Genomic DNA, 288358 nt, shown 5'->3' with positions numbered 1-288358 from the left:
TTTGCGTCGGAGCTGGCTGTTTCGCCATGCCTCACAACGCTGTGGATGGCGATTCTTCTCTTCAACTTCTCCCTTAAACACTTCTTCGGGCGCTGATGGTTCTGGCGTTTTCTTAACGAGGTCGGTGAATATCATTCTCTCCTTCTCACATATGATGTCTCGTTAATAGTGTCGCCATGCAATTGCTTTTCATTTATCCAAATAAGGAGCAGCCTTCCGGCACCGTCCAAAACAGGAACCCCTGTTTAGATATTCTTGTCACTCCCTTTGAAGCATCTATCCCCTCAATCTTCTTCTTGTACTTGAAGATAGTACAAGTATTTTATGTAGGCCGATTGTATGTGCGTGCTAAATCAGCAATGCTCACGTTTCTCTTCTAAGGTAATTTTCTTTGTCTTATGGTCGTCTTCTTGTGGCTGTACCTTCAGGGACATTTCTACGAAGGTTATTAAAATTTGTACAGAAAAAAACACTGTGTGAACACAAGTTTCGAAAAACGTGTGACCACAAGCTGTACTAAGATGGTAGCAGAAAGAACGTTAACCGCAGGCTGCAGAAATTGTTCATATGCCGCTGCAGACAGTGGAAGGTGTTCCTATTGTTGATCGTTTGCGCGAACGGCTGGTGACATCACACTAAATCGTCGTCACTCCTTATTCAAAACATCACTCGTTAAGCGAGTCATTTTTTTTACAATTTGTTTTGCTCGTTATGTGAATAGTGCGTTATGGGAGGTGCTCGTTAAGCAAGGGTCCACTGTATATTGTTACTAACCAAAACAAGATGAATTCGGTATATCTAACTGCATGTTGTGTTTTCAAAGGATTGACTAGGATCATTTACTCGGCAAGCAGATCCAGTTATGTAAAATTCAACCACGTATTCCGTTGAACACCATTAAAAGAATGCGAGTACCTTCATACACAGTGAGAGCAAGCAAACAATCAGTTACTGGTAAACATCATTCACGACGCTCTTGTCTAGCCGTCCGCAGCCCGTGGTCTCGCGGTCGCGTTCTTGCTTCCCAAGCACGGGGTCCCGGCTTCGACTCCTGGCGTGGTCAGGGATTTTCCCCTGCCATACTGTCCTCATCATTTCATCATCATTCATGAAAGTGGCGAGTTTGAAGTGAGCGAAGTTTGGGAACTTGTACGGGGACTGATAACCGCGCAGTTGAGTAAACCAAACATCATCATCATCATCATCATCTTGTGCAGCCAGCTTCTACTGTTCGCACGCGATACCGCCAGTAGCCGTCGCCCACTCGCTTCATAACAGCGTCTCGTATTTCAGCCCTCATTACGTCACCAGTCGGCTTGCACAGATTTAGCCAATAAGCGACTGGCTTTGGTGAAGCTTCTCTTCATCTCTCCGTTTGAGCGGCGTCTTCTTCGATTTGAAAACAGTTAGCTGCTAATAATTTTGCCTCTGGAGGCACAAGACAGTGCTAGACAAGCAGTTCTCTTTAGAAATGTGTATTACACGAACTGTATACCTCGTACAAAACTAGATGCATATGTCATTACAGAAAAATTGACGTCCATCAGAGGTGGTAATAGATACTGCTGTCAATGTGTGTAAAGGAGTTGCAGTTATTTTTTACGAATAATAAAACATGAGAAATTCGTGGAGAATGCCAGTCATACGCATAGAATTCCTGTATTAGTATTTTATAGCTGCTACTTTCTCTGGAAAAGATGTGGTGAAAATAGCGATTTTCATTACACATGGCACTACTAAAGCGTTGCAAATTCCTTTCCTATAGTAACCATAAAAAACGTAACACCCATGAGATCTCCTTCTTTCTCAGTGTTGGGAGTAAAAACGTTGTTACATCCTTTGACGTACAGTTCTTAATTTCAAGTCACTGTTCATGCATTTAGAAACAGAAAGGGCCAGGAGATAAAGAGTCGCTACGAACGGCATATCATACGCAATACGCTTAAGCTAGACGGATATTATGATATTGACAATTCATTGTCTTGTGCAACCGTTCTGTAGGAAGAATTATCCTGTATGCATTTTCACTTACCTACATTTCAGCAAAGCACTTAAACAGAGCAGTCACAGTCCCATAATCATTCTTTCATCAATGAATTATAACAAGAATTCTGTATGAATATCAGAACAGTGACATCACAAACTGTAGTAGATACATCTTTCGCAAAATATAGCTGCATGCATAAAATTTTTGTTCGTTTGAGATGATGTACTGTAACTTTAATAGTTTGCCAATGCTCAAAGAACAAGTTCTGTTGTCTTCCTATGTTCTAAAACATATTGTTCATAAGCAGTCCATTTGGTATCTTGCCAATAATCTGAAATTATTAACAATTTTTGGAAAAAGAATGAACGAAGATTAAACCAGAAATTTTTATTGTTAGTGTAGTAGACCCTATTGCAAGATAAAGCATAGTGTTTAACTTTTGGCGATTATTTATCACATACTTTTCATTTTCTTCTTGCTCCTGCTATTTTTCTGGATAGTTGCAGTCTATATGAAATATTATCATTCGCATACTGAAGAACGAAACTTTTTCTGCAGGCAGACCATACTGATGCAAAGGAACGCGAAAACGTGTGGAATATGAAGAATGAACGTCCACTTAACTTTTTTACTTGTTCACAATTCAGTTGTATTGAATACTGGTGCATTATCACGAGCATATTGCCGACCATTTAGATCTGAAACGTGTCCAGTCACACGTACCTATACGTCAGGTCAGAGAAGAGGCGGCGAGAAGGAAACTATGGAATTTCCCTTGCAACACGTGTTCGATCATTTTACCATTGGAGCACAGCTTCTGGAATGCGTTGAAGAAAGGACGGCATTTTAGGCTCTACAGTTTCCCTACTACTGTGGTCGTTTTAAGCAGTGTGGCTGGACTGGTTCTAGCAAAGACTGCATTGTTGACAGATTTCCCCCTTCCTGTATAATGTCGTTGATGATGCCATGCACAGTTGCCAGATTTCCTCCACCCACTCATATGACCTCATAGGCCAGCTGCCCTATTTTTGAAATGGTGTGTTATTCAAAATTTCATGGGAAATTCCAAATAGCGCTATTGTGCTAGATGTTTTTCCCCTCCCCTGTGGTGTCACAGCTCAGAGATCAGTTGTCCTAAGTGTAAATTAAAGATGGGACATTGTCCTGTTGGTAGAATTATGTAACTTGTGCTAGAATCTAAGATGAATAACATGGGAGTATGAGCACAGCCCCATGATGTCATTATTAAAGATGGCAGACATGGATATATGTTCTCAGCCCTATAACATCAAAATCCATGATGGACAACCTGGGAATACAGGCACAGCCCCATGACATCACTATTCAAGATGGCTGACAAGGGAGTATGAGCATAGCCTTATATTATTTCACTTCAAGACTGGAAAATGTCAACAGCGTACGTGTGTGCCAGGTCACTTGTGCTAAGCCTAGAATCTGGTGCCAAGTTTAAAATGGTGGGCAATTTAAAGATCATTGGTGACACTTTACTTGCCTGAAGTTTACGAATAGTACATAATAAACTTGCCCTAAGTTTAAAATGTTGGTAACCCAGCTGCCTTAAGTTTAAACAATACCTGTCATCCCTTTGACATTATAGTCTAAACAATTTAATCGATCCCAAGTACCCCTGGTTTGAAACTTAAACGCTCTCTTCTCCTAACATACAATGGTGGGAAAATTTAGCATATACCTCTAATAACTTTAAAATGGCGAGAAATTATAAAATCCACTAACCGCAAGTTTTCACGTGATAGGAAGCTTGCTGGTTGTCGGAACTAAAGCACTTGGCCTAACTTTAAAACTGTATAGCCCACTGGTGCAGCCTGGATGGTTGTCAAATGCTTATCACTGTTTGTGTAGTAGGATAGGATTGGGTGAGGTACGCCCCTGCATTTTTATTTAAATACAGCAGCTCCCTATGCCCCTCTGTGCTGTGCCACTGATAGCTATCAGCCATCTGTGAGCCATTGGCACATCATGCTGTGTCGTGCCAGAGAGAGCCAGTGCTCCCAACTGGTGGCCCCCTGTCCCTGCAAACCCCAGATGTGTCCACTCAGGCTGACTACCTGCATTCAACCTCCACTGCACATCGTATGATGTCAAGTGGTGTGTGAGTACCCTGCTATCAGGTCGGAGTCTGCAAGCACTGCTGTATCTACACCTGCAGTTTGGAATGTAGACAGACATCTGTTGTATGCTACGGGTAGTGAATCCCCACCACAGCTAGCTACATGATTTCTCAATCAGCCATGCTCTAATTTTAGGTCTCTGCATCATCCTACTGTGCGATATGACTGTTCCAGACTGCGAGCTGCACCTCCAGTTACCTCATGTCTTTAGTCTGTGCTCTGTGGTCCCATTGCTGTCCACTTTCTCTCACTACGCCGGCCGGTGTGGCCGAGCGGTTCTACGCGTTACAGTGTAGAACTGCGCGACCGCTACGGTCGCAGATTCCAATCCTGCCTCGGGCATGGGTGTGTGTGATGTCCTTAGGTTAGTTAGGTTTAAGTAGTTCTAAATTCTAGGGGACTGATGAACTCAGATGTTAAGTCCAATAGTGCTCAGAGCCATTTGAACCATTTTTCTCTCACTACAATAGCTTTGTGATGTCTGTCTCTGGCGTTTTAGAACAGGCAGTTGCACTGCGTAGGCACACTGTGGAGCAGCGGCAATGGGGGCAGAGGGCTGCCAATTGGGTGCAGTGGTTCTCTCAGGCGTGATGTGGCATGGTGTCTTGATGGCTTGCAGGTGTCTGACAGCTCTGTACAAAAATGACGAATGTTTGACAACCATACAGGCTGCTCTACTGAGGATATAGTTTTATAGATAGACCGAGTGCTCTAGCTCTGACAATCAGTGCCTTTGTCATCATTTTAAACTTAGGGTAAGTGGATTTTTGAATTCCTAGGCATTGTAAAGTTAGAACAAGTGAATTTTAAATTTTCCTGACGTTTTAAACGTAGGAGAAGTGAGCTATTGGGTTTTAAACATAAGATAACTGAAGTAGGTTAAATTATTTAAACCTTACCCTCAGAGGATGGACGGAATTGCTCAAACTTAGGACAGCTCAGCTAGCAACATTTTAAAATTAGGGCAAGTCGGCTCCTAACTTAGGGTGACAACTATTTAGACTGTAGCATCAGAGGGATGGGGCTTGGGACTTGTTTAAAGGCTCTGAGCACTATGGGACTTAACTTCTGAGGTCATCGGTGCCCTAGAACTTAGAACTACTTAAACCGAACTAGCCTAAGGACATTACAGACATCCATGCCCGAGGCAGGATTCGAACCTGCGACCGCAGCGGTCGCGCGGTTCCAGACTGTAGCGCCTAGAACCGCTCGGCCACTCTGGCCGGCGGACTTGTTTAAACCTGCAGGCTACACTGTTTTTAAACTTACAGCAAGTGAACTGTAATATCAGAGAAAAATGCTTGTAGCACAACTATCCCATTTTGAATTTCTCGTCATTTTGTACATAGGGAAATTGACCTGTGAGATTATATGAGTGGGAATATGAAATGTAGGAACGTGCAGTATGTCTTCTTTGGTATCTTGGGGGGGGGGGGGGGGGGGCTACTGGATAGGAAAGGAAACAAGGAAACTGGGAACGATGAACGCTATGCTCGAACTGAATTAGTCACACTATTGTTTTCGAGACTCGCCTCATTTGGAAAATATTTCTCGTAAGTGTGAAACTTCTTTATTTAAATGAGTGTGTCTGTACTTAAATTGCAGAATGACTTAGAAGATGAAACTTGTACGTTATTTGATTCTGAAACTGCTGAGTGAAACTGAACGTACTGAGCCTACTTTCTCTTTACTTTTTCTTATCATTTCAACACTGATCCACAATATTCTAGCGCAACCCAATCTGACTGCTCAAAAAAAATTACAACCTCACTTCAAATAATTAATTCAAAAGATTGGCCCTGACTAGAAAGAAATCTTAACAATAACCCATACATTACATTAAGCACTTACCTCATAAAAATCTTCATTAGGCGCACTACTACAATACAGCGAGCGTCAATACTGCCAGATAAATAAAAGATTCTAACTACTAAAGCCACTAACTACTAATAGGCATGTGGTTAGCAAAGGAAAGAAATGGCTCTGAGCACTATGGGACTTAACTGCTGAGGTCATCAGTCCCCTAGAACTTAGAACTACTTAAACCTAACTAACCTAAGGACATCACACACATCCATGCCCGAGGCAGGATTCTAAACTGCGACAGCAGCGGCCGCGCGGTTCCAGACTGTAGCGCCTAGAACCGCTCGGCCACTCTGGCCGGCAAAGGTAAGATTTTGTGGCAAATCAAATAATGTATTTTTTACCTTAATAATGTGACATCCAGTTCAAACACGAATATAAATCGTCATTGACATCTAGTACAAAGGTACATAATCATGAATAATATTCAATCTCCAAGTCGAACATGTACAGATCGTTAGCTTACGCTAACCCTTCAGACGTCTACTTTCCATCAATGCTAACTTCTCACATCTAACATCCATCCCTGCTGGATGTTTACCTCCAACTTCCAACACTGCTGGCGACTAACTTCAACCAACACTTCAACAACGAGTCCGGCCAGCCACATAGTCTCTTACAAAGAAAGCGCAGAGATCCAATGCAAAGCGCTACACAGAGCTGCCAACACAGAAGCAGCCCACTTACAAGTATATCTCCCTTTAATTGACAGATCTGTTCATGGAGCAAATACCAAGAACAGAAACAATGCTACTGATGATTTAAAGTCATTCATTTGCTCCAAAAAGAGGTCCATTATTCAGGAACATAAATTTTCAGTGGCTTGGTAGCAAGTTTGAAATAATTAGCTGCTAATAAAGTGTAGTTTAAGATAAGTTTAAAGATTTATTGGTGAACAGCTCCTTCTCTGCACTGATGAATTTCTTAGCGGAACCAATTATTTTAGTTCTCTGTAACAAAAAGAAAGTGGTTCAAATGGCTCTGAGCACTATGGGACTTAACTTCTGAGGTCATCAGTCTCCTAGAACTTAGAACTACTTAAACCTAACTAACCGAAGGACATCGCACACATCTATGCCCGAGACAAGATTCCAACCTGCGACCGCAGCGGTCGCGCGGTTCCAGACTGTAGCGCCTAGAACCGCTCGGCCACCACAGCCGGCTCTCTGTAACACTATACGGCTAAAGCAGTGAGCAGTTCCAGCTGAGCGCTGCATATCTAACGGCTTCCACGGACAACAGAAAAGTGATTTTCCATATTTCATATTATTTTTGACCAAAACAAGAAATTGCTATGTTGCCAGAATCTACCTATTAAGAGGCACAATCTTACGCTACAGATATTACACAGTTATTCATGTATTAAAGTTAGAATCCGTGTATAAGTCTTGCGGCAGTGAAACTTAAAGCCAGCGTAACTCATACAACACAAATTACCAGATCAGATTCATCAAGTATTTGAGACTGACAGCATTTAACAACTTCCAACAAACAGTACACATAATTTCAAAACCGCCAAAATAATGTAAGGAAAAAAGTTTATTTCTTACTATATTTTCACTGCTCGTGAAGTAAAACTTCAGCATCAGGCATGACGTTTTAATTTATTACTTCTTTACCACTAACTGTATTCTCAACTCATTTTCCAGACGATGCCCACATTTACAAAAGAATGTATGTGTCAAATTATGTCATTGTACGACACACAGTTCAGGAGATACGACGTCATAAACAATAAGATGCGTGAAAAACTAGCTTTTCTTAAAACAGAGCGCAGATTGCACACACTGTACTCATCCATGGCAATTCGATTGTTTATATAATTTATTCTGTCGCTTGCGCCTTTGTCCCGCATTTTACGCGGGGTTGGCGTTGTTAAATCGGATGTGGCATGTTAATTTGAAGGGGTGGCCGCATGCCCTTCCTGCTGCCACCCCGTACCCCCCGGAACGGAATCAGCGTACCCCATCTGTCTGTGTCGAATGTAAATCATGGAAAAGTGCGGATTTGTTTCAAATGTCTGGAGTCGTGTAACTGAGGCGGGATGTGGGGACCAGCCCGGTATTCACCTAGAGGGATGTGGAAAACCGCCTAAAAACCACATCCAGTCTGGGCGGCACACCGGCCCTCGTCGTTAATCCTGCGGGCGGATTCGATCCGTGGCCGGGGCGCCTACCCGAGCCCAGGAAGCAGCGCTCTCGGCTAACCTGGCGGGTCACGATTTTTTATATAATCTGGGGAGTGAAATACTGGTTATTTGCTGCGATGTAGGACTTGGTGCTCCTACAGTAAACTATGTGCCTGAAAACCTAAAAGGCAGGAGATCAGATCTCGATCGAACCACGAATGTTTTTCAGTTTATCTTTCACCCAGTCTTTAGCTCTCAACGATGTAAAAATTCGTCAGGAACGACGCGTGGTTCGGGTTCCCTGCTAGAATTACTCGGGTAGGTTAGGGACACTCGAGTCGACCCACCCCGGTAGTCGTGCATCTTATGCGACCGCTTCCGGGATAGAGAGGTACGTCGCCCTATGATCGAAGCCACCTAGTGGTTTGCTGGCCATCCTGGATGGGGGATTTGCCGGTGAATACCGGGCTGGTTTCCAGGTTCTACCTCAGATTCATGCCACGCAAATGTTTGCAACACTTTGTCACACATGCACATGGTGCTCACTCTATACGCAGACAGACAGGGTAGGGTCCACGCAGGATACAGTAGTCGATGCACGGTGACCAATTTTCGTCATAAACGCTGGGCGACCTCATTCGTTTCTTAAGAAGGAGAGGCCGACAGTTTCTGCCTCCTTTCGGCTAGCCGGCAATGACAGAATGGAAGCGCCTTTCTGAAACGAATTTACATAAACTATTCAGTAAAAAAAATAATTTTTGCTTTACTTATAGATTCGTATGTCAGGTTTATGATGATATGCCCGTTATTTCGTTAATGGTCGTAGCTAATGTGATGTTTACATGGAAGTGAGTCAGTGCGAGAAATTCGAAAAAGTTTGCAACGAAAAATAGGGGTAGCTCTGAATTGGTGTTTGGTGGATATTAAATGATATGTTGCTGCCTATAAAATTTAGCTAACGCACCGATTTTTTCTTTAGATTTACATGGAGATCTCCATCTGTCACCAGTCTCCAGAAAACTGATCTAATGTGGCACACTCATTTGCTATCGTGTCGCGTCAGCGATAGAGCCACAGTGACATATGCGCAACATTCCTCATATATCATAAACGATTTGAGATATCGAAATGAGATTTTAGCATATGATACACAAAGAGGAGTGTACTTTGTTATATGGTTACTACGCAAAACTTCATTATCTATTGTGTTAATCCGTTAATTACAGATTTTTTCGATGAAAGAATGTAATTTTTAGGGGCCATCAATAACTTGTGAAACGAGAAACGCTTTAGGTTTTGAAACATCATAAGTGAAGACGTTATAATTTATTTTGTACCCAGGATGTGCTTTTTCGTAAGATACTGACCTTGCTTTTCCTCATTTACTAAATTTCTGTTACGTATTTAGCTAACACACCATAACGTTCGTGTAACACCTCCATCTGATGATGAGTCTGCAGTGGCTCGAAAACATGTTTATGGTTGAATAAATCGTATAAAGCCACTGGTTGTATATTTATTACCAGATAAATCGCCAGTTCTTTCCTTTCATCACTTTGTTGGTGGTGTCAGCCAGAAAAAGTTCGAGTGCTCTCGTTCTCAAACACTGTAGGAACATAGTCTGCGTATTTGCCTGAATACATACACTGTAGACAGTTTAAAACTATAGTACTGGTCTTTCTGTGTTGCGGAACCTTTCACATAAGATTACACATATAATAAGTTCCTTATGTCAGCATTCTCAGTTTTTAAATTCGGTTACTGTTTATATAAAATACTGAAAATGAAATTTTTGGTAGCCGTTAGATAGGCAACTAGCAACGGGTTGTGGTTACATGCTCCGGGATAATCGATTACTAATATGGTAAAATGAAAAATGTATGATTATTTTTACTTTCTACACACTTTTCAGAGCCATCTCGTTTAGTGTCTGTGGAAGGAACATTAGCGTATCGGGTGTATATTATGTATTCCGGCTTTTTTCTGTCATGTTCCTCATCCTCGACGTTCTGCTCACTATGAGTCTACGGAAGGAACAATGTAATCTAATCAGCCAGGACAGCTTATGATGCCTAAGAGCGCCTCAGCCCACTTTCAGCTGTAGATGTTCGTTGGACACTTTTGAACCAGTCTCTGATTATTGTGTGCGAAGATTCTGGAAGAGGAGAAGCAATAACAAAATCACCTATACTTTACAGCGAGGCAGTTAACGCTTCGCTCTTGTTGTTCCTTTCGGGGCTTTTCAGTAACTGATTACATTGCTTGATACATTGTTAGATGATGTGCTAAGTGGCCCACGATCACATTCAAAACATAGGGCGTCCGCATAAATTTATCAACGGGGAGGGAGGGGGGACTTTAAAATTGCCGTTTATGCAACTGAGCTGGCCATTTTAGATATTTGCTTTACCACAAGAACCAAATTTTGTAAGAAGGAGGAAGGAAGGAAGACTGGGTTTATCGTCCCGTCGTCATCGAGTTCATTAGAGACGGAGCACAAGCTCGGATTGTGTCAAGGATGGGGAAGGAAATCAGCCGTGCTCTTTTTAAAAGAACCATCGCGGCATTTGACTGGAACGAGATAGAGAAATCACGGTAAAGCTAAGGCTCGATAGTCGGACGCGGGTTTGAACCGATTTCCTCCCGAATGCTAGTCCTGTTTGCTAACCACTGCACCACCTCACCCGGTAAATTTTATAAGACACAACGTGGACTTACTATGTCCCAGAGAACTAATGAGTATCCCCTAGGCTCGGAATGCCCCAAGGCACCTATACACCACGCATTTTCTAGATTAAGAAATGTGAATTTAACAAATAGAAGTTTCAATTTGTGATGAGAAGAATGCCATAGTCCCTGTTAGAAAATAGTGAAAAAGAGTGAAACACGGCACGGAATGCAGGTTTCGTTCCCCTCCAAAGTTTTTGAACTTAGTGACGTACGGCGCAATAAACGACCTCGCTTACGTCAATGCCACCGAAGGCAAACAATAGCGCTGCAGCGGTCACCCAATGCTTTCTGCACTACACTTTGCTTTGTGTTGAGCTTGCTCGGTATTTTCTTTTCTTATTCTGAAATGAGCGAACAGTCTAATACAGCTCCCCGCAAGCTAACGACTGCCACGTTATACGTATCGCACCCTACCGAATCAAATTCCCCGTGCTCTATATCGCTAAACCATAATGTGGAATATAGTGTAGGCCCTCCATTCTACATGCTTCTCTAAAGTGTGAGTTGTGTGTTGTGCACTTATCATATGAACACGCACAGGGTAAGGAGACTCTCGGTGATGTGTCTGATGGTTGTCGTGGATTTTCGGACCATTGGACTTTACGATTCGTGACGTCAACGTGATGTTACCGATCACAAATATTTTAACCGCGGCTTTTCCAACCGTCGAAGTAAGCCCCAGTAGTGGGGGAGTCTCGGGTCGGAAATACCACAGTGCAAAACTATTTGGTGCTTTTCCGACCATTTTATAATAAAATCATTCCTTCACATCTTATCCAGTCTATGTACATAGTACATAGACAAGTTTAAATGTTTTGTTTTGAGTTTGATTAAAAAACGAAAGATTTACCATGGCGCAAAACTGGTTGGTCGTAAGTGCGACGGTAGCAGCTGCATTTACAAAAGGGTAGGAAACGCCACGGTTGGGAAGTCCACGTAGCCGTCTGATGAGACTGCTTGACTCAAAATAAATCAAACGACTTCGACTAATATTATCTGTACGCTGTATTAATGGTATTCTGACCATTGCTGACGTGAACTAGCAGACAACACTGGTTACTGCTTCTACTTCCACGAGAACAGAAATCATATGCTGAGTTAATGATTGTTGAAATGTTATATGTAATTGATTTAGGAATCACCCCATTTATTGACATGTTGGATCCATTAAATACAGTGTTGTCTACTGTCTAAAGTTGGTAGCGATCGGAAGGGAGTCAGTGCCGGTTAAACGGTTCAAATGGCTCTGAGCACTATGGGACTTAACTTCTAAGGTCATCAGTCCCCTAGAACTTAGAACTACTTAAACCTAACTAACCTAAGGACATCACACACATCCATGCCCGAGGCACGATTCGAATCTGCGACCGTAGCGGTCGCGCCTAGAACCGCTCGGCCAACCCGGCCGGTGTGCCGGTTAATGACGCTTGATTTCTATCGATATACCCACTCGTATCACTCACCTAGCCGAGAGTTTTCTTAAGAGTGCACCTATACTATAGCTGCACGCACACTATAGTTACGTTCAAATGAAATACTATGTGATGAAACAGTGGCGATTTTATCGACACTATTGTTCCATGTCCACTTACAGGCGTTTAAAAAAGATCAACAAAGATACACTGATGAGCCAAAACATTACGACCATCTGCTTAATAGTTTGTTTGTCCGTCTCTGGAACGAAATACATCACTGATTCTGCGTACCAGGAATGTGACAGTTTATTGGTAGGGTTGTGGAGGTATGTGGCATTAGATGTCCACGCACAGGTCATGTAATTCGCGTAAATAACAGGCCGCTGATTTGCGTACGCGGTGGTGGTGTCCGATAGCGGCCCAGATAGTTTCCATAGGATTTACATCAGATGAAAATGGTCGCCGAGACATCAACGTGAGTTCACTACAATGCCCCTCAAACCACTGTAGCTCCGAGATAAGGACAGTCATACTGCAGTAAGATGACATCCCCGTCGGGGATGACATCAAGCATGAAGGGATGCAGGTGGTTCGCAGCTGCTAGCATGTCTTCTATTACTGCCACATGTCCCATGTAAGGGCAGGAGAATGTCTCACGTAGCGTAGTACTGCTCCCACCAGCCTGTGTCCATGGCGCGCTGCACGTTTCGAGCCGACGTTCACCTCGGTGACGGCGTTTGCGGAGACGACCATCGACCTAGTGTAGCAAAAAAGAGGCGGCACGTCTCCACTTATCGACGGTCGAATCCCGATGGTCCCATGCCCACTGCAGTCGTCATTGACGATGTGGTTCAGTCAGTAAGTGAACACGTAGGGATGGCCTGCTGCGGAGCTCCATTTTCAACAATGTACGATGAATGGGGTGCACTAACATTGGGCTCTTTCGGCATTCCGCACTGTCGCCTGATAAACAAAGTAAGAGCCCACGGAATATCAGACCAGCTGAGTGGCTGGATTGAAGAGTTTTGAGCAAACAGAACACAGCATGTTGTTCTCAATGGAGAGACGTTAAAGTAACCTCTGGCGTGCCACAGGGGAGTGTTTTGGGACCATTGCTTTTCACAATATATATAAATGACCTAGTAGACAGTGTCGGAAGTTCCATGTGACTTTTCGTGGATGACGCTGTAGTATACAGAGAAGTTGCAGCATTACAAAATTGCAGCGAAATGCAGGAAGATCTGCAGCGGATAGGCACTCGGTGCAGGGAGTGGCAACTGAACCTTAACATAGACAAATGTAATGTATTGCGAATACATAGAAAGAAGGATCCTTTATTGTATGATTATATGATAGAGGAACAAACACTGATAGCAGTTACTTCTTTAAAATGTCTGGGAGTATGCGTACGGAACGATTTGAAGTGGAATGATCATATAAAAATAATTGTTGGTAAGGTGGGTGCCAGGTTGAGATTCATTGTGAGCGTCCTTAGAAAATGTAGTCCATCAACAAAGGAGGTGGCTTACAAAACACTCGTTCGACCTATACTTGAGTATTGCTCATCAGTGTGGGATCCGTACCAGGTCGGGTTGGCAGAGGAGATTGAGAAGATCCAAAGAAGAGCGGCGCGTTTCGTCACAGGGTTATTTGGTAAGCGTGATAGCGTTACGGAGATGTTTAGCAAATTCAAGTGGCAGACTTTGCAAGAGAGGCGCTCTGCATCGCGGTGTTGCTTGCTGTCCACGTTTCGAGAGGGTGCGTTTCTGGATGAGGTATCTAATATATTGCTTCCCACTATTTATACCTCACGAGGAGACCACGAATGTAAAGAGATTCGAGCGCGCAGGGAGGCTTTCCGGCAGTCGTTCTTCCCGCGAACCTTACGCGACTGGAACAGGAAAGGGAGGTAATGACAGTGGCACGTAAAGTGCCCTCCGCCACACATCGTTGGGTGGCTTGCGGAGTGTAAATGTAGATGTAGATGTAGAGATGCCATAGATCTCCATCTATCCTACTTTACAGAACAGACAAGTCTCGGAACGCCACGTTTGTAAAGAGTCGTGCACGACCAGCCTCTTGGCGCCTACTGGTAGTTTCACTGTCCTTCTACCTCTTTCCGTAGATGGTCACGATAATAGCACGTGAACATTCGACGGCTTCGCGGTTTTCGAGATACTCGTTTACAGACTCTGCTGAATAATAATCTACCCTTTGTCAGTCGCATAATTTAAAGGATTTCCCCATTTGCAGCCTATATCTTCGATAGCGTGAGCCCCCATCCGTGCCTGCTCTGCTTACATGCTGTTGTTAGTGCGTCACGTGCTCGCAACGCCACCTGGCGGCATCCAACAAAATGGTTCAAATGGCTTTGAGCACTATGGGACTTCACTTCTGAGGTTATCAGTCCCCTAGAACTTAGAAGTACTTAAACCTAACTATAACTAACCTAAGGACATCACACACATCCATGCCCGAGGGGCATCCAACATCTCAGTGGGCAGTGGTCATAATATTTTCACTTATTAGTGTATGTAGTCAGGTCATGCGGCCCGATGAGATCTACCGCAGGGCCCGTCTTGTGTAAATCGGTACATGAAGCACCAAAAAAAAGTTCAAGTGTGAGTTAGCCTCGCGCTCTGAGGGTTCCTTACCAACTTAATTATGTATACAAATAGTTCATCCATGAGTTTTGTTGAGTGACTTTGTGAGTATCGAAATATGTGGCATAAACGGCCGTATCTTTTGATTTAATTGATTTACAAGCTTAAATTTTTTTTACATCGTAAAGGGACCGTAGACTTAGTATTCGACATAAATTTCAACTTGATACCCCTACCCGTTCCTCAGAAAAAGCAGGGCTTGACAGGTGGATGACAAAGTGATTTATAAAGATTCCGTTTTTATCAGATGAAGTACGGAACCATAAAAATGACGGATTATACTTTTGATAAGAGTGTCGACCATCTAGAAAACTGTAACAAACAATATACAGCATGAAACTTCCTGGCAGATTAAAACTGTGTGCCGGACCGAGACTCGAACTCGGGACCTTTGCCTTTCGCGGGCAAGTGCTCTACCAACAGAGCTACCCAAGATACTGGCGGAAGTAAAGCTGTGAGGATGGAGCGTGAGTCGTGCTTGGGTAGCTCAATTGGTAGAGGACTTGCCCGCGAAAGGCAAAGGTCCCTAGTTCGAGTCTCGGTCCGGCACACAGTTTTAATCTGCCAGGAAGTTTCATATCAGCGCACACTCCGCTTCAGAGTGAAAATCTCATTCTGGAAATATACAGCATGGTTTACTCGACGAATTATTATGGAAATCTAGGAAAATGAAATCTTTCGTATAAAATCCACAAGGTTGCTCAAATAAGGACCGTTAACCAGGTAAAAACGGTTCAGAAAACATGTAATGCCTTTCAGACGACAGACGATTTTCCAGAAAGCCTCTTGCTGCGACTGAAGCAAGCATAATTATTGTACAACACGAACGCGTTCTTTCAGGCCAACGACCTTCCGTGTAAAACTGAATAGTCCTCAGGCACCCTAACAATAGCTGTCGGGGCAATCAGAAGAAAAAAAAAATTTTGAGGGCTCGGTTTCAGCACTGTTCTGTAAAGGTTCGCTTTTGCTTTGATTTTAGGTAGACACTGGTGTGGGTTCCTGTAGTCATGTCCTAGTTCATGAACCACGGGCAACGTATGAGTGGCCAAGTAAGTGGTCCCGACAGTCGGGATACCAGTTACTTTGGAATAAGGCTGGGCATCTCGGACATATTCTGAGTCGTGGTCACCTTTGTGCTCATACGGCAAAGACTACCAAATCCACCGGTTAGTCCCTCAGCCGTTAGGGGTAAAACCCAATGGGACTCGGGGCAAGTAAGGCTAGCAACCTGCTTCCCTGGTACTTTAAATATGATGCTGGCAACAATCAGAGCAAAATGCCTCGGACCTTTGGAGGTGACGGAGTCCCACCTCTAACTGACAAACCAGGGACTCCTAAGATACGACTTGGCAAACAAATGGTAATGAGATGGGGAGCTATTAATATCAATGGGGGCTACTCTTGGAAGAAGGTAGAGCTGGCGGAGGCTGCAAGTAAGATGGGGCTGCACGTTTTAGCTGTTAGTGACATTCGGGTAAGGGGTGAGAAAGAAGAAGAAGTGGGAGAATACAAGGTCTACTTGTCAGGAGTCAAAGCAGGAATAGCACAATGGGGTGAAGGGCTTTACATCAGGAAAGAAATGGAACCCAGCGTAGTTGCAATAAGGTATGTAAACGAACGACTGATGTGGATAGATTTGACAGTGTCTAGCAAGAAAATTAGGATTGTGTCAGTATATTCGCATTGTGAAGGGACTGATCAAGATAAGATGGATAGTTTTTATGAGGCACTCAGTGATGTAGTTGTTAGAGTAAAGGACAAGGACAGTGTTCTGCTCATGGGTGATTTTAACGCCAGGATTGGAAATCGAACAGAAGGGTATGAAAAGGTTATGGGTAAATTTGGAGAGGATATGGAGGCCAACAGGAACGGGCAGCAACTCTTGGATTTCTGTGCCAGTATGGGCTTAGTAATCACAAACTCCTTTTTTAAACATAAGAACATTCACCGGTATACTTGGGAAAGCAGGGGAACCAGATCTGTCATTGACTATATAATAACAGATCAGGAATTCAGGAAGGCTGTGAGGGACACACGTGTATTCAGGGCATTCTTTGATGACACTGATCATTATTTAATCTGCAGTGAAATTGGGATTGCGAGGCCGAAAGTGCAGGAGGTCAGGTCCATATGTAGGAGGATAAGAGTGGAGAAACTTCAGGATAAGGAAATCAGGCACAAGTACATAACAGCGATCTCAGAAAGGTACCAGTTAGTTGAATGTAGTCAATTACAGTCATTGGAAAAGGAATGGACAAGGTACAGGGACACAGTACTAGAAGTGGCTAAAGAATGTCTTGGAACAGTAGTGTGTAAAAGTAGGAGGAAGCAAACAGCTTGGTGGAATGACACAGTCAAGGCAGCCTGTAAAAGGAAAAAGAAGGCGTATAAAAAATGGCTACATACTAGAAATCAGGTAGACAGAGAAAGTTATGTTGAAGAAAGAAACAAAGCCAAACAGATAATTGCAGCATCCAAGAAGAAATCTTGGGAAGACTTTGGAAACAGGTTGGAGACATTGGGTCAAGCTGCTGGAAAACCATTCTGGAGTGTAATTAGCAGTCTTCGAAAGGTAGGTAAGAAGGAAATGACAAGTATTTTGGACAGGTCAGGAAAACTGCTGGTGAATCCTGTGGATGCCTTGGGCAGATGGAGGGAATATTTTGAAGAGTTGCTCAATGTAGGTGAAAATGCGATCAGTAATGTTTCAGATTTCGAGGTAGAATGGGATAGGAATGATGATGGAAATAGGATCACGTTTGAGGAAGTGGAGAAAATGGTCAATAGATTGGAGTGCAATAAAGCAGCTGGGATGGATGAAATTAAGTCGGAACTCATCAAGTACAGTGGAATGTCAGGTCTTAAATGGCTACACAGGATAATTGAAATGGCCTGGGAGTCGGGACAGGTTCCATCAGACTGGACAAAAGCAGTAATCACACCAATCTTTAAACATGGAAACAGGAAAGATTGTAACAACTACAGAGGTATCTCTTTAGTCAGCGTTGTGGGTAAAATCTTCTCAGGTATTGTTGAAAGGAAAGTGCGAGTATTAGTTGAGGCAAATTGGATGAAAATCAGTGTGGGTTTAGGCCTCTTAGAGGTTGTCAGGACCAGATCTTTAGCTTACGACAAATAATGGAGAAGTGTTATGAGTGGAACAGGGAATTGTATCTATGCTTTATAGATCTAGAAAAGGCATATGACCGGGTTCCTAGGAGGAAGTTATTGTCTGTTCTACGAGATTATGGAATAGGAGGCAAACTTTTGCAAGCAATTAAAGGTCTTTACATGGATAATCAGGCAGCAGTTAGAGTTGACGGTAAACTGAGTTCATGGTTCAGAGTAGTTTCAGGGGTAAGACAAGGCTGCAACCTGTCTCCACTGTTGTTAATATTATTTATGGATCATATGTTGAAAACAATAGACTGGCTGGGTGAGATTAAGATATGTGAACACAAAATAAGCAGTCTTGCATATGCGGATGACTTAGTTGTGATGGCAGATTCGATTGAAAGTTTGCAAAGTAATATTTCAGAGCTAGATCAGAAATGTAAGGACTATGGTATGAAGATTAGCATCTCCAAAACGAAAGTAATGTCAGTGGGAAAGAAATATAAACGGATTGAGTGCCAAATAGGAGGAACAAAGTTAGAACAGGTGGACGGTTTCAAGTACTTAGGATGCATATTCTCACAGGATGGCAACATAGTGAAAGAACTGGAAGCGAGGTGTAGCAAGGCTAATGCAGTGGGTTACGGATATGAAAGTAGCTAGGATGATTGCAGGTACTAGTAGATGGGAACAATGGCAGGAGGGTGTCCACAATGAGGAAATCAAAGAAAAACTGGGAATGAACTCTATAGATGTAGCAGTCAGGGCGAACAGGCTTAGATGGTGGGGTCATGTTACACGCATGGGAGAAGCAAGGTTACCCAAGAGACTCATGGGTTCAGCAGTAGAGGGTAGGAGGAGTCGGGGCAGACCAAGGAGAAGGTACCTGGATTCGGTTAAGAATGATTTTGAAGTAATAGGTTTAACATCAGAAGAGGCAGCAATGTTAGCATTGAATAGGGGATCATGGAGGAATTTTATAAGGGGGGCTATGCTCCAGACTGAACGCTGAAAGGCATAATCAGTCTTAAATGATGATGATGATGATGATGATGACATAATTACAGCAGAGCCGAAATGGCATAATTTCTCGTGAATAATATGACAACGAAACAAACGCAAGTTATTCTGCGATTGATAAGGCCATAGTACAATCCACTGTGCCGTCCACGTTACACTAGAATGTCTTAAACCTGCTATTTATAGGAATCATAGGTAATCATTCCCAGAAGTGTGTGAGAATTCCGTAAAGAATAAAAAGTCTCTGGTCCATATTCAAGACATCTTCGTCGCGAATGAACAGCAGTCAACATGAGTGCATGAACCAGGCGCCTGCTGCAGAGGCCCATAGCACCAACTTTCACTATATTGTCTTTTAGGAGACACTGTAGCTGAGCCGTGAGCGGCTCGTGCTCATCCCGTTTATTGCTTGTCATCTTCTCTTACGGTACTGTCGCCTCGTCTTATTAAATTTACTGGCGTCACTAACTTCCTGCATTACCTGCCCGTGAGTGGGAGCAGCAGCGCTTATCAATAAGTGCACTGTCGTACCATCTCTGGAGTGACCGATAGTATTTCCGGGTCGTTGTGTGTCTGGAGCTGAATGGGGAGCTCAGTCGGGGCGCAGCAGCAGTGAATCGGCGACGGAGCGCCAGTGAGTTGCGGCCAGCCAGTGCTCGCCGACCGCTGGCCACACACATGAACTATCCGGCGGAAGGAGATTGGAGCGAGACGACCGTTGGTTGGTCGTTCGGTTTGTCGTCTCATCGGGTGACGTGTATTGGGTCTTTTGACCGTTTCTGGGCCTCGTCAGTTGGTCATCGTGCCGGACGTGGGTCGGTTCCTTCCTTGCGCAGAGATGTCATGACCAATGGGAAAGAGTTACCTCTGCATGGATGGGTCAGAGCCAGTGTGCCCGGGTCACCGTGTCTCCGAGTTCGGAACGGACACAGAGTTGAGTCGGGTTAGAGCTGCAGTCAGCTTCGGACAGCCAAGACACACGTTGGAGCTGCAGTCAGCTTCGGACAGCCAAGACACCGTTGCCGACACACGTAACTTGAGTGGAACGACCTGGGTTGATCGTTCGGTCCGTCGTCTCATCGGATGACGTGTATTTGGTCGCCGATCGCTTGTGGAAACTCTCTGTGTGTCGAATTCATTCATCCTTGTTGTTCCACAGTGATTGCTTTTACGATTGTTCGGGTTCTTGTGCAAGTGTGTTTACGTGGAACCGTGTGTAGCTTCTGTGATTTCCACTGAGCAGATGAATGCCATCTGCGTACTGGAGTAGTCAGTAGGTCCGTTGAAATAGAGCAGCGAGAGTGTCGGGTGGAAGGGAATTGATTATGCTGTTTGTTTGTTCCTCAGCCATCCCTGGGTCGTGTTGCCACCCGATTGTTCAGTGTTACGCTTGGCTGGCTGTCTCACCTAAACTGTGGTTGGAGTTTCCTTGGTACACTCATGAACACCACTGTTGTTCATAAAACATTCTCAGGTTTCAAGCCGTGCCAAGTGGTTTACTGCCAACGAGCTTTCGGCAGAGATCTCCTCTGCCATTGTCACGTGGATGACTGTCGTGTAGTTGTCATTGCCGTGCTTATATAGCCGTGAGGTCACTGGTGCTCGGTCCCGCGCCATATATGGTAATGTTTTGGCCGCGCAACTGCCGGGCCTGCTTCAACTCCCTCAACATCGGATCCCACTCTGCACTCAGCTGCAACCCACCGTCTCTATTGAAGGTGTTGTAAGAAATTCTAATCTCTAGGGCCTCGTTTATCACGCTATCCCAGAAGCCATTAGTCCGTTTAATAATAGACGTCTCATCGAACGCAATTCGGTGTCCGTTTTCCAGAGCATGTCCTGCTACAGCTGACTTTTCGGGACAGCGCAGACGCTAACACCTTTCATGCTCTATGCGGCGCTGTTCAACAGTGCGAACAGTCTGGCCGACATAGAACTGCTCACATCCACACGGTATCTTGCAAATTCCTGGCGTTCTGAGGCTTACATCGTCTTTCACAGATTTCATTAGTTGCCAGATCTTTGCCGGAGGCCTGAAGATTGTGTCTATTTTATGCCTCTGCAGGAGCCGACTAACTTTCCCTGTTGTCGAACCACAAAACGGTAAGAATGCAACCTGCTTGGTGTCTTCTTCTGAGGTTCTCTTCCTTTGAGGCTTGGATGACACTGCTTGTGAGATGTGTTTGTTGTTGTAACCGTTTTCGTTAACAACTTTGCGTAGGTGGCTCAATTCTCTCGCCACGTTTTCAGCGTCTGAGACGGTTTCAGCTCGATGTACTAAGGTCCTCAGTACTGACTGTTCCTGTGCTGGGTGATGGAAGCTGGTGGCGTGCAGATACCGATCCGTGTGGGTGGGCTTGCGGTAAACGCTATGACCTAAAGACGCATTGGGTTTACGGAGGACAAGCACGTCCAAGAACGGCAGGCTCCTAAAGAGGCATAAAACAGACACATATATGGTGCGGGGCCGAGCACCAGTGACGTCACGGCTATATAAGCACGGCAATGACAACCACATGACAGTCATCCACGTGACAATGGCAGAGGAGATCTCTGCCGAAAGCTTGTGGACAGTAAACCACTTGAGGCGGCTTGAAACCCGAGAATGTTTTATTAACGGATATGTTGTTTCTGATTGTCATTTTATTTGGTCCCAGGTACTGTGCCATTTCTTCCGCTGTGCATTAATATTGTCTGTTTATGTTTATTATATGGCCTTCAGCCAAACTTCATGACAACTATTTTAAGGTTAGGCCTTCAGCCGTGCTTCATTTCAAATTCTTGTTGCTCTGTATTTATGCCTTCAGCCGAGTTTGTTTCAGAATCTGTGGCCTTAATATGTAAATCTTTGTCTGTAAAGTTTTTCTTTAATTATCTCTAATTCTTCAAACGGCCTTCAGCTGTGTTCTGTAAATGTTTATTTTAAGGTTGTCCTTAATTATTCTTGAGTAATTGTTTGGGTCTTCAGCCGGCATGATACTTCAAGGTTTCTTAAGATGTTTTTCTGTTGTACTGTGTAAAAGCTTACCTTTAAAGCCTCTCTTTTATTACGTAAAAATTTTTTTTATTTGGATTTTCAACCGAAGAATTAATTTGAATTTCCTTAATATGGCCTTCAGTCCAAATTTGTAAATGCTTGACTTTTAAAAAATTTCCTTGGCTGATCTGAAATATTATTTCCGCCATTAGCCGAGAATATAATGCAATTTTACTTAAGTAAGGGCTTCATCCGCTACTCTAAATCCTGATATTTTAAATGAATAAATTAAACTTATTCTGGAGAAGTTACTTGGGCCCTCAGCCTTGAATTGAACTTTGTTGTTTTAAAGAGAAACTGTGCATTGGTTTGAGGAATAAAGTTGTGTGTGTTCTTGTACAACTAACAGTAATTGACCTTGGCCCCTTTCCACAACCTGATTCTCTCTGTCCTGCGAAACCAGACTTCAGTAGCTCCTCGATTCAGCTGGGTGGGTCAGTTACCCAAACGTTGCACGTCTATTCGTCGCTACACATCTCCGCAGCCGTCGTTCACATCTGTCATGATGTCAGAAGTACCGCAACACGACGTGGCACGGACTCGACTAATGTCGGAAGTAGTGCTGGAGCGAACTGACGCCATGAATCCTGAACGTCTGTCCATAAATCCCCAAGAGTACGAGGGGTGGAGATATCTTCTGAACAGCACGTTGCAAGGCATCCCAAATATACTCAAGCGGTAGTGTTAAACTTAGAAGAGTGTTTCTGGAACCACTCTGTAGCAATTCTGGGCATGTGCGGTGTCGCATTGTCCTGCTGGAATTGCCCAAGTCCGTCGGAATGCGCAATGGACATGTGACCAGACAGGATGCTTACGTACGTGTCACCTGTCAGAGTCGTATCTAGACGTACAAGGGTTCCATATTACTCCAACTGCACACGCCCCACACCATCACAGAGCGTACACCAGCTTGAACAGCCTCCTGCTAACAGACAGGGTCCATGGATTCATGCAGTTGTTTCTACACCCGTACACGTCCATCCGCTCGATACAATTTGAAACGAGACTCGTCCGAACAGCCAACATGTTTCCATTCATCGACAGTCCAATTTCGGTGTTCACGAGCCGAGGCGACGCGTAAAGCTTTGTGTCGTGCAGTCATCAAGGAGCCACGAGTGGGCCTTCGGCTCCGAATGCCCATATCGATGATGTTTCGTTGCAGGGTTCGCAGGCTGACACTTGTTGATGGCCCGGCATTGAAATCTGCATCAATCTGCGAAAGGATTGCACTTCTGTTACTTGAACGATTCTCTTCAGTCGTCGTTGGTCCCGTTCTTGCAGGACCTTTCTCCAGCCGCAGCGCTGTCGGAGATTTGATGTTTTACCGGATTCCTGATATTCACGGTACACTCGTGAAATGGTCGTACGGGAGAATCCCCACTTCATCGCTACCTCGGATATGCTGTGTCCCATCGCTCGTGCGCCGACTGTAACCCCACGTTCAAACTCACTTAAATCTTGATAACGTGCCATTGTGTCAGCAGTGACCGATCTAACAATTGCGCCAGACACTTGTTGTCTTATATAGGTGTTGCCGACAGCAGCGTGTTATTCTGCCTATTTACATATCTTTGTATTTGAAGACGCTTGCCTGTTCCAGTTTCTTTGGCGCTTCAGTATATATTTGATTTATAAAATGCTTTATAGCTTGTTTGATTAATATTTACACGGTAATTGAACAGATGCAAATAAACAACATAACACAGCCCCTACATGGCGAGTCGATTGTGCTCTTTGGGTGAGTGGTAGGGCCGGGCAATTAAAAATTAAATATCATAACACAATTTATGAGATATTTCAGTGTTGCATTAAATAGACACACAAAATAACAGTTTGATAGTACGATAACAAGGGCAGCTGCTTCAGCTTCACACCGTAGGCCCATTAATCAGCAACACATCGGGAGACACGGTTCAAACCCCAGCGTTGCTCACTTGTCTGCACGCAGCACAGCAGACACTAGTCGGATAGCGCAAGCACCGAACATGTTAGAAGATATATACAAGATATCTTAAAACACTTACAACAAATGCAAATAAGCGAGCCAACTGAGACAGTTAGTAAAACAAACAATTTAGAAATGTAAACGAGTTGCGCGGAGATGGAATAATACCATTTTTAAAAAAGCCAGTATTAAGCAGATGACACAGAATACAGTCAAACCCCTTACTTGAAATAACACAGTAGAATAGAATTCAAGTAATGGGTGAGTGTCAAGTTTTCGAAGTAATGTCCCACCCTGACAGTTCAAGGAATGAATAATAATAGTTCGGTGACATTGCAAGTGAACAGCATTTTCTTAATGCAAACACAATTTGCTCACCAACAAGCAGAACATGATTGTCAGAACAAATTATTAATGCCGCACAAAGTGGTCTCAGTCCCGAAGTAAAGTTACTTAAGAAAGTCCAGTTAACACGATAACAGCAGAATTTGAATAGCGCTCAGATACTATTATTAAACATCGACAACAAAAATAAAACTCATTAATAAATGTGCGTCATTAGAGGCTGAAATGTACCGCATTTCAAGACAGTGGATCTTTGAATCTTTTGAATTAATACTGATTTAGCCATGCAGCACTTGGGACCCCAGCTGAACGTCCCAAGGTTACACAATTGAATGTAAACAAGAGACAGTCTCAGCACATACCTGCCACAGCTAGATGCCAAAGTATAACTGTTACATTCAGTTCATAGAGAGCAACCTAGCAACCACGATTTAATCAGTTCAAAAACTTGTTCACCCACTGTAGTCATTTGGCAGAGGTCTGTCGGTGGTACAGACATGCATAGGTGTTGTGGCCATGCTCTGATGGTCGATGGTTCCCTCCTCCGTGAGCTGCTCCTCACACTACCTCCTGTCCACACCTTGGCTGACGGGGCACTGCTGATCTGATGTGCCATGGTTGTTGTGTTATAGGCTGCTCTGGAAGACCAACTCAGGATGCGTGGCTGTTCGCCAAATGGAGAACCTTCTGCTTTGGCTGCTACAGACAGATTGCTGATACAGTCGTTCTCAAAAAAATGGCTCTAAGCACTATGGGACTTAACAGCTGAGGTCATCAGTCCCCCAGACTTAGAACTACTTAAACCAAATTAACCTAAGGACATCACACACATCCATGCCCGAGGCAGTATTCGAACCTGCGACCGTAGCAGCAGCGCGGTTCCGGACTGAAGCGTCTAGAACCGCTCGACCACATGACAATCACGCACGCCCAATACGGGCAGCAAACCCCAGTCTCAGTCAGACAAAGTGGACTTGGACGAGGGCAGACTGTCCTCCTCAAGCAAGCATATCCTGCGCCCAGACTAAGGCCCTCCTTGGGCTCCTGTCATGCTGAAAGGGCGCCATGAGCACCTTCTGATGGCAGACGCTCTCGTGAATAAAATCTGTGGAACTCGGGAGTCCAGAGCAGGAATGCTCAGCATCCTCCTCGTAAACTCAACCACTGCGGTGAGGTTTACAAATTGACTTGCCGCATTTCTATAAAATGGGGCGACAATTCCCCAAACAATCAGTTGAACATGACCTCTGAAATACCTAATGAAGGCGACACGTCCCCAACCTTAAAATTCCTGGAACGCCAGCCTCGGTTATACCGTACCGTTTCTCTCTATTTGACTTGGCCCTTTTCCAGTTGTTCTGAATAACTTCTTGATCCAACCAGAGCTTGAACAGTTGTGAATTTAAGGAATAAGAAAACGTTTGAGCAGCTGGATTTGTCTTGTAAGCATCATGGTTAGCAGTGTGGAACATTAAGTTCAACCAGGGCAATGATCAATCCCATTTGGTCTGGGAATTGGCATGGAAGCTAATCAACAAGGCAGTTAACCCTCTCAGCGAAGGACAGCTGAGGATAGTATCATGTGGTGTTGGTATGAGTTATGCTGCATTGGAAACCAAATTTGCATAGCTCCCTTGATACAAACGGCAGAGTGTTGTCACTAACTAATACCTTGGGAGATCCAAACAGGGAAAAAATTCTCATCCAGTGGCGAATACTGACTCCTGCAGTTACCCCAACTATGGGTATTAACTAAACAGAACACGAAAAGACGTCGACAGCTAAAAAAATATACTTGTGATTCCCGTAGGTGCAAGGCAATGGTCCAACATAATAAATGAATAACTGGTCTGTGGGATGTTCAATGTGGGTGGACTGGAGAAGACCTCTGTGACCATTAGGATTAGGAGGATTAGGTTTGGCGATATTGCAATCCTGGCATTTGCCCACCAACCTCCGGACATCCGAATGCAAGGACGACCACAGCATAGCCGCTTTGGTAATATAGACGATTTTATAGACTCCCAGGCGTCCCCTTACTACAGACTCGTGGTTGTACTTGAAAATCGTGAGAATCAATTAGTTGCCAAGACAAATTTTTTTTACTTTCTCTACGACCATGTACGATATCGAAGTAATCCCTTCTGTAACTCATAGTGCGTTACTTCGTCTTCTGCTGTCATCTTCTGCTTCATTGCCCATCAGTCAGTCTTGGTCTTGTCATTCTCGCAAATCGCCGAACAGGGAGGATATTTCAGTTAACCCTGCGAAAATACCACACACTTCCCCTGAATATTCAGAGTTAACAGGTTCTTCCTTTTCCTTCTTAAACATCCAGCTAAACGCATCAGCGACTACATTTTCATGTTCTCCATTGTGCCTGACGGAAAAGAAGAATACCGGTATTCGCACCGACCAGCAGCTGACCCAGCCGGTCTTACACAGATGCACTAACACCGAACTAAGAGCATGATTGTCCGTTTCGAAGGTAAACCCCACTGCGTTCCAAGTAGAATTCAAATATCTCTAGTACAAAAAGCACAACAAAGCCTTCAACTCATGTACTGAATACACAGATGTGCTGGGGGCAGGGATATCAATTCGCACGCCACTGCGTGACGACCACCGTCCTGCTCTTGCAGCGGTACGCCCACACTACTCGAGTTCGATGTGTCAGTCTGAACAATAAATGGCTGCTCAGAGTCCAAAACCGCCAAGAGTGGAGCATTACTCAGTGCTTACTTCAAGGCATCGAAAGCAGCTTCCTGCTGTCAGTTCGTCTAAATGACTCACCCTTCTTGCGCAGCTGGTTTAAGAGAGCAGCAAGTTCAGCAAAGTTGGGGACAAATTTCCTAAAGAAGTTGCTCATGCGGACAAAACGGACTACGCCTTTCTTGGTCTTGGGTAATTGGAAACTATGAACGGCACGATTACGTGAGTGATCAATTTTAATGCCACTGGCAGAAACTAGGTGACCTAAGAAAGAAATTTTCTGGCGAACTCGACCTTTAGAAGGCTTGACGGGGAGTCCAGCCTCCTGCAACCTCGTCAGGACACGCCGCAGTTGTTCAAGATGTTCAGATATCGACGTACTATACGTGACCACGTCACCAAGATCATTATGAACGAACTTAAACTTGACATCACCGTAAATAGGGATCAGGAGCCTGGACAAAACAGCTGCGCCAGTAGACAACCCGAATGTTTTGTAAAACTCATAACTCATTTCATCAACATGTCTTTGAACTGTCTTGTTGCTCAAAGGAATTCTCTTGAGTATGTCCATAAGCAGACATGTGTGTAAAAGTCTTCCACAAATTTTCATCGTCCTTCGATAACTCGTTTGTGATACAGGTCCTCTCCAGTTACAAGCACTCTTAGATCACTTGGGGAATCAAAAGACCGTATGAATGCACTAAACTTTCTAAAACCACCCTCAAGGACTGAAACAAGATCGTCCTAATCTCGATAGTTCGAAACTTTGTGTACCGCGCTAAATAAGTTTACGCATTCGTAACTCTACGATTATATGTTACGACATGTTGATTCCCACTCCCCACTCTGCAGAAATCGAGAAGAAGCCAACCTCTGGAGCGGACATGTTTCCGACCTCGAAATTTCACGATTTTTTTTCTTTTCGAGATCAGAAATTAAAATTTTTCTATGTCTGACTATTGTTTTTGGATCCACATACGAAGCGTAGATGACCACGCCTACAGTATAACGTAGCATTTTCTCCAGTATCTACTGCAACCGGTCTGCCATGAAAAAAAGGGTATTGTTGGTCACGGATAAAAGGTTAACTATACTGCGTTCATCATAAGAATAAATCTGATGTAAACATTACACCACATATTCTTCCGCGTCTACTGAAATCTCGTGGGATTTCGTTTCATGTGGAACGGAAGCCAAACTGTCTGAGTACAGTCTAGTACGTTAGCAAGGATACATTACATGCTGAGCGTCACGCGCACCTGGACTCAGCGATAATACGGGATAACAGCTTTACCGGTGCATTTAATTTGGACAGCTGTGGCCAGCCAACTGGTGCAACTAACGTGCAGTGACTTGAAATGACGAAATTAAGACGTAAAAAGAGAAACAATGTAGCTTCCAGTTTCATTTAATTTTTAAACGTAATATAATGATACACGCCAGAACTCCAAAAATATGCTTCTTGCTGCATCCCGACAGCATGCGGCAAAGCTTCCAGCATTAGTTCCAGAACGCCTGGCAACAATGTCTTGTTCTTGCTCGCGATAAATCCATAAACTTGGCTCCAGATCATTTCTATTCTATTCATATTGCAGCATTTACACGGTGTTCTCGATGCAGCGAAAATTATTGTTTCCCGCGTTTCTAAGACGCTTATCATTTTGGTTCGCGTGAGAGCACAAAAAAAAAAGTTCAAATCTGTGTGAAATATTATGGGACCTAACTGCTAAGGTCATCAGTCCCTAAGCTCACACACTACTTAACATAAATTATCCTAAGGACAAACACACACACCAATGCCCGAGGGAGCACTCGAACCTCCGCCGGGATAAGCGTGAGAACACATCTCTGGTAAAAAACAATTGACATAGACCAAATAAAGACCACTTGATTTCTCATTTTTTACTCGAAAATTAAATTTGTAATGATTTCTTAATTTAAAGAATCCTTATTAACAATTTTTTATAAACTATGATAATTAAGAATTTAAATTTGTAATGAAAACAGGGACTTTGTGGTGGTATGTAATTAGATACAAAAGATGAGCTTTTTTCATAAAAATGATGATTATATGTTTGTTCATTACCGTATATTTCTTATAGGCATTTGAACTGAACAAAAAAAAATAATATAGGGAAGTTCGAACCAGCTATCCACAAATCAGCCAAAGACCTATTTTTCAACGCCGCCACCGGCAGAGTCGCCGAACGGTTCGAGGCGCTACAGTCTGGAACCGCGCGACAGCTACGGTCGCAGGTTCGAATCCTGCCTCGGGCATGGATGTGTGTGATGTCCTTCGGTTAGTTAAGTTTAAGTAGTTCTAAGTTCTAGGCGACTCGACTGATGACCACAGCAGTTAAGTCTCATAGTGCTCAGAGCCATTTGAACCATTTTTCAAAGCCGCCGATTACGCCGCGCGTTACGGGATTAAAAAACTTTAGTAAATACAGTTACTCAGAAAATTTCAAAGCCAATTTTCTCTGTTAATGTGTGAAAAACATTAAGAACAGCCTGTTTGTAGCCGTTTGAAAGGTGCTCCACGCGACTTTTTTACTATGGAGCAGAAAGCAACGTCAGCCCTCTTTTCCAGTACCTATTAATAGCGCGACAATGAAAGCGTTTACGTACTGTGACTGTACACTATTTTTGAAATAAAAACTTCATAGCTGAAGTATGATTAAGAATAAATTTAATGGCTGTTAATACATTAGAATATTATAAAATTTCATTGACACTAACACGGTAATAAGATAACTAATACAATAGTACAACCTACTTCGGAGAGCGTAACAACAGTGGGGTACGTGTGCTATAGCTGCTGACCAATCACCACATTTGTGTTTGTTTACATCGGGCTTCTTCTTACGACGAACGGAGAACAGTAAACTACTATCATGATTTAAATGTACATCAGTCGAATGGGGTACGGTTGAGAGACGGTGCAGGTATAGCAACAACCTTGTTTATGTGCCGCTGGTAAGAAAGGAGAAGGCTTTCTGAGTTCAAGACTGCACGCTGCATGTCGAGCCGTTACTTTTCCGCTGCTCCATAACGTTGGTACGAGCAAGCGACAAACGCAAATAACGTAACGATTTCTAAATTCACATTATTTCCCTTTGTGTCTAGTCTATGACACCAGCTTCCAGGAGAGAGCAAGCGCTCCCTCTTAGGCCCCTAGCCTCTTCCCCCCGCCCCCCCCCTTTGCAGACGCCTATGTTGAATCGTCTTTATGAGACTCTATGTTGTTCCCGCAACAACACGGTACGGTTGTGCCCGAAGATTTTAGGCTGTGGAACGAGGTTGAAGGGAGAGCTGGATCCCTCGCCGGTTTTTTGTTCATTGACGACAAACTGTTTACTTTCGCATGCGACAACGGACACGTTTACACTAGAAGACAGCGTGGAAGGCGAAGCGGCTCGTCATTATATGCGGAAAGCCCCAGTACTTGCGTGATGTACTTGTTACTGTGATAAGCCATTAAAATATCACAGCGTTATTGGTATCACAACTGTGTAGCAGATTTACATGCACAGCAATCGAAGGGGGTACCGTTGAGAGACTCAGTCCAGGTATAGCAAGTTCCTTTAATTTATAGCAGGGGCATCCGGTCTTCCTATATGACTGACATCGCCAAATGCAGATCAACATGATGATGCCGTGACGATACAGGAAAGGGCCAGGAAAAAGAAGATTCTAGGCTCTGTTCTGCGACAGCTGATCTGCTTGGATATACAGGGCTATTACAAATGATTGAAGCGATTTCATAAATTCACTGTAGTTCCATTCATTGACATATGGTCACGACACACTACAGATACGTAGAAAAACTTATAAAGTTTTGTTCGGCTGGAGCCGCACTTCAGGTTTCTGCCGCCAGAGCGCTCGAGAGCGCAGTGAGACAAAATGGCGACAGGAGCTGAGAAAGCGTATGTCGTGCTTGAAATGCACTCACATCAGTCAGTTATAACAGTGCAACGACACTTCAGGACGAAGTTCAACAAAGATCCACCAACTGATAACTCCATTCGGCGATGGTATGCGCAGTTTAAAGCTTCTGGATGCCTCTGTAAGGGGAAATCAACGGGTCGGCCTGCAGTGAGCGAAGAAACGGTTGAACGCGTGCGGGCAAGTTTCACGCATAGCCCGCGGAAGTCGACGAATAAAGCAAGCAGGGAGCTAAACGTACCACAGCCGACGGTTTGGAAAATCTTACGGAAAAGGCTAAAGCAGAAGCCTTACCGTTTACAATTGCTACAAGCCCTGACATCCGATGACAAAGTTAAACGCTTTGAATTTTCGGCGCGGTTGCAACAGCTCATGGAAGAGGATGCGTTCAGTGAGAAACTTGTTTTCAGTGATGAAGTAACATTTTTTCTTAATGGTGAAGTGAACAGACACAATGTGCGAATCTGGGCGGTAGAGAATCCTCACGCATTCATGCAGCAAATTCGCAATTCACCAAAAGTTAACGTGTTTTGTGCAATCTCACGGTTTAAAGTTTACGGCCCCTTTTTCTTCTGCGAAAAAAACGTTACAGGACACGTGTATCTGGACATGCTGGAAAATCGGCTCATGCCACAACTGGAGACCGACAGCGCCGACTTCATCTTTCAACAGGATGGTGCTCCACCGCACTTCCATCATGATGTTCGGCATTTCTTAAACAGGAGATTGGAAAACCGATGGATCGGTCGTGGTGAAGATCATGATCAGCAATTCATGTCATGGCCTCCACGCTCTCCCGATTTAACCCCATGTGATTTCTTTCTGTGGGGTTATGTGAAAGATTCAGTGTTTAAACCTCCTCTACCAAGAAACGTGCCAGAACTGCGAGCTCACATGAACGATGCTTTCGAACTCATTGATGGGGACATGCTGCGCCGAGTGTGGGAGGAACTTGATTATCGGCTTGATGTCTGCCGAATCACTAAAGGGGCACATATCGAACATTTGTGAATGCCTAAAAAAATTTTTTGAGTTTTTGTATGTGTGTGCAAAGCATTGTGAAAATATCTCAAATAATAAAGTTATTGTAGAGCTGTGAAATCGCTTCAATCATTTGTAATAACCCTGTATAGTTGAGTCTGGATTGTCTTAGTCGTAGCAGATGGTTGTAATAGCTCTCCGCTCTGGTTGTTGTAAAGATTCAGTGATATTTTTAAAAAAATAATGATGTACGAAAAGTCCCATAAACCAAATAATATTTTTGTACTTCAATTTTATGAGATGCTAAAGGGCGAAGGAAAATCTTTAAGTAATACACACAAAGGGTTCGGTGGAAAGCGCTGCCTGCGCAGAATACCATCACTATCTTCGAGACTGACCATTAGACAGATACGATGGCAGTGTAGCGGCTGAGACCAGATTAAAACGGAAATTCATACAGGACTTTCAGGCAGCAGGCAAAACTTCTCAGAATTTTCAGGACACTCTTTAACAAGCTAGAGCGTCAAGGAAAGTTAGTGCTACACTACAGTGTACTTGACCACGTGGGATTCCAGAGAAAAGGAGTAGCTGATAAAGTGGCGAAGGACGATTATGGAGAACTGAGCACAGCTCGGCGTGCCTCTTCCGCCCCCTCCATGTGCCCTTACGCAGTTACGACGCTGTTGAGTCAACAAATCACGTGCCAGTGAGGTACAAGTAGTTGAATGTGAGTGACAGTACACCCGCAGTTTACCGCAATTCACTTTTCTCCGACTTGACAAATCATGTATCTCCTAATATCGTGTCGGGCCTCCTTTTGCCCGGAGAAGTGCAGCAGATCGACGTGCCATGGACTCCACAAGTCGCTGGAAGTTCGCTGGAGAAATATTGAGCCATGCTGCCTCTACAGCCGCCCCTAATTGTCAAAGTATTACCGGTGCAGGATTCTGCAGACGAACTGACCTCTCGATTTTGTCCCATGTCGGTCAATCTCGGTGACCAAATAATTTATTCGAATAGTCCAGGATGTTCTTCAAACCAATCGCAAACAATTGTGGTCCGCTGATATGGCGCATTGCCAGCCATAAAATTTCCATCTTTGTTTGGGAACATGAAGTCCATGAACGGCTGCAAACGGTCTCCAAGTAGCCAAACATAACCATTTCCAGTCACTGATCGGTTCATTTGGACCAGAGGACCCAGTCCATTCCATGTACGCACGGCACACAATGTTGTGGAGACACGGCCGACTTGCATAGTGCCTTATTGACAAGTTGCATCCATAGCTTCGTGGGGTCTGCGCCACACTCTAACCCTACCGTTGTAAGGCGGCTATAATTCCGCACCTTACAAGCACTCATCCACGTACTTTGCCGTGATCTACAACCACAATTAGGTATCATGTGATAGGTTGTACATCGTATATATGAATATATAAAGGAGACTGACATTGTCACGTACACGTACACCTTGTAAATAATTGTTAACGCTCATTGTATGAAAGGTGACGGACTGTCTTTATTATCAGAACGGCATAATGAATGATTGCCTATACTAGTAGAGGTTGGAACGACAGTGGAAATGAAATGGCAGGAGGAACTCAAGCCTGGGGTGGAAGGCCCACATAGGTGTGGCTCTTTAATGGCTCTGAGCACTATGGGACTTAACATCTGAGGTCATCAGTCCCCTAGAACTCAGAACTATTTAACCCTAACTAACCTAAGGACATCACACACATCCATGCCCGAGGCAGGATTCGAACCTGCGACCGTAGCGGTCTCGTGGTTCCAGACTGAAGCGCCTAGAACCGCTCGGCCACTACGGGCGGCCCACATAGGTGTGTTGGTCCTGCTTAAACACAGGAAGTAGCAAGACGGACGTTGGGCCACATGACCACTAGGGCACAATAGAGTCGCGACCGGCTCCTTATGTAGCCGGACGGGAAGGATTATACTTCGGAAACTACGAAAATCTTGGACGCAGCTAAGAGTGTCGAGGAAGCGTCACCTTGGAAATCACGCAGGCTGGATTATTTCAACGGATTTTTACTCAGAAGTGTACCATTGTATTATAGGTATAGGGAACAAAGCTAACTATTCACAGTTAGGGTACACACTTGTTGCAAAACATGCCTCCCGTGCATTAGTCCTCTCCATTGCTTGACTGGCACACTGCAACCCCATTTGATATCAAACAAGTTCAAATGTGTGCACTTTTCTCACTCCTCGTAAATCACTTCATTGCTGCACTCCTTACCTCTGAACTGGCAGAAATTAGACGACTTCGGGCTGTTAATGCTTTGTGTCTAACCACTCTAATAATAATGATAATAGTAAGAATATAAGTGTGCACAGCACTATAATTGGCCTTATGTAGTTACTGACGTGTTGTGCTGTCAGTTAAGACATTTATCTCTTTCGAAGAAAGTAATGAAGCAATTTCTGAACTACTGTAGGTACTTTCTAAAACTTGGAGAAGACATTTTCTTGTGATATTTAGCACTTGTAACGTATATGTCTCACTTTTATCATCAGCGATGTACGGGACACAGCACAACATATGTGTGTTGGGGGTGGACTACGTGAGGAACCCCCACTGAATTAATGCTACTAGTTGAAAAAAATTTAATTATTGATAATTTAAATAATCAGTATTAGAGTCTTACAAAATTGTAATAATAGCAATGATATTTTGAAAATAATTTAGTTTCCTGACTGAAGCAGAATCGAATCGTTTAGTTTTTACCCCTCAGAAAATTTCATTTTACCCATGAGGGAGTAACTACCCCCAGGTTGGGAGCCACTGTTCTAAGAGAAAACTAGTAAGAAAAAATATCAGGATCTTGTGTAACTTTTCATTATGTCCCGGAAACAAACTGAAACATCCCCTTAGAAAAATTTGTAAATGACAGTGCTGGAAAACCTCTACGTTACATGATTTTCAAACAGCTGAGCAAAACTGAACGTACTCAGACAATTCTCTTTTTACTTATTCTGATCAACACTAAGCTGACACGCAATATTTTTAGCGCAACGCAATCTGACTTTCAATAATCCCTACAAAAGAGTGGCCCTGACTAACAATAACCTATACCTTTCATGAATCACTTACCTCACAAAAATCTTCGTTACTCGAACTACTGCAATACAGGAAGCGCCAATACTGCCAGCTAAATAAAAGATTCTAACTAGAAGGCACTACCTACTGATAGGCATAGTTAGCAAATGAAAGATTTTGATGGAAAAACAAACAATGCGTTTACCTTAATAGTGTTCAAAAGTCATAATATATACAGGGTGTTACAAAAAGGTACGGCCAAACTTTCAGGAAACATTCCTCACACACAAAGAAAGAAAATATGTTATGTGGACATGTGTCCGGAAACGCTTACTTTCCATGTTAGAGCTCATTTTATTACTTCTCTTCAAATCACATTAATCATGGAATGGAAACACACACCAACAGAACGTACCAGCGTGACTTCAAACACTTTGTTACAGGAAATGTTCAAAATGTCCTCCGTTAGCGAGGATACATGCATCCACCCTCCGTCGCATGGAATCCTTGATGCGCTGATGCAGCCCTGGAGAATGGCGTATTGTATCACAGCCGTCCACAATACGAGCACGAAGAGTCTCTACATTTGGCTGGCTCTGAGCACTATGGGACTTAACATCTATGGTCATCAGTCCCCTAGAACTTAGAACTACTTAAACCTAACTAACCTAAGGACATCACACAACACCCAGCCATCACGAGGCAGAGAAAATCCCTGACCCCGCCGGGAATCGAACCCGGGAACCCGGGCGTGGGAAGCGAGAACGCTACCGCACGACCACGAGATGCGGGCTCTACATTTGGTACCGGGGTTGCGTAGACAAGAGCTTTCAAATGCCCCCATAAATGAAAGTCAAGAGGGTTGAGGTCAGGAGAGCGTGGAGGCCATGAAATTGGTCCGCCTCTACCAACCCATCGGTCACCGAATCTGTTGTTGAGAAGCGTACGAACACTTCGACTGAAATGTGCAGGAGCTCCATCGTGCATGAACCACATGTTGTGTCGTACTTGTAAAGGCACATGTTCTAGCAGCACAGGTAGAGTATCCCGTATGAAATCATGATAACGTGCTCCATTGAGTGTGGGAGGAAGAACATGGGGCCCAATCAAGACATCACCAACAATGCCTGCCCAAACGTTCACAGAAAATGTGTGTTGATGACGTGATTGCACAATTGCGTGCGGATGCTCGTCAGCCCACACATGTTGATTGCGAAAATTTACACTTTAATCACGTTGGAATGAAGCCTCATCCGTAAAGAGAACATTTACACTGAAATGAGAATTGACACATTGTTGGATGAACCATTCGCAGAAGTGTACCCATGGAGGCCAATCAGCTGCTGATAGTGCCTGCACACGCTGTATATGGTACGAAAACAACTGGTTCTCCCGTAGCACTCTCCATACAGTGACGCGGTCAACGTTACCTTGTACAGCAGCAACTTCTCTGACGCTGACATTAGGGTTATCGTCAACTGCACGAAGAATTGCCTCGTCCATTGCAGGTGTCCTCGTCGTTATAGGTCTTCCCCAGTCGCGGGCCATTGGCTGGAATGTTCCGTGCTCCCTAAGACGCCGATCAATTGCTTCGAACGTCTTCCTGTCGGGACACCTTCGTTCTGGAAATCTGTGCCCCGTGCTAATCCATACATCAAATGGACATCTGCCAACTCCGCATTTGTAAACATTGCACTGACTGCAAAACCACGTTCGTGATGAACACTAACCTGTTGATGCTACGTACTGATGTGCTTGATGCTAGTACTGTAGAACAATGAGTCGCATGTCAACACAAGCACCGAAGTCAACGTTACCTTCCTTCAATTGGGCCAACTGGCGGTGAATCGAGGAAGTATAGTACATACTGACGAAACTAAAATGAGCTCTAAAATGGAAATTAAGCGTTTCCGGGCACATGTCCACATAACATCTTTTCTTTATTTGTGTGTGAGGAATGTTTCCTGAAAATTTGGCCGTACCTGTTTGTAACACCCTTTATATCAGTTGATGACATCCAGTCTTTCCTTTTTGTGACGCACACACGTCCAGTCGTCCTCTCTCAAAACTCACCATCTCTCTCCCCACATCCACCACTGCTAGCGGCTCACATCCAACTGCCCAACACTACAATAGCGAATATTCCAATAATGCCAACCAGCCACAGACTGCACACAGCACAGTCAGTGACTTTCATACAGAGCGGTACGTGGCGTTACCAACATAAAAACCTAAACAGCCTACTTACAAAACTAAACAACACAACAGAAGTTAAGGAAACACGAAAGCACAAAATCCATTTCTCTCTCTTCGCCGTCCATTTCTAAATCTCTATTTCTCGACCAGCACAGGTTAACTTCCGATGTTAGCAGAAGCCGCCATATCCCCTTATCTCTGCGCATGCGCGGCGTGCAACGTACTCTGAAATTGAGAGCTCCGCACGCGGGACGACATATAATTAATTAAAATCATAGAGACACTCGCGTCGTGGTTGTTTGCCGATTTACATGCAGACACAAAAGGTACACGCATTTTTTGAGTAGTCGATTTTGACCGGAAGCCCCTCGAAAGTTTATATCATTAGCACGCCAATAATGTTTAAACTCGATTTTCTAAAAAATGGTTGAAAGTTGCGTCTTCCTGCTTACGTATGTTAAATTCCTAGTCGTGTCCTATTATACGCTGTCAATACGAATCAAATCAATGATGGGAAGTTCGTTCTGTCAGCAGCCGCGATGACACATATATGAAATCTCTGTCACACCGTAGGGACTAGAACGATTGATTGGTTGCTGCATAGGCGGCTTTCGCGTCGTTCAACTTGTGTAGAGTCTGCGCAGGATACGGTTGTCGCTGCCACAAACATTGTTTCTCTGCGTCGGTGCGCTGTGGCCACTTTTCGCCCAAAAAGGCTGGGCGTGTTGTTTCGTTTATTCAGAAGGGGAAGCCGACAAGTGTTTGTCGGAAATGACAGAATCGAGGTGTACGTCCTGTAACCTTTCTTAAACGATTTTACAGAAACCATTCGGTAAAATAATTTAATTTTTCCTTATTTGTAGCTGTATATGCCAGTTTCATGATAATGTGGCGGTCATTTTCTTAGGGTCATAGTTATGGTGATATTTGGACGGAAGTAAGACACTGCGCGAAATTCGAAAAAGTTTGCAATGAAAAATATGGTTCACTATGGTTTTGTGTTCGGTTCAAATGGCTCTGAACACTATGGGACTTAACATCTAAGGTCATCAGTCCCCTAGAACTTAGAACTACTTAAACCTAACTAACATAAGGACATCACACGCATCCATGCCCGAGGTAGGATTCGAACCTGCGACCATAGCAATCACGCGGTTCCAGACTGAAGCGCCTAGAACCGCTGGGCCAGTGAGGCCAGCTTTGTGTTTGGTGCATGTTATGTAATTTGTTGCTGAATATGAAATGTAGCTAATATATCGAATTTTTCGTTAGCTCGGGTGGAGGTCTATCTGTCACCAATCTCGAGAAAAGTGATTTGATGTAGCGTGATGATTTGCGATTGCGATTGCGAATGGCAGCAATAAAGCTGGAGTAAAATATCCACAACATTCTTCATATTTCATAAGCGGTTTGAGATACTGAAATGAGATTTTGGCAAATAATAGCACGCAAAGAGGAGAGTACTTTGCCATATAGTTATTACGCAAAACTTCAATACCTACCATGTTATTGCACTAACTACAGACTTTTTCGATAAAATAATGTATTTTTTAAGGGCCATCGATAGCTAGTGAAATGAGAAATGCCATGGGTTTTGGAACAATGCAAGTGAAGACATTGCACACTTGTTTTTGCACTGAGGATGTTCTTTTTCATAAGCTACTGAATTTATCTTTCCCCAGTTTCTTGCTTAATCAACTTAATAAACCAATTCTCTCGCAGTTGCATCTGTACGTGTTAGTGAGGTCACACTTTAATCTTAGCTGTGTTTTAGCAAAAGAAGAAAGTTTTAACATGAAAAAAAGATAAATGTGTAGATTTTACTCAAAGTTCGCCACTCATGAATGACTCTTCTCTGAAAGTTACAAACTGTTAACAAGCCAGGCGAAAATAACTCGCTGCATTTGTTGCATTTTCAGCGGTATTCTTTTTAGATAGAAGAATATAATAATTCCAATCCCAAAGAAAGCAGGTGTTGATAGATGTGAAAATTGTCGAACTATCAGTTTAATAAGTCACGACTGCAAAATACTAACGCGAATTCTTTACAGACGAATGGAAATACTGGTAGAAGCCGACCTCAGGGAAGGTCAGTTTGGATTCCGTAAAAATATTGGAACACGTGAGGCAATACTGACGCTACGATTTAGCTTAGAAAATAGATTAAAGAAACGCAAGCCTACGTTTCTAGCATTTGTAGGCTTAGAGAAAGCTTTTGACAACGTTGACTGGAATACTCTCTTTCAAATTCTGAAGGTGGCAGGGGTAAAATACAGGAAGCGAAAGGCTATTTACAATTTGTACAGAAACCAGATGGCAGTTATAAGAGCCGAGGGGTATGAAAGGGAAGCAGTGGTTGGGAAGGGAGTGAGACAGGGTTGTAGCCTCTCCGCAATGTTATTCAATCTGTATATTGAGCAAGCAGTGAAGGAAACAGAAGAAAAATTCGCAGTAGGTCTTAAAATCCATGGAGAAAACGTAAAAACTTTGACGTTTGCCGATGACATTGTAAGTCTGTCAGAGACAACAACGGTCTTGGAAGAGCAGTTGAACGGAATGGATAGTGTCTTTGAAGGAGGATATAAGATGAACATCAACAAAAGCAAAACGAGGATAATGGATTGTAGTCAAATTAAATCGGGTGATGCTGAGAGTATTAGATTAAGAAATGAGACGCTTAAAATAGTAAAGGAGTTTTGCTATTTGGGGAGCAAAATAACTGATGATGGTCGAAGTAGAGTGGATATAAAATGTAGACTGGCAATCCCAAGGAAAGCGTTTCTGAAGAAGAGAAATTTGTTAACATAGAGTATAGATTTAATTGTCAGGAAGTCGTTTATGAAAGTATTTGTATGGAATGTAGCCATGTATGGAAGTGAAACATGGATGATAAATAGTTTGGACAAGAAGAGAATAAAAGCTTTCGAAATGTGGTGCTACAGAAAAATGCTGAAGATTAGATGAGTAGATCACATAACTAATGAGGAAGTATTGAATACAATTGGGGAGAAGAGGAGTTTGTGGCACAACTTGACTAGAAGAAGGGATCGGTTGGTAGGACATGTTCTGAGGCATCGAGGGATCACCAATTTAGTATTGGAGGGCAGTGTGGAGGATAAAAATCGTAGAGGGAGACCAAGAGATGAATACACTAAGCAGACTCAGAAGGATGTAGGTTGCAGTAGGTACTGGGAGGTGAAGAAGCTTGCACAGGGTAGAGTAGCATGGATAGCTGCATCGGATCAGTCTCAGGACTGAAGACCACAACAACGAGTGTAGGCTCCAGGTTAGAGTAGCACATCCCCTCCAGCGCTCGGCCTCTCCCCTACAGCGCCTCCTCGCAACCCCCACCACTTCCGCTCTCCCACGTGTGCCCTGCCGACTGCGCCTGTACCGGCCACGTTATTCTGCGCGTACTGTACTCTGTCACGTATGAGGTGCAAGTCCAGCTACTGTGATGCTGAATGAATGGGTCACCAGTCCGACTAGAGCAGCGCCCCGCGGCCAGCGTCCTGATTAGCCGGTGACGGCGTTGCTATTGTTCCCGCAAGTGTCCCTTAACCCCCGTCGGCAGACTGGAGACAGGTCAGCGAACAACCGCTCAGGCGTCCGGAACCAAGTGCCGAAGGTCAGCCGGGTGTGCGGCCCTGCCGGCGGTGTGCGCTCTGTTTACTTCTGCTTCGTCACGCCACGCGCCGCTCGTGCCGAACAGGTGGCCCGTCGCGCCCGAGCGCGCTAATCTGCATCACTGTGAAGTGCATGGCAGAGGGTGCTTCCCATTGAAACAGTTATTAAGTCTTCTTCCCGTTCCATTCACGTTTGGAGCGCAGAAACGTTTTCTTAACGCGCCTGTGCGCGCTGTAATTAGTCTTGTACTCTTTTCGCAACCGCTACAGGCGACTTAATCGAAAAGTTATCATTTCAACCAGACTTGAGGAGCATCACTTCAAAACATTGTGGCGTGTGGTGTTATTGCGTGTGCTGTGTTGCGCAATTTCAGCAAGATTGCAATAAAACTAGTTACTTATTATTAATGTAACATGAGGTTTTAGTTAATCACTGCTTTTGCCGGCTAATGAACGTTATTTTGCTAACGAAATCTCCACCTGGGAACGTGTAGCAATGTTGTCTGTCACGCATTTATATCCAACAAATAAGCTAAATGTATGATAAGTAATCTGAACTACACAAGAGTAATGATTTCAGTGCTGTTGTTTAAAAGACTCTTTGCTACTTGCAGATCGTTTATCAAAATTGACACAACTCTTATCTCGAGGTTGCAACACTTTTCTTTAAGCAAAATGAACAGTTTTGTCACACAATACCACATGTAAACAGCACTAATTTATTTTCCTGTCAAAATATTACATAAAAGTTGTTACGAAATTACCAGGCTTCATACATCAGCAGATAAAAATTTATATCACGTAAGATGGTGGTTGCATTCATAGAAGTTCGATATGTTCACAGTCTAACTGGAAGTTATTAGCTCAGATTGGGTCCTCGGCCACTAGTACACAATTATTATTGTTCAAAATGGCTCTGAGCACTATGGGACTTAGCATCTGAGGTCATCAGTCCCCTAGAACTTAGAACTACTTAAACCTAACTAACCTAAGGACATCACACACATCCATGCCCGAGGCAGGACTCGAACCTGCGACCGTAGCAGTCGCGCGGTTCCGAACTGCAGCGCCTAGAACCTCTCGGCAACCGCGGCCGGCAATTATTATTGTATTTATAACCAACAACATTTAAGTCTGTATAGAAAACCAATTTCAAACTGCCGCTGCAATATTTCACTAACGAGTAAGATGGTGGCTAACATAAGGCAATCACTTGTCGATTCTGCTTCAGGCTGTATTTTACTATTAATAAATAATATATATTAAATCTTTTCTCACCTTCACTATAAGCATTAACATTCGAAAATATTTCTCAGTGTTTCGTGACACCTAATATACACTATTTACCAATAAACTGCACTGTAGATCAATAGCGCTAATGGCTGCGCTCTTTGGTAGCTGAGCCGAAAACTTATCATTTATAAAGAAAGAGAATGACAATGAAATAAAACTCCAAACAAAGAAGATTCATTTCAAAAACACATACTCTGTATTTTCAAATATCACCTAGCAACATAACAATACTTTAGTACAGTTTTTTTACTGACCTCTGTGCTACATCATTCACATTGTATTAGTACAACAGTCCGAACAAGAAGAAGGACTTTTCTACAAAAATTATAGATAACAAAAGATAGAGATTTTTACATGGGGACTGTCTGAGATCAGACAATTTGAACCATTTGATCTTCCCTCCAATACTAAATTGATGATCCCTTGATGCCTCACAACGCGTCATGCCATCCGATGCCTTCTTCTAATCAGGCTGTGCCACAAATTCCTCTTCTTCCCAACTCTATTCAGTACCTCCTCATTAGTTACATCTACCCAGCTAATCTTCACCATTCTTCTGTAGCTTAAGTCTATGCTCGATGTTAACAAATTTATCTTCTTCTTAAACGCTCTCCTTGCCATTGCCAGTTTACATTTTATATCCTCTCTACTTTGACCATCATCAGTTATTTTGCTCCTCTAATAGCAAAACTCATCTACTACTTTAAGTGTCTCATCCTCTAATCTAATTCCCTCAGCATAACCTGATTTAATTCGACTATATTCCATCATCCTCGTTTTTCTTTTGTTGACGTTCATCTTGTATCCTCCTTTCAAGACACTGTCAGTTCCGTTCAACTGCTCTTCCAGGTCTTTTGCTGTCACTGACAGAAGTGTAACGTCGTCGGCAAACCTCGATAATATTGCCCTCAAGTACATCGCCCTTGTTTAGACCCTCTACATATTCCTTCCACTTTTCTGTCTTCCCTTCTTTGCTTATAACTGGTTTTCCATCTGAGCTCCTGATATTCATACAAGTGGTTCTCTTTTCTCCAAAGTTCTCTTTAACTTTCCTGTAGGCAGTATCTATCTTTATATATATTTGAAGGTGGTATATGTTCTTTCGGACATGTCCGAAAGAACAGATACCATCGGTGACCCTGTACCTTGTTAGAATGAAATGATATAAGTCAACAGGGACAGTTGAAAATGTGTGCCCCAACCGGGACTCGAATCCGGGATCTCCTGTCTCTTTACATGGCAGACGCTCTATCCATTTTCTTTCTTTTTAATATCTTATTTTGTTCGCTTTTGTTCGTTGCATCTGCTCGGGGCGGACGTCGTAAGACATCCGTTTTAAGTTCGTTGATGATCGATTAACGCAGTTTTTTTATTACAGAAGGCACGTAGCCCTCTGACCGAACACGCTGAGCAACCGTGCTGGCTAATCCATCTGAGCGACCGAGGACACAAAGAATAGTGCAGCTGCAGGGACTTATCTCTGGCACATTCCCAACTTATTGTCCCCGCACTATATTCATAGTGCCCCTGCCCATTATACTCATTACTCGCGTCTTTTTGTCGATTCCCGTAAGAGTTCGGGCACGGTTTGTGCATTCGCACAGAAGAAGCCACGAGTAATGAGTTTAATGGGCAGGGGCACTATGAATATAGTGCGAGGCAATAAGTTGGGAATGTGGGTCTCACGGGAGGCGTGCCAAAGATAAGTCCCTGCAGTCGCACTATCCTCTGTGTCCTCGGTGGCTCAGATGGATGCCGGCACGGTAGCTCAGCGTGTTTGGTCAGAGAGGTGCTAGCCCTCTGTAATAATAATAATAAAAAAAACTGAGCAAAGGAAACAACGATCAACTTGAAAGGATGTCCTGTGACGTCCGCCCAGACCAAACGCAACGAACGATACCGAAAAGAAAAAATGGAAAAAAAGATGGATAGAGCGTCTGCCATGTAAGCAGAAGATCCCGGGTTCGAGTCCCGGTCAGAGCACACATTTTCAATTGTCCCCGTTGACTTACATCAACGCCTGTATGCAGGTAGGGGTATTTATTTCATTGTAGTATCTATCTTACCCCTACTGATATATGTCTCTACATCCTTACATTTGTCCTCTAGCCATTCTTGCTTAGCCATTTTGCATTTCCTGTCGATCTCATTTCTGAGACGTTTGTGTTCCTTTTAGCCTGCTTCATTTACTGAATTTTTATGTTTTCTCTTTTCATCAATTAAATTCAATATCTCTTCTGTTACTCAAGGATTTGTACTAACCCTCGTTTTTTACCTACTTGATCCTTTGCTGCCTTCACTACTTCATCTCTCAAAGTTACCCATTCTTCTTCTACTGTATTTCTTCCCCCGTTCTTGTCAATCGTTCCCTAATGCTCTCTCTGAAACTCTCTACAACCTCTGGTTCTTTCAGTTTGTCCAGATCCCATCTCCTTAAATTCCCACCTTTTTGGAGTTTATTCAGTTTTAATCTACAGTTCATAACCAATAGATTGTGGTCAGAGTCCGCATCTGCCCCTGGAAATGTCTTACAATTTAAAACCTGGTTCCTAAATCTTTGTCTTACCATTATATAATCTAACTGAAACCTTCCAGTATCTCCAGGCCTCTTCCACATATACAACTTCCTTTCATGATTCTTAAAGCAAGTGTTAACTATGATTAAGTTATGCTCTGTGCAAAATTCTACCAGGCGGCTTCCTCTCACATTCCTTACCCCCATTCCATGTTCACCTGCTACTTTTCCTTCTCTTCTTTTCCCTACTATCGCATTCCAGTCCCCCACGACTATTAAATTTTCTTCTCCCTTCACTATCTGAATAATCGCATTTCTTCAATCTCTTCGTCATTTGCGGAGCTGGTTGGCATATAAACTTGTACTACTGTGGTAGGCGTGGGCTTCGTGTCTATCTTAGCTACAATAATGCGTTCACTATGCTGTTTGTAGTAGCTTACCCGTAGTCCTATTTTTTTATTCATTATTAAACCTACTCTTGCATGATCCTTATTTGATTTTGTATTTATAGCCTTATATTCAACTGACCAGAAGTCTTGCTCCTCCTGCCGGCGAACTTCACTAATTATCACTATATCTAACTTTAACCTATCCATTTACCTTTTAAATTTTCTCACTTACCTGCCCGATTAAGGGCTCTGACATTCCACGCTCCGATTCGTAGAACGCCAATTTTATTTCTCCTGATAACGACGTCCTCCTGAGTAGTCCCTGCCCGGACATCCGAATGGGGGACTATTTTACCTCCGGAATATTTTACCCAAGAGGACGCCATCATCATTTAATCATACAGTAAAGCTGCATGCCCTCGGGAAAAATTACGGCTCTAGTTTCTCCTTTCTTTCAGCCGTTAGCAGTACATTCACAGCAAGGCCGTTTTGGTTAATGTTACAAGTCCAGATCAGTCAATCATTCAGACTGTTAACCCTGCAACTACTGAAAAGGCTGCTGCCCCTCTACAGGAACCACACGTTTGTTTGGCCTCTCAACAGATACCCCTCCGTTGTGGTTGCACCTACGGTACGGCTATCTGTATCGCTGAGGCACGCAAGCCTCCCCACCAACGGCAAGGTCCATGGTTCATGGGCGGAGGATAGGAGGGCTACACTAGGGAAATAAAGCTGAGAGCGATATTATAAGAAGGGAAGAGAAAGTAAATGAAAATGATATGGGAAATGTGAAACTACAACAAGAATTTTGACCTAACACAAAAAGAGCTTAGTTGAAACAGTGCTCCTAAAGGAGAAATATCCCTTCAGAATTCCTTGCGAGGATCAGTAATGACACAACTGTTCCACATGGTATGTTAGATACATGGGACTTCGAAATACTCTCATACTTCAGGACGAATGTAATAATTTCATTTGCCGGCCGTTGTGGCCGAGCGGTTCTAGGCGCTACAGTCTGGAACCGCGCGACCGCTACGGTCGCAGGTTCGAATCCTGCCTCGGGCATGGATGTGTGTGATGTCCTTAGGTTAGTTATGTTTCATTAGTTCTAAGTTCTAGGGGACTGATGACCTCAGAAGTTAAGTCCCATAGTGCTGAGAGCAAATTGAAAAAAAAAAAAAAAAAAAAAATTAAATGTGATTTGAGACTTTCTCGGCGTATTCCATTCGTGAAATCTTCTCGGGTGATCAGCCGAGTAAAGGCGTCGTCTTCTCGCAACGTTTCGAGGGGTTTCGTACCCATCATCTTCAAGCGAAGTGAAGATGATGGGTACGAAATATTGACAGTAATTATTTACAGAAGGATGAAAAACTAGTAGAAACCAACATCGGGAAAAATCAGTTTCGATTCCGGGGAAATGTAGGAACACGCGAGGCATTATTGACCCTAGCTAGAAGAAGGGCAAACATACGTTTAGAGCATTTGTAGATTTCGATAAAGCTTTTAAGAATATTGACTGGGCTACACTCTTTGAAATGTCCGCAGCTCTTGGTCGTGCGGTAGCGTTCTCGCTTCCCGCGCCCGGGTTCCCGGGTTCGATTCCCGGCGGGGTCAGGGATTTTCTCTGCCTCGTGATGACTGGGTGTTGTGTGCTGTTCTTAGGTTAGTTAGGTTTAAGTAGTTGTAAGTTCTAGGAGACTGATGACCATAGATGTTGAGTCCCATAGTGCCCAGAGCCATCTGAACCATTTTTTTGAACTCTTTGAAATTCCCATGGTAATAGGAATAAAACACAGGGGCGAAAACTTATTTACAATAAGTCAGATTACAGTTAGGAGTCAGAGGCGTGAAAGGGAAGCAGTGGTTGAGAAAGCGGTGAGACAGAGTTGTAGCCTATCCCGGATGTTCTTCATTTTGTATAATGAGCAAGCAGTATAGGAAACCAAGAATAAAACTGGAAATAGAATTAAGATTCACTGAGAAGAAATAAAAACTTTGAGGTTTGTGGGTGCATCAGTTCTGTCAGAAACAGTAAAGGATTTGGAAGAGTAGTTGAACGGGATTGATAATGTCTACGTTATACGAGGAAAGTCAACAAAACTAACAAAAATGGAAAATTGTTGAATTAAATCAGGCGATGCTGACGGAATTAAAAGTAGAATACCGGTATCATATTGTATGAATCCATGCATACGCTTCAGAATCGTACAACAATGTCAGGAAGTAATATTCCATCTGTGTCCATAAAAAAACTTACAATCTTCCCTAAATTGTATATGTTAAACTCCTGCCACTCCCCATCTGCCTGTACTTTGCATTCACTCCTTGTAGGCAGGGCAAGTGAAGAACAAAATTGGGGAAAACAAGGGCCACACTTGAAGTTTCTTGGAGGAGATCGAAAATATGAGGTCCATTAGTCGTTTTCCATGTCAAGCCCTAAATGGACAAACGGAGTTACGGCACCGTAGCATTTTGGCAAATTTCAACTGACTAACTTAGTTGACCAAATGTTCTGCACTTCATGTACATAAGTCCCCTTTGTTCCTCCTGGGCCTTTGCATTCCCCCCCCCCCCTTCCCCTCCCCACTTTCACCCTACTACCCCACTTATTATTCTAATTTCTGCACATCTTCCTTTCAAGTATGTTTTAAAAATTTATTAAAGCTCTATCCGTACTTAAAAAGTATCAAAAATTCACTACTGTCATGGATCCATTGTGAAAAACATGAAGAATTTTTAAAACTTTTTTACACAGCTATAATTTTCAGTATTTTAAAGCCCTTAGTTTTTTAAGGTTTTGATGTTTATTCGGTGGACACTGTCGGCCGACCTATTTCGTTGCCGTAATACACACGTTTAGAAAAAACAAAACACCCTGAACGACTAGAGATAGGAAGTTCATTTCACAGGATGTGTACGTGAATTTGTTCTTCATGAACGGTTGGCATCTGAACCATGTTGACCTGTACAATGTGCCTGTGATTCTCGTTGTCACTATAAACCGAAAGTAGTGGATCAGTGTGACTGGAGCAGATGTGCTGGATACCTCGCTGACATGTGCGCGAATCGTACGATCAGATCAGTCAATCGGAAAGAGGGCGCGTTATTGGCGTGAGAGAATGTGATGCACCCATCCGGGAAGCTGCAGCTCGTATGACACGAAGTGTTTGGCCAGTGCAACGGGTGTGTGCAAAATGTTCACGGAGGGCCATAGAACACTAAGAGGTGGGTCAGGTCTCACCACCCAGACCACCCCCCGAGAAGACTGACACCTCATCCGAATGGCCTTGGAGGACAGATCTGCGCCCTCATCGGCTCTGGCGCAACAGTGAAACAATGTAACAGGATAACACATTGTACACTATCAGCGGTGACAGTACATCGCCTTTTATTATGACATGTGTTACGTGCGCGTAGTCCACTTCTCCGTCTAGCTTTGATGAATGTTCAGAAATATACTAGACGGCAACAGGGTGTGGAACGACCTCACTGGGGACGGGAATGGTGTCAGACACTGTTCTCGGACGAATCCAGGTTATTTATTGGAAAATGATGGCTGCATTTTGGTTCACCGCAGACAGGGTGAGTGTCATCACAGTGAGTGCATTCGGACAAGACATGCAGCGCCATCTCGAGGCCTTATCGCGTGTGGTGCTGTTGGGTGCAACCACAAACCACTGATGGTGCGTGTCCAGGGCACTGTGACCAGTGTGACCTACGTGAATGACATCCTGCTGCCATTTTTCGGCAATACTATACACAACCAGATGTTACTGAATGAACGCGTGCCTTCTTGGTTTCACAGGATGTCAGCCTTTTGCACTGGTCTGCCATATCACCAGACATCGCCAATCGAACATGTGTGAAATATGGTGAAAAGCCGGGTGCAGCGCTGTGTCCCAATGCCAACCACCACAGACGAACTTTGGAATCAGGTGAACGCAGCATGGATGGCTATACAACAGGACGCCACACGCGTCGATGCCATCACTCATGGAACAAGTGATCAGGACCCATGTCGGACCCCGTACTTACTGGGCAACAGGACACATGCTGAATCGAGGTGACTGAAATTCTAATCATTTCTGCAGAACATATTAATGTACATGTCCTGTGAATATGAACGTCCTATCTGTAGTCGTTCAGGGTATTCTGATTTTTTTTAAACGTGGTGTGTATGCATCTGGTGTTCCTCTTTTAAGTCGTTATAGTGATAGTTTTTCAAAAAAAGTTTTTATACTTGCTGTCCCAATAATCCTTGGTCTTATTCACCATTCTTGTGTCTCCCAAAAGACCATCGATCATTTGTTTCGGCCGGCGCACCAACAGCGCGTACGCGAGCAGTCTGTAGGCAAGCTGTTTATTTTCTTGCCGTCATTAACACACAGCAAGTGGTTAGCACACTGGACTCGCATTCGGGAGGACGACGGTTCAATCCCGCGTCCGGCCATTCTGATTTAGGTTTTCCGTGATTTCCCTAAATCGCTTCAGGTAAATGCCGGGATGGTACCTTTGAAAGGGCACGGCCGACTTCCTTCCCTATCCTTCCATAATCCAATGAGACTGATGACCTCGCTGTTTGGTCTATTCCCCAAACAACCCAACCCCCAACCCAACACACAGCACGCGGCCGCGTCCCCTGTTCGCGATTGCGAATAGACCGGAGAAGCGGTAAGTGCGTCTTTCAGGTTCTACTTTACCGTCAATAGCTATTTACTAGACGTGTTTGGTCCAAGAAAAACGTCCCTCCATTTTGTTGCAGTCACCTCTTGGTTTGTCATGCTAGCCCCAAATTATGTCTTGTGAATTCATATATCTTAACATTTCCATTTAAAAGCTTTTAATAGTTTTAATTTAAAAAATCTTAAAATAATTTTAGAAAATTATATCAGTCTCAGGCTTGTTATACCTTATTCATTTTTGTTATGCTGATGTTCACCTGGAGATGTGGCTTTTAGTGCCACGAAACCGATAGTGATCCAAAAGGAAAGGACTAAATACAGTTGAAGCGGTTTATTAATACCCAAGATCATTATGGCAGAGACTGTATGTTTGCTGGAGACTGCAGTTATGTCGGGCAATGTGGTTTCGATGATTATCTCCATCGAATCAGATATTCGTAAGCAATACCCCTTTCTTCTTCATGTGCTGAAACTTAGAGTCATTGGGATGTGCAGCTTGAGTGACGTGCATCAACCTGATGCGTGGTTTCGGCAAGTTTCTGTAGGGTTGCCTGCATGTACCTTAAGCGAATCCAGGAAGTGCATCGTAATGTCTTTGGTAATTATCTTTGTAAAAGAAATATATTTCTCTGTGTTGTGAGGTAGGACACCAACCTGATCTTTGCACTGACCGAAATCAGTCAAGAGCTCAAAGACGAAATACGTGGAAGTAAAATCCATACTTGAAACTCATATAAAACGTGTAAAGAGTAAAATTAGAAAGCTACTAGCCTGGCAAAGAAATCACGACATGATTGTGTAAAAGCCAAACAGCTGCGGAGCTCGACGCTGCTCAAACTAGCAGGTTTCAGAATTTACCAGAATGAGCATTCAGGTTTAAGTCATTCTACTTATTCAGTAGTAATCCTGGCTGCCTTTTTCTACGTACGTAAAATTCCATTTCTTCCAGTAGGTTCAATAACTGTTCTTTCGGTGCCTTCCATATTATCCTCTATATTTCTTGCCACATGCTTTTCTTAATCCAAAAGTGTTCCGGATGCACGCTTATTTTGGGTATATGTATGCTATCTAAAACGAGTCTTCAAATTTCTTACCATCTGGCCAATGTACAACTTTTCAGTATTCCAGTTGATCTTAGCTACTAGATTCTAAATATTTGTTGCTACTGTCGCCAACTTTGTGGTATAGCCTAGAACCAACTGTACCTTTACTTTGGTTTTTCTGAAGGATTATGGAATTCTGTTGGAAATTGTACTATGTACGACATAGCAGCAAAAATCTTCTTGCGTTCTGGAGCTTTTGTCTCCTTCTTGTCATGTATTTTTGACTTTAGTTTGTGATTTTGTCTGTCTCCTCAACGATCGTTCAGCGAACTTCGCTGCCTATAGGTCTGCACAGCAGGCACCTGGTTCGTACACCCATGCTGACTTCTGTCCTTCGGCGACGGTGGTGATCTTTTCAGATGAATTACATTTTACGCTCCATCGGACAAATTGCCGTTGGTGAGTTTGGCGTATAATTTCTCATAGCAAACACCATGCAAACAGGAGGGAACATTATGGTCTGGGGACTGTTTCGTGGCATTCCTTGAGTGATCTCGTCATTTTGGAAGGCACGGTGAATCATCAAAGGTATGCATCTATCCTTGGGGATCATGTGCACCCATACATGCGCTTTGTTTTTCCTTGGGACGATGGCGTCTACCAGTAGGACAATGAAACATGTCACACAGCCCACAGAGTACGTGCGTGGTTTGAAGAGTACCAGAATGAGTTTACCGTTGTCCCCTAGACACCAAACTCCCAGAATTTAAACCCAAACATTTGACAGGCGGCTGTACAGTATCCACGATGGATCAACAGAGATTCAATCGAGAATCTGTGGGACCACCTCGGTTGGGCTGTTCGTTATCACGGTATAACAATATATGGATGGGACCTCTTATCACGGTATAATTATCCATTTTTTATTTTTATAATTATACATTCTGATTTTGTTTGGGGTGGCTTTAAATATTGTGGAGCTAGCATGACACTTTTAATTAACTTATACCGCGATAACACTCGTACGGACATCGGCTGCCCCTAAGTACGTACGATATACTATTTTTTAAACACAACGGGCGACTCACCGCCTTCTAATACATAGTTTGCGTGAGCGCTGCTATTTAGAAAAGAAAATATACGTATTCTTACGCAAGCTGTAATTATTAATATAGGTCTCAGGAGCTACTGGTTATTTATGTACCCAACTACATAAAGATTAACTGAGATATTGGTGAGCTTACTGAATGGAATGTATTTCAATATTTCTTGTTCATTATTTGCAAAGCAGAACTGGAGAGAATCTCATCTGCCGCTAGGCGGCCAAAATGAAATATACTGAACTCATTCAGTGCTGTGAATTTTGGTAAATGAAATCTATCACTACTCTTTTTAACTTTGAAATTAATGAATGATCAAAAATAGAGAAGTCTCTCGCCTTTACATTTAATATTATGACATGAAATTTTAATTAAATAATACAGTCAGCGTAATGGCCGACTAATTCCTGCTAGGGGAGATGAGCTCCCTGCACTACGAAGTTCTGTAAAAACTTGGTTAATGAGAATTAATGGTTGTGATGATAAGAGGTGGCAAATGAGTCAATAATACACAGTTTCTAATAACAATTTCTATTGTATTTAAAAAAATACAGATAAAACTTACGTTAATTATCAGACAGCACTACGATGGCGGCCTGCCTCTAGACGAAACAAAAACATGAGAGAGAGTTCAGTCAAAGCATTGTCTCTGATCTTCATGGCCTATGTTACACAGAGATTATACAAAAACTGTTCTTTTTTAATTACATCGATATTTGTGTTTGGATAATAATAATTTACATTCTTTACTATTTGTTATACATCGCGCAGACGTACTTAGTCTTTAGATAATTTATGGTTCATAAGTCTCATAACAAAAACTTCTTTTCCCTTTCTCCAAATGTCCATTTATGTGACGTACCGTTACATCGTGCCACGGATCCTCAACCAAGAAACCTAACGCAGCTGGCCACGGGACTGGAGTCGGCGTGGCTGGGCATCCCTATCCTTACCTTCAAGAACCTCATTGGCTATCTTCCTGCACGTCTCGTTGCGTTCCGCGCTGCATAAGTTATGTATTCAACGTTTTGACAGGTGTCACATTAATGTGACGGGATGGTGTAGGTATTCAACACAGTAACGTCCTATGACACTCCTTGGAGTACTCATAAAATCTACCCTTGCATAAATCCATTTTGTTTTAATAGCGACGTGCTGACTTCTGCCTGCAAGGAAGTCCAGAATACAGTTACAAATCTGGTCCGACGCTCGGTAAGATTTCTTCACTAAACGACAGTGCAGAACTGTATGATATGCCTTCTTGGACTGAAGGAACACGGGAACAAACTGGACACCGGCGTCTGCAGTGCTGTGGATTCGCGGACGAACAGTGCGAGCCATTCCGTTCTCGATCACTGCACCAACTCGGTACGTTCGAACTACTGACTGGGTGTACACATTCGTACCCAACCTGTAAATCAAGCTGAGCAGCTTTGGGATGTTTCTGTATACGAGTACATCTGTCTTCTTTCTTACCGTTCAGCTGAATTACGACGGGGGAAAAATCTTGTAGCCATTAATTCCCCTTTTGCAGTAGCTGCAGGCTTCGGAAGATAGTGGAGCCAGCAGCGAGAGCGGGTTCATACATCGTGCACGGCGCATGACTGCCAGCTGTCCTACGACAAAGGTCTGCACCATTCAGAGAACACACAAGAAGAGCTGAGAGTGTTACCAAGGGGTACTTCTATCACTTACTAGGCTTAATTATATCATGCTGCAAAACCTGACATGCCGGATCACCTTGAGCAGAATAAAATTTTACTAGCTATTTGTTTTGAGAACTATCCCTTTTTAAATACGATAATTATCAGCATATTTTAATTAGCAGTACAGATCTGATAATGGCTGAAATATACCGGAGGCTTTATTTAAAATCTAGATATGAAAAGGAGGAATAGATAATGTAATGGATAATTTACGCGTGTCATCTAGAGTGCAGCGCATTTGCTCCATAAAACGGGAGAGAGACGACACTTTTGACTGTAGCGATTGATATGGGCATAAAGTAAAATACATGAACTAAGTGAGTGGATGAAGTGACGGAGCATAGATGTACGGTCGCCATATAAAATTTGTGTACAGATGGTATTATATTGCAACATGCTTTTGTAAATTGTGTTGTTTTTTGCTATACGACAACTTCATTTGTGTAAATATGGGATTGTTGAAAGAATTTGAGAGCAACATTATCGAAGGGGAAGTAGACTGGAAGGGAACGAGAAATATAGTATTGTGAGAAACATGTCATAGAGCACTGATGGACAAAAATCGAAACAAGGCGTCTGGAGTAGATGACATTCCCTCACAATTATTGAGACCCTGCAGGTAACATACCATAGCAAAACTATTCCATCTGGTATATAAGATGTATGAGGCGGGAGAAACACCAGCCAGACTTCAAGAAGAATGTAATAATTTCGACTCCAAGGGAGGCAGTTGTGAATATTACCGAATAATCAGTCTCATAAGTCATGTATGGTAAACACTGTCACGACGCATTTGCAGAAGTATGGAAGACTAGTAGACATATGTCTCGGGAAAAATCGGTTTCGGTCCTAGGGAAACAATCTTCTTCAGTCTTGAGTTGATGCTATTTTTGGTCTGGGTCTAATTCCGCCCTGGTAAACCTGCGACAGTATGAATTTTTTATTTGATAGTCACTCTTTTATAAATCTGTGTTTGCTGTATTCCCATTTCTTCCATATCCCTTTGCATTTCTTGGATCCCAGGTTCTTTATATCTCTTGAATAAAATCGTCTCGGTTTTCATGCTGCATCAATTCGAATAAAATTCTCGATCTTTCAATGGCTAGATCCGCCATCGTCTTCAGGAGTAAAACAACTGACTGCTGGGGCTGGATTTTTAGTCTTTATTGTTATTTGATTCCCCTGCCCCATGGAGGGCTGTCAGTGGCACAGTCCGCCGGTCTTCCGCCACGAGATATTACATGCATTAAAAAAGAAGACCCAAAACATGTAATAAAGTTGTAAAAGGGGAATATAAGAACATAATGAGGGGGGAGACAATAGAGGTTAAAAATATGGACATGGAGATGTTCAATGTGGAAGACAATTAAAAAAGGCCCACATGAGGATAAAAACACATTTGACAATGTACGTAGCACTTAAAACACATTGGGGTCACAAGCAGAGATAAGAGTAGGCCAGAGTATAAAATTCATACCAAAACGACAGCACTTCAAAAACACTGCACTAGGCATAGCACACACGACAAAGATTTAAACTGTGAAAAAGAATATGGGGGGGGGGGGGATATGCCGTGGCAGGGGAGGCCTGAGAGGAGGGAAGAGAGGAGGGGGCATTGGGGGAGGGGGGCTAGAGAGGTTGGTGCGAAAAAATGGGGTCAGGTGGCGCATCAAGAGGTGGGAAATGGACGCAGTGGGAGGGGGAAAGCAAGCCAGGAGGGAGCGCAAAGACATCAAAGAGGTTCGCTGGAAAGTCAGGGGCTGTAGAAGGGAGGAAAAACCGCTCAGCGGAAGGGAAGGGAGGGGAGAGGGAAACCTGGGGAGGGGGGAAAGGTGGGATTAGAGTTGGTAGGAGGGGTAGATATCAGGGCGAAACTCATCATCTTGGAGGGGTAGGCACTGGAAGTTGCGTTGGTAAAAGAGGTGGTGGGTGTGGAGACGGAGAGAAGGAGGGACACAACGACAAAGGTGCGGCAACAGGTGGGTACTTGGGTAGTAGAGAGGATAGGAGACACCAGGGGGTGAAGGGGATCAAGTCTGCAGACAATGTACAGGGTTCGGATGTGTTAGAGGAAAAGGAGAAGATGTAGGAAGGGGATGAGGTTATACTGGATCCTTGTGGGGGATGGGAGGTGGATGCAGAGTGAAAACTGTTGGGCCAAAAGATCCAGCATGTCTTTTACTAGCACTTTCATAAAAAGTGACACCACGTCTAGACTAACCATTATGTTGTTTCAACTTATTTTCATTTTCTTCAGTGTTTCAACAAATGTCTACGAGTTTACAACAAGGTGTTCACATTTGCCCAGTTTTGACGCTAATAATCCTGCAAGATGTTTTGCCAATCTGTTGGTGGGCGAGCTGATTGCACTAAAAATGGGCCTAAGAAGAACATGTTCCTTATGTATATTCTGGAGTCTATAAAGCCCGGGAGGTATGGCTGTGCAAGGCACACGCTGTATCATCTGGCACACAGTTTCAACATTGAATCGTCAAGTAGTTCCGTCATGTTCTAACGACAATGTACTTCTTGTACTGCGATGCATATTATGAAATGATGGATGGCACGGTAATGGGCTCACCACTGTCTCCTGCAGTCGCGAATTTCTTCATGAAGCACTTTGAGGAGCAGGCTCTGTACTCTGCGGAGTTGCATCCGTTTTGCTTCCTTAGGTACATCGATGACACCTTCTTGATATGGTCTCCCAGTGAAAATAACACTGCAGCAGTTCGTAGATCACATGAAAGGTGTCCATCCCAACACTGAATTTACCATCGAGATGGAGAAGCATGGCAAGCTACCGTTCTTAGATGTTGTACTTGAGCAGAAGGCAGGAGGCCAGCTTGGCCACTCAGTGTACAGGAAACTGATGCACACTGGTCGATGTTTGAACGCCAGTAGTTTTCGCCATCCTGTACACAAGAAAGCAGTCCTGAACACGTTAATACACAGAGCCATAATTATTTCTGACGACGACCACCTACAGTCTGAATTGCAGCACTTGAGGCGCATGTTCAGGGAGAATGGCTACAGAAAAAGAGACGCTGCAAATGCTTTCAGGTGTCAATAAAGAAGGACGCCTTGTGAATCGGCAGAGGAAGCCAAGCCAACGGCCTTCATGTCGTACTGTGGGGTAAGGAACAGTAAGTTAGGACGTGTACTGCAGAGACATGGATTGAGACCAGAATTCTGGCCCTCCCCCAAGATACAGGTGGCGCCCTGTTAAAGACGACATAGTTCTTCGTGTGCCCTGTGTGTATGGTATTCCTTACAAGTGCAGCATCATCAATTGGCCAGACAATTTTCACAGTTGCAGAGTGTTATACTCAGCACAAGAGACATATTAAGCAAAGGGAGCTCTACAAGTCGGCCTTATCTGAGCGCAGCCTCGGAAACGGACGCAAAATAAAGTTTGAGAACACAAGATTCTTGGTTCATTCGTCAACATACTGGGACTCCGTTATACAAGAGGCAGCTGAAATCAGAATGAATAGTAACACTTTCAACAGAGACCAGGGATGCACACTGAGTAGGGCGTGGGGGCGGGCACTGGATATCGAAAGGAAGCAACGACCGATGCTTAATGCTTGTAGAGAGGCAGGAGCGGCAAACGTAACGCCGGCTCCTTGAGTCGTTGACGTCACTCTGTGCCGTGGAGGGCCGGAGCTGCTATGTGCCGCCCAACTCACCTTTCGCGCACGCGTCGTTTCAGCCTTCTCTGATTGGTGCCAGCAGGCGTAATGGTAGGTATATAAGCGGGAAATAGTGCCAGCCCTGGCACTCAGTAGTTTTACTCCTGATGACGATGCCGAAGCTAGCCATCGAAAGGTCGAGAATTTTATCTGAACTGACACAGCTTGAAAATTGAAGATTTTGTTCAGTCATGCCGCCGTGAAAGATTCAGAGGACTTTTTATCTCTTGTTCACAAGATACTGCATTACTTGGTGTGTCAAGTCCCTGGTCAGTTCTTACGATGTGTCCGAAGAACATGGACTTTTTCCAGACTGTGTCCGACGTCCATTCTATTTGGATTTACAATTCTTCATACGCTCGTCTTCTACGTTGACTATCTACGTTTCTTCGAAATCTCAATATCCTTCCGAGAATCCTACGTTGCACATGTTCTAGCCCCCTAAATAATCCTGTTCTTACAATGTTCAGACTTTCTGTTGCTTATAAGGCTTTAAAGCGGATCACTGTTACGTGCTTTAATCTTGGAGTGTTCAGGAACTAATTTATTGATAACCCTTATCTTTTCTAAACAGTGTAGAATGGCATAAGTCGCAGAGAGATTGTCTGATTTTAGTGACACGGCGTTTGAGGCACACAATTCTCACTCGGGAGGAGCGGTGTTGGAATTCCCATGCAGCCATCGACACTTAGGTTTTCTCCTTGTTTCCTTGAATCGATTAAGGCGAATACTGGGATGGTTACCTGGAAAAAGATACGGTCTTTTTCTTTCCTCATCTTTCCACAGTCTGTGCTAGTGATCTGTCCCTAATGACTACATCGTCAACGAGGTGTCAAACTCAAATATTCCTTCGCATTCCATTAGTATACCAGTCTTCATAATGTTCTGTCAGATAACTCTGAAGTCGTTTGAAACCAATACGAAGGTACCACGCTCCTACGGTGTGTGTTATCTCTTTCGTGCTGCTTCTCAAAGCTACGTCACCAACGGACAATGTACTAGAAGTATTCTCGCACAAAGCCCCTCACTATATAAATTTTGCAATGTTGATGTCGTGGCCTGTTCCGATGCTCTTAATTTAGTCAAGTTGCGCAATGAACTTCCTTCTTCCTCAGTTCGATTCACTACCTAACATTCACCATTCTTCTGTAGCACCACATTTCAAGAGTTACTTTTCTCGTAATGTCTGAATTACGTATCATCTTCGTTCCAGTGGATTATAATCCTACAACACAGACAAATCCCTTCAGAAAAGACTTCTAAAACTTAAATTTATTTTGGATATTAACAAATTATGCTTTTTCGGACTGGCCTTGCTATTGTCAATCTGCGTTTTACGTCCTCTCTATTTCAGCCATCATCAGTTATTTTACTCGCAAAATAGCAAAGCTCATTTGCAAAGTTTGATTTTGAGAAATATTATTATAAATACACTACTGGCCATTAAAATTGCTACACCAAGCAGAAATGCAGACATAAAAGGGTATTAATTGGACAAATATAATACACTAGAACTGACATCCCATTACATTTTCACGCAATTTGGGTGCATAGATCCTGAGAAATCAGGACCCAGAACAACCACCTCTGGCCGTAATAACGGCCTTGATACCCCTGGACATTGAGTCAAACAGAGCTTGGATGACGTGTACACGTACAGCTGCCCATGCAGCTTCAACACTATACCATAGTTCATCAAGAGTAGTGACTGGAGTATTGTGACGAGTCAGTTCCTCGGCCACCATTAACCAGACGTTTTCAATTGGTGAAAGATCTGGAGAATGTGCTGGCCAGGGCAGCAGTCGAACATTTTCTGTATCCAGAAAGGCCCGTACAGGACCTGCAACATGCGGTCGTTGCATTATCCTGCTGAAACGCAGGGTTTCGAAGGGATCGAATGAAGGGTAGAGCCACGGATCGCAGCACATCTGAAATGTAGCGTCCACTGTTCAAAGTGCCGTCAATGCGAACAAGAGGCGACCGAGACGTGTAACCAATGGCACCCCATACTATCACGCCGGGTGATACGCCAGTATGGCGATGGCGAATACACGCTTCCAATGTGCGCTCACCGCGATGTCGCCAAACACGGATGCGACCATCATGATGCCGTAAACAGAACCTGGATTGATCCGAAAAAATGACGTTTTGCCATTCGTGCACCCAGGTTCGTCGTTGAGGATACCATCGCAGGCCCTCCTGTCTGTGATGCAGCGTCAAGGGTAACCGCAGCCATGGTCTCCGAGCTGATAGTCCATGCTGCTGCAAACGTCGTCGAACTGTTCGTGCATATGGTTGTTGTGCTGCAAGCGTCCCCATCTGTTGACTCAGGGATCGAGACGTGGCTGCACGATCCGTTACAGCCATGTGGATAAGATGCCTATCATTTCGACTGTTAGTGATACGAGGCCGTTGGGATCCATCACGGCGTTCCGTATTACCCTCCTGGACCCACCGATTCCATATTCTGCTAACAGTAATTGGATCTCAACCAACGCGACCAGCAATGTCGCGGTACGATAAACCGCAATCGCGATAAGCTACAATCCGACCTTTATCAAAGTCGGAAACGTAATGGTACGCATTTCTCCTCCTTACACGTGTATCACAACAACGTTTCACCAGGCAACGCCGGTCAACTGCTGTTTGTGTATGAGAAATCGGTTGTAAACTTTCCTCATGTCGGCACGTTGTAGGTGTCGCTACCGGCGCCAACCTTGTATGAATGCTCTGGAAAGCTAATCATTTGCATATCACAACATCTTTTTCCTGTCGGTTATATTTCGCGTCTGTAGCACGTCATCTTCGTAGTGTAGCAATTTTAATGTCCAGTAGTGTATATGGGGTTACGGGTTGCATCCCCGGCTGAGGACCTCCCGTGCTATTTGCCAGGATTATGCGGGCATTGGATCCTTGAGGTACAGAACTATGTGAACACCGAGTAATTAACCTTCACCACTTTATTCCAAAAACACATTTTATAATAATAACATGCTGGCTATACTGACCCACTCGTAACTGTGTCTTGCATCCTAGCTCTGGACCATATAGACTTATCGGGAATCCATTATGAGCTGAAAAAGACACATGCCGTCTCGAAACCACGCGAGTTGAAACAGCTTTATCGCATGGAGGTGGCCAGTGACGCGACTCCACTGCCACTGCGTGCGTGGAGGCGCCGTGCGGGAGCCGTTTACTGAAACCGCAGTTCATCAGCGTTCCAAGATAGCGCCAGCTCACGCACGTATGCGCACTAGACGGCTGCATGAAAGCCTCTAGCCTTTACATAAATTTATGAATAAAGCAATTTTCTGAAAAGTACCGCGAAATTCACTTACTTACTCCTTGGGGCGAGAGACTATATTACCACCTCAAATCTTAGGTGGATCACAATCTTCAGTAAAGAATTCGTCACTGGGGAGATGGCGAAGGTTTTGCACGTATGTGTATATTATACCTTTCTGAACTCCACATGTACCAGTTTCATTATGAGTTTGCGAAAACTCATTTGGCTGACCCACACGAACAGCTTCATCTATTGGGTGAAGGGTTTGGAATACATATGAAGTACAAAGGTGCCACCCAGATGCATGTGACAAGCTGAATGAATACGCAGCTGATAATCCTTGCAGCATAAACCTGGCTAGGAATAAGATTATCGGCTCGATGAAAGAGGGGACGAATGGATTGCAGATTTCGAACTCTGTAGGTCCCTGCTCGAAAATGTGCACATACCATACCAACAGGTGACACCCAGAGAATGGCTAAAGGTGTACGGCATGCAGCATCCATAGGTATCAAAGTTGACGATTACTTGAACAGAGTGTAAGGAAGTGATGATTGTGCTCCAACTCCTCCACCGCATATGGGGCACCAAGTCAGTATTCAGTCATGAACTCACGAGGTACGTACTGATCACAGCTGAGAATCGGCTGTCACATCATGACAATATGCGGATCATTTGTGTTGATGGGGTTGGAACCCTACCATAAGCGTAGTATTCATCTGAGTGACAGTGTGAGTGTATGTACATATAATGAAAAACTGCTTGTATATGTGGCATAATATGACCCGCTTATCATAGTACAAGTATGCCAATTAATTTTCAGAGATTTGTCAGGGACACCTTCTGAGGATTTTGGTATAAAGGACCTATGGTCTCTGGCGGCTCCTGAAACGTCCCCTTAGAAAAATTATGTATTACTGTTCTGGCAAACCTCTTAGGTTATTTGATTTTCAAACCGCTGAGCAAAACTGAACGTACTCAGACAGTTTTTTCTTACTTATTCTGATCATCACTAAACTGATACACAATATTTTTAGCGCAACGCAGTCTGACATTCAATAATCCCCACAAAAGAATAACCCTGACTAACAATAACCTGTACCTTTCATGAATCACTTACCTCACAAAAATCTTCGTTACTCGTACTACTGCAATATAGCAAGCGCCAATACTGCCAGCTAAATAAATGATTCTAAGTACTGAAGGCACTAACTACTGATAGTCATAGTTAGTAAATGAAAGATTTTGATAGAGAACAAACAATGTATTTACCTTAATAGCTTTCAAAAGTACACAAATTTCCATTTTCTGACGGACACACATCCAGATCGTCCGCTCAAAACTCTGGCATCTCTCTCTCCACATCCACCACTGCTGGCAGCTCACCTCCAACTGCACAACGCTATGCGCTGTTCACATCCAACTGCCCAACACTACACAAGTGAATATTCCAACAATGACAACCAGCCACAGACTGCACACAGCACAGTCAGTGATTTTCATACAGAGCGCTAGGTGGCGTTACCAACATAAAAACCTAAACAGGCTACTTACACTCTATACAGAGTTGTTGCATGTAGTTTGGTTTCGCCGGTCGGTGTGGCCGTGCGGTTCTAAGCGCGTCAGTTTGGAACCGCGTGACCGCTACGGTATCAGGTTCGAATCCTGCCTCGGGCATGGATGTGTGTGATGTCCTTAGGTTAGTTAGGTTTAAGTAGTTCTAAGTTCTAGGGGACTGATGACCTCAGTAGTTAAGTCCCATAGTGCTCAGAGCCATTTGAACCATTAGTTTGGTTTCTTGCACCAGTTTGCATTGTACGTGTATTGCCCCGAAAATAATGCACAACAGTGCAATTGTCGACGGCAAGCGCTGTGTGTCGTGTTTGAAAACAAACTTGTACGATTCACTCCTTCTCCTTGCTGTTGACAACAGTAATGTCTAGTTTTCTCTTCATCCTCAAGCTTGCGTTCAGTACTGAACTCCTCTGTCTTGAATTTGCTTTTACGACAGTGTTAGTTGTACGTCGACAGTGATTACTGTGTGGATAGTTTTACTGATGAAGAGTTGACCGATGTGCACTTTGTGTATGGTTTCACCGAATGCAGTGGGAGAGTGCCACGCCGACGCCTACGATGAGTGCTGACAGTCACGTCAGTCATTTTGCATCTGTACACTAGCTTTTGATGATTGTATATTTTATTGTAACGGCACGTGGTATTGCTGGCTTGGGTAGTGAGTGATCATGATTTAGGACTTTCTTAAGAAACCTTAAAAAAACAGTGGTTTGAAATCCAACAACAAGTGGCTGAATAACACTCGATATTCACTAATAGACTAGTGCTTTCTCAATCACGGAAAACTGCAAGAACTACTACAATTAAGCGAAACTCAGACTCAATTAATGGGCCTGAAAGATACTAACCATAACATCAAATACAAACAATATAATAAAATTATAATGGGACAACCCACAAAATGAGAACAACATGAGTGCATCTCCAAACGAACTTTGCATCAGAATAACACAGGCGCGGCAATATCGTATTTATCTGCCGGTACCGTGCAAGCGACTTTCAAATACAGCGTCTGAGCTGAACGGGAATATACATAGTGGATGTATGAGTACAGGTCGCAGACGCATGGTTGACCACATATGGAAGTTTCGGTCTGGTCGTGAGTCGTGCACGGATAGCCAAATGGTAAGGCGACCGCTCTCGATAAGCATAAACTCCGGGTTTGAGTTCCGGTGCGACACAAATTTTCACTGTCGTTATTCCATTCTACAGCTGACGGTTGTCCACATTAACAATCACGAATACGTTAAATGTAAACACAATCTTGCTGTAACAGTCAATATATTTATATGTCTATATGGTGAGTCACATGAGACGTAATATTCCTTTTATTTCGTTAACGCGGTATCGGTAAATGATAAAAAGTCTAGGGTCAACTTTTTTTTGTTTGGTTAATGTTTTTAGTGCTGGTATCAACGGAGATACTGAAGCAAGTACTTTTATAACTGCAAATACTTTTACAACTGCATTCGATAGTTCTTGAGAAGACAGTTACAGTTATATAGCGTATGTCAATGTTGATGTTGAAACTTGTCGTAAAAAAATTCCTGACATGTCCTAGATCCTACAATTTGAGAGCACGGTGGCCGGAATCAGCCTGAACGGTGTAAACACCGGCAAACAGAGCTCTCGTGTTACGCTGTGTCTGAATGTCAACACATTGGCCTGTTTACTTGTCAGTACTGCAGGCCGCTGCTTTCTGCTTCAGCATTCGTTGCCTGCACACATGTACGCCAATGAGGAGAGGTTGGATATGCCGTAAAAACAGTACAACGGTATAGGGCCATCTATCCGGATCGCCAATGTCCGACGCGCCAGCCAACTGCACGTATTATTAACACGCTAGCGCTGCTAGAACATCAAAAAGAGGACACGAAAGGAGACTGCAATTGACAGAGAACACGAAGAAGCTCGCTACGACGCTAGTGAATTCGCACAGTAGTGCGAGACGTGTTGCCAAGGAATGTGGAATCACCCAGACGAGTGTCTTCGCATCCTGCATCGACAGAATTCCCATCATATCATCTGTCACTACTTCATGCGCACTCGACGTCCGTGATTTCGAACGTCGTCCAGAATTTTGTCGGTTTGCCCTTCACAAAATGAGAGACGATCCTACGTTTTTCCAACGTGTGCTCTTTACCGGTGAAGCAACGTTAATTAACCAAGCTAACGTAAATGTTCGTAACATGCACTACTGGGCAGCTGAAAATATACAATGGCTTCGTCCGGTGCAACATCAACGGCCGTGGAGTGTAAACGTATGGTGCGGCATCATAGGAAATTACGTGGTGGGATTTTACCTCGTCTCAGGTGCTTAAATGGACATTGGCGCGCACACTGACGAAAAATCCGCCGGTTCTTGTAGAAGAGGTACCACTGGATACTCGACAGTGTGTGTGGCTGCAACACGATGGTTGTTCGGCTCAGTCGTCCCGTGTCGCAACGCAAATACTGTATCAGAACTTTCCTGGACGTTGTATAGGACGAAATTCTGTTGTCAAATGGCCTGTGAGATCCCCCGATTTGACTGCTCTCGATTTCTTTCTTTGGTAAACACTCAAAGATGCAGTCTACGACGAAGCCCCAACTACGCCAGACGATGCGTGTCGTCGAGTCGCCAGTGCATGCTCCAAAATATCATTCACTGTAATTACATCTGTTCATCATTCTTTCGAACGGTGATCGTAAATGCGCCTGGCAGTCCATGGTCAGAAGTTTTAACACATGCTTAAATAAAGGCTAAAGTTAATTTTTTGGAAGACAAAATTTATGTACATGATTTGGGTGGTTACTGAATCATTGTTAGTAAATTGTTTATTTCAATTACGTGTGTACAAAACTGCATTGCAATGTCAAACAAGTCGACAGCGTGTATAGCACGTAGGTGGTAACACTGTCATTACGCGCTTACGTTCAGCATGAAACAACGTTTCGTTAAGAAGAATATTTATTTTGCAGCCTACAAGTGGTCACCAAGGTATTTTTAATAAAATGTTTAGTTCAGTGAATGTATTCCATGTGATATAATTTAGAGCAGCTGTTGTCCGACAGCTTGTATTTCACCTCTAAGCACACAGCCACATACAGGAAAAGAGGGGTCAAATTTACCTTCTAACATTAAGATATTTAATACAGTAGTTGCTTTCCGCAGCGTATAAGACCTCTTAATTTTTGAAGAATGAATAGTCGATTTCTCTGTTTCAGCTCACGTCAGTCTGGGAGGATACAAAAATGTGAAATAGTTTTACTAAGCGCGATCGTGTGATATCTCCTGCGAAAGGGACACAATTATAGAAGACGTAAGGTTATTATACAAAACATTCGTGTGTGCTTCATGTGTACGTGCTGGAGTGCAATGGCAACGTCAAATGTCTTGCTGTTACAACGAGTCCCTATATTAAGTTTTTGGCAGTATTGTCGAGTGCGGTTCTTGCACTGTTTAGTGTTATCTTTTCCTGTCTACATAAGTACTGCACCTAACAATTACTATAATTTGTTTGTTATATTCTAGGCTTTAATTATTTTCCTCTTCACTGCTCCTTCTAGGGCGAAGTAAACCTTTCCTGTATGCTGAGGATGTCACACTAACTTGTCCCTTGTCCCTTGTTCTGGTACGTAGTATACCTCGGTTTGTTCCGGTACACGTTCCATTGTTGCCAGATTTCCAGTGAGGTCGTCACTGAGGTCACCATGCATATTTAACCACCTCTTCCCACCTCACTGGCATCTTCTCTATGTATAAAATGATGGGAAATTCAAAATAGCCCAATTTTGCTGCAGTGTTTTCACCTGTTCCTATTACGTCACAGCTCAGAGACCAGTTTTCCTGAGTGTAAATTGGCAGGAAATTAAAATGGGAAGTTGTCCTGTTGGCAAGAAATCCATGTAGGTCACTTATGCCAAGTACAGAATTGAAGATAGCTGAGCTGAGTATAATGGCACAGCCTGCTTGGTTGTCACATTTGTAGGGTTTTCCTCAGCTCTATGACATCAGAATCGAGGATGGTGGACTTGGTGGATACTGTCGCAGTCTTCATGGTTGGCATCTCAATTGTTCTGGAATCGAGTTCTAAGTTTTAAATTGCGGGAAACTCAAAGTCATGAGTTTACCCTCACTCATATGGTGTTACACTTCACTTGAGCGAAGAATCCATTTGCCTCAAGTTTAAAAAGGCACAGCCTTCATGTTTAAACAATTTCCCCCATCTTTGTTACATCACAGCTTACATGACAGGCACCATCACTTTGGAACCCAAGCGTTGACTTCTCCTAAGTTTAAAACCATTTGTAGTATGCTCATATTTAATGTTTAAACAATTTCCCCCATGAAGTTGCCAGTCCACTCGTGCTGTTACCATCACCACTGGGATAGTATAAAAACAATTGCGTCTCTATTTAAACAAAACTGGGAGGGCTCTCTTCCACAGTCACAAAGTTTGTGAGTGGCACACTGCATCAGGCTGGGCATGCGCTGCCCCATACGCGCTGGTTGCACAGAGCTAGTGCTAAGTCCATTAAGTGTGGTGATTATATTTCAACCAACAACATTTTTACACAGTCCAGTCACTTTACTATGACCACCGCATTTGTTTGATGTCAATGCCCAATAACCACTCATAGATGGCAGGTAGCATCAATAGTAGTGGAGGGTACATAAAGCATGTCGGGGAACTGGAAAATAGTGTAGTGGTTGTATTGAGGAAAAGGAGCAATTTATCTGACATCAAAAAGAGCATGATATTGGCTTTCGGGCTAAGGGTGGAAGCATTTCCGAAACAGCTATGTTTGTAAATTGTTTGCATGCGATCATGTTTAAAGTATATGATACATGATAAAATGGTGCTATCCAGAGCAAATAATAAGGAAACTGCGCTCACCAGGAGTGAATGGTGGCCGTGGAGATGTGTACACGTGAATAGACATCAACTGTTGAGCAGCTAACTGCCGAGCTGAACCAATGGGCTACCAACAGTGTTCCCTCAATGACTGTTAAGTGAATGTTGCTGTGTATGGGTCTCTGCAGCAGGTGCCTGGTTCGTACACCCATGTTGACTGCTGTTCATCGACGATGAAGGCTGAAATTTGGACATCAGTACCACAACTGGACGCCAATGAGTGGCGACAGATGGCGTTTCAGAAGAATGGCGTTCTATGCTGCATTGGACAGATGACCATTGGAGTGTACAGTGTCAAACATCTGAAAGTAGACACCTTGCAAACAGGAGGGAGCGTTATAGTGTGGGAAATGTTTTTGTGGCACTCCCTGGGTGATCCCTTTATTCTGGAAGGCATAGTGGATAAACACAAGCATGTATCTATCCTTGGGGACCATGTCCACCCCTATATGCAGTTTGTTTTTCCTCTCCACTGTGCCATCTACCAGTAGAGCAATACAACGAGTCGTACAGCTCACAATGTACATGCATAGTTCAAAGAGCGTGAGAATTTTACCATAGCTCCCTGCTCACCAAACTCCCTGAATTTCAACCCAATTGCGAATCTATGGGACCACCTTGGTTGGGCTGTTCACGTCATGGATTCTCAACCAAGAAACACAGTGCAGTTTGTCACAGCACTGGAGTCGGCACGGCTCCACATCCCTGTTGGCACCTTCCAGGACGTCACCGACACTCTTCCTACACATCTCGCACTGCAAAATGTGCTTTAGTCAGACTTTTGACAGGTGGCCACGTTAATGTGACTGGACAACGTAATTAAATGTAAATGCATCTCCTGTTATACAAAGATACATGCAATGTAGATGTGTCTGTCGATTGTAAGCAGTAAAATTCAACTCTGTTAATGAAGTGTAAATGTGTTCACTCTTATAGAAATATGAATGCAGTGCAGATGAAACCGCACATTGTGTGTTCTAGCAACTTAGTATCATCAATTGTTTGACACGGCTGAGGTAGGAAGGTGGAAAATGAACGAGTAGAGTTTAACAAAGTAGAGTCATTTGTAATATGTTTTTCCTGCAAATAACATGTTTTCAGATAACATGTCTCTTTTTTTTCGAAATAACATTACCATAAGTTGGAACAGTTTATACAATTTTTCATTTCAGTTGACATTCGTTACAACAAGGTACAAAAATTATATACAGTATTTTCAATATTAATTTAACAATGTATGGAAATAGATATACATAATAAATCTCACAGGTTAATATGTTTTTAGATATTGACACAATCATATGGTTTCCAACAGATTAGAATAGTCATAGCACAGCTTGCAACGTTGTGGCATGTTTTTTCACAGTTTAAAATAGTTGACATTGATGCACTAATATGTTTTCAACAATTTTTATCACTTGGAATAGTCATATGACACAGTTTTTCACAGTGTCAAGCACATTGTAACATATCAGATGGAATATTTACAGTCTGCTTATGAAACATAACATCGATAGACTAAATATGACCTTGATTTTATAATGCCAGCAGCAGGTAAGTAATTACAGTAGCTTATACACATAGTGTGCAAAAAATATAAACAACCTAATGTGTTTACATGGTAGGAAACTTCACGTACACATAGTGGGCAGAGCATGCACTCTCTCATTCTCTCTGACTTTCGCACTCTCTCTCTCTCTCTCTCTCATACATACACGCATTCACACGCATTCACACATTATATATACATAGGTTGGAACTTAAGTAGTGGCAACACTGCTGTGGAGACACTATGCAATGGAATCTACTATTGTCGCTGATAGCACACACCGTTGACATACCTACCTTACCCTCCGAGCAAATAGACTCGCCCGTCCCATGTCAACGACGTGTGTACAATCGAGAGAAACACAGTCACTTGTGAGGGAGCAGTCTAACGTAATGGTGTCACTATATTTTCGAAACAGGAACAACGGAGTTGGATCAAGATTGAATGTGCCAGATGTCGTAAAGCACGACAGTCTCATCAAGGTCTTCAAGAGGTGTACGGGGAATCGGCATTGCCGTACAGAACAGTGGCACGTTGGGTAAAAGTCTTCAACGAAGGTCGGCAGACTGTGGCAGACATGCATGGGGCAGGTCGTCCTAGCGTCTCTGAAGAAGAAGTGCATGCTGTTGCCGTGTTAATGGACATTGATCGACGCCATAAGATTCGTGAGATTGCCCACAAAACCGGATTAGCGCATACAACTGTGCTTCGCATCCTGAAGGAATGCCTGGGCATGCGAAAAATTGCAATACGATGACTTCCACATGACTTGACGGAAATACAGAAATGGATGCATTACGACGCTGCTCAGACGCACTTGGAGCACTATGAGCGCGAAGGAGGGGCTTTCTTACGCCATATCGCAATACTGGATGAGACATGGGCCACATCGTAAGAGCCAAAACCGAAACTCCAATCCAACGAATGGCGTCATTATGGGTCGCCGCGAAAGTTGAAAGTGCGTCAGAGCCCCAGTATGGTGAAAGTTATGGTGATTCTCGTGTACAACTGTGATGGTGTTATCCTAACACATTAAGTTCCTCCACAGCAGACTGTCAATGCGCAGCACTACTGTTCGTTTTTGGAGCATCACCTGCGACCAGATTTGCGAAAGAAGCGGCGACACTTTCTGCACAACCCACCCATCATTTTGCACAACAATGCGCGGGCGCATACAGCGCAAGCTGTGGCTGCTCTGTTGGGTCGATGGGACTGGGAAGTAATGTACCATCCACTATACTCCCCAGACTTGAGTTCTTGTGACTTTGATTTGATTCTGAAGATGAAGGAACCACTTCGTCGCATTCGCTTCAGAACTGTTACAGGGATTTGACAGGCAGTACACCGCTCCATTTGCACCATTAACAGAACTGGCTCTGCTAACGGTATACTATGCCTTCCACATCGCTGGCAATGGGTTCTACACAACGCTGGTGACTATTTTGAAGGACAGTAGCAGGTGCAAACATGTAACTCTTTTGTATCGGCTGTGAATAAATAGTTTCCACTATTTAAGTTCCAACTCGAACTAGAACTCAAGCAACAAATTTTCAAAGGTTGTTCAGGTATACCTTTTAGGTATTTTGGTACAAGGAACCCACTGTCTCTGGCGGCTCTATACAAAGTAGTAGTATAATTATGATTTATTCAGTCTGTTACCCGATTACCTTCGTTTCTGTGCAAATACCATCACAACAATGATAAAGACTGTAATATATGTGCCGTCTTAAGACATCACTGAGACACGATAGTTTGAAAACCTGTGTGAATAGAATTGCGGCTGTGGCAGCATGACTCCATACGGTGGTTGTCAGCGAGAGCACTAGGCTGAGTAGGCGTCCAAGACCAGCTAGAAGTATTGGGCAGACGTGGGGTTACTACCAAACAAGTAACATCAGAGGTAGCCCTGGGGTACCACAGAGCAGCAGAACAGGACAGATCTGACCAGAAACCCGGGTAGCCATCGTCTAATCGGCGGCCCTCATCTCTGTAGCTAGTTGTTGTTAACTCTTTCCCTTACACTACTGATATCATGTCTGTAGAAAGAGAATACAGTGTTATTGGTGGGTATATGGGTTCTTAGTATGTGCAAGTGTGATCACTTACTATTGTGTGGCTGTTAAACATTTTATAATAGATTACTCCTGATTCAATTTACTTATTACAATCATTTCGATCATACGTGCAGTAATCCTTGCAGCAGTACACAGTGAACCACAATTCTGCCTTAGCTACAGACTTCAAAGTCTATATTTATTAACGGTGTTATGCCATTTACTATACTGAACTGTATACTATGTTTTATCAAAATTTAATGACAGTCAATCTGCACAGAATCAGTTAATAATTTTCTGAAAGACGTTATTTACAGTATCCTCAGATAGTTCATGTTTGTTGAGTGTGATTACTATACTTGTACCAATAGCAAAAGAACTGGCTTTGTGTCTTCACGAATAGAAAATGGCTAGTCATTAATATATATTAAAATCAACAAGGGATCCAAACTGAACCATGATACCTCCCCAGTTCGAAGAATCTGCCGATTTTTTCCCCACTACATGAAATATTTATTTCAACTTCCTGCGCCCTTCCGTTTAAATATGAATTAAATTAAACCATTTGTGCACTGTCCCACTCATATACAATAATTAAGCTCATCTATAAGTTTTTTCATGATTTCTACAATCAAAAGTATTTCAGAGGTCACAAAATTTGCGATGGGTGAAGTCTGGTTATTAAGAGCATTTAATATTTGATCAGTGAAAGCATATATAGCATTTTCTGTTGAAAAGCCTTCCTGGAGACAAAATGACATTTTGTTACTACTTTATTTTTACAAATATGTGAAGCTGCTCTTGGATACACTACTTTTTCAAGAATTTTAGATAAATATGTCACAAGTGTGACTAGACAGTAGTTGTTGACATCAGACTTCCTCTCCTTTATTCGGAGGAGGAGGAACGAGGTGGCGCAGTGGTTGGCACACTGGACTCGCATTCGGGAGGACGACGGTTCAATCCCGTCTCCGGCCATCCTGATTTAGGTTTTCCGTGATTTCCCTAAATCGCTTCAGGCAAATGCCGGGATGGTTCCTTTGAAAGGGCACGGCCGATTTCCTTCCCCATCCTTCCCTCACCCGAGCTTGCGCTCCGTCTCTAATGACCTCGTTGTCGACGGGACGTTAAACACTAATATCCTCCTCCTCCTCCATCCTCTCCTTTATATGCAATGGTTTAACAATAGCATTTTTCAGTAGGTCAGAAAAAATGTCAAGTTTCAACAAGCTATTATGTGGCTGAGAATCCTACTTATATGTTGAGAAAAAGCCTTCAGTCTTCTGTTGGGAATTCCATCAATTCCATGTGAGCTTTTGATTTTGAATGAGTTTATTTTCCTAATTTGAGAAGGAGAGTTGGGCAGAATTTAAATTTTGTCAAATTTTATAGGTATTGCTTCTTCCCTATACAGCTTTGTTTTTCTAATGAACATCTGGATCCCATTTTCTCCAAATCATTTAAAAAGTGATTATTAAAAATATTTTCGACTTTTGAATTTGTGTTGACAAACTTTTCGTTCAGTTTGATGCTAATACAGTCTTCCTGTGCTCTTGGTTGCTCTGAGCCCCTTTCAACAACATTCCAAATTTTTTAAAATTTTGTTATTAGAAATGCTAATCTCAGACACAATACACATACTTCTGGGCTTGTTAATAACTTTCCTTAATATAGTACAACAGATTTTATAATATTTGACTGTTTATGGCTTAGTAATTTTTCTTGTTGTTAGATACATTTCCCTTCTCCAGTTACAAGATATTTTTATCCTTTAAGTAAGCTATAGTTTTTTTCACATGAGTTCTTAGAATTATATTTCAGTATTTTCTCTGGAAAACTGCTACCAAATACACACGTAAACATATCATGAAATAAGTTATGTTTTAAATTAACTTGGGTTTGGTTCTTTGGGGAAGGAGACCAGACAGTGAGGCCATCGGTCTCATCGGATTAGGGAAGGACGGGGAAGGAAGTCGGCCGTGCCCTTTCAAAGGAACCATCCAGGCATTTGCCTGGTGCGATTTAGGGAAATCACTGAAAACCTAAATCAGGATGGCCGGATGCGGGATTGAACCGGCGTCCTCCCGAATGCGAGTCCAGTTTCTAACCACTGCGCCACCTCGCTCGGTCTTTAAATTAGCATCAGGTTCCTGATATTCCCCATCCCAGCATAACTGCTCCAAGCTTTCCCGAAAATTTGTAATTGTTAAATCGTTAATTTAACGCACCTTTTTCGCGGGCCGATTTGCTTAGCTGTATGGGACTGTGTCATATACTGTAACTAACTGTGCATCATGATCAGAAAGACCATTCTCAACAGGATAAATTTTTATTTGCTTCAAGTTATCTTCCATCTTGAGAATATTATCCATCAGTGTGCTGCTCTCCCTGTACTACCAGAGTGGGAAAATCAATCAATGATGTCAAATTGAAAGCACCGAGTGATGCTTCAATGTCATTCTTCCTATCAGACTCGTTCAGAGTGTGTGCCATAGTTGAATCCAGACATCAAAACCATTTTGGCAAAATTTCGGGCTTTGTTTCCTGACCAATGATTTCCAAGCTGTTTTAATCTCATCCAAGTAATTGAATCTATAACAACATAGATTGTCTTTCATGCGTCCAAACAGGTAGAAGACAGAAGGGGAAATATCAGGACTGTAGGGTGCGTGAGACACCACTGACGAGCCTATTTTTGCATTTGCTTGGGCTGTGAAAGCCAACAGCCTTGCCGCAGTGGAAGCACCGGTTCACGTCAGATCGCCGAAGTTAAGCGCTGTCGGACTGTGCTAGTACTTGGATGGGTAACCATCCGGTCTGTCGAGCGCTGTTGGCAAGCGGGGAGCATTCAGCCATTGTGAGGCAAACTGAGGAGCTACTTGATTGAGAAGTAGCGGCTCCGGTCTCGGAAACTGACATTGGTTGGGAGAGCGGTGTGCTGACCCCATGACCCTCCATATCCGCATCAAGTGAAGCCTATGGGCTGAGAATGACACCGCGGGCGGTCGGTACCGTTGGGCATTTATGGACTGTCCGGGAGAAGTTTGGTTTTTTAGCTTGGGCTGTGAAAAGTGACGTGTGGGGGCAAGAATTATTGCCTCCTTAAGTTTCCTAAGTCTGGTTACATAGGTTTCGCTGTTGACTGTGAACTCTGATGCGTCTGCATCCTCGAATCACTTCATCAGCTCGTTCTCGATTGGCCTCTGTGACAGATGTCGGCCGGCTGCTGCGCTGTTTGTCTGCAATGTCCGTTTCTGTGTTACCAAACTTTTCACCCAACGCCACACATTGCTGATACCCATTACAGCGTGCCCATACACTTCTTTCATAGATGAGGTTAAAACAGCTTAAAAATAATGGGTCGGGAAGCAAAATTGGTGTTGATGCCTCGGTCCAACAGTGGCGCAAGCGTGTACAAATAAATACGTGGTGACTATATTGGACAGGACTGTACTGCAGAGTAGAGTTCTGGCTATAATCTGAACAAAACCCGCTGTTATTAACTTTTTTATTATACAGGATGCATTGCTATTTGACCCTCCCTTGTAACTGGTTCAAAATACAGTAAATATCATTCCTTAGATGATTTTGTGAAAAAGCTCACATGCTGATGGTGAAAATAGGGCGATGATAACACCTTCAGCAACTACCTTGAGCTCAGCTTCCAGTTAGAAGCATCTGGAATAGACATTCACGTTCTAGCACCCCTTTTCGTATTGATGACGATGGGCTCCATGAGGCACTGGGGAGTCACCCTGGTCCATGACCGTTGAATGTGCGCCTCCAGCACATGAATAGATGTCGCTCGATGGCGTCCAGTACGTGTTCATTAGAATTGAGGTGACATGTTCTGAAGGACAAAACGAGCACAGCAAGGACGGAGAGGCAAGATGACAATACAGATCAATGGGTTGCTATGTTGAGAGATGATGCTGAGCTCGGAAGAGGGATATATAAATAAAGGATGGAGCAGAAAGGAATGAGAGTAGATCAGGAGGCTGGGAGAAGGTTGGAGCCTTGATTCGAAAGGATATGAGGAATAGAGCCGTAGAGGATAGGGTGGGTAGATGTCAGAGAGGGGATCAGGAGGAGGGAGACTTCCCCTGAACTGCAAGATCGTTGCTGTCTATCGGCATGACAAGTGAAAGGTGGCTACACTGAGCCACTGCGCCAGAGATTGCGCCAAAGAGTATTATTAAGCCGCCATCACAGTGCTTGTGGAGAGCTCGTAGTAGTCAGTGCCTGTTAAGAACTCGTAGTAGTCAGTGCTTGGAGAGAACTCGTAGAAGTCAGTGCTTGTCCAGAGCTCGTAGTAGTCAGTGCCTGTTAAGAACTCGTAGAAGTCAGTGCGTGGGCAGAGCTCGTAGAAGTCAGTTCGTGCCGAGATGTGCTAGTGGGCACTGCTTGTCGTGAAGTCGGAGTGAGATGTGATAGTAGAGAGTGTTGTTCCATGTTTTATGCAGTTATTTGATGGGAGAGATAGCAGATGTTATTCTAATGGAAATACTGTAACGATCAGAGTGCTTTTCGTCAATATACACTCCTGGAAATGGAAAAAAGAACACATTGACACCGGTGTGTCAGACCCACCATACTTGCTCCGGACACTGCGAGAGGGCTGTACAAGCAATGATCACACGCACGGCACAGCGGACACACCAGGAACCGCGGTGTTGGCCGTCGAATGGCGCTAGCTGCGCAGCATTTGTGCACCGCCGCCGTCAGTGTCAGCCAGTTTGCCGTGGCATACGGAGCTCCATCGCAGTCTTTAACACTGGTAGCATGCCGCGACAGCGTGGACGTGAACCGTATGTGCAGTTGACGGACTTTGAGCGAGGGCGTATAGTGGGCATGCGGGAGGCCGGGTGGGCGTACCGCCGAATTGCTCAACACGTGGGGCGTGAGGTCTCCACAGTACATCGATGTTGTCGCCAGTGGTCGGCGGAAGGTGCACGTGCCCGTCGACCTGGGACCGGACCGCAGCGACGCACGGATGCACGCCAAGACCGTAGGATCCTACGCAGTGCCGTAGGGGACCGCACCGCCACTTCCCAGCAAATTAGGGACACTGTTGCTCCTGGGGTATCGGCGAGGACCATTCGCAACCGTCTCCATGAAGCTGGGCTACGGTCCCGCACACCGTTAGGCCGTCTTCCGCTCACGCCCCAACATCGTGCAGCCCGCCTCCAGTGGTGTCGCGACAGGCGTGAATGGAGGGACGAATGGAGACGTGTCGTCTTCAGCGATGAGAGTCGCTTCTGCCTTGGTGCCAATGATGGTCGTATGCGTGTTTGGCGCCGTGCATGTGAGCGCCACAATCAGGACTGCATACGACCGAGGCACACAGGGCCAACACCCGGCATCATGATGTGGGGAGCGATCTCCTACACTGGCCGTACACCACTGGTGATCGTCGAGGGGACACTGAATTGTGCACGGTACATCCAAACCGTCATCGAACCCATCGTTCTACCATTCCTAGACCGGCAAGGGAACTTGCTGTTCCAACAGGACAATGCACGTCCGCATGTATCCCGTGCCACCCAACGTGCTCTAGAAGGTGTAAGTCAACTACCCTGGCCAGCAAGATCTGTCCCCCATTGAGCATGTTTGGGACTGGATGAAGCGTCGTCTCACGCGGTCTGCACGTCCAGCACGAACGCTGGTCCAACTGAGGCGCCAGGTGGAAATGGCATGGCAAGCCGTTCCACAGGACTACATCCAGCATCTCTACGATCGTCTCCATGGGAGAATAGCAGCCTGCATTGCTGCGAAAGGTGGATATACACTGTACTAGTGCCGACATTGTGCATGCTCTGTTGCCTGTGTCTATGTGCCTGTGGTTCTGTCAGTGTGATCATGTGATGTATCTGACCCCAGGAATGTCTCAATAAAGTTTCCCCTTCCTGGGACAATGAATTCACGGTGTTCTTATTTCAATTTCCAGGAGTGTATATGAAGTTAAAAAATTGCGTGTTTTTTCATTAATTCCATGTTTTAAATAATGCGTCATTACAGGTTCAGTCAACAAAGCATCTGGCGTGTGTTCTTGTATTAGAGTTTAATTCTGGTTTCCTTACGCAATTATAGTATTTCTAATTTTCTTTTATCACGTCAGTATAATTGGTATTTAAAAATTCTTGTCTTGTTGGAGAAGAACCGTGCCAGATGTGTACGTTGAGTCACACTCCCACATACGGAACAGTTATACTTGTGCTTTGGTTTCGTAGGTTTCATAGTTGCTGGGGACTTAATTAATTAACTGTGCTTACGAAAATTTTCTTTAGTTGTTTGTTGCAGTCAGATTGCGTAATAATACTAGTCAGGGCCAACCGTTTACGAGACAGCGTAATCGGACTTACAGCTACTAAAAAACCAACAATATTTTCAATCATATTTAATTAAGCCCCCATGCACGTGGCGACCGCTGCTTCGGATCGTCCCTTGAAATTCTTCTGATTGTGAAAATAGTAGACTGTAGTATTGTTGTAGTAATTTGAGTTTAGTGATTGTAGTCTGTATTGAGTGTGTAGATTTGGTAATTGGCATTCTTCTAATGGTATTTTTCAAAATTTATTTTTTTTGTTTGTTGTCTTGTCTACGGGTTTGACAATTTAGTGCAATTATTTCAATTGTTCGATTGATCGTGTTTGAGGGAGACATTGCATGTAAATGGTTTTGTTGGAGATAAGGAGGCATTGTGTGTAATTTTCGTACAGTGACGAATTTTTTGATATTTTGTAAATGATTACGCGATCAATGAAAAAGGCAAAAATGATGAATAGTGAGAGTGACGAAATTGTTAACATGGCGAACTCGCCAACACAGGAGAACAGTGTGATGAATAATGAAGTGGAAAACAATGTAATAAGTCGGGAAAATAGTCCGGAACCATTTCAAAATTTTTCTCAATCAGAAAATTCACAGAATCCGAGATTAACGACAGAAGATTCTGGAATAGTACCGAACACAGATAGCCTTATGGCTATGCAGAAGGAAGTTAGTTTTGCGGGAAATGTTAGGGGTGAAAAGAGTTTCGAACCAGTTACTATGGAGCAGTTGATGAGTGCAATATTAAATTTGGGAACACGGTTAGACTCACAAATGGAAACAATTGAAACTGAGATGGGAACTTTGATATCTGAAATTAAAACAGAAATGAAAGCAATGACAACACGGTTATGCTCAAAAATAGGAACAATGGAAACTCGGCTAAGATCTGTATTTAAAACAGAAATAGGAACAGTTAAAACCGAGATGAAAGCAGTGGGATCACAGTTACGATCTGAATTAGAAACTGATATGGTAACAATGGAAACACAGTTAGGCTCACGAACAGGGACATGTTTCAAATACATGAAAGACGAATCAAATAAAGAAATTAGAGAAGAAGTACAACCGATTTTGAAGGCTCACAATAATAGCTTAATTTCAACAGAAATTAGACAAGAGGAACAGGGCAGGGAACAGGAAGAAAAAGATCACGTGATAGTACAGAAATTTTCACAGTTAAATTTACAACGCGCACACGATAAGGAAGAAATAATTGAAAGAATCGAGGAATCCGTACCAAATGACATAATAAATAACTTAACGCAACAGTGTGAACAGTTAACTACTAAATGTGACAATACCGAAACCCGAGTCGCGACGCTTACAGAAGACGTAAATAAACATAAAGAACAATTAAGTGACTCATCGGAAATAGTTGAGGAGATCTCAGATAAATTGGCAAGTGTTAGTTTAGCAGAAGGGTGTGAAGAAAGTAATTTGTTTCATTTACAGGATGCGACAAGAGAGCGCCAGGTGCGCGAACTTGACAATAATCGTCATTGGGACTGGGATAGACGCGGTAGGTCTTTGTCGCCACGAGGCGAAAACTTTGACTATAAACACTTTTTGACTGTTCGGAAATTTAAGATCTTCCGCAATTCTAAGAATGACATACATCCATGTGCATGGTTAGATCAATTTATGTACGCAATCCCGCCAAAGTTGCCATTAAGACACAAACTAGAAATTATGTGCGGCTATTAGAGTCCTCAGGGGATTCACTACTCTAAGTGAATATGTGCCGTAGCGAGCATAGGGCCCCGAGCCGTAGTGGTGCTATTTCTCTTTTAGTTTTCTGTACCGCTGCCTACTCTTTTACTATTCTTTGCATCTGTCAAAACAACTCTTCGACTATCAATCTATCTAGACAGTAGATAAACAGTAACCGGATATGTGTCCTCAGGGGATTCACTACTCTAAGTGAATATGTGCCGTAGCGAGCATAGGGCCCCGAGCTGTAGTGGTGCTATTTCTCTTTTAGTTTTCTGCACCGCTGCCTCCTCTTTTACTGTTATTTGCATCTGTCAAAAACAACTCTTCGACTATTAATCTATCTACAGAGTCGTTAAACAATAACCGGATTTGACTGTTTTACCCAAAAGTGACTTTGGAAATTACCGTTTGGACTTACTATATTTTCTGCAGCATTCATTCGTAGCTTAAACGAAATTTTACCTGTTTATCTTCGTGACAATATCACTTCATATGTTGACGACATTCTTATTGCTAAACATTCTTGGAGTGAACATAACAAAATTTTGGACTCATTATTACGTATCTTTGCAAGAGTTGGCATTACAGTGAACTTGGAAAAATCTGAATTTGGTCGTTCACAGGTGAAATTTCTCGGTCACATTATTTCTATAGAAGGTATTCTTCATGATCCAGAAATTAGACGCTATTCGTAACTATGCTGGTCCTATCACAAAACGTGAGGTTCGTAGTTTCCAAAATTTTTGTGGAATGATATACTTTTGAAAAATTTTTGTGGAATGACATACTTTAGAGAAACTAACAGCTAGATGTAAACATGCGGAGAGTACAAGGATACCGCGCTGTGTTTTGGCGGCGGCACATACTCAAAGCAACAGTCAAGTCTGCACGCCGCACAAGGCAGTCGTTGACCGCGAACAATTGCTTCCTACGTCACGCGCCTACAGCTGATCGAACGTTCAGTGCGAATGCACTGACAGCCGTAAACAAATACACAGTTTAATTTCTCCGATTAAATTCAGTATAAAGTTATAGTGACTTGATGAATTATGTTATTAACATTCAGTATTTTTCAGGATACGGTTCTATAAAATATTTAAGAACTTCAGGTAAATTCTGTGTGTCTCCGACGTTAAGAGGACTTGCTATCGAGAAAATTTCAGAAAGAATGTAATTTCCAAGAAGAAACTAATAAACTAAAAAGGTAACTATTAATTGAGTTTATTTTTCAGGTAACATATTTCCACTTAGGTACGTACTTTAGACATAATTTGCTGCTCTCGATTACGTGATTCATACTTTGTGCTAATTTCATGTTCTATGAAATTACTTGTGAAGCGACGTGCTTGCGTACGTTAACTGATTTTGACAATGATTATTAATGAACTGGGTTGTAACTTGTGTATATTATGCATCGCTTGGCTGCTATGCTTTTTCACTGATGTCATATTTTTTTTAATTATGTGCCTGCTGTGTTTATTTATTTAAATTATAATTGTCACTCGATTTATTGTGCTAATGTGGTTAGGTATGTAAGTTATACTTTGTGATTTATCTGCTTGCGCCTTCATGTTTACTTATTAAGATTACATATGAACATTTATTTGCTTATGCTGATATGATGCTAAAGACCTGTTTATTATGTTAGATAACATATGTTTACTAATATGCGTATGGATTGCATATTTACACATTTCTATTTTGTTGTCATAACTACTCTTTAATTTGGTGTATAGAAATGCTGATATACTGTGTATAAACATAGAGTTTAGGTCACACTATTGTATTAATTATAGATTGTTCACTTGGCAGAGCCTCGTTGTAAGAATTGTGCTGCATCCACTTGTTGACATTCTGTTCTCTACTGGTATATTTACTCGCTATTGCTTGTTTTGCTTACGCTCAGTGCCTTATATTTTTGAGATAAGAAAATGAACTGCTATAATTCGACGAACGACATTGGTACAAGAAACTTCATAGAAGTCACATGAGCTGGAGGTTTTATGAAAGCTGTATAACTTTATGCTAATAGGAAGGAAGCTAACGACATGACATACCATTACTAGGTTTAGACCATTGACAGTTATTACACTGCATTTATCGCGAGCAATCGAAATAGGAAGTGACACTTGACACAAGAAATGCTCCACATGTTTGCTTCTGCCATAATTCTTGAAGTGATGTACACACTGTGAAATATTATGATCATTCACACTCCGTTATCGTACTTAATTACTGAGAATTATTCGAACTAAGTCTGTTAGAGGTCATGTATGCATTTCTTTTGTTTATAATTCATAATGAGTAGAAGATTTGGCTCAGATGGATTACACAGAGGTTGTGTGTTGACAATGTGTCTTCGGATTGTATGGGATGATGAGGTTTGCATTAGGATTTTATCTGTACTTGTTCGAGGAGACTGACTAGAGGAAAGAGTTGTTATGGAAGTGAAATGATATTGGTAATAAGGTTTATATGTATCGACGCATTGAAGAGGTATTATTGAGGTATTATTGAGATTGTGTGAAGTTGATGATTATTGGAGTTTTGGTGGATAAGAGGTAAAGTAAGTGAGATGCATATTTTTTTTTGTTGGTCTTATGGAACAAGGAGGATGAAGGTAGCAGACTAGAACACTAAAGTAGAAGGAAGATAGTCTATACACACACTTTGTTAAATCACTAAGCAGAAAATCCTTTTTTTTTGAAGAGAGGAAGTATTTGCATATCTTGGCTCACTGACAGTTGTTCAACAACAGTACATTTGATCTGGCTTCGCAAACATTGGTCTTGACATGATGACTATGACGTTGACTTAACTATTATTGACTGTGATACATTGCTGCCATTACTACTTGATACACAAGACGAACATCAAATTTTGACAGAATTGCATTTACACAGTTAACACTATTCAATTACACAGTAGTACTTAATGTGGATGAGAGATGAGTGAGTGTGTTTTGTGTGTTTTCCTTTCCTAATCCTACCCACCTATCTCGTAAATATTATTTTATTTGTTTGTAGTGGCTTGCACTGACACCCATAAATATTATAGGTTTACTGATATTTGTGTATTTGTAATAGTTACTACGACAATTATCTGATATCATTTGTGTGTTTATTAGAATTTGTATGTTTAGTGTAAGAGCATTGTAAAAGCATTTGTATGTGTGTGTTTATTAGAATTTGTATGTTTAGTGTAAGAGCATTGTAAAAGAATTTGTATGTGTATTCAAACTATTGTTCATGCCTGAACTGTCTGATTAGTGATGGTGAATATTATGGACTGTTACCTGCACTTTTTTCAACGTAATGTGTGACACTTAGGAATGATTAATTTCTGCTGTTGAACTGTGTGATCAGTGATAGTGAATATTGTGGACTGTTACTTGTACTTTTTCTTTGGTGTCACTAGGACATGTTTAATTTTTGCTGATGAACAGTGTGATTAGTATGTGCATTCAAACTACTGTTCATGCTTGAACTGAGTGATCGGTGATAATGAATATCATGGACTGCTGTCTGCACCTGCTCAACATTGCTGGGTGCAACTGATGGACTGTTTCTGCTGAAATGATGTCACTCGTTGGTGTCTGCACCTGCTCAACATTGCTGGGTGCAACTGATGGACTGCTTCTACTGAAATGAAGTCACTTCTTGCTGTCTGCACCTACTCAACATTGCTAGGTGCCACTGATGAACTGCTTCTACTGAACTAATGTGACTTGTTGCTGTGTGCACCTACTCAGCATTGCTGGGTGCCACTAATGGTACTGCTTCTACTGAAATGAAGTCACTTGTTGGTGTCTGCACCTGCTCAACATTACTGGGTGCACAGATGAAGCTACTTCTATGGAAATGATGTCACTTGCCGGTGTCTGCACCTGCTCAACATTGCTGGATGCAACTGATGGACTGCTTCTACTGAAATGATGTCACTTGTTGGTGTCTGCACCTGCTCAACATTGCTGGGTGCAACTGATGGACTGCTTCTACTGAACTAATGTGACTTGTTGCTGTGTGTACCTCTTCAACTTTACTGGGTGCCACAGATGGAAATGCTTCTACTGAAATGATGTCACTTGTTGGTGTCTGCACCTGCTCAACATTGCTGGGTGCAACTGATGGACTGCTTCTACTGAAATGATGTCACTTGTTGGTGTCTGCACCTCCTCAACATTGCTGGGTGCAACTGATGGACTGCTTCTACTGAAATGATGTCGCTTGTTGGTGTCTGCACCTGCTCAACATTGCTGGGTGCAACTGATGGACTGCTTCTACTGAAATGATGTCACTTGTTGGTGTCTGCACCTGCTCAACATTGCTGGGTGCAACTGATGGACTGCCTCTACTGAAATGATGTCACTTGTTGGTGTCTGCACCTGCTCAACATTGCTGGGTGCAACTGATGGACTGCTTCTACTGAAATGATGTCACTTGTCGGTGTCAGCAACTGCTCAACATTGCTGGGTGCAACTGATGGACTGCTTCTACTGAAATGATGTCACTTGTTGGTGTCTGCACCTGCTCAACATTGCTGGGTGCAACTGATGAACTGTTTCTACTGAAATGAAGTCACTTGTTGCTGTCTGCACCTACTCAACATTGCTGGGTGCCTCTGGTGGATTGCTTCTACTGAACTAATGTGACTTGTTGCTGGGTGTACCTGCTAAACTTTACTGGGTGCCACTGATGGACTGCTTCTACTGGAGAGATGTCACCAGTTGGTGTCTTTTTTTTTGTATAAACTAATCATTGAAAGCATTTTATGTGAACATTTGTATAAACTGATTTTTTGTGTATTGTGTGAACTCTTATGTAAAGTCACATGTATGAAAAGAAGTTGTATTGCTTACTGTATTTCATATATTAGGTTATTGAAAGGTCAGTGCAAAGCCAAAATTTTAACTAATTATGTGATATTTAGGTATTAATATTATCTTTTATTTTTGTCTGTATTTTTGTGGACGAATTTGGTGGTATTTTCACCACCAATGCTGGCAAAAATACCATCAAATTCTGCCCTGTGGAGAAGGGGCATATGAAAGGTGGCTACACTGAGCCACTGCGCCAGAGATTGCGCCAAAGAGTATTATTAAGCCGCCTCCACAGTGCTTGTTGAGAGCTCGTAGTAGCCAGTGCCTGTTAAGAACTCGTAGTAGTCAGTGCTTGGAGAGAACTCGTAGAAGTCAGTGCTTGTCCAGAGCTCGTAGTAGTCAGTGCCTGTTAAGAACTCGTAGAAGTCAGTGCGTGGGCAGAGCTCGTAGAAGTCAGTTCGTGCCGAGATGTGCTAGTGGGCACTGCTTGTCGTGAAGTCGGAGTGAGATGTGATAGTGGAGAGTGTTGTTCCATGTTTTATGCAGTTATTTAATGGGAGAGATAGCAGATGTTATTCTAATGGAAATACTGTAACGATCAGAGTGCTTTTCGTCAATATATATGAAGGTAAAAAATTGCGTGTTTTTTCATTAATTCCATGTTTTAAATAATGCGTCATTACAGGTTCAGTCAACAACGCATCTGGCGTGTGTTCTTGTATTAGAGTTTAATTCTGGTTTCCTTACGCAATTATAGTATTTCTAATTTTCTTTTATCACGTCAGTATAATTGGTATTTAAAAATTCTTGTCTTGTTGGAGAAGAACCGTGCCAGATGTGTACGTTGAGTCACACTCGCACATACGGAACAGTTATACTTGTGCTTTGGTTTCGTAGGTTTCATAGTTGCTGGGGACTTAATTAATTAATTGTGCTTACGAAAATTTTCTTTCATTGTTTGTTGCAGTCAGATTGCGTAATAATACTAGTCAGGGCCAACCGTTTACGAGACAGCGTAATCGGACTTACAGCTACTAAAAAACCAAAAATATTTTCAATCATATTTAATTAAGCCCCCATGCACAAGGAACAAGAGTTCCTCCTAGGATTTACACTACTGGCCATTAAAATTGCTACACCACGAAGATGACGTGCTACAGACGCGAAATTTAACGCACAGGAAGAAGATGCTGTGATATGCAAATGATTAGCTTTTAAGAGCATTCACACAAGGTTGGCGCCGGTGGCGACACCTATAACGTGCCGACATGAGGAAAGTTTACAACCGATTTCTCATACACAAACAGCAGTTGACCGGCGTTGCCTGGTGAAACGTTGTTGTGATGCCTCGTGTAAGGAGGAGAAATGCCTACCATCGCGTTTCCGACTTTGATAAAGGTCGGATTGTAGACTATCGCGATTGTGGTTTATCGTATCGCGACTTCGCAACTCGCGTTGGTCGAGATCCAATACTGTTAGCAGAATATGGAATCGGTGGGTTCAGGAGGGTAATACGGATCGCCGTGCTGGATCTCAACGGCTTCGTATCACTAGCAGTCGAGATGATTGGCATCTTATCCGCATGGCTCTAACGGATCGTGCAGCCACGTCTCGATCCCTGAGTCAACAGATGGGGACGTTTGCAAGGCAACAACCATCTGCACGAACAGTTAGACGACGTTTGCAGCAGTATGGACTAAGCTCGGAGACCATGGCTGCGGTTACCCTTCACTCTGTATCGCAGACAGGAGCGCCTGCGATGGTGTGCACAACGACGAACGTGGGTGCACGAATGGCAAAACGTCGTCTTTTCGGATGAATCCAGGTTCTGTTTACGGCATCATGATGGTCGCATCCGTGTTTGGCGACATCGCGGTGAACGGACATTGGAAGCTTGTATTCGTCATCGCCATACTGGCGTATCACCTGGCGTGATGGTATGGGGTGCCATTGGTTACACGTCTCGGGCACCTCTTGTTCGCATTGACGGCACTTTGAACAGTGGACGTTACATTTCCGATGTGTTACGACCCGTGGCTCTACCCTTCATTAGATCCCTGCGAAACCCTACATTTCAGCAGGATAATGCACGACCGCATGTTGCAGGTCCTGTACGGGCCTTTCTGGACACAGAAAATGTTCGATTGCTGCCCTGGACAGCATATTCTCCAGATGTCTCACCAAGTGAAAACGTCTGGTCAATGGTGGCCGAGCAACTGGCTCGGCACAATACGCCAGTCACAACTCTTGATGAACTGTGGCATCGTGTTGAGGCAGCATGGGCAGCTGTATCTGTACACGCCATCCAAGCTCTGTTTGACTCAATGTCGAGGCGTATCAAGGCCGTTATTACGACCAGAGGTGGTTGTTCTGGGTACTGGTTTCTCAGGATCTATGCACCCAAATTGCGTGAAAATGTAGTCACATGAGAGTTCTAGTATAATATATTTGTCCAATGAATACCCGTTTATCATCTGCATTCCTTCTTGGTGTGGCAATTTTAATGGCCAGTAGTGCAGCATCGAAAATGGACATGATGAAATAATGACCTCTGAGCAGTCTTCCACTAAGCGATATTAGTTAAACTGTTAAACTCATACTGCATTAGTTAATACAGCAATAAAAAAGTATGGTACCATTGGTACAGGTTCTGTTTCTGTGATTATGATTTCCAGTTACGTGTGCTTTCAACACATATAATGTTCTGCTTTGTCACCGTGATTTCAATTGTGTGTGCTGAAAGCATCTGAATACTATCTAATGATTCTTAGCAAGCTTACTTTAGTTGATTGTGCAACTTGTACATTAGTATGCGAGGTCTGTCTCATTTGATGTATCGTTGAACAAATTAATACTGGAAGAGAACTAATAATTGAACAGTTGATGTGATCATTATTGGTTCTTAAAGAATAAGAAAAATATTATACCTAAATTTATGTAAATTCCAGTGTCTTTCACGTGTATTCAACAAACATTTCATGTCAGTTGGCTCAGGGTCGATGACCACTGCCGCGTGGTGACCCCATTCATCACACAGGCTTGCCCTGTCGGCTGACCAGACGCGTCGGTTCTATTGTGGAGGCTAATGGAGCCACAATAGCATGCGTTTGCTGCGGGCAGCGGATTAGCAGCAGGTAGCGAGGCAGCGCCCGTGTCTTCGCTCCAACCTCGACGTTCACAACAGCTGCGGAGGTGGCATCCCTGTCCTCTGTGTGTTCGCTGTGTATACCTGTAACATTTACTCCTATGAGTAAAGCTCATTCTCGTTAATCTTTCTGCAACCCCACAGTTTAACCTGACTCATCTTTGCAGTTCTACAGTTGAAGCACAGCTGTGGCAAAGAACATTAACAAAAAGGAAAAATTAAAATTTAATTGAAGCTAGTGAATAAAAAAACTTTATGAATTATTTAAACGGCTGGCGAAAAGGTAAATATTAAGCAAGTACTGTTTCCCCAAAAAATTCAAGCCTAAAACATATTTATTCTTAGTGCTCTAATCGTTACTAATCACGTCAGTCCTCGTTTTTTAGAAATGTGCGGCAGAATTTTCATAATTCGGAGCTGGTGAAGGACGTATTTTTAGATTACGCCTTTTAACAATAATCACTCAAACGGCAGCGAGAAATGTTGCTAGCATAACATCGTGAAATGAAAGAATCTCTTTAAGCCATGTTCCATGCTCGGTGACTTCAAATGGGTGGCTAAACAAAAGAGATTTACAAGCGCACGCACTACAATACTTATTTAGTCCAAAACATTCTCCCGATAAGATTTGCCTAAGGCCAAACCCCTCGCAAAACTCATAAGCCGCGCCCACAGTCAACAACAAAATAACAAAACAGAAGCTGACAATTACGCTGCCAGAAAAAAAATTAGTACTCAATTTTTGAGATTTCTAATTCACTCAAGATTTATTATTGCAACGGTGTATGTGTAGTACATGAAGCAAATTTACATATCATTAACACAAACGGTTCTTAGGTACCAGGTACCGACGCATGCTGAAACACCTATATTAGTACATGGTGTAGCCTCCATGGGCGGCAATGCAGGCGCTGACTGTGACATCCAGTCGATCCTACAGATGGTGAATACTGTCCTGGGATATGTTATGCCTCGCCTGCTCGACCTGTTCCCGTAGTCCTGCAAGAGCTGTTGGTTGACGAGTCGCACGAGTCACTTCTCGTCCCATCACGTACCACACGTGCTGGATTGGAGACAAGTCCGGAGATAATGCTGGCCAGGGAAGTTGCAGCACATCTTGCAGAGCACGTTGAGTTTAACGGGCAGTGTGTGGAAGAGCATTATCCTGTTGGAACAACATATCACATTCCTGCTGCAAGAAGAGCTAAAGAATTGGTCCAACATCATTCTGCAGGTACCGAACGCTGGTTAGCAACTCCTCCAGAAACACCAACGAGAGTTGTATCGTATTGCACCCCGGACCATAAGATCTGGGATGAGGCCAGTATGTCTTGGACCAATGCACTCTACGAGACAGCTCTACATTGCGTATGCCAACGACCATCTCTTGCGTGCAGGCAGAATCTGCTTTCATCGCCGAAGACCACAGTGCACCACTCCATCTTCCAAGTGATCCTCTGACGGCACCAGTCGAACCGTGCACGTGACGTGAGTGGAAGATGGGCTTGGGGTATGCATGCCCGTGCTCCCACTGCTAATAAGCAGTTCGCTACAGTTTGTGTTGACACGTCTGGTCTCACAAGCCCTCTTATCTTTGATGTGGTAGCTGTACGATATGCCACTGCCGCCCTTACAATACGACACTCCTGGTGGACATCTGTGCTGCGTGGACGTCCACAAACCTCGTCTACGGGTGTGAGACTATTCACGTGACCATTAATACCAGCATCGTTGCAAAACTGACGCAGCATGTCCGAATTGTGTGATAATTCTCCGAAAGGACCATCCCGCCACTCGGAAGGCCACGGTTTAACCCTTTTCAAACACTCTCAGTTCGTTGTAAGATGCACAAGTGCGTCTTCATGGCATGGTTTCCTCCTGCTTGCTTCACACGTTCGCACCACAATGAGCCTCCTGGCTGCGAGGATTCCCTGTTAAAGGGTAGACACAATGGCGCTCTGGAAGCTATGTCACTACGCTATCTGTTGGGGAACGACGTTGAAACATATGCCGTCATTGGATCAAAATGGACGCCGTCTTTCCAGAGGTACTATTTCTTTCGGGCAGTGTATATGCCCACAGATGGGACACCGAATAGAGACGCACAGAACGGAATATAAAAGGAACGGAACGATACATTACTTTGTGTTATCTTTCGCCAAATCCTGTATCTACATCGGTCCTGTATCTGCACTGGTATCCAAAATTAAAGCAACAAACCGCTATTTCCCCCACTTGCGTTTAATTCACGGTATAATCATACAAAATGTCGATAGCTGTCCGTACAATCATGTTCTGCACGGAAGATGGCACTCCTGTTAACAGACAACCACGTCAACGATGGCGTCAGGGCAACTATCAAACGGGGTAATACAGTCACAGACGGTGCAGTATGGCGCACAGAAGACGCCTACCAGACTCTCTGCGGTCTAGGGCCATAAGAAGAATGGAAGCAGAAAAGTCGCAAACAGATGTGGCCCGAAGGCTTAATGTGAATCATTCTGTTGTTTCTCGGATGTGGCGACAATGCATAGAAACTGAAACTATACCGAAGACCAGGCCAGGGACGCCCACCTATGATATCAAAAAGAGAGGACGGTTATTTGGCCGCACGACGGTACCACCTTAGCACTGCACGGCATCCGCTGGACGTGTTGTACCGAGACAAACGTGTACAGAAGGCTTCGGCAGAGTAGCCTCTATTGTCGGAGACATTCTGTATGTGTACCTCTGACGCGTCTTCACAGAAGGGAACGTCTAGACTGGAGTTGTCAACATGCCATCTGGACAGTCGAACAGGAGGCCAATGTTCTTTTCACAGATGAGTCCCTATTTGGCCAGGAGAGTGATTCGCGACGTGTTCACATGTGGAGGGAACGTGGAACACGATTTCGGGACCCAAACATTGTGGAAAGAAACCGATACCGAGGAGGATCCTTAACGGTGTGAGCAGGGATTATGTTGACCACTCGGACACCTCTTCACGAAATGGTACGGGTGAATTGACAAGGTTTAACTTCTGTCAGGTATCGCGGCGAGGTCTTGGGGCCTTATGTGCGGTTATTGCGAGGTGGTGTGGGTCCAGACTTCGTACTGATGGACGATTATGCTTGACCTCATACAGCACAGGTGGTCGATGTTTCCTTGGCCTGCTCTCTTTCCCGATTTGAATTCCATAGAGCATGTCTGGCATGCACTAGGGAGACAGCTTGCATCACGTCAGCATCCACCAACCACTCTCCAAGACTTGGTTGATTGGTTTATTGGTTTGGGGGAGCGGACGAAACAGCGAGGTCATCGGTCCCATCGGTTTAGGGAAGGATAGGGAAGGAAATCAGCCGTGCCCTTTCAAAGCAACCATCCCAGCATTTTCCTGCAGCGATTTAGGGAAATGATGAAGCCCTAAATCAGGATGGCTGGACGCGAGTTTTGAACCGTCGTCCTCCCGAATGCGAATCCAGTGTGCTAACCATTGCGCCACCTCGCTTGGTCTCCATGACTTGCGAGCAGCTCTGCAGAAAGAATGGGCGTTATTGCCTCAAAATGTGATTGATTACATCATTCACAGTATGCCCCGTCTGTTGTCAGGTCTGTATTGCTGCCAGAGGTGGTCACACACCATGCAGAGCATATTAACCAGTTGCCGGAATGTGTGTGCAAATCCGTTAAGATGGAAAAAATGAAAAACATTTTTGTCTACCGTTATGCATGTTGCAGTTGTTTACGATCTGTGTTCTTCACATTGTTTCTACTATACTGTCACCCGTTCACAAAGTTTTGTGGAAAAATAAACGCAACCATGCAAAATTTCTGTTTGTTGCTTTATACGAAAAGAACAACCAAACTTTTCCTAATGTAGAAACATGTTGTTTGCGAATGAATTTTCGTGACTCGCCGCTCCAAACTGGTCATTAAAATTGCTATACCACGAAGATGGCGTGCTACAGAAGCGAAATTTAACCGACAGGAAGAAGATGCTGTGATATGCAAATGATTAGCTTTTCAGTGCATTCACACAAGGTTGGCGCCGGTGGCGACACCTACAACGTGCTGATATGAGGAAAGTTTCCAACCGATTTCTCATACGCAAACAGCAGTTGACCGGCGTTGCCTGGTGAAACGTTGTTGTGATGCCTCGTGTAAGGAGGAGAAATGCCTACCATCACGTTTCCGACTTTGATAAAGTTCGGATTGTAGCCTATCGCGATTGCGGTTTATCGTATCGCGACATTGCTGCTCGCGTTGGTCGAGCTCCAGTGACTGTTAGCAGAGTATGGAATCGGTGAGTTCAGGAGGGTAATACGGAACGCCGTGCTGGATCCCAACGGCCTCGTATCACTAGCAGTCGAGATGACAGGCATCTTACGCGCATGGCTGTAACGGATCGTGCAGCCACGTCTCGATCCCTGAGTCAACAGATAGGGACGTTTCAAGACAACAACCATCTGCACGAACAGTTAGACGACGTTTGCAGCAGCATGGACTATCAGCTCGGAGACCGAGTCTGCGGTTACCCTTGACGCTGCAGCACAGACAGTAGCGCCTGCGATGGTGTACTCAACGACGAACCTGGCTGCACGAATGGCAAATCGACATTTTTTCGGATGAATCCAGGTTCTGTTTACAGCATCATGAGGGTCGCATCCGTGTTTGGCGACATCGGGGTGAACGGACATTGGAAGCGTGTATTCGTCATCGCCATACTGGCATATCACCCGGCGTGGTGGTATGGGGTGCCATTGGTTACACGTCTCGGTCACCTCTTGTTCGCATTGACGGCACTTTGAACAGTGGACGTTACACTTCAGATGTGTTACGACCCGTGGCTCTACCCTTCATTCGATCCCTGCGAAACCCTACATTTCAGCAGGATAATGCATGACCGCTTGTTGCAGGTCCTGTACGGACCTTTCTGGATACAGAAAATGTTCGACTGCTGCCCTGGCCAGCACATTCTCCAGATCTCTCACCAACTGAAAACGTCTGTTCAATGGTGGCCGAGCAACTGGCTCGTCACAATACGCCAGTCACTACTCTTGATGAACTGAGGTATCGTGTTGAAGCTGCATGGACAGCTGTACCTGTACACGCCATTCAAGCTCTGTTTGACTCAATTCCCAGGAGTGTCAAGGCCGTTATTACGGCCAGAGGTGGTTGTTCTGGGTATTGATTTCTCAGGATCTATGCACCCAAATTGCGTGAAAATGTAATCACATGAGAGTTCTAGTGTATCATATTTGTCCAATGAATACCCGTTTATCATCTGCATGTCTTCTTGGTGTTGCAATTTTAATGGCCAGTAGTGTAACATTTCGTAAACAGTATGCTTCCATAACCTGGACTTAAAAATGACAATCCAAATCACGTGTGTGCACGGACACACACAGTAAAGAGAAGCCATGCAATAAAAGGAAGCAAACATATGCGCAGACAAACAGTCCCCCAAAAGACAAAAACGCAGCAATAATTAAATGCGTTAACACTAGAATAAAACGATGGCAAGATAATCTATATCCACTGCTAGAGCATTTCACTACATAACTAAATCGGCAGCCTGGAGCAGGAACGCGGCTTTAATTTTCTCGCTCCATTGGCGGTGTTCACATCCCATTATTTTCGTTAATTTCCTCAAACGAACGAGACGTATCACTTCGCCAGTTGAGATCTGAATTGTGACTTTTGTAGCTATCATCATTCATCAGTGGTTTTTTTTTTTTTTTTTTTTTGCGCTTTCGGAGTCGTGATCTCTATCGTTTTGCCGCCTATCGTATTCCTCTCTCGAATTACTATCCTTCCGCTCGTATTCATCGAGGTCAGTTAGAATTAACTTAAATATGTTAAATGTATTCACAATTGCGAATATGCACAACAATTAGCTGTAGAGTGTAACGACGACAATGAAAATTTGTGCCGGACCGGGACTCGAACCCGGTCGCTTTATCATTTGGATATCCGTACACGACCCACGGCCGGACCCCACATGTCGACAGCCAAACGTCTACGGCCTGTACTCGTACACATATGTATATTCCCGAAAAGGTGAGACATTTTAGTTGAAAGTCCAAAGGAACTTTGCATCGTAATTGTGAAAAGCTCAGGCACTGCAATATCATATTGACCTAAATGCCTCTACCTCTGACCTTTCAACTCCGATGAGTGATGGCTTGTGTTCGATCGGCATCGAGAAGCTGAACAGTTGTATCAACTCACCACTTGTGTACGGGTTATGTAGATGTTGATTCCACTTTAATGTTCCACCAAAACAGCCAGCGTACGACATGATATGCGTCGACGCCAGGGGCGGAGATTTTATTATGCTAATGCGCACCCTGTTTTTTCGGCCATCGACCAATAAGTCCTCATCATTTCAGTCTCAATTTCTTTGAGAGATTTACATCTCCGAATAGCGGTTCTGCTCTTGGCAAACGCCTCACCGCTCATGTGACTGGTCAAGAACTCAAATGGTTCAAATGGCTCTGAGCAGTATGGGACTTAACATCTGTGGTCATCAGTCCCCTAGAACTTAGAACTACTTAATCCTAACTAACCTAAGGACATCATACACATCCATGCCCGAGGGAGGATTCGAACCTGCGATCGTAGCGGTCGCGCGGTTCCAGACTGTAGCGCCTAGAACCGCTCGGCACTCCGGCCGGCTCATGAACTCAATTTGCCGGTGGACAGGCCAGCGGTTCGGCAGATTACTCGTATTTTGAATTGCGCTAGTCATGTTTTTACGTGTACTTCGCCTCCTAAACAGCACATTACGAATTTTCTTGATGAGAAAAAATGCTTCTCGTCGAAGGCTCCATCTGATCTAGTTAATGGTACAGGAACTATGGATTCTTCCCTAACTACATTGGGCGAAACTGAGTCATTCGAACTAGTGGTACCGCACGCACTACTACAGACATTTTCCTCTCTGTTTCGGCTCTCTCCTATAGGTAAGAGTTGTTCTGACACTCGCTGCCACGCGGTCTCTTTCTTCATCTTTTCCATGTCCCGTTTTAGAGACACAAACTCTTCAGATCTCGAACTTGGAGCCGACTCTGTCGTCTCCGAAACCGAACTCTCCCTTAAATTTTGTACTCTCTGTACGAGGTGTGAATTCGAATCCTCAGTCCTTCTTACTTTCTTCATGAGGGATGAGTTAACGCTTTCTGCTTTATTTACTATATTTTCTGTCTTGTACAGCTTTGTTACACCACTATGAAACATTTTTTCAACATCTTCTAAGTGCTCGTCAGGGTCTTTGAATCTGTGGTCTGCCTTAGCTAACTTCTCCAAAAAAGCCTTCCTATCTCTCTTCATCTCTTCCATCTTTTCCTATCAGCTTCGGGTTTTTTTCATCAGACTCTACCATCTTCTATCGGCTTCTGCCTTTCTAGCATTATTTTCACCCGTGGTGGTTATATCTCCCATGCCTTCAAATTTCGAATGATTCACAGCCACATTTGTTTCTCTTTAGCCTGCCTGATTGTTCCCATTGCCGTCACTACCATCAACATTTTTCTGCGTTTTATGCATCTCTTCGTTCTCAGTCGTTTCCTCTACTTGGGATTGTGTTAAACTGTTGTCTGATTTAGCCAGAATGTCTCCTCGGGGAATCTTTTCCGTTTCACGAGACTGAGTCCTATTGGCACGATCCATTATGTACTGGAAATTAGCCTAGCCTCATTCACAATATCTGTATGGGCATACAGGATACTCCGCAAACCAAAGAATTTCAGCATATAAATAATCTTCACACTCTGAATGTTTATCACACACGACACAGATAGACGTAACACACCAAAAATTTCCCAAAATGCACAAATATCTATTACTTCACTAACGGAAAAATCACAACACAAAGAGGAAGTTGTGCGGCATAAACAAAAGTTAGCAGACGAGTTTCTACATCTGAAACATGATGTCAACCCAGATTCCGTGCCAGTTCAAAAAAATGGTTCAAATGGCTCTGAGCACTATGGGACTTAACTTCTATGGTCATCAGTCCCCTAGAACTTAGAACTACTTAAACCTAACTAACCTAAAGACATCACACACATCCATGCCCGAGGCAGGATTCGAACCTGCGACCGTAGCAGTCGCGCGGTTCCGGACTGAGCGCCTTAACCGCGAGACCACCGCGGCCGGCTCCGTGCCAGTCGCATAAAAGTGGCGCTATTAGCGCCACTATGAAGATGCAAATCAGATTTGCTTTAAATACACGCTGTAGCGATCGTGAGCGTTAGTTATCTTTGAGATTGGACGTGGTGAGTTCATATTAGTCAAGAACGGCTTTAAGGCAACAAAGTTGCCATTCTCGACACCTCGCTAAATTTGATCGAGGTCTGTAACAGGGCTACGAGAAGCTGGATGTTCCTTCTGCGATGTTGCAGAAAGATTTGGGAAGAATGTAGTCAACGTGCATGATTGCTGTCAGCGGTGGGCACGGGCAAGATGGCCGGGCTTCGGACGGCCACGTGTCCCTACTGAGAGGGAAGACCATCGTGTTCGGCATATGGTCTTGGCGCATCGTACTGCATCTGCAGCAGCGCTTTCAGGAGCAGTTGGCACAAGAGTGACACAGTGAACTGTTACAAATCGATTACTTCAAGAAAAACACCGATCCAAACGCCCTGTAGCGTGCATTTTACTGATCGCATGCCACTGCCATTTGCGAGTTCTGTTCTGCCAAGAGAGAGCTCACTGGACGGCAGGCTGGAAGTCTGTTGTGTTCCCTAATGAAAGCTGTTTCTGCCTCGGTGCCAGTGATAGCCGTGTGATGGTTAGAAGGAGGCCTGTTGAGGGCCTGCACCCACCGGTCTGAGTGCTAGACACGCTGGACCTATACCTGAAGTTATGGTCTGGGGCTCGATTTCGTGTATAGCAGGTGCACTTTCTCAGTTATCCCACACACCCCACGGCAAATTTGCACGTCAATCCGGTGATTCAACCTGTCGTGCTGCTATTCACGAACAGCAGCCCAGCTGGTGTTTTCCAACAGCATAACACTCGCTCACACACCACTATTGTGACCCAACATGCTCTACAGGAATGGAATCCGCCAGTAGCAGCCGTGGAGGATCGGGCGGACAGACCCAATGGTGTGCGCCCGTTGAGTCACATCTCCAGCGGCTGTGGACCACGAAGGCCCTCTGCCACTGCGATATACACTCATGCTCATAAATTAAGGATTATTGAAGAATGTGCTGCACCACAACGTGGCACTACACAAAACTGGCGCTAATAGCATAGGCACATAGGGAACACACACGACACAGATCTGTAAGTCCTCGGTATTGGTGATAAGTTGAGAAAACCGTCCCGAAACACAGTGCTACAAAACTCCACTGTTTCCTGTGCATGTACCCCGACATCAATATGGGATACGATCACCATGCACATGTACACAGGCCGCACAACGGGTTGGCATACGCTGGATCAGGTGGTCGAGCAGCTGCTGGGCTATAGCCTCCCATTCTTGCACCAGTGCCTGTAGAAGCTCCTGAAGTGTCCTAGGGGTTTGAAGACGTGCAGCGATACGTCGACCGAGAGCATCCCAGGCTTGCTGGATGGGGTTTAGGTCTGGAGAACAGGCAGGCCACTCCATTCGCCTGATTCTTCTGTTTCAAGGTTCTCTTCCACTATGGCAGCTCGGTGGGGCCGAGCGTTATCATCCATCAGGAGGAAGGTGGGACCCATTGCACCGCTGAAAAGCCGGACATACTGGTGCAAAATGACGTCCCGATACACCTGACCTGTTACAGTTCCTCTGTCAAAGACATGTAGGGGTGTACGTCCACCAATCATAATCCCACCCCACACCATCAAACCACGACCTCCATACAGGTCCCTTTCAAGGACATGAAGGGGTTGGGATCTGGTTCCTGGTTCACGCCAGATAAAGACCTGGCGAGAATTACTGTTCAGACTACACCTGGATGCGTCTGTGAACATAACTTGGGACCACTGTTCCAATGACCATGTACTGTGTTCTTGACACCAGGCTCTACGGGCTCTCCTGTGACCAGGGGTCAGTGGAATGCACCTTGCTGGTCTCCGGGCGAATAAACCATGTCTGTTCAGTCGTCTGTAGACTGCGTGTCTGGAGACAACTGTTCCAGTGGCTGTGGTAAGGTCCCGAGCAAGCCCACCTGCAATACTCCGTGGCCGTCTGCGAGCACTGATGGTGAGATATCGGTCTCCTCGTGGTGTTGTACACTGTGGACGTCCCGTACTGTACCGCCTGGACACGTTTCCTGTCTGTTGGACTCGTTGCCATAATATTGAAATCACACTTTGTTGCACACGGAGGGCCCGTGCTACGACCTGCTGTATTTGACCAGCCTCCAGTCGTCTTAGTATTCTACCCCTCATAACGTCATCAAGATGTGTTCTTTGAGCCATTTTCGACGCACAGTTACGATCAGCACGACATGCACCAACACACCTCCGCGTATGTGGACGGCTGCCAGCGCCACCGTGCGACGACCACAGGTCAAATGCACCGCATGGTCATACCCCGAGGTGATTTAAACCCGCAAACCGCCCACCAGAGCGTTGTTTCACCACGTATTAGCGTTATCCTTAATTTATGATCATGAGTGTAGAATAGGCGGCAGCAGCCAGTCGGCCCCACTCGCACTCGGAGCCTCCACGTTACACCATCGTTCATATTTAGTATAGTAAGCCTCATTATAGTTGACATTGTGATAGCTGGACACCGTTTCTTAGTGCGTTAGTTGTAATGATTCTTCGTAAGTTTCAAGAAATACAAAGTAAGTATATCTTGTGTTTGTTGTGTTATCTTGTTAGCTAATCAGTTCTGTTACTGTCCAGCTTTCCAACGGCGATGATTGCCACACCATTTGTGGCTGCATGCATAACGATCCTACTGCCCCCAAATTACATTTTGGAGAAGGACCGCGAAGACAGGTTAAGGAAAATTAGGGTTCGTATGGAGGCGTAATGGATGTTTGTTTTTACTTCGCTGCCTATCCGTGTGGAACAGGAATGAGCGTATGTAAATGTAGACATAGAATATACCAACAAGGGAGTTTTTGATGGAAAAACTCGTTGGGAAATTGTACATGGTAACTTCCGCCATGCATTGTATGCCGGCGTAAAGAGAATTTATGTAAATGTAGGCATAGAATATACCAACAAGGGAGTTTTTGATGGAAAAACTCGTTGGGAAATTGTTTACGGCAGTGACGTTAGTTTCCACTAGTCTATCAGACAAATCGGTAACTGTAAAGATACAATTCAGAACGAAATGAAACCTCCCCTTAGAAAAATTAATGAATTACTGTGCTGATAAACCTCTTACGTTATTTGATTTTCAAACAACTGAGCAGAAGTGAACGTACTCAGACATTTCTCTCTTTACTTATTCTGATCAACACTAAGCTGACACACAATATATTCAGCGCAACGCAATCTGACTTTCAAAAATCCCTACAAATGAATGGCCCTGACTAACAATAACCTATCCCTTTCATGAATCACCTACCTCACAAAAATCTTCGTTACTCGAACTACTGCAATACAGCGAGCGCCAATACTGCCAGCTAAATAAAAGGTTCTAACTACTGAAGGCACTAACGACTGATAGGCATAGTTAGCAAATGAAAGATTTTGATAGAGAACAAACAATTGCCTCAATAATGTTCAAAAGTCATCATAGGTATATTTCAGTTCATGATATCCAATATTACAAATTTACTCTTTCTGACGGACACACGTCTAGATCGTCCGCTCTCAAAACTTTGCCATCTCTCTCCCCACGTCCACCACTGCTGGCGGCGCACCTCCAACTGCGCAACGCTACGCGCTGTTCACATCCAGCTGCCCAATACTACAATAGCAAATATTCCAGCAATACCAACCAGCCACAGGCTGCTCACAGCACAGTCAGTGATTTTCATACAGAGCGCTACGTGGCGTTACCAACATAAAAACCTAAACAGCCTACTTACAGAAACAATTCACCTACAAATAACAATAACGCAATTTCCTGAGTTTTTGTCTTTTTTGTCTATATTCCTCATCCAACGCGCAAGCAAGGTTACTACAGAATTGCTGCCATCTTCCTGTGGCGACGCAAACGTGAATGTTCTTTGCGTATAGGGTATAGTTACACGCAGATTGGAATGACGCTAGGCTCACGCTTGTTTGACTGGAAGTGTGCCACTGTAGAAAACTGATACGTTTATCAGTGCAGGTTACTATCCGATGCGGGTAGTTGATACTTTCAGGCCCGGTTCGAGAACATTTTGACACTCAAGCGATCTATCAGTTTTCGCCACCATCACTGATACAGCTCGTGTACAAATTTTGCGGTGTAGCGTCCGCCTCATCTTGGCGCGCCAAGCGGCCGCTTGCATCGCATGGGCCTTAAAACTCGCCCTGGATGCACTACAACTGCCCACGCTATTACGGAACAAAGCCCATTGTCTTTCGGCACAAACAAACTCTTTTCGTCCACTACGAGAGACATTACTGTGCGAAAAGCGCTTGATGTCCATTCTGTAGGATTACGTCTTAATCGTGCCAACTGATTCTGACAACGTCATTTCTACATTCCCGCAAGATCACCGACGGCTATTTTACATAATTATTTGACATAGTACTGAGTAATGTTGAATTTCTGTGTTATTCCGTAAGGCACTGTTTCTGCGTGCCAACCATCACTGAAGTTCAATGAAGGCGCTGTTCAGCTGCTCAAGTAAGTAGTCCTACTCTGTAGGTCAGAATACTGTAATACAACAGCGACGAGGCTGTCTCGCAATCTATAGTCAGAACATTATATTGTACTTTGAGGGAACGTTCTGACGATAACAGTTAGGATTTTTTAGATATTTTTTCTATTTGCATTCATGTAACATCGACGCCGAGGCCATAATAAATTTTCGGCAAAAAAGAAAACGGTATTAAAGTTTACTGCCTCTTCGACATGAAGCCGTTGACAATGGAACATAAGCTAGAACTGGAATAGAACAGAGGAGAAATTCAGCCGTGGTCTTCTTTAGGGTGCCAGCCCAACGTTTACGTCAGCTGGTCAGCGACGCGACGGAAAACCTAAATCGAGATGGGTGTATGAGAATTAGGAAATCTCTCTCCTCGCAATACCATATTCATAGCCTTAACCATTGAGCTACCTCGTTCGGTAGTTCTTTGTCCTTCCTAGACAGGGGTTAAATTTAGCGAGACTCGATATCAACCAAAACGTCGATGTTCAGACGACTGGATAAATAGAACATGGGTTAGGAATTACATAAAAGAGAAAAGTAATTGTTGCTCTACATGAGGCTGCAGTATTGCCAACATAATATTATTGTACTATTTCCTTACTTGTTGTATTGCAACAGACGTCTCCAATACGTCGTTTTAGGTCCATCACTTACATACTTGCGCTGCTCAAATGCACCAGATGTGTGTATTACGAATAGCCAGTCGTAAAGTTTGGAAGCTGAGGTTGGAGTACTTTATTTTAAGTGTCTAGTTGTCTGTTTCCAAGGGTTACAAGCACATAAAGGCATATTAAGTAGACGTAGGCAGCAAATCAGATACTTTTTATTTTTATTTTAAACGATGAATAAACTGTCAAGTTTCCAGTTTATTACTGTGGCCATAACTTCCTTTCTCTTATTTCACAGATATGCCAGAAAAATGATAAGCTTTTGCGTAAAATTTGTTGTGTTCTTTTTCTTTATTTATTTCGAATGAAAACCCATGTTTTGATTAGTAAATATCTTCACTTTGTAACAAGAATTCGAATGCAATTGAATTTTCACTGAAAAAACCAAAAACTCGTCGAAAAATTCATATGAACTGTTTAGATATTAGGCGAAATATAACATTTGCCAGCGGCAATTACGCGACAGTAATTATAATTTCAATCATGTACTAATCCACTGGCCAATATATGATGTCAAATCTGTTCATAAATACTCATTCTATAATGTGTTGACCCGCTCTTTCATCAGAAACAGTGTTATTAAAAGACGATAGGAATCTTTCAGAAGGCACAGAACTTACTACCAAACTCGGTTTAAAAATGTTTTACTTAAAAAACGAAAAAATTTAGTACCATTACTGTGGCATATTAATATATCGGTTTTATACCCAGTTCTCAGTAAAAAATAACTCACCGTTAAATACTAGTTATTCATAACTGAAGTCCTTAATTGTTTTCAACCGTTCTGCTTTTCCCATGCCTACAATAGGGATTCGACATGCTGCTCTCGAAATCTAAACTGCAATTACTGAATTACTGATGTAACTCTTGCATTTACGAAATCCTGACACGGTCACCAGTGTCGTGCAAATACAAAAAAGGAGCACGAAATGGATTCCAAGAAAGGTTTTGCTTATTACACCTCATTCACAAGCGGCGAGAATATTGTGTAATAGAAGAACATATAATTTTTAGTGTGTGGTACACGAGTTCACATTTTTTGCTAAAAAGTACATATTACAGCAGAAATTGAGTACTTTAAATGCGGATCCATTCCTGTAAGAAAGATTACGAATGTTGCCTTTCATATAATATAGTACTGCATTTTAATTTGCTGCTTGACATTAACAAATTAAATGCATATCTGAAGCGAATAATTTTCAGAGACGCTGGGTGCTAGAGGACAGAAATTTATCGCATTTTTAAATTGTGCCTAGAATTCGTGGTAAGGATGTGGGAAAATAATTCTAAAATGAAGACATATCCTAATTTAATTGGTACAAAGAGGATGCGGCTCAACCGAAAACTTTCAGAGGCTTTCACTGATTTTTGTTGGGTCGGATGATACAAGGAACACACATTACACAATGGCTCGCCCGAAGTGACTGCATCTCAGTTTGGTACCCAGCTACCTCTGTACAGTATCTGTTGACACAGGATGTGTATCGTGTCTGCAAACAAAACAGCGCTTGCTGTTGACAACGAAGTTCAATGCCCCTCTTTCGCCTTCTTCCCTAAACTTGAGCTCCGTAAACACATGAATTATTCAGTATTGAAGACGCTGAACTAGAGCAGTGCGGATTGCGTTCTTGCATTTGCGTTTTGGGGGACTAGTGTTAAAAATCCTCGTCTGGCCATCCACATTCATGTTTTCCTTGTTTTCAATAAACTGCTCCAAGCGAATGACGCGAAGGTTAGTTTCAGTAACCCACGGCTTAATTCCTAATACTTATTTGCCCAATTTAACTTATGTAATTAATAAAGAATATAAAAAAGAATATATTTTAATGTTACATAAGGGGGCGATCGAAAACTTTCCGTTTTAGGGCGTTGCTGCAGCGTATATGCAACGTAGCGCTACTTCGACGCGAGTGTATATCCTGTGAGACGCCGGCGCATTCTGGTGTTTCGGCAATTATTTGCAATTTAGTTTTTGCACTGTATAGCTGGAGACAGTTCAAACAAATCCGTGCAATTAATTTTAATTGTTTAGGATGTTGCCGTTCAGTGTCACTTGTCCTGCGGCTACCCACTTATTATGCATAACCTTAGTTTTAGAGTGATTTATTTTAAGTGCAACTTCCTGACAACGATCTGTTAAATCTTTTATAGAGGACTGCATTTCCATCTTACTGTTAGCTAGGACCACTATATCGTCTCTACAGGTCGTTCTGCAATTATCTTACTATCTTCTGGCATTGCTGCTTTGGTGTAGACAACTGCATCATCTGCGAATAGCCTTAAAGAGCATCCGACGCTTTCTACTAGATCAGTTATATATCTTGTAAACAGTAACGGTCCTAACACACTTCCCTTTGGTACTCCGGATATTACCTTTACATCTGTCGATTTAGTTCCGTTAAGAGCGACGTGTTGAGTTCTATCTGCAAGAAAGTCTTGAACATAATCGCAGATTTGTTCCGATACTCCGTAAGCTCGTATTCTTTTCATTAAACGGCAATGCGGGACGGAGTCAAATGCTTTACTCAATTCAAGGAACACGGCATCAACCTGAGCGCCGTTGTCCACTGCGCTGTGGATCTCACGGAGGAGCAGAGCGAGTTCCGCAGGATATCTGTTTGCGGAATCCATGTTGATTTTTGTAGAGGAGATGTCCATTTTCAAAAAAAGCAAAAAAAGGTCATAATTCTTGAGCTTAAAACATGTTCCATAATTCTAATAGCGTGGATCTGTCTTACGGCCTAACTTAAAAACGGGAAAGATCTGTGCTTTTTCCAGTCGTTAGGTACCTTTCGTTGCTCAAGCTATCTGCAAAAAATTACTGCTAGAAGGGGAGTAAGTTCTTTCGCATAATCTTTATAGAATATTATAGGTATCCCATCTGGTCCTGAAGCCTTTCCACTACTAAGCGACAGTAGCTGCTTTTCAGTTCTGCGATCCGTTATCTCAATAGCTGCCCTTTCGACGTTGCACGACGATTGTGAGGAGGGACAGTGTTACGATCTTCCTCGGTGAAATAACTTCGGAAGACCGAATTCAGTATTTCAGCCTTCTCTCTGTTATCTTCCGTTTCGGTGTGGTCGCTGAGTGAATGAATACATGATTTTGACCAACTTACTGCTTTTACATACGACCAAAACCTCTTCGTGTTTTTAATCAGGTCGGTTGACCACGTCTTACTTTCAAAATCATTGAACGCTTCTCTCATTGCACTCATTATGCTCATTTCCGTTTCGTTCAGCTTTTGTTTGTCAGCTAGGTTTTTACTTCCCTTGAATCTGACAGGAAGTGCTCTTTGTTTACGTAGCGCTTTCTGACACGGCCATTAAACCATGGTGGACCTTTCCCATCCCTTAAAACCTTACTCGGAACATACTTGTCTAGGGAGTAGTGAACGATGCCTTTGAAATTTTTCAATTTGTTCTCCACATCATCGTCCTCATCACCGAATGTAGTGCCAATAAGCCAGTCATGCGTGTTTTGTACTGTTATAAAAGAAAACTTTGCACATTTTGATAAGCACGTAAGAGAGACAATTTTAAGGGTTATTTTATTTTGTTGAAAAGACTGAATTTTTGTTCCTGATCAGAGGCCATACTTTCTTCTGCGTAAACCCTTGTCCACTATTGGCTTTGACAGAAACAAACCGAGCAGCTGCCATGTGTTTATGAAGCTGACATATTATATTTGATGTTTCCTTTGTTATATTTGCGATCACTCCAAAACACTTTACTTTTAATTATAGATCTTTGTACTAAAATGTCGCAAAATGTGACATTAGTGGGTAAACACGCTATACATTTTGTTATTAATCAATAGTTCAAATAAGATATGGTCTGTAAACTTTTTTTGGAGAGTCTTGGCACCATAGCTCCAGTTAGTAAATGTCGCAGTCTTCCTCGAAAGTTCGTTTTTGTACCACCAGTGGAAGTGTCAAGAAAATCTCTGCCTCTAATTGGAAGTTACACCTGTAATGTAATGTCAATATCTTAACGCATTTTTATATATATATAATACAGACAATTTATAGGTGTGGTAATATATACTGTCATGCATGCATCTTAGCTTGCGAGCTACACCAGTCGTGTCAATATCTTGTAACGTCCACACAGTGAGTTTCTATATAAAATTTAGCCCAAATTTGCCTCACTGTCTATAAAAGCGTACGTATTACCAAAACTATGTGCCAACAAACTGTTATCCAACTTTAAATTATATGCAAACCTTTGACTGAACGGAACCTAATTTCAACTGAACAGTAACTGGTCTGAATACAGCTTGTCATTATATTAATATGCAACTCAAGTAAAACAATTATATGGCCCTAATCAAAATTTCCACTTACCTCGTGTCTTGACAACACTGTTGCAGATTTCTCGAAAGCACAACAGTAAACAGCAAGCAGGCAGAGACTAAGTTAGATTTATATTCCTAAATAAATACCACATGGCGCAATGTGATAAGGTGTAAAGATAAACAGTGTGTCGGGGAAAGTAACTATTCCTATGAAATGAAATTCCGAGACAACGGTTTTCGAATAAAGTATTTATTCGAAAGGACACAGTACAATTTCACGTGATCTTCACACGCAACATTGGTCCGAACAACACTATGCTTACCAAATTGAACAATGATTTGAAAAGGGCACAATATTAACAGAGGATTTCTGTATAAACAAAACTGCTTAATCAGTTGATACGCATGACTCGTGGAAATGGGGTGGTCCTTCTCTCAGCTCTGAGTAAATTAACTAGCTGACAATCATTATCCTAACAAATTAGCTGCAGCCTTACCTCAAACTTCTCTTCAAATACAATAACATTATACAAAATTTATATTCCCAGAATGAGATTTTCACTCTGCAGCGGAGTGTGCGCTGATATGAAACTTCCTGGCAGATTAAAACTGTGTGCTGGACCGAGACTCGAACTCGGGACCTTTGCCTTTCGCGGGCAAGTGCTCTATCAACTGAGCTACCCAAGCACGACTCACGGCCCGTCCTCACAGCTTTACTGGCGGAAGTAGAGCACTTGCCCGCGGAAGGCAAAGGTCCCGAGTTCGAGTCTCGGTCCGGCACACAGTTTTAATCTGCCAGGAAGTTTCAAAATTTATATTGTTTTCGCGTTCGAATATATACCTCATATTCATCCTCACTGTCCTTTACAATGACTATTTCTTCATCTAGCAGATACAATCACAAGTCAATACAGCACTACCGAATACATCCATCACTTACAACAGTTCAACTAAGAATATATCAGGCTGTGAAGAGGCAAAGACTGTGGCACGACAAGACCAAAACAGTAACGTAACATACTCTCTCTCTGATGTGCACATCGATAACATACAAAAATCCAAATGACATGACTACCTCACAATATTTCTGTGTTCTTCATACATTTTGCAGATACGGATATAACATCGTGACACAATCATGTATGCATCTAAGAAAGGCTTTAAATTACACTACAACTGCAATCTTCCCATTGCCGGGTTATGGGACATACTCTCTCTCTCTCTCTCTCTCTCTCTCTCTCTCTGTGTGTGTGTGTGTGTGTGTGTGTGTGTGTGTGTGTGTGTGTTGGCTTAAAAGCTCTCTGACTTGTCTATTTCCAAGAAAGTGGCGTGGTTTAAAATGGAGTTGAAAATTTTGAATGGATAGTAAAATACTGAGCTGAAGCCGGGAAATCTAAATGTGTGTGTTGACTCATAACCTCTCTGTTGGCTTAAGATGGTGATTAATAGAGCAAAGTGTGGTATGCTGAGCAATATTGTGTACATACTGACTTGCTGTTTCTTTTTAATGGCCATTAAAAATACTGGGCTGAAAAAGACGTATATTTTGGCTTAGAAGCTCTCTGACTGACTAAGAGGTATGCCTTAAGATGTAGTTGAAAAATGGCGTCCTGTGGGTATATATTATTTGGCTGTTTCGTTCTAAAGCTACCTGCCTGTGGTTGGCTGTTTAATTTTAATGGCTGATAAAATACTGGGCTGTGATCAGAGGAGACGGGAGAGGAGGGGGATGGGTGAAGGGGGAGTACGTATGGCTTAGAAGTGAGACATAGCTCCTCCTGGGCACCAGTCATGTGGATTGTATCCAGATGGTACCTTGCTATCTCACTGTCCGTCCCAGGAGAACAGCTGCAGTAATGCCAAGCAATAACACCAAACCCACAAGTCGATGGGAACCTGGACATGCCAGATGCCAGAAACACATGGCAGCCAAATATGGAAATTCTGATTGCAATATGTTTCTGACACCAAGGAGACTTAATTCAGGCCACGAGTCTTCATCCCACACTCCACTGGCGAGATAATGTGCCGCGGAATAGCAAATGAGAATATATCAATTAAAAAGAAGAACAAACGCAAGAAAATACATTGTTGCGCAAAAAAATACACTGTTGTGCAAAACTTAAGGACAAAAGTAGCTTTCGCATGACGTGTCACTGCCAAGTAATATGGCGCGATGAAACTTGAACCATACATAGAAAGAACTGTTACAGTATGGCACATAAGATAACCCAAAGAAATAAACAATGACACGAATAGAAATAACACATTTAATCAAAGACAATAATTACAGTGAAGTCGACGTGATTCATGATGGTCTCCTGGACATTACAAACGGCGGGACATGGCTGTTATTAGGGTGTATGATCACCATGGACGGCAATGCATACTCTGCAACTGCCCTCATGCTGGCTCGCCACAAGGTAGGTAATGAATTCTTGTGGCAGGGCGTTCCATTCCTCCACCAGCGTGGTCGCTGGATGGTCGTTAACGCCATTGGACATGCTGAAGTACATCTCCCCAACGCATCCCACATGTACTTGATAGGATTTAAGTTGGGGGAACAGAAAGACCCGTCCATTCGCCAAATATCCTCTCATCATATTCGACATTTGTTGCTGCCTCTGGATCATGGATTCAATTCCCGGACGGGTTGGGGATTTTCTCTGCCCGGGGGCTGGGTGTTCGTGGTATCCTAATCATTTCATCATCATCATTATCATCATCTAGATTGGACTGTGTAAAAAAATTGGACTGTGTAAAAATTGGGACTTTGTATGGGTGTTGATGATGGCGTAGTTGAGCGCCCCCACAAACCAAACATCATCATCATATTCGATATTGTTCCTGGGACCATTACGTGTTCAAGCCTATCGCCGTGTGAGAGTACGTCGCGCATTTTGGAACATGATGGTTTTGGTGGTCCCTGAGTTATGGTGTGAGGACTCATAATGTTGCATGGACGTGTTGACCTCCAAATCTTTGAATACGGTACATTAATCAATCTACGTTATTTCGATGCTATACTCCTTCCACATGTGCGTCTTTTCAAGGATGCATTCGGCTCTGACTTCATTTTTATGAACAACAGCGGGCAACTGTATCGAGCTGCGCCGGTAGACAATCTCTTCGAACGAGAGGATATTCGGCGAATGGACCAGCCTGTCTTTACCCTGGCTTAAATCCCGTCGGGCACATGTGGTGTGTTTTGGGGAGAAGTGTTGCAACATGTCCAAATGCACCAACGACCGTCCAGCGGCTGTCAACCGCCCTGGTGTAGGAATGGAACGCCCTACGACAAGAACTGCTTACCAATCATGAGACGAGCATGAGAGCATGTTGTAGACCATGCATTGCCATCCTTGGTGATCACACACCCTATTCAGGAAGATGTCCCGCCGTTTGTGTTTTCCAGGGGACCACCATACCCGTAAGTCTCAGTGATATCAGCGTGTTTATTGTCTTTGAATAAAAGTGCTATTTCTGTTCGTTTCATTGTGTTCTTTTACTTACATTTTGTTCTATATCGTAACATTTCTTTCTATGTGTGGTCTATCATTCATCGAACAATATTGCTTGGCAGTGACACATAATGCGATAGCTAAATTCGTTCTTAGGTTTTGCACAGCAGTACGCTTCAAGAATACAGTTAAGTTCAGCGGCAGTCTGGGAGAAGAACACCTGGATAACACAGTTCCACAACGTTGGAGTCTTGCAAGAAATCAAGACGCGCAATGATTATGATGATGATGAGTTGGTTTGAGGGGGCGTTCGACATCACGGTCATCAGCGCCCTGACGAATAGTCAACATGAAATCTCATGTGTTGGGACGAAGACTGTCCCCACATGCAGAGCAATTTATAACGTACTAAAGTCTGCCGCCCTTCCCCACCAGTTTAGGGATGAGGCCTGATAGTTCACAAAATTTCACCAATCTGTTAACACTGGTATCGGTATCTGCAAGGACGGTGGGCAGATCTCCAGCGAGACCGAGGGCTGTCCTATTATCAGTATACACGACACACGTAGCCACAATATGCTGAACTGATAGTAGCACGCTACAAACTTCACAGAAATGTGGATCCTCCCCCCGGAGGAGGAAGCCATGTGTGAAATGTCCGATGCGCAGTCTGGTAAGCAAAACCTCCTTCCAGCGTCGAGGCTGACACGAAGTCCGCCAGGCTTTTGTGGTCGGTTTGAGCGACCCCAGTTTGTTGTCCGACACCTGAAAGCATTCAGTCTCCCACTGACGCATGATGATTCTGTCAGAAATCGAGATAATAGCGCTCAACGGGATGGGACATTGAGGGACAGCACTATCCCAATATGCTTCCTTGGCAGCTTGATCAGCCATGTCGTTACCCTGTATCCCAACGTGGCCAGATACCCAGCAGAAGATATCTCCTTGCCACGGCGTTGGAGCCGCTGTAAGCAGTCATGGATGAGCTGAATCAGCGGGTCTACCGGATACATTTGGTGAAGCGCTTGCAGTGCAATAAGAGAGTCGGAACAGACAAGAAAACTCATACGGTGATGTATGTGAACCCTCTGCAGTGCTTTTAGAATGCCATATAACTCCACATCATAATTTGTAAATTGTTCTGGAAGACTCACTTTAAAAACCTATCAGAGAAAACCACAGAACAACCGAGACCATTCCCTTGCTGGGATCCATCTGTATAAATAACGATAAAACTATGGTACATATTTAAAACAGACGAAAACAAAGTTGTGAAAACCATATCTGGTGTACAATTTTTCGGGTACTGCGTCAAGCTTAAAATCACTTTGGGCCTCCGAAGACACCAAGGCGGCATTGCGTTCCATCCCTGGGTGTGTATTTTCACGCCCGAGAGATCCAGATCCTTGAGGCAGGCCGTAGCACGTATACCAAATGGCTGGGTCGCGTGGGGCCGATTCCTGAACAGTCGTTCGAAGGCGGGTTGGATCAATGATTGGGATGACGCTGAGATTTTCAGCGCCTGTCGAGCCAAATGGATACGTCGCCGAATCCAGAGTGGTGGTTCATCAGCCTCTGCACACAGACTCTGAACTGAGCTGGTCCGAAAGGCTCCAGTCGATATCCGAATGCCCGCATGGTGGACAGCATCTAACATCCGGAGGTAGGAAGGACGGGCCGATCCACAGACCACGCTGCCATAGTCTAAGCGTGATCGAACAAATGCCCTATAAAACTGTAGGAGGCGGGACCTGTCAGCTCCCCATGTTATTCCGCCAAGGAATTTCAAAATGTTCAACAACCGGAAGCCCTTTTTTCGTAGGTCTTTCAGGTGTGGGAGCCATGTTAATTTCGAGTCAAACAATAAACCCAAAAAGAGCACTGTGTCTTGAAAAAGTAAAATACGGTCCTCCATTGTAAGCTCTGGTGGTTAAAACTCCGACGAGCACGATTAAAATTGACACACACAGTCTTCTCAGATGAGAAACGAAAACCAGTTGTCTGGGCCCAGGTTTCCAGCCTCCTAATGGTCAGTTGCAGCTGCCTCGTCATCGTCATAAGATCAGAGGAAGAGTAGAAGATTGCAAGGTCAGCCACAAACAAAGAGCATTTGTCAGGACTCCTGATTGCAGAGGAAATGCCATTGATAGCGATGGCAAACAATGTGACACTGAGGACGCTGCCCTGGGGAAAATGAGTAATGAAATAGCCAGGTAATGTCTCTCAGTGCTGCCTGATCCACATTCTGCTGCTGTGGACACCGTGGATCGTCGCTTCACATTGGTTGAAGACGTGAAGACGATATCACACACGAACTGTTATAGTGTGACTAGACACTGGAGCTTCCACGCTGCTGTATTTGCCATCCAAGCGATTTCAGGCTTAGTAGTAATTTAATATTCAGAATGATTCTGTGATGATGTTACAAACTTTAGGGATGATGGAGAAGGGTAAACGTATCAGTTTCAGGTTGTAAGCGAAAATCGCTCTGACACCTCTGACAGTGGATCTCTTCTACTGCAATCTCCTTACTCTCCATATTCTGGAAGGAAGTAGTATGGACCAAAACACGGAAAAATTGCAAAAATTTGCTGGTAAACTTGGGCTCTGAAATCCATATCTTCAGAGCTATAATCAGCTGTTCGGTGGAACATATGTGTTTCACATCAGCAAAAATGAACAACTACTCGTAGCTCTTAATAGCCGACTTCTACTGAAGATATTTATTCTTGTTTTGTACCAAACTACCTCGTCCGAAATGCTTTCTCAGTTTAATACATTTACCCTCGACCATCATCCGTGAAAGTTTGTAATACCACATGGAATCGCCTTGTATGCTGTACAGCTTATGTGAAGTTAAGTGATTTTGTTGGATTTTGTTAGATGAATATATATTTCATAAATATCTTTATTTATTTTCTGCTCCATGTAGACGCAAAATATCGAAGGTGGAATCTTCGCTGCTGCAGTTGTAGCCGCCAAGTCGGCCACCGCTACAGATTAAATGACACCCAATATCTCTAAAATGCCGCCTTTCATTGTTGTTGATCTCTGATTCCATTGTGAGTGGGATCATTTCATTGTGGCAATAAAAACTGAAAGTAATTATGTTTCTGTAATGTAATATACACTGTTCATAGACGCAAAAGCTTATATGATTGCGTTATCTGTGACGACAACAAATTATATTGCATCGAGAAAGGTTCTTTCCTACACATTGTTGATATTTTCTATGAAGGATGGAATAATTTTAACGTATTATGAAAATCAAGTTGAAGCATTTTTGGCTAATATTAGCTATTAAAGAAAAGAAAGAAATAAAAAGGGAATATTTACTAAGCGCAGTGATATCTTGGAACACGGAATATAAAGTATTATTTGAGAAAAAAAAATTGTAATCCCTGTAATACACAGTCTGTTCCAGTTCCGTTAGGGCTTTGGCTACGAAAATAAAAGCGACTGATAATGTTCACAAAGTAGCTGTATTTATTCAATATACGTAGTCTCCCCCTGAATCAACACACAGCTGAAATCGTTTTAAAAGTATTTCGAAACAGTTACTGTACTTCTTTTTTGGAATTGCATTTAGTACTGCAGTACAATTGTCTTGGATGCCCATAACTGCGTCGTAACATTGTCCTTCCATTGCTAACTTCAGTTTTGGGGAACAACCAGCAGTCGGCTGTGGCCAAATTCAGAGAATACGGTGAGTGATCCAGGACTGTGCCCGTTTGCTGGCCAAAATCTCGCGCACGACCTTCACTCTGTGGACTGGGGCGTTGTCGTTGAGGAGCGACCCGGAACCTGCCGCTCGGTAATCGATGAATTCTCGCCAACAAACACAAAACCTAACACAAAACTTAATATTGCCTTGCTGTTCCACCGCCATTTTTCGACGAGGGTCAACATGTCCTGTTACATTCGCTCTAGGACGCCTGCTGCAGCGACTCTATACGAGGCTGTTGTTGAAACTTCAAGGATCGTAACGCCGCAACTCGCCACGAGATAACATTGCAGTTTGAAATTTCGTACAAGCAGTCCTAACGGCACTGGGACACACTGTACGTGACATAAAAGAAATTATAGGGGATCTGATTTGATTTTTAGCTTTTAACAAAACGAACCTGCAGCTAAAAGAAAATAGCTATGGCAAGCAAAAATCTTCGGAACCCAGTCGTAACGGCGCACTGTGCAGGTCGCCGCAACTGAGCGGTTGCATCAGGAATCACCGTTACCTGACTTGCTTGGCTTACCGCCACACAGTGGGCCAACACGCTTCAGAACCTGGACAAAATAGAAAAAAAAAGTGTGCGTGTCCCGACATTAGCCCCGCGAAATATTGTTTAGATTGCACTGTTGCATGCTTGCCCATTGCTGCGGCGTCATTCCAATCTCAAGTCGATATGATCGTACAGTGACAGTTGAAGGTAAACGGTGAATCGAGCAGCGACAGGTTTTTCAGATATTCTTTGTTGACCTGTTTAATGCATGACAGCCGTCCTGCCTAGTTGTCAGAATAAAATAAGATGGGTAGCATTCAAGAAGGTATGTTTATAACAATTTAACCGATGTAATGACGTGTAGCGATTTAAAACTAAACTAGTACCGTTATTACACGGAATTGTTGACTAAAAATTTCTTCTGCGTGGCTTCACTTTAGTAAATGGCTCTCCTACTACCTTAACAGTATACTTAACGAGTTCAAATGTATTTGCGTGCAATATTTGCACATTTTTAGTGGACGGCTATTTTTCTACAGTGCGACATCGTCACACGATATAAGTAGGTCCCTCATTATTCCTTGCGATTATCTCCAGAACTATTATCTGCACAAAAATGTCATTAGGGTTTTCTGTATAATTTTTAGGGAGCTATTCGGAATTGTGATCAATTTTTTTTTTCGGAAACTGGCAAATAATTCGTTTACATGATTAAAATTTCGCCGAGTAATAATGTCTTTTTACGCGAAATGCTGCAAAATGTTCAAATGTCTGTGAAATCTTATGGGACTTAACTGCTCAGGTCATCAGTCCCTAAGCTTACACACTACTTAACCTAAATTATCCTAAGGATAAACACACACACCCATGCCAGAGGGAGGACTCGAACCTCCGCCGAGACCAGCCGCAGAGTCCATGACTAGCGCGAAATGCTGCAGATCTACTCCATTTCGAATAGGGTAATATTGGTTTTTCCGCGAATTGCTGCAGATCTATTCCATTTTGAACAAACAACTCTAGAACTATAACATATCTGTCTGAAAAAGCCGGCAGGTGTGGACGAGCGGTTCTAGGTGCTACAGTCTGGAACCGCGCGACCGCTACGGTTGCAGGTTCGACCCCTGCCTCGGGCATGGATGTGTGTGATGCCCTTTGGTTAGTTATGTTTACGTAGTTCTAAGTCCTAGGGGACTGGTGACCTCAGAAGTCCCATAGTGCTCAGAGCAATCTGAACCATTCTTTTATCTGAAAAAAGTATATTTCTCGAAAGTCGGATGCCTACTTCGGCGGATTCAGAATATTCTGCAATAATCCCCGATGCAGACATCAGTCCACATAATTTTCATGCACGCATACGCCATAATCCAAACTGCTGCGTTGCTGATTGATCAGTTATCTGATAGTGCGCAGGAAGCTCGGAATGAGGATACATGGCGTTACCGACAAGATTTTCTACGCAAATATTCACGTGAGAAAACGATACATGTGTGGTATCCCATCGATTCTGGCATCTTCGAATCTACAGACTCCAAAAACGACAATTAAAGAAGAGAAATGCGGTTGGGGCAAATAAAAGTGGCCTGGAGAACAGAGTTCCAGCGTACAAAAAAATACAGAAGAGAAAATGAAATACAGTACTAACCTGACTACAGCAGATGTTGAAAGTGACGATCATACATCGCTTGGCACTTTTGTGCCCTGGTCAACAGGTTGCTGAAGGCGGATCGAAGCTACACTGGAGGCATTACAGCAATCTCATCCGAAATGTTGTGTTGCAGTTCTTAAAGACTACGAGTGTTGTTGCGATACACCTTATACTTGAGGACTTCCCACACAAAGTAATCGTACTCTGACAGATCAAGTGACTGGGCGGCCATCTATGCTAACAATTCTGTCAAGTGTGAAGATTGTGTAAATGTGCTCCAAGGTTCAACCGGCTGTAAGTCATACCGAAACACCGCTACCCAGAACCTATGATTCTGTGGGTTGACATAACCACTCAGGTGAAACCACGCTTCATCAGGCATAAAGAACAGGTCCATTTCCAAACCATTCATTGTTATCTCAGTGAACAGCCACTCACAAATCTGGAGGCGCTGAGGAGCATCCGCTGGCTTTAATGTATGAACAACAGACACTCGGTAGGGATGCATGTACACGTGGAGTACTCGTCCGCATGATCGATGTGATATACTGGTCTCTAGAGACAGGTGTTGTGTTGATTTGGTAGGACACTAAAGCGTTTTCTGGTGCACTGAAGCCAAATTTTCTGGTGTGCGTCCACGTTTCGGAATGTTTTTTTGACTTGTTCAAAACAGATCTTACCTGACCCCATTTTCGGACAAAGAATAGCATGGCACTCTTTGGTGGCACTTTGACAGCATTGAACTTCTCAGCAAACAACTGACCACACCGTTTCCACGACTTAGTCGTTATATAACTTTCCACAACGAACACCCGCTGCTCCACAGTGAAAACCATCGTCCCTTTTCCGCTGTTCCACTCACTCTGACACGGCAGGGATAAATGTACAGGTACGTTCACTACGGTCTGAACGGGTGTGGATCACCTGGCGGGCGTACACGTGGTGTGCGTGTCACAGGGTTTGGTTATATGAATACATGCACGTCGAATCGTATCCACTCGTCCGGGCCTCTTTATTTGTCACACGCTGTAGATGCCACGCAAGGTAAAAGAGCTGTTTTTCGAACCATCTACCAATCGACAATCCAACAGCTACCCTTCTAACAGCAATGACACAAGCGACGAATGATTTCGAGAGAAAAATGTAAAATATCAAAAAAATTCAGTATGGCAGTTTCGACTTCTATTTCGTTTCCGACCTCACAGTACTTTATACCCGAAGTTTTACTCAAAGCCGCTAAATTTATAATTTTTCATCCACCAAATTGGATCCGCCATTTTGATTTTTGTGATTCTGACATCGGATTCGTAATCAGAGACCAAGAGAACCTAAAAAGAACATTGTTTTGTAGGATTTTATTTCCATTTTTCTGTTATGTCCAGTTTTTGTAGCGAGTTGCCCCACTGTGCGCCATCCCGTTGAGAAGGCGGTAATCACTTGCTTTGCTTAAGCCTCGTTCCGCTGTTTACAAGAACATGTAAGCCAATATAATACGTATCTCTAGTGCAGCCCTGATAAATCGTGCTGGGAGACTCTAGTACTCTGAACATAGAAACTGATGTCCGGACACATACCGTTTTCCCGTTACACGCAAAATACCAAAACACACGTTCAAATCTCCAGCATTTTTGGCACCACTGGCTAGGGTATTACGTACGTCATTCACCGATCACCTGATGCCCCATGTCCATTACAGGTTTATTTACAAGCCATTCGTTGAATTTGTGACGGCGTACAACCTCGTTTTTCACGTGCGGTCCGAGATCATCTGGACTAACGATTTGGGCAACAGTGGATAGGTCGTGGTGGCCCGATTGCGTGGCCTGTATGTTCTCCCGACTTCATTTACGAGACCCCTACGGCATCCGAGAAAGACCTACTGGCGTGGGTTTTGGCTGCGGCGGATGCTGGAGGACCAGGGACTGGTGACTGTGGGTACCAGAATATCGTACAGAGGTACGGTATCTCGGCTGACGTCGGTGCTCGCCTCGCCGAGCCCTACTTGTAAGTGCTCCCAGACGACGAGCAGCAGGAGTCAGAGAGCAAAGTGTGTTGCATTTTGCGTGTAGCGGGAAAACGGTACTTTTCCAGACATGAGTTGCTATGCTACACTTAACCATCTTGGTCCCCAATACAAGTCCTCAACCATCTGTAACGGGAATTCAGTTACACCCAATATGTACTTATCAACGGTAATGTTTCATTCCCGCATATCCCACAGCTCCGTATCACATTCCGAACATCTCTCTCTAAGAATTGGAGATTTAACTGGCCTGCAGTGACTACTCTCACGTTCCAATTCAATGAATCTGTTGACTCTATTGAACATAAACTAGTCCCTACAAATTAACTATTCTAAAAAGATAAAGGCTCAGTGCCATTAATTACACCGGAACTGCAGACACAACTGTCTTGGTGCCCAACATAGGGCGAATGTTATAAGGTTCATAATTAATTGTATTTAATGCATTGACTCTCTAGGCTTGTCCATCTGGTACTGGATCAAACTTTTTTTCTACACGATTGTCGACACAAAGAGGAAATACCGATGCTTAAGTGTACTTTAACACCGTACATACGAGAAATTACACTGCTGAGCCAAGACGTTACGGCTACTCCCCACTCGAGACTGTAGGGTCGCCTTGTTGCGTTGCGGGCTCACGATGCAGCGAGGAAAGTCACTGGTGTCCAAAATTAAAGCAATGGTTGCGTTTATTCTGCCACAAAACAGTATAAACAGATGACAGTAAAGTAGAAACAATGTAAAGAATACAGAACATAAACAACTGCAACATGTATAACGGCAGACAAAAATGTTCCTCGTTTTTTTAACGGATTTGCACATACATTCCGACAACTGTGCTCATTATGGGGTGTGACCACCTCTGGCAGCAACACAGGCGTGACAGCGATGGGACATTCAGTGAATGATGTCATCAGTCTCACATTGAGGCAATAACAGCCATTCTTCCTGCAGAGCTACTCGCAAGTTTTAGGGATTCAGTGGTGGACGCTAGCGTGATACAACCCGTCTCTACAGTGGATCCAAGACATGCTCTATGGGATTCAAATCGGAAGAGCGTGCAGGCCATGCCATGCATGCAACATCTTCCGTTTCCAAGAAAACATCAAAATGGCTCTGAGCACCATGGGACTTAACATCGATGGTCATCAGTCCCCTAGAACTTAGAACTACTTAAACCTAACTAACCTAAGGACATCACACAACACCCAGTCATCACGAGGCAGAGAAAATCCCTGACACCGCCGGGAATCGAACCCGGGAACCTGGGCGCGGGAAGAAAACATCAACCACTCATGCTGTATGAGGTCGAGCATTATTGTCCATCAGTACAAAGTCTGGGCCCAAAGCACCCTCAAAAACCGCACATGAGGTCCCAAGATCTCCTCACGATACCTGACAGCAGTTAAACCTTACATATTCACTCGTAAAATTTCATGAAGAGCTGTTCGAGTGGTCAGCGTAATCCCTGCCCACACCACTAGGTATCCTCCCCGATATCAGTCTCTTTCCACAATGTCTGAGTCCCGAAATCGTGTTCCATGTTCCCTCCAGAGGCGAATCCGTCGAGAATCTCTCTCCAGACCAAATCTGGTCTCATCTACAAGAAGAACATCCGACCACTGTCCGGCTGTCCAGGTGGCATGTTGACGACTCCACTCTAGCTGTTCCGTTCTGTGGAGACGCGTCAGTGGTACACATACAGCAAGTCTCCGACAATAAACGCCACTCTGCCGAAGCCGTCTGTGCACCGTTTGCCTCGATACAAGACTCCCAGTGGATGCTGCGAGGTCAGACGCCAGTTGCCATGCAGTACTAAGACGGTACCGCCGTGCCCTTACAGCCAAATAACGGTTCTCTCTTTCTTATGTCACCTGTGGTCGGCCCTGCTCTTGTCTCTGAGGTACAGTTTCGGTCTCTACAAACTGCCGCCACATCCAAGAAACAACAGAACGATTCACATTAAGCAATCGGGCCACATCAGTTGGCAACTGTCCTGCTTCCATTCTTCGATGGTTCTCCACACCAAAGAGTCTGGTAAGCGTCTTCTCTGTGTCGTACTGCACCCTCCGTGTACACAGCGATCGTGGATGTGGGACTACCCGGCAAATGCTACCCTTTTGAAGGGTGCCCTGACGTCATCACTGGCGTGGTTGTCCACTGACTGGATTGCCATCTTCCGTGCAGAACAAGATCGTACGGACATCTGTTGACATTTTGTATGATTATATTGTGAATTAGACACAAGACGGGGAAACAGCGGGTTTGTTGCTTCAATTATGGTCATCAGTGTATGTACACTACCGGTCAAATTTTTCGATCAGCCATGATAAAAGCTATATCTTTTATTTCAGTGTACAAACATATCGTAAAAACTAAACAGAACAACAAAATAAATATTTTTTTTCTCTCTTGCATTAAGTACAATACAATATGGTTTAGATTTTAGCCCCTGCAGAGCATCCAACTGTGCCCTAAGAACAGCTGTACAACCGCATCATCTTGGAGATAAAATTTTTTGGTGTTTTTGCAGATATTGGACTCTAATACGTCTGTAAATTACTTTCAAGATCTTCAGAATTTGATGACATCAGTTTTTTGATCTCCCTGTCAAATCTATCCAATAAGAGTTCAATGGAATTTAAGTCGGATGCTGTCTTGGTCGACTCAAGTTGTTCAGTTTCCCACATTTCTCTTTTCTATTGACTTACCGCCTGCACAATTTAGAAGCATTCCGAATCATCGTTCTGCTGCGGAACAAACCCACGATCAATAAGTCCCTTGCCAGATGGAACTGCATTGTTGATCAGTATCCTGCGATATCCATCCTTCTTTAATGTTCCACTAATCCTCAGTAGATGACCAAGTTTATTAACCGTAAAATATCCCCACACCATGATCGACCCACCACCATGCTTCACTATTGGTGTCACATGCTGACTCTTCACACGTTCTCCACGACGTCGACGGAGAAACATTCGACGATGGCTTTAGTATACGACATACATACATTCATCCGTGAATAACACCTTGGGTCATTGCTGCACGCTTCAGTGTCTCTGTTGCTGTGACCACTGCAATCTTTTCACCTCAATTTGATTGCGTAAGGAAGGTATTTTGGTGGATATGCACCCCTCCGAACCATGTTCACTAAGACGCGTTGCACTGTCGAGGCAGAGATTGGAGCTGCTAGCATACTGTTCACTTCCTTGAGAATTTCAGGTGCATCACCAGTCCCCTGACGTTTAGCCTGCACACACATGAACTGATCTTCCCTGTGTGATATTACTCGGGTTCTTCCAGATCGCGAAACAGTTGCATTGGCACCAGTTTCTTCGAACCACAGAAATTTATAGACCACTATACATTGGACTACGCCAATTTTTGTTACTATTGTTCTAATATAATAGACTCCCTGATGTAGAGCTACAATTTCAGCACATTTTTAATTCCAATCTCCTGCTTCTGTCCCATTAGGACGTAATATGGTATGAACCTGTTCAGGTATACAAAACAGTGCTAGCTGCAAACAGTGTCCTATAAACTAATGCGAATTGATTGCTGCACACATAGTGGAAAGAATGAAGCACAGTCGAATGCAACCATCTTAGGTAAAGGCACGTCAGCGTTGTTGTGGATATTCATCAGCGCCCCTCTGTGCGAACAATACGTACACAACAGAGGCGCTTGATCTTTGCATGTTTCTACTTGTTTCATTATCAGAACCGGAATTTGATAGAATATGCAAAACGAAAAGCCTATTTTAACCTCAAATCGATAGTTGCGACAGGTAGTAAAAAACTTTTGATCGGTAGAATAGGTGGAGAAGAGTCGAATGGGGAATCATTACAGCGTCGATAAGGGCCGTCAGTGGGAATATCTACTGACACAAGCGATTCTGACAAGTGCAGAATATCATAACCCAGCGCCTGCGTGCGAGCATCTGGGAAACGGCGAAATTGATCGGCTGTTCGCGAGCAACTGTCGTGAGCATCTATGAAAGACGGTGCAGCCATGAGTAGGCGACAAGGTGTTGGACGTCCGCGGATCATCAGAGAACGTGGAGGTTGGAGGATTGCCGACCCCTTATGTGTTCCCATATTGACCCAACGGCATCGTCAATTGCGAGGGGCGTTCAATAAGTAATGCAACACATTTTTTTTGTCTGTCAATTTTGGTTGGAAAAATGGAGAATTTGTTGTGGAACATTCCCGCATCAGCCCCTATAGTTACACGAAGTTCCGATAGGTGGTAGCTCTATGCGTAGACTTCAAAATGCATCTGTAACGGAGGTGGGTTCCAAGCAAAAAACTGTAATTGAGTTTCTTTTGATGGAAAATGAATCGCAGTTATTCATAGGTGCTTGCGGAATTTCTATGGAGCGCTATCAGTAAACAAAAACACGGTGAGTCGTTGGTCGAGACGTCCGTCGTCAAAGCAACAAGATCGCGCAGACCTGTCCAATCTCCCGCGTGATGGCCGGCCGCCAGTGCTTTGACTCCTGCAATACTGGAACGTGCGGACACTCTCGTTCGAGGTGATCGACGCATCACAATCAAACATCTCTGTGCTCAACTGGACGTCTCTGTTGGTAGTGCTGACACACTGATCCACCAGTTGGGGTACTCAAAGGTATATGCTCGTTGGGTTTCTCGCCGCCTAATAGAAGGTCATAAAGAGCAACGAAGGATCCTGTGTGCGGAATTGTTTGCGCGTTATGAGGTTGATCCTGACAACATTTTGTCGAGCATTGTCACAGGCGATGAAACAGGAAGCAAACGGGCAATCCATGGAGTAGCGCCACAACACCTCTCCTCTGAAGAAAAAGTTCAAGCCTCTCCCACAGCCGGTGAAGTCACGGCAACGGTCTCCTGGTACTCTGAAGGGGTTATCCTGTTTCATGTCCTCACTCATGGTACAACGATCAAATGTGAAGTGTATTGTGTTACCCTCAGGAAGTTGAAGAAACAAGTTCCGTGTGTTCGTCGCCACAAAAATGCAAACGAACGTCTGCTTCTCTATGACAACGTAAGGTCTCACACAAGTCTGAGCATCCGAAAGGAGCTCACTAAACTTCAGTGGACTGTTCCTCATCATGCATCCCAGAGCCTAGATCTCGCAACTTCCGACTTCCATCTGTTTGGCCCAATGAAGGATGCACGCCACGGGAAGCAGTACGCGCGTGACGGGGAGGTTATGGATGCAGCAACATGTTGACTCCGACGTCAACCAGTAGAACGGTACCATGCAGGCCTAGAGGCCCTCTCAGTAACTTGGCGTAAGACCGTCGCATTGAACGGAGATTGTGATGACAAATACGCTTTTGTAGCCGAAAGACTGGGGAATAATACGGTGTATTGGAATTCGGTATAAACCAACCTGCTTCCAGGAAAGAACGTGTTGCATTACTTACTGATCGTTCCTCGTACGACTGTTGTGGTGACATGATCATCGAGATTTGACAGAGGATGAATAGAAGCTTGTCGCCTGGCCGGAGGAATAATTTTTCTAATTACAACAGGCCAATGGTCTTGTCTGGTTACGCTGCTCGAAACATTCAGCACACCAAGAATGTGAGCATCTCCCATTCATTCTTTTATTATATTACGTTTCATTACTAGAGATGTTCACTAATCTTTTCTGAATTATTTAAAACAATGGTACACTGGGTTTTATTAAATAAAAATCACTTTCAAGCAACGTAGTAAATTTTTCTATCACTCTGCTTACTGCTTCTTACCAACATTCGTGGTAGTATAGATATTGCATGCGTGTATTATCTGAGGCATTATTTATTTGCGTCATCATCATCATCATTATCATCATCATCATCAGCCAATTCGATCACTTAGTGATGTGGCGTCTTTGAGTCGGCGTGCAACAAAAGGATCCCTGCAGGTTCTTCCATTTCTGCCGATCTTGAGCTTCCCTTTGCCGATTCAAATGGTTCAAATGGCTCTGAGCACTATGGGACTTAACTTCTGAGGTCATCAGTCCCCTAGAACTTAGAACTATTTAAACCTAACCAACATAAGGACATCACACACATCCATGCCCGAGGCGGGATTCGAACCTGCGACCGTAGCGGTCGCGCGGTTCCAGGCTGTAGCGCCTAGAACCGCTCGGCCACTCCGGCCGGCTTGCCGATTCAGTCCAGCTGTCTTTCCTAAATCTCTGTCCCATCCGTCCGGTGGTCTTCTCCTTGGTCTATTATGGTAAATTGGGCTCCAGTCTAGTATTTGTTTTGACCACCTGCCATCTTTTCTTCGAGCGACACGGCCAATCCACTGCCATTTCAAGGTATTCATTCTCTCCATTATGTCACTGACCTTTGTCATCTGTTTGATACCAACTGCTTTTTTCTCTCTTTGTGTAGCACAACATTGATCTCCCTTTCCTCTATGAGTTACTTTAGTTTTTTAACGACGAGTTCATTTAATGACCATTCCTCTATGGTTAACATTAATTTTCTAACCATGAACTTATTTAATGTCTGTCTCACAGCCACAAGTTATTACAGGCAGCACACAATGATCACAAACTGTTTTCTGCAGCTCGGTCGACATCTTAGACTTCGAAACTGGAGAGTATCTTCCAAAATACGTCGAAATGTTTCTGGTTTTAGGTGTCCTTTCATATTTACAAATAGACCCAGGTAGAGATATTCTGTGATCCCTTGAAGTTGCGTACTATCAACAGATATATTTCCTTCTGGTGTCCATTCATTCGTCATGATCTTGGTTTCGTAATAGTTCATTTTTCGGCCACCTTCAGAGCAGACTAACGCAAGTTCACTAACCAAAATTTGAAGCTCTTCTACACTGTTTGCAAATAGAACAATATCAGGTTATTTAATCTCTTTCCCAGAATTTGCATTCCCTTTATTTTCCGATCCAATTTACACATTGCTTTTTCTACTACTGCTGAAAATAGTTATGGAGACATAGAGTCACCTAGTTTTACACCCTTTTCAATGGGAAATTCATTGGTTTCTTCAACAGCATTCCCAAATATTGTGGAGGTTTTGTATATGTTGTATAAGGCTCCAATATCGACCTGGTCTCTTCCTTGTTCTTATTTACGTAAGTTGTTAGAATTTTGTTATTGACAAAATACATGGACATCACCAAACAAAAGCAGACACGACCTGAATTGAAACACAGTCAATAACAGAGCCGCCATGAAGCTCAAGCGTTTGTCCATAGAAGAACACGCGCTGCATTTCTGTCGAAACTCTCTTGTTGATAGCTGTATACCAGAAAATTTCATTCACATGGAGCTATTACTTATTTCTCCAAATAATAACAATTATACAGTTCCCAGAATGAGATTTTCACTCTGCAGCGGAGGTGCGCTGATATGAAACTTCCTGGCAGATTAAAACTGTGTGCCCGACCGAGACTCGAACTCGGGACCTTTGCCTTTCGCGGGCAAGTGCTCTACCAACTGGGCTACCGAAGCACGACTCACGCCCGGTACTCACAGCTTTACTTCTGCCAGTACCTCGTCTCCTACCTTCCAAACTTTACAGAAGCTCTCCTGCTGACGCTGGTGACACTCGACGCGGTGGCTGACGAGAGCGGCTGCAAAGGCATTACCCATTTACAGCCGCTCTCATCAGCCAGCGCGCCGAGTGTCAACTTCGTTTGCACGTTTAATACAAATCATTTATACAATATGGATATAGTTACATATTGTTACTGATGAAAGTATACGAAATATAGGGAAAACCACATCTTCATTTTCAAACATTTTTTTAAAAATCAAATGGGTGCTTGAAAAAGAATGAACAGATTTCAATTGTTTGTTACACACAGATTGTAAAAAAATAGAAACAAACTGCGCATGTCACCGGACAGAGGAAGGTTCAAAGTTTTCACACCACAAGATACATCATTTGAAATTTGCATAAAGTCAATCCACTGTTCAAGTGCAACGTGCATTACGTCGTCGATTCAGCAAGAAGCCGCCTCTGCACACGCAGATACATGACTAGCATACAAAATTCTTGGAAGCTGGCTGCATATGCAAAGGGAAGAGCACGGGTCAGCCACCCACGTCTGATAAAAATGACGAGCGTATCTGAGGTATGTTCATACGGAGCTCTCGGAAGCCCACAAGACGGGCAGGTCGGGAACTTCAACTTCCTCAACAATGGTGTGGCGTGTTCTGAAACGACGTCTGCATATGAAGCCTTACAAGTTGCAGTTATTGCAATAATTGCGCCCCGGCGACCACAGCAGACGGTTCGAATTTTCCATTTCAATAAACAGGGACTTGTTGATTCGTGTGTGAAATGAAATGGATTACTATTTCAATGTTTCTCGAGCAACGCCGGGTGCTCATGTTGAGCGTCTGTGTCAACACAAAATTTTGAACCTTTCTCTATCAGTTACATGTGTTTCTATTTTTAATACTTTGTCTGCAGTAAACAACAAACCGTTTCTTTTTGAATAATCCCGTATTACAAACGCCGACCGGGGGTGCCGTATAATGCTGTGAGGAACATTCAGCTGGGCTTCGATGGGGCATATGGTAGTAATCGAAGGCACCATGAAGGTTGTCGACAACGTGAATTTTGAAACTTCCTAGCAGATTAAAACTGTGTGCCGGACCAAGACTCGAACTCGGGACCTTTGCCTTTCGCGGGCAAGTGCTCTACCGACTGAGCTAGCCAAGCACGGCTCATGACCCGCCCTCACAGCTTCAATTTTGCCAGTACCTCGTCTCCTACCTTTCAAATTTCACAGAAGCTCTCCTGCAAACCTTGCAGAACAAGCATTCCTGGAAGAAAGGATATTGCGGAGACATGATTTAACCACAGCCTGGGGGATGTTTCCAGAATGAGATTTTCACTCTGCAGCGGAGTGTACGCTGTTATGAAACGTCCTAGCAGATTAAAACTGTGTGCCGGACCGAGACTCGAACTCGGGACGTTTGCCTTTCGCGCGCAAGTGCTCTACCGACCGAGCTAGAAACGTATATATTATTCCACAGCACCTACATCCCTTCATGCACATCTTCCAGCAAGATAACTGTGCGTGTCACAAGGCCAGAATCGTGCTACAGTTGATGTCTTGGCGTCCAAATTCGCCTGATTGGAACTCCGAACATATCTCTGAGGCTATCGGACACCAGCTCAATGCCCACAAACCACTGGCCCGTATTTACGGGTACTGGATGACATGTGCGCAGTCATCGGTGCCACATACCTCTGGAAACCTTCTGGGAGGACTTGTCGAATCCCTCCCACGAAAAATCTCAGATATACTGCGTTACAAAGGTGAACCAGCGTACTATTCAGTAGTTGCCTCATTAGTATAAGACAGAAAGCACATAACATGTAGCACTAGTTAGGTAGTGCTTTATTCAGTTTTACTTTGGCAGTAATTCTCAGGTCGTCTAGTATTGCAAACTTCACCTCCATCAGCTTCAATTGAAGAAAATACTTGTTCTACTGACTGTTCCATTTTTTGATGCCAGTACCTGGACAGTGTTTACAATATTGAAGTGAGTCGAAAATTTAAAAGTCTGTGTTTCATATCTGAAATATGCAGCAAGTATCTTGTTCAGCGCTGTCTACCGATTCTACAGGGAAATATTGCAGTGTTGGTTGGATTCAATAGTCGTTTGACCGTCGGTGAGAGCAGATCGCAATGGCCGAAACAATCGTAGATCTCGCCAGTTGTGAAATGCGGGATCTGATTAGATTTTTACTAGAAAAAGGATCTTCAGCTGCTTAAATCCATTATGTGTTATGCCCAGTATGTGCACCTGAAATAATGAGTGACAAACAAGTTCAAAATGCTGTCGAGAATTCCAGCATGGCCGCTAAAATGTTAACGATGATCGCGGATTGGCAGGCCCACTTTTCGGACCGATGACATCGCTGATCAAGTGAACCAAAAATTTTGAAAGGATCGGCTATTGAGTAGTACTTGTCTGACTAATGAATTTCAAAATGCTGCTCGCCCCTCAGTTGAGAAGACTGTCACTGACCAGGATGGATATCACAAACTTTTTGCGAGGTGACTTCCAAAAATGCTCATTGATCTGCACCAAGAGCAAAGACTGCATAGTGCAGGACAGATTTGGAGCGCTATAGACAAGATGGAGATAATTTGTGTTCCCACACTGTTACGGGCGACAAGGCGTGGATATCGTACGGCAACGCGGAATCGAAACAGCAGCCAATGCAGTGGTACCATTCAAATTCACCCAAATCAAAAATTTTTAAGCAATCTCCGTTCTCAAATCGAAATTACGGCTACCGTTTTTTGGGACGGACAGAGCGTCCATTTCATTGATTTCATGGATCGTGGTCAACAATTACGGCTGATGTATATTGTGAAACGCTAATCGAACCGAGATGTGCGATCTGCGGGAAACTGTCGTTATAATCCTCCTTCACGGCAACGCACGCCCTCACACCGATGTCACAGCAAACGAGAAGATCGAAGATTTTCGTTGGGAACTTTTTGATCTTGCACCAAGCGACTATTTCTTCTTTTTGCACTTGAAAAAGTGGTTGGGTGGACAACGACGATGAACTCAAGACAAGCATTACCAACTGGTTCATTTCCCAGGCAACAGACTTTTACGCAGAGGTATTAAAGACTCTGTTGCAGTGTTGCAAAAATTGTATATACGAGGGCTGTTCAAAAAGTAAGGTGCCCTTTAATTTGCGCGGGCAACGTACATTCGACTATCGACCTTTTTTTTTGTTATGTTGGTACACATGCCCCGAACATATGTCCACAATTTCAAGTGTACAGCATACTTCGTTTGTTTTTGACAGAAAGATTAGACGTGTTTCAGTGTACTCGGCGATTTTCGATTATTATGAAAAATGCAGCAAAGAATTTGCATCAAAGTTTGTGTGAAAAATGGAACTAAGTGCTCTAAAAGACTTGAAATGTTGACAGTGGCATACAGTGAGTCTGCTCTATGTAAAAAAAATGTTCGCAAGTGGTGCAAGCTCTTCCAAGACGGCCGAGAAGATGCCGATGACAAACCTCGCTCTGGACGCCCCAGCACGTCAACAACATATGTAACGTGAAAGCTGTGAAGAAAATTCTTTTGGAAAATCGTCGAGTTACCGTAACAGAAGTTGCTGAGTATGTTGGTATATCGGCCGGCTCGTGTCATGCAATTTTTCCGGATAATTTGGGCGTGAGACTTGTGTCAGCGAAGTTAGTTACAAAATTTCTCAATTTTGATCGCATGAGCATCGCTCAGAAGCTCTTGAGTGACGTCAATGGTGATCCTGATTTGCTCAAAAGGGTCATAACTGGAGACGAAACATGGGTTTACTGTTATGACGTGGAAAACAAAGTCCAATCGTCCCAATGGAAGCATCCGGGAGAGCCAAGACCGAAAAAAGCACGCGAAGTTCAATCAAATGTCAAAGTTTTGCTCGCAGTTTTTTTTTTTTTTCAGTTACCGTGGCGTAGCGCATCATGAATTTTTGTCTCAAGGTCGTACGGTCAATAAGGACTATTACCTTGACGTTATGCGCCATTTGCGAGAAGCAATACGCAAAAAAACGTCCAGAATTGTGGAAAAACAATCTATAGCTTTTGCATCACGACAATGCACCTGCTCATTCATAGTTGCTTATGAGGGATTTTTTGGCCGAAAACAACACAACAATCATGCGTCAGCCACCATATTTACCGGATTTGATTGATCCCCTGCGACTTTTTCCTGTTACCAAAACTGAAGAGATATTTGAAAGGACGAAGATTTTTAACGATTGAGGAAATAGAAACTGCATCGCCGGAAGTTCTCAAGGCTGTACCAAAAAGTGCTTATGAGGAGTACTTAGAGGATTGGGAAAAGCGTTGGCACAAGTGTATTGCATCTGAGAGGGACAACATGAATATTGATGAATAACTACAAATTTTTTCATAAAAAAATAAAGCCACCTTACTTTTTAATTACACCCACCTCGTAAATGAACAGGAATATGTGGAAAAGTAAAACAGATACGTAGTAAAATGTTACTGTTAATAAAAACTTTTTCTCATAAGCTACTTTTTTTGTGATCAAACGCACATTAGTTTTGGAATACGCCTCGTATGTACAATGAAAAACTTCTGTTGTTAATTTTCCAAGACAAGCACTCATACACGAAGTAACAAGTTATTTACTCTGATTCAACAACTGTTTGCCTTCAAATTATCACATAACCAAAGGGGAAAAGGCAGTTTTCTTTCGACTTTTGCGTTCTCTCTTTCTGCCAAAGACATGCAGCAAGTTTTGCGCTGCTACAATATGCAGTGTCTGCGGAACTTCCTGTGTGAAGCAGTTATTCTCTCGAGTTTTGTTTACACTTATTCTCAATGGGAGAGCTTTTGTCCTTGGTTGTTGCGCCATTAGGAAGGTCGACGTTGCTGCGTGCACACCTTCCCACGCTGTTTATCTTCGGGCGGTAGAGATGGGCGTTCCGAACCATAATCTTTTGTGATTCAAAAGGAGGGTTCATCGCCGACTAATGTTTGAAAGTTAGCCGGATGCTTCGAGCACTTTTGAAACTGTCAGTATGAATAGTAAATCGGTCTTGCACCATTTGAAAATGAAGTTCGTTGCAGCCGGGGAAATTCGAGATCGGATCAAGCTAGGTGGCCGGTCATCCAGTTTTAGGTTTCCTGTGATTTCCCCAAATTGCCTAAGGAGAGTGCCGGCGCGGTTCTGTTGAATGGACGCGGCCGATTTGCTTCCATAATCCTTCCCTAATTCGCGCCTGTGCTCGCCTCTGATGACCTCGTCATCGACAGGATATTAAAAATTAATCTCTCTTCTTTTTTTCCGAAAACGCAGCGACATTCGATGGGAGTGCCAGAGAGAGACGCCATACCCTTTTCTCATGGAAGTTATCCGCCTTCAGCATCGAGTTAACAAAAGTGCAGATAGCTGCCGATGAATACTTCTTTCCCATCAAAATGCATTGTCCGGCACATTCCCTCTTGAAAAAAAAAAAAAAAAAAAAAAAAAAAACAACAGGTGGTGAAACAGTCATGTCGTTATGACTGATTTAGAGCTGAAAGCTCGTCAGGGTTTGGCACTGGCTACGAACCACGCCTCTTTTTCCTGCAGCGCTGCTCAAACTGTACGTTTCGACCGCTTCTGATGAACCGACTCACAGTATCCTGCGAAATCTCACATTTCTTCTGGTAAAGAAGTTACTGTTGCGTATTTGCGGGCCGTGAACGACGTTACATACACTGCCCTCCATAAGTTTGGGAACACCATGCTGCGTATTACAACAGAGCAAGATGGAAGTGATCTATGTGCGTTATTGGTTAGAATACGAAATAGAAAGCTCAAATAACGGTTAATAATGACACGGGCGGTATTGTATACTTAATTATTGTACATATACATACATATTGGCACATACAGGTTGTTTCAAAAATGACCGGTATATTTGAAACGGCAATAAAAACTAAACGAGCAGCGATAGAAATACACCGTTTGTTGCAATATGCTTGGGACAACAGTACATTTTCAGGCGGACATACTTTCGAAATTACAGTAGTTACAATTTTCAACAACAGATGGCGCTGCAAGTGATGTGAAAGATATAGAAGACAACGCAGTCTGTGGGTGCGCCATTCTGTACGTCGTCTTTCTGCTGTAAGCGTGTGCTGTTCACAACGTGCAAGTGTGCTGTAGACAACATGGTTTATTCCTTAGGACAGAGGACTTTTCTGGTGTTGGAGTTCCACTGCCTAGAACACAGTGTTGTTGCAACAAGACGAAGTTTTCAACCGAGGTTTAATGTAACCAAAGGACCGAAAAGCGATACAATAAAGGATCTGTTTGAAAAATTTCAACGGACTGGGAACGTGACGGATGAACGTGCTGGAAAGGTAGGGCGACCGCGTACGGCAACCACAGAGGGCAACACGCAGCTAGTGCAGCAGGTGATCCAACAGCGGCCTCGGGTTTCTGTTCGCCGTGTTGCAGCTGCGGTCCAAATGACGCCAACGTCCACGTATCGTCTCATGCGCCAGAGTTTACACCTCTATCCATACAAAATTCAAACGCGGCAACCCCTCAGCGCTGCTACCATTGCTGCACGAGAGACATTCGCTAACGATATAGTGCACAGGATTGATGACGGCGATATGCATGTGGGCAGCATTTGGTTTACTGACGAAGCTTATTTTTACCTGGACGGCTTCGTCAATAAACAGAACTGGCGCATATGGGGAACCGAAAAGCCCCATGTTGCAGTCCCATCGTCCCTGCATCCTCAAAAAGTACTGGTCTGGGCCGCCATTTCTTCCAAAGGAATCATTGGCCCATTTTTCAGATCCGAAACGATTACTGCATCACGCTATCTGGACATTCTTCGTGAATTTGTGGCGGTACAAACTGCCTTAGACGACACTGCGAACACCTCGTGGTTTATGCAAGATGGTGCCCGGCCACATCGCATGACCGACGTCTTTAATTTCCTGAATGAATATTTCGATGATCGTGTGATTGCTTTGGGCTATCCGAAACATACAGGAGGCGGCGTGGATTGGCCTCCCTATTCGCCAGACATGAAGCCCTGTGACTTCTTTCTGTGGGGACACTTGAAAGACCAGGTGTACCGCCAGGATCCAGAAACAATTGAACAGCTGAAGCAGTACATCTCATCTGCATGTGAAGCCATTCCGCCAGACACGTTGTCAAAGGTTTCGGGTAATTTCATTCAGAGACTACGCCATATTATTGCTACGCATGGTGGATATGTGGAAAATATCGTACTATAGAGTTTCCCAGACCGCAGCGCCATCTGTTGTTGAAAATTGTAACTACTGTAATTTCGAAAGTTTGTCTGCCTGAAAATGTATTGTTGTCCCAAGCATATTGCAACGAACGGTGTATTTCTATCGCTGCTCGTTTAGTTTTTATTGCCGTTTCAAATATACCGGTCATTTTTGAAACACCCTGTAGTAGTATTGCTCCGTTTTATGTAAACCGGCGTTACCTGTCCAAGCAGTTGTACTGAACACGCCAAGTGGCAGGAGTAGACCGCATGGCTATGTAGAGGTACGTTGTTTACATTTCTGTTCACCTGTAGTTGCGTTTGCATAAAGGTATAACACGCCACGAAAGTAATTGAAAATGGCCCCAAAGTGCCAGGTTCCTTATGAATCACGGGTAATGATAATCACTTTGCACCAAGAAGGCAATAGTGTGCGACAAATAGCAAAGAAAGTGATGATTTTCATCACCGGAGTTGTCAAAACCGTACACCGGCATCGAGAAACAGGCTCCTACGGAGATCGTCCTTGCTCAGGAGCACCCTGGAAAACATCGGAACGCTAGGAAAAGTTTTTGGTAGTAACCAGTAAACGCAACGGATTAAAAACTGCCCGTGAACTGACTGCTGAGCTAAACGCAACGAGGGAACACCGGTGAGTGAGACAACAGTGAGACGACGCCTGGGAGACAACAACCTCCGAGGTTATGTAGCAACAACGAGACCACTGTTGCGCCCTGTCAACAAGAAGGAAAGGCTTCAGTGGGCTAAGACACATCAACATTGGACAGCGGGGTTTGGGAAAGAGTCTTATTCGCTCATGAATCCAAGTTCGAAATATTTGGAAGTAAACGCCGTCAATTTGTACGCCGTTTACCCCATGAACGCTTGAATCCTCAGTACGTAATTCCAATTGTAAAGCATGGAGGGGGTTCTGTGATGGTGTGGGGACCATTTGGAGGGATTAAAGTCGGAGATTTGGTGAAAATAGATGGAAAAATGAACCAAAAGGATTATCATGCCATTCTCCAGCGACATGCTAAGACATCTGGTTTGCATCTTATTGGGAAAGAGTTTGTCTTGCAGCAAGACAACGACCCGAAACATACGTCTCGCTTGTGTCAGAACTATGTGAAGTCACTAGAGGTTCGTAAAATATTGAAAAACGTGGAATGGCCGCCCCAATGCCCTGTTTGTAACCCAATCGAGCTGCTATGGGATGAACTGGACAGGAGGACCCGAAAACGGGAAATCATGAGTGGGTCACAATTGTGGCAGGTCCTGCAGCAAGAATGGAGATTAATTCCAACTGATTAATTCTTGGCAAAACTGACGCAGCGCATGCCGAGAGTGTGCAAGGCAGTGATGAAAGCAAAGGGTGGCTATTTTGAGGAATCGAAAATTTAATTCTTGTATCTTCATGTGTATTATTTGAGCTTAATAAACATTTAGAAAACAACAAAATGCATTTTTATACTGTATTTCCTTTCCATTGTCTATAATTATTTGGTGTTTCCAAACTTATGGAGTGTAGTGTATACGCAGTTTCTTATGTGGCCCCTCTAGACATGGGAGTGTGTAAGTCCTCATAAAGAGAATTCTGTAATGATATAAGTAACAATTGAAGTTTGATGAGTTTTGCTATTACGATCTCAAACTTTTTCAGCGTCTACTTTTCATAACTAAGAGCTAGGATCAATGATGAATTTGACTGAAATAATATCAAACCTCTCACAAAATGTAGCTGCTAGCGGATACTTGCCTAGAGATTCACAACAGATGAGTTTCAGCAGTGGATAAGAGTCCCATTGCATTTCATTTCTGAGAACATCTAAATACCTATTATTTAGGGAAACAGTGGCAACTGTATGCCTGTTTGTGGTCTATGTAGCCTATCCAGGTAAGTCAATTTTCAAATTTTGCTTTTATGCTTTAAAACTGTTTTCTCCCCTCTGCTAACCACACCTTCAAAAATTACGCTTTTTATCAGCTCACAAAGCCGACGCTTCTTTTGCGTTTGTATTTATTTCCAATATTATGTCAGAAATGCAGAGCTCCTCCTTTCATTGCACAACGATTTGAATTTACGCAGTAATTGTGACTTAACGTCGAAAAGAAAGTAATTCTTGTCAATCATCAATAAACTAAGTATTCCCTTAACAACGGCGAAGATATAAAAATGCACAAAAAATCAAGCAATATGCACAAGTGCCGTCAAAATACTATGTAGTCCGACACCGAGGCAGAAAAAGTTCCAAAGAAATGGTAACCATAGACAGAAGGCACCAAATAATATTCACAGCTAGAAAACTGTAGTGTCGACTGTGGTTCAAATGGCTCTGAGCACCGTGGGACTTAACATCTGAGGTCATCAGTCCTCTAGAAATTAGAACTACTTAAACCTAACTAACCTAAGGACATCACACACATCCATGCCCGAGGCAGGATTCGAACCTGCGACCGTAGCAGCAGCGCGGTTCCGGACTGAAGCGCCTAGAACCGCTCGACCACAACGGCCGGCTTAGTGTCGACTATACCGGTAACATTTACGACTTACATAATAAAAAAAACAACAACAAAAAAAAAACACAGCATGAAGAAATTATCCGAATGGGACGGGAATCAGTAGATGTGATGTACATGCACAAAGAAACAAATGATAACAATTTCAGAATAATTTTCTGATTTATTCAGGGCAAAGAGCTTCGTGAACCGGTCAACAACACGTTGACCTACCTCTGGCCCTTAGGAAAGCAGCTAATCTTCTTGGTATTGATTCACAGAGTTGTTGGATGCCCTCCTGAGAGATATCGTGCCGAATTCTGTCCAATTGACGTGTTAGATTGTCAAAATCCAGAGCTAGTTGGACGACCATGCCCGCAATGCTACAAATGTTCTCAACTGGGAAGAGATCCGGCGACTTTGCGGGTTTGGCAAGCACGAAGACAAGCAGTAGAAACTCTAGTCGTGTGCGGGCGGGTATTATGTTGCTGAGCTGAAATATAAGCCCAGAAATGCCACGAAGGGCAACAAAATGGGGAGTAGAATATCGTCGACATACCATTGTGCTATAACGGTGCTGCGGATGATAACCACAGGGGTCCGATTATGAAAAGAAGTGGCACCCCACACCATCACCCCTGTCTGTCGGGCCGTATGGCGAGCGACAGTCAGCATGGTGTCCCACGTCCGGGGCGACTCCAGACACGTTTTTGTTAGTCATCGGGGCTCCGTTCGAAGCGGGACTCATCACTGAAGACAATTCCACTCCAGTCAATGAGGTTCCAGGCCGAAGAAGTGTGTAGAGACGCCCAGGACAGCGGTGGAATACCAACGTGGCTGGCCCGACAACCAGAAGCGATAGTCTGGGGGTGCCATTTCTTTTCATAGCGTGACGCCTTACAGGACAGCAATTGGTCGACGATAATTTACGCCCCGTTTTCAGCTATCCTGGGCTTACATTTCAGCAAGATAAAACCCGTCCGCACAGAGCGAGTGTTTCTACTGCCTGTCTTCGTCCTTGCCAAATCCTACCTTGGCTAGCAGGGTTGCCGAATCTCTCCCCAACGCAGAATGTTTGGATCATTGAGGGCAGGGCGTACCAACCAGCTTGGGATTTTGAGCAGCTAACGCGCCAATTGGACAGAATTAGGCACGATATCCCTCAGGAAGACATCCAACTGCGCTATCAATCGTTGACAAGCCGAATAACTGCTTGCATAAGGGCCAGAAGTGGACATACGCGTTTCTGAGTTGCTCAGTTTGTGAAGCTCGTTCTCTTGAATAAATCACCCAATTTTTCTGAAATTGTAGTCATTTGTTTTACTGAACATGCACATCACATCTGCCAGTTTCCGTCTAATTCGGATAATTCCTTTGTGGTACGTCTTTTTTTCTCTTAGAGTGCATTACCAAAAATGTCTGAATACCAGCGTAAAAAAATGATCTCACTATAGAAGAGACTTTATAGAAGAGACTTCATAGTAAATTCGAGCGCATTTGAAGATGATCATTTGCTTGCTGCTTGCTTCAGTAAACTGGCTGAATATTTGTGCGGCTGGCAGAATTTTAAACAGGTTACGACCAGTGTTTAATTTCTAAAATTTTAGCTGCCGAACGCACTCTTCAACCGTATTAGATCCCCTCTCCCCCACCTTACCATCCCAGCCATGAAAATTGCATGATCCCTTTTTGAAAACATGTGAAAAAACTTATAATGAAAAAATCATTTTTTATAAAATATTGTTCTGGAAGACATATTTTAAAAAAAAATTTCTTGTAGTCAAAAGAATAAAGTCAGAGGATTCCTAGCAGTCGTTAACAAAAGACAGCTGACACGAATGTTACCGATAAGTACCGCTCATAACTAAGGAACTAACGAACAAAACTCAACTTTTATAGTTAAGTTGGGATTTAATACACATGTACTATATTAAATCCTCGTCGAAAGTAAGTACTGGTCGCAAGTCTTTATTGCCTTAAAGCAATTTGGAATCACAGTAACCATCATTTTCACTGCGATTCACAGCAGACAGATCTCCTTTTAGAGAAACGCTAGGTTAGTGGTATCGATAGAAAGTCATACAATAATGATTATATAGGACTGAAATCACTCTGCACAATTTGCAGGAAGAAACGACGTTTAAAAAAATTATTGGTGTTCTTTCGTGTGTAAAGCCAAGTTGTCGTTTCACAGCGTGGTTGGAGTACAGGCAAAGATTACACATAACAGCCAAATTCGCAGCTCCTGAAGGAGGTGGGTGTTTCGGTGATCGAAAGATTGTGCATCAAAGGGAAGTGTATAAAATGGAAACGACATCTCGCCTGTACACCCAGAAGTACACCACTAATCGATCACGCTGAGAAAAATTGAGAGATCACGTTTAAGAAATGCCGATTTTCGTAACTTAAGCAAAACAGCACAAGCACTGCAGCACTAATATGTCAGCAAAGTAAATGGTTTTTTACTCTATTGTAGAGTTTTTCCCATTTTAATTTATCTTCAGTTTTTAACGGTGTTAAACAACGATTAAAGATAAGTAACAATGTGATGGTACAAGGTTTGTGAGACCATTGCTTTTAGCGAAAACCTTGGACATTACAACAATCGGCATGAGAAAGTTGATCATAAATGGTTTTGATACATCCCCACTGGTATGGGAACAGATGTCCCAAAGAGGTTCATGTGAGGAGGGAAAAAAGTAAAATAAAAGCAAAAATAAAAGAGATTCGTTTATGGAGTACCCACTCGGCTAGCCATGCGTGTTAGCACATCACTACCGTACGCGATTCAGGGGGCAAGGCGGCACCAGGGGTCTCTATTCTGTATCGTCCATACCGATCGGGTAAAGTTACTATTCTGAAAGCTTTGAGACCTATTACCGGTCGGTCCTCCCCCCGATTTTTCGACAAATGTATCGAGAGGTTTTAGGTTTCGGTATGGCCCACTCGTTCGGTTTGATGTGATTTATTTACTCCTAGAATTTGTTATTTTAGACATATTGAGCGGTTTTAGCTTTGGATTTAGTGATTGTATCACTGAAGAATCATCAGGACGCATCTGGTTGGAAAGTGATAAAGTGATCTCATAATAGACTGATTTCCTTTGTTAGAAATATGGTTTGTATTGTTGTTACTGTGAATGATTATAACATCAAAAAACAATTTCAGTCAATATTCTCACAAAATACCTGCTTACGTATATCACATGTGTGTTAGCTGAAATTACTAGTAACTTCATGTACTTTCTTTCGCAAATGTTTTACTTATTATGTTAACTGAATCATCCATTGGTTCTTGGTAGAACAACATTATAATAAATGAGAAGCACTAGTTTGCTTTTGTTCTGCAGTATTACTTTTATTGCGTTAACTGGTTTTTCAGCTTAAAACTTCTTTGGTGACAAAACTCAGTAAATGTCTGAAGATGGCCTTGTAAGCCGAAAACCGGTTAACTCAATAAAAGTAATACTGTAGAACAAAATCAAACTAGTGGCTTATTTATTAATTATGGAAACGCATTTAAAACTTTTAAGTAACAATGCAAAGGAATTTTGTGAAGCCTGATAGAGGAAACCTTCCAAAATTTCATGCATTTACGGCTTACGCCAACATCATTCGGCAACGAAGGCAACCTGTGTGTCTCTTGACGAAATAAAGCACTAATATAGTAGCCAAGCGGTTTACGCAACGCACTGCATTGGTAAGGGTCGTACGTTCGCACACTGCTCGGTACGAAAATGTTTTTCTCTCTTCGTGTTTGTAACACATTCTGAGACTTCGTTAATCGTCGAAGTTAGGTATTTTTCTGAAATATTCGTTGTTATTTATACATAGAAACACGCTTTCTTAGTAATGAGTATCTTCGATTTCGTAACTTCCATTTATTTAAGAAATGAAAGATGAAATTGCTGTTCTTGAAACAACTGACAGTGACAGTTATATTTTTTCTTGTCACAAATAATTCACAATTTTTTTCTGAATACCTAGCGATTTACGAGTGTGTGGTCAGACAGGAATCTAAAAGCACATCTTAAATTACTGCGATTGAAACTAGCAGCAATCGTCTTTCTACTCTTGCTTGTCACAAGTATTTATCTGCGAGCGAATCCTTAACAATAGAAGATAAAGGTGAAAGATCCCTGCCATAATACTTTTAGACTAGACCACCATATACAAAACATTGTGATTCATCAAATGCATGTTATACACTCCAACGAACTTCAATAGCTGCATTCGCCATATGCTCTCGAAAAGGCGTTTCTTAAATTTTGTTTTTAAGAACCAAATCGTTGGTATATCATATAGGGAAGAAGGCTACTTCACCATTTGGATTTCCAGGAGGGAGTTACAACCACATTGTATTCATGTTCTTATTCTTTGACACTCTCTTAAACAATTTTTCGGGTGCATGGAGGTATGTTCCGTCTATGCAACTAATTGATGGCAATAAACAAACTGCCGGCCGCGGTGGCCGAGCGGTTCTAGGCGCTTCAGTCCGGAACCGCGCTGCTGCTACGGTCGCAGGTTCGAATCCTGCCTCGGGCATGGTTGTGTGTGATGTCCTTAGGTTAGATAGGTTTAAGTAGTTCTAAGTCTAGGGGATTGATGACCTTAGATGTTAAGTCCCATAGTGCTTAGAGCCATTTTTTTTTTTGAATAAACAAACGCAAAACAGAAAATATGACGAATTTTTCGGATGTTTCTATAGATATATTTGTACTATTTGGTACTACACTCCATTCCTAACTCATATACCGAAACGGAAAATCCAAAACACGACGTTGATGTGAATGAGAATAAAATGACATAGTGTGACATTTATGACAGTTTCCAGAACACAGTCAATATCCTAGTGTGACATTTATGAGTTTCCAGAGCACAGTCAATATCCTATCGTTATCATGCATTAATGGGAGCATGTGGTCAGCGAAATTTTAACAGTATTACATACACTAAGCACACTTTTCGGCACTGTAAAGAATAGCCACTTCGGGTTCGAGCAGCTGTGACGCTGTAGTGCGCATGCGCGGATCTGAGGCAGATTGCTTTTGATTGGTTGGTGCGAGGAGAACTGACAACAGCGTCTCGGTTCGCTGGAACCATTTGGATTCGCTTCCGAAATGCTTACAGAATAATGTTGGTGTTCTCCTTCGAAAATATGGCCGTTCGGTGCGCTCGCGTATCGAACCGATAGGCAAAATGGCGGAAAGGTACAGAACAGGGCCCGATCGGACCCCGCCCAGCGGATTAATGACGAAGGCCCGTGTGTCGGTCAACTTGGATGTGGTTTTGAGGCGGTTTCTCACATCCGACTAGGTGAATACTGGGCTGTTCCCCACGTTACACCTCTGTTACGCTTCACAAACATTTCGAAAACATTCCTGTACTTTGTCATGGGATTATACGAGATGCAGACAGATGGCATGCACAGATTCCCACTTTCCATACCGAAGGGAGAAGGAGACAGAGGTGGCTATAGGAAGGGCTTCCACTACTGTCTACCATTGGCATTGCCAGAACTAGATTAACATGCTGATACGTTTATAGAGTAAAGCACACAGAAGTGGGTAATTACACTGCTTGATAATAGTTAAGGAACAACTGACATCTGCTAAGGAGCAAATGGCAATTGCTACAGAACACCTGACCAATGTCAGTTAAAGCAAATGTTTTAACTGCACCGAAGTCTGTGCACAAATGTTCTGCACGCATTCGACATTTCATGTTGTCAAACCGATTAGTGCGACATACCATGTGTTACGGCAACCTGTCTGCAAGACATCATTTGAGTGCTTACGACCTTGGACGTGATGTTGGACGGGTCGAAGATAGCCAAAGTGCCACTACTGTGACCACAGTAATGGGTGTGAGCAAAAGTATCATCTAGCGATTAAAAAAGGCCCCTGAAGATGGAAATTTTATGCAAAAGCATGCTGGTGGTCGTAGACGGACCATCACACCGCAAGAGGCTCGATACGTAGCCCTAGTGGCGAAAAGGAACAGACATTTCACTCCTATGCAGATCGCTGCAGACTTTGCAACCGCTACCGGTTCATGTGTCTGTCAGAACCATTTTGTGGCGATTAAAACATTCTGGTTTGTATGCTCGGAAGCCTGTTAAGTGCACATCACTTCAACCACATCATCGTTGAGAAAGAGTTCATTGGTGTTGGGAGCATGTTGGTTGGGATCAGCAATAGTGGTGCAAAGTAATGTTCTCAAACGAATCCCACGTTACTGTGGCAAGTGAATCTGGCTACCAGTTAGTATGGGGAGAGAGAGAGAGAGAGAGAGAGAGGCAAACTCGTTACATATCACAGAATGTTTGTGACTGTCATCGACATGGCCTTGACATAATGCTATGGCAGGCATTATGTAAATGACCGAACACCGCTGCATATCTTTGCGCGAGGTACCGTTACAGAAAATTGCAGGGAGATTATTCTGCATCATGTCCGTTTGTTTCGGGCTGAGGTAGGTCCCGACTTTCTGTTTATGGACGACAATACTCGCCCACAAAGGACAGCTGAGGTGTCGGATACACTGGAAAGTGAAGATATTGAACGTATGGAATGGTCTGCTACCTCCCGGACCTAAATCCCTCTACAGCATGTTTGGGATTCTCTTGGCAGACGTGGTTCTGAACGAACACCTCCTTCTCGAACCGTGCAAGAACTGGAAACCGCCTTGAGATAGGAGTGGGACAATATTCCCCAAGGATTCCTCAACAGCTCGGTAGTTTGCATGAAAAATAGGTGGAAAATGCGTACTAGCACCTGAGTAGGTCCTATTTCGTACTGAGAGTCCGATATCGACTTTTATGTTGGTAGTCTGACATGTGTCAAACAGGAACGTTATTTATGCCTTTCTTTCCCCGCTACGTTTCTCGTAACTGAACATTAATTCCCACTTTCTTCTTGGATTCAGAAGGTCCGACACCTTGCCACGAACAAGGAAATAGCACGGCATTCATTTTGGGAAAGTATCACGGGATAGATAACCTGCACACTCCCCATTTTCCTTCTTTTGTTTTTAATTTTTCCGTGTCTGTATGTGTCTTCAGCTTCTTTCCGCAGGGTGCTGGACGAAAAGAAGAAGGTGGCGTGTCTTAATGGCTATTAATGTCTTCTAACAGTATTCTGAAAGCATACGTCAATATTCCACATTTCTCACTTTGGTAACCATACAGATAGACTTTCAAAGTTCAGTGGGCCTTGTTCTGTAAAGGTGCGTTCTAAAAAGAAAGATAAGACGTAATCTTCAGTAAATTGATGTGCATTAGTAGTCATTAATGCCAGCAGGAAGGCAATAATTCACCAAGAAGATGTCGTAAATGGGATGACACAACTATCGAACACATAAACCTGCTGGTACGCAGACTTACCTATTCCGTGGCGAACAACTTCCCTAGTAACTGCAAGGACACAAAAGGTTAATGTAACGGAAAAATAGCTGATAAAATAGTGTACTATCTGAAATAGCTTATTTTATTACCCGATTTACATTTTGAATCATGTTTCAAATAACTTTTGAAGGGCCTTCATTTTCATATTAACGTGATGGTTAATGTGTACCTGTGGAGGCTGTTGTAAGCTTTTGGGCAGAAATGAGCGGAAATGTGTTAAAGTATAGAACATTTTTGAATTAATCTTGTACTTGTGAACGTTTCTGCTCCCTTGCATATGACATTATACCGTGGTTTCCTCCTCCTGTTATGTATATTACTGATGTACTGTTTTGTAAGCACTGATTTCAAAGTTGAGCTACAAGTTCAAAGAGCACAAAATCTTAAAATCGTAGTGCACAGCTTTCATAAAATACATTTTGCTGTAAAAAAACACTAAAAAGGACTAATTTTCTTTAAAAACTGCAACTCGTTTCAACCTTGAGGTCATCCATCTAGCAGAAATTTTTTCGTGGTGAATATCACATGTCTAAAATTGTGCACACCATGAAAATTTTTAAAAATTCTTCGAGATGGTGACCTCAAGGTCGAAACTAGTTTTTTCTTCTTCTGGTTTTACGGCCTCATTCGACCACATGAGTCAATCTTTTCTGGACATCTTCTTTAATAAGTTTTCTTTCCGCATTGCCCAGTATCTTTTCATTCGTTCTGATATTTCTTGTAATTCTTCATCTGTAAATATCCTTTTAATTGTATTTTGTTTGTCTGTTTTTGGTTTAAACCTTATTTTTAGGTCTATAAATATAATTAAATTTTCTGTTTTGATTTGAAAATCGCCTGTGGTTAATTCTAGCTCTTTCATGTCCTCCCTGATTTCCATTACCCTACCTAATAGTTGCTTCACGTTCCAAAGTTTCTCTATAATTTTTCATGTTAATCTGGTTTCTGGTTTCCTCATAATGGGACGAAAAGAGATAGTTTTTTTTTTCATTTGCATCTGTAATGGGCTCCAGTTCGCTGTACAGCACTTCATTTGGCACTATCCGCCAGTGTGAACTTTTTTCTAGTTTCACAATAACAAAAATTAATTTCTATAGGAACTTGTGGTGGTCTTTTCTTATGAAAAAATGTCGTCAAAAAACATGGCGACGCAAATGGAAGATGTTCAAAGATTGCAGCATAACTTAGATAATATATTTCAAATTAAGCTACAATTGCTTATACATAATTGTTATCCGTTGCAGCAACATCGAGTGGGTGACTGAAGCCACGATTAGTGCCATTAATCTAAAACTACATTTTGAGCAACTAGATATGAGAGAGCCGCTGTATTGCAGAGATATTGTCGTCACAGTGGACGGAATATTTTGGATTGTCACGTTGGAACATTCCTTCTGCCTCGATTCCGGGACTTCCATGGCGCCGCTAAAGACCCACAAGTGACCGCGACCAGAAACCACACACTCTTTAGCGATGTGTGGCGCGAGACACAAATTAAGAAACGTATAGTATTCTGAAACGTTTACTGGCGGAACCGGGTTCATCCTCTGCAATGCTGCACTATTAGAGAGACAAAACAGGGTCGCAAGCCCCATTTTGATCCGCAAGATGGAATTAAAACTTTTCCTGCTGTCATACCACTAATTAATTCCCTGTGGAAATCCAACTACAGTTTAAGACAAAAAATAAAAATGACGCACCACAAAGGAATTATCCGAATGGGACGGAAATCGGTAGATGTGACGTACATATACAGACAAACAAATGATTACAATTTTAAAAAAATTTGGTGGTTATTGAAGAGAAAAAGCTTCACAAATTGCTTACCCTTATGCAAGCAGTTATTCGGCTTGGCGTTGATTGACAGAGTTCTTGGATCCAATAATGATGGATCTCGTGCCAGATTCTGTTCAATTCGCGCGATACATCATCAAAATCTCCAGCTGCAGAAACTTTCGCCTTGTGTGGGCAGGCATTATCTTGCTGAAATGTAAGCCCAGGGTGGCTTGCGATGAAGGGCAACAAAACGGGGCGTAGAATACTGTCGACATAAAGCTGTGCTGTAAGGGTGCCACGCCTGCCATCCCTATGGAGGTCCTACTATGAAATGAAATGGCACCCCAGACCCTGACGGTCGGACCGTATGACAGGTGATAGATTGGTACACTGCCGTTGTTCGGGGTATCACCTGACACGTCTTTGCTGGTTATCGGGGCTCAGTTCGGAGCAGGACTACTCACTGAAGACAATTCAGTCAATGAGATTCCAGGCCGAAGACGTGTCTGGAGTACAGCGGTATGTCGACGATATTCTACGTCCCGCTTTGTTGCCTTTAAACATAGACTTGCATTTCAGCGAGATAATGCCCGCTCGCACACAGCAAGAGTTTCTATTGATTGTCTTCGTGACTGCGAAACCCTACCTAGGCCAGTAACCTCGCCGAATCTCTCCCCAGTTGAGAACGTTTGGAATGTATCGGGAAGGGCCCTCCAACCAACTTGGGATTTTGACGATCTAACACGACAACTGGACTTAGTTTGGCTCTGTCTCCCTCAGGAGGACACTCAACGACTCAATCAATCAATGCGAAACCGAATAATTGCTTGCATAAGGGCCAGGGGTGGAATAACGCGTTATTTACTTGCTCTAATTGTGTAGCTCTTCCTCTTGAATAAATCATCCAATTTTTCTGAAGTTGCAATCATTTTTTTTCCTCTGTATATGTGTATATGTACATCATGTCTACCCATTTCCGTCTCATCCGGATAAGTCCTTCGTGGTGAGTCTTCTTCTTTTTTTTTTTGTCTTGTGGTGTATTTTCCGGAATGCTTTCACTACTGACCACTACATGAGCAAGTCCCGCCAATAATCTTCAACAAAAACAAAACTGGATAAAGTCTCGTAAAAAATACCGAAGTTTGAGTTTCCGAGGAAACAAATATATTCGCAATTTTTTATGAGTTAAAACCTTCGCCAAGTCCGTACTTTTCTAGAAGACCTCCTCCAGTTAGCCAATGGCTGCATGTTCTCTTTGAAGCCTATGTCTATCGAGCAAGTGACAGCTTACTAATTCATAACACGGGCCCAGACCACCCGAATATGACTTAATAAGAAGAATTCCGTGCCTGTATATGGAAAAACACTTACAAATTCCTCCAGGCTTCCGTGTCAGCAGAATAACTTTCTTGAGCAAGAAGATCATGTAGTCCCGCAATCATATACGCAACACCTGAAGTATCATTTCCACACCACAGGGGCCGTGACTTGTTTGCTACACCACTGAGGGCCACCAACCATCTCCGCGTTCGAGTGCTCCGAGCAGTTCCACGAAACAGTTTTCACATTTGGGCCTTTCAGCTGATCAACCTTACGAGCAGAATGCAAGCATTTGCGTCGGCCATTTTCTGCTCGCACCAACAGTACTCCTCAGCAAAAAGCCCTGCTTGCTGTCAGCACTTTCCCGAAGTTTATTTCTAACAGCTGCTAGGAAACACCTGGCATCAAGGAAAAGTCCCCATTTGGAAGGATTACAGAAAGACAGATGCATCATCTACGGGCTGGGACAAATCTCCCAAATACTGAAAACTGTTTCTGGCGTAGCAAGGAATTATATTCCAATATCTGTATTCTCAGAAGCGAGCTCGATAGTCTGCGACATACGCTGCCAAAGACTTCAACTGCGGCCGATACCAAATTCCCACGAACAGTTACACTGGCCTGGCCCCTGTCATCATGCAGGAAATAAAACCGGCCACCTTGCCACCATGACCTCACTTCGTATAGCGCTGTGCTGTAGCATGTACTTGGCTGACGCTGTGCAAACGTGACCGAGCGGATTATTAGATCTCACTGGGACAACTTTGGATTGCGAATGCACAAATGCTGACACACTTGTGACAATTATAGACCATTAATTGTAATTATAATGATGGCAATTACCCATTAATTACATTCTGCACAAACAAAACAAGGACCCAAGAAAATGGTTTGTTTACATAAGGGTCATTTAATTAGACTAGGACAAGTGGCTAGTTTGTTTCCTTAAGAGTACAATACCTCCCCATTTGGTCAGAAATGGTACAGGCTCACTACTGGTAATGTGTTCTGTTTTGGTGTTTCCATATTTTTATCCACTCCCTGTACAATATCCACAGAAAACTGATCCATGAATCAGTAAAGCTACTATCACTACTTCTACCGCACACATACATCAGTTTCTACAGATTCAGATTTATCTTATCTTCTATGGAATAAATCACTATAGAGATAACTCATAGAATGCTGACAAAAATTGTTTTAGTATTTATGTAATGATGACTGCTAAACATAAAATGCCTTCAGCCACTGTGAGAAACTAGTGAACATAAGTACTAGTCTGTCCCACAAAGAGAACACTCAAATTCAGATTAGAAAATCTGTGGTTTACACAATTCCGCTCTTTCTGGAAGGCTATTGAAAATGTCACCTCCTGAAAGGTACACACCTTTCCATGCACTGGTTAAGAAAAGATACTCGAGTGCAGTTCACTCACTATCTAGCGTCCACCGAGTAAACGATTGATTTCCTTTCAACTGGGTCCACATTCTTCACTGCAAATCTCATGAGTGTATATATGTGCAGGAGCAGCAGATTCCTAGGCACTTAACAATGATCTACATACATTTAGCGGACTACGCCCCTATACATCCTGATTACTCATTTTATGAGCTTTGGCCTCGCTTTGTGAATGTACGGAGTTGTCCCAAAATATTAAATCATAGGACATAATTTACAAGGAAAACTAGCAATAACAGTTGCGGTGAGGCTCATAGCTTACGGTCAAGACAGCAGCACAAAGTTTCTTCACAACGCCGTGAATGTGGCATTTCCAAGAAAGTTTTCATCTATCATTACAACTAAAAAATTAAAATGTTTGGATTCACTGATTATTATGTAATCATATAGTGATAATAAAACATCACTTTTACAGAAGTTCTGTACTACATATCCGACAAGTACGCACTGTGCTTCTTTACACTTAAGCGATAGCCTGTTTTCTGTAAATTATGAGCTGACGTTACCCACTACAGTATTTGTTAAATTATTTACATCACATTCCACGTCTTTTGCATTGACACTCCTATCACTTATATATTTTTTTAAAAAAAGAAAAAAAAATCCCTGTGACCGGATGCCACAACCGTCAAGTCATCCTAAGGGGGTGAAATCGTATGTACCATGTGTATGTGAAAAGTAAGAACTTTATTCTGTGTGTTTTAATTTTTCCGTTTGATGTACCCTGTCGCTGAGCCCAGAATTTGCCTAAACGAACGTGATAAATCGCCTAAAAATCATACTCAGATTGGCCGGTGTACACATCCATTGTCATTAATAGGCCATATGGACTCGATTCGGATCTGGCTCAAGTCCTGGTATCGCAGGCGCTGAACGTTAAGCTACAAGCACAATCCGTAGAGCCTTCGATGTCTACCATAGCAGAATCATATGTATAAACCTATTGCAGAACCCGAAGAAATTTTGCTCACATGTAAAAGCTGTCAGTGTAACGAAACCTCGTGTTCAGATATTTATGAGTGACACAAGAACTGAAACTGAGGGTAGCAAAGAAAAAGCAGAAGTGACGGACTCCCGTTTTCAAATGTTTCTCTACAAAGGAAAATATAGGAGTACTGGGCCAATTTAACTAACGCAACACTGCAAAGATATGTGTTACAGACATTAGTGTCACAATATCCTTCACATCAATTTGTTGCAGACTCTTGGAACATATTATGAGCTTGAAAGTAGTAGGATATCTCGGACAGAATTACCTCCTTCATGACAACCAGCTTCCCCATGAACCATGGACCTTGCCATTGGTGGGGAGGCTTGCGTGCCTCCGCGATACAGATGGCCGTACCGTAGGTGCAACCACAACGGAGGGGTATCTGTTGAGAGGCCAGACAAACGTGTGGTTCCTGAAGAGGGGCAGCAGCCTTTTCAGTAGTTGCAGGGGCAACAGTCTGGATGATTGACAGACCTGGCCTTGCAACATTAACCAAAATGGCCTTGCTGTGATGGTACTGCGAACGGCTGAAAGCAAGGGGAAACTACGGCCGTAATTTTTTTCCCGAGGGCATGCAGTTTTACTGTAAGGATAAATGATGATGGCGTCCTCTTGGGTAAAATATTCCGGAGGTACAATAATCCCCCATTCGGATCTCCGGGCGGGAACTACCCAAGAGGACGTCGTTATCAGGAAAAAGAAAACTGGCGTTCTACGGATCGGAGCGTGGAATGTCAGATCCCTTAACCGGGCAGGTAGATTAGAAAATTTAAAAAGGGAAGTGGATAGGTTAAAGTTAGATATAGTGGGAATTAGTGAAGTTCGGTGGCAGGAGGAACAAGACTTTTGGTTAGGTGAATACAGGGTTATAAATACAAAATCAAATAGGGGTAATGCAGGAGTAGGTTAAAAAATAGGAGTGCGGGTAAGCTATTACCAACAGCATAGTGAACGCATTATTGTGGCCAAGATAGACACGAAGCCCATGCCTAATACAGTCACACGAGTTTATATGCCAACTAGCTCTGCAGATGATGAAGAAATTGATGAAATGTATGATGAGATAAAAGAAATTATTCAGGTAGTGAAGGGAGACGAAAATTTAATAGTCATGGGTGACTGGAATTCGAGAGTAGGAAAAGGGAGAGAAGGAAACATAGTGGGTGAATATGGATTGGTGGAGAGAAATGAAAGAGGGAGCCGTCTGGTAGAATTTTGCACACAGCATAACTTAATCATAGCTAACACTTGGTTCAAGAATCATAAAAGAAGGTTGTATACATGGAAGAATCCTGGAGATACTGGAAGGTATCAGATAGATTATATAATGGTAAGACAGAGATTTAGGAACCAGGTTTCAAATTGTAAGACATTTCCAGGGGCAGATGTGGACTCTGACCACAATCTATTGGTTATGAACTGTAGATTAAAACTGAAGAAACTGCAAAAAGGTGGGAATTTAAGGAGACGGGACCTGGATAAACTGAAAGAACCAGAGCTTGCACAGAGTCTCAGGGAGAGCATAAGGGAACAATTGACAGGTTGGGGGAAAGAAGTACAGTAGAAGAAGAAAGAGTAGCTCTGAGGGATGAAGTAGTGAAGGCAGCAGAAGATCAAGTAGGTAAAAAGAGGAGGGCTGGTAGAACTCCTTGGGTAACAGAAGAAATATTAAATTTAATTGATGAAAGGAGAAAATATAAAAATGCAGTAAATGAAGCAGGCAAAAAGGAATACAGTCATCTCAAAAATATCGACAGGAAGTGCAAAATGGCTAAGGAGGGATGGCTAGAGGACAAATGTAAGGATGTAGAGGCTTATCTCACTAGGGGTAAGATAGATACTGCCTACAGGAAAATTAAAGAGACCTTTGGAGAAAAGAGAACGACTTGTATGAATATCAAGAGCTCAGATGGAAACCCAGTTCTAAGCAAAGAAGGGAAAGCAGAAAGGTGGAAGGAGTATATAGAGGGTCTATACAAGGGCAATGTACTTGAGGAAAATATTATGGAAATGGAAGAGGATGTAGATGAAGATGAAATGGGAGATACGATACTGCGTGAAGAGTTTGACAGAGCACTGAAAGACGTGAGTCGAAACAAGGCCCCGGGAGTAGACAACATTCCATTAGAACTACTGACAGCCTTGGGAGAGCCAGTCCTGACAAAACTCTACCATCTGGTGAGCAAGATGTATGAGACAGGCGAAATACCCACAGACTTAAAGAAGAATATAATAATTACAATCCCAAAGAAAGCAGGTGTTGACAGATGTGAAAATTATCGAACTATCAGTGTAATACGCCACGGCTGCGAAATACTAACACGAATTCCTTACAGACGAATGGAAAAACTGGTAGAAGCCGACCTCGGGGAAGATCAGTTTGGATTCCGTAGAAATGTTGGAACACGTGAGGCAATACTGACCTTACGACTTATCTTAGAAGAAAGATTAAGAAAAGGCAAACCTACGTTTCTAGCATTTGTAGACTTAGAGAAAGCTTTTGACGATGTTAACTAGAATACTCTCTTTCAAATTCTGAAGGTGGCAGGGGTAAAATACAGGGAGCGAAAGGCTATTTACAATTTGTACAGAAACCAGATGGCAGTTATAAGAGTCGAGGGGTATGAAAGGGAAGCAGTGGTTGGGAAGGGAGTGAGACAGGGTTGTAGCCTCTCCGCAATGTTATTCAATCTGTATATTGAGCAAGCAGTAAGGGAAACAAAAGAAAAGTTCGGAGTAGGTATTAAAATCCATGGAGAGGAAATAAAAAACTTGAGGTTCGCCGAAGACATTGTAATTCTATCAGAGACAGCAAAGGACTTGGAAGAGCAGTTGAACGGAATGGACAGTGTCTTGAAAGGAGGATATAAGATGAACATCAACAAAAGCAAAACGAGGATAATGGAATGTAGTCGAATTAAGTCGGGTGATGCTGAGGGAATTAGATTAGGAAATGAGACACTTAAAGTAGTAAAGGAGTTTTGATATTTTGGGAGCAAAATAACGGTCGAAGTAGAGAAGATATAAAATGTAGACTGGCAATGGCAAGGAAAGCGTTTCTGAAGAAGAAAAATTTGTTAACATCGAGTATAAATTTAAATGTCAGGAAGTCGTTTCTGAAAGTATTTGTATGGAGCGTAGCCATGTATGGAAGTGAAACATGGACGATAAATAGTTTGGACAAGAAGAGAATAGAAGCTTTCGAAATGTGGTGCTACAGAAGAATGCTGAAGATTAGATGGCTAGATCACATAACTAATGATGAAATATTGAATAGAATTGGGGAGAAGAGGAGTATGTGGCACAACTTGACAAAAAGAAGGGACCGGTTAGTAGGACATGTTCTGAGGCATCACGGGATCACAAATTTAGCATTGGAGAGCAGCGTGGAGGGTAAAAATCGTAGAGGAAGACCAAGAGATGAATACACTAAGCAGATTCAGAAGGATGTGGGTTGCAGTAAGTACTGGGAGATGAAGAAGCTTGCACAGGATAGGTTAGCATGGAGAGCTGTATCAAACCAGTCTCAGGACTGAAGACCATAACACAACACATGACAACCAGCATGGATTCCGAAAACAATGATCATGCGAAATGCAACTAGCGCTTTTCTCACAAGACATCCTGAAAGCCATGGAACGAGGCAATCTACATCTACATTTAATCTCTGCGAACCACGCTATAGTGTGTGGTAGACGGCACGACCCATTGTACCAGTTACTAGGGCTTTTCCCGTTCAATTCACGTATGGAGCGCAGGTAGACTGATTGTTTAAATGCCCCGGTGCGGGGTGTAATTAATCAGACCTTGTCCTCACGATTCCTATGGGAACGATATGTAGGGGCTAATGGTATATTCCTAGAGCTATCATTTAAAATCGGTCCTTGAAACTGTTAGACCTTTCGCGACTTTCTGCTCACTCTCCAGGAGTCCGTCAGTTCGGTTCTTTCAGCATCTGTGTGGCTTTCTTCTGCGGGTCAAACAAACCTATGACCATTCATGCTACTCTTACCAGCATAATTTTTATAATATCCCTTGTTATTTCTATTTGGTACGTCCCATACACTTGAGCAAATTTCTAGGATGGGTCGCACAAGTGCTTTGTAAAAGATCTCCTTTGTGGACTGATTGCCTTTCCCTAGTATTATCGCAATAAATTGATATCTACCATCTGTTTTATCCACAACTGAGACTATGTGATCGTTCCATTTCCTGTCCATACAAAATGTTACATCCAGGTATTTGTGTCAGTTGACCGATTCCAACAGTGACTCGTTGATATTGTAGTCACAGGATACCTGCTTTATCCACGGCTGAGTCAATGTGATCGTTCCATTTCATATATCTGCTGAGTGTTACACCCAAGCATATGAGTTTACCGATTCCACTTTTGACTCACTAACATTATATTTACAGGATACGTTTATTTTGGTTTTGTGAAGTGCACAATTTTACATTTCTGAACATTTAAAACAAGCTGCCAATCTTTCCAGCACTTCGAAATCTTATCAAGGTCTGACTGAATATTTGTGCAACTTCGTTCAGACTGTAAATCATTGTAGATAACTGCATTAGTTGCAAAAAGTTTGTTTTACTATTAACAATGTCGCCAAGGTCACTAATAAATATAATGTGAACAGCAAGGAACCTAAAACACTGGCCAAGGGTGCATCCGAAATTATTTCCACATCGACCGATGACTCTCCATCCAAGATAATATGATGCGTTCTCTCTACCAAGGAATCCTCAGTCCAGTCATACATTTCGCCTGGTGCTCATACGATACGAAAAAAAATAGTGCACCTGGAAAGACGGCGTTGATTTTGATCCGATGACGACATATGCCACGTGGGGGATACTAGATGTACTGATAACGGCATCAATGTCGTCCGCGAACAGATAGCGTAGTCACATAGCTACAAGAGCGCCATCTGTATCTCAACATCATCCGCGTAGTTGCATACTTACCAGAGCTCCATCTGTGTCTACCACTTTAATACGGAATCCTCAGAGCCAGAAGGCTCAGTATGGTGCGAACGTGTGAAGTAAGCAGACAAGCATGCCACAGAGACGCACTCGTGCTTCCTATAGCCAACTGAGCGAGTTTGAAAGTGGTCAAATTGTGGCCATCCGAGTGGCGGGATCGTCCTTCTGGAGAACTGCCACAAAAGTTGGACATGCTGCGTCAGTTGTGCAACGTTGCAGATATTAGTGGTCACGTGAACATTCCCATATCCGTAGACGAGGTTGTGGACGTGACACAGCACAGACGCCCTTCGAGATCGTAGTATTGTTAAGAGTGGCGGTGGCACATCGTAGAGATACCACTGCACAGATAGAGGGCTTGTAAGCCCATATGTGTAAACATGAACTGTTGCGAATCTGTTATTAGCAATGGGACTAGGGGCACGCGCACCTCTAGCCCGTCTTCCACTTACGCCGCAGCATCATCGTGCACGGCTCGACTGGTGTCATCAGAGGATCACCAATGAGGTGAAATGGTGTGCCGCAGTCTTCGCAACTGAAAGGAGATTCCGCCTGCACGAGAATGATTGTCGCTTGCGCTACGATGTAGACCTGGTGGGCGCTGTCTCCTAGAGTGCACACTGGCCCCATCTCAGGCCTTATCGTCTGCAAATCTAGTACACCTTTCGTATGTCTGATGGGGACCCTAAGCGGCGCTCGGTACGTACAGAATGTTGTGAGACCCGTTCGTTTGCTGTTCTTGCAACACGAAGGTGATGTATTGTTCCAATATGATAATGTTCGCCCAAATACTGACCGTGAAACTAAACGTGCTCTGCAAGACGTCCAGCAACTTCCCTGGCCAACACGACCTTCGGACTTGTCTCCAATAGAGCATGTATGGGATATAACAGGACGAGAAGTGACTCGTGTGACCCGTCTGCCATCAACTCCTACAGAACTTCGTAAATAGGTTGAGAAGGCGTTGCATAACATATGCTAGAACAGCATTTGCAATCTGTATGATAGATTCGATACCAGAGTCAGCGCCTGCATTGCCGCCTGTGGAGGCTACACCACGTACGTGTTGAAGCGTGGGTCGATATCTGGCACCTCAGAGCCGCTTGTGCTATTGCTTTGTGAATGTAATGATATCATGTTTTCCATATGGATTGTTGCAACAATAAATCTTGAGTGAAATGAAAACCTCTATCAGGGTGTACTAATTATTTTCTGGCAGTGTAGTTCCGCTCGTGCTTTTGCTCTATAGATATAATCATTTTATGTACTCCGTATGGATTGTTGCAACAATAAATCTTGATTGAAATGGAAACCTCTACAGGGTGCACTAATTTTTTTCCGGCGTTTGTTCAATTTTAACGATTTCAGCTATTTCTCAACGCGATTGACACTAATATCTATTTCACTCATTTGTTCAGTGGTGCGAGGATTAAGTTACGACAGTACTCCTGGGTTTTCCTTTGTAAAGGAATATCTGAAAACACAGGTAAGACCTTTGCTTGAAACTCTCAGTTTCAATTCCTGTTTCTCCGTAAGTGACTGGACTCTAATTTTGGTACCACTAACAGAAAGATATTTCGACGGTATTCTGCTACAGTAGTCACTGAAGATTTCACAAACTGCTCTCTTGACTGCCAAAAGCATTTCATTCAGCATCTCTCTATCGATTGACTATACTTTGTTTTATGCGTATTATGCAGTAGTCGCTGTTTCTTTAGAAGTTTCTTTACAGTTACTCCACACCACGGAGGGTCCCTCTCCTTATGAATTGTTCTATTGGGTACATATCTACCCAGTGCACGGTAAACTATTCTTTTGAATTAGAGCCTTACTTCCACTGCACGCTTCCGTCCTGAGCTAAAATTTCAGGTTTCGCACTGAGATATGACACTACTGCTTCTTTGACTAGCCCGTTAAACACATTACATTTGTACTTTGCTATTCATTATTGCTACAACTGCTTCATGGTCACTGATACCAGTTTCAAGGTGAACATTGTCAAATAGGTCAGGTCTGCTTCTTGCCATTAGATCTAATATACTTCTATCATGAGTGAGGGTCAACTATCTGTTCTAGGTAGTTTTCAGAGAAGGCATTTAGCAATATTTCATCGGAAGTCTTCTCCCGTCCACCAATAACAAAACTGTAACTTTCCCAATTAAATGTTGGATGATTAAAGACGCCACCGATGATTACAGTATCATTGGACAACTTACGTACAAGTGAACCGAGGTTTTTCTAAAGTTTTCGGTCACATTCGGAGGTTCGGGAGATGCGCCTGGTTGGTGATAGAAGGATCCAATTACCATTTTATGCCCACCTCTGGTACTGAGTCTTGCCCAGACATGCAGTTTCAATTTCTGTATCGGTGGATATGAGTTTCCCGTTGACAGATACACCACCTTCGTTTCCCTATCCTTTCGGTGCAAAGTTAAATTTTTCCCAAAGATCTCACTAGAGTCCACTTCAAGTTTTAACCAGCTCTGTGTGTCTCGTATTATGTGAGCGTCAGTGATTTTTGAGACCGCTTCAAACTCTGGAATTTTATTGCGAATGTTCGCAAATTAATCACTAGGATTTTAATGCTCTCACTGTGGGAGGGGCGCACATTTTTTGGGTGTTTTACTGATACTTCTGACTTTCTTACAGCTATCGTTATCTGGATTGGATAGAGAGTCGCCTAATCACTTAGAAAGTTTCACCATTTCTTGATTTCCGAAAAGTATTTGTCTCAGTATCACGTCAACGCTCATTAAATGTGATACCAAACAACTTTTGGTGAGGAATTTCTTGGTAGGGACGACACAGCATGTTATCTTAGATGGTAAGTCATCGGCAGATGTAAATGTACACTTTAAGGGGAAAAAAAGTTATCCGAATAGGACGGAAATCGGTAGACGTGATGAACATGTACAGGCAAGCAAATGATTACAATTTCAGAAAGATGGGATTATTTATTCAAGAGAAAGAGCTTAACATACTGAGAAAGTAAAAAACACGTTGTCCCTGGCCCTTATGCAGACGGTTTGAACGGTTATTCGACTCGACGCCGATTGAGAGTTGTCAGATCGTCAAAATCCCGAGCTGATTGGAGGGCCCAATCCATAATGCTCCGAACGCTCTCAACTGGTGACAGATCCAGGGACCCTACTGGCCAAGACGGGGTTTGACAAGCGCGAACACGAGCTGTAGAAACTCTCGTCGTGTACAGGCAGCTATTACTTTGCTGAAATGTTAGCCCAGGAAGAGTATCAAAACGGCGCCTAGATTATCGTCGACGTATCGCTGCGCTGTAAGGGTCCCGCGAATGACAACGAAAGGGGTCCTGGTATGAAAGGAAATGGCACCCCAGATTGACTCCTGGTTGTCAGGCCGTATGGTGCGCGACGGTCAATTTGGTATCCCACCGCTGTCTGGGGCGTCTCCAGACGCGACTTCACTGGTAATCAGGACTCAATCTGAGCCGAGACTCATCACTGAAGACAATTCTATTCCAGTCAATGAGATTCCAAGTCGAAGGTACGTCTGGAGGCGCAAAGACCAAGACGGGATACCAACCTAAATGTCGCCCGCGCTACAGATGTAGTCAGTTTCAAATGCCGGTTCTCTAAATTTCCCCAGCAGTGTTCCTCGAAACGACCATCGACTTCCCTCCAGTTATTTCTATCTGAGCTCCCAAAGTACCTCCGTAACACTTGCTTGTTGTTCGTACCTACCAGTAACAAATCTAGAAACCCGCCTGTGAATTGCTTCGGTGTGTTCCTTTAATTTGACCTGGAACGGATCCCAAACACTCGAGCAGTACTCAAGAACAGGTCACACTAGCGTCCTATATGCGGTCTCATTCACAGATGAACCACACTTTCCGAAAATCGAAGGCGACCATTTGCCTTTCCTACACAACCCTCATATGCTCCTTCCATTTCATGTCGCTTTGCGATGTTACGCACAGATATTTAAACAACATGACTGTGTCAAGCTGGACACTACTAATGCTGCATCGGAATATTATTGCTTTGTTTTTCCTACGCATATACTTATGTTATTCTACATTTAAAGCTAGCTCCCATCCATCACGCCAACTAGAAGTTTTGTCTAAGTCATCTTCTATACTCCTACAGTCACTCTACTTCGACACCTTACCGTATATCACAGCCTCATCATCAAACAACCGCAGATTGCTGCCCACCCTGTACGTCAATCATTTATGTATATAGAGAATAATGGCGGTCCTATCACACTTCCCTGGGGCACCCCTGATGATACCCTGGTCTCTGATTTACAGTAGCCATCGAGGACAATATACGGGGTATAAATTAAGAAGTCTTCGAACCACTCACATATCTGTGAACCTATTGCATATGCTAATACCTTCTTTAACAACCTAACCGCGTCAAATGCTTTCGGGAAGGCTAGAAATATGGAATCTGCTAATCACGTGACAAAACGGAAAGCTGAGTTTAGCACGAGCTATGCTTTCTAAAACCGTGCTGATTCGTGGACATAAGCTTCTCTGCCTCGATAAAATTAATTACATTCGATCTGAGAATATGTTCAAGGATTCTGTAGCAAACCGATGTTAGGGATATTGGAGCATTATGGGCAGAGCCCTCCAACCATCTCGGGGGTTTGACGATCTAATGCATCAGTTAGACCTAATTTATCACGATATCCCTCAGGAGGACACACAATAACTCTTCAATTTTTCTGTGCGAGCTCTAATTTCTGTTATTTTATTACGATAATCATTCCTCCCTCTTTAGGTGGGAACCAACAAAATATTTTTCACTCTGGGGAGAACTTTGGTGACCGAGATTTCATGTGAAGATCCTGCTGCAACGAAAAACGCTTTTCTTTTAATGACAGCCACCCCAGTTCACGTATCATACCCGTGGCGCTCTCTCCTCTATTTCGCGATAATACAAAACGAGCTGCCTTTCTTTGAACTTTTTCGATGTCCTCCGTCGATCCTATCTGCTGTGGATCCCATACCGCACAGCAGTACTCCACGCACAAGCATAGTGTAGGCAGTCACTTTAGTAGACCTATTGCATTTCCTTAGTGTTCTGCCAATAAATCGTAGTCTTTGGTTTGCTTCACCCGTAATACTATCTATGTGGTCGTTGCATCTTACGTTATTCATAATTGTAACCCCTAAGCATTTAGTTGGATTTACAGCCTTTATATTTGTGTGATTTATCGTTAATCTAAATTTAGCGTATTCCTTTTGGTACTCACAAGGATAAATTCACATTTTTCATTATTTAGATTCAACTGCCACTTTTCGCACCATACAGATCTCTTGACTAAATCGTTTTTCAGATTGTTTTGATCAACTGATGACTTCAACAGACGTTAAATGACAGAATCATCTGCAAACAATCTAAAATTGCTACTCAGATTGACTCCTAGATCGTTTGTGTAGATCATAAACAACAGAAGGCCTATAACACTTCCTTGGACAACGCCAGATATTACTTCTGTTTTATTCGATGACCTTCCGTCAATTACTACGAACTGTGACCTTCCTCACAGCAATCACGAATCCAGTCTTACAACTGAGATGGTAGTCCATGGACACGCAATTTGATTAAAAGTCGCTTGTGGGATACAGTGTCAAAAGCCTTCCACAAATCTCAAAATATAGAATCAATTTTACATCCCTGTCAATAGCACTTATTACTTCGTGAGAATAAAGACCTAGTTGTGTTTCACAAGAACGATGTTTTCTGAATCCGTGTTGGATGTTTGTCAATAAATCGTTTTCTTCGAGATAACTTTTAATGTTCGCACACAGTATACGTTCCAAAATTCCACTGCTAATCGATATTAGCGATATGGGTCTGTAATTCAGCGCATTACTCCTGTTTCAGTTGTCGAGTGTTGGTGTGACTTGTGCAACTTTGCAGTATTTAGATACGAAAGTTTCAACGACAGTCGGTTGTATATGATTGCTAAATATGGAGCTATTGTATCAGCGTACACTGAGACGAACCTGACTGGTATACAATCAGGACCGGAGGCCTTGCCTTTATTAAATGATTTAAGCTTTTTGCTACGCTGCTGATATCTACTTCCAAGTTACTCATGTTGGCAGTTGTTCTTGGTTCGAATCCTGGAATATTTACTTCGTCTTCTTTGATAAAGGAACTTCGGAAAACCGCATTTAGTAATTGTGCTTTAGTTGCACTGTCATCAGTAACATCACCATTCTTATCGCACTGTGAAGGTACTAATTGTGTCTTTCCGCTAGTGTACTTTACATACGACCAGAATCTCTTTGGATTTTCTGCCAGATTTCGAAACTGTTATTTCGTTGTGGAAAGCATTAAAAGCATATTGCACTGAAGTTTCTGTAATGTTTCTGTGAAGTTTCTGTAAAGTTTCTGTAAAGTTTGGAAGGTAGGAGACGAGGTACTGGCAGAAGTGGAGCTGTGAGGACGGGGCGTCAGTCGTGTTTGGGTAGCTCAGTTGGTAGAGCATTTGCCCGCGAAAGGCAAAGGTCCCGAGTTCGAGTCTCGGTCCGGCACACAGTTTTAATCTACCAGGTAGTTTGATAATTTCCATGTTAACAGACTCTGGCCGCGGAAGTCTATGCAATTAAGGTTTCCCTTTCCGGTATTCAAGCAATTTTCCTTTCCTGTAGGGTATAGCAGAAAGCGTAGGAAAATAATTCGTCTAGGCAACATAAGACTGTAACATCCGTAAATGTGCCCTTTCCTTACGGTCTACTACCAAAAGAAAACTGAGCAGTGTGTAGATATCGTACGAAGTTGAAACTGGTTATAGAATCAGGAGTTGCAAGCGGCATCTGCGACTGAGCAGGAATTGTTGTCACTGTGATACCTTACATTAAACTACCACCATGGAACTACTATATATGGTGCTTTGATTTTATTGAGAGTGAATGATCGCTTATAGATGGACAGTACTTGTGTCCAATATGGGGTACACAGAATGATAGATTTACGAAATCTTATTTGTGGTTATTCAGTCGCTTTAGAAGTCCAGTGATTTGCGATTCGATTCCCAGTTATTCATAAGCTTTCTTCCTTGGTACTTCAAGCAATGCTTTGTGTATTCGAAAAACGTGGACACGTAGGATTCAACATTACACTTCTGGGCCATTTCTTATCTGGCTACATGAGCTGATACACAGATCGTACGAAAACAGGGGACACACAATCTCCTATTGGACATAAAGAACGTTTCGGTGTTCAACTTAATCTTCTGGGCGAAGACAGCTTCACTCACACAACAGGGCGCCTCTACAACTGTATCATACAACTTCGTAGGCTTCTGCGGCAAGTCATTTGACATAAAAGTTTTCGGAGTATGGTACCACACTATAATGCAAAAAGACTATACTGGAGAAACCGTGGTCAAAACGTTTGTTTCTCCAGAATAACTTTTATATCATGACGCAGTACCATGCTCAGAAAAAATTATGTGAACTGGAGTCACAATGACACGAATAATTGATGATGATGATGATGTTTCGTTTGTGGGGGAGCGAATTATTATCAGTCAAAGTGTTCTCTTTACTAACCAGGAGGTACCTAATGAAGCCTTAGCGAAACGTATTTGGATTCTGATGCAAACAAGTAGTTAGAATACATGAAAAAATAAAACAGATTGAGTATATTCTTTATCAGGAAGAATGTATTCTTAAACGAGCCTGTATAGTAGTAGCATAATGGATTCACAAATGGGAGACCGTGTTTAGAATTCCATGCTACCAACTTTATGTAACTACCTCGTGATTTCTGTTAACTTTTCAATGAAAATGTAAGTTGTTTTTGTTCAAAGTCAATATCATGACTGCCCTGATTTTTATTACTCTGTCTTTGACAACACCTCCCCAAGATAAACGACCTACTTTAAACTTCTGAACGCTTTGTAGCAGGCCTGTTGTTGTGAGATACTGCCATTTAAACTACGTTCGTACCGTCGTTATAGGAACGCCTCCGTCGATGATTGCTATATTCACAATATTATTCGATAATCTACATTTACTGTTTTCTAGTAACTAAGTAAACTTGGTTCAAATGGCTCTGAGCACTATGCGACTTAACTTCTGTCATCAGTCACCTAGAACTTAGAACTAATTAAACCTAACTAACCTAAGGACATCACACACATCCATGCCCGAGGCAGGATTCGAATCTGCGACCGTAGCGGTCGCTCGGTTCCAGACTGTAGCGCCTAGAACCGCACGGCCATCCGGCTGGCTTAAGTAAACTATCACGTTTCTTGATCAAATGTGAATATCTGCCAGTTCTCCCGAAGGATACGGATGACTACTTTGAGTTATAACATCGATCATACAAAAACGTGAATTCCATCGGCTTGTGCCATTTTCACAGGTATTCGGGGGGGGGGGGGGGGGGGGATGAATCGCATCGCTTCCCCGAAAGCAACACAAATATTTGTGTATAATTTGTCCTGTTCTGAAAAGAGCATAAGCAAATATGACAACATGCGGAAGGAGTGATATAGTGTCTTATTTGTGAATCAAGTACATCAACGATTTTAAGGAACTAGAATGGATAGCAAGAGATTTCGGGATCGTATCTTTCTGAAACTGGAAGTGTTATTTCATGCCTGTATCACACAACTTGTACGCTGAACAGCTTTTGGCTCCCCCTTTTTACAATAAATCAATGTGCAATATAACGCACTAACTATTCATTTCCTGAGCATGAAGTTTAAACAAAAGTACTGAATCAATGTTATTTTTTGTTGCATAGAGCCAAAAAGTATTTGACGTTTTGCGACGTTTCCCTTACACTTTATGTGCCAACTTTATCAATGATGATCTGGCAATCAGAAAGAGCAGTTTATTAATTACCATGAATGATTCTCGGAAGAGTGCTGAACAGAAAGGAGCAAGAGTCGAGTAGAGCGCGAGACTATCAACATGTCAGCGACATATGAAATAACATCTATACACATACGGTTCACTATTTGAACCAGTTTTTGTATCCTTCTTTAAGTTCTATCATATGGGGTTCAGAGTGATGAAGTTAAAGCACTACGTTGTCACATTTCTGGGGTAACTAATGTCATCCTCTTGTTCTCTGCGGATAGAACGACGCTAAAACCTCATTCCGTTTCTGATATAACTAACAAAGTATTCAGAATCGTTAGCAGATTTGCGTTACTTCGCTCTGTTTCTGATATTGTTACAGAAAATGTTCTCAGCGTCTCCTTCCCCCGTCCCGCCTTTAGTAATAAAAGCGTAGATTGGTTGTTCGTAATTCAACGTCTTCCACTAAAAGCCTGAGTAGTGTTTCCTTCCGTTATGCGCTTCGCATATTTCAAACAACTGAATGTATGTGTCCCAAACGTTTATGTAGCTTTCTATTACACCTTTACAAAAACATGAGGGTGAATTCTTTATGGTAACACTTTCCACAAATTTCAGTTGAGTCTGAAGGGATGGTGCAATTTAATAATTGATGTTACAGATTTAATACAGCAAATATTCGTAGTTCTTTCTAGTGTTAATTTAATTTTCCTGTTCCGCATAACTGTACTTCATAAAACTTTGAAGATGTTGCAGACTAAACACGTAAATATAACTCATATCTACAGCAAACAAGTATGACAGTATATATATATATATATATATATATAAACCTTACGAATAATTGTTGTTTCTCAGGCGAAACCAGACATGCACGGAATTCCGGAATTCCTCTAGATCTCAAAGGGGCAAATCAGAATTCATTTTGACAGAAAATATTCATTAAACTAAAATGCTGCAATACTGTGAGCAGGAATTGTGTACAAACTATAAAGACCTGACGCGAAATATTACAGTTTCAGGTTTCCTTCTGCGCGTTTGTCTTCACTATACAATAGTAAGGACAATGGGGCTAGCAGATAGGCTCTTACGTTGTCTGCAACAGCGCTTAAAATAACAAAACGATCAGGTTCTGAAAGTGAATAACAATACTTCTTGTTGTTTTTTTATCTCTTATACAGTTAAAAAATTTCGTGGGTGATGTGAACGCTGTCAACGATTGGTTACATATGTTGGCAAGTCTCGAGGGAAAAAAAAAAATCTACTTCATTCATACCTTTTAACTACAATCTTCACACATTAAACAATATACTGTTATTAATTCTCACATTACAGACAAGGGGTTCTCACACATTTACAAAATAGAAACACAAATGAAAACCTTGGATGCGCCTGTTGACAGGTTATGTTTTACGACACTAATGTAGGACTTAGTGGAGAAATGTGTAGCTTCGTATCTATATCAATATTTCTAGCAATTAACTAACCATTCATTCTAAATGCTTGTGACACAACCACTGACATCGAAACGAAAAGTCTTTGAGAAATACACCGTACCATCATGGAAGGGATAGCTACGCTACTTGCCCAATCACGGGTTAGATTTAAATAGTTATGTTGGCGCTGTTGCCCCTATCGACGGAAATTATTCCGATTCACGTTGCTGCCAAGTCTCTGCTATGGCAAAACAGAGATGCTCTGCGACACTTGGCTATTTGTATACAATTTTTCACTATAAGTCGTCCATTGTATTGTTTGAGATAAGCAATAGTTTTAAATCACAAAAAACTGGCACACCCTTTCCACATTACAACTGAATATAAACGTGAAATATAGGGTTAAAAGTTTCACGCATAGTTCCTGCATCCACCGTTCGAGCGCTGCAGATCAACGTCGTAGTGGGCAGAAGTGTTCGTGGTGGAGTGTTTTTGTTATGTTTACTCTGGCGTAGATTAAAATGTTTGTATGAGCTGATGGTGGGTTATTGAATGTGTATCGTACCGCTGTTTTAATCGTGAATTTGTGCTGTTTTGAAATTATTCAGTGGGAAACGTAAGTATTATGCTACAAGCTTAAAATTGTTGTTTCTACAAGAAGTAAGCTGATTTTGTCACTCGTTTCGATAAAGTAACGCCTCGCTATCATTTGTGGGTATACATTCTGCCAGATGAAGCTTCAGCTGTTAACATTACGTGCCAAAACATATGTTTCCTCGGTATTATTGAAGTCATCATACGTATTACTGCAAGATGCAACAGCATTTGCTATCGCCGTCATGGTAAAGAAAGTTTCTGTAAATGGCCTCATTTAAAGAGACAGTAAATCTGTTTGCGAAAATAATGTTTTTTCCGATGAGTAAACGTTTTTTATTTTTAAATCTGCAAGTCCGACAGACGGAATTAAGTTGCGAGAATTTTCCCACGTATCGCGTATATGTCCCGCAACTGACGTGCCAGATTTAGCTATTTTCCATTGGCAAATAAACCAATTATGTTTGATTGCTTGATAGTTTAGACTGCGTCTTATTTAGATATAAGATATTTAGGTGTGTAAAACGAGGTACAAGTAAAAACGACAAAATAGTTACGCCCTATATCCGGTAGCGTTCGTTACAGAAAATTTACTTAAAGTACATTTCCGTATCTGGCTTTTGTTGCACATGAATTGTCTGATTGTTCTAAGCTTACAGCCTCTTAGAGATTGAGAAAATACTGTAGATGTTCTAATACCTACTGCAGGGAACAAAGTGGCTTGCCTCTAAAGTGGTCACTTCATAAGTTTGTGCCTAAGATGAAGCTTGTAATTCGAGAAGTTATTGTGATTCATTGTCAACAGCATTGTGCCACGGCATGGATGGGAGCGCAGTAGCAAATTGCAATCCAGCCAATCATCTTGACAGCCAAGAGAAAATAACCAGGCACAGATTAAAGTAATGTAAGTAGTCATTTCGAGCAGTATCACATTTGCAAAGTATTTTGCATAGCCTACCTATGTTATTGGAAATATTTAGCGGGAATTTATGCTACTGTGACGAAAAGTGCGAACACGTTCCATAGAGGGGCTATAAATATCAGAAACTGCTCAGAAATTTACCACAATAAAATTTAAACCGTTTTGAAGAGTATTCAGGCCGATTGCCGATGTTGAGTTATAAATAGCTGTTGCTTGTTAATTATTGATGCCAGTGTTGAAAACATTGTCCAAAAATAGTAAGTCTTTAACATCCCAAATTGTGACTTCATTATCTGCTGTATGCTTATGAAGTGGGATACCATGGAAATAAATTCCAGTCAGTGTTTTAGTTACATAAATGGGGGAAGAGGGGTAATAATTAAGTTGTTTTCAACGGATTTGATATGTCAAGTTTGCAAAATATTGTACATCAGAATAGTTTTGCTATTATGACAAGGATAAAGGAAAATCCTGATTTCTGGCAGTAAAATTTATCATAGTAGGTTCGAGAAAAGTTGAATGTTTGTTTTATTACTTTGTGGATAGGGAGAAAAATCCTGGTTCCTGATTACACCTGTGCAACCTTCTGTTCAAATCTGGTGTACAATGCCTATCATCACAGGAATTTTAACTGATATTCTTCATACCTTAGTTACATTTTCATACAGTTTGCCCTGTGAGATCTTTTTTGGATCACACTTCATATTATTACAACAATGGGAAACATGCTTTTAGTCATGGACGTAGATTACACTGTAATTACATTGTGAAAACTGTGGTTTTCTGGACATTCTATGAACCTTGCTGCTAATCCTAATACTGTCTATTCAAAAACAATGCTTTATTATTGGGCATTTATGTTCTACATTTCTGCAAGCGGTACACATAGTGAAACAAACGATTTTCTTATGTAAATTTTTTTCCCTGCACAAAACATACAGCCTAACTTGAATTGTTCTTAATGTGGTCAATCCAATGCTGAGATAGGTAACTTGTAAGAGTCATGGATTAAGGAAGATGAAAGTGAATGAAGTATTTAAAAGTTTAACTAAACTATAATGTATAAAATTATTATAATATTTTTTTCTGTATTCTCAGTTGATAGGGCCTATTTTAGTTTATATAATGGAGCAAGTTGTTCTGCAATATTTATGAATAAGAGAGAAATCACTGTTAGTCATTGGACCTTTAAATTTAAACTCAGATTGTAGTTTATAAAGAGTGAAAGTGGGGTGGGGTTGGGACAGAAAGGTTAATAATTTATTTATCGAAAGTAGCTGCTTCGAAGATCATAACTGCATGAAGATTGTTAAAATGATTCATACATTGTATTGACATTGAATTAATTATGGCTGTTTTTTCTTTTTTTAAGTAAACTATATTGGTACATGAGCAAAAGCCATTAAGAATTGCTCCATACATCCTGAGTTCTAATGTTAGACATTATTGAAATCACGAACTCTGGATATCCTGTATTACATAGGGAACACTAAGAGGCCACCACTCCCTGCACTCGAAATGGAAAATGACTGTGACATACTTAAAATTTGATTTTCGTATTGTACATTAAACGCTTTAAGGATCGTCATTATAAGTTACCGAGATAACTTTAATATTATAATTGAAATTGCGCTGCCAACTTAAAGATTACCATTTATTGATTTCTGCCTTAATTTAACCTACCGAAGTGTTAAGTTCTTCCGTGTTGGTGGTGGGGGGCGGGGGGGGGGGGGGGGGCGGCGGATTAGACTATTTAGCACACGCTTTTCCCACAATGAAGCAGGGAGAGATGGAGAGCGCAGAGAAGAATTGCAATAGCACCACATGAGAGCATTCGCCGTGACACTAGTCCTAATTTGTTGGGGCAATAATTGTAACAGATATTTGTAGAGAATTGCGACGGCTCCGCCATTAACCTATACGTACGTGGCATGTAGGACGACTTTATAGTTGAAATGCTGTCCTCGTAGGTTGCTATTAATGCACTTAAAGAGTTCAGCAGTTAAAAAAACCAAACATCGCATTTAAATTAATTTCGGTGTTTAATTGTTAACGTTAAAATGTAAAATTTTTTCGCGGTCACAGTTGGTTACGTACTGTCAGCCATCTTGCCGTTCTCCTCTGCTTCACTGAGATGTTCGGAGAAATCCTCTAAAAGCGGGAAAATAGTTAAAATGCTCCGTCTAGAAGCCAAATAAGTAGAATTCACTACTGATGATGATTCAACAATGTTACTGATTACACCTATGAGAAGTTCTTGTGAATCACTTGCTACGCACTGTTTCGTCGACTTAAAGGTGCAACATGACCTGGAACGTTGTTCCTTCGCCGATAAAAATTACGTAGCACTAGTATCTCTAACGTTAGTACTGTTTACCAAAAAGCTGGTTACCAGCGTCAGTTCACCGTGATTTGCTATTAAGTTCAATAACCGCTCTGCTTAACTAAACCCAACCTGGTGTAGCCAGTAAGATACGACGTAATTTAATACCGCTGCCCCAATTCCCGTCACCGTTCGAATAATTGCTGTTCACCATGATGCATGTTTACTGGCCAACGACATAGGTTTATTGCCGGTGATTGTTAGACAAGAGAAAATGACGTATCAGGCATCTTTGTGTCTCTAAAACAACAAAATTTGGAAAAAAACCCGAAGCTGTTACGCTTTGTGCACTTAAGCCTTCAACCGCATTTTGTCATGTGTGCAGGGAGGGACTATTTTTTTCGCGTAATGTTGGAGGGAGAAAATATTTTTTGTGGAAAAACTAAATTTATAAACTATCATATCTAGAACTACTGTTCTTAGTGACGATTGCGCATAGAATACCGTGAAAGTGAAAAACAAAAAAATCCTTTCCGATCTCAATAAATTGCTGATATAGAGTAATTCAGTAAAATGTAAATGTTTTCCCATATCTCTGCTTCTGTCAAAACAAGAAATTGCAGATTTTATTGATACTGGAAATAAATTTAATCTTGGACTTATACTCGAGCGGATTGATAAAAGATTAATATTCCAAGCTAAGCGCTTTGCGTGTAAGTGTTTTTTCCCTCCCCAGATGTACGAGGTTAGAAAGACCCATACGAGACACGTTGAGCTCATGATTGCATGTTAAACACCGTAAAGTGACATTTCAGTCGCAACAGTGCAGACTGAAGTGTCAAAATACTCTTGAAAGAAATATAATTTTCATTGAAATGTAGTAAAATTACGAAAATAAACAGTAAATCACCCGTTCAATTAGTAATGGGGTTTAGAACTGCACATACAGTAATCACAAACCAGCTGAGCTGTAGTCTGCACATTTTAAGACTTTCAGAGGTCTCTGGGGACACAGTCAAAGTGTTGTTTTTTCACTTACTTTTGGAACATTATTTCCATCTTATATACAACAAAGGGTTAAACGGAAAACGCGGGAAACAAGAAATAATTTATATAAGATGCAAATAATATTGTACACAGATTTTATGAGAAATTTATATAGGAAATGTAGCAAAATATTCAGGCCCCCTGTTTTTGTATGAATTTTCATTGTAAGTCAAATAGAACAACATGAAAGATTTGTTTACATTATGTTCGATTACGTTTAAATAGGCCGTCTCTAACATAGTTGGTGTCCCCCCCCCCAGCCACCATAGTGCACCCCTATCCTAAGAATTTTTCAACGTGAGCGGTAGTAGAGATCCAAAAACACGTGTAAACTTCAACAAATGTTTGTATAGAAGTGAACAACCATCTGAAGATGAACCTCTTGGTCTCAGACCTGCAATGTTGCTATTTGTGGAAATAAATAGCATTATAAATACTGGCTTCTTGCTGTTTTCTTCTTTGCGAGAAATTGACCTGTATTTTGCATACAGCAACAATTCTGATATATCAGTTTTTGACAAAATGGTATGAATATTTTTCTTACACATGCAGCCTATGAAGTATGCAGTGGGATACTAGAGGCACCAATTATCTTCCCTATTGTGCATAACTTTCATGACTTTACCCAAATCCTCACTCTGAAACCATTCTCTTTATGCTCAACCTCTTTCAGCTCATTATGGATATGACTAGCCTTAGTTGTTGTATTTCCTGCCATGTTTCTTCTGTTCAAAACTCCTTCCATTATACATACTATATGAATAGTGTAGGCCTTTGTGTTAATCACTACCACTTTGTTTTCATTCTCATTCATCTGACATCTGTAGCAGGATAAAAAGCTTGTAAAACTTTCATGAGGCATTATGTTCAACAGCTATATTCAACTATGTTTTTCCTGCGTGTCTGCTAATGTCATCTTCACATTTATTGTTGTCTTCCCATATGAAAGAATCAGGCAAAGAATTGTCTTTGTGTATCTACTCTCTGAACCCAGGTTACATGCCCCACGTATCTCAATTTCAATTTCAGTGTGGCCGTTATTACGTCCTCCATTCTATTTCCTGGTTCATTTATTTCCGTAATTCCTACTCTAGATATCACTGTTGGTCCTAAACTACCCTTAGTTTTTGAATGGTTTTTACATTAAAAATATATGTCTCACTTTTATGAATCAGACCCCTATCTCTGGACCTTTTTAGAAACACGAGAAGCTTAGTTTTGAAAGCTCTATCTGATTTGTTAAAGGCACTCATTTGTGTTTACCTTTCTGTTTATTTATCTTTCTATACATCCAGTTGCGCTCAATGTATGAAATACAAAAATAAATGAACCTGTTTTTGTGATTTAATTAATTTGTACTGTTTTCAGTGTTTTGACTATTTGTTGTCATTTTTGGAATCGATTTTCATTCCTGTTTTCAAACTCTCTCTCACTCCCTCTCTCTCTCTCTCTCTCTCTCTCTCTCTCTCTCTCTCTCTCTCTCTCTCTCCCCCCCTCCCTCCCTCCCTCCCTCCCTCCCCCTCAGATTATTCCCTTTTGCATTAGAACCTCATTCTGCAAAATGAGTGTGTTTAAGACACGTTGTTCCAATACATTGCCTTCGTCTTTTCCCCAGTTTATGAATCTGGAAACTTTCTACAAGTTTTCTGAGAATAATTGTGATGTGTAAGTTCCATAATTCCTTGCCTTACTACTATTTAGTTTTTGAATTTCCCAATATCCTGATCAAGTCTAATGTTAGCTGTATCATTTATTTATATGTCTCCTTCAGTATACTGACATGTATTAAATCAGTGCGATGTTTTCAAGGCTGTGTAGATCTCGATGAAACAAGAGTCAGAAGTTTCCAAAATCAGTGAGCCCCATACAAATTTTCTCATACACAGTGCTCTATTCTGTAATTTTGTTTGCTTATAATGGTAACTTGTTTCTTTATTTGTAAATTTCAGAAAGGTCACTGATTTGGCTACTTTTTTTTTTTACTCCCTTGTCCCCATTCTTGTGAAGTAGAATAATTCCAGCACTTTTCCAGTTTTGGGGACGGTCTTTCTTGGCAGACTTTCTGTAAAAATTTTTGAGTCAGTTAACTTACCTATATCAGACATTGGCTTTGACCCATGACATAATGATGAGCCATATCTTTTCATAAGATAGGGGGAACAGAACTCGTACAGTATTTTGGATTTATATTTGTAGAATGAAGGGTATGGTGTGACAGACTGACCCGTAGATTGCTTCAAAGTCTAGATTAGTTTTGGAAGTGGCAGGTTGTCAATAGCACGCCAGTGAATATGTCAGGAGGGTAGCTGTAATTTTTGTTACAGTGCATGTTTTACACGTGTTAGAATTAGATGGGTTGTGTAAGTTGTTTTTCTATTATTTTCCTCCAGCTTAAACTATTTGTGTTACATCTCCATCTTCAGGCTTATTGTCATTTTTCTTTCCTCAAGTAGCTTTATACAGGTCATCTGATGTTACCTCTGGAATGTTGTTATTTCCATAATTGGCTGCCAATTTTTCTGGTTCAAAGAAATGTTGTTAATTGCCTCACCATCTTGAATGATGTAATATCTATTGAACAAGCTTTTTTCCACTCCATACTGAAACTTTTTTGTTTCTCTCAACAAATTCTTGTTGTTCCCTTGCAGATGGTCTTGGTTTACAATTTGTTTTGATTTGGTATATTCTTTTGTGTTTCTAGTTTGGTTCCCCCGAACACTAAGCCTCCCTTTAATAAATGGTGTCTTCCATTTGATATTTACTTTTGGTTTGCTTTCTTTGCACATGCAGAACTGTTGACAAATTTACTTTTGTCAGCTAAATGCCTCTTCATTCTGTACTTGAATAACCTTCATTTTCTAAGAGATTAACATAGTTGCTTAATGTATTGCTGCATACCTATCTATTTTTTATAAGATGTGTTTCTGACCTACTGTCTGTTGAGTCTGAATCTGTCTAGTATTTTACATATTGTGCCCTGTGCATGTTGTGAACATTCATTCATTCATTGTGTTCCATATTCCCATCAAGAAAGGCAACCTCTGGGGATGGGGAATGAGTAGAAGTATGTCATAATAAAGGAAAACAAAGTAAAGAATCTTAATCTGTACTTTTGTTTACAACTAATGAACCTATCAGTGTTTCACAATTGCTAAATGTGTATCGTAATTGGGTACATGTCGTGATCTTCTCCTCCTCCTTCTCCTCCTCCTGCTGCTGCTGCTGCTGCTGCTGCTGCTCACACTTGCTGTCCATCTCCTCCTCTTCCCTCCTCCTCTCTGTCCATCTTCTCTTCCTCCCTCTGTGTCTGACCTTGAGCCTTGTTTATTGTTACTGGTAAAAAATATTGATTGGGAATTGAAATCACTTAAAGTAAATGGGTAAATCAGCTGGGATAAGAGACATCTCCTGCAGCTGGATCTTTGAGGATGGTAGCTTGAATTACAGTATATCACGTAGTTTTAATCTGTGAACAGGTAGGATTACCAAGTATAGGATGTAGTAGCGTTGTAATTGTAATCTGATAAGCCATAAATATAACTTCCCTGTTTTCTATGAAAACTGACTGAGGAAGAAACACCACTTAGTTGTGTGTACAGTATTTGTTTAAAACTATTTGTAACGAGAAAGAATGTATACCAGAGAAACAACTTGGCTTATTATTTCCAGTTCCCAGCAGCTGTAGTTAAAATTGACTGTGGGAAAGAAAATGAAACTGCGGCTCTGTCAAGAAGCACACTGTTGGGCAAGCAATGTTTAGTATTCCTTAGGTTGCTGTTAAATTCAACAGATGACACTCCAGTACATGTATAAAAACACGCAGATGTTTGAATGCAATGTTAACAAAAGTTCAGAGCAGTCATTGAATAACTTTAGGTGAGTTAAGATTTCGAGCAAGTGAAGGATTGCATTTTTATTTATATAATCCATCTCTAAACTGCTTGGTGCTGTCCATGCTTATGCCACTTTAATGTTCACTAAGTAAATTAAAGAAAGCTGCTACACTGAGAAAACCTACTGCCTCATCAGTTATCTTTAACGGCAGATGATGTGTTGGTTACAAGGCAATTTTTCAGATACAGCATTTACCAACGTTTGTAAGTATTGAGGCTTTTTTACAGTAGCTGCCTATTTAACATGCAACTGTACACCTAAGTTCCACATAGGTTATAGAAATTTTCAGTTTTGAATCTAGATATTCAGATAATTTGTAGGAAGAGTGGGTAGTGAAGTAGGTTTCTAGTTTTCTTTTGAATTCCCAATTTATTGCTTTGTTGGATGGGGAGATATGAAATGGAGGCAACAAAGAAAATAAGAGCTGATGAGTGGCTTCTGATTATAATGGATTTTCCGAGAGAAGTGAGGGTAGTCTTGTGAAATGGACGTACTAGATAAGGAAAGAAATAAATGACAGGAGGATGAACGTTAAAGTATCAGTGGAAAGGAGTTTTGAGATACTGCAGCTCAGCAAGTAGATTGCAGCCAACTGTAGAAAAAAGAGGAATTTGAATTGTAACTGCAGTCACAGCTGTATGGTCCACAGTGGTACAGCAAGAAGTGGATATGAAGAGATTATGAAAAGGCTAGGGTAGTGGAAATGAGAGAAATGGATTGACTGGAAATTTCTTGCACAACAAAGAAGAAGGAAGTAAGGCAACATGTAATGACTGTAATTAGGAAAGGAAATCTGTTGTGCATTCTACTGCCTTTAACAGGGAACCAAATAATGACTCGCTGATTTAAAGATGAGAACTCAGAATCTTAAGTGACCACTCACTGCTAGTAATGATTCTTAGAGCCAGGGGAGAACGAAGGAGCACACAAAGAGAGGAGAGAAAAACAAAGCAACTGGAAACAGAAAGAGGAAAAAAAATTGAGAAAAGTATCAAAAATTATAGGGAATGAGATACCTATTGGTGCAACCATAAGAGGAATGGAAGTTAAAGACAACTATTGTTGAAGCTACAGTATCAGAGGTTAAAGAACCAGCGACATTTAAATATGAAAGCAGATACCGTGAGTCAGCAAAGGATGAGATGAGCAGAAGAGTGAAGGAAATGGGCGGGGGGAGGAAGGAGGGAAGAAGTTATGGAGGAAAAGAGAAAAAGGAATGAAAAAAAGTACTGTATAGCTTGTTGAAGGGAAAGAAGAAAGGTGTGAGTGAAAACCCTACTGTACTGGATGTCAGTGGAAGAGGATAAATGATGATAAGAAATTGAAAGTGATGTGTAAAGACCTTTTACCTCGAAATGGGATAGCTGATAGCTGAGGAAAAGAGGTGTAATGAAAAGATCCATAACAACCAAAGAAAAGAAGCTGAAAAGGAACTGACATGGGCTGCATGGAATCAGCAGTGGGCAGTATCAAAGAAAGAAAGGTACTGGGTGTAGATCAGATGTCAGTAGTAGAAGTAATATAAAACAAAATGAATTTTAACCCTTAGTTTTCACAGCTGTCATGGATAACATAACCCACAAGCTGACAGTGTTGCAGATCAAAATAAGTTAATGATCTTTGATGACAACCTGATGATCTGGGGAATAGGGAATGACGGCCCTGTTGTTTGGTTCCTTTATGTCCCAAACCAACCAATCTGGGGGAATAGAAAGATTAATTTCAGCCGTAATTAAAGGCTTGGGCAGAGACGGTAGGACTATATGATGTGGAAATTAGTATGAGGAAAAATGAGCTCATGCTTGTGACCAGTAAGATGATGAAGACTTGTCCCAGTATTTGTGGCAGAAAGAAAATGGTCGAACTCTGTAACTTCAGTTATTTCGGATGTGTATTGGAAAAAAGTGGAAGAAGAAATAATAAGTACGTCATTGAAGAATAGTAGCAAGCAGTAGTAACAGTGGGGGGGGGGGGGGGGGGGGAGAGGAAGGGGGGTTGTCAGGAGATTGTTGTAGAACCAAGGTGTTCCACAGAGTACCATGTGAATAGTATATAAGTCCTACTATGGGCTTGTCCAGACCTATGATGCTGGAAACTGGACAATTAAGAAAAGGCTTTAAGCAAGAAACAAGAATGTGAAATGAAATTTCATACAAGCATAGTAGCTTCAACAACATTTGAAAGAATAATAAATGAAGAAATCAAGGAGATAGTAAGGGATGTAACCTTGAAAGAGTGGGTAGGATCAACAAGGCTAGTGTGGGAAGGACAGAAGAGAATCATGTGATGAATATGAAGGAAGATGCATGACTCGCTGCTCCAAGGCATAAGACCGAGGGACAAATGGTTGAAAAGAGTGGAGGAGAGTATTTGGAGTACTGGAACACTGTGGTAGCTGAGCAGTGGTAGGAGATAGGGGAAATGAAGCAGCTTATGTGGACGTTGTACCTAACCAGCGGTTGTAAATTGTTGTGCTCCTGCTGCTGCTGATGGTGATTCAGCTGAAACAAATTCTTATTGCCAATAACAAAAACCATTAAGGAGTAAATGTATTGGGAAATTTGTGTCAGAATTAAAAGATCTTTAAAAAGGATTCTCCAAGCTGTGCACTTACGTGCTTTACGCAGTGCTCTTACTGCTGGCTTGAGTCGAGCACTTCAAAAATGTCCTAAATAAACCAATACTCAAGGCTTTTGTCAACATACTTGATACCAAAAAGTATTACAAAGTGGATTTCTACTGTCAAATTAAGCATAATATGTTTATTGTGTGGTAAAATGTAGTCAGTATATGTTTTAGTTCCATTCAGCTCTTAAAATCCCACATTTTTTAACGTGATGCTGAAAGTCTGTGTTTGTTAAGAACAAACATGTTCATTTTTGGTAAATTGTGTTAAAATGGTATCATACCCAAAGTTTGTCCACTGAAGAATTGTTATTTGTATTTTATCATGATATTACATTAAGTGATGATTGTCATCAGGTAGTGGGAGTTACTTTCATATATCAGTTGTAATTTTTAACAGAGGTCTTCTGTGCCACTATCAGAATGTGAGCAACTTGAACATAGATCTGATTTGTCTCCCCTTTACTTTTAAAACTGATGTTGCTACTGAGATTTATTCAGTCTCTGTTAAATGTTTTTTTTATATTAATGTTTACAATAAATGCTATGCCTAAGTTTCCTCCAGGTTATGTTCCTTGGTGGCAATACCACCACTCCAGTGCAACAGAGTAATGAAATTTCGTTCATAATGGTTGAAATTGTATTTCACTGTGAACCTTGGGTTTGCTGTAACAGCAGTTTAATATTTTGCACAAAAAACTAAATGTTGTTAAGCCAAAATAAAAAGGGGTGTTACGGGGAATGGATTGTGTGAAATGTACATTCTGAACAAAAAGAAAGGATTTTCATTTTAAAAATGTAGAGAAATCATTTTGTCATTTATTCTCAGTATGTGCTTCATGTTTAAAACAAGAAGTCCTGGCCGTCCCCCCCCCCCCCTTCCCCCTCCTCCCATTTTTATACGAAAATACTTTTTGATGTAAGTTGTTAATCGATAATTCAAAAAGTATGTTAATCACAAACAATTTTTTTTTTAAATGTGATAAGTACTTTTATATTCACATAATCCTCAAAGTTTATTTGTAACTTGAAACTTACATTAAATGTGCATCCATTTGAAATGGATTTTTTTATGCATTGTACGGTTTTTAATTTTCTGATTTCTCTTCTTTCTGTGAATTAATAGTTCGTCTGTTTCCCACTGGTTTGCACTGCTAACTGTGTTATGGCATTTTCTGGACTTGTCTGATCAACAAAGTCTTTTCCTCTTCTTTTTTTTCCTAGTGTATTGCATTGCTGATTTTGATCTCTGAACTCTTGTATTTTTAATCGTTCACTTCAAATTTCTTTCAAAGGAATTTGTTTCTGAATGTGTAGAAGTCACAGGTTCTTCTTATTAAGTATATATAAAATTAGTTCATGTCCTTACCACTGTCATCCACAAACCATGTAAGGTACTTTTACTTACATATAACTACAGTCATACTCTGCAAACCACCTTGAATTGTATATCAGAGGGTACTTACTGTTACACCACACATTAGGTTCCTTCACTTTCCATTTGAGTATGGAGCGCAGAAAGAATGATTGCTTAATTGGTGGAATTACACTAATCTTGTCTTCACTGCCCCTTTGGGAGCAATTTAGAAGGGGCTAGTATATTCCTAAGTGCCCCATTTAAAGTTGGTTCTTGAAATTTTGTAGGTAGCCGTTGAGGAGAGTTGACACCTTATTTTCAGTCATCTGCCAGTTGAGGTTTACAGCATTTGTGTAATGCTTTCCTGTGAGGAAGTGTAGCTTGTGACCATTCATGCTGCCCTTTGTATCTTTTCTGTATTCTCTGTTAGTTCCATTTGGCTGGAGTTTTATTTATGTCGGGAAGAATGGATGTCTTTTGCTTTTCAGGTTCTTAGTCTACCAGTTAGCTTTTATATTATTATTTTGTTAACCCCTCCCCCCCCCCCCCCCCCCCCTCTTACCCTCTGCCCTAAGTAGTTGTGATGATTTGCATGTACTGTTTTCTGTGAAATTCCTATTTCAGCAATGTGTATGTCTCTGTAAGAGCCAACTGGCTAAATATTGTAACCAAGTGGTGTATGAAAGTTCTAATAGAAATGTTTTGTTGCATTGTAACACACTGTAACATGCTCGAAAGTTAGATTGGAAGTTCTCGCTGCTACGTGCGTTGATGGGAATTTAGATAATTGATTTATATATAGTAATTTGTTTCCAATTTTCTTGAGACCTACTGAGTAATTTCTATAAGTTCCTTGAACTGACTGAAGCTCTGCCTATTTTTTCAATAAAATAGTGTGACAGGTTGAATTTTTTCTGTTAGAACATCATTTGCTACTTTTGCTTTCCTTGGTCTGTGGAATTGTGTGTCTTTCTTCAAGTGGAATCTGATCTGTTGCATTCACAAGTTGGGTATTAACCATTTGTTTCCCAGTAAATATTGTTGTATCCTTCATGACTGTGGAGCTGTTTCAGTTTCTTAAAATTTGATCCTCTAATAATAGTTTCGCAGACTAGATTTGATGTAGGGTAATTACTGAGTTTAAAAAGTTTGTTTAGGTGAAATGTGGGAGATTTTAATGACAGTGTGCACTCTTAACATCATAGTGTCATATTAATCTTTCCTGCTGTTTTAGTTGTAACCTGATCTTGTTATAAAGCTTAATTATAATTTCATAGTAAGAGTACTTTTGTGTTTGTATGTGTTATACATAGGCTTGTCTTCCTCTATGCAGGATGTAAATCATAACAGTACTAAGTTCTCTTAATGGACTTGCTCTCAAAACCAGTGATGAAGTCAATGGAAACGGTGAGGGCGAACCCAACTGTGAGTACAATCTGTTTAAGCCATTACCACTGAAAATATTTTCTCTTGAATATTATCAAATAAAAAAAGTAGTATTTTGTGAAGCACATTATAATTCAGAAGTGTAATCTTATAATTTTCTATAGTCTCAGACGACTGGCCAGCTCCGTACTATTACTTCAGCTGTTGGTCATGCCCAGACGAGGGTTCTGACTTCCGGAACCTCTATAGCACATTCAGCAAATTCATCACTAATTGGTCAGGCGACACAGGGGACCTTAAAACAAGGTGAAAAGTTTATTTTTGTATTTGCACTAAAATGTGATTGATTGTAATTTTTGCTAATTTAAGTATGTACCAAAATTAACAAAAAATCCTGAGTTTGTTCACAATTTGTGACAATAATAAAACATTATGTGTATGCATCCTTTGTTCTATACCTTATTCTTTCTCTGATTCTCTGAAAACTGATTTCAGTGAGTGTACCTCGGACTAACGTGGTGACAACATGTTCGGCCAATAATACTATCACACTCACGCAAAGTGCATCCTCCATGATGAGTCCTCGTCCCCATGTGACAGTGGCATCTGCTGTGGCTGTAAATGCTACAACAGCGTCGTATCATGTCCCCCGAGGTAATACGTTATTTCTTGTTCAGGTATTTCTGAGTCGGTATCTTCGTGGGAAGTGTTTAAGATTGTCTGTTTAATTAGTGATCCTTGCGAATACAGTGTACATATATATTTAAAGAAGAATCATGGGTCGATGGCTGTTCAGGCATTGTTCAGTGTCTCTTCACAGCAGGAGTAAAATCTTGAATACTGATCTCAGATTATTATTCTGAAAGTACACTATGCTGAATCAGTGTAAAAGAAAATACTGTTTTGTTTTTAGGAGCTGCAGCTGTGGCTAACATTGCAGCACCTCGTTCTGCAGTGGCTACGCCAATAGTAAGAGCTACTACACTGCAGACAGCTGGTTCAACCCATTCAACAAGGTATATCCAAAGTATATAGCCTGGTAAAACTCTCAAGTTCTTTTATTTTGTACAGAGAACTTTAGTATAAAATACTGCGAAAATTTTAAAAAATCAGTTTTTCGGAAAGCAGTGACATGGGTATTATATTGTTGCACTCGAGCTGAATAGGACAAGAAAACCTATTTTATTAGTATGCAATGGGATACCACCATGAAAAGGAGAAAAGGTGTATGGGGGCGTGTCACATGTGCAAAATTGTTGCTGCAGGTAGCTACTGTGTGCTGTAAAATAATTTAAAAATGTATTTTTTCTGTTATGAATTGTTCAGAAGTAACAAATAATTGGTTTCATGTTTTTGAAGCAGTACTGGCTCTAAGTACCATGACTGCACGTGAGTTGCGATTTTCTCTGAAACATGATATAGGTATTTTTGCCATAGAACTTCTCACACATTATTTGTTCATTTAGAACCCAGCTTTTCAATAATTGTTATTCTCGTACCAGTTACTTTTCTCCATTTTTTCCCCTTTTTTAACTCAGAAATGGTAAGATAGATACTGCGTATAGGAGAATTAGAGACCTTTGGAGAAAAGAGAACCACTTGTATGAATATCAAGAGCTCAGATGGAAACCCAGTTCTAAGCAAAGGAGGGAAAGCAGAAAGGTGGAAGGAGTATATAGAGGGTCTATACAAGGGCGATGTACATGAGGACAATATTATGGAAATGGAAGAAGATGTAGATGAAGATGAAATGGGAGATACGATACTGCGTGAAGAGTTTGACAGAGCACTGAAAGACCTGAGTCGAAACAAGGCCCCCGGAGTAGACAACATTCCATTAGAACTACTGACAGCCTTGGGAGAGCAAGTCCTGACAAAACTCTACGATCTGGTGAGCAAGATGTATGAGACAGGCGAAATACCCACAGACTTCAAGAAGAATATAATAATTCCAATCCCAAAGAAAGCAGGTGTTGACAGATGTGAAAATTACCGAACTATCAGTTTACTATGTCACAGCTGCAAAATACTAACGCGAATTCTTTACAGACGAATGGAAAAACTTGTAGAAGTGGACCTCGGGGAAGATCAGTTTGGATTCCGTAGAAATGTTGGAACACGTGAGGCAATACTGACCTTACGACTTATCTTAGAAGAAAGATTAAGGAAAGGCAACCCTACGTTTCTAGCATTTGTAGACTTAGAGAAAGCTTTTGACAATGTTGCTTGGAATACTCTCTTTCAAATTCTGAAGGTGGCGAGTGTAAAATACAGGGAGTGAAAGGCTATTTACAATTTGTACAGAAAGCAGATGGCAGTTACAAGAGTTGAGGGGTATGAAAGGGAAGCAGTGGTTGGGAAGGGAGTGAGACAGGGTTGTAGCCTCTCCCCGATGTTATTCAATCTGTATACTGAGCAAGCAGTAAAGGAAACAAAAGAAAAATTTGGAGTAGTTATTAAAATCCATGGGAGAAGAAATAAAAACTTTGAGGTTCACCGATGACATTGTAATTCTGTCAGAGACAGCAAAGGACTTGGAAGAGCAGTTGAACGGAATGGACAGTGTTTTGAAAAGAGGGTATAAGATGAACATCAACAAAAGCAAAATGAGGATAATGGAATGTAGTCGAATTAAGTCGGGTGATGCTGAGGGAATTAGATTAGGAAATGAGACACTTAAAGTAGTGAAGGAGTTTTTCTATTTGGGGAACAAAATAACTGATGATGGTCGAAGTAGAGAGGATTTAAAATGTAGACTGGCAATGGCAAGCAATGCGTTTCTGAAGAAGAGAAATTTGTAAACATCGAGCATTGATTTAAGTGTCAGGAAGTTGTTTCTGAAAGTATTTGTATGGAGTATAGCCATGTATGGAAGTGAAACGTGGACGATAAATAGTTTAGACAAGAAGAGAATAGAAGCTTTTGAAATGTGGTGCTACAGAAGAATGCTGAAGATTAGATGGGTAGATCACATATCTAATGAGGAGGTATTGAATAGAATTCGGGAGAAGAGGAGTATGTGGCACAACTTAACTAGAAGAAGGGATCGGTTGGTAGGACATGTTCTGAGTCATCTAGGGACCACCAATTTAGTATTGGAGGGCAGCGTGGAGGGTAAAAATCATAGAGGGAGACAAAGAGATGAATACACTAAGCAGATCCAGAAGGATGTAGGCTGCAGTAAGTACTGGGAGACGAAGAAGCTTGCACAGGATAGAGGAGCATGGAGAGCTGCATCAAACCAATCTCAGGACTGAAGACAACAACAACAACAACAACTCAGAAATGGTCACAGTCAGTGACAGCCAGTATCTTCACGAGAAAAGTAACATCAGAATTTTCTTGTTATAACCATATGGCAGTTAGTAAAGATCGATATTTTGGTAATTTCAGAGTTCAAAAGATACAAGGTGCAAAGGAAAGCTACCACCAAATCCCAAAAGCTGATTGGTTTGAATCTGGTTGGTAACATGCAATTTTGTTTATGTTGGGTTTGTGTAGAAGGTGCTTGACTTGTTAAACAGTGGTGTCTGTCTGTGGAATGTTCTATTTGCAGTTGTGTGAATTGCATATTTCTTCTTTCTCATTGCTGTGCTGTGATATTGGGTTGGATGATGAGTATATTGGTGAAATACCAGAATTTTATTAGAGCGGAGATTATGCTAGTTTATTATTTCATAGCTTTCCTAAATCACTTTGTAGGTGAATTACACAATGGTTTCTTCATCAAACAGCAGCTCAATTTCTTCTTCCATTTTGTTGTTGGTCCTGAAAAAATGCTCTCATGTTCGGAGCACACCTGTAAAAAGAGGCCGTTAATTCCTTTAACAGCAAGAAACAAATTAACTGTTTTGCGCGTTACTCGCTATTTTTAATATAAAGGACATAACACCTAACAGGGAACTTCACGCAAGACTATATTGGCAATTACTAACATCACAATGTGGAATTTTCTGACACCATTTCTTTGCAGTTTTGTTTCAGGAATCAGAGCAATGAACCCTGGCTCATTAGTTACAAGAGCTGGTAGTCCTGCAGCTTCAGTGGTGACTGGTACAATGTGGCTTGGTGGGACTACTGTTCAGACAACTACCATAACAACACCGAAATCAGTGTCACCTCGACCACTGCTAACAACCACGAGGGCATCTTCAATTACAACTATACCTACATACACACAAGGTCGCCAGACATCTGTTACAGGTAACACAAACACACCAACTTGGAAACATTATTATTGCGTCTAATATCAAACTTTCGAAACAACTTAAATTATTTTTGTTTACAGTTACTACCAGACCTGTTGCACCTCCAGGTAATAGGACACAGGCAGAATCACCACGTCCGCAGATCTTGCAGACAGCGGGTCAGAAACCATTAACTGTATCTCAGGCAGGAACCCAGGTAAGGTCTGGAAATGTTTGTTTGGTAGTCGTGATAGTACAAATGGTTTTATTCATTGTATAGCAGCATAAAAAGTGCATGTGGCCTTTTCTTTCAGCAAGTAAGTGCTATAAAACTTTCTTCTCAGAGTTGAAATGTGGATAGATTTCGACGTTACTGCAAGAATTAAAGCAGTTGTTGAGACAGTGATTTCCCATTCAGGTGGTGTTGGATTCAGATCCTGACATGACCATCTGGATATGTTTATCAAATCAGTTAAGACAAATGGCAGGATGCTTTCTTCAAAAATGACAACTAATTTCCTCTTCTATCCATTTTGCATCAGACTTGTGCTCAGTCTCATATGATAAAATAACATCTAGTTGACACTGTAAAAGTGTGACAATCTGACTGGAAAATCTAATTGTCTTAGAAAATACAATCAACCATGTCTTAATACTAAGTGTTACTTAAGGCTTTCATGACAGATTACATTGCTTGTCTGAAAAAGGGAAGCACCCAGAAGACTTAGTCAGATGTCAGTTTAACTTCGTACATTTACGTACAGTGGGCAAGTATGTAGATGATTGGAATTGCGATTCTCTGTGACACGTAGAACAGCCGTCAGTGTGTATTAGTGATGTTTTTGTGTTTTCCCAAGCCTGGTAGGTTACATAAGGGGCATAGTGTCAGTTGTTGTATGATTTCTTTGAAGGACACAAAGGTGCCACGTAGTTCTGAGAGGTAGCATTATGAGCACCTGACAGAGATTGAAAGGGATCTCACTGTGGGTCTCCGTTTGCCCAGCTGGTCGAATCGTGCACTATCCAGACATTCAGATGTGACTGTGGCGTGATGTTGGACTGCACAGGAACATGAGTGCAGGTGAACTCATCAGGGTTCTGGTTGGCCATGTCTGACCACTAGAAGGGAGAATTGCAGTATTGTGCACTAAGCATATTGTAACCCCTTCACATTTGTGTCTGCCATCTGAGAACAAGTAATGGAGTCCCTGTAACAGTATGTCAACCTGCACCTGTGGAGAATAGTGTCAGCCAATCTAGGGAATAACTGTCCACTGTGTTGGGTGCCACTAATGCCACAACACACAGTAATTCATTTGGACTGGTACCATGACTGGGGAGCATGGACTGCTGACGAATGGCATCTCTTTATGTTCAGTGACAAATCATACTTCTGGACTACTCTCGATGAGTGTGGAGGTGACGTTGGGGGAGAGCTCATCTTCCAGTATTGTGGAAAGGAACAGTGATATTACTTCTAAGGTCGTGGTATGGTGAAGAACCATTAGATGTGCCTTCAGATCATATCTGGCAGTAGTTGAAGGAAATCCTGGCAGCACAGCGGTGCGTCATGGACATTCTGTCTCTTCATGTATTCTCTCTCTTGCGACAGTGTTGTGGGGACATTTTTAATAGGATGGTGCCCGTTCCCACAAGCACATGCCTATGAACTCCCTTTGTGATGTTGTCGCATGCTTATGGCGAATGAGATCCCCAGATCTGTCCCCAAAAGAGCGTGAGAGACCAGCTCGGATGTCGACTCCGTCCCAGTGCAGGTCCAGGCTATCGAAGATCAGTTAAAACAGTTATGAGCGAACGAGTTGTGGGCGAGCTTTCCTCAGAAGAGGATACAGTGGCTTTTGATATCTATCTCAACTGAATCGGTGCATGCATTAAATTTGACTCAGTTTTGTAATCACTGGCATAGCATTACATACCCTCTCAATTTGCTGTGCCTGGCAACTAGTGCATGTCAGACAATGTGCTGGGTGCTACAGAAAAGTGAATAACAGAAAGGAGTGGGCGTCTTGCTGCCATATGTCAGCAGTGCATCTTTGAAAACGGGGAGAGTAGTGAAGAAATATGACTTAAATGCATTTTCTATCTGCCAAAGAAACGTGGAGCTCTACTAGGCACTGCTAAAGATAATTTTGGTTTGAGAATTTCTGTGACTGATAAATTCCCTGTAGCTATAAGAAGTCTTACAATGGGCAGGATTGTTGTACTGTGGAATACAGATGGGTTGAACATGGATTATGTATGCTGTGGCTGTGAATTGTCTCAGTACAGAGCACAGAGTGACCTACAAAGGTAATAACATTTTCTCGTTGATTTCTTCATACTGAAACAATGTAATAAAAGAAGCTGTTGAACTGTGCGACCCTGTAAATATCTTGAACAGATCTTCACATTACCTACTTAGCACAGCGTGGACTCCAGCACTGTAAATGTTGGTCATGGTGACCACAGCAATGGTGACTTACATATTCGAACAGCTGTGGTGAGGAGGTTGCCTCATCATCAGACCTGTAGTTTTAGCAGAGGCAGCTGGGATGGATTGGCGGCAATGCACGGGAGGAATGACAGCCTTGTGCGTGCGTGCGTGCGCACGCCAAAGCAGTGTCATCCAGCAGGTAGCATGGTAGCTCAGTCCTTGACAAACCAGGAATATTTCAGTACTGGCATTGAATTTGGTGCCTTCACACCTGTGCATTTCCCACTCAGACTGGTGTGTGTGTATATATAGGATGCTGTGTTGGTACCTTAGTTTTTTCTACATCACGTGATAATGTCAGTTAGTTGCACCAATGTAATATTTTGGAGATTACACAACAATATCAGAAGTTAAGCGGAGAACAATTTCTATGTATCTTAATAGGCTTTAAGAGTAATAGTGATCGAGACATTTCCATGTATGAAAACTATGGCTTAGTGGGAACATCCCTGAATATTTGGAAAGATTTGTGCTATGTAGCTATCAACTTTATTTTATTAAGTTTTTGGGTAAACAGGAGAATGTATTCTTGTTTGTAAGTGCAAAATTTATGGTATTTCCAGGCAAATTTTTAATAGCAGTTGCACAGTTTTGTGTAATATGCATGAGTTTTCTTACTGTCAGTAACAGGTAATGTAGCAGTGTGTTAATTCAATTTATTGTTTATATTGTAAGCTGAAAAAACAGAAACACTAGAAGTGCATATGGGAGAGGATTAACTATGGTTGCCGCTGACCTCTACGTTGCTGCCAACGTGAAATCGTGTATTATTTTGTTTGAATGTCTTCAGTTGAGATGGTGTACTATTACTATGTAGTTAGTAACATTGTGAATGACAGAATTACGTGACACTAAGGCCCTGGATTTGCATTAAGTGGGAGTCTAGTTTACACAGTTTCCCTCAGTCATGTCGCGATTGGTACTTTTGAAAGGTAACGGTCGTTTTCCTTCTCCATCCTCATCCTCCATCAGTCATCTCAATCTCAATGACCTTGTTGTTGATGGACATTAAACTTGTATTTATCTCCCTTCCTCTTCATTTAAGAAATTTTGGTAGAGGGACTTAAACTGCAAATGTTATGTGATTGTATTTATCTTTGGTTCCAGAAACCACTCTAAACATTGCGTGTAAGTGTTAGAATTTTGCAGAAATGGCCACTCCAGTAGATATATTTGAGAAAAAAAATGATACTTTGTTTACGGAGACAGTTGTTGGTTTGTTGTAAGGAACAATTTTTCATTTTTGACACAATCACCTTTTTTATGATGCTATCATCAGTTTCAGCCTTCAAAGGCCATCTCCAGATGCTACAATAGAGAACAGAAAAGCTTAAATTAAGGTCTGCAGCAAGTGCAATTATTTTCACTAGGTCTACTTGTGGGCTTAATAAAGTCTACTGACATGCATATGGTTCATATCTGTGGTGCATTTGATGAACTAATGTTCCCACATTGTCAACTAAACATAAAATCAGAAATCAGGAAATTACATATTTGAAAACAGATGTAGCTTTCCTTCCCTACTGTAGATATGTTTAAAATCAGTGTGTTATGTTACAGCATAAAAAATAATTTGTTAATTCCTTCCTAAAGGTAGAAAGAGATGTACGTTGGAGAAAGTTGGAAAGGAGGTGCAGGAGTTCTTCAGACTCCAGTTTGAGATGGACCCTCTTGCAACTGCTGCAAGGATGAGGAAAGATAACTATTATGATTTTGAAATTAAAAAGCACATTCAGTTAGGAACTTTAGTATTTGAATAATAGTTCAGTTTCAGGAACACATTTTCTTGCAGTCTGTAACAGCAGTTTTATTGTCCAGATTCTAAGTAAAATTTTAGTCTTCATGTAAATTGATGTATCATGTAATCAAAAATGTAAGGAATCCACACACTATAATTTTTTCCCCTTAATATTTTAGTAGATTTATCAATTACCTATGAATGTTGTAGCAGTTGGCCACTCTCCAAACCGAGCAGTCTCTGCTATGATTGTTGAAAAGCGTGTTATTACCCGCATAGTTAAACGTTATTTCATGCAAAATAACACTGAAATATTTAGAAGAGTCTAGTATACTGCCACTTCTTTGTTTAATTAACTCTATTTTCGGTATGTCTAATACTTTAATGACTTTGCTAGTACCCCGCAGTTGCTTGTATAAATCAGTGTGTGCTATTCAGTTCAAACCCCCCACCCTGCTCCCTCCCTTCCAAAAACACTTCACCCTGTTCTTAACTGAGGCTGTTGTTTTCGAGTGTTGTCATAAGTTACGGGATTGTTGTTTATTTAAATTTCTTTTCTTCACTACATTTCATGAGATTGTCTAATGTGAAACTAATAATCTTGATTGCTTACCCTTCCCATCTGTCAGCTGTCTAGTTTTCTAATTTCTTTGCTGGGTCAGATTCACGAGTGTAATGGAAATTAGAGAGTTCAAATTATACACAACAGCATTAAATGAAAACGATAGTGGCCTTGATTGTACCCGAGAAGACATTTATTTTGTGAGTAATGCCGTAGATTAATATTAGTAATTTATTCATCTAGCGATCATTTTACAGTTATAAAGTATTTGTCAGCTTAAAACAAGGAAAGACATAAGTCATGTACTGGTATTGGAATATTCACACATTCTTGATGAGGAAGGGACAGGTGGTCTGCTGTGGTTTTGCCGAAGGAACTGCCCTGACATTTGCCTGAAGTGAAGTGGTAACACTATGCAAAACTTGAGTCAGGATGGCTGGACAGACTCTGCTATCCTTTAAAGTCTGAGGCCAGTCTCTTAACAAATGCGCTTCAGAATTTCGTCATGTCTCCATTACCATTCTTTTATTTTTGTATGTACTGGGACAAGCTAGCCATTTAATATGAAAAATAATTGGACACTGTCAATTTAATCTCCTGTGTATATACCTAATTTATGTGATGACTGTGCAGCTTTAAGGTATAAAAGAGAGACTGCTGTCTAAACTTGTAGCCATTCTGGTGCAGCCTACTATATCTGTTTCTTGTACTTGAAGAACTGAATAATCATACAGAGCAAGGTCTGCCAAAACCAGTAACTTTTGCAGCTCCATGTAGCCTGCTGTTGCTGATTAACTGCTATGAAATTAAAAGGCCTTTTACATAGTACCAAAGTTGGATGTTCTCTGAATGTGTAAATCATTTTGTAAATTTGCGCATGGTGCACTAAGTATAAAGCTGCTCGTCAGGAGAGAGGCTGAGCTTACTTTTTTGAAACCTTACACTCATAATTAATTTGTTTAGTTCAGTGATGTCTTCCATATTCAAATGACTTTGTTGCTAATGCCATATTAACTATTATTTATTTATTCATTATTAATTCCTTTAGCTCCTTATGTGAAGCAAAGGGATGCAACCAAGGATCGCCATCTTGTTCTATCTCCTAGTATTTTCACTTCTTCCTATCCTATTCCTTGCTGTTGGCCTTCTGCTTCAGCTGATCGTCTCCACATGATTTTGGGCCTGCCTTGTCCCCGTCTACCCTGTGGGATTCAATAGAGTGTTTCCTATGCAATACGTTCATTTGGTCAGCTAAGTGTATGTCCTAACCATCTCCACTTCCTGCTTCTTATTTGCAACTCAATTGGCTTCTAGCTGGTTCTTTCCCAATGTGTTTCATTAGAGACAACATTTGGCCACCGTAACCCCAGGATATTGCTCAGACATTTGTTGTTGAATGTCTGCAGCCTATGGATTAGCTTCGCTGTCACTTTCCATGTTTCACATCCGTATAGAAGCACAGATTTTACATTACTTTCAAATATCTGCAGTTTGGTACTCAGTGTTATTTCCTTCAATCTCCAGATAGAACTGAGAGCTGTAAAAGTGGCTTTGGGATTGTTGGTGCAGCTGTTAATGTCCTCTGTTGCACCACCATGCGGTGTAATTATGCTGCCAAGGTAGAAAAACTTATCCGCACTTACTATTACCTGGCTCCCAAGCTTAAGCTCTGCTGTGTTGTTGTCATTTGCCTGCATGTCTTTAGTTTTTTGGGTATCAGTTTAAAGGTCATGTGCAGAGTCTAGGTCTTCTAGATGTGTTCCATTGATCTTTTTTATTCCTGACACTTTATCCATTGCTTGTGTCATTACAAGATTCTGTACTATGTTAAATACTATCGGTGAGAGCATGCAGCCTGCTTATCTCCTGTTTTCACTGATATTGGATCTGAAATCAGACATTGATGTTGAACATAGCATGTATAGTTCTCATACATTTCCTTGACAAGCAATTATTTTCTTTGGAATTCCAAAAGTTTGCAGTGAGCTCCGTATTTTATACTGTCAAAGGACTTTTCAGTCCACAAACAGCGTATAAACCAGTGACTGGTATTCATATGAACGTTCAGCTATTATTCTCGAGGTGTTTTTCTGGTCAACACAAGAGCGACCTCCGCTGAATCTCACTTGTTCTCTTCTTATTTTCTTGTCTACATATGCTTTTATCCTGTTTAGGATTATTTGTGAGAGAATTTTGCTTGGGATTGACAGGAGGGTGATTTCTCTCGAATTATCACAAACTGATAGGTTCCTTTCTTGAGCTTGACGAGCAAACATTTGTTCTAATCATTCAGTACTTTTGCATTCAGCCATATGGCTGACAGGAATGTATGTAAAATTTCTGCTGTTACAGAGCAATCTACTTTAAGTTAGTATGGACCGATGTTGTCAAGGCACGGAGCTTTTCCATTTTTTATTTATTGGACTGCTCTAGCGATTTATTCTTTCGATGGCGGTTCTACCTTAATTGGCATATCTTGCGGGAATCCCTCCCCGCCCACATTCAGTTGATTTAGTGTCATCTGTAACGTCGCAGTTCTGCACTTCGTCTTCTCGATTTGTGATCCTTACTTGTTATTGATTGGCACATCACTCCCAAATTTCTTATTAGACAGTTTCCTTGTGATGTTATATAGTATCTTGTTATCGCCTCTGTTAGCCGCTGCTTCCACATTAGCTGCAAGATTATTGATGAAGGTTCTTGTATCTTTTCTGAAACTCCTCTTTACCATTCATTCTATTTAATATGCAGAGATCCTGTTGGATTTCTTCTTTTACTTCCTTTGTCTGTGCACAATGTAGTTTAGAGTTTTGGCTTCCACCTCTGCTGTATTGCATATTAACTAGCTTTAGTTTATTTCAGAAGATATTAAAAATTATTGAAACTGTAATGCTTAAATATAACACAAGAGTCTCAAGTGCAGGATAAATTTGTTCTGATTTTTCATTAATTTGTTTCAATTCACAGCTTCATATTGCTGATGGGAGCTATTTCAAGGCTGCTGCTGTCACAGTTCCATCTTCTGTACCATCTTCAGTGCCAGGAACAACAAGTACAACACAAGTGCTAACTACACGGACACAAACACAGGCTGCTTATAGCAATAGTACTGTCGTGGCATCTGCAGTGCAGTTTTCCACATCTGCAGCTTCTCACGGAACAACAGTGTGTGGAACAACTGTTAGGGTACCAAATCAGGTTCCACATTCCTCACAGAGGGTAACATCCACTGTGCTTTCTCCTCCTTCACAGAGGACAAGTGGCCCTGTGACACCCAGTCAGGTTTCCAGTGGACAGCAGGCAACTTCACGTGTAAATAGTGTTGCAACACGACCGGTAACTCTACCACAACAAACTGTTTCACAGCCTGTGGTTGCCTCGACGCACTCCGGTACTGTAGGTAGTCGATCGTCAGCAGGAGTAGGTGTTACCAGTCAGCAAATCGTCAGCACTCAGATCCAGCCACAGCAACAGTCGCAACAGTCATCACAACAGCTGCAGTCTCAGCACTCGCAGCTGCAGCAGCCGCAGCAGACACAACAATCACAGCAGCAGGCCTCGCAACAGCAACAGTCACAACAGGTGGGACGTACATCAGTAGCATCAGGCTCTGTCGGCACCCACACGAGACTTGCGGTTGCTCCGGCTCCATCGCCATCACGCACAGTAACTGCCCAGCCTTCACAGAGCAGGGCTGTAGCACCAGCTGCTGCAGTCATAGCAGCGTCTAGTGTGGCACGACTTGGGCAGGCAGTTGCACCATCTAGTGTGGTTTCGCTACATCCGGTGGTTGTCTCCGGTACAACGGGTGCTACAGGAACAGTACCACTAAAACCTGTTACACATGCACAGATCGCTGCAACAACGGGAAGAACGGGGACACCACATCAGAATGTCAGTCATAAGGTAAGCTCTGATTGTATGACAGTTATTGTGTGCACATTTCTTACGTGTATGACAAGGAGACTTATGGACCTGGACGCACTGATTTTCTTCACACTTATAAGATTTGATGGTGTGTACCCGGACACCAGGTTTCTAAAGCAATATGATGTAATAAAAAAAAAAAATTCTCAAAGAGCTGCCTTGGAAGAACAGATTTCAGAGCACTGTGAAGTACAGAACATTATGTCCTTCAATGAGTTTGTTGGTAGCTCAGCACATAGAATAATTTGATTGTAATCATATAGTTGCCAGCCCAGATTTTGGTAGTAGCTGTATTAATTATCAAATTGAAATGTTAATTAAGAAATATGGAATCATAATTTTTGAATAAAAATCTTTCTATATTTAATTACTTATTGCATGGATTAATTACAATTTGATGCAGACATGCAAAATGCTTTTGAAGTCCAGCAACTTGAAAAAGAAGAGTGCTGAGAAAACCAGGCATTTATACTGTTGTCTTACCGGCACGTGTGTGTGTGTGTGTGTGTGTGTGTGTGTGTGTGTGTGTGTGTGTGTGTGTGTGTGTGTGCACGTATATACGTACACCACACACTAAAGAAGAATAAGCTTCAAGGTTTATTTTTTATTTTAGTTCCTTGTTAGATTAGAAATTTTACAATGATGGTGAAGGAAAGTATAAGTATCCTAAAATAGTGAGAGAGGGGTTCGTGAGCAATTTTACTCACAATTGGGTTGCATATAGAAAAAAAATCTAAAGTATTCTGGCGTGCAGAGTGGTATGCTGCAAGCAGGAAAGTACCAATTTTTCTTTCACACCTGATTTTTCAGTAAATTGTCTTGTTTTCTCCAAAGAAATCGAAACTTGGGTTGGATGCTGCTTTTTCATGAGATTCATCTGTGAAAAAGATGAGATAAAGAGATATAAATCAGAACTAAATTGTTAATACAGAAAGAGTATTTGTAGCAACAATATTAATGACAAAAAATTGTAGTAGACTGCAGCTTACCTGAATATGAATAATCTTCAGTGTGTTCCCACTCAGATACTTTCTTTCTGATCCAGACTCATTGAATTCTTTCTCTTAGATTCCAAAATTTCATGCTCATTCAATGTACATGACATATTTGTACCAGAATTAGAGCAAACTGCAAAACGTAATGAAAGCACACATGAAACTTAAGACAACTCAAGCATAAAACGGCTTAGTCAGCTGAGGCAGCAACTATTACATTCGCTACAGTTTTTTTCCAAACTATTTCTAGAAATTGACAAAAGAACACAGCACCTGTCAGGGGACAGATAGCGAGACATTCGTACATTGTTCTCGTACTAAATAAGTACAGTTTTTGAGCATAAGCTGGCTTATACATTGAGAAAATCATGGCCTGATATAAACACGGGCATGATCTTTTGAACACTGTGTTATGGTGAGAGGTTTGCTAGGGCCAGTCAATGAACAAAAATTGTATACATCGACACTGTCCAGTCTCCAGAAATAAAAAAAGTATTTGATTTTGTGTTTGATATTTTGCATTTCTGTACTTTGCTTTATTGCTTTTTAATGCGAGTAGTGATTATAAATAAAGACATTATTTCTATAAAAATTTCAATATTGTATTTGTTAATTAAAATTCCAGTTTATTAATAAACATGGAATTAAAAAAGTATAAAAAGAAGTATGCTACTTGTGAGATTCAAAGCAGGAATACAATCACATTGTGCTATGCACCGAGCTACTATCAAACTTGTTGCAGGTCATAATGTTCTGTGTTTAATAGCACTCAGAAATCTTGGGTCTTCAAAAGCTATTTTTTCAATTTGTTTTCAGAATTGTACCATACTGCTTCAGAAAATTGATGTCGGGATACTGCGCCTCAAGTCCTGTATGTGTGTGGGGAGAGCCACTCTCTAATATCCAGTTATAAGTAAAGACTGCTTACTGAAGGTGTTAATGCAGATTTATCATTGCATCTTGAAGTGATTTGCTGCAGAACTTTATCCAAATTTAGAGTTTTAACATAGCATATAGCATGTAGAAAGTGTGACCACTAGTTTGTTGTATCCCTTTTGCACTTAAAAACTACTCTCCCATGTAGTTGAATTATGCTTTCACATTCATACCTCTATTTTACATGTTATAAAGTCATGATTCTCATATATGCTGTGGGAACATACTTCAACTAGATTATTTAAGCCCAAACTCAATACTGATAACTGATTTTTGAATTGTTTGGGCATGGAAACAGAAGAACAAGGCAGTGCATAACATGCACTACTTTCTGGATTGTCAATGATTAAAGTTGCAAGAAAAGGAAATAAAAGGAATCGTTGAATGATTGTTACTCGGCAACACCAATATTTATTCTTATCATTTCACTTCGTATTTCTGTAACTGACCAACTACAAAATATAACACATTAAAACTACTTTTAGTAATGCTGTGAATAAACTAGAGTTATAATAAGATGTAATTTGTTGTGAAAAGTTTTCAGTTCTGTAATATGTATTGCAGAACATTATTGATCTTTAATCCTCTCCTAATGTTGTGTTTTTGACTATTACTTTCCTGCCTTTCAGTCAGGATTTAGATTTTCTTGGCCAGTAGTTAACCAAATAATGCATCAGCACCTATATTTCACAAGACACAACTGCTGTAATCTTCAAATAAATGCTGCTTGCCCAAAAGTGACTGTAATGGAGTGTGTCTACAGCTGAAAAGAAGAAAATTCTCATAGGTCTAAAAGTCTATAGAGCAAAACTAGACCATGAGTAAAAATTACTGCACACTAAAATAAAAAAATAGAAACATTTTCTATGTATTTTCTCACCTTTTAACTGCTGGACACTGTGGAAAGTTTCCTCATTGATTTACTCATTTTTACTGACTTAAGTTCCTTCTCAGGTTCTTCATTTTGAAGTAGAATTGACATTTCATGTAGTAAAGTATTATTTTGGGTGAAGTCTCCATGGCATGTCCTGCACTAAAAGCTAAACCTGAAGTGTTTTTTTTTTTTTTTTTTTTTTTTTTTCTCCAGTCATAGAGCAAGTCATGCCAGAAAGCAGATGAACAACAATTAGTACTTAAGATTTCTTTTGCCTATAGTAAGAGATTTCACATTGCTTCTGAAGGGTAACATAAATAACTTTGTCCTTGATGAGAACATAATCTTTCAAGTTAGTGAAAAGTCAAAAAGGACAGTTTTCTACTGACGAATTCCTTAGTGAGTCTAAAGAGTCAAAACATTTAGTAATTTTTGAGGCCTAGTGTACAATATGAGCTACTATGTTGTGTACAATACTTTTTTTTTTGCAGTATCAAGCACTCTGTTGTTAGGCTCATTGGCTTTCCACTCAGGATGATTTTCACTGCCATTTGTGGCAATCAGTTTTTCTTCTATATTCTCTAGTTCAGATTTTTTGCCAAGATTCCTATCTGATTGACATAGGATATAAGAGTGGGTTCCATCCCTGATTCAAAATTCCCTCCCTTTGATAAACCATTCTTGACAGGCACATTTATTGACTGAAGCTTATGTAAATGTAGAAAGTCTACTGATGAAGGGTAGTCATCACAGGTCATTGATCTAACAATACCAAAATGTAGCTCCTGTGGATCCTGATAGAACTTGGAAGTCAGTACATATTTGAACCCTTTATTCCACAAGTGTTCAGCTATTTCTGATGTGCTGTGTACTGTTACTCTGAGTGATTCCAATGTTCTGTTTGGAGCAAAGTACTGTCTGAAGTGGTCAGACTATGAGAAATATGCTGCAGAATTTTCTGGTGATCTGAATCCTTTCTCATACCACACAATGGTGTTTTTTAATGCAGAGCATCAGAAACATCATTTATATACTGAGTAAATTTTTCAGTTGGCTCACTATCTTGAAATCCCACGATGCTACTTTCTCTAAAACAATGTATAGCTTTTGCCATGCTATTACTAAAGAACTGGAAAGCAAGGCGACCATTCATTCGCTGAAGGGAGGTGGGATGTATGAGTGCATATGTCAACTTACTACGTGCCTTTACTCAAGCAAACCCTAGTAAATTACCAACTTCATAAACACATTCATAAAGTCCTTAGCTCATGATATCAATACCAAACAGCGAAATACATGTATCATGAAAATGGTTACTTATGCATTTCAATATACGTACTGCAACTGAAAAACCCCAAACTTTTCTGTTCTCATTAACAGGATTTTGAAAATAGCATTTGGTATTTCGCTTCTTTCCTGATATTTGCAAAAGTTTCCAGGCTAATTTGTTAAATTGGCTGTTACCACATGTAAACTCTACAATTTACAATCTGTCTGCTCCAGTTGTGTTATAGTCTGAATTAAAATTTTTGCAAACAGTTCTCCAGAAGTTGCATTTTTACTGGCATAAACTGCAAGTAGTTGTACTCAACTGTATAGCAGAGGTATGAACATGGAAACGAGAACATGATCAGCAGAGACTTTATTTTGGTCTGAAGGTGTCATACTGCCGAAGTCTACAGATCCATCTATAAATAGGATCCATTGAACTGAATATTGTCTCAATTTAACCTCATCAAACATAATTACCCCAGTCTTTCTGTTTTCATCAGTCACTTCTCTAAAATTCTCTTTAATAGCATCTATGGCGACCTTGTTAATACCATATGTGCAATTAAAATCTTTTAAGAGCCACCTCAAATGCATATCTGAAGGAGTAGGTAACAGATTGTTTCAAGCACCATCTATAACTCTTAGGAGATTTAATATGCAATAAAATAATAGAAGCAGCTCACTATTGTATCTCATTCCTTTTTGGATCCTTTTTATGGCACTCGTGTAACACAGTATCTGCAATTACTTTTTGCTTACTGGATGAACTTCATTGCATTTACAAGTGAGTTTCTTTAGTCTACCTACTCCTGCCAGCAGCACAATTACTCTAGCCTTCTGACTTGAGTTTATTGCTTGTCCTAGCCAAGCTACTTCTTGACTTTTTTATTTGTAGTTTAAATACAGTAACTTCATCAAGTGTCCATAAACTATTGTAGACCTATCAAACAACTTGAGTTCTGCTTAAATCAGAAGTCCTAAATATTTGGTGGGTACTTTATTCACAATTTTGCAAGCATGTTTCCTTTTTGTGGGAGGTTTTCTTTTCTTTAATGGGATAGACAAATACTTCGGCAAATTCAGGGAAATTGTGAGGATCTGAATTTGGTTTAAAGTGCCAATTTATTCTGGGCAATTCAACTTCCTTTCCATCAATAATGAATTTGTCTGTTTTTAATAGTAAATTTTCAGCAAAGTGAGCATCACAGATGTACGTGTTTGTTAGCTCCTTGTGTTCTCTGGGGATAACTTTGTTCAGTTTGTTAAAATTTCCTGTTTCATTTGGGGGCTTGAAAATGCATCTTAACTCTTTGCAACTTCTATAACCTGACTTGTAACCAGGCAGAAAACAGAAAGACATTGTCATTTGAGTTTAGGAGACTGCAGAGTCAACTCTTATTTTGAATCGAAATGTTTGCTTGGCAACCACATATTTCGGTTTAATTTATAGTCAAGCATCACTAATAATCCGTACTGCTGCAGAATCGCAATATATAACTCAAAATATCAGCAAATGTTGCACGTGATAAAGAGTTCATAAACATGGACAACACAGCCCGCAAAATGATGGCAGTGCCACACAGTGCGAGATTACCACACTAACCCTATTGAGCCCATGTTATTGGAGACAAAGAGATCACACTTTCTACATCTGTATAACATGGCTTTAATTGAAGCCCTAGGTGGGAATAGCTGTGAAGATAATTTGTGGTGAAAAAAAGAGGAGAAGAATAATTGCAGTATGTATCTGAACTTGTAGGATATAAGGAGAGACTGGTGAAGTGGAAATGGTTGAGAAAAAGAGCAGAAATGACTTGCATATTAGAGATTTTATTATAGCAAATGTTGGAAGTTCAGGTTGGAATAACAATTATTTGAAAAGGATGGAATGCTACTCACCACCTAAAGGTGGTGTTGAATTACCACACACACACACACACACACACACACACACACACACACGCATCTCTTGACTGTTGGCTCTGGCCACTGGGGCCTGACTGCAGACTGCGCCTGTGTCTGACGTGCTACAACCTGGGGTGACCACCCACCCGAGACTGCTGCGTATGTCAGGTGCAGGCACAGTCTGCAGTTGGGCCTCAGGCCCTGCAGGCTGTGCGTGCGTGTGTTTATTTTGGAAGGAGGACCTTGTCTATGTGAGTAACAATCTATCCGTTTCAGATTTTAAGTTGTTTATAACTCCTTCGTCTGTTATGAAGCATAACTAGGGATGCTGTATGGGCCTAGCATTTAACCCACTTTACAGCTTCTCTACTGCTCTTGACTCCTGCAATCTTTTTCCATTACAGGTGGTACAAACTAAGTGGGATAAGTATTGTGTTCATCCAAAATATCATACTACATGGTGTATTTACTCATACACCCCATGTGAGGATAAATATTTCTGTAATTCAACTAATATTTGTTTGTTGTAAATCTGATATTTCCATTTGTCTGTCTTTTATCTGCTCCTTTGTATTGAGTATTGTTCATAATTCAGTTGTTTTTTTTTTACATAAATTTGCAGACATTAAACTGTTACCACAAAATACGACCACCATAATTTTTTTTTTTTTTTTGCAGAAGTCAGGGTTTTGAATTTTTTTTATTATGGATGACAGCATCAATTTCATTACTGGAGAGCAGTTAACTTTAATGACTGAGCATGATAAATTGTAGTTGTCCCAATAATCTCAAACAGAGATTGTGCAAGGCATAGCTAATGTAGATGTCTAATTTAGAAACATTGTGGTGTATTTTGTTCAACCCATATGTGTCCATATGAATACATATATATTGCAAATTTACTACTAATGAATATAATTCTGAGGTGATGTGACCTGTCAGTAGATGTTCATCTTTGTTTCCAGATACCATTCTATTGCTTTACAAATCTCTCATTCATTGATATGTCTACTTAGAGTACAAAATTGCTTATGAAAAACACAATGCTTGGAACAACTACAGAGAACCTTTTAAAATTGATTCCTTCTTTTTCTGAAGTGGAAAGAGTGATAAGGCTTTTTTTTATATACATCTACTTCTTAATTTATTTTGAAAGGTTTTGTTTAGTGTCTGAGATTTCATGTTTGTGTTGTATGTATTCTTCCAAACATCTGATATTAAATTGATACCATATGTAAAAAAAGTGGCATTTCTTGGCATGTCTGCCACTATGAGCCTTTGCTCTAACTTTATGACGTAAGTGGGACTTTTGTTCTGAGGTAATGTTGATGGTGGAAAATTTTGAGGACTAAAGAATGTGAACAGATATTGTCAGTTTGGATGTACGAAGTAGCAGACGACATGCCAAGGCAAGCAGTAATGGATGGCCTGTTACTGGAATAGTTGAATTCAATACTAATTGTGCTAATTGTTTTGTATGCTTGTAGTGTGTGTAATGTTTTTAGATCATGTGACAAACTGCCTTTCATGATCTGGGCTTCATGGTAGATTCCTCAGTTATTCTGGAAATGAAAATGAGATGTGTCTGGAAGTGCACATGTGGTAGTTTCCTAAACACATCATTAGCCAGTGGGATACTGAGGATTGGCAAATACTTCTGCATACAACAGACTTTGGTGTATGTGGTTGTATAGCTGTCATAATTGTTATTCTAATTTTGTTTGATAATACAATTTGTCATTTTAATTGTTGTAGTTAAAGAATAATCTGTATCCTAAATAATCCTTTAGTATTTATGTGCAGATTTTTTGAAGGCCACAATTTGTTTCTAGGTCATCACACAGCCAGTTCATGGACAGTCAATTCAGATAACGCAGGTGCCTGTCAGTTCTGTTTCCGGGAAACTCCCTCAGACCCTGCACACTGTTACACCATTACAACAGGCAGCTTTGACCATTACAACAGGAACACCAAGAACAGGTTCATATTCTTTTGTGTGTTTAGACCATTTTATCTGTGTAGAACGTTGTAACTCTTTTTGTCTGATCATTGTTGCAAATATAATGACCGTTGTTGATGTTAGATTGGTTTTCAAATTTTGATGATAGAAGTGAACTATGCGACTGCATTTTCTGGAATTTTGCAGCAGCTCATTTGCAGAGACCATCTCATTTGTCATCAAATAAAAAATTAAAAGAAAACTACATTTGATAGTGGGGTGTATGTACTGAAACTTATAAAAATGAGTCCAAAGTGTTACTTTAGTTTGTCATTTTGTATCGTATTCTTTTCCGATGGATGTATTGTTCTGGTCAGTTACTGAAGTTGTAAATATTTTTGAAAGTATTGTGTAAACATCATTTACGTCTGTGTGGGTCATATCTATCTAGCATACTTTACCTTTTGTGCAGTATTGGAGTGATAGATTTTAATTTTGTGCAAAATAATTTTTCAGTTGAAAGTGTGCCTGTTTTTGTAGTTATCATGTAGGGTTTCTCAAAGATTGCTTAAGTTCGCAAGTTTTTAAGTTCTTTGAACACGCTATTCCTCTGTATTCCTTCTGATACTAAAATGGAGGCAGTCAGAGCTAAAGGCATTGGTAAATAAAAGTAGTAAGAATTTAGTGCTAATCGACATGGACAACAATGTGAAATGCAAAGCTAACTTTTTAAACATGGGAAGTGAAAAATTTGACTCTGTAGGAGTGGACTGTGAGGTACTAGAATTTACGAACACTAGATAAACTGTAAGTGTTCATACACGTTGTTATGACTTTGATTTTTATGGTTCTGTGTGTCAGTTGATAAAAATGGAATGCTTATTGGATTATTTTGTTGTCTGTCTGCCCCATTGTTAATAGCCTTTTTCTGAGGAATGGGTAGACATATCCAGCTGAAATTTTCACCACATACTAAAGCATACATTCCCTTTGAGGTGTAAAAAATCCAAGCTTCAAAATCAACACAGTCAAGATATGGCCATTTGTCACATATTCTGATGCTTGCAAACTCTCATCAAAATTCATACAGTACTTCCCTTTGACCTAGAACAATGAAATTTGGCAAAAAGCAAGGACTCGCAGTACAACCAAAGGATAAAAAAACCATTAGAAAACTATAAATTTGTAATTATATCACATGAAAAAATATTTCTTTTGTCATTTGCCATCCAATGTCAAACTTGAAAATAACTGTCCATAGTTCTGTGTTTGAGTTGACTGGGTCGCAATGGTAAAAGTTAAGTCTGCAAATATTTGTTTCGAACATATCTTGAAATGCCATATCTAAATGCAGCAATTGCTCCTGGATATCTGCTGATGGATAAATTCTGAAATGAAATGCATCGGATGAGCAATAAAGTCGTTCCTTGTGTGTTTGACTTCTACCACTGCAGTCCAGCCTGAATGCAGAACTACTTATTATGATGATAATGCTTGCCTGCCTTTTTCTCATTTATATTACTGAAGTTAAAACAGTCTCAAAAATTTTGGAATCTCTGAAACTGATATTTTGCTAGTGTATATGTCAATAACAGGCAAAAATTGTAGAGATTCTTGATTCCTGGATTGAATGAACTGTCCATATAAATAAAGAACTTTATATAGAACCCTCAGTGCGTCCTCCACACACGTGGCCAATTTTATATTGTTACACTCAGCTGTGCAATTTTCAGTTTCGTGAAATTTTAGACACAGTTTTGTGACCATGTCCTCTGACTTTTATCTACTAAGAATTTTTTTTCAGTTACATATGCAACAACAACAACACTGGCTGGAAGTGCTGTATCAACTCTGCGGCCTGTTACGGTTTCGACAACCCCTGCAATACCTGTGGCGAAGGTCCTGCCACAGGCTGTTAGTGTTGGCCGTGCAGCAAATATTGAACTGGCTTCTACGCCTGTATCAGAAGTTGCTCTTCATCCAATGCCAGCACCAACAGCTCAACAACCAACTGTTGTGGCTGCACAGCAAACTATATCACAGGCAACCAGTGTCTATATTCAGACATCTCACAGAGCTTCTCCAGGTAAGTAAATTTGTAGTGTATTTTTTTTTATTTTTGAAGGAGGGGGGGGGGGGGGGGGGGTTGGAGTGATCTCTCTTCTTTGTGATGAAGATTATATACCCTATTTCTTCCTTTCACCTGCAGACGCAAGTTATTGCATATTTGTAGAGGAATATAGTTGTGCATGCAAGTCTTTTTTTATTAAGACAATTCTTTACTTCTTTCATTAAATTTATCAACTGTTGTCAGATTTTCTTATTAACTTAGTGAACTGAGGCAATTACACAACTAAAGGGAACACAGCTTCTAGTGTTTATCTCTACTACTGATCAAGGCGGCTCAGTGGTAAGGCTCAGTTTATTTTCAGGTTAATTCTCCTGTCCAGCCCTCCAGATCAAGGTTTCCTATGGTTTCTTTAACTCACTCCAACTGTTGGGCAGTTCTTGAGAAAAGAAAATGGTTGTCTTCTTTCTTATACTTCCCAGTATGAACTTGTGAACAGTCTGTAACAACCCTGTCATTAAAAGGACACCAAACCCCAATCGCTCTTTATTGCCTCAACTGTCACCATTGTGGGAATGTCACATCGCTGCTGTACCAGGGTGTACATGCCACAGGACAACCAGCAAAAATGTTGGAATTTTTTCTTCCGGGAAGAACACAGGAATTTGTTAGAATTTTGGGAATTTTTCATTGTTCTAGTTTTTAGTTACATTTTCATAATTTGATGGGTAAGAACTGATACTCTGTCAAAGAATTTTACTTTAGCCCATTACTGCAGAATATACTGCAACCATAAAACATAAACAATAGAATATCAACTTTAGTCATAAAGAAAATGTGCCATTTACAGTGTCAAAACACTGTGCACACACAATTGTCCACCAACAGCAAAATGTGCCAAAGTCAAGACTAAACAGTACAGTAGAGCCCTGGTAATTCGAGGCCTGGTAGTTAGTTTCCATGTAATTCTAGGTGGTCCTAAGAAAATTAAAATTTTATGTAAAACTAGAGTAAAGACCTGTTTTCATACATTACCTGCACATATGTTTTACACATTTTCAGATGTTTTACATTTTGAACTTTCTTTCAGTTTTCCATGTACAATACAGGCAAAACTGTTCCACTTAGAATTTTTGTTCATAATGCACAAAATAACCTTGGCCTCAGACTGCAAATGCATTTCTGTTATAGATGGACAGGTAACATTACGTTTTGAGCAGGAAACCTGCTCTTCCTGTGTCAACTGTTCATTAATTGGGATGGCCTAACAGTCAGTTGTAGACTGTGTACCATCCGTGCGGTTATCCTGATATTGTGCCTACTTAGCATCAGTGGTCATTAAAATACAGTACACATTTTACAAAATTGGCTGACCATTGTTGTATGTAATGGAGTTGGTTGTGTAGTAACATCAGTACTGTATGTCATGTCAATTTTAAACTGTAGTATGTATGTACAGTGTACTGTACACATGTAACAATGTTTCTTAATGTTGTAATAAACACATTACACATTACAATGAGTGGTAGGAGTGATAGAAAATGTGTGCCATTGAATGTGATACAGGAGGCTTTGAAAAGACTAGACAAAGGAGAAACATAAAAAATTTGCTGCAGAGTACGGGATCGCTGAAGTGACGGTTCGAGATTGGCGTAGAAACAGAGGCAAAATAGAGAAATTTACTTCAAACAAGTGTTTTATTTCGTCATTTGAATGTAAGTCTGTGAAGAAATCCGAGTATGAAAAAATGAGTAAAGCTATGTTTGTTTGACTTACTCAACAAAGACAAGAAGGTAATCCAATTTCAGGGCCTGTACTGCCAGTAAAAGCTGTGTTTTCTGGAAACGAGTTAAAGCAATGTGTGGATGATTTTACTGGAAGCTCAGGGTGGTTGGATAGGTGGAAGAAGCGATATGGTGTAAGAGAGCTTTAAATTTGAGGTGGATTTTCAGATTGTTTAACAGTTCTGTGAGAAATCGAGAAAAATTATACAAGAAGAAAGTCTTACTCCTGATCGACTGTGTAACTGTTTTGAAATGTGGCTAAATTATAAAATGCTTCCATCCAAAACTCTAGCCTTAAAAGAAGAAAAGGCTGCACTGGCTATGGAAAACGTAAAGAGGAGTTAACAGTTGTTGCTGCAGCCAGTGGAAGTGGAGATCATATACTGAAGATACTGGTATTAAGAAAGCATGCTAATCCAGAGTTTTGAAAATATTACTGCTTCTGCACTGCAGGTTACATATGTCAACCGAAAATCCGCATGGATGGACAGAAATCATTTTAAGAAGTGTTTTTCAAAGATTATGTTCCAGAGATTAAAAGATATCTAAAGAAAAAGTGCTCGTCTTCTAAAGCAGTCCTAATGCGTGGCAATGCTGGTTCATGCTCTGTTCAGGAAGAATATTACTGTATTTGCACGTTGCTCTTACCCTCTAACATGACGAGTTTAATGCAGCCTGTGGACCAAGGAGTTTTACAATGCTTGAAAAATGGTGCTGTCGTTGTTTGCTTCAAAGACTACAATAAAAAACATAGTTTACTGGATAGCTAAGTCATGGACAGACGAAGATGCCAGACTGTGAAGATGATCTACCATTGGCAGAACTGATGAAAAAGCTTGCTGGATGTGAAAATGTGAATTCAAATGATGTTTCAGAATGGGTGAAAAGTGATGAACAGTTTGAAGTGACCAATCTTGCAGTTGTTGAAATGTTTGGTGAACCCACTGAAGACAGTGATGATGAGGAATTACCTGAAGAAATTGTGCTAGTGATCACTCTCACCTAGCTGTGGCAGTGCTACATGTGGCATTGCTTTATATTGAGCAGCAAGCGAAAGCTACTCCAACTGACATCATGCTTCTGAGATGATGGCGGGACATTGCTGCTAAAAAATGAAGCTTTATTTTATTTTTCCAGCTTGGAACTGTGTGTCCATATATGTACATATAGCACAGGTATTACTATATTGTTTTTTATTTATTTTGAATCGTTATTGTACTCGTCAAACATTAGTCATGATTTACTCGTTGATTTAGTGATATTTCCATATAAAGAGTTTTCTGTAATTCAGGGTAGTCTTGGCCCCAGTTAGCTCAAGTTACCTGGGCTGTAGTGTACTTTGTGACAAAAAACTGCTTTCAATGAGTGTAATGTCACAGCTGTTTACATTTCTAACAGGTCATGGGGAAAATATTGCAAATGGTGATTTGAGAACCATTACTTTCAAAGTAAAGTTAGGTTATGTATGAGAATACGTGATGGATTTCTCAAATTAAGGAGTGTTAGACTCTTGTTCAAAACTTATCACTTTGAGAACCAGCCATGTAAAGAAATTTCAGGCCCAGAAGACCAGCCATTTATGCCATTGTTTAAACTTATGCTGCCACATTTGTATTGGATATATCTTTAAGGGGAAAAAAACAAGCTTCAAGGCTAGTTTTTCATATTTATTTTAGGTGTTTCATAGGTTGAAAATTATGCAGTGATGATGACAAAAGTGTAATTATCCTTCAAGAAAAAGTGTGCGGTAAGTCCTTGAGCAATTTCTCATGTCATTGGTTTTTCTATGGAAAAGTCAAAGTGCTAGATGGAACTTGGATCAGCCAGGTAACCCATGAAAAGTCCAGTGCACAGCAGTGAAATTTATAATCAAGCTTCTCAGAAATATGCAGCTGCAGTTTAAGCTGTGCCCTTAGCATCGTGTCTAACCAACACTTGGAAAAAACAGCAAAAATTATTTTGCGACCAGTATTATATGTGAAAGCTTAGCTTTTCTCGTAGCTTTACTGTGTGTAACTTAAACCATTAATTTCTCCTGTTTGTGTGTTCATGCAACTTAAGTGGTGATGTTGCTGGCTGATGACTACATTAGGTGTCCATTGCTGTGAATATCTGCTGTCATTGAGTGGTGAGATGATGTGACATGAACTATGATCGGCTGACAAAAATGCAGCATGCAGCGCAATCTTGATTTCAGAAACAACCATGTTGTATTTGGTGAAATTCGTATTTATACTTTTGTAATACCAAACATGCAGCATACATGTTGCCGCGCATTAAAAGTCTTTCAAAAATGAGGTGGTGCTCTTTTTTTTTCTCCGTTTCATTTCCGAAAGTGCTGGGAAGCTCTACGCCATTGTATAAAACCTTTACCGGTCAAAGGTTTTACAGTTGTAAGGGAAAGTATATTGTCACTGAATGTGGAAAAAGTACTTTTACCTGGTAAAGTATTTTAGCTGGGAAATCTGATATGTATTTATTTATTTTTCTTGCATATACTTTCTGTGTACATATAATTCTGCCAGTAGAAGGCTGAAGAGAAAGCTGCTACTATTACCATCCTCTTCGATATTCATGTGCAGATTTAGTCTTTAGTATTTGTAACAAAGCTCCACTTAATAACTGCTGGGTAAAATTTCATTTTTAATTAATGTTGTGGGAGACTGCATTGGCATTGCTGTGATTTTTTCCTGTTATCAGTTTGTTAGTGAGAAATGCCACTTACTTGTTGTAACAGGAAAAAGACTTAATTTGTGCAAAATGTTCACACAAAAGTGCAGTACACATTGGCAGAACTGTCATCATTCTGCAAATTGTTGTCCAGCCTTCTATTGTAAAAGTCATATGTTGCTTTGTCATCCACTGGTACAGTGTCTTTCAGTAACTTCTCATTCTGAAAAATCTGAAGACATCCCTTTAGCAATCTGAATAGGTAAAATCTCTGAGTCTGGACTTCTGGTGTGTATTTTAAAACCAGCTGACACAGTTTACTGTGTCATGTCACAGGGAAACTATATCCAATTTCATAATTACATTAATGAGATTAATGAAGGTCATCTTAAAATCTCTTAAAAATTGAAAATTTTTTCTCTGTTTATTTTGTTATGCAGAACTATCTGTCCAAGTACAGAAGAAAAGTGCTAAGATATTCCTCATAGTGACTTGTTTTTCGGCTTATGTTCTTTGTGGATTGGTCTGACTGGCAGCACTTCTACAGGTAGTCTGAAATTAAAAAGTTAAACGACTCCAGGTCTCATCATCTGTAAAACTTCTCCATCATGTAATTGTCACATCAGTTGCTGTTGTTCTGTGCCAAATTTTTGTAGAATTATGTTATTTTTCCAGATGAAAATTTGATATCTTTGATAAGTGTCTGCCAATAAAAGGTGTTTGGAAATAAGTTATAAGCTATCAACCTGATTTTTTTTTCTCTTTGTCACTCATTGGTTACTTAACCATTTCTTTGCATCCAACATAAACAGCTTCAAACATTGTATATTAATAAGAACACACAAATCTCTTGAGGAAAATACTTAGGGTATGCAGAAATGGCCAACATTTTCTAACTGAAAACAGTGCATATAAACTTTCAGGTGAAAACTGTGATATTCATTTGTGTTACTTTCAAGGTATTGTTAGTCATTGCTTGGCACATATATGAAGTCATTAAGTTTGACATAGACTGTCAAATTTACTGTAATGCATCATCCGGTCTTACAAAGAATTAAAATTCAGCCAGCCTTATTGCCCGACAAAGAAATTGCTTGCAATGAAACTTAAAATTTCTGATACAATTTTGACATATTTTCAAATAGGTGTTTGCTTAAAAAATATAACAAATGACTTTCATGCCTCTTGGAAATAACTGAGAATCCTTAATTGTATTACAGTAAAGTTCAATCTTTGTACTAGATTCCAGTGTTCCTGAATGACTGAAGTAGAACAGAAGGCTGAAATTTTTAATAATAGTGTTTGTGCATGCACTTTATTTCTTTGACAATGTTTTTCTTTATTTTTGTTGTATTAGTTTTTCCATGGTTGTGGAAGACCTCGATAAAAGGAAAAATGCAGGCCAAATGAGTAGTTAGTGTTTTGGGTGAATTTTATTGTATGCCTGTTATTGTTTTGTGGATAAATGTTACCAGTGAACCTGTGGATTATAATTATGCTTTTGGTGAAGGGGAAAAAAAATGGTGCTAAGCTTAAAAATTATTCTTTTTATTAGCATGTAAAGTATCTTATACTGCTGAAGTCTCTTTTGTGTGTCTGTGTATCTGCTTGCCCACAACTTGTGTAAGACCGTGATGTTATTCCTTGTCCTCCTGGTGTTAAGTTTTAGCTATTAAAGTGAAAGTATATGTTTGCCATCGATTGAGGAGACACTAGGTTAAGAGGCATACAGATTATTCACATAATTATCTGTCTCTGATAGGATATGTAAAGTATGAAAGTATATTAATCACTTTCTTACCATAGCTGTTATTCTTGAAAGTTCAGTTGGACAATTTAGGTGACTTTAGCAACAAAACTAAATAAGATAATCAAGAAGTGTTCAGGACTTAAATAGAATTTGGTAAACTTAATCGCCACAATGTAATATTGTAGCTCCACATTGAATGAATAATTGTTTCTATAAGCAATGCTGAATAGCATCAGTACGCATTGAGATACTGTAAAACTTTCTGTTAAGGGAAAAAAGAAAACTCTAAGTTTCTGATTGTAATATTTTTACAAATTGGTCATCAGGGTTGGAATTCAAAATAGTCTTCTGTTTAAGACCAAGTGCTGTATGTATAGGTCACATACAGAAAACCTACCTCTCAAACTCATTCACTAAAAATTTGGCAGCTAGTGTTGGAGCTAGCATGTGATGTCTGATGTATTGAGTGTTACCCATTAGCAGTTTTAATACTTTTTAAAATTCTATATTTGAGTGTGACAATGATTAAATAATGCTAGGCTTACTGTACATCTGGGATTAACCCGGACAGCCTTGTTTTTTTAGTGCTGTCTAGAGCAGTGTTGGGGGCCTGAGAATTTTATGACTGGGGAGATTTTTAAAATTTTAGACATATATGTTTAACGTTTCTTTAAACATTATCTTAAGGCTGTGCCTCTCTATCGGCCTTGGAAGATGTGCTGACATTGATGTGGAAGTGTGGCTAATGGTTTCACAGCAACTTTACACTGTAATTTTGTTTTCAACTATTTTAGTCACTTGGTGACACAACAAGTGTGTTGTTTGTTTTAGTGTGTGAAGTAAATCATGTACATATTTTTGACCATTTTATCTCTGTTCATTTTTTGTCTGAACCTTAACGAATTGAAAAAGTGTGTATTTACTGTTAACCAGCAACAGAAATACAAACTTTTGAAATGGTTTAATAATAGTAACAATGAACATGTATATTGCACACTAAGTACAAGTGAATTCTTTATTGCACACAAAGGAAAGGGTGATATTAAAGACCATGCTTCATCAAACATAGGAGGCTTTTTCAGAGTGAAAGATGGCTATAACAGTGATCTGCAGTTTGCTGGAGAAGAGGCTATGTGTTGATATCACACTGCTAAACACCATCTCAGTTTCAGAACATCAGAGTACACATCTGAACTTGTTAAAAAGGTATATTCTACAAAGTTTTCTTCTGCTACAACCTAACCTGAGGCAAATCATCATCATCATCATCGTCGTCTTCGTGTCGTATATCCAACATCTGGTTGGGTTGGGGAATCAATTGTACTTTGCCACTTTACTGTCTTTCCACCATTCTTCTTTCACTTGCCCTGTAGCCCACAATCTTGAACTCCATCATTCTTCTTGGTATTCCCCCCTCTCCCATCCACTTCACATGCTCAAACCATTTTAATTAATTCTTTTCAATTTTCTCTGTCAACTACTCCACTCCAATGTCCTTCCTAACATCTTCATTTTTCACTCCTGCCTCTCCTCATCTTCCCTAGCATACTTCTCAGAAACTTCATTTTACTGGATTGTATCCTACTCTCCTCTCTTCTAGTCATAGTCCAAGTCTCTGAGCCGTTGTCACATATTTTCCTGTCACCTTTCTTGAGAACTAGGATTATTATTCCCTTTCCCCATTTTTCAAGTACACATTTTTGGGTCCAAATGCATCGTATTAGTCTATATACCCACTGTAGTCCAACTGGTCCAGCAGTCTTTATCATTTCCACAGTAATTTCATCTACCCCAGGTGCCTTTCCTGGTATCATTTTTCTCAGAGCTAGTTCCACTTCTAACATCATTATATCCTCCTCCTCCTACTCTTCCAGACCTGTCCCCCTGTCATACTTCTATTCCCTCTCCATTGCCCTTCTTCTCATTTAGTAATTTATCAAAGTACTCTTTCCATCTTTTCCTTATCTCCACTGGTTGCATTAATAGCTCTCCGCTTTCGCGTTTTATTGGCTTTGTGTATGTTTTTTCTTTCCTCGTACTCTTTGTAATTCCATATATCATCCACTTACCACTAGTAACATCTTTACCCAATTCTTGGGTGAATTTTTCCCAGCTTTTCCTCTTTTCTTTTGCTACCATTTTCTTACACTTATTTTTAATATCCTGGTATTTCCTTTTACTTTCAGCTGTTCGGTCTCTGTTCCATTCATGCCAGGCTTTCTTCTTTTCTTTTACTGCCTCCTTCACCCTCTCATTCCACCATGGTGTCTGCTTTTCCTTTACCCTTCCGGACACTCTGCCACAGGTCTTCTTAGCAGAGCTAACAGACGCTTCTTTGAACTTACCCCATTCCTCTTCCACATTGCCATACTTGGTGTTAGGGATTCTATGCTTAAGTAACTCCTTAAACTTTTCTTGTACCATGCCATCCTTAGTTTCCGCACTTTTATTTTCCTTTCCCTTTCTTCCTTTATGTCTTTCAATTCATCAAATCTCATCTTTGCCACCATCGCTCGATGGTCTCCATCAAAAGCCTCTTGTAGGAGTGCAGTATCCGTCAATTGTCTCAGATTTTTCTTTTCCACCAGAAAGTAATCGATGACTGTCTTCATGCATCACCCCATTCACATCTCGTTATCTTTTGGCTATCCTTTTTAAGGAACCATGTGTTGCCCAGAATCAGCCCGCTTTCTTTTGCAGAAATCAACAAGTTTCTCTCCTTCCTCATTTTTCCTCCCATATCATATGTGCCAATTATCTCCTGCTTCCCTAGCCTTTCTTTGCCTACCTATGCATTTAGGTCACCTGTTACTATTGCTTCCACATCTGTAATTATACTCTCTGATACCTTTAGAGAATCCTCCCATGTTGTCTTCTTTATTTCCTGTTTGTGATGCATATACTTGGATGAGGTCCTTCACTACATTCCTTGTCCTCAGCCAAATCGTCATCACCCTATCACTTCTGTAGTCTACTGCTTCCACATATTCCTCTAGGTTTGGTTTTACTATGATACCTCATCCATTTTTGGCTTCTTATCCACCACTCCAGTAGAGTGTGTATCCTTTCCTCATTTTCCTCCTTCCTCTTCCCTTCCATCTAACTTCACTAAGTCCCATCAGTTTATGTTCTCCTTTTCCAAGAAGTCTATCAACTCTTCAGCCTTCCCAGTAAGTCATCACATTAATGATACCCACCTTCATTGTATTGGTGCCTAGTCACCCATTTCTCACAGTTCCCCCAGCACCCTAAGAAATGCGCGTCGCCTGCAGGGAAAGCCCTAACCTTTTCTGAGGCTGGTTTTGAATTACCATTTCATATATAGGCTATTATTATGATGGAGTCGCCACTCCCAAAGACATTTTAGAGCTTCTGCCAGCATATGTTTAGGCCATTCCTAACATGGAAAACAGCTGCCATTTGTAGCTGCCCCTCTGGAGTGCAGACACTACGGGAAGTAAGATACAAAGACAGTTCTTCTGCTTTTCCACTGTTGGGACTTGCAAAATCCTCATCCGGTTTCCAACCATTGTCTGTCTTCACTTGTTACCCTGGTAAGGGTCCCTTACAGGGTACTACCATCCAGAGCCATATGGACCCAGTTTTTTTTAACAAGGTTGTTACTCCTCTCCCCTCCTCCTTCCTCACCACTTGAAAGGTGAGGCCCTGGACTTGGGACCGGCACTGGCGGAGTTAAGAGGTAGTTCTTGTTAACATTATTTTGCCATTTATGTTGGTAATACATCTTGTTCTTTGGTAAACGCTAATAATGTAACAGTCGTGAAATAAAACTTTCTCACATTGTAGTAAAATATTTCAGTCTGAAGGAGGAAATTCAAGTTAAACTTTTAAATTTTGATGAAGTTTCAGATGAAACTGCTCATTATCTTGTGCTGTGTGTGAAACCATACAGAATATAAGAAAAGTTGGTAACACTAAAAGTAATTTTGGTGATGTGATGTGAAGAGAAAAGGAAAAGAAAAAAGGGCCAGGTGAAAAATATAACTGAATGAAGTAAATTTAATGTTTCAGTAAACTGTTGAAACTCAAGTAATTTCAAAAGTGTGTCCTGAGTTGGACACAAAGATATGGTAAGCCTACCTGCCGCCCTTCTTTAATTCGGCACATTTTGACTGTTGGTATGTAGACCTCTGTCTCGGGTATAATGATAGTTGTATGAGAATTGAATAACAGCTATATTGTAATGATTATCTGCTGCTCTAAGTTTAACATTTCAAATATTGGTGTAGGGTCTATTAATGTCTAATGTAAAGATTAGACAACTTCCCTAATGAAAAGAACATTATTTAGGTATAAAAGTTCACAGTTGATATAAACAGTGTAAGGAAAGGATAGATTGCTGCTTCCCGTAAATATCACACATCAAGTTGCAGACAGGTACAGTTAGAAGACACTTGCACATTAGCATTTGGCCGTGGTGTTCATAAAAAAGAAAAAAGAGATACACGTGGTGGTCATACAAAAAAAAAGAAAAAAAATAGATACACACACCATTCATTTGCGCAAGCAAGCACATGTCACACACATGGCAACCAATTCCAGCACCTCGGACCAGATTGCAACTCACAAGGGATGGAAGCAGTAGTCTGAAGGGGGTGGGAAAGGGGAAGGGATAATAGTGCATAGGTGGGAGGAGAGAGAAATGCTGACTGGCAGAGAGTGCAGAGAGTAAACTGCCAAGAGGCGCAGTGTCGGGAGGCTGTGGGGTGGGGAGATGGGAAAAATGGAGCAAAAAAGGAGCAGGGAAATACAGGCAAGTGTGTTGCAAAGGGAGGCACACAAAGAGGGTGGGATGTGGAATAGGGAGGAGGGGACAGGACAGAGGGGGTGGACACTGTTGGGTGGAGGGTGTGGGGACATAAGCTACTGTAGGTTGGGGCCCAGATAATTTCGGGAGTGGAGAGTGTGTTGTAAGGATAACTCCCATATGTACAGTTCAGAAAAGCTGGTGGTGAGGGGGAGGACCCAGATGGCTTGGGTAGAGAAGCAGCTGTTGAACTCAAGCATGTTGTGCCACAGGGTGATCTACTTTGCTCTTAGCCACATTTGGCAGTGGCCGTTCATCCTTTATCATCATGGTTGGTAATGGTTGGTAATCAGTGGAATGACTACCAACCAGCTGTCCACCAGAATGAACAGCCATCACCAGACTATGGCCAAGAGCAAACAAGATTACTCTGTGGCACAACATACAGCTGAAACATAACAATTTATTTCAATGGCTTCTTCACTACCTGAACCATCTGTATCCTTCCTTCCACTGCCAGCTATACTGCTAAGATGGGAGTTATTCTTACAAAACTTTCTGCACTCCTGCAATTATACTGGCCCCAACCTAAGGTAACATACTGTCCCCACACCCTCCAGCCAATAGTTCCCATCCCCTCTGTCCTGTCACCACCTCCCCGTTCTGCCTCCCAACCTCTTTGTGGTGTCCTCTGCCAGTGCACCCACAGATCTTTCCCCTCTCCTCTTCTTTTTCGCTCCATTTTTCCCCCACCTCTCTGTTCTATAGCCTCCCGATGCTGCTCCTGTTGGCAGCCTAGACTCTGCATACTCTGCCAGACAGTGCCCCCCCCCCCCCCCACTCCACCCTTACACTGCTGTTCCTTCCCCACCCTCTCGAGACTGCTGCTTCCATTCCATGTGTATTATGGTCCGAGCTGCTGGAGTTAGCTGTTGTGTGTGTGAGGTGTGCTTGCGTGTGTAAATGAACAGTATGTCTCTCTCTTTCTTGTTACAATGAAGGCTGTGTAAGTGTATTGTAATTGTGCCTGTCTGTAACTTGATGTGTTATCTTTAAGGTAAGTGGCAATTTATCCTTTCCTTACAATATTGGTGTACCAACCTGGAGTTTACAATAAATATAAAGATTTCTAAATTTTGATTCTGATTGAAAGAAAAAATATCATGACATTTTTGTCCCCTCCACCTTAGTATGCAGCATTTGCAATGACTCAGCCCAGGTTTTTTAAGCTGTACAGAGTACTGTGGAATTCTTTTGTTTTAGTGGTCTGAAATGCTCTCTCTTTTTTTGACTGAATTTATTAAATGGCTATTTGTGCATCTATATACATTAGATTTCATGTTAAGCATGAATTACTGAAACTATGATTGAGAAAGATACAAAGAAACCCCACCTTCTTGCTTTTTAATACTTCAGTTTGTCCCTAATAGGGTATTAGCTGTATCCATTTACTAATAAGTTCCACTCTGAAAAAGTGTTTTAACAGTTAGCAGTGTAAATGTTTCAACTCAGTTTTGTTGTTTCAGATAATGTGTGGAATAGGTGTGATCATTCTAATTTATTTAGGGTATCAGATGTTGACATTAAATTTGTCAATTTGTAATTACAGAGCAACTTCCAGCTTTTATCTTGGCTGCCGAGAGGAAATTGGTGAATCAGCAAATACTAGTTTTTGGAAATGTAACTGCAATTCATTACTTCCTATTGTAAGTGGCTGCAGTACCTTATTTTAAATGATGGGAGGAGTGCAGTCAGCATCCATGGAAGACATCAGGTTTTATCAGGTCTCAGTTTGCAGCAGGCAGAAAGCAGACATGTTGCTAGTCTATATAATTTTTGACGTAGTCTCAGTACAGTAATTTTATAAACACATTATTAGAGACATAGCTCTAAAATAGTCTCTATTTATGTAAAGTAAATTAGTGATCATCCAGCTGTTGTACAGTTTGCAGAGAAATAAGGTCGAGGTACAATGTTCTTCAGAACAGCGTCTGCTATTGTTGTTAATCAGTGTATGCAAGTTTTTCCTTTATTGTTCTTTGGTATCCCTGTCTGTGTACATTCTTGCAGTAAATGCAGAAAATACCCATCTTTATTTCTTTCTTTCAAATTCTGATGCTTGGAAAGGCCCTAATGAAACTTCTTTGCTTCTTGCCCAAAATTTGTTAGACTAATACTGCCATCTCTAATCACTTAATTACTGCAGCAGAATTTTTATCAGAACTCACTCAGTGCTGCTCTTAAAACTAGCTCATGTTGTATTTACATTTTTATGAGATGTAAATTCACTTTGATCGTATGCAGTGAAGTTATTCACAGCTGTTACTCATTTTATGACTTCCATTTCCTGACACAGTTAAAACTTTATCTTCTTTATTCTAGGGTTTGTAAACAGCATACGGTGCATTATGTGACCTTCAAGCTGTGCTACAGTTGGGTGATTACATTCTGAGGAATATGTACTGCTTTCTTCACGTTCTTCTGATATGTGCATAATTAATGCAATTGTAAATACTTTCAAGACTTAAGAGATACTTTAGCCACATTATGAAATGTAACATATTTGCAGGAATACCTGAGTACTTAGTTATTTCAAAATATCTTTGTATTGATGCTGCACAGTCGTAGTCCAGCCCACAACAATATATGGTATTGATAGTATATAAAAATATAAAACCATTTGTTTCTTTCCAAAATTCATTGGAACATATTGGTTTGAGTTGACCTGCCAGTTTACATTTCATTAATAAATATATGCAAAAAGCATATAACATTGACCTGCAGTGGCTTGTGTTTATGATCATGTGAATCTTATCACATTTTATTCGTTATTCCACACTTTGGTTACAAACAGTGTGTTATTTTAGTGCTGCGCTTCTTGACACTTTCAAAAATTGAATATGGACATAAGTGCAATAGCCTTATTACACATGCCAATATATAATGATGCTACAGGTTTAGTGCCCCTAGTTGTGCATAGCAAATGCTGCAAGCAAATAAAGATCGATGCCTTGCATGACACTGGCTTAGCCCAATAGGTTTTGGAAGGAAACAACTACTATTGATGAAGTTTGTTTGTTTGTTTGTAACAATAGGTGTCAAACATGACTGTCCTGTTATTAATTACAGTTGAAGCCAAATTTGATGCTTTGATCATAGTTCTATTTTTTACTGTTTGAAAATGAGTTCCACAGTTTATCTTAACTAAAATAGCCAGTCTCCCATGTGCTCACAGATATCACGTTTTTCTTGGAGTCTTTCACACTGCACATGCATTTTAAATTTTCAGGAAATAATTGTAACTCCTGGGGTGTTGTAGTGTATATGGTTAGTTCTGATGCAGCCTCTTTGAACCTGTACTTTCATATATTAAGCCATCAGCAAAGAGTAATAAATGGCAAGATATCTAAATTGGTAACGGGGGGAGGTAATAGGTGCTATTTTTTCTTTTCTTGCATCTGAATTTCTCTTTCAATATGTAGAGAATTATACCCGATTGTAAATAAGGGGATGTTACAGTAGTGTTTTAAAGCCTGAATTTATAAATAAACTTTCAAAATTTTATTATTAGCAGTTAATGCAATAGAGCACATCGCTTGGGTACAGCATTTCACTTGAGTTCCTATTATGAGCACATTGTCTTACACTCTTATAGTTACACAGTGACATGAATTTAGCATACTTTAATAGAACCATGTTGCTGACAGGCATGTCTTTTCTTTGTAGTTTCTGCCATCACTGATAAGAATATTTGTTTGCTGTTCAAAGTGCCACATACATTGACCATTTTCATTAGTTCCACATACTTTGTCCATATCATTTTTGATCTTCAGCTTACCAGGTTTTAGATAATTCTAGTTACATGATCTACCAACAGGTTTGCCTACGACTAGAAGAGAACATTTCCATTTTGGACATCAGTTATTTTTTAAATTTTTATGTTTATTCCAATTATTCTCAGTTATACAGGGCATTTAGGATATTTGAAATTGTAGAAGTTATCTTTTTTGAAAAATTATGTCAGTTCTTTTAGAAATTTGTTTGTAGTAATAAACTGGAGATATGGGTTAGTCTGGAATTTACCTACAATTCATTTTTTCGTGGAGGTATGCAACTTGGGTTGTTGCTTACTTTCACAAACAGTAAATGATTCTTTGGAGTGGTTTCTGGATACTGGCATGAGATTTTACATTTTCAACTACTCACATATGGGTGCAGTGTTTGTTACTGGTAGATACAGTGATTTGCAATAGCGCTTTTTTTCACGTTTTCCTTTTCTCTCATTACTAAAAATGCAGCTACGATTATGCCCAGTCTTTTGATACTGAATGTTTGTTCATGAGCCTCATTGATTAAATCTAATTAAAGATGCTGTTGACTTTTTTGAAAGAAAAAATATGGCATCTGTTGTATTCCAGTGATGTAATTTTTGTGCCTTAACTGTTAGTAGAACATCTTATTAGTTATATTTGCAGATTTTTGTAAGAAAAATATGTGGATTTGATATCTGCGGACTTCCAGCTTGGAAATGAAGAAAATAAGAGTTTCTGTGTGCTGTGTTGCTGAAAAGGATTTGAGAGAGCCCTTTAGAGGACATGGCTACTGTTGGTTTACTAGATAGTCACCTTATTTAATACTTTCAGTGTCCATATTTGAGAGATATTCAGATTTTTGTGTGTAATATATAAATGTATGAAGTCACATATCTGCGTTTGTCTTATGGTGTGTCTATTTACACAGACTGCCGAAATGGTTAGCCACCAATCTTCAGTTGAACCAGGGAAGCTAAATGCCGATTACTTCTCTTGGTGCATGGTGCCTGCAGATTGTACATGGTTCGTGGCTTTGTGAAACTGTCATTAATTAATGGCTCATTTGTTGCTTATTGATGATGGAATCTGTAAGAAAAACAAATTTCGCTGGTGATGGTTATTTGTGTGATTAAGCTGCACAACACAAGATTTCACGCAGCTGTTTAAACATTTCATTGTTGCTGACAATGAATGCTGCAAATGTCCTGAAATACGTTGCCAGAATGAGTCACTTCTAGTATAAAACAGTTTATTTATCAATTTCCCAAAATAAAATCATGTTCTTGTAGACTTGGTAATAACAGTAATTACAGATTAATGTAATGTTGTGTAGTATTGTACATTATACACAACATTATAAGGCTGAGATGCGTAACAGCTTTGCTCGGTATACGCTACAATAACTAAAACTTTGGCTGACTGTTTTATAATGGCACTAGTTAAGTGTGACTAGCTTCAAGTAAGATGTTTTGATGTAGCTAATTTCCAGGCACCCTTGAAGAGTATAAAATTTATTGTAACATACCATACATATTGTTGCATAGTTAAAGGAGATAATATATCAGTTCCTTAGTAAACCAGGTAAACAATATCCTCAGATATGCTTTTTTTATGCAGTTAACTGTTACCTGTGTCTCAAAAAGTTGATGTTTAAAAACCTGGTAAGATATCTTTCTCTTAATAACTATTTGCACCTTGTTGCAGTCATTTCATTGGAATATTGCCTTTCAGCAGGTAAAATTACAGGGAAGGATAGGGCAAATCTTGCAGTGATGACAAGAGTATCATTACTTCCCCTTTGGTTTTTGAAAACTGTTTGGTTCAGTTATTAAAATGGCAGCATTTCAAATGCTCATCTGAAAGCTGTTAGTGACCAGTTGAATGGTGTTTGAGTTAGGGTTGATTATTTATTCGTGACCACATGTTAATGGCAGAGGTACCAAATAATGGTATTGCAGTATGTTAAAAGCAGTGTGTGTGTGTGTGTGTGTGTGTGATGAAGAAACTGTCAGAGATCATTTATTGTATGGGTTGTTGAAGCCAATATCTGTGGCATGTGAACAAATATGTAATAGAGCTGTTTGATACTTTGGTAGGTGCGGCTGAGATTCTTTCTAAGTTCTGTAAGCACTGGATGTCAGATTTCATTAACCATTTAACTGACAGGGAATTGCTTGCCACTGACCACGGCAAGTGCTGTGCCATTTTTGCCTAAGCTGACTACCTGCGCCATGATCCTTCCATACAGGACCGCTTCTTGTAAGCTGAATCACCTGACACAAGAGTTCTTGTGCTATGCTGCACATTTTGAGTTTACCCTGCGATCTAAGCAGTACGGTCTGTACATCCATACTTTTCAATTTGCCTGTGCTCTGGATGCATACTAGCACTAAGTTCATTCACACACAATTCACAAGGGAAATGAAATCCGACTAGAACACTTTTGATGTATCTGAATACATTTCAAGTACTTAAATAAAATTAATTGTTCTCAGGGGAACTTAAAGGCCATAAATCAAATTTGACTGGTGTAAGGGATAAGTTTCCCAATAAAGACATGAAGTAATTTGATCATATTGTACAGAAATGAATCTATATAATTTTTTATTACCTGACGCTATATGTGCTGTACATTAACTTCATGGGCGATATGCGGAATAGGTATGACTGCTTATGAAGAATTGGGTCTATCTGTTACCAGCATACTACTTCATCTGGTGAGACCCCTAAATTCAGAATTTTTAAGCATTGGAATATAAGGTTATTATAAGTGATTGAAGTGATTCCACTGATTTCCTGCAGCTATGGTGGTTTGTCATATAATGTTGCTTCGCACACATATATTACCCTCAAAGGTTTTTTGACATATTACAAGTGCTCCATATGTACCCTCTTCTGATTCTGCAGATGTTAAATCAATAATAAAGATCTTCCCACATTTGGCGCAACATGTCCCTGTCAATCCATTTAAAACCACTGTTGATGTGGGCTCAGAGGTGGAGTGGGTTTTCTGGTAGAGGAGGCATGAGCACTGAATCTTTCACACAACCCCACACAAAAAATCGCATGGGGCTATGCCAGGAGAGTGTGGAGGTCATGATGTGAATTGGCAGTTCATGTCATGACCTCCACACTCCTGGCAAAGGGACAGGAAAAAGTTGTTTTATTTTCTACTGTATTTGGTACTATTTTTTGTCATATTTGATATTATTTTTTGCCACTTGTGGCATTATTTTTTTTGCCACATTTGGCATTATTTTTTTCACATTTGATTTTTTTGCTAATTTTCATGTTATCTTTATGGAAAATTCAATTTCATCTTTACATCAAATTCAGTGTTATCTTTATGGTAAATTCAGTGTCATATTTGCACCAAATTCGGTGTTATTTTTTGCCATGTTCTGTAATTTTTTGTCAATTTCTGTGCTGTTGTTTGCTAAATCTGGTGTGTGTTGCCATTTTTTTCCCTCCAAAATTGGTATTATATCTTTTCCTTTTTGGTGTTTATTTTTTCCAGTTTTTGAGCTATTTATTATCAGTTTCCATGCCCTATTGGGTGTTACTTTTGCCCTATTGGGTGTTACTTTTGCCCTATTGGGTGTTACTTTTGCCCTATTGGGTGTTACTTTTGCCCTATTGGGTGTTACTTTTGCCCTATTGGGTGTTACTTTTGCCCTATTGGGTGTTTTTTGACAGATTCACAATTACTACTTTGCCAGATTTGGTTTTTATTTTTTCAGGTTCAACATTTCTTCATTTCTTTCACCAAATTTGCTATAACTTTTTGCCCAATCCAGTCTTTTTTCCCACATTCAGTACAATTTGCTTCTTATTATATTTTTGACAATTTTGGTGCTATTTTTGATGATATTTCACAATGGGTTACATGGGAAATGAATTGTAATTCTGAGATTGTACAAGTACCTAAAGTCTGATGGAATAATAAAAAAGAACGGGAATTTAAACATTCATAACTATCAGTTACGAATATTGGTGATCTGTCAAACTCAGGTTTATTACATTTTTTTATGCAGGAAAAGAGACAAGTTTCATAATGTTTAAAAAACTGCCAATTTCACTAAAAACTAAAAATTCTGTGTTATCTTTCATGTTGTTGTTTTTGTGAAATTTTCCTGCCCCTGTGAATTGCTGATCATCCACCCCACCACAACTGATCCATTGGTTTCTAAATTTCCTGTTTAATCATCATAATGAAAGTGGAGTGGAACACCACCCTGTTGGTAGGTGAAGTCCACAGTGTTGATCTCCAGCTGTATCATGAGTCAGTTTTCCACCATGTCCAGATACATATGTCCTGTAATAGTCTTTTTCCCAGAAGGAAAAGGACTGAGAGATAGTGCAGAACACATTAACTTTTGTTGAATCTCAAATGTGCTGCTCGGTAGTGAGGATTCTGTCTCCTGGACCCTCACATTCTGCGTGTCACCATGCCATTCACAAAAAAAAGTTGCTTCATCACTGTTGACGAGTTTCTCACAAAACCCATTTTCTTTCATAAGCTGTTGCAAATGTGCCGAAATTTCAAAGCATCTGACTTTATCATGGGAGTCGGGGCTTGTAGCAGTTGCAAGCAGTAAAGCTTCGGCTTCAATCATTTCCTTAATATCCTCCAAATGGTCAGTTGTGTTTTATTCAGCTCTGTGCTTGCTCTGTTCGTCGACTTCTGTGGGCTAGATGCGAAGCTCGGACGCACACATTCAACTGTTTCTTCACTCACAGCAAGCCAACCCTTTGATTTCTCCTTGTAGAGGCATGCTGAAACTTTAAATTGCACATACCATCACCAAATGGGTTGGCAGTTGGTTGATCTTCATTGAAATTCGTTCTGAATCGTCTTTGCACTGGTATGGCAGAGTGCTGTGAAAACTTTAGAGCACAACATATGCCTAGTTGGTGTTTGTCGCCATCTTGTCTAACTGCTCACTGCTGCACTTTTGTGGTGGAAATCTGATGTGTGGCTGCAACAGTACAAAACTTTCTGAATTGGTCAATATGAGTGTTAAGTTTTGTGACAATATAATGTAGCTACAGTGAGTTTGTGAAGTTGCGTCAATCATTTATAGTAACTTTGCACTTTTCACAACATGCAGTATGCATTTCAGTCCTGCTTTACATCTACAGGTAAAATTCCTGGTCAAAAAGATGATAGCCAAATATAACTGTGTACGTTAAGTGGGAATAACTTTGGTGTTTTGTAATGCACATGAATATGTACAATTTGTTTCTTCCACTCGCGTAACATATGCTATGCAATTACATTATGTACAGAATAAATAATGTAGCATCTGAAATACCAAGTTCATTCATCTGCCAGCAAACTACTTCATTTGTGAAGCCAGGAACAATTTAAGTACTTTTTACACCCATTGCGTGTGTTTTTCATACTTTTTAATCTGGGCCTTCGACTGGCACTAGTGAATGTAGGAAGCAGTAACATCCTCTTTCTTACATTTTTATGATTTTTTGCTTTTCGTGTTTTAAATAATTTATTTTGAAGTGTGAATTTCAGCTATCTGTTTTACTTCCCAATGATTGTTAATGCTTCTTTGTGTGGTAAGTCTGGGAACAGGGTAACAAACACAGTGGTATGTTGCAAGTTTTGCATTGGTATCTGGTTTCTATTGCATTGGTATCTGGTTTTCTGTGTGTGTAAACCTCACTTCTGTGCATTTGGCACTTTACTTTGAATGTTCACTCACAATAATAGGGAAAATGCCTCTCTGTAAATTTTAAAGGATTCTCGTCATTAGAGTGCCTTCTTCTGCCAGCTTTTCTCAGTTCTGTCGCATATTTTTCTACATTTTATGTAACGAGAGAGATGTGAAACTTTGCGAGCACCATTTTTCGTCCTGTAACTGACCTGTGAAGATTACGAACATTTAAAACGCGCTAATTCAGAAAAGAAATTTCTAATGCGATTTCACAATCTTATGCAGTAATCCTACTGAGGTCAGTCACATGTCAAATCAGTGAACTGTACCCATATTCATGTTGTAATCTACAATACATTGGGGTCTCTTGATTTTCTTCACCTGTATTTCTCTGTCTTCTCTGTTTCAACCACAGAGAACATGTGGTCAACATCCACACTCCTTTTATCACTCTAATTGGTACAAGAATCTTGTCAGTTGACTTTAATTCAGATTTTCCTCATTTTGATTTCCTCTGCATGTGGTGCCGTTCATACAAACAGTGCCACATGTGATTGTTCTGTGGTTGCCAAGCCAGAAGAATATGTCTGGCCTGGAATACCATTGTTGACATACAGAGTCTGTCCCCGTTCGAAATACGTAACTTTTATGTTGCTACTTTCTCCTAAATTGTGGAACCCAATTTCTGTTGTTGCACCTATATATTCAGTGATATCCAAAATGTACCCAGTCTGCCAATCACTCGGCATGAATGTCGTTATTGCAAATCTACTTTGCCTGAGAGGAGTAAATTACCTGAAAAATAACCAACATTTGAACAATGAGAGACTTTTGTCAATGCAAAGCTTCTGATGTGGACTAAATGTACCGCAAAACATCAAACGAACTTTGACAGTATTCCCACTTTTAAACAGTCATCTCCAGTAAGCACGGAGTTGTCACTAAAGTGTAGCATTCTCAAAAGTAACATTAAATTGTCTTGGGACATAATTTCATTGAAAACTCGAGTGTTTAAAAGTATATCTCTTTACCAATAACACTGTCCAACAAAAAGACAGTTTTTGAATGTTTCCTGCACTTCATGAGTCAATTCTACTAATCTTGGGTCGAGAAAATTGAATATCGCAGTGAAAAATTTTCCTTAGCTCTAGTTTCTGTGATATACACTAGGTGGAAGTATTTCATATCAATGGATTAAGAGAAAAAGATACATTTTAATTACATATGCTAACAAAATTGAAAGTGTATTTGAATTGCAGAATGAGATTTTCACTCTGCAGCGGAGTATGCGCTGATATAAAACTTCCTGGCAGATTAAAAATGTGTGCCGGACGGAGAGTTGAACTCGCGACCTTTGCCTTTCGCGGGCAAGTGCTCTACCAACTGAGCTACCTGAGCACGACTCACGCCCCCGTCTTCACAGCTTTACTTCTGCCAGTACCTCGTCTCCTACTTTCCAAACTTACAGAAGCTCTCCTGCGAACCTTGCAGAACTAGCACTCCTGAAAGAAAGGATAATGCTGAGACATGGCTTAGCCACAGCCTGGGGGATATTTCTAGAATGAGATTTTCATTCTGCTGCAGAGTGTGTGCTGATATGAAACTTCCTGGCAGATTAAAACTGTGTGCCAGACCGACACTCGAACTCGGGACCTCAAGTTCGAGCCTCGGTCCGGCACAAAGTTTTAATCTGCCATGAAGTTATGTATTTGAATTTTTTAAAATGATAGTTACATTTTAAGAGTTCTAAATTGCTGGAAGAATACCTTGCAGATGGTTGTGTTTGAAGAGAATCGTGTGGTGGCTGCTTGAGATTGTCTTTTAGCTTGGCTCTTGTAATGGGAGTTCCGGAGCATACCTGCACAAAGACGAACAATAATCTGCAAGCATTACGTCATTCCAATGGTCCTAATGTCTTTGTTCCATAACAGAAATGTGCTGATGGAATGTTTCTCCATGTTCATCACTGACAACTCCACAACTAGGATGGAAACAGTCTAAGTGGGAGTGGAGAAAATGGATTTTAAGGGACATGTTGCATCCAAGGTTATGGTATTTTTGCAGGAGCACTGTCACCTTCTGAGCTTAATCCACGAACTCCTTCTTTGAAAGCTTCCCAAGCTTGCTTTTCTTTCTCCTCCAAAACTTGTTCAAATGCAGGATCCTTCACAAGTTGTCGAATTTATGGCTCTGTGAAAATGCCTTCCTTAACTCTTGTATTACTTAATTTTGGAAATTTCTCTCTTAAGTACTTAAAGGCACATCCTTCTTGGTACACATTTTTGTCAAAATTTTTCACCAAACCCAGCTTGCTATGCAGGGCTGGAAGATGATCATCTTTTGGGTCCAACAGAGGATCGGCAATGACATTTTTCTCACTAGTGTTAAGATTTCTTGCAGGTCAGTCTGCTTCAGTATAATGCGATTTCCTATCCCTACTGTCCCACATACATAAGAAGCAGCAATGTTTTGTGTACAATGACTTAGAGCACCACAGATTTTCCATTTGTGTTCATGATATTTGACTGACTCCAAGAGGGCTGTCATATTTGCATATGTCTCCTTCATTTGAACTGCATGACCAACAGGAACAAAGGAAGACGGTTGCCAATATTAAGTAATACAGCTGTCAAACTGAGCTTGGAGGGGTCTCTAGCCTCCATTCAGTTGGATCATGGTTCAGATACAAAAATTTCATCAAGCCATTAATATCACAGCAAACAAGATTGTTGCTCTTCTCCAAAAAGGGAGGCAGTTCCATGTGACAGTTTTCTGTACTGTGAGACTGTGACATCACTTTTGAGAAGATTCCATTGCTGTAGTAGAGACCCAAGAATTTCCACCTTCTCCTTTGAAAGGTCAAGGTCTCTTAACTCAGTCTGTGAGGATTATCATCTTTTTCTTCAAAATCAGGGTCATTGGATGTGGAAGGCTTCTTTGGTTCTTCTTCCTCTTCTTCTTGTTCTACCCTGTCTTCATTTTCTTCTTAAAACATACCATTTTCAAGCAGAGTAGGAACTGGTAAGCTATCTGAATGCGGAATGGGTAGATTAGCTGGTCGGAGATTTGGGTATGGAACTGTTCTTCATTGACTATTCTGCCTTTATAGGTGGGGTCAAGCAGAAATAGCAGGCATCTGTGTGGTTTGTAGGCTCCCACCGAACCATAGGCACAGCAAAAGCCATAGATCGTTCCTTATTTTTCAGTTTTTCTCGCATTGTAACTGACCATCGTTGCATTGTATATGTGGAGCCCTAAACCTATATTGGTCCCCTACTTTGATACCCAGTAATGCTGATAGGCAGTCTTCAAAAGAGGTGTCGGATTGTGTTTCTGTGAGGAAAATGTTATTTCACCACAAATGTAACAAAAAATTTTTAGTGTAAAATTTACAAGTTTTCATGGCATTTTTACAAATGTTGCACAACAAAAGGACTCTCAATGTGGAAATTCTGTTTTAATTACAGCAGAAACTATACGAAACTCAGTCACAGCAACAGTATCTATGTTTATGACTTACAAACATTTGCGTTTGGTTATCTGACAGGTGTGCCAACTCTGAAAACAAAATTTTCCCCAAACTGAAAATGTTGGCAATAAAAATGAAATGTCACTGTATTTCCAAAGCTAGAGCTAATCTGTCATTTTTATGGTGATTTTTTAATTCAGTAGATGGAAATATATAGGAATTAACTATTATATATAGGAATTAACTATTTTTAGCCCAAAACTTTATCATTGTTGGCCAGTGTAAACATTTATTTTCAGCTTTATAACTTGAGCCGTTAGAAACCAAATAGCAACAAAACAATGAAGTCCCTCAAATCTGGTATCTTTCCACAATAGAGAATGCACAGACTCCGAAGTATTTTCCCAGGTGTATTCATAAAATGTATTTGTTTTATGTGCTATAAACTGCAACAAGTATAATTGGATATGACAATGAGTGAGTCATTGACATTTGTGTCCTGAAGTGGAGTCATGCATGTTTTAATAACTGGAAAATGGTTTGTTTACAATCAGAAGTGCCACGAAGGTGTGCTCTTTTCTAATTCTTTTTGTATTCTGAAAAACAGCTGACTGACCCTCTTGTAGAATCATCAAACCAATGTTCTATGGCACCTGTTTACAGGGTTGTGGACAACTACATAGAGATTCCATTGAGGACTCATCACTACTACTGAAATCATGGAATTCATAATCACTGTTACCTCTAGTGAGTATCTCCAGGACCTCTGTATCTGGGTACCTGGGTGACCACACTGATGTGACATTTTTCTTGCAGGACAGAACAGGAAGTTCTGATGAAAAGATGCAAAGGAAAGCTGAAATGTGCAACAAGTCACCACAGCAGCAAACATAGATGCACACTCAAACTATGCAGCTGGAACTATGAACAACTAATGAAAGAACAGTGTGGAAATACAGCTCTGCATGTTCCTGCATATAGGGGACCTGTGACTCTACACTTAAATAGTCTGCAGCATGAAAGGGCCAGCAGAACAGGATGCATAATTAGCATTGGCCAAAAATGACAGCTGCGTGGTTTGACATGTCCAGAGCACCTGGAGAAGGTTACAGCACTGCTTATATACTTGTCCATAACATTCGAAGGGTTAAGATGCATTCATTTTAGCATCCCTTACAAAAAAAAAAGGGCAAACTGGCGTAGAGGTCACGGTCTTGTGCGATTCCACACTGTGCTTTATGCTGAGATGGTGATATCTGCTGCATAGTCTCTGGGCAGTTCAGGCCAATTGATCTCTCTTGTGAAGGAAGAAAATTGTATTGTTGAATAGGAATCTTAACATTTTCAGCAAGATAATTTGTGTAAGGAGAGTCAGTAGTGACTACCATTTTGTCATACTGCCCACATTATTGCAGCACTTGAAATTGGGGAAACTATTGTTTGGAGTTTTTATTGTGTTAGCATTAATCATCTAAATATACCAACACCCAGATGTAACCAGGAGGTAACAAATGCTCTTATGGGCAACCTCTCATCCATACCTGCCATTTCCTTATTGAAATCAGGATTTTGTAGCATACAGAAAGCTGTATGTTTTGTCTGTCATGTGATTTGGTTAATTACATATGTGACTGTTAGAAATTGTAGTGATGAGAACTTTGTCAGTATCCAAACTTTCAGAGTGGAAAATATATGTACGATGTTGTTTGCATCACTTGCTTGGAAAAATCTGAAAGGTGAGAGAACTGGTCTCCCTAACGTAACACAGACTGATTAAAATGTGGAAAATATTAATAGTTTTTTGCGGAATAACAGCAAAAGCAGAATATTTGGGAAAGGTGTGGCAGGCAAAAACCACAAAGATGTTATAAGATGGAAAAAATCTGCAAAAATTAACAACTGAAAATCAACTTTTTTTCTATACAAAATTATTACAGATTATTTTTTTTTTAACAATGTAACTTTGCAGTGGAGACGAAATCCCTTAAATTGATGGGTTATCTGAAAGGCAAAATGATAACATTTTTATTTTTGTTGAGTTTGGGTGACGTGTGTACAAAGGAAACACGCTAAAATCTTGAAAAGTATCATAGGGAAATGTTATGATGATCAAAATAGTGCCATAGATGGGAGCCCCATATCTCAAATTCAAAGGGTAGAAAGACTAGAGCTGTATTACATAACAAACATTTTGTGGACTGATTTCTTTGCACTGTCAGACCTAAACAACTTGGAAAGCTAACTATAAGTAACACAGCTTGAACTGTCAAAGAATCTGTAACAAAGTGCTCTATTTCAAAAGGTTAAATGTCCCATGAAAACATGTGGCCTGAACAAATCACTGTGTTACACCCAAAATTTCTTAGGCAAAAGGTGGAAAGCGAAGGTGTCGCATGCTCTGTGTTACATACAGTTCTCAGTTCTTTCTTCCACTACCCCACTCTCCCCCATCCCTGAACATTGCAGGGCTATGTAGGTAGACAAGAAGTTGGTTGTTGTTATCCAGTGTCTGTTACACTCTTTGTTTGTTTTTATTTCTTTCAGATTTTATTAATGGTGTTGTGTGGTTGTATCAAAGACACCATGATTCTTTTCCTCCTTTAATCTGAGAGCATTTCTTCTCTTGAAAAGAACATGTTTGTATCTTTCCTTCCTTGCTTGCATCTGCTTGTGAGATTTCAGAATTTGTGTGGTTCTTATTTTTTACTTTCTTTATGTGGTGAATGGCATAACACACACACGTGCGCGCGCACACACACACACACACACACACACACACACACACACACACACACACACACACACACACACAGAGAGAGAGAGAGAGAGAGAGAGAGAGAGAGAGAGAGAGAGAGAGAGAGAGAGAGATATGCTCTTTGTTATCCAGGCCATTTCACAGTATTTCTCTGGGAAACTGTCAAACATTGAAGCTGTGCACAATACTCATATTTTCATGCTTACAAGATTACCATTATGGCTGTTTGTTGATTCTTTGCCACTTTCTGCAAAATTACTGGTTCTATATTTCAGTTTAACCGTATATACTCACAGAAATCATCAGCACCAGCAACTTTCGAGGCTGTTTTTCATGTTACTTTGCTATACTTCGTATTTCAGATGTTTTTATACTTTGAAGTGTAAGTGCCTCTATGAAGTACTAAATTTTATTTTTGGACTGCTTTAATTTGTTGTTTTTCTGTTTCAGCTCCAAGTTCGACACAAGTGACTGTGGAAAGGGCAGCTACTTCACTGCCAACATACAGCATACCAACTGCTACATATTATTACGAGCCATCTACTATTGGTTACCAAGTAGCTGGTGTAAGTGGGTCACTGGTTGCTCGCACATACAATGCTGGGACACCATATTCTGTGCAGGCGAACACAACACCAACAGTACGACCTGGGGTCACTACACAAGTTCACGGTAAGCATTGTGCCGTGTCAGGAGACTGCTTCAGCTGGGTATCCATGGTCCTTTCTTTTATTGCTGTGTTCTGATCTGTTCAGGCATTGTAACAAGTGGTCAGCCTGTGAGATTCAACCCAGTGGTGGTGGTCGATCCATCGAGGTCATCAGTGCCTGTACATTCCTCTTTTGTGACTGAAGGTATATGCGGGGCTCTTGTTTCTCTCTCATTTCAGATTTTAGAGCTATTCTGATGCCTTCATATGTTGTGCATGGTGTTTTGTTTTTCATATTTTTGTTCCAGTACAGCTCTTTGTTACATAGTTTGTTGGTAGCTCTCCACATTTTGATGATCCACTTTCAGCATTTGCAGTACATTGCCTGAACATGGAACACAGTTGAATTCTTGTTCCACTAATTGATGTAGTCTTGGCTTACTTCTATTATGCACCATTTTATCACTACTACATAAAATAATGCTGCTGATAGATACCACTGAACAGTTGTGCATGTAATACTGCATGGTTAACTTGCTTCTTAAACATATTTTAACAACATGTTTCTCACTTTTACTAAAAGTTATGGCTAGAAATACAGAAGGAACATTTTTCACTCTAAATGTGTATTCGTTTCAGGCGTTACTCTATAAAAGAAAAATGAATTATTTCTGCAGATTTTGATTTAAATGGTTATTCGCCAGTTAATACTGAGTTAGTCCTTTTCAGTAGAATTACGTAGAGCTGTCTAGCTGTGCTTCCATTTTCCTTGGTATTATTGTTGTTGTTATAGTATTGACATCGATTTAGAATTGACTAGAATGGGTGTTTTTACAATATTAGTCATTAATACTCCAATCATTAAGTGTGTGTGTGTGTGTGTGTGTGTGTGTGTGTGTGTGTGTGTGTGTGTGTGTGTGTGTGTGGGGGGGGGGGGGGGGGGGGGGTCACCTGCTGTTTGTTTGGATACAAAATGGAATTCCTTTAATAATCAAAAGAAATAGTAAAAAAAATTAATAGATTGTTTTACAGTAGTACAATAATTTTAAAAATTGAAATGACTTGCTCGCATGGTAGTGGCTAGATCATAATCTCATCTATATGTGGTGAGGACGTAACTTTTCGTTTCAACACATTAAAAATAATTTCAAGACACTTGTAGTGTCAACAAGGTAAATGGTGACTGGGGCTTGTGATACAGAGACTTGGTATGTTTTTACAACTAGATTAATCACCATGCAACCAGGTATTAAACCTTTTTTTTAAATATGTGCACCAATTTTTTCACACTAGAATAGGAGATGATTAAGAGGAAAAATTCAGTCACACTACCCAGAAGTTAATGCCTCTCCCCAGGGAAGCTTGTGCTGCTAGGTTTAGATGAAATGTCACGCTTTCATAGCGGACTAGAATGATTGTAATATTTTTGTGCCAAATAGAATGCTATAAAGCCATCCAGCAAACCTTAAGAGTGGGGCTATTTACATCTTGGAACACTCAGATGAGAGTTTCATGCAGATATGTGATTCTCAGAGTGAAATATTTTAATGGGATAATTAGAATTTCCAGGCAAGTTATTTTACACTTAATATTTACAGTATGCTCTGTCACTTGCACACAGGCAAAAATTTGTGAGTGTTTTAAAGGATATGTTCGAAGAGAGAACCATTCACAAATGACACTTTCATACAGGCTGAAACACAGCAGTCAACATATCTGGAGTAAACTCTTTATAGACATAACACGCTCCCATATCCTCTAGTATTTGGAACATCGTTCTAGGTCATGTTTCACACGACCTCAGAGGAAGCAGTCTAACATCAAGTCTGGCTTAAACTGCCACCTCACACTCACTAATGTGGTGTAGCTCTTGCTACTGAAGAATTACAGGCAGGGTATGCATCATGTTGAATCCCTTACAGATATTACTGTCTCACTGTAGAACCAATAGACAGTACACAGTAAACAATGTTGAAAAGACTGCTGTGTTGCATTTGATGCAGAGAGAAATGGAGCATGTGATATTTATGCCTACGAAGAATAAAGTGAATACTTCTTTGGCAGAGTTCAATCTCTTTGCTTTGATGAGTAGTAGTGCGTGGATTTACATCAGCAGCTGCCAGAATTGGTGCTTTTTCTGTTTTGTTAGTAGCAGTTTTCCTATGAATATATTTTCTTGGAGCAAAAATTCCAGTTTGTCAAAGTTTTTTATTGACGTCAAGTAAAGTGGAGTGCATCAGAGGGCATCTACAAGATATCCATTCTGCACTCTGTTCTGTTGTTCTTGAAGGATTTTTGGTGACCTCCTTCATAAATCAAGAACATATTGACCAATTCTTCATTAATAAATAATATGGTACTACTGAAATAGATTCATGTATTGCTAACAAGTAGCACACGTGGTCGTTACACAAGCAACATACTGGAAATGGATTAGAGCATTCCTTATAACAGACCTGATCTACACTGGCAGAGGTTCCAGTGCGCTACATTAAAATACTCCAAATGGCAACATACATCTAAGGTATCCCTTATTTAGATGATATGGATGTGTGTTTAGCATGATGTAAACATTGTATATAGCTTGTCTTGGTGGCACTAGATTCCATGGAGATAGGAGTCATCATCTGGGTAGTACACCATTCAAAACAGCTACGACAACAGCATGAAAATCTTTGTATTCAGTTTATTTTTACTTGTTCATGTTTGTCATGTTATCTGATTCTATTTAGTCTCAAATTATAGCAACATTAGACTGAAAGCACAAAATATTTGATTTCATTGAAGGAAATAGGGGTGAATAGGGTAACTGAAACACTAGTTTTGCTTTATAAATTTCAAATAATCAACACTTTATGAGACTGTAGTATGCATGACACCCAGTTCTAGAGAAATAAGACTCCAGAACTGATGTGACATTCATGATTAACTAAATCTTACTATTTCTCTTGTATGTTAATACAAGGGGTGTTCAGTAATTAATGCAAAACACTTTTCTGAAAGCAAGTCAGTTTTATTCAGGATTCCAATACATCATATACATTATTTACCACTCTTTGGCTACAAAACCATATTTTTCAACATAAACTCCCTTCAATATGACAGGCTTATGCCACCTTACTGGGAGGGCCTGTATGCCCACATGGTACCAACCTACTGGTAAGTGTTGGTGCCAATGTCTTGCTGCATCAGCAACTTCTACGTCATCCACGTACTGCTTCCAGCGGAATGCATCCTTCATCGGGCCAAACAGATAGAAGTCAGAATGAGAGATATCCGGGCTGTGAGGTGGATGAGGAAGAACAATCCAATGAAGTTTTGTGAGCTCTCAGGTGCACAGACTTATTTGAGGTTCTGCGATGTCACGGAGAAGGAGAAGTTCATTTACATTTTTGTGGCGACAAAAACGCTGAAGTCGTTTCGTCAATTTTCTGAGGAGCTGTTTTATTTTCAGTCCAAATTGATGAACCCATGTTATATCTCCTGTGTTAATTTTGGGTAAAAATTTACCACATTCAGCCTATAATATGCAAGCAGTTCCACAAAGATGGTCCTTTGCTGCTCTTCACGGTCTTCAGTTGGGTGACGAGGAACCCAAAGGACAAAAAAAAACATGCCTTTGAGTATCCCAACTGGTGTGTGTGTGTGTGTGTGTGTGTGTGTGTGTGTGTGTGTGTCAGCACTGCCAACAGAGATGTCCAGTTAGCAGCGAGGTATTTGATTGTGCCATCGATCACCTCAAATGATTGTGTCCGCACATTCAGACATTCCTGAAGTTACAGCTGTTTGTTGCCAGCCGGCATGCTGCAGATCAGACAAGTTTGCATGACCTGTTGCAAAGATGACTCACCATGCTTTTGTTCACTGCCAAGTCTCCTAGACATTTTGCAAATGCCTATGAATCTATGCAGTGTTCTGGTTTTCCCACTGAAGAAACTCTGTGACAGCTCTCTGCTTGGAATGCACTACCATTACAGACATCGTTTTGAAGGCTATGAATACTGCCACCATGTATCAGAACTTCATGAAACTATAGGTGCTGAAGTGGAAATATTTCCCAGTGTCCCATAATAGATTCCGCATATTTTTGTCTGAAGTTGGCCAAGGAAAAAAAATGCATTATTTATTGAACACCCCTCATACATGCACTTCAGTTTATATATTATGTAAATCAGTTAGGCTAATTTCATTGCTATGACACAAGCATATTATTTCCTGTTACTTCAGATTGGTTTTTAGTATTTGAGACAATTAAAATTTTATAAAATAGAAGTAAATATTTATATTGTATACTTATACAGGATGTTTCCATAATTACGCTGTTGATATTCATCTCAGAATTAAAATATTTGTATGTATAGGTACACTTGTCCCAGCTGAAAATTCTGTAGTGGTTGGCCAAACTAGCCAGGTTCAGCCAGTAACAAAGCAAAATGCATCACCAAGACCAAGCATTTTACGCAAGAGGGATAATGAAGGGTGAGTAGTTGGGTGATTTAATGTGTTTGTTATTTAATCCTTTTTACTGTCAAACATGATGTAACTGTTTTGCAAATTTTCCACGGTAAGTGCCAGTTGTAATATAATCACAAGTTTCTTTCCGACTTTTGTATCAAATAAAGACAGAGGTTTTAGAATCTCTCTGTCATAAATACAACAGAGTTCAAAGATCATTGTCAAATGCTCATATTTAATTGGTGATGCAAAGTAACAGCCATTATAAATTTCTTGCCTATTTGTAGCAGTCTTGAGGACGAAATTTAATTTGTGCGCATGTGCTTTGATGAACCCTCCCTGGCACAGGCAGGGGAAGTTGCTTTTAGAACATAAATTTGATATGGGTTGGCTAAGGGAGAAGATAGGGAGACTACAGAGGGAACAGTGTGGTTGGAAAGTTGTGGAGTGAAGCCTGAGGCATGAGGGCAAGGTGGAGGCGACTGTTGGGCAAGGGTTAGCAGAGATTGAGGCCAGGAGGATTCCAGAATTGAGAGATGTTCAGTTACATCTTTTTGATTGTGAAGTGGTTTGTGGAGTAGAATCCAGTCAGTTTGCACTGCAGTGAAGCAGCCATTGAAGTGACATGTTATGCTCAGCACCATTTGCTACTGCTGAGTGGTCAACTTTCTTGTGGCCACAGTTGACCATCATTCAGGAAGATCGATGGCAGGTGATTGTATCCACATAAAACATCAAAAATTACAACAAAGTGGTTGACTGTTTTCACAGGTGGACAGGCATCTGATTGCTTATGATGTGTTTGTGGTGGAATAGGATAAGCTGAGCGGGTGCATAGGACAGGTTTGTACCTGTATCTGCCACAGTGATGTGACCCATGTGATAAGGATCGGGAGTAGACATGGCATAAGGATGACATCCCTTGCTAGTCCATTGTTTAATTGTGTAATGTTATGTGTTACAAGAGATGTGTAAAAGTATGAAATATTTTGCACATTTAGACTTTCTTTAATTTTTACTTCAATTTTTTTTGACATACAGCTTAGCAACAAACAGGTTTGTAGAACAGTCCAATTAGCCGCCGAGCTTTTGGGCAAATTCCTCTGTAATAGGACCAGGGCTGAACCTCGTATGCTTTGAAATGACATCCCCTCCCCGCTCCTAAGTGACATTTTGTCCCCATTCAATTTTGCTTGCTGCTCAGTCAATCTGGATACCAGTCCTCTGCTCCATGATCATATTTCTGTGGAAGAACCGGTGTGAAACCTGTCCCACACATGCTTACCAACTCTTCTTGCAGCCCTATCAGAGAAACCTAGACTTCCTGTACCTGACTGTGCACCAGACCTGAACTATAACCTGGAATGTGGCCTTTTGCAGACAGTGCTCTCACTGACTAAGCTATCCAGACATGGCTTTACATTCACCGACACATCTGTATTTTCATCAGTGACACTCCCCCATTTTCCAAACACGCAACATGTTGCACTAGTATTTGTGGAAGAAAGAATATTGTAGAGAAATGTCGTAGGGACAGCTTCTGTGTAACTTGCTCAGCAGTCTGCATGAAATAATTACTCACCTTGATGAATGGCTGGACTAAATGATGGCCAAGGATGGAAGGTGGTACTCAGCAGCAGTAGTATGGTTCTGAACCCCTGACCGACAAATACCAACTTTTTATGAATTGAGAGCAGGTTGCAGTTGTGCCTGATGCAGTCATGCTTCAATCATACATACTTTATCTCAACTTCACTGGCCTTTCTGTGCCAGTCGCTGTCAGCCATTTGGATTTTGTCCCACTTGTATCATGTTGTACTGTGCAATCGACCCCCCCCCCCCCATGCCCCCTTTCCTACATCTTTCTACTGCTCTCTGTAGGTCACCCATGTCTTTTTTTATTTCTTTCTTTCTCTTTTGTTTACCTGTATTCTCACTCTTGATCGCTAGACTTCATTCCAACCACTGTCACGATGGTGATTGGTGAGTAACAAAATTATGAGTTATGTTGTGGAGGTCAGCTCATTTGCAATTACTTTGGGAGATAGTGCATGAGAAGTTACTAAGCAAAGAAAAGATCAGGAGTCGCAGGAAGAAATCGGATAACAACTTCATGTTTGGATTGAGATTTAGACGTTAAGTAATGGTCTCCAAAGCATAATGATGCACATATCTAATTTATAACCAAAGAGTGAACAGCATGCTTAAATTTAAAGGAGTCAAGAAACATAGAGAACTTTAAAAACAGCAGGCTACTGTTAAATTTAGATAAAACAGTAAAAACATAATATGTGAATGTAGGCTTTTCCGATATGTACTGCTGATGAAATCTACTTGGGCTTCGATCTGTGTTATATTTTAACTAAAGTTCAGTGTTGATCACAACACTTATGTCTCAATAACATAGGTGACTGGTTTCGGTTATATTTCTATAACCATCTTCAGACCCATTGCTTCCTTGGAGGATGGTAGGCGGAGCTCTCCTCAGCTGCTACGAAGTCAACTGATGCAGCTGAGTAGAACTCTGCCTACCATCCTCCAAGGAAGCCATGGGTCTGAAGACGGTTATATAAATATAACCGAAACCGGTCACCTATGTTATTGTGACATAAGTGTTGCGATAAAGACTGAACTTTAGTTAAAATATAATACTCTGTTGATCACTGTTGCCAAAAATGTTTACCAAAATTTCCATCTGTGTGTTCAAATTCTGTGACATTTTGATGAGTGTCATTCTCATCATCTTATGGTGAAATGTAGATGGTATGCCCATGCGTCATGAACACTTTGCTAGAAGATGATAGCACTCATTGAAACATTGCGGAATTTGAACATGGCTACCTGGATGGAAGCCAGAGGAGATTTCCTCTCTAAATACATTTATATGTATATGAAAGGATGAAATGGGGAGACAACAGTTAATGTACAAATGAGCAAATCAAATCAGAGTGATCCAGTACAAATATGCAAAATGATGGACATAGCACAAGTGATTCAAAGATATGGTCAGTCTGGCAAATTATTGATTGACAGGAATTTATGAAATAATGAACTTAATAACATCATTGGGACAAACTCTTCTGCATGACACATTTAATATTATATTCAAAATTATTGAAACAAGGAAATTACCATCAGCTAGAAAAATGTAATGGTACCATCACCAAAGGCACAAATTGATACATGTGTGACAACAAAACTATTTTTCATACTCATAAACGGTCGACTAGAATTAAGCAGAGAACAAGAGAAACCCATTAACAGAGACTAGACAGTGCTCGAGTTAGCATCAGAAAGTATAAACATATCAGTATTATTCCGATTTTTCACTAAAATAGAACGGTGCAGGAAAAAAGGTACTGTCATGACATTTCTGGAACTAGGGAATGCCTACACCTACACGGGGTAGAATAATATGTTTTAAGAGGATGGACTTAAAATCAAATTCAGATGCACTCAAAAATAATCTGCAGTATCTATGCTAGAAGTAGATATTCAATCAAGAGGCAAAAACTGGTTTTAATAAGGGTACTACTTTCTATTGCGCATTTCAAATTGTAATACACGGTACGGTACCAGTACTTCACAGCATATAATAAGTTGTGGTTGTTTAAATAACCAGGTAATCTTCTCTTCTCCCTTGTCTTTTCTGTCTCTCTACGGTGTCTGCATTGTTACAAGGGCTTTGGCAGTGTTGATGACAGTTGGTAGCCTGATGTCCTGCCTGACACCTTAAATAATTACCTAATATCAGTGATTATTAGACCTGCTTGGGTAATCGCACACATTGAAGTGCTGTTTCTGGGATTCAAGACGATGAGCCTGTCTATGATCTAATCTGCCTTGCGGATTAATGACAAGGGCTACTGAGCGAGCAGCCTGAATGTGTTTTTAGGTGGTTTCCCACATCCACCTAGGTAAAACTAATCTGGTACCCATATCCCACCTCAAATATGTGCTACACTAGGAGTCAGGGATCATTCTCACACTAGAACATGGAATTCACTCCAGACGCCGACAGATGGAGCACACACATTCTGTGCCATGGAAGTGGTGGCTTCAGGAAGGGCTTACGGCCACAATCTGTTACCAACATTGCCAAACAATACCGATCTTGTAAAGACACACAGTAAAAGGCAATGAAGGGGGCAGGGGCAGGGGGAGGGGGGGGGGAGGAGGAGAAGAAGAGACTGGTGATCATTTGGCTTTCCATTTTGATAAACTCTTCTAACACAGGCTACTTCTGGAAACTGCAACAGGATTGATTTTTCTGATAAGGGATCATAGTAGATTAAAACTTTTTAAAAGATGTTACTGTTGCTGAAGACTATTGAAAGTGTGGTTTTAAAGTTTTGATTACTGATACCTCAAAAAGTAAAGTTACATAATTAATTGTTTTATTTGTTTGCTAGTAAAAGTTCCCAGTCTTGGTAGACACTAAAGTCTCCCCACTGAGGTGTGCTACTATGGAAGCCAGCATGAAGGCTCCCCTGACAGCAAGCGACAGTACTTTGGTGCAGGGATTTCAGAATGTACCAGGACTGCAGACTTTTATTTGGAAACTTACAAAAAAAGTACTATGAAATGTTTTTTGGTTTAAAACCAAATAACTATCCTCATATTCATTTTTAAAATCTGCTATTGCAGTTTTGTCATCTAGCCATTTTCAGGTGGAATGCAGTGAAATTGCGGAAACAAAGTTTACATAGTTTCACTATGTTCTACTTGAAAACTGATAAAAATCAGATTTGCAGTTGTGGCTTTTAAGAATAAAAACTTTTTAACTGTCAGATGCTACCAAGATGTCTTTTAAAAATATTTAAAAAGTAAGTCTTTCTCCCAGATACTGTATCACGAAACAAGTATTGGAAATTTTGAAATCTTGCTCTATTAAGACATCACCTCGTACAGCAGATGTGAAGTATAGGAAATTTCAGTATTGGAAATTTCAAAATTTTGCCCTGTTGGGACATCACCTCATGCAGTAAATGTAAAGTACAGTTGAATAAGTGAATGTTTCACTAATACTCTTAGTAGTCAAAATACTAACAACCACCTCAAAAAATGTCATTGATTGTTCTTCTTTTGGTGCCTGTCCAGTTACGATGTTGGCGATCATAATGGCTATTCTTCTCTTGGTGGTAGCAACATGCAATATTTCTGTTGAAGACATATTGAACCAGCATCTAAGGTTGTTAAATAAAGATATTCATCTTCTTCCAGGACCTCTCTTGCTGTTGATTTTCTCGTGAAGTATGTTTTGTGGCAAATCGTACATATTTTTATTGTGCATGCAATGTCCTAGATATTGCAACTTTCAGCATTTCATAACCTTGATTAATTTAGGTGTTGTGTTCATTTTTCTCAAAACTTCCATGTTTGTCACTGGATTCAAGGTATTCTCAGGATCTGCCTATGAATTGACAGTTCAAAGGCCTCCAGCTTCTTCTTCTTCTTCTTCCTCTTCTTTTTATCAAGGTTCATGCCTCTATCCAATATAGCACACAATGTATATAGCAGTGCAAAAGTCTGAGTTTTGTTCTTAGAGCTAGGTTATGGCTTTTAAAGACAGCACTCATTTTCTGAAACACACTTTTTTCTTTCCTGATGTGAATCTCGATTTCTTGCAAGTTACCCCAATTTTCATATAAAATGGTTCCAAGGTGCATATATTGTTACACCCTTTCTATAGATCTCTGGTTTATGACCAAGTTCACAAACCCCCCCACCCCTGCGGGCATGGAGGTTAGAATAGGCCCGAGGTATTCTTGCCTGTCGTAAGAGGCAACTAAAGGGAGACTCTCACCTTTCAGCCTTTATGTGATGGCCCCCTGTGGGGTTTGACCTCCATTTTTCAAAATTTTCCCGAATAGCGACCCAGTTGGGGAATGGCGCCTTACATGGTGCATCGTGTCCGTTGTGCATTGAGATTTTTAGCCCACTTTCTCGTCATTGCCATCCCACTGAAATGTTTGGTGGCACCAGTATTTAAGAGGCAGAGCTCGAGTTGGGACAGTAAATTTTCGACATCTCTGCCACGGCCAGTAAGCATGGTGCTACCCCACAAGGGGTGATGGGCGTTAGAATTTCACAAAAATACGAAAGGTTTAGGGAGTTGATCAATCAGTGCAGCAAATAAGTTCAGGGGTACCGCACCATCTGGAGGGAGATATACGTTGCAGACAGTGCATTCCTGCGTCGCCCGTATCCTGACAGCCACAGCTTTAAGAGGATTTTTAAGGGGCGCAGGTTCACCACATACAGAGTTCATGACATAAACGCAAACTCCACTGGACATTCTATCTACTACATATGCTACGGTTCTTGTAATATCCCCTGCAGCCGCGAAGGACAGGGGTCTGCATTGCCAGGAACCAGGTTTCCTGGAGGGCACTGCAGAAAGTAGGTGTAAAGCTTAACAGTTGCCATAACTCAGCCAGGTGGTGGAAAAAAACCGCCATAATTCCACTGGAGGATGAAGTAATCATGAGACTGGGAAGGCATGAAACACTGAATGAGGCAGTCTTACTCCCTTGGTTTTGGGGGTCTTCTTTCTGGATTTCTCTCGCTGATCCTTGGGTTTCCCTGGCTGGGAGGGCTTCACTGATTCCGTCTCCGGGATGGAGGATGATCGTGAAGCCCTACGATCACCTGCTTTTGGGCACTTCGGCCACTGGCGGGTGTCATCTTTCCCACTAGCAGATACCTGGGAAGGGAGTGACTCAAGGGGGGGGGGGGGGCTACAACTGTTCTCGTAGCAGCGGCATAAGAGGAGGTCATAGCCACAGGATGTAAGCGCTCAAATTTCCTCTTAGCCTCAGTGTAGGTCAGTCTGTCCTGGGTCTAGTATTCCATGATCTTCCTTTCTCACTTTACAATCCTGCAGTCTGGTGAGCAAGGGGAATGATGCTCTCCACAGTTGACTCAGATGGGAGGTGGGGCACATGGAGTATTGGGATGGGACGGACGTCCACAATCTTGACATGTGATGATGTACAGTGGGAAGACATATGGCCAAACTTCCAGCACTTAAGCACTGTATTGGGGGAGGGATATATGGCTTGAGATCACAGTGGTAGACAGCCACCTTGACCTCCAGTAATGTTTCACCCTCGAAGGCCAAGACGAAGGTGCCAGTGGCAACCTGATTATCCTTCGTACCTTGATGGACACACCGAATGAAATGAACTTCTTGTAGCTCTAAGTTGGCACACAGCTCATCATCAGACTGCAAAAGAAGGTCCCTGTGGAATACAATACCCTGGACCATATTTAAGCTCTTATGAGGCATGATGGTAATGGAAACATCCCCAGCTCATCACAAATGAGTAATGCCCATGACTGGCCAGAGGATGCCGTTTTTATCATGACTGACCCCGACCACATTTGGACAAGCCCTCCACCTCCCGAAACTTATCCTCTAAATTTCTTACAAAAAACCGAGGCTTCATCGAGACAAAGGAGTCCCCACTAGTTCTCGTACATACGAGGTACCGGGGCGAATAAGGTTCGCTGCCGTCCTTAGCCTGGCGTTCCTCCTCATCCAGATTTAAGTTTCTGATGGTCACCTTAAATTGATTCAGGATAATGCTGGATGGCTAGTTTCCTTCACCATTGCTCTCCAACCCGCTTGTACCCTGTCTCTAACGACACTGACCATTAAACCCTAATATTCCCTCTTTTTCTTTGGCATTTGTTAAGCTAATGTTACTCAGTTTTGGGGGCAGTGGTATTGTCCTTATTTTCAGGAAGACTCCTCAGATGTAAGGTTTTTGGGATTTTTTTAATTTCTCTAAATCACTTTCAGTGAATCCGAGGATGGTTATTTTCAAAAGGTCATGGCAATATAGAATGTTCTGCTCCAGACTTATTCAAATGAAGCTTGCAATCGGTGTCTAATGATTCCATCAATTACAGGACGTGAAACTCGAAATCTTCCTTTGTTGAGCTGATACCAAAGTGACATCTTGCATTTTAAAATGCAAATATGAATGTACATACTTTCCAAATACTTAAACACTTGTCTAACAAATTAAAGGTATTGTTCTCATTGTTGCATGTTTACGTGCTGGAACACAAAGTACTTAGCATTTTATACTAGTAAATGCTCATATGTTGAATAATGACTTTGTGTTGGTAAGATCAAACTGTTCTCTTAATGAGAAATGTTAGAAAGTAGGCCCAACAATAATGTTTTTAAAACCATTAATTAAAAATCGTGCAGTTTCTCTACACCAGAATTGAAATATTGGGCTTCTTGCTGATGTCTTGTAGGTCACCATTGAAAGCACAAAAAAATCTGGCCCCAGTTCTGGCAGCATTAAGTACACCTCCATCACCTCCATCTCCGAGGAGACCAGATTCTAGAGGAAATGGAGGGATCTCTTCGGGGGGCTCAACAACCATCTCTGCTACCTCTTCACCAGGACTCGGAGAAGGTGGTGATGATTCACTGCCTCCCATAAAGCAAGAGCCTCATGAAGATGGAGATAAACCACCTGTTGAGATGAGTCCACGGAAGAAGCCTCGGAAGCAACAGCTGTAAGTCCACCTTGCTTGGCCTGTATTACTGTAATTATAATAATTTAATTTTAATGTGTGATACTTTTTGGACTGAAGAAATATCTTCTGCAGAGAGGTTTATTTGTAAAAATACGCTCTTCAGGTACCATTATCTTTGAGAACAGATGCAGTTCTTAGCAGAAGCAATGTGTAGTGTGTCTGAATGTTTCCAACAGAAAGTTCTCCCATTCTTGTACCAAAACATCCACAATTTCCTTAAATAATGTTGGAACTAACTGGAAATCTGCTACTCACTGTCTGCTCTAAACCTCACCACAATGGGTCAATGATGTTGAGGTCTGGCAGTTGTGCTAGCCAGGGAAGATGTTTGATGATATTCTGATGCTCCACAAACCACACCTGAACCTTTTGGGTGCAATATCATCTTTGAATATGGCAGTGTTTGGCAGCAGTATGCTAGTCATAGTAAGCGCTTCATTGCTCAGATGTTCGGTCACAGTAATCTGGACAGTGAGGGTAATTATAGGGACAGTTGAATACCATGACATAACCTCCCAAATCGTAACTGAATCTTCCCCATGCTTGACTCTAGGAAGCAAGCAGGCCACATTGTAGACTTCGTTTGGTGTTCTCTGTACATAAACCCGGCCATTTGTAGGAAACAGTGTAAATCGTAATTCATTGGACCGTACCACATTCTTTCTGTTATAAACTGTTAAGTTTTTATGATCATGGCACCACTTCTTTTGCAACTTTGTGTTGGCTTCTGTAATTAAAGTTTTCACAATTGCTCCCCTTCAATGAATGTTAGCCTTCTAAAGCACCTGTCAGTGCTTTTATCAATACAGTATTACTATAATGAATGTTGAATTCTGCAGTCACTGGTACTGTGGTAGTTTTGTTGTCTGGCCACAGTCGTTTTTAATGCTCATTGTACTCTGTCAGCTAACTTCCTCTTTTACCCAATATTCCTCTTCGCTGATAGTGTTTTACCGTGTTGTGTATGCCTTCATTACCATGAATACTGTCGCTTGTGAAACATTAAACAGTTCAGCTGTTATTATCACAGACACTCCCACTAACCATACACCAAGAAGTTGCATTCTTTTTAAGTCTGAGAGATCATACATTTCATCGAGCGCTTGTGTTAACCGTTGCAGAACAAAGCATTCAATACACTGACTGATAACGTCCAAGACTTGGCACATCAACTGTGCACAGCAGCTACGTCTCAGTAGTTGCAGTGTGCCATGGTGCTAGCTTTCTACAAGACATAGTATACTGTGTGGTTTTTTACATGTTATTTTGTCCACCCCCAGTGATTCATATATTTTGTACATCAGAAGATCCTGTAACTTATTTTCTTATAATAAAATTAAAATTCATAACAAAGAATTTTGTTGTCCATTGTACTCATCACTTTTTTACAAGTGATGATAATCTTATGATGTAGGATGTTGCATCATAAACATAAAGTGTCATAATAGTCTTGTTTGAAGCATAGACATTAAAACATACAAGTGAGACATTTGTGGCCCAGTGTCATTACTGTATTTTGCTCCTTTCATACTGTTAAGGATTTAATCAAATATTCGTTCTAAGTAGTTAAATTTCGGCTGTACATATTAATCGGAGTCGTCCGTATTTTTGTTGTTGTTAATATCCAGTTTTCTGAGTTCATTCAGTAATTATTAGTGGTATAATAAACTAATGAATGTATTAGTGAAATGCTTCTGATGATCAACTATGGTATCTTCACCCCTCTTTCCCCCTCTTGTTTTAATTGTGTTGTGTAAAAAGTAAGCCACATTTCTTCATGGAATTAGCATTGAATATGAAAATTGAATGGTGTATTTGTCACTCTAGTTTTGTCACAATAATTCATGTAGGCCTATTTTAATATTTATATTTATTGTAGACAGTATTATTCTGTTTGATTCTGAGTCATCCACACTCAGTACGAGTCGTCCACACTCAGTATAATTTTAGGCCAAGAGTTTATTGCATTGTACAAAGCATGTAATACATACTGTAGGTAATTTGAAAATTTTTTACAGGAATACTGAAACTGTTTTCTGTCACTTTTCAGAACTAGAAATGAGCTGCATGAACCAAAATTTAGTGAAGATGAAATGGAATTTATTTCTGAGGAAAAAGTTAAGAAAGAAGTTAAAGAAGGTAAGTCCTGTGTACTATGAGAATAGACAAAACTGTTAGCAGGAATTAACATAACTTTGGACCCCCCCCCCCCCCCTCTCTCTCTCTCTCTCTCTCTCTCTCTCTCTCTCTCTCTCTCTCTCTCTCTCTCTCTCTGTGTGTGTGTGTGTGTGTGTGTGTGTGTGTGTGTGTGTTCATTCCAACAAAATGTTGTATGTGGGAAAGCACAGTGCAACAATTTAAACTGATCAGTACATTTTGAGTTATAAATAAAAGAAAGTACTGATGATACTCCTGTTAGATACAGTAGTGAAATGTAGACATAGAAATCAGCAAGGACTGTGATATTCCATATTAAATAGTGAAAACATTTTTACTTACTTTTGAAACATCACAGAAATTTCAGTGAAACCAGTATTTGATAAATCCTTTATCCAAAGCATATCAGATAACTGAACGCTATATAGACGACTTTTTGGAGACTATTGCTTTGAATGATTGTAAGTGTTTCTACATTAATCCAAGTCAAAAAATGACAATGGCTTTGTGTGACAATATGAAAGGGGCAACTACTTACTATGTATCATGTCATGATAGAATGTACATTCTAGCACCTATATTTGTTTTGTAGAACATTATTTTTCTAGTGTTAGAAATGGTAGTATCTGGCATTTTGTTTTGTTATTATTATTATTATTATTATTATTATTATTATTATTACTACTACTATTACTATTATTACTATTTCAAGAAACATCCGGGACTAAGGGTTTGATTGTAATTTTGTGACAGTTAAAACTTCTTGGCTCAGTTAAAGATAATTTGGGCTTGAGGAGGCCCGGGGTTTATGAAATTCTGTGTCACTATGGAAAGAAGTATATTGGTCAGACTATTCGAACTATTCAGGACCGGTGTATGGAACATCATCGGCACACTCGGTTGTTCCAGCCTGAGAAGTCGGCAGTGACGGAACATTACCTTAACGAAGGACACAGGATGATGTATGACAAGACGCAATTGATCTCTCCTGGTTCTCGCTATTGGGAATGTGTTCTTAAAGCATCCATTGAAATTATATTATCTCGTAATATTATTAACAGGGATAAAGGTTTTCCTCTAAGTAAGATATGGAATCCGATTTTGTCCGACATTAAACAACAACGGTCTTCTTTTGGATCACTGGATTCTTCCAACTAGTGCTGTTGTGATTTATCATTTCTGCCGTCTTCTCCCCCCAGAACGCTGTGTGTCTACTTGCCGCCAGGAGGCGCTGCCCATAATCTCATGCATGTGCGATGCTCTGTTCATGGTGTATAAAGGTTTCCGTCATTGTAGCTGGAATTCAGTTCCGGCGAGGCAGTGCACTAGCATTAACTCACCTGAAGATGGTGGCCAGCTGGTCCGCCGAAATATTGTGTCTGGACGACGACATGATCCGGCTGCAAACCTGTGAAGAATATCAGAAGTTATTACGCCAGGAAAGCCTACGAAATCAGTGAAAACTTAATATTGTGTTAATAATGGCCCCTGTTTGTACCTAAAACTAACAAAATATAAAGTGCCCTTAAAAGTTTTCTGACACAATTGAATGCTACTTCCCAGAGAATTGGAGAAACCACTCTTCCTTTTAACTGAAATGGCAGCCTGTTCCTTGCATGACAATTTTGTCACTGCATGACAATTTTGTCAACAAAGTCATTGCTGACAGTGCCTGCAAATACATTTGGGAGTTAGTGTGACTCCATTATATTATGTAAATTTTGCTGAAGATCTTGCTGAATGAATGTTTGTGTTTAAAACATTTGATTCAATGAAGTATGTCAAATTTTGCTAAATTTTTTGCTCGTGTAATAACTGTCTGTGTAGAACCTGGTACAAACTGATATGTAAAATTTGGTCTTCATAAAAACACCATTATTGACTAAACATAGAAGTATAATTGTGAATTTCTATGTTAAATTTGTTTGCTTAGTGAACAATGACTTGCAAGACTGATCTTCGGCACAGTTTGTCAATGCAATCCGATTCCTTTCCGTTTCATGTGTAAGGATGAAATTAGGAACATCTTTATTTTATCCGACATAAGCTTTAATGCAGTTTTCTGTACATTATAAGGTTTGTTCATTGTACAATTTCGTTTCAAATTGTTTGTGTGCTTCTAAAAAGCAAAAAATCAAGGGAATGGTTGGCACTCAGTTCAAATTGTTATGTTGCATAATCCTTACAATGGAACTTTTGTTCATCAGACGAACATTGAGAGCTGTATTAATTCATTATAATTTATAAAACACGAGTTAAGAGCAGAAAGCTAATTGCATTACATGTGGTAGAGGTATGGAGTGGGAACAAATAGAAGGCCCAGGAAGTAAGTTACAGAAAACTAAAAGAGAATGAAGAAAGGAATAGTTACTGAGAAGAAGTGCTGGGACCAAGGAAATTACAGAAAACGATTAACGCTTATTAAGACCAAGTGGTTGGCGAGAACCAAGGACATGTTGTAACGCCAATTCGCACCTGTGGAACTCTGTGAAAGAAGTAGTAGGTGGGAGGGGGGAGGGAATCCAGGTGATGTGTGTGGTGAAACAGGCACCAAAGATTTCGACTGCCATGTTGTAGACAATGCTCTACATTGTGACACTTGTGACATCGACCCTGTTTCACAATACATACCATCTTTACTGACTTTCTTGGAACTCCACAGATGGGGACTGGTGTTACATGCCCTCGGTGTTCACCACTCAGCTGGATTAAATTATCATTCATTATCTTCTCTAATTTCCTTGGCCTCAGCAGTTTGTTTCAGTAACTACTCCTTTCTTCATTCCATTTTAGTTTTCTGTATCTTTTTTTGTATCTCCTTTTCCCCACTCTCCCTCTACCACATATAATGCCTCTAGATCTCTGCTCTTATTAACTCTTGCACAATGTTTTTCCAGTAATATGTTTTGCTTATTACCATACCTTCCACCTTTAAGCTTTCAGATTTTTAAATGTCTTCTGGTGCAGTCCCCAACTATCTATCTTTCCTTCTCATTCCATCTTGTAAGTCCCCCCTGACCCAGGATTTTGGGTGACTTTTCCTTGACTCTCCCCATTTCGTAAACCTTGCCAGCCCTTTTCCTGCATCCTCCTTTGCTTTCCCTTCAACCCTTCTGCTAGAAGTAGAAGGAGAAGAAGAAGCCACTGACTCTGAAAGCTTTAACATTTCTTTAATCTTTGTGTGTTTTCTTGTACTCTGCTAGATGAACAGATCTTTTTTATGCATCCAATTACAGTATCAAACACTGAACAATGGAAAGTCAAGAATGGATTAATAATAATAATAATAATAATAGTATCATGAAAAGGGTAGATTGCTGATTGCTACTCACCATGTAGAGATGTAGAGATGTTGAGTAGCAGACAGACACAACAAAAAGAATGCTATAGTCTATAGTTTTTGCCCACAGGCAACCTTCTGAAGTGGAAAGCACACACACATTCACCACTCACAAACTGTCTGGCTGCAGCAGCCAGAGAAAGTGCTCTCTCTCTCTCTCTCTCTCTCTCTCTCTCTCTCTCTCTCTCTCTCTGTCTGTCTCTGTGTGTGTGTGTGTGTGTGTGTGTGTGTGTGTGTGTGTGTGTGTTGAGTAACAATTAACCTTTTCATATTATTATTGTTGTTGTTGTTGTTGTTTTCAAAAATTGATCATTTTTATTCAACTAAATACTTAGGAATTAAAATTTGTTCAGCTGCCATTGGAATGCTCACAAAGATAATGTTGTGGGAAAGGAAAACCAAAGACTGCATTTTATTGGCAGAACACTTAGAGGATGCAACAGGTCTAGTAAAGAGACTTGTCTTCTGCTAGAGTACTGCTGTCCCATAGGATTTATGGAGGACATTGAAAAAGTTGAGGAGGCGGCAAGCCGTTTTGTATTTATTGCGAAAAAGGGGGGAGAGTGTAACAGATATGATAAGCAAGCTAGAGGCAGTCATTAAAACAAAGGCAGTTTTCGTTGCAGTGAGATATTTTCACAAAATTTCGATCACCAACTTTCTCTTCTGAATGTGAAAATATTTCATTGCCACCAACTAACATAGGGCACTTAAGTGTGAATTGCAAGTAATTGTGTAAATGTAGAAAATGGCATAAACAGTGGTGCACACTTCTTATTTCATTGGCAGCATGGAAGCAGTTCTGTGCTGACATATGTAGGATGTGTGGTGTGTCACTGTTTTTTCGATTCAGTAGTAATCCGAAACACTTGTCAGAAGATTGGATGGTATGCTGGGAGGCAAGAAACCAACCAACTTATTAAAATTAGAAAACAATGGGAATAGTCAGCGTACAGCAAGAAACGTAAAATTGTATGTTCAACATTGCAATTTTAGCAGGTGTAAAATGAAAAAGAAAGTACTGTATGTAATTTAATGAAGTTTTTTTAATGAAAAATGTACTTTATGCAAGAAGCTTAAAAGATTGAAAAAGTGGTAACATTAATGTAATACCATTATGCTTTGCAGCCTTGCCAGAGTCTAGCAGTCATCTGGAATTGAATGTTGTATGCTAATAAAATATTGATGAAAACTGCTCGAAGCCTGAAGTTGTTATTACATAATCCAGATGCTATGATCATTTAATTGTCCCTATGTATTATGTAGAAAATGAGTCAAAATATTTGTGTGTGTGTGTATATATATGATACATGCATTTTTTTCAGTGGCAGAAGAAACCGAGGAGAGAATATATATTCCAAAACGTCCTCCAATTTCACTTATCAGCAGTTACAGGCAAACTTGGAAATCACGACATAATCATTTTCTACGGTATAGTGATGTGAAGCCAAAGGATGAAAGGAGACCTACTGTCAGTGATTTGGCCAATCAGAAACATGTCCTGCAGAAACTGAATGGTTGGAAGGTTTATCACCTCAGTACACAAATGGAGGACATGGTGGGTCTCTCTCTCTCTCTCTCTCTCTCTCTCTCTCTCTCTCTCTCTCTCTCTCTCTCTCTCTAAGCAAGCAAAGATCTTCCTTTGTCTTTTTCACAGTTGTTGTCTGTTTTTATTTAAATTGTGTTACAGAATATGAATATCTAATTAGGTCTCTCATAGTAACAATTGCTCATTATAATGACCCATGCCTGCAAGAAGTCTGGCCTACTAGAGATGTTGCTATCCTGAGAACATTTGTATTTTGTAATACAATAGAGCCAGTTCTGGCTACCTATTTATCGTCACTTTGCATGCCGTTTTATCTGCTTGTTGGTTGTTGGAGTATGGCTGAGGTTAATAAACTAATAGTAAATTTTTATCTGCTGGTGCTCACGGTAACTTATAAATAACCTTTCCGAAATTTACGTAACATATCTCAAAATTAAGTTTGTCATTAACAGTGGTCATCTCTAAACAGACATGAACAGTTGCAATGTATAAATTGCTGAAATTGGAATGCTGTGATTTGCCATGATGTTTTCAGCTGTACTTAAGATTTCATCATACAGAAAGCTGTAATGAGGCATATTTGCTATTAGAAACAAACATCTAATTTAGTTTGTTCCAGAGAGATGCAGTGTTCAAACATTAGGTCAGCTGAATATCGATAACTTTTACATGTCAAAAATATGACTTAATTTAGCAATAAATGACAGTCAGAATCTTACCATCTCAACATATAGGAACAGAAAAGGCTTAGAGTAATTAAAAATCCATTATATGTAGATAGTCAGAAATTCCACCTTCACATTTGATGCCATGTTATAGGATATGTGATCTCAGTTGTATTAATATGTGGGGGTGGGGGGTCACTGTTTCTTTTATTGACAATTAGTGGTTTTTATCTTCCTTGCAGATGATCTTCTGGTGCACCTTGTGGTGCCAGAGCTGAAATCTCAGTAGTAATCAATAAAAGAAATTCTGATCCAGATAGTGTCTTTTTTATTTATTAATAATTCAACTGTATTTCTCATTTTCACTTAAATTGGTGTGTTTTGGATTCACAAAGTTAGTAAGTGGTCATAGTATCAATAAAACATGACTGATGTGTTACCAAGTGGAGCTGCTGTACATGTTATAGCCCAACCTTATAAACCCACCCTCCCTTCATCATTTATGACCTTTTTTTACAGGAAACAACAGATACTGTTTTCTAAGAGGATTATCAGTGCCCCATCCTGATAAACTTAAATTTAACATTTTGTATCTCGTTTTCTCTGTAACTATCAAAGGTAATAAAACTTTGCTAGGATATAGTCATATCTTACACATTCACTAATATACTATCAAGTTCTAAGTTTGTTAGGAATCAAGATATAATTGATGTATAATCAAACTAAAAGTTCTGTCTCTACCATTGTATATCCACATAAACATAATATCATTCTCAATAAGAGGTAAAAATTTCAGAGCTTTCACTTAAGTAGTTTCTGGGATAGTTAGAAACATTTGCAAAAAGTGTAGTTTTTTAGAAATTGCACTTTCTGTTGTATTTTTGACCACAATTTCTACCTTGGAGATGCACTGTCTATCCAGTTCCTGTAGGATTGCTTCTGTAATATGGCCAGACTTAATTCCAAATCACTTCAGAAGCTTTATTCAGACTGCATTTCCATCACTGAAAGTGATAACAGCATCATTGAAGCCAAACTTCAGTGATTTCAAGGTTGAAAGGCTCATTTACATTTTGAGTTTTTCCTGCAGAAATTTCTTCAGATGATGTGGATGAGCTAGATCTGTGTGTACTGTCTTTCTTACAGCTCCAACAGCCTCAGGGATGATGTTTCTGTGGATATATGCTGCCCCAGCCTCAGCTTTAAATCAGTCGGTAGAACATAAGTTATGTAGTAGATTTTCATCATTTCATGTCTTGTAGAACAACGTTACTCATACTGCTTCCAGGTTGTTAGTATTTTTCCAATGGGTTGGCCATAATATTCAGTTAGATGATTGACTGTTTTGTCAGTCAAACATCCTCTAATAGTTTTGCCACCTTTGAGCTTTTTGTTGGAAAAGTTGTGCCTCATTTTATACAGTCAGGTACTCATTTTTTTTCTGCATGTGACACACATTCTAACGTTTGCAGTGTTAAATTGTCATAAGGTCTTCTGTCAGTTATTGATGTGAATGAACTGGAATCACCATGACCAATGAATTTATAATAGTGAACCCCACATTGTTCTTGAGAGTGCTGGAGCCTTCATATTTACTCACAGTTGTGTTTGTGTAGTTGTTTTTCATTTTTGGTATCCAGTTTTGAGTGTCTGTGCAAGATTTTGACAATACTTCAACATCAAGCACCTTTCTGGTAGTAATACTTATGGCAGCTGCACATTAGTTTTAAATTGATGATCCCTTTCCTGCCATGACCTATCAAATGCTATGCAGATGTCACTATTACCATAATTTTCTTCAATTGCTTGTACTGTCACAGATTTCAGTTATTCTTTTGCAGTTATTTTTACTGTTTCTGCTAAAGCATCTGTGTATATTGAGACGTTGGTGGGGGGGGGGGGGGGTTGTGAGGGAATCATAAGAGCACACAGTTTTCCCAGCCCTAGGACCTTTAACGATGCATCTCAGCCCATAGAAATATCTAACGTTCATCTCAAAAAGGTTATTGTTTCTATATTTTTCAGATGTCCAGAGTTGTTTCCTAGTCTCTCAACTCGAACAAGAGACTTCCAAATTGAGAACTAAACCATTTCTTTTGAAGACATTTTCAGAAATTTCTCTCTCTCCACCACACAGATTACAGCATGCAGTTTGATCAAGTATTGTTTTTATTACACTTAAACATAATACTAAACTGATATCCCTGGCACTGGTTTCACTGTACACTTAAATTACTATTCACGTGCTGCTTCTTGGGATCCACTTGGGGTGAAGAACTTGTTTCAGCATTGCTTGCCCTACTCTCATTCGCTGAATTTTTAACTTCCAACTGGACATATTTGGTAGAATCTATTTCTCTTATTTCTTCTCCTCTTAAATATTTCCTTTGGTAGAGTCAGTATTAAAGAGAGAAACACAACTCAATGAGTAACAAGTCCAAATGTGCACAACGAAAAATGTATTACACCTTACAAAACATGGATGATACCATGCATTATACCACAAACAGGAATTGATGTCACAACAACCAATGTAGCCAACCTATGCAGCTGGATGCCCACTATAACTCAAAATAAATCATTGTCTTCTTTAGCAAACTGTTCCCAGGTTATCTTGTCGTAACTGGAACCTGCAGAAATTACTTGTGCAGGAAATTATTTCAAAATAAATTAAAAATACTTAGTCCTCCAAAATCAACAAAATATACATCAGATTAAAGAACTCCAAACAACAGTTTTCCTTAAAAATAAAAATAAAAACTGACATTTTGTACATACACCTCCTTTTATACTCCACTTAATGTAGTCTCTTGCCCTTACCAGTTACCTTACTGTAAATATTCTGGAGGTTGGCATAATACTTGTCTTCTGCAGCGATTGCTCCACTGTTCTTACTTGGGTGTTGTCTTTGATTTCAGTGAAAATACAATTATATTATGACCACTTATCTTTGATATTTGTTCAGTTTCATGTGCAAATACTTCATTTCTTAAACTAAACAAATCCACTTTTTTCCTACTTTCGATTTTACTCCTGGCTTTGTATTTTGAATAATGTCTACCTTCCATTGTCTGCTTTTCTACCGACCTGCATTACTTTCATTTGCCCCTCTTCCTTTTCTTCTTACTCCAAAAGATTTTTTTGTCATTTTACATAGTTTATAGCTTATAGCATAAATGAACAACTATATTATTTTTGAAACGTAAGACAGAGTCAAAATTATCTATACTTCTGTGCTTAACGGTGTTACGTTTGTTGTACTGTTGTTTATGCATGCAGGTGTTAATATTGCTGTAGTAATGTCAGTGAATGGATGTAACGTAGATCAGATAGTGAGAAGCAATGACTGTAAACATACTGCATCAAAAATGGCTCTGAGCACTATGGGACTTGACATCTATGGTCATCAGTCCCCTAGAACTTGGAACTACTTATACCTAACTAACCTAAGGACGTCACACAACACCCAGTCATCACGAGGCAGAGAAAATCCCTGACCCCGCTGGGCATACTGCATCAGTTGCATTCTGCTCCAGAGAGGGAGAATGCAGTTTGGTATTCACTGGTAGACTTGCATCACAATTTGGAGCACAAGTATAACGCAAGAACATGGCTTTGGCTGCACACCATCCACCAGTGAGATTGCTTGTGGTCTACATTACGGTCCTTCCTTTTGCATCATTCATCAGGCTCTTGGATTCTGTATGGTCTGAGAGATGGGTACAGTGGGGGATGTCACAAAGTACAGTTGAGTTATCATACCTTAATGAACCATTACAGTAATGCAGATAGTTTTTGAGGAGGAGATCAAACAGCAGTAAACTGCTAGCCAGACTGTAAACACCCAGTATTGCCGCCGTGGAAGAAATTAGACCCAGGCTGCAATGGACTAGGTGCTGATAACTTCACTTTAGTACACAAAAGTACCTAGACCAGAAAATTAGATGAAATGGAGGTGCATGATGAACAGCACATGACACAAAGATCTATCAGGCAAGGTGCTGATGCCAGGAATTCACATCAAACATGAAAGCCAGTTCTCACAGAAACAGTTGTTACTAAGCGGTAATGCACACCTACATGTGGCTCAGCCCATCACTGAAACTATGAGCCTTCAGGGAACTCATGTGCTTATACAACCAGTTCAGTCCAGATCTGTTCATAAACTTTTCAGGTCACTAAAAGTTTAAATAAATTCTTCACGGAGTTCTGCCACATCAGATTTTATCAGTTTCCAGCTGTTTACAACTTTCTCCTTTGTCACAGTCAGGAAGATTTCAGTAGGCCATTGGGTACTTACATAGGCTAAATTATGTCACTGAGGCATCAGGGAGTCGTGGCATTTCCATATGCTATCAGAGATTACGTTGATGTGTATGACTGATGGACATTGGTAGGGATGCTGATTTTGTATGGTGATGGATAGCTCACTTATTTCTGTGTTGCCTTTCAAGCATCAGACGTCCATTCTTGTGCACCTCTAAGGGTGTATCTGCTGTCGCACATGCCGATTTTTACATGTAACTACTACTTTAAGTAGAACAGTGGCTACACTCTTAATGGTGCGTAGAAAGTCAACAGAGAACAAAGTGAGTCATTCACCATCTAATGTAACTGGCATCACTACCAAATTGCCTAAGTCACAAACATAAATGTAATCTCTAGTAGCATATTGAACTACCATGACTTGTGATGTCTCCATGGCACAATTTGGCCAACATAAATATCTATCAGCCTACTGAAATATATCCTGAAGGTAATGTTTGATGAAATCATTAAAAGATAGAGACTGATAAATCTGATGTGGAAAGAATGCCATAAATCATTTATTTAAGAACGTTGCTATGAAAAACTACATTCACGCTCTGCAAGATCATTTCTGAGGTAACTGGATTGTCATTCAAGATTGAGGTCAAGTAAACAGTGCATTTATGGTTGTGTTATCAACTCAAAATCTTCATCGTGGAGATAAAAGTATATTTAACATTGGAGTATGATAACTGAAAGGGGGCTCCTATGTAAAAAAAAAACATTATTAGAGGTATGCATCAATAAACTACAATGATGAAGAGCAGATAATTTTTGACTTGTCACATATGTTACTGTGTTTGAAGTTTTACTAATCATGGATGTATGCATGTTGCAGTCTGAGTTGGAAACTCAGGTTTTTGAGAGGCTAACCAATATGCTGAAATACATGGAGAGGAGAACGGGGAAGGATACTGAGAAGGATGTAAATCGTGTTGTGGAACTCATCAAGGTACAGTATACCATATTAAACAAGATAGCAAGTCTCTCTCTCTCTCTCTCTCTCTCTCTCTCTCTCTCTCTCTCTCTCACACACACACACACACACACACACACACACACAATATTTTTGTAACACATGCTGAATCTTTCTGAATAAGCTGAGATGTGGATAGCAGCTACTAAAATGAACAGCACATTTGAGTAATGTGTCAGTAGTTTTGATCCCCTATATAGGTGTCTTGTTTGTCTGTAAGCAAAAATCATTGGGTTTTTGGTGATTGTTGGTAGGAGGAATGATCAAGTGTAATAATAAATGTGTAAAAATTCCTGTTGCTATTTCTAAAATTCCAAAAGTAATAAGTCCATCTCTGATTTCTGTATAAATTAAGTAATTTATGTATTAATTAAGCTTTTGACAGGACAGATGATAGATGCAACTCTGCCTTAAAAGGTTGAAAGATAATGTGCGTAAGAATGCGTTTGCAAAATCAAAAGTGCATGAATGTAATGATGTATCAGTGCACTCGATTCTCTGCTGCTGCGCCAGTCATGGGCTGTTGAATGGTACTCATTATGTAATGAAATGTAGAAAAAAGAAATTTGTGTATTTTTCTGCTAGTGTCAATTCAAAAATTGGTGTAATGCAGGAAGTTTTAATGTGTCAGTTTTAGGAGATGGGTGTTTTGAATCATGACTGCACCAAGTATTAGTAGAGAATGGAAGTGAAATACCTTGTTTATAGACACTGCTAACCTACATCAGAAATAATTATACAGTAGCCAGTACCAAATATTTTGTGTTGAATATTGCTCGTTATTTCCTTTCCTTGTTTATAAAGGAGTGAAGAGAGTAGTCTTGGCCCTTCATGATGTTTCATTATGACTCTCTCAACACCAGAAGGGGTTGGTGATCCCTATGACTATTGGTCAGTTCTGTCTTCATGGAAAAACAGGACAAGGGTGTAGGCTGTCTGCTGTAAGAGAGGGAGGCGGGGATTATTTTCCTCTCACTGCTAATCATCATAATTCTAGTTTGTTTACACTCCCAGCCTATAGTGTCTGCTTTCTGCAATGTAGCAACCAGTAAACAAAACCTGTCGGCATATTTCGATCAGACCAAAATTCTTCCCTTAAAATGCCAATAGTTGTTTTCAGTTCTACTTCTATGATAAGTAATTTGGCAGTTCTTATCTGTACCATAGTCAAGCATGGCCTGTATGCCTGTGAATTCCCACAAAATGTTGAAAACATTTCTACAGATTTTTGAATTATAAAATTGGGCTGGGAAAGAAAAACAATGTCAAGAAACACCTTAAATCAGAGAAGCATTCTATTCCTGGTGGGAAAATGCTGCCTCTCAACAGGAACAGTCATTTGTTGAAAGTTTAGATAGAGCCAGAAGAAGACAACAAGCAAAGACCATTAAAAAACTTTTGAAGTTTTTGCAAAAAGGAACATTCGAGTCAGAAACCTCCCCAATCACCACTTTTTTAACAACAAATTTTGAAGCATGGAGGTTACTTCTTCAGACATGTAATTGACAACCTTTTAAATTTGTAGTTGTAATTAAAAAAAATACATGTGAATTTGGCAAAAATAGATACGAATCTTGCCAAAAAATAGATGCTATAATTGCAGATACCTAAATTTCTGAACACGATGGATGTCACACTTAGTAGCAAATGTGTGCCCCATCTTTCAAGGACCAGAACTATGTTCGTAGTCCGCTGTGTGACTACATTGTTAACCGGGACATTGTAATTGTACTAGCATGTATTTTGTTATTGTTATTTTTGTTGTGTAGTCTTCAGTTGGGGTGACGCGGAGCAAAATTAAAGTTACATCGAAACATGAGACTTTCTGAATTTAATGCTCAGTCTGCTAGAGTTATTATACTGCAACTGTCAAATCTCCATGGGGCCACCTCTTGCTTTGAGGGAGGTGTTGTTGCATGTAAAACTTCCTACTTAACTGTCTTTGGGGAGGTGCACAACATCACAACATTGTTGTGTCCTGATACTTACATAGTGTACATCCGCCATTAATTTTTTTGAAGCAAAGATCCCCCCCCCCCCCCCCATCTTCAAATGACCACCAATACTTTCCTACATTTTGATCAAAATAAGTCAGTTTCCATTTATTGTAACAGAACTATGCATGTGGTGAGATGTATAACGAAATGCTTAAAAATATAAGGAAGTAAAACAAAACACACATGCTTTGTACTTCTGTCGGTGACTTTAATATTGTGGAAGAACAACGTATACGGTTGCAAATAATCTGAGCCATTAAATCCCTTAAAGAAATATGGACTGTCTCGTCCAAGCATTACACACATTTGCTTGAAACATTGTCCCTTATAAGCCTCCATTTGGAATTTGTTCCAAGAAACAGCTCACCCATCTTATTTCTTCCGTCATGATATCTTGATGTCAGCTAACAGGGAATACAGAACAACTAATAGGAGTAGGAGCCACTCTTGGCTACAAATTACATATAGGTATGTCTGAACAAGATCAGCAGCACATTGTGAACTGACATCTAGAACCTCACTTTACAAAACTATTTTGGTAATGCCCTTATGACAACATTCTATGCTAAGTGGAATTAAAAGAAATACATTATGGGTTGAAAACTGTGTGTGTTTGTGTGTGTGTGTGTGTGTGTGTGTGTGTGTGTGTGTGTGTGTGTGTGTTTGGGGGAGTGGGGTATTCTTGTCAGTAAACTTAGCCTGATAGTAAATTTCATTTGTATAAACTGTAGCCTTTCTGTTACTTCTATTTCAGAATTTTTTACTGGTGTAAAATGGGGAAACAAGGTTATTGAACAAAGAGAAACAAAACTCAGTATATGATGCAAAGTTCAGGAGCATTAAAATAAGGGTGATGGGGGAGCTGAATAGTTGGAAGATAATGATGCAGAAATTGAGTAAACTGTCGCAACAACTGAAGACAAAGAACAACTATAACGGATATTAGTGATCAGGGGGAAAATTATGGAAAAAAATAGAAAATTGGGTACTTCAAATTACAACCTCAATTGTGTTAAGATTGTCGCAAATAATTTTCCTGAAATGCTTCACATCCTTTTATGACTACACTTGGGACAAATACCTTCAGAAACACTTTTCTTACCATTGCCAGTGTAGGGTGTATGAGGGGCGTTCAATAAGTAATGTGTATGAGGGGCATTCAGTAAGTAATGCAACACCACCCACCACCCACCCCCCACCCCCCAGGTCAGTCCCACTCTTCTGGGTACAAAACCCCATTTTTCAGCATGATCTCCATTCAATGCAATGGCCTTACACCTGCTTACTGGGAGGACCTGTATGCCTGTGTTGTACCACTAGTGGTCAAAGCTGGACCCAAAGTCCAGTTGCATCAATAACGTTCACATCATCCATGTACTGCTTCCCAGGGAGTGCGTCTTTCATTGGGCGAAACAGATGGAAATTGGAAGGTGAGAGATCTGGGCGCGCACACCTTTGAGTACCCCAACTGGTGGACAAGTGTGTCAGCCCAACTAACAGAGACATCCAGTTGTTGAGTGAGGTGTTGATTGTGATCTGTTGATAATCTCAAATGAGTGTGTCCGCACGTTCCAACATTGAAGGAATCACAGCTCCCAGGAGATAGGAAAGGTTTGCACAACCTCATTGCATTGGTGACTAACACCTTGCCCAGCGACTCACCATGCTTTTATTCATTCCGTGCTTTTATTCATTCCGTGCTTTTATTCATTCCGTGCTTTTATTCATTCCGTGCTTTTATTCATTCCGTGCTTTTATTCATTCCGTGCTTTTATTCATTCCGTGCTTTTATTCATTCCGTGCTTTTATTCATTGTCAGTTCTCCATAGACATTCTACAAGCCTCTACAAATATCTGCAGTGCTCTGGTTTCCCGCCAAAAGAAACTCTATGACAGCTCTCAGCTTGGAATGCACCTCATTACAGATGCCATATTGAAAGCTACGTATAGTGCCCTTACCTATCAGAATTTCATGAAAGTATAGCAGCTGATGTGGGAATATTCCACGATTACAGGCCAAAAAGAGTGTTGCATTACTTACCGAACACCCCGTGTATATCCTCTCTACTTCAGTCCTCATCAGTTATTTTGCTACCCAAACAGCGAAACTCGTCTACTAATTTTAGTACCTCATTTCCTAATCTTATTTCCTCAGCATCACCTGATTTAATTTGACTACATTCCATTAGCCCTGTTTTGCTTTTGCTCATCATCATCATCATCTTATGTCCTCCTTTAAAGATACTGTCCATTCTGTTAAACTGCTCCTCAAAGTCCTGTGGTATGTCTGATGGCATTACAATGTCATCAGCAAGCCTCAAAAATGTATATTTTATGTTTCTCTGAATTTTATTTCCTACTCCACATTTTTTCTTTGGTTCACTTTACTGTTTGCTCAGTGTACAGACTGAATAACATTGGTGATGGCCTACAACCCTCTCTCTTTCCTCAACCACTGCTTTCCTTTCATGCTCTCTTATGACTGCTGTCTGGTTGCTGTAAAAGTTGTAAATAACATTTTGCTCCCTATATTTTACTCCTGCTACCTTCAGAAGTCCAAAGTGCCTATTCCAGTCAACATTGTCAAAAGTGTTCTCTAAGTCAAAAAATGCTGTAAATGTAGGTTTACCTTTCCTTAACCTATCTTCTACAAAAAATTGTAGGGTCAGTATTACCTCACACGCTCCTAAATTTCTCCAGAATCCAAACTGATCGCGCCCAAGGCTGGCTTCTACCAGTTTTTCCAGTCGTCTGGGAAAAATTTGTGTTAATGTTTTGCAACCATGATGTTTTAAACTGATAGTTTATAACATTCAAGCTTGTCAGTAGCTGCTTTCTTTGTAATAGGAATTATTACATTTGTCTTGAAGTGTGAGGATATTATGCCTGTCTCAAACATTTTGCACACCAGATGCAATAGTTTTGTCATGTCTGGTTCTCCCAAGGCTCTCAGATTTTGTTTTATTATTATTACTACTATTGTTATTCATTTTTCTATTTTATGTTCTTAATTGGGTACTTTAGTCAGTTATAATGCAAGGTGTTCTGCCCAATATATCACATTCTTTCAGATATTTTTTTTCTTTTTTCCTTTGTTTGAGATGATAATTCCTGCAGCCCTTTCATTGATCTTTGTTCGTAGTGTGGTTTGTGTCTCTTACAGTCTTTTACTTCGGCTGTTTTGTTTTTTAGGTTATTTACTGTAATTTGGAGTTCTCTTATATCTTATTTAATTTCTGTGATCCATTAATGTTGGTCATGCTGTTTCACAGTTAATGTGTTACTCTGTTACTGAATCTTTTTTTTTGGTGTTATCATCAGATGTACAAAGAAAGACATATGGTTCTTCATGATTGTGTTCATTACTGGTTCTATTTCCTTCTGTTCTGTTTTATTTGTAGCTATTCTCCATTGCAAATTTACTTGATGTTGATTGTTTATGCAAGTTCCAATTATTCTTCTGTCTATCCTGAGTATTCTGTCAGTTTCTGCTATATTAGTTTGGAAGGTGGCTACAGCTGCATATGTTGTTTATAGTTGTGTAGTTGGTTTATAATGTTTCAATTTTGCAACTGTCAATAGTCTTTCTTGTTGTATGTATTTTTGGCAATGTAATTTATTTTGCTCAGTTTTTAAATTATATTTTGACCTGTCTGTTCCCCATTAGGTTGTATGTTATGATTTCGCATAAATGTTGTTAACCATTTTTATTTCCTGTTCTTCTATTGTAATTTTGTTTGCAAGTGTTGGATTGGTTAGTATAATTTCTGCTTTTTCAAATGGTATTCTAAGGCCAGTTTTCTGTTTTTCTTGTGTCAGTTTACCTTGTTGTCTGATTTCTTGAACATTGTTGGCTAGGAGAACAAGATCAGCTGCAAATCCGGAACAATTTTAATGTATATGATATTTATTCTTATGTTTTTTGGGTTACCCTTGTACAATTCTCTCATTATATATTCCAGAGCACAGCTGAATATCACACTTAACAATAATTGAAAGTTGTTGTGTATTAAACATGAAGCTTTGCATGATACATAAGTCTGTGAAAGGTTATTTATTTTTAAGCCATTGACAGGTTCAAGCTTGAGTTGGCTCATGATGCCGTCGTGAATGACTGAATTGAAACAGCTCTCAATGTAATGAAAGTTGTACGTATTGATTTGGAATCCCGGTTGAGCACACCTTTTAAATTTGTCATATATATTCAGCAGATAACAGTTGATCTTCATCAGCTATTTTTAGGACATTAGAAAAGCTTCCCCTCCCATTGCCTTCTCCCTGTCTTATTACCAGACTTGTGATAACTTGTTTGGTATTTGTGTCTTTGTTGGAAATATACTCTTCACAATACAGAACAAAAGGAGCCATATTTCACAAAGATACTTGACATTTGAAGAAGATTGTGATGTTGACACTAATGTAATTATTTTTTGTTGTGCATGCTGGATGATATTGGGCATAAAGCTTTTTGTAAATTCATTTCAAAGTGAAAATAAGCATTATTAAAGATTTAATTGTCTTTTTTTTTTTTCTATTAGGGCAACATACAACGAAGCAAAGTGATAAGTGACCAAATGCAAGAAGCCAAACTGCAAGTGATGAAGGTGTTTGACCACAAGTCTCATGTCGCGGAAATAATTACGAGGTGTGCTAACAAGCGTTCTCTCAAGAAACGTGATAAGTCATAAGTTGTGTACCACATCTCAATGCATTTTAACATGTAACAAGTGCAGTGTAATAACAAATGGATTGGTCTGAGATGACAACAGCTGTAGGGAACAGTTAGTTACATTTTTTACTATGTGCAATGCATACTATGCTTGTGTTGTGGTGGAAAGATCATAGTCTGTTCAATTTTTGATGAACTTTAAGTAAGATTTTGCTATCAGGCTATGATACAGGCAATCAGAGTGACTTTTAAGGCTGCAAAAAGTGGCAGTATCAGAATTGTAAATAAAAACATTCCTTTATGCCATAAATGTAAAGATTTTATGTTAAATCATGTTTAGTACAATTGAATGAAGTTTTAATTGTAATGTTTAAAACATGTAAGAGTTTATTGTGCAGGATGTTCTAACTTGCTGCACGTGTCAGTCATTACTAGTGAGTATACATATTTTAAAATGTGTTATGTAAAGTTTTAAGCAAACATGATAGCTTTATCAAAATTCTGAAAGATAATTGCTTATATACAGAAAAAGCCATATTTTAAAAAGTAATTTACAGTTTATTAGATAATTTTGATAGTGTTTCACTATCTCACCACTTTATAGCATGACACAGAACAAAAAACGTTTTTTGTAGAGTATAATCTAATTTAAATAATATTTCATGTGAAATGTTAAACAAATTTTATTTAATAACACACTCGTGAAATATTTATTTGGAAATCTCTGTAAAAATTAGTGATCTATTTTTAATGTGCCCAATCATCTAGTCATTGTACTTTGTCTCTTATTACTTGCAGTCATCTGTGTAAATGTGCGTATTTGTTGTTTTTTGATTGTGGCCATGGAAACATAATTCTAAAGATATGTTTCTCAGCTGTTACTCCCAGTGATGTCTTTGTTTAATGATGTTGTTGTAATAAGTTTGTACATGTATTTTTCCTTGTGAGAGGGAGCATTGTCATCTTGGCAGGGGACTCAGAAGCACTATAAAATCTGAAACATAAATTATTAATATGCCAAGTTGGTTGTTTAACAAACACAGTTACAATATTTGTTATTGTTTGAAAGCAGTTGATCAATTAATTAATGAATATTTCATTACACTCGGCATAACACTTAATTGTTTTCAGTGAACTGCTCATAACCTCCATCCATCTGTGATCCATGCTCCACAAGGCTGGAGCAGTAGTGAACAATCATGTTATGGAAAGACGAAAAACAGTGATATTTTTCTGTTACATATGCTGGTGCCCTTCATTGTACACTAGTTTTCTCCTATTTATTATAATACCAAATTCATTACCATAACAAAAGAACTGTTTGTACGTCATCAACTATGCAGTGTCTGTTCATATTCTCTTCATTATCAGGAGATATTTGTAGTTCTATTTTTCCTTTGTATTTAGTTGCAGAAAACACTCAGTCTGTGTTTATTAAGAATCTTTTTCTGAAGCCTGTGTGTGTTAATGTCAGATAGCTGTATCATTCATTGTTGAGAGTAAATAATACTGAGGAAATATAACTATGAAACTATTTCTTGATTTCATTTTAACAAAGTGTAGTTCAACAAATGTTCGGAATGGCATGTTATGTCAGTGTGTGTAGTTAACTACTAGGGGAGTGACTTTGAGATAAGTTTTTTTTTTTTTTTTTTTTTTTTGCCCAGAGTAAGTAACAGGTAATTCTCTCTCTCTCTCTCTCTCTCTCTCTCTCTCTCTCTCTCTCTCTCTCTCTCTCCCCCCCCCCCCCCCTGTGTGTGTGTGTGTGTGTGTGTGTGTGTGTGTGTGTGCCTGTTGTTGTTGTGGGGGGGGGGGGGAGAGATTTTTTTTAATATACCATGTGTGTGTGTGGACCAAATTCATTCTTCAGTATAGGTTTGAATACTCTTTGCATTTTAATTACAAAATAGTACTAAAATTTTACAGTATCTACAGCTAGGGGATTCATACCTATGGTTTATTCATCACTCTTCTGTGACCACTTTAAACTATTTTAATTACATGTATGTGACCAAGGAAAACAATCCACTTGCTGAGCAATAGGAGATTATTACACACACAAAAAAGTAAAACAGAAAAAGAGACGGGGGAGTGCAGAGTAGTTGGGCAATATGTGCATATTTGGCCATATCATTCTTATTGAGTTTGGGACTTCAGGTCCTATGCCATTGAGTTTTATCCTGAAGAATGCAAGTCTCACTCCAAGCCTCCATTACACTGAATTAATACTATTTGTTTTTGTAAGGTGCTATGATGGAGATGTGTGTTTTAAAATTGTAGAAATGTGGTTCACAAGATGATATCTGTAAAACACAAGCCTACAGGATAGTCACGAACATGTAAACTTGTATAAGACAATAGTTTTTGGGTAGTGTAAATCTGAATAGTACATAATTACATCAGGGACTGTACTAAGAGTGAGACATGTTTTTCTGTGAGTGCATATTCTTATAACTTATCAAATAAATAACTTTTGATAACTATGGAGAGAAAATTTGCATGGGACAAAACTTTTAGAGCTTTTGAAATGTTAAGTTGGTAACACAATCCACTGCTGATAATCATAATAATTGAGACAGTAGCCTTGGGTGAATAGTTAAAGAAAAGAAACACAAAAATCAGATCAACATTTATTGAGAACTGGACATGTAGTGAAAAGAATGCAAAGAGGAAACTGAAAGAAGAGTAGCATGAAACAGGGATGTAATAGGAAATGCTGTGTACATGAATTAAGATGAGAGAAAGCCAGGGTTAAATGATGAGTAATTCTGATGCCACCTTGGACTAAATGTTGTCCTGAATTGCTTCTTGTTTTTGGTACACATGCCATAGAGACTATGGGGCAGCTATGATGTATGCTGCTGAGCTATTCTGCATTCTCCTACTCTCAGCTGTGAGTCTTAATAGTTAACCACATTCCAGAAGTCTATAGCTTCAGTTGTCAACATGAACTGAATAATGGAGGTATCACAATTAAAAATCATTTTATTCAGGGGCCAGCAGAATTGCTAACCACAAGACAAATCGGTGATGAGTACTGCCAGTGCCATCATCTACAATTTCATTCATTTGTTCCATTTTAAGGAGCAATGTGTTCTAAAGTTACATTAAAGAAGTCAGTTTTCTTTAAAAATGTGTTATTTTTAATTGAATCAATTTCCCCAGATTCCTTACCCTCTTTACAGGAAAACATTTTATGAGGGGTTTTGTGACAGATTATGCATTGGAAACACTTTTACAGATATATTTTTAATAATGTAAAACCCATGTAGATTTATTACCAAGCTGAAAATTTTACTAAGAGTTTTAAATAACAATAAGTAAGATAGTACTGATGTTTTGACTTACTTTTCCTTGTTTATCTCATGGCAGTGTGTTGTACAGTTTCTGTATTTTTAAGATATAACAGTTACACTTGAAAAGCTTTATTTCCTTCTGCTGCTACATTGCAGCCACTCCCCCCCACCCCCACCACACCCCAATACGAAATCTTTTCTGTTTCCATGGACATGAGAGTATGCAGTCCATAAGCTGTTTAAACAGTTCAGAAAGTTTCATTTTGGCATCATCTATAGATGACCTTTTTACAGATTGTTTCACCTTACCTATTACACATTTCACCAAGGGGAAGTTATTCTGTTCATATGGTTTCTTTTTTAATGCATACCGAAGTGTTTTTGTTTTTGATAATACATGTGATCCAAGTAATATTATAATTGAGTCTGAAAGGAATATTACTATCAAGTGAATATAAAATTAAAATAGAAAAAATAGCTAAAAGGGAACCACCTTCTGCTGTGGATTCTATCTGTACTAAATTGGAATATATATTTTGTGGTATAGTAATGTACAACTAGCTATGGTAGATATAATGATTTCTAATCATAGTAATTTAAGAAGACACCAAAATTCAGCTGCTACATAAATTAGAAATTAATAAGATATCCAACATCAATGTCAAAATTGTTTCACGTCTGCCATTAAATATTCAGATTTTATATATTTTTCAACACTCAGGGTGCTAAAATCAGTTATTAATTTCGAAGTGGCATATTTTCTCATCTGTTGACTTGGGATTTTTCCCTCAAAAGGTGTTATTTAGTTTCCTCTATAGATGTGTCACTTGTCATGATGTTAGACAGCAACGTAGCCTTATTTGTACATTTTCTGTCAGTTGTTTTTGTAATTTATTTTAATGAATCATCCATCTCTCAGTTTAAAACAATGTAATAACTGCCATAGTCATTCTTGTCAACCTTTCCCTTTGGAGTAGTTTGGATTTTCAGTGTGTGTGTGTGTGTGTGTGTGTGTGTGTGTGTGTGTGTGTGTGTGTGTTGGTGTTGGTGTTGGTGTTGGTGTTGCAGTTGCTGTTCATTAGAAAGCTATTGCTTTATTTTGTAGAAATATGTATCCTGTACAATTGTTTGTCAGATAAGTGGCAGAGAGAGAGAGTGAAAGGTGTATATAAAGGAAATATGCTGCCTTAGATATATGTTTGAAGACCCCAATTTGAGGGCATTGTCATTCCACTATTGTGCTCAGCTCAGTGTTGAGTAGTTACGTATAAGGAACTGAATTCCTGCAAATCTGTTTGTTGGGATTGATTCTCTTTCTTGTTTGGGCTTTCCATTAATTTCAAATGCTGTGCCCACTCTCTCGCAGTCAGGGTGAAGAGTCAGGACTGTGATTTATCATAAATAGTTGTAATTTTCCAGGATAAATCTTTCACTCAGCTCTAATGTCTGATGTCAGATTAAAATTAATGTTAGTCCAGTATTTAATTGTAGACTGTTGCAAAGGTTCTGGGTCAAGTATTGCTCTAGTTTGATTTTTTTGTTCTTTTGTTTTTGTTTGTTTTTGTTTTTGAGGAGGAGGAAGAGGGTAGGAGGGCGTCCTGGAATTTTAATTACTCTTACTTTCACCTGTTCGAATTTTACATTGAAATTGTTTTATAAAACAGTGATCAATTGAAAGTTGTTAATAAGTTGAAGAATCATTTGAGAGGAACGAGTGTGAAGAGAGGAAAGCAGTGGCCTGTTTATCGAATTGAGTAGCTATGGCCATTTTTTCAAGTTCATGACCAAATAAGGACATGTGTGACATCAGAATGTTAGATATATACAAAAGGTTGTTAGATATATGCAAAAGGTGATAGAATTTTGTTTTTCAATCTGTGAGTTTCCTTCATATTTCAACAAGAGAGGAAATGGATTGAGGACAAGTATTTTTTGAGGACTAGACACAGTCAGGTTAGGCTCGTCGACTTTCTGAGGGGAGACAGGGCAGTACAGTGCAATATAATACCACACAGTACAGTAGGAGAGAAATGTAGCTCATTTCTTTAAAATAATTGGTCTTGAAATGTGCCTCTGAAGGTATTCGGAATGAGTTTTTCCTTGTGCGTCTATTTTATTGACTTAAGGAATGAACACTTTCAACAATATTCACATTTAATTAGAATTCGTGTCTACAGTTGCATATAGTAGCTGTGAGATTGTATGACGTCATGTCAAAGGCTTTATTCATTGCTGTGTAAGAACCAGGACTGATAATCAAACTCTAATTCACTGGAAAAAACATTGCACTGTGAAATGTGCCCAGAAGTTTTACAGTAAGTTAGCAGAGGCTTGTGTAATAGTGGAAAATTGGTTCTTGTATTTCATACAGTGGCAGTTTGAAGTGGTTTGCAGTGAGTTGACTGATCTCTCGGAACTTGACTCTGAATTTCCATTCTTATGAAATGATCTAGCAGCTTAGTCTTGAAGGACATAGCACTTTTCAAAGAAAGAAAGTAGGTTGTTTTTATTATAGTTCCTGCTACAGCTGCAGTGAGTAGTCATTGAAGTTTTGTTAGTTGTTTACTGAATCAGTGCTGGGTATTAAAACAAATTTTGAATGAAATTTTTAAAATATTACTCATTTGTGGTGGTTACTGACATACAGATTTTCTGCATGTACCTAATTACTCTGTATTAGTCCATAATGGATAGTGCCCTGAATAAACGGGAATTAGAGCTTCATGAGAATAAGTGTTACGCATATGGGGGTAGTAATGGTTTACTTGTTCCATACAGTTAATTTTCCTTCAATAGAAGTGCACTGTTGACAACAGAAAGCAAAGCATAACCTAGCACGTTTTTGATGGTATAAGTTCAAGCATCTGTAGCCGCTCTTTTAGCAATATGTTAGGCAGAAGTCATGTGTCAAAACAAGAACAGGAGCAGCACTGATGTAAAAATACACTTGAATATTTGAACTTTAAGTATGTTCAAAAATTTCCTGATGGTTTTTGTGTATTGAAGTCTCCAGTTCATGTTTTTACTTCTTTGAAGTACACATTCCTCTCCCATTGTGAGTAGTGTTAACGTTTATTTTTTTAGTTTAAATTTCAGTAGGTGCTATTTGGTATCTTATTAAACTTTTTGTGGGAGGTTTTGGTGCTAGAAAATAGAAGTGATTAAAATACAGATTGAAAAGGGTTGGCCGGCCGCAGTGGTCTCGCGGTTAAGGCGCTCAGTCCGGAACCGCGCGACTGCTACGGTCGCAGGTTCGAATCCTGCCTCGGGCATGGATGTGTGTGATGTCCTTAGGTTAGTTAGGTTTAAGTAGTTCTAAGTTCTAGGGGACTGATGACCACAGATGTTAAGTCCCATAGTGCTCAGAGCCGTTAGAACCATTTTGAAAAGGGCTGTACTTAACCAGAATGATTTCAAAATTATATGTCTCCCCCCCCCCCCCCCCCCCTTGCTATGTTTTCAGTGAACTCTAGAACATCACTGTTAAATGTTTCTTTTCCTAATTCATATGTTGGAATCACAGAATAGAGGCAAGTGTAGATGTTTTTCTTTCTCTTTTTTTCCTTCATAATAGATCCATAGGTATCACACTTCCTTAGCTATCATTATTAGACTGTTTATTTTCAGTGCCACCATATGACAAAACCAGGACAAAAGAATTCTTTTTGGTCTCAAACTGGGGTGCCCCAGCAAATACTAACTGTATCATGACTGTCATTTCCTAACTCTAGTTATGCTTATGTAGTGCACAAACACTCGCTATTTCTTCCTGTCATTGCATAATTTTACATACATGACATCATCTCACAATTTCCTAGGCCTCCATCCCCCCACTTCACCCTTTTCTTCCCACGTTCTTTACCTTGATAGTTCTGCAGTGAGTTTTCTTTGTGTTGTGCTTTTGTCCATTCTCAGTGAGGAGACCATACCACTATAGCATCTGCTTTCCTGTAACATAAGCGATGTGAATTTTGATGTCAGTTTGTTCTTCTTCATTTAATTTTTGATTTGTTCTTTCCTACTTATGTTTAAACTGAATTTCATTTCTAACAATGGAAACTCCAAGTTGGAATATTAACAATAAAAGGAAAAGATAGATTGCTACTCACCATAAAGATGGCACAATGATCTGTAGAGAGGTGCAACAAGAAGATGTCCAAAAGCTACATAAATGTATAACAGTCTTTTTCGTTGTACCTATCTGCAACTGAACTTGTCATCTTTATGGTGAGTAGCATGCTGTCTTTTTTCCTTATATTGTTGACTTTCATGACTTTAAAGCAGACGTGTTTCTTACTTTGGAAGGTATGTTACCATCACATTGTTTCTTTATGATATAAAAAGTGTAGTTCACAGGTATTTATAGTAATGTTTTCATGCTGTAGTGTATTTTCTGAGAAAAATAGATGAAACACTTGTCATGAATGTTTGGGTCTCATTTTGACATTGCGTATTGAGTGTCCCAATGGAATGGCTAAAATAGCTTAAATAGCTTGTCAGAAAGTGGTGTGTGTATTCTTTGCCAAAATTTATTGCAATTTTTTTGTTTGGATGTATTCTTGTGTCGGGGAGGATGACATTTTCTTGACTGGTGTGTTATGTACTCATCTCGGTGTCTTATTTTTTTACATGAAAGTTAATTCACTTAAATCAAACATTTTCATATTTGAATAGTGATGTACAGGTGAGTCTCTTTTAATACTTAATGCAAAATTTGAATATTTGTGCAATGGAAATGGCTGTTAGTGCATGGATGGGTCAGATTACAAATTTGTAATTGGAAGTAGATAAAAATTATATTTTAAGAATCCCTGCGAAAACTGTAATTTGTAATACCCAGTATTAAATACGTTCTGTACAACTTTAGTTCTTTCTTCTGTAAACTCCAAAGAAACAAGATCACAATAAGGTATGAAATTTCTTGTCAAGCTGCTGTCATGTAAAATTGGTTTTTGTCATTTAGCTGTAGTTAACAAAAACTGAAGGTGCGTAGGCTAATTCCATGAACCCTTCAAACAATTTATCTTGAACTATTGGTAAACTGTTAACACTCTAACTTGCTGATTCATTCCTTCACTTATGTATTATTCGGGTATAATTATTATCTTCCCTCCCATGTATCTAGTGTTTGGGTGGTGGTTGTTCTTACTGTTGAACCTTTTACTAGAAAAAAATACGGACTTAAGTTCATGAAACTGAAAATACAGAGTGAAAGTTCTGTTGATGAATTTCAAAATTTATTTTATTGATTGTAAAAGTCTTCTAAACACATCAAATTGTGAGGCAAAGCAGAGGTAATAAACTGTTATTAAAGATATAATTGTGAGACAATTGTGATGACCGATTCCAATATCTTACATTGTTTGTTCAAAGCATAAATAACTCCATCCTGATAAAGTACAACAAAGTATTGAAAGTAATTCAGGAAAGAATGTCAGTTGGCACATCTTATTATTAAGTTTCTGCATTGTTTTAATATCGTGAAAACATTTGAAATTGTGATCAAACAAATGTGGAGTTCGATTTTTGCATGTTCGTCACAATTTTATGATTGCAATGCTTGTTTTTGAACATTCATTAGAATATATGATTGATTTATTATTATTATTATTATTATTATTTTGTGGGGAGGGGGGGGGGAGGTGAATACAGTAAAGCCTAAAATCAAAAATATATTGCAATATATCTTTTTTTTTTTCAATAAAAAAATCATTGCTAATTTGAATGTCTGAACGTTTGCCAAATTATTTTTACATGAATAGCAAAATAGTCCTCATGCGTACAGTTTGGTGATGTTGGAATCATTGTGTGTAGTTCTACGATATGAAAGCAGAATGTGTCTTCTGGTGCGGAAATTCAGTGTATTACTAACTGTAGTGCAAAAGTGGTGACTGCATGCTGATATGTCAAAATAAATTATTATTTAATATTTGTGCAGTTGTATGTATAATGCAGATGACAGTACATAGTTATGTTGTTTCATCCACAGTTTTATTTTCTGTTCTGCTAACATGCCTTCCAAATATTTAAGAAGTGTTTATTTAGTTTAAAACCCACAAAATTATTTTATTGATGTCAAGGAAGAAATTGGGGAGAAACAAATGCCTTTTAAATAGAGAAAATAGATAATCCATGTCTATGCGATAACTGTTCAAAAGTATTTTGTTCTCATTTTTAAGTTGTGTGATGTTGGGCATTGGTTTCATGGAAGGTAAATCTCTGTGCTTGGCTAAAAGAACTAAATTATAATATTATTGGTAAGAGTAGTAAGACAACAAATAAATTTACCTTGAAAAAGTATTAATGACATACATTTTCTTCTTTATTTCAGCATTTCATAGTCTGTTTTCATTCATGTGTGATATTTCACTCTGCCTTCTTTTTCCAGTTAGTTTTAAGTGCTTAACTTAGGACTTGTGGAATGGTCATAACTTTTAATATACTGTTTTATTCAGTTGTTCCCTACAAAGTTTCTTCATTTGTGCAAGAGATATAATTTTATTGCCATATTCACCATCTTCATTTCCCAGTAAAAATGAATTGCTTCATTTTGCTGTGAATTTCACTCTCATTAGCTTTTACTTGCAATTATACTTTACGTATTTCTCATTTACTTCCATTTGCTGCTGCAGATGTAACAATGCTTCATATCTCCGTTTTTTCTTCTCTGTTTTGAATGTTTCAGATTTTATAGTTACAGTGTATTCAAAGTGCTTCTGAGTCGCAAGAAGAGACTGTACTGGAACAGCTTTTTTGTTCATAATACTCTTGGAAAACTATCTGAAGTTTTCAGAGTCATAGGCTGAAATGTGGCCAAATTACATTATTTTGTATAGCCAGACTTTTAATAATGAAGTATACTTTGTCAGTGAATGTTTATTGTAAAAACCACTTAATTTTATTAAAGAGGATTGACATCTCAGAAAAACTACAGTAGTTGTAAGCATTTTGTGACTGCAAGTTGGAACTGCAATTTATGCTGTGATATATGTTACTTAATTTCACTGACTGTTGGTAGATTTATATGTTTGCAAGTGTGTGTGTGTGTGTGTGTGTGTGTGTGTGTGTGTGTGAGAGAGAGAGAGAGAGAGAGAGAGAGATATGATTTTGTGTTTTACTTAAGACATTGCTTTAAATATATTTGTTTGTAATGTAATTTACTGTATTATAATTCTGAGGTTATGAAATCTTTTGAAGTACAACCGGTGACTACAGTTTTGCCCTAGCAAGCTAGGAAGTGAAACTTTTAATATCTTACATGTTATAATTTTACATGTGCAAATACCTTGATAAAAACTGTAATTTTATACCTGATGAATTTTTATTTGACTATTAAATACCTGAGAATACTATTCAGATAATAAAATTATGCATATCAAATTTTAAAAAAATACCATTGTCTCAATTTCATTTTTTATGTATATTGTTCATAGGGTGTGTGTACAGTTTTCTGTTGAAGCAGTTTACTCCCTAAACTGAAAATACTGTCTTTCCAAAATAAGTTTTGGGCAGCTAAAACAATCCTCGGTTGTCAATTTCAAAAACCAGAAACAATGATATAAAGAGCAATTGTAACATGTAATACACAAGCCAAGAAGTGTCTTATAGCAGGTGGTTTGTATCAAAGTGAACTTTGTAGATGTGTTACTAAACCAAAACTCAGTGCTCCCATTTTGCTTGATTGTAGCAAGAGGACATCAAGAAGTCAGTGACAGCAGTTACAAGAAATTATGTTTGTGTTGTTACAGTCTCTGTCTTCACTAAATAACAGTAGATTTTAATGTTAGTGTTTTTGTCCATGGAAAATGACATTTGTACATCATTATGTACAACATGTTTAAATGATTATGGGAAAAAATTTCATTCAGGAATGATGGAGGAGCAAGAATATCGCAAAATACTGAAACTTTATTCATAAACCCTCCAGACATATGGATGTAGACAGGAGTGGGTGGTGGTAGCCTTTTCACAGAATACTAGCAGGATTTTGATTTTACAAATATGCTAATTGCCTCTTCCCCCATCAGATTCCTTTTAACTGTGGCAGAAGCAAATGGCATTCAATAGTTTTTGCTGTGTGTATTGTAAAGTCTATGGTGTTATCTGAAAACTCTTTTCAGGCTGCAATTATTCAGCAATACATATTATCATGAGTTATTCACATTCTGTAGATGTTTCAAAATACTGACTGTATCACCCTATGACAAGAATAATCAAGTGGAATCAGACCAGATGCCCATGCTGGAGAAATAGTAGTATATATTCTTCCACTCGACCTCTGAAATTAAGTCTGATTTAGATACCCATAAGCACCATATTAAAAAGGTCCCTTGTTTTTAAGGTTGATTTTTCTTTGGTTGCTCTTAAAACAAAAATGGTGTATGGCTAAAAGTTAACTTACAGTGATAAAATCTGCAATTTTCTCCAGATTTCTATAATTACAGGGGAGCAGCCTGTATTCATGGATTACTTTCCAAACATTACTGCTCATCATGTCTATTTAACATGCAGTTGATTGAGTACTTACTGTTTGACCAGGTAGAATAGGGCACTGTGTCTTCAAAGTAAGAATTTCATGTTACTTGTCTGCTTTAAATGTCTGCTATGTTCCAGAATAAATCTTTCACTCTGCTGTGGAACCTTTTCTGGGAAACTTACTGGTTGACTAAAATTGGATGCTGGACTGGGACTCAAACTTAACTTTACTATTTTAACACACCTTTGATACATTATTTTGCCTTTCATATTGATTTCATTAGCTTTGTCTGCTTATAGTACCCTGCATCAAATGTACTGTAGTGCTGTTTTATCAGTGTGTAAGAAATAAATACACTGAACCACATTCTGGTATTCACAATGAAGTACTCACTGTGAACAAACTGTACAAAATGCTGTTAAATTCACCTAATGCTGTTTGTCAGTCTTAGGCCCCTACATTTTAGCAGGATTGGCTCATTTCGTATTGGTTGCCACAGGGTTGTTCTTATGAAGTACATCTAAAATGCTTCCTGAAACAACACAAAATACCTACAATGCACATTTGCCCATGTTAATAAATGTGCTAAAGAACATAAGCAGTGGCTCCATTTGGAGCAGATTTAAGTACTGATGTCACACTTCCCTAGTTTCCATTGAACCGTGATGAACATACCTGTTCATTATGACTGACAGTTGCTTGCCCAATTCCAGGTCAGTCTGGGAGCATCATGTCTTGTCCCCTTTGTGGAAAGGTTGGATCCATCATGTATCAATGAAGCCTCCACCTTGATTTCCATTCAAATTGCTTTCTGCTCAGCAGTTGATTTGTGCATTACATGGTGGGGCAAGATATTCTGCTTATCCAAATCTTTGTGAATGATGCCATTAAGATGATAATGTGATAGGAAATGTGGAGAGGGCATGGAGGAAATGGGCTCCTTGACTAGTAGGTTAGTCTGTGGTCACTGGGTTGGAGCTGTTGGTTGACTAGGATGGAAACCCTTTCACTGTGGCTACGGTAACCATCTCACCTTGGTTGGTTGAGTCATGGATTTTATGAAGAATAACACATTTATTTATAAGCCACAATAACACATTTGTTTTACATTGTTACTAAAGTTTATGACTGGAATGTCATGTTCAGATCATCTACTTCACTAATTCAACATAAATCTGTCAAAGATATCACACAAGGTTTTAAGTTGTGAAAGAGCTCTGTTAGTTGCTGGCTGTAATCTGTCATTGCATAGCAGCCACAAATGAAGCAACATAGAAGATGGATGTGCATGGGATGGTGAAAGTGAGGAAAGTGATTGAATATCTTAGCAAGGTGGAGATCAAAGCATTGGAATATGAAATTTGATTCTCTGAGTTCCATTTGAAAACTTTTAAATAACAATGTTCCTTGTTACAGTATCAGTTCTATTTTAGCAAAAGTAGTAAAACTAGTGATGAACAAAGTTTTGAAGTCCCTTTAGTGGATATCTCCCCCCTAAGTATTGTTCCAGAAGAACCTTCTGAAAGAAGCAGCTGTAGAGCCTTTGTAAGAGGGTTTTAAATATATAGAAATGTACACAGCTGAAAGAAGAGCACATTTGAGCAGTTACTTGTGTAAATCGATGTCACTTTAAACAGGAATGTCAGTTTAAACAGAAAGCCATGGTCGAATGGAAATTGCCACATTATTTTGGTCCATGGCTGAGATTTAAAAAAATTATTCATAGTTGATAATTTGACAACATATGGTGAGTAACTGTGTTCACTGCCCACCTAAGTAATTAGACCAAAATGTCAACTAACTACTTTAGACATTGCTTCCAGCCCATCATCTGTTTCTAATATTTGTAACAGCATGTGCCTATGCAAAGAGCTCGATGATGTAAAGAGGAACAGTTGCAGTAATACCCTGACACAGCATGCGCCACGTCACCTGTTGGGCTCCAATGCCCACCTATCAGTCAGTGCCCAGCTTGTTACTGAAACCATGGACACTTCAGCATGTCATGTACATCATTTTGGCAGCGGCAACACCACGACGAACCTGCTTTGACTTGTATAAATCCGACTATCCATCCAGGCTGGTCATCAATCAAATCAGCAAGTCATTTAGTCAGTGTGTGTCCCAGTGTTGGCTTCCACCGTGGTGCCACTCCACTACACTGTCGTCTTGACAGGACCGCCTATTGGTATCCAGCCATTGCCTGGTGGACTCAGTGTCAAACTGAAGCCCTCGGAGCCACTGGGATGCCTGCCAATTCCAGTCACTGCTGGCCTGCTGTCTCATATTCTGCTGGCAGTGTCAGCCTGCTGCATCATCCCTGACCAGCCTCAGCCCCAGCCAGGGATGTTGGCTATACAAGATCATGCCACATCTGGGCCAGTGGCGTACTAAAACACTTCATTGCCAGATCCGTTGGTCAATAACCACCTTCAGGCAGTGCCAGATGTGTGCTTGAGCTTGTCACTGGAGTAAGAAAGGGACTGTATTGCTTTCAGATGACTTCTGGATCATTGCAACCCACCATCCCTCATCAGAGCATGCCCACACTCTCTACATGTCAAAACCAGAGAAGTGACTGAAGGATTCAATCTAAGTTCTTTGAGATAGGAAACCAATGGTTGGAAACTTCTGACTAGATCATAAGCAATCACCGACAAAGAACAACCACCAGGAATACTTCCTAATCTTTAAATACAAATATTAACAGAGGTTCTGAGAACAAAATCATTTGTGTGAGTACACTAAGATAAAAAGAAAGGGAAAGTGGATTTTAATGTCCTGTCAATATTGATATAACTAAGGATAAAAGTAACAACTCATCTGTGTAAAAAGGGAAGAGGGTTTGGGTGGTGGACATGTCGAAGAAACTATTCTGACATTCATTTGAAATGATTTAAGATGAACAGCTGCAAAGCACCAGAATCGAGGTGTTTGTGTGCAGTTTCACACTCCAACCCAACAGAAACGGCTGGATATTAGGGACTCTTGGTGCCTGGTCATTACAGGAGGAGTGTTAGATGCTATACGCGCTGGCTGCCATGTGTGTTATGCTTGCTACAGCAGGATATAGCGTGTGGGAAACCGAACAATTTTTTAGACACAGATTTCCAAAAATTACTTGCAGTGGAAGAAATTTTTTGCTTTCACTGCAGATGTGCAACATTTGACCATTAAAGTTAATGAAAGATAGCAATGGCTGTGTTTCCACAACAGAATTAAAGGATGTAGTCTTCTAGACTGTGGGAGATCTACTGACAACAAACACTTGTCACTTTGCTCGTTCCATGTGCAATTTAGAATAGTGAGTGATACTAACTAAACAAATGTTCACTTCTCAGTTACTGTTGGTGTGAGCTTGGCCTAAATGGTTTCACAATCAACAATGCAAAAATGTACTGCTATAAGAACTTTTCTCTAGTTTGTTTTATTTGTACATTTATCTAGTTCTGTCTATATTAGTAAACTTATTGAAAAATCCTGATATTCCCTGCAAAAATGGCTTGCCTACACCAGAAACGATATACTTTGAATCTTCTTTTGAGTCAACTTGTTAGTGAGTACTTGTATAGCTGCAGTTGTGACCAATGAACAGCATTCCTTATGGGCATGGCCATGAGGGAACTATTGATCCAGATGAATGGCCACTACCACCAACCTGAGCTCAGAGGCCAACTAGAGAACAAATTTGCTGAACCTGATATGTAACTTGGCGTGGTTATCATTGGTTATTATCATAAGCCCTGCCTTTTGGATTCTCCAGCCTAACACCAGCGTTTGTGAACTATGTGGCTGGGATCTCTCTCTAAAACACACATTTCATTCCCACAACCCCACTGGACCCCAATATTTGCTAATCCCTAGCCTCCCCCTACCTCATTCCCCCTTCCCCCACAGTGGAAGTGACCATGATGGTGCAGTGGCAAGACAATGGACCAATATTGAGGAGGATGCTGGTTCAAATCCTCATCTGGTCTCTCAGATTTACATTTATCATGAGTTCCCTGAATCACTTAGGGCAAATTCTGGATAGTTCTTTTGAAAAGGGCATGGCCGATTTCCTTGTACATCCCTCTCCAATCCCAGCAAGTGCTCTGCTTAATTCTGGGCTGATAAGTGAGAGTGCAGCTGTGATAATGGAGCCACATACACCTCCACTGTCGGGTACTGTGTTACAGCAACACTTCTAATGCCAAATATAGTGCACAGTATAGGACACTATGCAAACTTGGTAGGTAGATGCCTGTCTGTAGGTGTTATTAAAACAGGATTACAATATTAAAAATTTACTGTCCACAAAATACAAAACTTTACATATCAACATTCAGGCAGCCAGTGCTTGCAGGAGTGCAAGCCGTAACTGCCTGCCCAATATGTGCTGACCAGGATGTGGCTCGCAGCCGTGGTGGTGGCAGCTGAATAGGTGGTGTTAGCACCAATGTTGTCACAAGCCATTACCCCACAGAGTTATCAAGCAGTGTCCTCTGCACTGCCCACAGTGGCTAACAGCTTCCTGGAGAATATGACCTGGGTATCCATTACCCTACGGTAGACTACTACTGCCATTTCTGCTCGACGTATGTGAAGTCGTGCAGAGAAGTGGCTGTGGCCTCCCATCAGTAGAGAGACTGGCAGCATTGAAGTTTGGCACAGGATCAGGAGCATGTGGCACAGTGGCATGCCTTCATGCTTCATGGATGATGTCTGTTCCCAGGTCCTGCTAGTTAGGCGTTCAGAAGGTCTGCCGGAGGGTGGCAGTCACAGCTTCTCATCAGTCTTGACTTGGTAGCTAGCATTCCAGTTAACAGCATTTACATCCCTCCAGATAGGACTTGCTGCCCCATAGAAGATCAAAGGTGACCAGATGAGCAGCAGTTTGACCAACATACCCTTCCCTCCTTGTTGGATGGCTGAAAACTGAACAGATCTCCACCAAAACAGAAGTAGTACTCGTAGGGCTTGTGTGCTCTGATACAATATCATCATTTGTCCTACTTTTCTTGTCTGCCAGCTCTTCTTGAGGATTTCACAACTTTTCCTTTGAGACATTCTTTGTTTGTGTCAATATACTGCATAGTTATAGTTCAGTCCAACTCAAGTTGTGTTTTTTTGACACTGCACAGTCACCATTATGATGATATCTCTCTCTCTCCATGATGTCGTTCTGCTCATTGCTTGCTCTGGCACCCAGTTCATTCCAGGTGTCACAGTAGCTTCTGTGTTCTGCACCATCAGTGATCCCTTTCTCACTGGAATTCTGCCTGGCTATTGACTTGTTCGGCTCTGCGTCTTGCATTGCCAGGGAAGGTCTTTGAGATTTTTGTAGCTGCACCAAGTATAATATTGTGCTGTGCAACAATTCATGGGTGGTTAATTGTGTCCAGGATATTTTTAACACTTCATACAGCCATATTTTGGAGGCCTCATTCTTATTCATTCCGGCGTTAGTAATTGTCCGTGCATTCATTCCATCCGAGAGTACTTGGACAATGTAACATTTTTGATTCTTCAGTTTCTCGTGGCGTTTTTGTTGACTGAACAGTGCACGTGTACTGCCAGTCTGTAGTGTCCAATGGGCACAATATTTCAGTGATCAAACATGTTACCATTGTCAGATGTGCTGACAATGGCAACATGACTGATCACTGACATATTGTGCTCATTGGACTCTATGGATCGGCAGTACACTCGTGGACTGTTCAATCTACATAGCACTTAATCATTCAGTGCCTTAGTTGCAGGTTTAAATTATGGTTGGTAAATTAGATCTCATCTTAATAAAAGGGCAGCTCTGGCTTCTTGAATTCTACTATAGATTTCCTGGATCTTATCAAGTTTATCATTGAGCCATGTACTGAAATATTTATATTTTGATACTCTTTCAATGGGTACGGTGTTGATGGTAGTACCTGATGAAATATTTGGAGTTTTATTAGTATTCATTTATTCTGATAAAATTTAGATCGAGGCCAAAATTGCCGCAGTTTCTACTAATTTCTTCAAATAGTGTCTGTAACTATATTACATTCTTTGGTGGTAAGTGTCATCAGCACATGCTATTAATCAGTTTTCCATTGACTTTTATACCTATTTTTATGCTTTAATATAGCTTGCCTTCAAACAGTAGTTTTGGAGGCATAAAAAAGGAGCAGCTTGGTCAGGATGAGTCATTTCAGCATTGGAAGGGAGTTTTTCAAAATTGAGGATCTGAAGTCATTGATCTGTAATACATTCTTAGAACGCAGTATAGAAGGGCTTGTCTGAGTGAAAGTAAGGGTTGACTGCAAGGCTAGGTGGTTAAATAAAATAAAGGAATAGAAAGCATGAGAGGAAATGCTTCATATTTTTGTGGTAGGTCATGAAGCACAGAGCCAGAGGTATAGGGTGGAAATATCTACATAGCTCTCTAGTTGCTTATGAAGAATTGTATAAAACCTTTGAGACGCAGTTGTGTCCCGTGACCATCCTTAACTTGTGTCATTATGGGAGGTAAGATTGTACAAACTCATGTGCCCATTAATCCCATGTAAGTTAATATATCCATTTCTATTACTGTAATACTCTCAAAACTTGGCTCATGGACTGAATGAACTTATTGTAATGAAAAGTGACAGTTCCACGTATCATAATGTAAGGTTGTGACAAAGCAAATGGGCCCTCCCAATCTATTATGTTTTTCTACTCCCTTAAGTAACCAAATTTTTTACTAGTTTTTGTCTTATTTGCAATACAGTCAGAGATATAATTTGACTTAAATTTATTATTCAGGTTGTTGATTCAATTAACTCCATGTGTTTAATTAGTTTACATTGGGGTGCTTTTAATTAAAAGTTACAGTTGATTAAAGTTTGCACTATACTTCGCCATATGAAAGAAACCTTTGAGCTAATATTTCGATTTGAGAAACGTGATCTATACCATTTAACAGCGAAGCTTTCCAACCTTACTGTATGGTACTTTAAATTACCAAAAACTAATTACTTGTGCAGTAATTAGCATCAAAGTTTTTTACTATCGCCAATTTCCATTGCAAATTTTATCACAACAATTGTTATACACCAGACTTTGACTGCTTACTTTTGTTACCTTAATTTTTCTGTACCATCTGACATACAGCATTAATTAATTAACTTCTTAATGCAATTGACTTTGATTCACAGTGTGATGCTCATTCATATAAACAAGGGAAGTCACACTGCAGAAGAAAAGTAATGTCAATGTATTCATAAAAATTTCTAACAAGTAACATTTTCCGTACATTAAAATTGTATTAATTCTTATAGTTCATAAAAAATGTTAGGGGCAATTTAAAAGTTTCTGTTTGAAGGCTGTACAGTCCAGGATTGGTATGCCAATCAGGCAAAATTGCCATAAGCATTGAGACAATCATCCGACCAACACACCATGTTGAACGTACCTTTTTGGTTAAACACATGACCTGCTGTGTGAAGAATTAGTCATAATAGTAATAGCATTTATCATTGGAATATCTGTCTGCCCATAAATCCCTGTCTTGGGAAAATGCCAGTTTCATCTCATTCCAGTTAAAAGCAACTACAGCCTTGACAGTCCAGTTCATTCCCAGTGTTAAACTTTCATTCAAATCCTCAATCACTAGAAAGCCCTGCACAAAAGAAACATCATTTATTTTGAAAACCAATTAAACTTGTCTTGTGATCAGTTTCTACTTTTTCCAGTCGCACCTTTAAATTTGATTCCAGTTACAGGAAACTCAGCAAAATTCTCCCCATCTTTCATTCTATCTCTCCAACTTTTTTGATATTCCACAGATAGGACTTCCAGTATTGACCAGGCAGTTACCCCTCCTATTACCAGTTTGAACACAAATGTGTGAACTACCCTGTATATCACAGTCATCAATGTTTTCATCTTCGTTCAACAAATTCTCTTCTATTTCTCTGAAACTCATACCTTTTTTTCTCTATATATACCCTCCATTTTCCACAGGCTGGAAGCTTTCCAAAACTAAATTGTTATCTACTGGCTCTTGATTAGGTTAAAAATTCACTCTCACTTTAAATGTACAAGTGGACAATATTTCACTGATACTAAGTGGTATAAGAAGATCATCATGTACTTTCCTATTCTTTACGAAATCAATATCAAGACCTACAGTTGGGCTTTTATCACCTTTCATCAACCTTTCCTCTTTCATCTCAACCTAAATCATCCCATCTAATTCTTCACAAAGCATAATATCATCATCACTTTTAACAACAGAAACATCATTAATAGTATCATTACCTAAATCATCATCAATAACATCATTATTCATAGTGCAAGATCATCAACATCATAACATCATCATAACTACTATCTGTCGTATCCCTCCCAAAGTACATGATTACGTGATTCTCAGTCTCAACACATTTAACAGATAAGTTCCTCAATCTTTCTGGTATTTTCATTATTCATTAATCTGGAAAGACCAAACTTATCACAATCATCAATATCTTTAATCAAAGTTCTGTTACAGCTACAAGATTCATCAAATAAATTTGTCAAGACATCATCATCATCATTATCAATATCATCATCATCATTGTGATCAACTTCAGCCCTGTACTTCCAGTTCTTTTTCCTCTTCCATTTCCCTTAATATATCTTCTCAAAATCCTGTGCTATACTCTCTCTTGTTTATCTGGTGTGAACTACTGTAATCTCTAATGTGGCACTTCCTCTGAAAGTTATCTATTCCTCTCCTAAAATTATTAGTCTGATTTTGGTATCTGTTTCTTCGTGCACCAAACTGACAGGCTCCCTATGAGGTGTGGTACAGTTTTCTGATCTGTTCCGTCTGTTCTCAAAATTCCTATCATAAAACCTTCTGTCATTACTTTCCCATTGGCTATTTCTTTGCTCATGACTTCTTTCATCATCTCTGCATCTATCATTCCAATTAATATATCTCCTGTCAAATCTATGTGTCTGTCATTCCAGTCATTCCCTCTCCCGTTACAGCTATAATGGTAATTGCTCCTGTTATCCCTTCTCCTGTCTCTGTCTCCATGATGATCATTAAGTCACCTCACTTTCTGATAAAATCCATGTTCTCTTTGCCTATCCCTCTGTCTTTCATATGTTTCCTGTGTCATACCTAGTGTATAAACATATTTTAAAATTTGTTCAGTAGAGTCATCTGGTTCATATACTAACCCCAACTTTACTTCTTGTGGTAATTGTCTTTCTAAAGCATCTATTTGTATTATTTCATCAGATGGTTTAACTAAATACACAAGTGTCTTAAGTTGCTGTTCACAGAAGTCTTCCATGTGAAAGCTGCCTTCTCTGAAACATGATCCTTTCAAAAATTCTGATTTTTACCCTAGCTTGCTTGGTTTCAGACCAAAATTTACTCAACAGACATTTTTCAAATTCTGCAAAAGTATATCTGTACACACAGTCTAATTAATCCACAGCAGTGCCTCCATGTCTAAAAATTTCTTTGCAAATTTAATTTTCAAGTTGTCTGACATACTGTTAGTAAAATTATCCTTACACTGGCAAATAAGTTCCACTGGGTGGGTTTTGTTTTCCCAAGGAAAATTCTTTAAGTTTATACAATTTCAGTTACTACTAGTTGCAACATCTTCCTCGATTTCATTTACTTTTGCCATAACACTTCAAATATTAGTACCACATACACCAACATCATCTTTTACATCTGACAGTTCTTTGTTAAATATTCTATTTGTTTCACTCAGTTTCAAATTAATACTGTCACTTTCATTTTTAATCATACAATGTAAGATTGTTAGGCTCACATCATTGCTCTCTAGCTCATTGATTAGTTTGTTTCCAACTTTCTCAGTTTTGTTTTCTGCAGAAGTATTACAAATTTCAAATTTACTATTGGCACTAACACCAGCTATTTCTTCATGACTAAAACCTTGAACCAGTTGACAAATACTATACGAATCTCCAGCTACTTCTTCCCCTTCTAATTCTATGTCACCAACATTAACATTATTGTCAACTGCCTCCTCATTATCTTGTATCAGATTTTCTGCCTCCTCCACCTCTTGCTTGCCAACCCTATTATCACACACCATGAAAATATTTTACAAAAACACACTCCTTGAACAAAGAATTTTTCACATGGCCTATGAATTGACAGCACTGAAGAAAAGATGAAATGATTGTAGATGGTATACCTCCATTGTTGTGATGTGAAGTTGATTTTAGCCACTGGTTCTCACAGTTCCACAGTCCAATTTCCTCATCTTTGATTTTTTGGTTCCAGTATGTTCTAGCATCCAGTCCAAAATTTTGCTTTCCAAATGAAATTGTCTTTCAGTCTCAATTTTAAAAGTGATACACCTGAAACTCACAAGTTGACTTTAGCACTTTGATCCAAATTGAATCACCGTCCTGACTCATTCCACCATATTGCAGAGTAACCACCTAACTGAAGATAAATCTTGTCAAAAGGAAATAATTCGAAGCAAACATCTTTACTAAATATTAATTTTGTTAATAGTTGCTGAAATAAATGTTCTTAAAGTTGTGTGGGTGTGACTTGGTTACTTCAAAATAATAAACGTTGAACAGAACTTATCTTCATTTTGATGCTCCGCTGCAGATGATTCCTCCTGTAAGTTTCTTACATGAAGATGGTCCAGAGAACACCATGATTCCCAAAAGAAATGAAAATTCAGTTATAGTTTCAATTCTACGATTTATTACATCACACAGTGCTGCTCAAGATCTTACACCACATTGGGACTCCCATGTGATTTCCTGTGGGCATTATATACTCTCACTAACAGTTGATGTCTTGTTGCATATAGTAAATTTGCTTACTACAATTACAGAAGTTGTTGACTTATCACCTGGTGTTTAGAAATGAAACATATGGAATAAGATACAAATACAATTACAGATCTCTTGTTCTCATGGAAAAATAAGTACATGATATGAATAAACAATGCTGATTCCATTTTTGTTAATTACACTGAAACTACAGGGTTATTACAAATGATTGAAGCGATTTCACAGCTCTACAATAACTTCATTATTTGAGATATTTTCACAATGCTTTGCACACACATACAAAAACTCAAAAAGTTTTTTTAGGCATTCACAAATGTTCGATATGTGCCCCTTTAGTGATCAGCAGACATCAAGCCGATAATCAAGTTCCTCCCACACTCGGCGCAGCATGTCCCCATTAATGAGTTCGAAAGCATCGTCGATGCGAGCTCGCAGTTCTGGCACGTTTCTTGGTAGAGGAGGTTTAAACACTGAATCTTTCACATAACCCCACAGAAAGAAATCGCATGGGGTTAAGTCGGGAGAGCGTGGAGGCCATGACATGAATTGCTGATCATGATCTCCATCACGACCGATCCATCGGTTTTCCAATCTCCTGTTTAAGAAATGCAGAACATCATGATGGAAGTGCGGTGGAGCACCATCCTGTTGAAAGATGAAGTCGGCGCTGTTGGTCTCCAGTTGCGGCATGAGCCAATTTTCCAGCATGTCCAGATACACGTGCCCTGTAACGTTTTTTTCGCAGAAGAAAAAGGGGCCGTAAACTTTACACTGTGAGATTGCACAAAACACGTTAACTTTTGATGAATTGCGAATTTGCTGCACGAATGCGTGAGGATTCTCTACCGCCCAGATTCGCACATTGTGTCTGTTCACTTCACCATTAAGAAAAAATGTTGCTTCATCACTGAAAACAAGTTTCGCACTGAACGCATCCTCTTCCATGAGCTGTTGCAACCGCGCCGAAAATTCAAAGCGTTTGACTTTGTCATCGGGTGTCAGGGCTTGTAGCAATTGTAAACGGTAAGGCTTCTGCTTTAGCCTTTTCCGTAAGATTTGGCTGTGGTACATTTAGCTCCCTGCTTGCTTTATTGGTCGACTTCCGCGGGCTACGCGTGAAACTTGCCCACACGCGTTCAACCGTTTCTTCGCTCACTGCAGGCCGACCCGTTGATTTCCCCTTACTGAGGCATCCAGAAGCTTTAAACTGCACATACCATCGCCGAATGGAGTTAGCAGTTGGTGGATCTTTGTTGAACTTCGTCCTGAAGTGTCGTTGCACTGTTGTGACTGACTGATGTGAGTGCATTTCAAGCACGACACACGCTTTCTCGGCTCCTGTCGCCATTTTGTCTCACTGCGCTCTCGAGCGGTCTGGCGGCAGAAACCTGAAGTGCGGCTTCAGCCGAACAAAACTTTATGAGTTTTTCTATGTATCTGTAGTGTGTCGTGACCATATGTCAATGAATGGAGCTACAGTGAATTTATGAAATCGCTTCAATCATTTGTAATAGCCCTGTACATTATCCCGGATATCCCTACCACGTTTCTTCTTTCAAATATGAGTACATTACTTTTTAGTGTGAACAAAATTTCAGTTTATAATACAGCAACCAAAACAAACGCTTTGTTTACATTGTTAATCTGATTTTGTTCTATGAAGTACAAACAATGTGAGACTAATTAGAGTTATTATATTAGCCAATAGCATAGTAAGCTGTTAATATGACAAAAAGGATTGTTACAAGACCCAAGCATTATAATTACAGTATATTTGGTATGATGTCTCTTTTGTTATTCAATTGTTTTTAAATGAAAAGCCTAATTGCAATTAAATAATTGATAATACATGTTCCTACCAATAGATGGAAGTTGTAGTACTTTGTAGTGAGTACTTTGATATGAAGTTGTTGAAATTTATGTTACAGAGCTCAAAAGACAAAATTATGTATGTGGATCCTACCTAATCACTTAACTGTAGTGTTATAAGTTATCAATACTGCAAGAGCTGGTGCATCGAAGGTTCCTCAATGCACCATGAGCGGTGCTTTGAACACCGCCACCAATAAAAAACCTCTGGGCTGCTGACCAATGAAGACTGCCAGGATGATGTTATAAGTGGTGGCCACCTGGGCACCAGTCTGCAACTTCTACTTGTGTTTCCATGTTTCTAGTGAGAGTTCTGTGTTGCTTGTTGCTGCTGAACATTATTCCAAGTTGTTGATAGTTAGCTCTACTGGCAAACATTCAGTGTATGCCCATACCAGGCCTCTGGTTGATGCTAGCAATGGCTGTAACAATTTGCCAACATTGTTGCATTTCTTCAGAATAAGTTGAGTACAATATATTTATTTAAATGGCATTTTTGTTTACTAATCTTTCACTTGCCTGTCCAGATTCCTTTGACAACAGATCCTTTGGACCCCTTCCACCCATTTATCTTTAGGAACAAAATCATAATGGTTTCTGACATACAGTACAAGAATAACAGATAATCATGCAATCTAAATTAGCTTCAAAACAGTAACAAAAATGAGCTGTTACATTTCAGGGTGGTTGAGAAAAAAATCTTGTCATTGAAAGAAACACCATGCTTGTGCTAGATACAATTACACTAACATATATGGTGGTTTAAGAAGACACAAATTTGCAGTAGGAGAGAACACTAATACAAGTCAATACTTAGCGCAAACATGGCCAAAAGGACACCAATGACAAGGACAATACCATAAAAGATGACAAGACAACTTAAAAACAATGTTCTTGTGCACCAGAAAACCACAATACCTCCAAACCAACGTCACTCAAACCTGAACAACACAATGACTGACACGCAATGTCACTTAAACACTATTAACCAACATTCTAGATATGCATCACACTGTGTTACCAGCACACAGCAGTAAAGAAGAAAACAAGCAAATAGCCTTTACCAGAAGAGATGCTTGGTGAACCACAACAAACAGATGATGACTTCATTCCAGTGATCACTGGCATGGCTGCTATTTGTCCTCTTGCAACCACATTAGCAAACCGTGCTAATATGTCCCCATCACTTCTGGCATCCATCCAAATGTGTCAAGTTTAGCATGAACCAGCATGCTGTACTTTGAACAGAACGGTGATAAGCTGAAAAGCAGAGAGCATGCAATTATTGCTGTAATTCCACAGCACCTGTCTGTGCATCATATTCCAAACAAGGTCTGTTCAAAATATTCTGGCACTTTGTCCACAACATTTTTATATGCTTACATTTTGATTATTGTACATGATCTCCTTGAAAATATTCTCTCCACATTTGATACACCGCTCCCAGTGCCATTTCCATTTCCAGAAGCAGCCTTGGTATGCCTCTTGCTGGATCGTGTGAAACATCATCGGTGAATTTTCTTTCATCTTCTCTATCATTGCAAATCTTCATCCTATCAATGAGGTTTTCAATTTTGGAAATTATAAAAAGTCCACAGGAACCAGGTCTGGAGAGTATGGAGGATAAGGCAGTACAGTTATTTCAGTTTTTGTGCAACAGTCACACACCAACAGGGATGACTGTACGGGTGCATTATTGTGATGCAAGATCTATGAATTGTCTTGCCACATTTCAGGCCATTTCCTTTTCTCATATTCTCAAATACATCACAACATGTCCTGATAGTACCATCAATTAACAGTTAGACCCTGTGGCATGAATTCATGATGAACTAATCCTTCAAAGTCAAAGAAAACTATCAGCAATGCTTTGACATTTGACCTGACCTAAAGAGCTTTCTTTGGTCTTGGAGAACCTTTCCGGACCCATTGTGAAGACTGAACCTTCGTCTCAACATCATAACTGTAGACCCACATCTAATCACCAGTTATAATTCTCTTAAGGAACATCTCATTCTCATTTGAACGATCCAAAAGCTCTTCACAGATTGCAAGGCAAAGTCACGATGCATTCCAAGATGCTGTGTCAGGATTTGATGACCTGATCCAACTGAAAGGTCATGTTCTTCTGCAATCTCTTGGATTGGTATGCACAATTTCATTGACATTTATTACATAGTGTTGTCGGTAGATGTCGAAGGGCATCCTGAACGAGGGTCATATTTAACTACTGTCTGGCCATTGGTAAACCATGTGAACCATTCAGAACACTGAGTATGACTTAAGCACTCATCACTGTAGGCTTCCTGCATCGTTGGTGTGTTTCTGTACAGGTTGTTTTGAGTTTCACTCAAAATTTAATGCAGACCCATTGCTCCTGTAATTATGCCATCTTGAAATTCGCAAACTGTGTGTGACAATGTTCTCCTCAATACAACACTGAACAATAATTAACAGACATACAACAATGAAACTTTTGACAGTTACACATTAAACACAGGCAGGTGTAGGGATGCCAACAGCATTTCGCTTCAACACACCATTGGTGTAAAATTACGAATGTTCCAGAATTTTTTGAACAAACATCTTACACAGCAACTACAAAGGGCAGGCACCCAGATGACATTTGTTACTGGTATCTGGGCATTATCCATCCAGATTCCATAATGCATATATAGCAGTGAGAAAATAATAGACAGACACCCTGTACCCATTGCCCAGGCTCAGTGGTTACACCTCATTGACTCCATACCTAGTCGGTTGCTCTCCAGTGCACTCCAGTTGACAGAGTGTTGTCTTCCTCATCTGGAGGCAGATCCTGACTGAGACTCTATGGTAGATGACACTGCTCCACTTCTGCCTCAGCCACAGATAATACTTGCCGCATAGCAGTTGTGGCAAGCCTCTCTGATATCGATACAGAGACATTCCTGGCATGGCTCAATGAGAATAATTTTGTAACAACACTAACAAATGTCAAAAGTCAATGTACATGTGAAACAGAGCAAATATCAGAATTAAAAAATGTGGAAGTATCTGAAAATCATATTTAAAATCTGAAGTATTGAGCTAATTTGTGAAATCAGTAGTAGTTTGTGCAGTAGAAGAAGTATAGAAAGAGAGAACATCTGGAATACATATTTTAGTAGTATTTGCAGTAACATGTGAAAGTTTAGTCCTCAGTGTAATTATTTAATTATTTATAGAAGTCTTTTCTCTGGTGAAATGTGTCGTACTATAGCTGTTCGGGCAACAATAGGAAAGTATAAAGTTAAAATACAGTTATCAGCAGTAATGTGTGTGGTGGACTCACATTCGGGAGGACGACGGTTCAATCCCGCGTCCGCCCATCCTGATTTAGGTTTTCCGTGATTTCCCTAAATCGCTCCAGGCAAATGCCGGGATGGTTCCTTTGAAAGGGCACGGCCGAATTCCTTCCTCATCCTGCCTTAATACGATGAGACTGATGACCTTGCAGTTTGGTCTCTTCCCCCAAACAAGTAATGTTTGTGGAAAGAAGTAAGGTTTGTATCTGTATTGCTCTTGAGGCCAGAGTTTAAAATAATATAATGGTATACAATAAAGCAGTGAAGTCAGTAAGTGATATTTTGTCTGTTGTGTAATGATAGTAAAGTTTGCACATAATTAGTATTTGTTAGTGTGGAACTGTTATTAGTGTAATTTTTTGTATATGAGTATCAATGCAGGTGTTTATTTATTGGCTATTGGAGTAATGAAACAAGGATACAAGCAGTAATGATGAAGTGACAAAATAATAAGTAATGGGAAATGTTTTAGACAGGGATCTACCAATGATTAGGGAGCCTGATTTTTGCATTAGGGTAATTTTCTTTTGTTGAGAATGCACTCCTCTAGATAACATATGTTCATTTATTAGCCATTCAGTGTGTTTACCATGCAATTGGCTTTGTCTAGTTGTTATTAATTTTACATTATACATTTTGCATATATATACACACATCTTTTAAGTAGTTAGTAATTTTTACATTTTACACACATCATTATTTTACATGTAGATAAATACATATAAATACATAAACTTCTTACTAAACAGATTTCAACAATAATCATTATACAGTTTACATTCAAGAATTAATTATACAGTTTTACACATTTAGTTAATGATAGTTACACTATTTTATTGTTTATTTCATTCAATAATTAATTGTACACTTTTAAACATTTAGTTAATCCCAGTTACATTATTTCTTTGTTTATACATTCCTTCCAAATTACTTCTAAGATATCAATATATTCTTCAACTGAGTAGTATGCTTTATTTTTAAACCAAGTGTCTAACACCTCCTTAAATTTAAAGAGGGTGAGTGTTTTGACTGATTTGACAGTTCGTTATATAACTTGAGACTTAGGTGTTTGTGACAGTAGTGTGTCAACGACAGCCTAGAATAAGGTATATCAAGCATGCAGTTGTTTCTAGTGCTGCGCAAATGTAAACTCAGTCTCTGTGTAAATTGTTGTCTGTTTAATAGGCTGAAGTGCTTCTTATACACAGTTTGTGCCTGTTGAATTACCCCATAACAGAATCCCATATAGCTGTGACTGAAAGATAGCATAGTAGCAAAGCATCAATAAACTTTTACTGACAGAATATCTTAGTTTATAAAGCAGGAGAGATAGAACTGAAAGATTATGATGGAACTCACAGACATGAGTGAATAAGGTAATGTTAACTGTGCACAGATGCATGTGGTTTTTGTGTAATAGAACCTCTTTGTGACTTAGACAATATGTTAGTATTTGGTATGTGAAAATGACACTGAGAATGGAAAGCTGACCAAAGAGTAATATTTTGGTAAAGTATTAATTATTAGTATATCCTGCTGTATATTTGATTTTACATGCTAATGAAATTTGCTAGTTATATTTTTTGATGCTGGTGCTTTTGCATGACAAAACTCTAAAGGAAAAATGCTTTTGATAATTAACTGATTACAGTAACTCAAAAGTAATATGGATATTGTGAAGAGAGTGAATGATAAGTGACATTTTGGAAATTTCATGAGAATTTAATTTTTGGTTTAGTGAAGATCTGATTTTAATGGAATGTGAAATGATTTGAAACAGCTTCCTTCGCTTTAACTGAGCATAACTAGTAATAATGTAGTCATGTTATGATAATAGTTCTATATCTGTGTATTCTGTAAAAAATATAGGCCATGTAAAGTGTTTTCTTATATGTTTAGTTATGATGATTACTAGAATTTTAAAGTAGGCTGTTTTTCACATATAATGATGGAGGCTGGCCACCACCAAGGACACTACTGTGAGACAACTAGTTGGTCCTGTGAAAGGCATGAACCGAGTAATTTAAAAGAATGAGTTTGTGATAAATGAGTAGTGAAGTAACTGGAACATGTGAAATTCCTTCCTTTGGTGTTTGCTTACAATGTTTTTAATTGCTTTCAGAATCAGCAAAGACTGTTCCTTACTTTTAACAACGAAATACGTCTCTCTTATATGACATATGGTTCTGTACTTGAATATATTTTGAACAATTTGTCCTTCTGTATTTTGTTGTATGGTGTGAATGATTTTGCAGCTTTTACCAGTAGCCAATTTTAGCATGTATTTCATTTAAATATATAATAATTATAACTCATGTTTTATAAAAATTGTACTTTTTC

General features: G+C 40.6%; 1 protein-coding gene, 1 long non-coding RNA gene, 1 other non-coding gene and 1 pseudogene across 5 annotated transcripts; 3 read left to right on the top strand and 1 right to left on the bottom strand.

Annotated features, from left to right (window-relative positions):
* Positions 1–70088: 70088 nt before the first annotated feature.
* LOC124776355 lies at positions 70089–165114 on the bottom strand. Its single transcript, XR_007015610.1, has 3 exons — positions 164819–165114; positions 86492–86793; positions 70089–70681 (listed from the first exon to the last, which is right to left on the bottom strand). It is a non-coding gene; the product is annotated as an uncharacterized LOC124776355 (long non-coding RNA).
* LOC124778090 lies at positions 73418–73535 on the top strand (annotated as a pseudogene).
* Positions 157417–157491, top strand: Trnas-cga. The gene has a single exon. It is a non-coding gene; the product is annotated as a tRNA-Ser (tRNA).
* LOC124776354 (mucin-5AC) lies at positions 161687–259765 on the top strand. 3 transcript variants are annotated; one of them, XM_047251303.1, is made up of 19 exons: positions 161687–161821; positions 162605–162703; positions 175301–175392; positions 175518–175659; positions 175849–176007; positions 176267–176369; positions 179327–179556; positions 179642–179757; positions 187302–188240; positions 196076–196223; positions 197987–198268; positions 225381–225602; positions 225686–225784; positions 229941–230058; positions 238309–238575; positions 240647–240735; positions 245419–245651; positions 251454–251567; positions 258127–259765. In XM_047251303.1, exons 3-19 carry the CDS (start codon positions 175333–175335, stop codon positions 258274–258276), a joined length of 3471 nt encoding a protein of 1156 aa, XP_047107259.1. In that variant the 5' UTR covers positions 161687–161821; positions 162605–162703; positions 175301–175332; the 3' UTR covers positions 258277–259765. The 3 variants fall into 3 exon arrangements, with proteins under 3 accessions (XP_047107259.1, XP_047107261.1, XP_047107260.1); XM_047251305.1 differs by lacking the exon at positions 225686–225784; XM_047251304.1 differs by lacking the exon at positions 162605–162703 and having other exon boundaries at positions 161716–161821.
* The last annotated feature ends 28593 nt before the right edge of the window (positions 259766–288358 follow it).

Source organism: Schistocerca piceifrons, chromosome 2 (genome assembly GCF_021461385.2).
Source record: "Schistocerca piceifrons isolate TAMUIC-IGC-003096 chromosome 2, iqSchPice1.1, whole genome shotgun sequence".
NCBI lineage: Eukaryota > Metazoa > Arthropoda > Insecta > Orthoptera > Acrididae > Schistocerca > Schistocerca piceifrons.
The sequence above is the reverse complement of the archived record's forward strand: the minus strand, read 5'-3'. Positions and strand labels throughout refer to the sequence as shown.

What these genes read in the sequence shown, in the direction of transcription:
- LOC124776354 (XM_047251303.1), top strand. Translation starts at nt 175,333, where the DNA reads ATGGACTTGCTCTCAAAACCAGTGATGAAGTCAATGGAAACGGTGAGG. An exon ending in ATCAGAATGTCAGTCATAAG is followed by an intron (nt 188,241 to 196,075) that starts GTAAGCTCTGAT and finishes ATTTGTTTCTAG; the next exon opens with GTCATCACACAGCCAGTTCA. An exon ending in GTACACAAATGGAGGACATG is followed by an intron (nt 245,652 to 251,453) that starts GTGGGTCTCTCT and finishes TGCATGTTGCAG; the next exon opens with TCTGAGTTGGAAACTCAGGT.